Source organism: Elgaria multicarinata, chromosome 6 (assembly GCF_023053635.1).
Source record: "Elgaria multicarinata webbii isolate HBS135686 ecotype San Diego chromosome 6, rElgMul1.1.pri, whole genome shotgun sequence".
NCBI lineage: Eukaryota > Metazoa > Chordata > Lepidosauria > Squamata > Anguidae > Elgaria > Elgaria multicarinata.
The window spans coordinates 92,804,095-93,075,925 of NC_086176.1; the positions used below are offsets into that span (position 1 = coordinate 92,804,095).

Sequence of the window (271,831 nt, forward strand, 5' to 3'; positions counted from 1 at the left end):
AACAATCCTGTGTAGTAGGTTATGCAGAGAGAGAAACTGGGTCAAGATCACCTATACGCTGCATGGTTGAAGTTGGGTTTCCCTAATTCTAGGGTGCCTCCAGAGGATGAGTCTTTATCGTGTCATCATCCTGCGTCATTCAATTACTTTTATGTGTTTTTCCCACCACTTCTTTTGTTTTTCTTCTTACAGCAGAAAATCTATTAGATAAGAAAAAATGGAAGAGCTGAACAATGCCTTCAGATTCTTAGCACTAGGACCCCTCCACCTGGAAGCACTCTAACCAGTACACACAATTCTGTCTCTCCCTGAAAAGCATCTGTGGGTGCAGTTCAGCCTCCATCTCTCTCCCCCTCACCCCAAAATCCATTCAGTATATCCCACGGAAAGTAGGTGAATTGCACATAGTAGTTTAAAGAGCTGACACTTAAGATGACTAAGTAGCAGCCAGGTTTTAGGGAAGGCTGGCTCCACTGTGTGACATTGATGGAGCAGAGACAATTTCAGCATACTGCAGAGAATAAGAGCAATGTGCTTTCCTTCTCTGCTCGTGAAGATGGGGCCCCAGAATCTTTCTTCTTTCTCAGCCCAATTTGTTGTCAGCTGAAGCCACCTGTGTCCCTTTACCAAATTATACTGTGAATCTCCAAATTGGTGAAAATAATATCCAGGTTTACTCTAGATCAACTGCGCTGATAGAAGTGAACATTAGGAGTAATGTCTTAACAATAAGAGCAGGTTGACAATGGAACTGAGTACCCAGTAGGAGTAGTGGGCCTTGCCTTGTTGGAGGTCTTCTAAGCAGGGGCTGAACAGCCATGAGTTGGGAACTCTCTAGCTCTGGGGAGATTCAGGACAGATAAAAGAAAGTAATTCTTCCCACAGCACATAGTTAAACTATATAATTCACTTTCACAAGATGTAGTGACGGCCATCAATTTGGATGGCTTTAAAAGGAGATTGGACAAATTTATGGAGGAGAAGACTATCAATGGCTACTAGTCCTAATGGCTATATGCTGTCTCCAGTATCAGAGGCAGTATGCCTATGTATACCAGTTGCTGGTTGGACATGGGCAGGAGGGTGCAGTTTGCACTCATATCCTGCTTATGGGTTTCCTGTGGGAAGCTAGTTGGCCACTGCGTGATCAGAATGCTAGACTAGATGGGCCCTTGGTGTGATCCAGCATGGCTCTTGGGTTCTTATGGATGTCTTGCGTCAAGCAGAAGGCTGGAATAAGTGGCCTAGAAGGCCCCCTCCAATTCTATGATTCTATTATTCAATCCAAACCATTATGGGGAAATTCTTCATGCTCCAGAGGAAGTGGCATTATGAGATTCAAATGCTCAGTGTGATTGTGTAAGCTAGTTCTCCAATAACTACATTTAGCTGGAAATGAATTTGCCCTTTTATGATTTAAATGCTTTGGGATGTGATCCTCGAACTACAGCTGCCAAACAAACCACAGTGGTTGATCCAGACGAGAACTGTGAGAATCACATTGTGAAATATGTTTTTAACTTAATTTTGTGGGTTTCTTTTCCACCCTCACCCCAGTTACTTCAATTATTATTTTGATATTATAACCAAATTCAGTGAATGCAGGGAGTTATGTCCACATATGAGAAGTTTGACTGTAGTCCAATGAGTTTTTATTAATGCTTTGAAATGGAGAATGTTGCGAATTAATGAGTTCCTTTGGTACAACAGGGATGGGGACGGACGGACATCATATGCTTATGGAACACACAAACATTGCTGACCTTTGTGAGCACAGAGCAATAGTATTATTAGGAGATTTGTAAATCCTGCCTTTTAAAGATGCTTCCCATAACTTTAGGCTATATTTAGGGTGTAATCAGACAAGCATTTTATTACACGCTCATTACTGGGCACTCATGGATTTTCATGGGTCCTATTCATGATGTCATCTGCGTCCTGCGCGCCTCCTGCCCTTCTAGCCTTCTTTGAGCAACAACAACAAAAAAGACCCTGGTAAATCCAAATTATTTTTGAGATGGAACTTGCTGCTATCTCCTGTTACGTGCAGGAGAAGCAGCACAATCAAAACGGCCCACTGAATAGGCCAAGTGCATGTTGCTTACTTCCTCTTCTGAAGAGGAAGTAATGAGGGACAAATGCACTGGCGGAGAAGCAACGTTAAGGAAACATGATTTCCTCCTGTGTGATGATGCTCTTACAGGAGTATAACATATGACTGTATCAGCACTATGTGTTGCATTTCCATAGGACCTTATAGATGTTGCTATTTTTGTACATATTTGTATATTAATTTATTAAGGCCACAGCTAGAACAGGCCTATATCCCGGGATCGTCCCTGTGTATCCAAATGACACACAGGGGATCCCGGGAGCAGGCAGGGATGACCCCTCCATTTGCCTGGGATAATCCTTAGGTCTACCTAAGGCCAATGTTAAGAACATAAGAAGATAAGAAGAGCCATGCTGGATCAGACCAAGGCTCCATCTAGTCCAGCACTCTGTTCACACATTGGCCAACCAGCTGTCAACTAGGGAACCACAAGCAGTACACGGTGCAACAGCACCCTCTGACTCATGTTCCCCAGCAACTGGTCTATACAGGCTTACTACCTCTGATACTGGAGGGAGAACATAGCCATCAGGACTAATAGTCACTGATAGCTGTCTCCTCCAGGAATTTATCCAACCCCCTTTTGAAGCCATCTAATTTGGTGTCCATAACCACATATTGTGGTTGTGAATTCTATGTATTGTGTGAAGGAGTACTTCCTTTTATCTGTCCTGAATTTCCCACCAATCAGCTTCATGGGATGACCCCGGATTCTAGTATTATGGTAGAGGGAGAAAACTGTCTCCTTATCAACATTTTCCACACTATGCATAATTTTGTACACCTCTCTCAAGTCTCCCTGTAGCCTCCTTTTTTCCAAGCTGAACAATCCCAGCTGTTGTAACCTTCCCCCATAGGGGAGATGCTCCAGCCCCTTAATCATTGTAATTGCCCTGTTCTGCACTTTTTCCAGCTCTACAATATCTTTTTTTAGGTGTAGTGACCAAAACTGTACACAGTATTCTATGTGTGGTCACACCATAGATTTGTATAAGTTTATGCAATGGTGTCCTTGCACTGATGGAATAGACATACTGGCAGATTGAAAGCTTCTCTAAGCAAGTGATTTATTGCACACTCATGGTTGGTCACTCACAGATGACTGCAGGTCTTTTTCATGATGTTGTCAACCTCCAATGCCTCTCCTGCTGTTTTGAAGAGAGAATCCTCCATTTTATAAAACTCTGAAAATGCTGTAATCGAGATTGCTCAACAAAGCAGCACCATGAAACATATGGGAAGGAACTGGCAAAAACTGGGTGGAGGGGAGAGCATGTATTGTGCCAATCGTTAAACCCATGAAGACTCTGGAAGACAAAGCTCTGGTAAGGCTGCAGGATTTTTGCTAAATGTGAAAAACCTGAATTCCCGTTTCTTCTGCAGCCCCCCATGTACCTGCCAAATCTGTTCTAGAGGGTTGGGGAATCCTCAGGAGACTTGGGGGGCATGCAGGGAGCTGGACGAGGAAGGAGAAAAAGGAAAACTGCTACCGCCCATGTAGTCTTGGATGTAGTCTACTGTGTGCAGGAGGCATCCTTAAAGTAAATACTTCCATTGCCAGAGAATGACAGTTTCTCGGTGTCCAGGCTACTTTCTGGCAAATAAGCCTTCCAGTGGTAAGAAACCTATAAATCCGAGTGTACTGATGCTGTGAGAATGGCCCTTGCCCGCATGTTGTAGCTGCCTGTTGGGCAGTGCCTCTCACATCATTGTAAGAAATTTGGTAAAGCCTCACTCCCACTTCCTGGAGCCATTTTTCATGTATTGCCATCATTTCAGGAAACATGTCTTGCTCTCCCAGCTACTTTATTATTCAAAGAAGTTTGTCTTTCCTTTTTAGTTGTTACCAGTTGTGACTAGTGGCCCTTGATGGGGCAGGGAGAGTTTGTGCCAGTCCTACTTTAGTCATCCAGTATTGTCTTTTTTACTGCTTTCTATGTCTTTCTAACAACAGTCACAAGTGACATTCTCATCAAAACTAAAAGGTGTTCTTGGTGACACAGTTGTGAAAATGGCCCGAACCTGAACTCAGAAGGACCGGAAGGCAAGATAAGGAATCCACAATGAAATATTTTGAACTCTAAAACTTGTCTGTCTGCTCGATCCTGTTTAGCATTGCACTGTTGCCTTGAAGACTGACAATCTATTGCTCAACTATTTCTTGTAAGTGTGGGTGAGATTATAGGGGAATAGTTTGGACATGGTTTGAATGATGGGAATGTAGCAGTTTTGTTGTATCATCAGAGGACTGAGTGGTAGTTTTGTGTCAGGTCAGGGTCAAAACAGAGGGAGCTCCTGAGCATCAAACCCACACGGTGTCACTCCCTAACCACTCAGCCATGGCAGCAGCTGCAGCCAGTAGGAATACACTGTAAGGCCAGTAGAAATATACACACAGGTATATAAAAGAGTGGACAAATTTGAGAACTTTGTACTAAAATGAAGTTTTTAACTAAGAGTCTAGAGATTCGAATAAAAATAATTGGCAGAATCCAACATGGTGCTTCCACCCTGAATAATGATCTTTTGCCCCATTGCTCAGTCTCCACTGCTTGCTAATGGCAATTTAGCACTGGCACAACCCAAAATAAGCGGAAATGGGCATTTCTGGAAGGAGGCAGGTCAGCTGAGCTCACATAAGGGAGATCCACCAACCTACCTCCTTCCAGAAATGGCCATTTCAGCTCGTTTAAGGACTTCCCCTTGTGTAAGTGGTGGGTCCTGGGTAAACAGAATTCTGGACTAGATAGGCCTTTGGTCTGATTCAGGATGGCTTTTCTTATGTTTTATATTGCATTTATCATCTTGTATTTTATCGTTTAAATTATTGTGAGCTGTCCAGAGCTTCAGCAATTGGGCAGTATAAAAAATGTAATAAATAAATAAATAAATAAATAAATAAATGTTCATAAGGTTAATCTCAGTGTTAACTTCTTCTTAATCAGTGTTAACCTCTTAAAAAATCAAAATTCCAGTGCTAGAGAAAGGAAGTGCACAGAGGTTTAAATGATTTTTAGGGAAATATCTGAGGTTAATAAAACTGAGCATTGCTAATGGACAAAGGACCCTACTATTAGAGGAACACTATTATTTAAAAACTAAATAATAATTTGACAGTTCCTTAACATGATGTATGCATAGTGAGGGAGTTATGTTGGTTATCACCATGTGCTACATAATCACACTCTATGAAGCACTTGAGTTCTGAGAAAAAGCAGCATCCTTCCTTGAGGAAAATCATCTCATCCTTCTGATGCAACCATTGAATGGAATTGGTCTCTATTGAACTACAATGCAATCTTTCTGTTGTACAATGTTAGCTGTGCCAGTATATGTGAATGACTCACTGGTGATTTCCTTGTTCTATAACTGATTTGCATATTATTACATCATGGATTCTAAACAAATTATTAAGGAAAAGGGGTATGGATGCAAAACATTTTAATGAGGATAATTAAATCATTGTTCAATTTTCCACCAAGGTTTTATTCAGTATGTTTAACATTTCCTGGAATTTTATATTATTACAGGTCATATTTGAAAATAATTATTGTAATTGGCTACATAAGGACTTGTGCTCAGAGAACTGATATCACAATAAATATATACATTGAATTTATTATAAAAAATTGACTGGCTGGACTGAGAGGTACAAATGAGCCCAGATTCAGCTAGTTAGCTTCAGTACCATACAGTGATTAAAATTCAGTCTCTCAGATCAAAACCCAGCTCTGTCCACTGCAATTTAGACTGTCCAGAATGTCTATTTTTAAAGTGTGCATGTATTTATGTAGATAGAATGGAAAATACTAACTTTTTCAGTCTTCTCATTCCTGAAAACTGGATTTTATTAAGGCAAAATGTTTTTTAAACTTCATTTTAAAACAGATCTTATGGTACCTTAAAGATGCGGATACTATGGCATAAACTTTCATGAACTAGAATCTACTTCATCAGATGAATGAATAGTTATCCTCATTTTGTAAGTATATATTTTCATGAGTAGAGAGGGAAATGTGTACAGATTTATCTGCCAACTTTGTGCTTCTGACAAAGTGGTGTCTAGTCCACAAAAGCTTACGACATTGGGCTCCAATCCTACACTTACTTATCTGGAAGCACACCTGATTGAACACAATGGGATCTACTTCTCAGTAGAAATATAAAGGATTACATTAAAAACAAGTCTTGCAGCACCTTAAAGACTAACAAATTTATTTGGCTACTCATGGCAGAATTAATTTGTTAGTCTTTAAAACACAAGACACTTGGGAGGGCTGCCTCTGCGGCGCCAGGTTGCTGCTGCTTTTACTGAAACCCCACACATTCCTTGCTGCGGGGTGGCGTGGCGGTGACTAATCCTGACACAGAGAACAAGGAGGTTCTGGTGGCCATGCAGCTTGCGCCCTGCCTGGGCCAAATGACGATTAATCAGGGGGTGCCTTCCACGCGGGAACGCCTCTGGATAGATGCTGAAGCGAGGTTAGATGGCAGAAGAGCCTAAAAAGTCAGGGTAAGTCCTCGTCTTTTTAAATACAGAGCGCCGCAGGAAAGCCCTGTGGTAGCTTTGAGTTGGCTGCTGCGTCGTATAACTGACACAGCGCCACCACACACACACCATCGCAGCGCTTTTGGAGCGTATAGAGAGCCCCCTGGTTATTTTTGCTGCAATAATGGAAAGCAGCTACTGGAAATAGGATTACATTTTTAGTTTTCGAGGTACCACACGACTCCGCTGTATTTTGGGGAGGGCCCCCCACTAGCGTGGCGCAGAGTGGTAAGCGGCAGTTACTGTAGCCGAAACACTCCCCACAGCCTGAGTTCGATCCCAGCAGAAGCTGGTTCTCAGGCAGCCGGCTCAGGTCAACTCAGCCTTCCAACCTTCCAAGGTCGGTAAAATGAGTACCCAGCTAGCTGGGGGAAAGGTAACTGCGACTGGTGAAGGCAATGGCAAATCACCCCGCTACAAAGTCTGCAAAGAAAATGTCAGCGAAAGCAGGCGTCCCTCTAGGAGTCAGCAATGACTCAAGTGCTTGCACGAGAGGTTCCTTTCCCCACCAAAAATTAACAACTCTTCCGGACACAGTATATCAAGATTATGTTTATAATTTGGATTTTAATGTTGGCCACCTTGCACACCATTGGGGGGGGGGCAGAAAGCTAGGATATAAAATAAACATTTTAAACAGATTTATTAAATCTATCATCTATATATCTATATATCTATCTTATATATCTATATCAATCTATATCTATATATATAATATAATATATATATATATATATATATATATATATATATAATATAATATAGATATATATACACACACACATACATACATATATATATGAAAGACCTGCTATTGCTAATACCACCCCCACCATTTAAGAAAAGCTTTTTTCCTGAGAAGTCTATGAGCCTTAACCGGATCAAACGTAACAAACTAGGTTGAGGGAAGCGCTGGGCGGGCGTTGTGTGTCGGCTGTGTGAAATACCCAGCAGCACGTGACCGTCTCCGGAAAAACAGCGCAGCGCGCGCGACCCACCCAGCACACTCGTGCGTGTGAGAGAAAGAGGGAGGGAGGGAATGAATGAATGAAGGCTGATTGTGAGTCTCCCAGCGAGAGGCGTGGCCAATGTGACGCGCTTGGAACGTTGAGGCACCGAGGGGGGAGATCGGGTTGGAGAAAAGCGGGAGGGAGGGAGTGGGCGTGGCCAATTGTGTGACTGGCGTGGTGGGGCCTGCGGGGGAAAGAATGATTTGGCGAAGCCGCCGGAGCCTGGCTTGATGAGCGCGCGGGCGCGCGCACAGGCGAATCGGAGTGGGCGGAGCCTCTGGGATGCAGCTGCCCTCTTTTGCTTTCCCCCTCCTCCTCCTTAAAGCTGCAGCCCATCCTCCGCGCGAGCCGCATTAGTGGCGGCGCCTCAGAGTGTCAGGCGGCGCCATTGGGCAGCGAGCGCGTCCCATTCTTTCTCTCTCGCCCCCTCCCTCCACCTCCTTTCCTCAGCCGGCCCCCGTGGCTGGATGCGGCTGAACCCGGGGCTCCCAGCCGTCTTCTCCCGCTCCCGCTCCGCCCTCACTTGCCCCGCTGCGTGGTCCACACGGAGCCCCCTCTTCAGGAGCCGGGCAAGGCGCCACGATGTTTGACAAGACGCGGCTCCCTTATGTGGCGCTGGATGTGATATGCGTGATAGTCGGTACGTCTCGGGCACCCACCCGTCGGGGGGTTTGTGGGGGCTGCGGGTGGGAAGGAAGGCAGGCGGCTGCGGGCGGGGAAAAGGGAGGCTTGGTGCCTGGGGATGCTCCTTCGCTGCGCGCTTCTCTTTCCTCCTAATTTGCTCGTGGGTTTTGTTTTTTTTCTTGCGGTGCTGAGGTTGCTTTTGCCAGCTGCTGCTGCTGTATAAACTTTCGCCCAAAAGCTGCCACAAAGGAGTGCGGTAAACGCGTGTGGTGCGTGTACACATATGCGTACACATTTAAAAATGCACACTTCATATAAAGTGTGTGTGCGTACGCGTATTATGGGTGTTTGTGTGCATTCCATTACACATACGTGTTTTGTATAAATCTGGAATATGTGTGTGCGTGAGGACATCTGTGATTCGTGTATCTGGGGCAGCTTAGCTTCCATTGCATGTTGATAAGCTAATCTTCGGCTTTTATTACCTCCTATCACGAAGGCTTGAAAAGGGTAGGTTGAAAACAGTGTTCATCGTCATCTTTTTCTGTTGTCTTCTGTGCTGTCCATCACATTTTACTATTGCTTCTTTTTTCTCTTCACCCACCTATCCATCCGTCCATCTGCTCACCTAGTGGAAAGAGCTTGAAGACCTTCATCCCCTCCCCCCTGTCTCACCTGGAGAAACTTGGTCACTGTGATTCTTTCGTCAAAATCAGGGTCATCTGCAATTGGCTAATGTTAAAACTGTCTTGAATGACTGGCATAGAGAGAGTTGAGAATCCTACCTTGGCGTTCCTATCTTAGTTGGGAAAATGTTGGAGCGGTTTAGTGTTGTGAAGCTGAGGCCAAATGGAAAGCTGGTGATCTCATTTTTCTCTTGCCTGGACAGGCTTATGTTTTAAGAATAGAGGTTGTATACTGATGTTCAAGATTGCAGTCTTACAGTAGGTGCCCTTTATAACTGACTCTGTAGCTGGTGTTTGACATCTCTTCAGCCAGTCAAGAAATAGGTCTTCCATTTTGGTCACAGGACATGGAAACTCTGTTCTAGAATTTATTTTCTGCAGATCATTTTTCCTTTCTCTTTTTGGCCATATGACTGACCCTAACATCAATATGAGAGCTAACTGGAAAAAAAAGTGTGTGGGTGTGATTTGTGAATGTAGGATCAGATTTGTCTGCCCCCACTTCTTGATAATAGGCAACTATGACTTGTGTGGCCTTGGAAAGTTTTGTTATGGCAAAGCATCTGACTTCAAGATGGCATTCTTTAGTTAGACAGATGTAAAGTTGGACGGAAGGGTTCATTTCTTTGTAGCTAAATGTTTATAGTAAATAATAGCCTGTTGATGGTGATCCAGCATCCTCTGTTAGAACTATCTGTCAGTTTAAGGATTTGACGGAGATTTACACTGCTTAAGTGCATTCTGCTGCATGCTCACTATTTAATCACTAGAAATGACATATGATGCCAATAGTCAAAAACGATTGACAATTGGACCAGTGCTGAAGTAGTTGATTAAAATAGTTGAAAAATTGCAACAATGCAAGATAACTTCTTGCCATGTAAATGTTTGTGCTTCAGTTGAAAAAAATTAGAAAGCTGCTATGACAGGTGGGCAACTTTGGGGGAGGTGTCTGAGGAGCGCTTTTGACCCCAGTGCACCCCTCCACTGGTGGGCCGCAGTTTTGTTGTCACTGCGCTGCTGAATTTGGTGGCATAGTAGCAAAAAAATCAGTGCTTGGGGCAGCTTAAAAAGGACTAATTTAGCTTTGAAAACAAGTTAAATTGGTCCTTCATAAACATCTGTAGCAGTTTTCCACCAATTTATTTTGTTGCTCCTGTGCCCCCAAAGTTCTTGACAGCGGTAGCAACTCAGGGTGGGGGTTGCATGCATGTGGCTCACAGACTGCGTGTTGCTCACCCCGTATCTGTTTGTAATACCTTTTGATTCTAATAAGTAGAGAATTAAGAGACAACAGACCAAATTCATAGAATGAGTGAAAAATGCATGCGATGGAGCTGATGTGAAACTAATATCCTGTTTGTGGATCGTGCTTACAAAATCGATGCAGTTTCTTAAACATTCTTAAAGAATAAGAGAGCTAGTGCCTAAGACTGGGCTATGAATTGAGAAGTTCTTGGTTTGAATTGCATCTCTGTCATGAACTCGGTACGTGACCTTAGGCTAGTCACCATCAGACTCCCATCTGCAATATGGGAATATTTATACAGGTTGTTGTAAGGATTATAACAAGATCATGTTTGTGAGGCACACTGAATACTCAAATGTTATATAAATACTTAATAATAGTATACATTTCTTCTGAGGGAAAAAGTTTCCTAGAAGTGGCTTAATATCTGCTAATTACTGTGTCTAATAACTGTCTAAAAGCCACATGTAGTGAGCCACATGTAGTGAGTAGGCTATTTTAATAGAAGTACATGAGGAAATGCTACTTGTCTATAGTGGAATAATGAATAATGGGCATTTAACTGGAGAAGGGAGAGTTCGATTCTGTTTAGTGTTTAACATATTGGATAGTAATTTGGATTATAGAGTATAGAACCCTTACGTTGGCTCAATCCAGGCACCAAACCAGATTTAAGGGCATTGAACAATTGTTTGGCATGGTGTGTGAATTGTGGGACCGTGGTTTGTGATCAGCTAGGAAATTGGAAATCATGGTCTGAAGTGGATGTGCTGACTATGGTTTTGTGTGATGTATGAATTGAGCCATTGTCGATGAGTTGTTCCCCCAACCTGGTGCTCTCCACATGTGTTGGACTACAATGCCCAGCCATCATGGTCCAACACAGTTGGAGGCACCAAGTTGGGAAAAGCTGTTCTAGAGAGATAGCTGTATTAGTTCGTTGCAATAAAAAACAGTGTTGTGGCGTCTTAAAGATGAACCAATTTATTTTGGCATAAGCTTTTGCGGACTGCAGCCTACTTTTCAGGTCTATGAAGTATTGTCCTTGGTTACAGGTGTATGTGTGTTATATGTATATATGCTGTGTGTGTGCAGAAACTGTAAACAGTGAGGTCAGAAGAAAAGGAAATGTAGGAAGTACTGGCAATAATTATGTTATTAACAGTGTTGCTTCACAAAAACCGTTGTTGGTGATGACACAGATTTCTTGGCATTGGAAAATTAATTAATGCATGTAGTGGGATAAAAAACTTTTATTCTGATTTAAGCCACTGTTGATTAAATTGAACTTCTTAATGATGCATTGATTCCTGCATTGAGCATGGGGTTGGACTCGCTGGCCTTATAGGCCCCTTCCAACTCTACTATTCTATGATTCAATGAATTGTAATTCAGATGTTTCACATAGCAGCCTCCTTTCTGAGTTCTTTTGTTCAAATATGGCCATTCAAAGGACATCAAGGAACAATATTACTAGACACAAAGGAAAGTGGAATCTTTTGTGCAGTCACTAAAAAAAAATTTAGCCAATTTTTGGATTGGTACTGTAGTCAAATGGCATTATGTAACAAAAAGCGAGATGGCTTTAGATAGCACAGATGTATAGATAATGAGGATTGGATATATTTATTATTATTTATTATTATTATTTATTTATATAGCGCCATCAATGTACATGGTGCTGTACAGAGTAAAACAGTAAATAGCAAGACCCTGCCGCATAGGCTTACATTCTAATAAAACCATAATAAAACAATAAGGAGGGGAAGAGAAAGCAAACAGGCACTAGGGAAATGAATTATTATAGACATATAGAAATATTTAAAAGTGTATTTTAAGATATACTTTTGTTATTAGGTTAAGGTGGAGATGATATTTAAAGATAAACAGTTTTATAAAATTGAACTTGAAGAGAAAATAGGAGATTCAAAATGTATAGTTGCTATTGTTAGGGTAGAAACCTTGTGTGACTAGTGGTAGGTTCAGAGCCTGATTGAAAGGTTATGTTCAATGTCTAGTGGGACTGAAGGAATGAAAAGGTTGGAGGGAAAAAGAAGGGAGAGCTGCTTGGTACTGCTGAAAGATATATGGAACAGATTAAGAAAAACCAAAGAAAGGGAGAAACTCATTAAGTCCTAAAGAGATAGTAATTGCCACATCTGAAATGAATGAAAGAATATATGGGTGCAAAGTCAGAAGCAACAGTTCGGACCCCTGTCTGATACATAGAATCCAAGTGTGTAATTCAGTAAAGATTGGGTTAAGAGATTGCATTTTTCTGCATTAATTCGGTAACGCTGCTTCATTGGCAAGTAAAACCTCAAAACCTTTAAGTTACAATAGTTATCTGTAATTGATATTGGATTCCATTTCCTTTGTGGCTCATAGTTTAATACAATCTTTATAACTATAGGTTTTCCTTGCTATTTTATTTAGCAGGTTATTGCCTTTTGCATGCTGAAAACATATTCTAAAGGATCATATAGCAACCAATTTAATAATTTATCCATGTATACTTGAGGTTACAGTAGCTAGCTGATTACAGCATATCAAGTGATGATAGCATACTATCAGCAACTGTCATTTTGGGTGTTGCAGAATGGGTTTTCATGATCACAGAGGTGGAAATAAGCCACAGTGGCTTATTTCTCTGCTCTGTGTGCTGGGAGGATTTGCATAATTACCCTAATGGGCATTGCTGTGTTGTGGGAAACCAGCAAAGGTAGCTTCTTGCTGTGATTAGGAAACCACCCAAAACCCGTGGCTTATTTCCCCCTCTGTCATTCTGCGGACGCACCTATTGTGAAAATGGCAAAGATTCTCTCTTGAAGAACATTTTAGGTGAATTCTTCAAAGTGGAATGGTTTTCATAATTGTTTTCATAATTGTTTTCATAATTGTTTTCATATTTGTTTTCATAATTAGTTTTCATAATTGTCACATAAGTATAAAATTGGATTTTCACTTATGTTTCTAATATCTGACCTGCTTCTCATGTTAGTTAACTTGAAAACATAAAGTGACAGAATGTCTATTTCTCCATGTCTAATAAAATTTCAGAATTAGTTCTTAAAAGTGTGTTCTTGCCTCGATCCAAGGGAGGGAGAGAGACCATACTGCTCAGATTATACATTTTAACGGGCCAGCTGTATTAGAGTAGAACTGAACTTCTTACAGAAAGGTGAACACTAATAAATCCTTATAAGGTCCTCCATTTTCCTGAATTCTATTGTCTATAATATTTCTTTGCCTGTTAGCTTACCCAGAAGAAGAAAGAGAATAGCTATCAGGAAAGGTGTCTGTAAATTATGGAGTAGATTGTTTTACAACTAAGTCATCCCCCCGCTTCCTGGGAAATACAATTTACAGGTGTCTGTCTGGATTTATGGGAACTTTTTTTTGGCATTGCTTTCATGTGCTAGCTTTCAGCACAAATTATTTTGCTCATGCAAAAGACTTGATCTGTACATGCAGTTTTTGCTGCTTGAATACCAGGCCCTCTGGATTGTGGTTGCTGCCAACAGAAATCTGATAGGGTGAAATCGCTGGATGTGCTTTAAACAGCATTCCAAAAGGAAAGGTTTTATGGGACAACCTTAAAACCACATTGAGGTACATTTATGGTTAAGCTGCTTGGGGATTTAGGTGTTCCACAGGTTTTCAGTTTAATTAATTAATTTATTTGCTTTATCACTTTTATCCTGCCCTTTAGCCAAAAAGGCTCTTATGTAAACTATAAATATTTGTGCTAGTCTTCTTGTTTAGGCGTCATGCATATTCTACAATGTAAATATTGTAGATAGAATATGTACAACGCATAACAAATGTCAAGTGTGCTTATGTTCTGTAATTAGAAGATATCTAGGGCAGAATCCACAAGGAATTAGTCAAGTGCAAGCCCACTGGAAGTATGCAACAGCATGGTAGTGCTGTTCTTTTGTGTAGTAATTTCAGTAGGCTATACTCCCAGTTCATAGGCTGTGCTCCACCACATGATGCAATATTTCCTTTCTAAATATCCCCCCCAAAATATGCTTAAGTTGTTCAAGCTTGCTCCCACTGACCCTGATCTGTTCAGTCCTAGTCGTATAGGCCAGGAACAGGCCTGCTGGATCTACTTCTTTTTCTTTTTACTAGAATCTCAAGGTCAACCAGCCTGAACCACCTGCAAAATAATAGCTTTGTGTGGAGTGTGTGTATGTACGTGTGTGTGTCTGTGTGCGGTGGTGATGGTGAGATATAAGGAACAGGGTGCATTTGAGTACATGCTGAGACCAGATATTTGTTTTCAGTACCAAAACTAAGCTCACAATTCTGTCTCACAAATATCTATTCCTAGTTCCCCTCTTGAGCTTTCTTGTTGCAGCTTAATTGTGTGTGTGTATGTGATTGTGACTTTTAATTGTTACTAAAAAAACAGAGTTGGAAACCCTTGCAGATTTATAGCAAGTCACCCAGAGATCTACTGATAGATCCTGATCTGCTTTCTTACCAGTAAAATATTTGTACTTACACAGATGAGAAATGGTTCTGTTTCCAAATAATACAGTGTTAACTTCAATCGGAAAGCAGTTAATAATATCTGTATGTGTGTCTGGCCTTAGTACCACTGCTGAATTGGGAGCATGACGATCTTAGGCAAGCCACTATCAACTTCGGTCTCCTTACCTTTAAGGTGGTTGTTATGTTTACTGAAATTGTATGTGAAGAGTCTTGAACACTTGAAGTGGTAATAATTATTATGACATACCAATTAATTTATTGTGGAAGTTTTACATTTATTTGTATCTGATGTCCCATGACATATGCTCAGTGTTTGTTAAGGAAGTTATGAATCCAGGGCTTTGAAGGAGACAAAGTTAATAATTCAACGTGCATATTTTAGAAACAATGTAGACTAAACCCTTGAGGCCATAGTGCTATCGTGCATGAAAACTTTGCTATTGGTGCAATAAAGCAATGAGGAAATACTTCCCCCACCCCATGTCCTATCAATGACTAAATTATTATCTTTCTAATGCAGTTGATGAAACTGTTCTGTCATTAGATTTACATTTGGCTTTAATTATATTTGCTTCCGAAGCTGTGAGTAATTTAAGTTCCACTGCATTTCAGGTTTGCTTGCCTGCTTCCTGTAACACTGCTATAGAATCCGGGATGAGATAGCCCTTTTGTCTGATCCAGCATAGCGTTTCTTAAGTTATTATGTACAGAGAGACTAAAATAGTACATGTGGGCCCAAGCCACATTTTGTAATCAAATGCTTGTATGTTATGATGCCTAATGGCCCATTCTGATGAGAAAACGTTGCTTCTCATGGGGGCAATGATGAATAGCAAGCAGTATCCCAAATTGTGTCCCCCACCTTCCCCGTATAGCTTCCCCAATTAAGGATGAACATTAGGGAGAGGGAAGAACCATTTGGGGCAGGGAAACAGGAAAGAGATTAAAATGACCCATCTTTCCCCCCCACTGTTCTGTGGGGTAGCATGTAGTTTGGGCCTCAGACTATCTGAAAGTTCCATCTAGTTGGTCTTGAATAATGGGGATGCATCCTGTCATCTGAACGGAACACAAGTGGTACAAGCAATGTTACAGTTAAGAATTATTTAGAGGATTCAGCTGTAGGATTTATTTATTTAACTGGTCACTAACTAGCGAGAAGACCCAGCTTCACATGGGTTGGAATAGGCCTTAGTCTGATAAAGTGAAACTTTAAAGCGAATTTATTAGGTGTCAGATTTGGACACCTCATGCCCATCTTGTTTGGTGTAGGAGTGTTGCTGGCGTTCCTACGCACTGATCCTACCGTCATGCATCCCTATAGCCCTCTGAGGGAGTGGTCTGTCCACTCCATTCCCCTGGGGGGGGGGGAGCTGCCCTACAGGACAGGGGGAGGGAGAAGGAGTATAACTCAGTCCCTTGGTTTACTAATCTCCCTTGATTTCAAATTGTATTGACTGCAAAGCTATGCACTGCTTAGGAAAGTCTGACACTACTGGCTGAAAATGTTACTAATCACATGGACACATTTAAATTAAAATTAATTATGTTTCAGGTATCTAGTTTTCACTGCCTTGGAGCTATGGTGCTGACAAACTGACAGACATGTATCATCTTTTATCATTATAAGTAATACTTAAGATAATAAAATCTCTAAGTGGTTTAAGGATATTTAAAATGTCCTTAAGCAGCTATGTGAAAATCACTGAGTATTGGATTGAGTTATGAAACTTCAAAAATATATGGGGAAAGTGTGGGATGAAATGAAAATTGTGTGTGGGTTCTCCTTCCCACCGCATGTAGCCATAATTTGATCCTTCAGTGTGTTGACTTCTATGAGTTCCTTCTCTGTAGTTTGAGGGCTTCAGTTTCCACTCTCCATTTGATGTATTGCAGAACTGAGCTTGGCTTACTTCTCTTTGGACTTGCAGATCATTGGTCCTGTTGTACCTAGTGACACCACCATCCTTGTCAACTCGTGTGTCACAAGCTTATGTGTAATACCACTTGTCATCATACAATCATGAGGGTGATAAACTCCTGAGATAGAAAATGTTGCACCTTTTGAGCATTCATAGTTACACCAAAGGATAGAATTGAGAACCTGAGGTTTAGAATAGTGCGAGCACTTTGGTTGTATGAATGTCTATCATTCAAGCCTGGAGGCAGAACATATACTTTCCATGTATAAGATCTTCTCATATCTTCTGGCATGGCTTCTCCTAACAGCTGCATAACAGGCAGAAATCTTAACAGATGTAGCATTGTTTATAATTGTATTACAGTCCTGGGGAAATCTGCAGCTGTTAGAGCAAGAGGAAGCAACTCATTGTCCTCTAGATAATTTTGCCTACAACTCCCATCGTCCCTCACCATTAGGTATGCTGGCTAATGCTGATGAGAGTTTGTAGGCCAAATACCTGGAGGGCCACAAGTTGCCCATGCCTGTGTTAAGACATAGGGTCTGTGCCTGAAAGTTGGCAACCTTAGCTTTGCTCACTCCTTTCAACTTGGTATAATACAGATGACTGTATGCCTTCCCACTTGTGTTATCTAATGTTCAAGGGCTTCCATTGTTCCTAGAATGTGTTCCAGGCTGAGTTGTACAGTTCAAGACAAGAGAGAGACCATAAACATGCTTTCAAGGAAGCGTTTCATTGAAATAAAATGGGAACGGCTTCCTGGTAAATGTGTTGATTGGTGTACTTCGGGGGCAGGGGCAGTGTTCTTAATTTGGAGGGGCTTGCTGACACCATTTACGATCTGTTGTAAAAATATTCCCAAGTACAAGGCATAAAATGCTCACACAGTTCCTTGTTGAAGAAAGCTGAAAGGCCTAAATTGCAAACCATGTTTTCCTCTTTGGGGTGTTATAATTTCTCAGTGCTCAATCATGCCTGTGACACAGACTTTCTGCCAAGAACAGCTCTGGGGAGCATTTGCTTTGTGCAGCATAGTAGTGAACTACCCCACCCCATCATAATTCTCTTTTTGTTTTGGAGGACATTTAAAAACAACAACAACACAGTAGTTTTACTGAGCTATAAGTTGTGGGCATCTCTTGAATTGTTCCTTTTGATAGGTAGGGTCACTAGATAGTTTAACCTGAAGTCATCAAAGCCTGTATTATTATCAACTACTATAACCGGTTTTATTTGCAGTAAGAATTGTATATATTGGTTAAGTTATATTAAAGAACATAAGAAGAGCCATGCTGGATCAGACCAAGGGTACATCTACTCCAACACTCTGTTCACACAGTGACTCACCAGCTGTCGACTAGGGAACCACATGCAAGACATGGTGCAACAGCACCCTCCCACCCATGTTCCCTAGCAACTAGTGTATACAGGCTTACTGCTTCTGATGCTGGGGGTTGCAGTTAGCCATCAGGACTAGTAGCTATTGATAGCCTTCTCCAGGAATTTACCCAACCCCCTTTTAAAGCAGTCCAAATTGGTGGCCATCACTACATCCTGTGGTAGTGAGTGCCATAATTTAACTATGCACTGTGAGAAGAAGTACTTCCTTTTATTTGTCCTGGATCTCCCACCAATCAGCTTCATGGGATGACCCTGGATTCTAGTACTATGGTAGAGAGAGAAAATATTCTCCCTGTCCACGTTCTCCACACGATGCATAATTTTGTACACCTCTATCATCTCTCCCCTTACCCTCCTCTGTTCCCCAAGCTGAACAATCCCAACTGTTGTAACCTCCCCTCATAGGGGAGATGCTCTAGCCCTTTTCTGCACATATTTGACGATCTTGTAGATTTTATTCCCAGCTGTTGCAGAATCATTGCATTTTAAGGACTTGTAACTGGGCTCCTGTTCCTGGCATACTGTGTAGAGACATGGTTCTGCAGTCAAGTTGCTATGTAAACACATGTGCCCTTTTTATGGCGAAACAACTCATGAGGATGGCTTGGAGAAAAGAGCAGGGGCTAGATGCAGCTGAAAGAGGTCCTCAAAGCATTGATGAGTTAGTAACATCTGAAAAAGGAGCATTTGGCTAGACGGTATGGGAAATATGAAATTGCTTTGCCTCTAGTTTTATTTGCCGAAATCTGTTACCATACAGTCTGGCATTTTTCCTGTGACAGCAATTCTATCAACCATACATATGAAACTTTCTTTATTTGTGCGTATGTTTTTTTAAAGAGATAAAGCAATAAATTAACACCAGGAAAAAAGCTGATTTCCCCCTCCCCCAGTTTAGCCCATGTGGGTGATGCATGATGCCAAAACATATGGATGGAATAATCATTGAATATATAGTGGAGAATGTTTGCGGCCCAGTGGCTAGTTTTGCATGGTTATAATAAAACCGACTGGTGTTTTTGGCTTATAGGACCAGTTTAAGCAATGGCTCTCCAGTGATAAGCTTGTCATGTGATAAACTGATACATTAAATGGTGCACTTGATAATAGCTGATCTGATATACCAATTCATTTCAAACCAAGCTGGCATTTGACGCCGTTGCTTAATATGTGTGGTGGCATGAATTCGTTCATAGAAGAGGGTGAATAACATTTTCCATACAGGCTTTCTTGTCTGCTTTGTGCAATTTGCTTCCTAGTTTGTGTTCTAAAAATACTAATTACATCAGGAATAGCTTGGGCCTATTTCAAAGTTCAATGCTGGTGTACAGAGAACTGTGATTTCTGATTCGTCTAAGGTCATGTTTAGTACTGTGATTCATGTGCACTAAATAAGAGCTCAAAAACTGGTTGCTCCTGTTGCAACCTGTGTTTATAGCTGCTTGTAATGGAGCTTTTGGGCATCTGAGAAACTCCTGACCTTGCCTTAAAGCAGCAACTTTTGTGAGTCTTGCCTGCATTGACTGCTTTTCCTTTTATGAAAAATTGAATGAGTCTAAATTAGTATCACTGTGACAAACAAAACTCCAGAATTTCTCTTGAATCTTTTAATTGATCTATAATTGATACTTTTTTTTTTTGTATCAGCAGACCGGGTTCTATAATATATAGAGAGTCTGTATAATCTGCTGACCAAGTCATACACACTAAATAAAGTAGGGCTGTTAAAAGCCTGACTCTGTAGTATCACTTTTGTTGCTATATTAGTCGTACTTGATATACTGACCGCAAAGGTCTATTTTTGCATTTACAAATAAAAATTATGTGCAATGGAAACCCCAATTATTTGGTAATAAAAATTAAATCCCACAACTTTGTGAATTATACAGCAATTAAATTTACATATTTACATGAAATAAGCATCTTATTTTGCTACCACTGGTTATGGAAGGGCGTAGAGCAATGAAGCCTTAGCACTCTCCCCACCCTGGCCATTGGAAATTCTGTTTCAGCCACCCTGAGACATGCATAAGCATTACTTTTGGTACCATCATACCCTAAAGCAGAGGTGTCAAACCTCTTTCAGCATGAGGGCCAAAATATATTTTGGAGAAGTTCTTGGGGGCTGCATTCCATGGGTGGGCTGGGCCAAAATACCAAAAATACCACATATTTTAGCTTAAAGCTGTTACTGCTAGTAACTAATCCTTAGGAGAAGCATTTCAACCTTTTAGAATGGGGAAAAACTGCACAAAAAATGGGAAACCCCAAATCATCGGAGGTTGTGGGAAAGAGGGTAGCCAGGGAAAGGGGTGTGACTATTTTGTAAACCCTGGAGGGACGGATTTGGTCCCCAAGTGGAGTTGATTTGGTCCCCAAGTGGAGTTGATTTGGTCCATGGCCCTAAGAGTCAACCTCGCTACTATAAGGAATTAGAAAGATGAACAGTTCTTTAGGTTTTGTGTTTAAAAAGAGCTGAGATTCTAAGAATACTGAATTCTACTATATACTCTTAGGTGACTTGATTATTGATTTTTTTTATTTAGTACAATCAATACTTAATAAACAAAGCCTCAAGTCTCAGCGACCCAAGGTGTGCAACAGAGGGAGGGGAAGAAAGCAGAGGCGAGGGTAATTAAGGAAGCATGTCTATTGATTTCAGTTGTATATTTCGGCTTAGTTTCAACATAGGAATTGATGATTGTGAGGATTAGTTGCAAAACATGGGTGTCCCTGCCATACCTCTGACACTAAGGTATGTTTAGGAGGAGGATAGCTCTACTCAAATGTAACTGATTTCTTCACCTTTTTGAAAAGTAGGGGGAAACGTGGATGAACTCTCTACCCCTCTGTGCACACTTGTTGTGAAAATTGATCTGCATTTCAATAGGTCTGGCCAGTGTTTGGCGGGAATTTCTTCTACTCTATGAAATCATGGTTTGGTTTCTTATATATAAGTACTTATTGCATAGCTTATAGTCAGATTTACTGTGGAACTGCAGAAACTAAGCTCTTCTGAGAGAATTGCCATGCCCTTTCAGTATAAGGTTGGATCCCGCAAATGTCTCCTATTGATGGAAGGGCTCCCTCTGTCCGTGGAGGCCATCTTCATCGATTCCCCTCTCCCCATTGTCCTCCCAAACGTGTGCTTTGGAGGAGTTTGGGACCCCCTGGAACAGTGAGGGAGAGGGCAATTGACAAATATTGCCCCTCCTTCCGCCAGCAGATGCGTTTTACTCTTGCTGGTGAAATAAAAGCTAAATCCAATTCAGAGAGACATTTTGATTCTACTGAAGATGGCTTCCCCTTTCAAGGGTTCCATGAATTTACTTTGGCCAGAACCATATGCCATTTTTTTTTTTATTCCTAACAGTTATTCCTAAATTTTGCTGGAAAGGATGACGGGGTTAGCGCTCTATCTAACCAAAAAATAACCCAAGCTGCCCTTCGCATTGTAAAATATTTTTAGGATGTCCATTGCTGGTGATCTTTGCTGCATTGGAAATATGAGTATCGTAGATATTTTCTCTTAAACTATTTTACTGTTTAGAACATGCTTTACAATTTGGTTTATGTCCCACAATGTAATAATGACACAGTTTAAGACAGAGCTAAAAAGCTCTGGAAATGTTTCCAGTCTTGCATGCTATGTAAATGCCAATGTACCAAGGGATGGGATGGTTCCCATTATATCCAGAAGGGTTTTCTGTTTAATACTTAGTTTCACTGTGGGCTTCTCATGCTATGGCGTGATACTCTGGTTTCAGACAGTATAGTGCCAATTCTGGCTTAAGCTATGAAGTAATGCAATTATGAAATCCGTATTCCACTCCTACATACCTATTCCCAAAGCCGTACTTGAAAGGACAAGCCTTTGTATTTTCCTTGTCAGTCAGCTGCTGTGTATAGCGTTCAAAGTCACTCCATCCCGTTTATTTTTGCAATACCATTTATTAGGGTCAACTAAAACCTGGCCAAATACTGAACACCTTACTCCTAAAATTGCTCATTATTTTGCAGCATTTTAGTTGGTCCTAATGAAAGGTATTTTACTACTCTTGCTTTTGGATGTTTTCTAGATAACCAGTGCAGCTACACATGCCTGTGTGTATTTTTTTTTCTTGCTCATTCAGGGGGTATGTGCTTGTTTAGGGTGGATACACGTTCTAAGTAATTGGCTGAATTCACAGGCTTTATGTGGAATGGAAAACTACTAGACTGTTAGGGAAGGACTTTCTCATTTGAGAAAGTGTCCCTAGGCTTTCTCAACATAACTATGGCTTCTTAAGCCTAGCGATTGTGGATAAGCTCCCCAACTTGAATAGTATATTGTCCAGCATAACATGAAAGGTGGGTTTTTTTTAAAGTGCCTTTGCTTATAGATGCATTTTTGAGCAGTATTCCCCCACCAGGTGTCCTCCAGATGTGTTGGACTACAAATTCCATCATCCATAGCCAGCATGACTGAATCCCTGAGGTGTACGGCAATTTAAATTGCTTTGTAAAGGGACCTCTCCTCCTCCAGTATTGGCAGAAAATAACTTCCCTCTTATAACTTCATGGAGTTCTGTAGCTCAACCTTCTCCATCTTGGTAACCTCGCAATGTTTAGAACTGCAACCTCTATCACCCCAACAATTACTTTGCTGGCTGGGGATGAAAGGAGTTGTAGTCCAACACATCTGGAGGGCATCAGGCTTTTTCTGCATTGATTCTTCTATTCAGTCAAGAAGGATTTCTGCTATTTTTAGACTACCGTTAATGGTAAAACCCTTCAAGGCAGCTACTGTTATTTGATTTATTCAGAACCATAATCTAGAGACAGGCTTCTCTGGAGCCTACTTCTCAATCTTTCTAACCCCCCTCCCCATTTTATTGCACAGTTGATAAGTCTGGGAGGCTCCCGCTGCTGACCCACAGTATCTGCTGCTAGAGGTGATCTCCTCACTCTGCCTAATGGTAGGGCTGGCCCAGCCCTAACTTCCTGCTTATCTAAGAGAGTGTACAGGAGTTGATCTTTACAGTATTTGAGAAGGTGGGGAAAATGCCATTTTAAAAATAATATTTACTCAGCATGTTTTGTAGTCCGTTAACCTATGCTGGACTGTTAGCTTTTACAGAAATTCTGGGTTGCATCATTGCAGTATTCTCTTAGGAGGGGATAATTAGCTATGAATGTAGTTGTACCTTGCTTAATTACAGTAAACATGCCATAAACAGAATGATTTTGGTGGTTAGCCGTCTGTAAGCATCATACAGGCTGCCTTGGATTTTGGATACAGTTGGATATTGGAAGGTAAAGGTGCCTGTGTTTTGAGCAGCGTTTTACTTCTGAGGCATCCAGCCCACCCATGTAGGAATGTTGAAGGAAATCAACAGAGTGGATTTGGCACCTGAGGCAGACAGCCTGCATTATAGACTAGCTCTGGAAACTGGAGAAAAACTGAGAATACAGTCTAATGAATGTGAAATTGCTTCTTCTTGACTTTAGAATCAGTTTTGGAGCACACTTTGAATGAGCCCAGTTTCATCTAAAGAACACAACCCTGTGTAGGAAATAATTATATTAAGATAATTATATGGAGTGATGACTTTATTTATTTATTTAAAACATTTGTATCCTGCCCTGTATCATAAAGATCTCAGGGCGGCGTACAGATGACATATGCATTGTTTTTATTATATGTTAGATGTTCTGGGAAACCGTGATCAGTTGCAACTTCCTAATGTGTGTATGAACAGTTCTATAGATGGTATACTATTACTGTATAATTGAAAGGGTCTTTGACTTTATAACAAACTTCAGTTGATTGATATTATTGTATATCTATGTGCAATTTATATGCTTTTTCTTACACAGAAGAGTTTACTGTATAGGAAATTCTTCATGTTTTATTTATTTATTTATTTATTTATTACATTTCTATACCACCCAATAGCCGGAGCTCTCTGGGCGGTTCACAAAAATTAAAAACATTCAAAGTATAAAACAACAGTATAAGTTTGAAGAGGCCTTGTTTCCTAAAAGTCATAAACTAATACAGAAAGGAAGATTTGGGACAAGATGAAACAAAATATGTAAGGGATACAATAACTGATAAAAGAAAGTGACACTTCTTGATATTTTTTAATAGTTTTATAGGTAAATCAGAGCATCACCACAAAATGGCTGCCAAGAGAGGTGTGACAAAAGACAAGTACAAAAGACTGAGTACAAGGCAGTGGTGAGATCGGAGTCCCAACACACTAAACAACTTCTTTGAACCCACAGTTTTCAACACCAACAGAAACCTATTTCATAGCAATCCCAGATGCTGTTAAGATAATGTTAAGATAATTTTTAAAAAAGTGGGGGAGGGGTAAGGTAACTTGGTGGTTGCCAGGAAAGGTTTATGGGGCTGCATTCGTGCCTGCCTTTGAAATAAATCGATGAATAGATTTTGAAGAAAGCAATATAGTGGTCAAAAAAACTTATTTCATATAGCAGTGAAGGTCAAGCACATTTCTTTTGTGAAAAAAGCTTGACCACTGTTTTAATGAAATTCATTCTTCTGTTATGTGCGAAGAGTGAAAGCGGTGAAAGCCAGACAATGCATATAACTAGTGGCTTCCTGCTCAGTGGTTTTGTATACTGAACTATAATTCAGGACTTCCACTTGAGAAAGGTTATTATAAATGGTGAGGGAAAGTTGTTATTGATGGGGATGAGATATAAAAGCACACTTGACTGTTATTAAGGCTATTTTGTTGTTGGTCTGTTACTGTATTAAGGTAGCAAAGGAAATATTAAAGATGGCCTTTCATTCAAACAGTGAGTGATAGCCTTTTTTTTTTTATTGTTACTCTGTGCATGCTCCAGTGTCTCACAATAGCAATGACAATATAAAAACTGAATAAACCAATTTATTTAAATGCAGTCTGTTAATTAACAAAGACAGGTGGTTGATAAACTAACATGTTAATCTTTTCAGAGCCTATTATAAAGCTGAATTTTGAATGCCTGCTATCTCCTCCCACATTCCATCATAAGACCGTGACTAAAGGCAGACAACATGGCTTCAGCATCAGCCAGTTGATGTCCCCCCTGCTTTGTTTACCAACTGGCCTGATGAAGGGTTCCGGAGAACTCACAAGTTTTCACACTATTGGCCTCATAAACGTATTGTTCTAGTACTAATTTTGGATTTTTTTCTTATGGCCAGTGCAATTAATTTTGCTTTTTATCCCTGGCTTTTAAAAACAACATTTTGCCACTACCTTAGTGGCATTGCAATCTAACTCTTCCTGTTCCTTTTTTTTTTATTCCTTTACCAGCTAGATAGTTCTGAAACCAATGCTCTCTTTGTATCTAACCACAACAAAGGAAAATGCTCAAATCTCTGAGCAAAGTTGGAGGGGGCCATATTGCCAGAGCCTAATGCTGTTCCTGCCAGATATTATGAACTGTTCCTTGTTTGTTCCTCTAGTCTATGCACCCTGTTTAGCCCGTGATGGCTGCGAGTTGGCGCTGTGGTTTTTATATGACTCAGCTGCCAACTCACAGCCACCACAGGCTTTCCCCCTGAAACTGCACTTTTAAAAAATCGCTGATTTACTAGTGACCTTGCCTTGAATTGAGGCTGGGTAGGGTGACCATATGAAAAGGAGGACAGGGCTGCAGAAGCCCTGCCCTCTTTTGTATCTGGCCATTCTACTATAGCTAGTGTAGCTTTAACTGTTGTAATGAAGAGGGAATTTCACCTTCTTCAATTGACACCTGCTGAAATTCCCTTTTCTACATTACTGTTAAAGATACAGGAGCCCTGTCCTCCCTTTCATATGGTCACTCTAAGGCTGGGGGCATTCCAGGGGTGGATTGAGGCCCAGGGTAGGTTGCATGAAGTGCAGGAAGGACAGGTAGAGGGCGGCCTCACTGAGCTGAATGGCTGCTGGCGCTGCGGCTTTTTTGGCTGGAAAGCCTGCACTCCCTCCTGCTGTGGCAGTTTTGCTGTTCCCACCCCGCAGTTGCGATGCTGTGGGGTTTTGAAGAAATGAGCGGCAAAACGGCATTGTCAAGCACCCCCACCCCCCAGCTCTTTTCAATGGCAAATGATGCCTTTCCTCTTTCTGTTAGAAACTGCTGCATGCAAATTCTCCTGAACTCATACATCTGTTGGGACCAAGTCTTCCTGAGCCCTTTGTGCTTTGTTTGAAATGTGAATTGATTTCACCTTAAGAAATGTGAACCGTTAATCAAAATTGTAATAAAATTATAGCATGGATTGATGCAGTGGCTTGATTTTTGTATTTGCTGCATCTGCAACAGCTTATGAAGGGAGTTCTTGTTACATTAATCAGGCATATTGAGCTTTTTTCTTCTTTTTTTGCAGTGTGGTGCTTATCTCAGGGCTTAAAACCTTTGCTCTCAACTGGAATATTTTGCTAATGTAAACAGATTAATCAAAAAAGGAACTGAACAGACACACACACACACACACATGTTTGTGTGTGTGTGCATTTGCCAAGGGAAGCACATTTTTCACCTTTGCGGATATTAACATGTTGGCACTCCTTTTCCTGTGGACATCAGCATTCTAAACTGAGGATTTCCTCCAGGCTTCCCCTCCCTTCTTGAACTTCCTTCCTTGAAAACTTTTCAGCCAGAACAATTGCTTATAAACCTACTGCCTTTTGCTCTTCAGTTAACTGATTAATCAAGCCATATGCCTCTGTTATACCAGTTGTTGTGGTACAACAGCAGGAGGGTGCTGTTTTCCTCATGTCCTGCTGGTGAGCTTTCAACAGGTGTGTCTGGTTGGGAACAGAATATTGGACCAGACCAGCTTTTGGTCCAATCCAGTATGGCTCTTTTTATGCTATTACGTTCGGATCCCACAAATTGCTATGAAGTGAAGCAGGGACAAAAAGTTTGTGTTTCTGTTTTTTCTGTGGAAGAAAAACGAGATTTTTTTGCACTCCCATCTTCCACTTTTGATTGTTACTTGTTGAATAATGGAAGCGCATAAAATATTCCATTGGGATATAGAAAGCACTGTTACATCTAATAAGGGAACAGTCTGTTTAGCCTGTCTGCTCTTTAGGGTCTTGGTCTGAGGTATTGCCTAGCTCTATAACTTAGCATCCTTTTTAATGCTTATATAGGGATAGAACCTTACTGAATCCAGAAGATATGCCGGATCACAGTAATCTGATTTACACTTAGCTTGCAATTCAGCTTGTGACCAGTCTTCCCCAGCCTGGAGCCTTCCAAAACTGTTAGACTACAACACCAATTATCCCCAGTCATTATGTCCATTGACAGTGATGGCTTGAGATAATAGAAGTTGCAGTCCAACAGATCTAGAGTGTGCCAGAGCATGGAAGGCTAATCCACAGTATTGTGAACAGGTAACAGTGGGATTTATAGGAAATCCTAGTAGATCTAGTAAATCAAAGGAATTAAATATGGGCCTCAGGGCTTGTATAGCAGACTCTGATTGTGAGAACTGATTAGATACTAGTTATTCTGTTGTGGGTTTACAGGCTTTTTTCTGTAGGTTTTCTGTAGGTATAACTTGTGATTGGCAGTTTGTTGTTGTTGTTTATTCGTTCAGTCGTTTCCGACTCTTCGTGACTTCATGGACCAGCCCACGCCAGAGCTTTCTGTCGGCTGTCGCCACCCCCAGCTTTCCCAAGGTCAAGTCTGTCACCTCCAGAATATCATCCATCCATCTTGCCCTTGGTTGGCCCCTCTTCCTTTTGCCTTCCACTTTCCCTAGCATCAGCCTCTTCTCCAGGGTATCCTGCCTTCTCATTATGTGGCCAAAGTACTTCAGTTTTGCCTTTAATACCATTCCCTCAAGTGAGCAGTCTGGCTTTATTTCCTGGAGTATGGACTGGTTTGATCTTCTTGCAGTCCAAGGCACTCTCAGAATTTTCCTCCAACACCACAGTTCAAAAGCATCTATCTTCCTTCGCTCAGCCTTCCTTATGGTCCAGCTCTCGCAGCCATAGGTTACTATGGGGAATACCATTGCTTTAACTATGCGGACCTTTGTTGTCAGTGTGGTGTCTCTGCTCTTAACTATATACAGCACCATGTACATTGATGGTGCTATATAAATAAATAATAATAATAATAATAATCAAGATTTGTCATTGCTCTCCTCCCAAGAAGTAAACGTCTTCTGATTTCCTGGCTGCAGTCAGCGTCTGCAGTAATCTTTGCGCCCAGAAATACAAAGTCTGTCACAGTTAATCAGGGGAAGTTTCCTGGATGATCATGAAACTGGGTGTTAAAATGTATGCGTGATTTTTGGCCTCAATCCCTGCTTCTAGTGCAGGATACTCAAACATTCCTCGCAGAGCCTAGCCCACCCTGCCTTCAAAAACATGTTCTGAGCAAGGTTCCACACCCACCATAGGAAGCTCATTCCATTGATGAACTCTGGACAATGGGTCAGTATATTTCCTAACATTTAAATCTAAGCCATTGTTCTTGTTTGCTCAATACTTTGTTAACAGCCCAATCCTATGTATGTTGACTCAGAAGCAAGTTGTATTGAGTTCAGTGGTGCTCATTTCCATGTACCTGAGCATATGGGATTGCACACTAATTACGTATTCAACTCTATACCTCTTGGTGGGTTCACTTCACATGATTTGCTTAAGACTGGATAACTTTCAGCTGAACGTGTAAATGAATCCATTGCAAAAACGTGGTTGCAAGGTAATGTGATATGAAAAGTGTGTCTGGTGTTTAGTTTGTGGTGATTTTTGCCTCATTCACATATGTGCATCATTACTTGACTTGAGTCAGCCAGTAATAAATGTGATAATAAATGTAATAAATGTGAGCCAGCCCTTAAGTGCAAAATATTCCCATGGGCCATGATTATATTTGGGGAAATCGAGAAAAAGTTAGGTTTGACTGAGTCCCATTGAAATGAATGGAACACAACCATGCTATTAAGCACAAGTTCTATGGAAATCATTGGGCTTTTGTTGCACCTGGGAAGAATAGTATAGCTGGATCAGACAAGACTCCATCATCTGGCATTTGGTTTCAGTAATAGCCAGCTAGATGTGGAGCCCACAAGTGGAACAGGAGATTAATGGCCATCTCTCCCCTTACTTTTTGTCCCAAATATCTTGAATTTAGAGGTGTACTGGTTCTATATATGGAGGTTACATTTAGCAATCATAGTTAATAGCTTTTGATAGGTCTATAGCCATTGTGTTGGATCCACGGTTTTCCACCACCAACAGGAGCATTCCCTGAGCAGAGTTATGCTTGGGATGCTTCGATTATTAAGAAGGTGGGGAGATGATTTTTTCCCCAGTGATGTGGTAGACAGCTCAGTGAAAATGTCAACCTGGTGTGCAGCAGCTGTGAAAAAGACAAATTCCATGTTGAGCATAATTAGGAAAGGAATTGAAATAAACTTGCCAATGTCATACTGCAGCCCTTAGAGAAATCTGTGGTGCAACCACACTTAGTTCGGCTCACCGCACCTAAACAAGGATATTATAAAGTTGGAAAAATTGTGGAAAAGGGCAAACTAAAATGATCCAAGGCCTGGAGCAACCCCTATGAGGAAAGGTTACAACGGCTGGGATTGTTTAGCTTAGAAAAAAGGCAGGCGTGGAGAATGTGGTTTGGAAGACATTTTTCTCCCTCTCTAATAATACTAGAACCCTAGGTCATCCCATGAAGCAGATTGGTGGGGGATTCAGGACAAATAAAAGGAAGTACTTCTTCGCATAGCACATAATTAAACTATGGAATTCATTTGCACAATATGTAGTGATGGCCACCAATTTGGATGGTTTTAAATGGGGATTGGACAAATTAATGGAAGATAAAGCTATTAATGACTACTAGTTCTGATGGCTATAAGCTATATGCAGTATCACAGCCAATATGCCTATGTATACCAGTTGCTGGTGGGCCATGGGTGGGAGGGTGCTGTTGCACTTGTGTCCTGCTTGTGGGCTTCCTATGGGCAGTTCATTGGCCACTGTGTGAACAGAATGCTGAACTAGAAGAACCCTTGGTTTGATCCAGCATGACTCTTCTTACGCTGTTATGAGACAGCGAGTCCACCATTTGAACAATTAATTCACCTTCTAGATGCACCTGTCTGGATGCCAATTGTCTGTACATGCATATCAAAAAAGCAAATTCAGGACATTCAACTGGTTTTTTTCTGAATAAAAACTGTTGACTATACTGAGAGCTTCATCAACAAGCTAATTAAAATGGAGCATTTGCATGTAAACAAAGTAAGTGGCATTGTATGTGTCTATGGGGGTAAGACTGCAGACCTACTGGAGTAACCCTATTGAACACTATGGGACTCGCTTTTATGAGTAAACATACGTAGCATCAGGTTGGAAAACTGCAAAAGCAGTTCAATGGGGATATTGCTATATCTAGGTTTCTTGGCGATACTCGTTTGTGGATAGTTTTGTCAGTTCCTGTACCTCCAGGTAGTTATAGATATAATTAGACAAGCCTGAACTAAGGTTTTAAGGGTTCAGAGAGCTTTTTCTGTTTTTAGTTTTACCTATTCTGCAATTGCTGCAACAGTATGTTATAATTGAATAGTAGAAATCAGTTGTATTCTAAAATAAGGAAGAGTAATAGGCACTTGCGTAAGCCTTTTTTTGCTTCTTGCTGAGAGAGTTACCCTTTTTGGCCTTGTATAAGTAAGTTGCTGGATAATTCAAATTTAGGTGCTAGCATGTTAGAGACTTTACCCAGGCTCCTTCTGTGTTAATGTTCTGAGCTTTTTGTAGTTCCTTACTACCATGATTTTCCACTCTTAAAGTTCTGGTTTCTAGCATTTAGCTGCATGCTCGCTTCCATTCATTTAAGCCACACTGATTATTTTTGGCACTGCATCCTTCCCCCCCTCTTCCTACTCTTAGACCTTTTAACACTCACTCCTGCTCGCAGTAATGTGTGTCAAATCCCCCCCAGTTCATAGTTTAGATCCAAAGGTGCCATTGCACAACCAGAACATGTTTCTACTTGCACAAGAGGGTCACCACATCCCATGCTGTTCCAGTGGGTCCCCCAACTCTCAGTAGCAGCTTCTTGTGGGGGAGGCAATATAAGGAGAGATAGTAAAGCACCAATCTATGAGCATAACTCCAATAGCAATAGCTGGAATTCAAGCCATTGCCTTGTGCTACAGATTCCCTCATCCTTGGATTCCCTGCAGTAGGGCATAATTAGTAGGCAATAGGGTGGGCGGAGGGGGAGGAGGAGTTGAATAGAGTGCATATCCCATTATTGTTTGAACTTCATAAGGTGACCATTTAACTTGGACATTATATAACTTCATTATGTATCTATTGGCGAGTGAAGTGGCTGAATATGACAATTTCCTCCCCCCCCATTTCTTTTTTTCCTTTTACTTCATGTTTTCATAGAATCATAGAATCATAGAATAGCAGAGTTGGAAGGGGCCTACAAGGCCATTGAGTCCAACCCCCTGCTCGTGCAGGAATCCACCCTAAAGCATCCCTGACAGATGATTGTCCAGCTGCCTCTTGAAGCCCTCTAGTGTGGGAGAGGCCGCAACCTCCCTAGGTAACTGATTCCATTGTCATACTGCTCTAAAAGTCAGGAAGTTTTTCCTGATGTCCAGCTGGAATCTGGCTTCCTGTAACTTGAGCCCGTTATTCCGTGTCCTGCACTCTGGGAGGATCGAGAAGAGATCCTGGCCCTCCTCTGTGTGACAACCTTTTAAGTATTTGAATAGTGCTATCATGTCTCCCCTCAATCTTCTCTTCTCCAGGCTAAACATGCCCAGTTCTTTCAGTCTCTCTTCATAGGGCTTTGTTTCCAGACCCCTGATCATCCTGGTTGCCCTCCTCTGAACATGCTCCAGCTTGTCTGCGCCCTTCTTGAATTGTGGAGCCCAGAACTGGACGCAATACTCTAGATGAGGCCTAACCAGGGCCGAATAGAGAGGAACCAGTACTCATGTGATTTGGAAGCTATACTTCTATTAATGCAGACCAAAATAGCATTTGCCTTTCTTGCAGCCACATCGTACTATTGGCTCATATTCAGCTTGCAATCTACAACAATTCCAAGATTCTTCTCGTTTGTAGTATTGCTGAGCCAATTGTCTCCCATCTTGTAACTGTACATTTGGTTTCTATTTCCTAATGTAGAACTTGGCATTTATCCCTATTAAATTTCATTTTGTTGTTTTCAGCCCAGCACTCCAGCCTATCAAGATCACGTTGAAGTTTGTTTCTGTCTTCCAGGGTATTAGCTATCCCACCCAATTTTGTGTCATCTGCAAATTTGATAAGCGTTCCCTGCACCTCCTCATCCAAGTCATTAATAAAAATGATTTTCTTGTGAATGGCCTTGAGTACTTTGGCAGAAAGGTAGCTGGTACACCTGCATATTCCAGACTTCAGCATGTCACAAAGGCTCTATGTAGCACATGCAAGTGCGTACAGTCTATGTGTGCGTAGGGCTGCAGATTGTGTCTGCCTTGGGTATGCATGTTGGAACAAATGTAGTATTTCAGTGAAGGGGTAAATATGATCCTTTCACTCCTGTTACCTCATAAGACTGTGTGTGTGTTGCATAGATCCTGTTGACGCATGGTGTCAAATGTTTGAGTGTGAGGCGGGTTTGGGAATAAGGCAGGCATGGTCTAACTCCCCCACCATATATAATCCAAGCATGATTTCAGGTTTATCTACAAAAGGCTCAAGACACGGAGTAAACAGGTGCACTGCACCAAGTTGCTTACAAAGGAGAGAGCTCACACAGATAAGCCAAAGTCACATACACAAAAAACATGATTGCTAGGCCATTTGACTGTATAGTAAATGCCTTCCAGTTCCCAAATATGACAATATTTGTTTGTATCCAATATTAGTCGTACTTAGAATAGACTCATTAAAACAAGTAGGATTTAAGATAGATTAGCATTGGATACAGCACATTCATTATATCAAAATTTTGAAGGAAAACAAGTCTGTTGTCTTTACTTCTCTATAAGATACTTCATTGGCATGCAAGTCTATGACCCAGACCTTGTCTCTAATTGTAACATCTCCTGATGTCATCTAACCATACAGATCTTAGATGTGAAGTGAAGGACCCAGGGGTCCAAAAATAATTTTGGTTGTGCTTGCACCCTGCACCTCTGAACTTCAGAGGAAAGTGTAGCACCTCTGAGGGGCAGGATGGCAGCAGAGACAATCCCTCTCCCTTCTCAGTTCCAATCCTGGTGGTTTTATTTTTTTATTTATTTATTTATTGCATTTTTATACCACCCAATAGCTGAAGCGCCCTGGGCAGTTCACTAAAACCATTCAAAGTATAAAACAAACAGTATAAAAACATGATATAAAATACACATTAAAAACTAATTAAAAACATATCATACATGATTAAAACATCTTTAAAACATCCCAAAATTTCACTGGATAGGCCTGCTGGAATAGATCAGTCTTTATTGCTTTTTAAAATTCTAAAAGACTGTCAAGTTGATGAATCTCCTCCGGCAGGCCATTCCACAGTCTGGGAGCAGCAGAAGAGAAGGTCCTCTGGGTAACAGTTGTTAATCTAGTTTTTGCTCACTGAAGTAGATTCTTCCCAGAGGACCTGAGTGTGCAGGGTGGATTGTACGGAAGAAGGTGATCCCGCAGGTAGCCTGGACCTAAAGCATGTAGGGCTTTAAAGATGTTAACCAACACTTTGTACTTCGCCCGGAAACTAATCGGCAGCCAGTGAAGAGATTTTAAAACTGGTGTAATGTGGTCACCCCTACATATACCAGTGACCAGCCTGGCTGCCATATTTTGGACTAATTGAAGTTTCCGGACTAGGCACAGAGGTAGCCCTATGTAGAGTGCATTGCAGAAGTCGAGCCTCGAAGTTACTAGTGCGTGCATTACCGTCTTTAGGTCTTCCAACACTAGGAAGGGGCGCAGCTGGCGTATCAACCAAAGCTGATAGTAGGCACTCCTGGCTGTCGCATCTATCTGGGCTGTCATTTGGAGCGACAGATCCAGAAGCATCCCCAAGCTGCGAACACAGTCTTTCAGGGGGAGTGTAACCCCTTCCAGAACTGGTTGACACACCTCCAAACCCAGGTTGCGGCCTTTGACAGCAAGCACCTCCGTCTTGTTTGGATTCAGCTTCAGTTTGTTTTTCCTCATCCAGCCCATAACCACCTCCAATCATTCGGAGGAGGAGACACACTATCCTTAGCTGACACTGTTGTCGAAGGCATAGAGAAATATATTTGGGTGTCATCAGCATACTGATAGCAGCCCGCCCCATGCCTCCAGTTGATCTCTCCCAGTGGTTTCATGTAAATATTAAATAGCATTGGGGAAAGGATAACACCTTGTGGTACACCGCACAGCAGCTCCTTTTTTGAGGAGCAGCTATCCCCAAGCATCACCATCTGGAACCTGCCCGAGAGGTAGGACCGGAACCATCGCAGGACAGCGCCCCCAATTCCCAATCCCCTCAGGCGTTCCAGAAGGATACCATGGTCATTGCTATCGAAAGCCGCTGAGAGGTCCAAGACTACCAGCAGGGACACATTCCCCCTTTCAGTACTCAGGCGTAGATCATCCACTAAGGTGACCATAGCGGTCTCAACTCCATATCCTGCTTTAAAGCCAGTTTGAAATGCGTCTAGAAAATCTGTGTCATCCAAAACTGCTTGGAGTTGGTGAGCAACTGCCCTCTCAATCACCTTGCCCAAAAATGGAAGATTTGATAGTGGTTATTAAGATCCAGAGGGTCCAGGGAGGGCTTTTTTTAGAAGCGGCCATACCACCGCATCTTTTAAACATGATGGAAAACTCCCCTCCCTGAGAGATGCATTAATAATACATAGTAGTTGTAATCTAACTGCATCTCCTCCTTGGGCAAACAACCAAGAAGGACAGGGATTGAGAGGGCAAGCTTTCTTCCTCACTCTTCCAAGCAGCTTGTCCACGTCCTCGGTACTCACCAACTGAAACTGATCCAGTGTAATCAGTTTCTGGTAGGAGAATGAGGCTACCATGGAGGGAGAGGAAGGCAAGCATAGTGAGCACATTTATGGAAACAGTTCCTAGCCACAGAGAACTCCAAGTGGGACAACAGAATAGAAATCCTAAAATAATCTCTATGGCAGTATCCAACACCAGTCTTTCTTAGAGTAGATCCATTGAAATGAATTGGGCTAAAGTTATTCACGACTAACTTAAGTTCCATTCATTTCAATGGGACTAACATTAGATTCTACTTCTGAGTTTATCAAACACTTGCTTTCTTAACTGGTGATATTTCTGCAATAAATTCAAGGAACAATTCCACACCTCTATTGCCTTTCTAATATCCAACTTCATTTGCTGCAATATTCTTCATACTACTGCTTCCAGGAAATTCTCCCCAGTGCCTCCTTTTTTTCTGCTAAAGAGACCAGGCTTTTAAAACCTCTCCTCTGTAAAAATAGGTACTGCATTCCTTACAGCCATTCCAGTTCTTATTTATGTTCTACCCAAGTTTCAAATTCTTCTCCTTGGATTACTTTCGTTCCCACATTATCAACTCAAATAAACATAACTTCTAAATAATTTAGTCCATAACTTGCCTTATTTGGAAGGCATCCTGCTCTGAACTCTGCGCCATCCTAATTTCTACCGTTGTTGGCAGGCCTTATTGCTGGTAACTAAGGGGGCAGAGAGGTGTATGGAGCTTTGTGGTGTAGGCAGTTCGGGCGCATTGCATGATGCTGCATCCTTACATGGACGTGGAAAAACTGTTGAGTTTTGCATGTTGCTCAGTAGTTTCCTCCATATTTGATAAAGTATGTACATATAAATATACATATATATATATATTTAACACTGTGTATTTTTCCCTTCCCCCAACAGTTGGCTTACCCCTTGCTGTTCTAAACTTGGCAAAAATAAAGCCGTATCAGAGGGGCTTTTTCTGTAATGATGACAGCATCAAGTATCCGTTCCATGGCAGTACCATCTCATCCTCTGTCCTCTACGCAGTGGGCTTCAGTGTGCCCATGTTCTCTGTAAGTAGCTAAATATATAGGCAGCTGTGCGGGGAAAGTCTTAAGCGTGTGCTCAGAAGTCATCATTTGACCAAGTCTTTGAATCAAAAAGGATTGGCTTAAATGTGCTTGGCAAACTAAATATTTGCAATAACCCAGAATTGTACAGCTCTGTAAAATACATTAACAATATTGCTCATCTGTTTAAAATAACTCTGTTTCCTAGCCAGGAGTCCTTTTTGAAATGCCTAGGTGATAACTTCGCATTTGTATTTGTTGGAAAATAAACTTGTAGGGTATGACTTCAACCAAAATTACCAGAAGGTAGAGTTAAAATAGATGTATGTGCAAAGAGTTGGGAAGAAAATAATGGAAATATGAATTACTACTGGGAAAAGGCTTGCCGTTGGCAATTAAGGCTGCAATCTCATACCCACTTACCTGGAAGTAATTCCCATTGAGCTCAATGTTGAGTAGACATGTATAGATCATGTTATTAATGAGTAGACTACTACAGACTTCCCCAGTCACACAATATACATATGCCAAACTCAGATTTGGATGCAAACTCGGACACAAAGAATTGGAGTGCCTACAGGAAACAGGGTGGGCGTCATTAATTGATGATTGAACAATGAGTAGCTTGAATAATTTGGTTTGACCTAGGTGTTACCTTATTTATCTAAACTGTTTTTCCAGCTCTGTTTAACACACAGTTTGTCTGAGCCAGCTGGTGTATGCAAAACAAGAGTTAGAAATAAGCATACCCAAGAGGCAGTAGCAAGGCGGTTTTTGTTCATTATTAGTTATCTACATCAGGTTTGACATAGTCTTGTTTTGAACTGGAGTTGAGTGGTTTGACAGGTCAGGCACACATTTGTAGATTTTGGAACAGATTTTGAGCACCTTCCTGTCCAGCCCCAAAGTGTGGAAACAATCCACACTTTTTGAAGTCCCATTTGTTTCAGTAGAATTGAGCATTTGCTCAGCTCTGTTCCGTTAAATCACTTCTTACAGCTGTTCATTTTTACCAAACAAAACAGCATATCTAATGGCTGAGGAAGCGGTTAAACTGTTCCTCGGTACCCCACTTCCAGATTTATGGTCTGAGTTCTTAACTATCATTAGTGCATACTGTGGTTTGACATTGAGGTAATTTACATGTAATATTAAACCATGGTTTAGTATTATCAAGACAAGCCACAGTGAGCCTTATTCTCATGGGTTCCCCTTCCCCATTCCTCCAACCAAGGAAATTGAGAGTGTCTGTTCTATTTTAGATTAACTGCTGCTTAACCTTAATTATGATTCATCTTAACTATGGTTAGTGGAAACAAGCCAGCCTTGTAAACCACGGCTTGGATTTGGCTTGTTTCCTCTGACCATGGTTAAAATTCCTCTGAACAGCATGGAAAGCTCTGGTTAATAAAAATATCAGAAAAATATCTGAACTCCTCTTTGCTGTGGTGCCAGAGGAAGAGCGGAGATTAGTGTGCAAAGGCAGGGCTTGTTTAGGCTTGTTCTCATAATGCTAAACCATGGTTTAATATTGGGCCTGAACTAGTGCATCACATTTGAACCCAGCCTGTGATTCTGCCATCCAAGCAACATGGAAAGGGAATGCACCCTGGAAAGGAATGCACATCTCATAGAGAAACACCATTTTGCCCAATCACTCTCAACTTTGACTTCTGGGAAGTTCTGGACAATTGACATAGCCTCATGCTATGCATTTTTTATTATTTATTACATTTTTATACCGCCCAATAGCCGAAGCTCTCTGGGCAGTTCACAAAAATTAAAATCATGAAGAGCATAAAAACAACCAACAATCTAAAAACACAAATTTATTCTTATAAAGATATAAATGGATAAGATATAAATTAAATTCTACTCCGTTCAGCAGGAATTGTTTCCGAATAAGTGCCCATGAAATTAGCTGTAGCCTTCAAGTAAGGGACCTTACATTTACACCAGGTGTATATGCCTTGTTTATAAGCAGGCATGTAGTATAAAATATATGTGAGTTGCACAACCAAGGTTTTTGGATTATGAATCTATATTACATACTGGCTGTTAGTATGCATGCTTGATTAGGAAGTATATATTTTCTTGATAATTTAAATTATGATTTAACTCATTGATTTAATTTGTCCTGGTTTAAAGCAGTATCCTTGAACCAATTAAGAAGTCCTGCTTATATATTGAAGGGGCCGCTGGGTGAATGAATATGAGTGTGTTGACCTTAGAAAAACATGATGAGTGTTCAATTAAATAGATAGATGTGTCTTTGCATTAAAATATATGCAGAATTAAGCTTGCCTGTGATCTGCATATGTATTCAAAAAGTTATTTGATAGGTTCAGCTATACCATATCATAAATGTAAGATGTTTAGCACAATCCTTTGCATGTTTAGATGTAAGCTTCAATGAGTTCAGTGGGGCTTACTCAAAAGTAAGGGGGCATGGGATTGTATTCCAGCTGGGGTGAGGGATGTTGAGATATCCATTCTCAGTTTTTCTTATCCACGTCTGTTAATTGAAATATTGGGCTGCATCTTCAGGTATTAAGCAAGGGGTTGGACTCGATGGCCTTATAGGTCCCTTCCAACTCTACTATTCTATGATTCTAAAGCCTCTGGCAAAGACAGTCAAGTGTGTGTCAACAGCATTTTAATGACCTTGTTAAAAATAAATCATTGAGGATCTCCATTGAAATGCTTTGAGCGGTTGAAATAAACCAAACTGCAAAGACTACGCTAATTCGTTACAGTAAATCTCCCTTGGAAGTAATATTTCGTTTTCAATCTACACTACCCAAAGTCAATAGTGCTCATATGTTTGCTCTTTACTTCAGACACATAACATCACAGTGTTAATACTCCAGATCTCTCTAAAAGCAAATAAAAACCTTGACCCTTAAGCTTGTACATGTTGTTGACACTTAATACCCAAATAGTTACTTCAACTAAAAATGCTGTTGGAATACAAGAATGTCACTTGCTTTTTGACAACTGTGTATGTGAAGAAAATCAACTTAGGTTTAAGGTATACATTAATGTAGAGCCAAAATATGTCTTGCCAACGCTACTATGTACACACATACACTTTCTTTGCCATGTGTAAAACTAGAAAGTTAAAAAGTGCATTCATGCTGATGTAGAACATAGAAAATGTAGTTCATCAAATTTTAAATATCCTATAAAACAGATGAAAAAGGTTAGGGAAAAATCGATCTGGGTATAGATTCCCCCCTACCCTCCAGAGGAGTATAGATCCCACAGAACAGTGCGCTTTGAATAAGAGGTACTATGAGAAGATTCAGCGCGAACAGTTATGCAGTAGTAAGGTCTGTAATGGTGTCAGGAGAAATAGTGTGCATTTTCTTGTGTGTTTCCTTAATTTACTGACAGCTGAATACTAGACATATTTATTCAGAAGCAATCTTACTGTATTCAGTGGGATTTTATTCCATGATTGCAGCCTCAGCCGCTTGAAACAAAAACATTGATGTCCAAGGCTAAATATACTGTTTTGTTTAATTGAATAAAAAATGGCTGGTTTCGTTCATAATGCTAAACCATAGTATGGGTTGTTGAATTCCGAGTTGCTGTGATATGTGGTTTGTTGACCATGTATAACCCAGAAAGAGAACTCATGGTTTATTGAGTTGTGAACTCTGGGTTGTTTAAACCATGGATTGCCATTACATCAAACCCAGAACCATGGGCTCATGAGTTAATTCACTAAGTTACAGAGGTGGCGAGCAAGAGTGGTCCCCCTCATCATTTTACCTGTCAGTACTACAGCTCCACACAGGCATTTGAGCTACAGGGGGAAGGAGAGAAACAAAACCCAGGGATTGAGAAAGTGAACCACAATTTATTCAGTTGTCTGCCAGACAAATTCTGGGTAAAACAGCAAATCATGGATTAAATAAACCATGGATTGGTTTTATAAGCGAACTAGGTCAATGGCACGAATAAAACCCAGCTAAAAATAACAACTATCCCTCTCCAGAAAATGAGCAAAGGCTCTGCCTTCTTGGTTATCCCTCTCAAGACGTTCAGCAGTGATTTTATGTCTTAGTTGCTGTGCCTTGTGGATGATGATGAAATGATGCTGTTCAGCAATTTGCCTAAACTAAGGTAATGTCTATATTTGAGTAGTTACAGTTTCTTAGCAGTCATTTCAGTTTGAAAAACAACAATAAGGAAGTGTTCTTAAACTGGCTTGTGCTCCATAATTTAATAGTTTTGCCATGAGTGAGGTCATCACCATTGTTGCCATTTAAGCCTTATGACTTGCAGTCCAATTCTGTGTATATTTACTGAGAAATCAGGCCCACTTTGTCCAATGAGGCTTACTTCTAGAAAGTTTGCATAGGATTTAGGCTCTTCTGGAAAAAAATATTAGCCAGGTATCCTGGATAAGATATAAATATTTATTTATTTATTGCATTTAGATACCACCCCATAGCTGAAGCTCTCTGAGCCATTTACAAAGATTAAAAATAGAGATTGTATATTCAAATTGGCTAGTCTGTTTTAATCCATGAAGTTGGCACTTGCCTACTGAACTAGCAACCAGTCTTTCTTTTCCTCTATTGTCATCTTGATAATGTGATCATTGTCAGGTGCTTCTGAGCTAGATTTGCCAGTGGTGAACAACAACCATGCCAAAAACCCTGAAGCGCATGAAAGCTCTTTCTGCTTTCAGAAGGCATGCACAAAGGCTAGAGGATGGACCATTGATATCACCGGGGTTCCTCCTCTCTTTACTCTACCTGTACAATACAATATGACTCACTTTGCCATTATTCACTAAGAGTTTGATCAGCTGAAAGCATCTGTTTTAACATTCATAAACACAGAGCATTAAACATTACGTTATGAGCCAGTAAAAACTGATGATGATACCTTGACTAGCCCATTTAAATGCAATAGAATAAGCGTCCTCAATCTTCCTGAGCTAATCTTTATGTCTGAGGTACACAATTGTATAAATAAATAAATAAAAGTAAACACTGTTGCTATAGCTACCTGGCAGAAGGTAATGAATAATGCCTAACATTGTGCACACGCATGTGTCTGTTTAGATGTTTGTTTATGAAAGGGAGGTGTTTCTTTCCCCGAACTCTATTGATTACTGGGTGTGGGCTGCTTTACGTACAAGTTTAAAGTTACCTTTTTCGTTCATTTTTTTTTATTGACTTGAATAGGAGCAACCCTCCAAGAGCTAATAGCAGCTTCAAGGGGGCTACAGTGGTGGGACAAGGCTTAACCTCCTGGTGCCACAGTCTCAATCCTGTTCTCCCCCTCCCTGTATAGTGGTTATTCACATTTTTTAAAAAAACTCGATCCTAATTGATTACATGCAATTAACGTCATGTTGAGTTTGACTGTAAGCTTCCCTGAGGAACAGTGTACCATAAGTGGGACTTGTAATGAAATGATAGCATACAAGCATCCTCACCCTACAAGGTCATGGTGTTAGCCAGTCAGCCACTCCCTCTTTGAACAGGTTATTCCATTACAAATACTTTTTTCCCCTGGATTTCCCAGCAATTGATCATCAATGTCCTTTGGCCACTGAGCATGCTCAGTCCTCAATAGGCTGTTTTGTGGGGGGGGGGTCTATTTCTTACACACACACTGCCCCTTTGGATATTTCTGCAGGCCATGGGGTTTCCCTGAGCATGCTGATACTTTTCTCCTGTTTAAGGCTAATGTGATAAATTTGAAACTATACAGCAGCTAGAGCTGAGCTGAATTCGGCGGTGTTGGTGGTGATGGGGAGAGGTTCCCTAAACCAGCCTTCCTAAATTTGGCACTCTCCAGATGTGTTGGACTGCAGCTCCCATAATTCCCAGTCAGCATGGCCATGTGGCTGGTTGGGAATTATGGGAGTTTCAGTACAACACATCTGGAGGAATGTAAGCTTGGGGAAAGTGGCCCTAAGCCATTCACCATTAGAAGAGACTCCCTATTTTGGTAGTGAATGGGGGATATCCAAGATGGGGAGAAACTCTTGGCGTGACCCCCAGTGCTATATAGAAAGTGGTGAATATGTCCTGCATGTTGTGCTGTGGTACAGATCACCTTCTTTAAAGTGACTGCAGTAGGATCCATCCACGCCCCCTCCCTTTGGCAAGAGCAGAAGTAAATTATGGCCCTGAGAATGCCACTTCTTTTTGCAAAATGCAAAGCCAACAAATGTGGAGCTCACTCAGGCCCAACCTCAGGTGAAATCTCGGAAGCCTGTAGCAGGAAGAAGGAGGCATGTTGTTGAGCTTCCATGACTCAGCTTTTTGCCACTTGCGTAAATTACTATCTTCCTGTTAAATAGATAAATATATACAACTTGGCTTTTGTTGTTTATTCGTTCAGTCGTTTCCGACTCTTCGTGACTTCATGGACCAGCCCACGCCAGAGCTTTCTGTCGGCCGTTGCCACCCCTAGCTCCCCCAAGGTCAAGTCTGTCACCTCCAGAATATCATCCATCCATCTTGCCCTTGGTCGGCCCCTCTTCCTTTTGCCTTCCACTTTCCCTAGCATCAGCCTCTTCTCCAGGGTATCCTGCCTTCTCATTATGTGGCCAAAGTACTTCAGTTTTGCCTTTAATACCATTCCCTCAAGTGAGCAGTCTGGCTTTATTTCCTGGAGTATGGACTGGTTTGATCTTCTTGCAGTCCAAGGCACTCTCAGAATTTTCCTCCAACACCACAGTTCAAAAGCATCTATCTTCCTTCGCTCAGCTTTCCTTGTGGACCAGAGTTTGCAAAATATAGGTAATTTTGTTACAGAATTAAGGGATGTGTGTGCTTGTTAAGCGCAGAGTAAACATACCCCTGCATTTAACCTTGTGCCTCTAGGTAAATAGTGAAAGATTCAGAATTTGCGACAATGACAAGAAACGCTTGCTTTTCTCAAGTGATGGACTGTAAGAGTAGTGTGTGTGTTAGTTGGGTATCAGAGCGCTTCCTTATGGTAGCACTGGCAAGAGTCAGGACTTGGTTGCATGGTACAACATTTTTCTGAAGGAAGGATATTGCATCCTCCCACTATTGCTTATTACCTGTGGGATCACCTTCTCCCATACAATCCGCCCCACACACTCAGGTCCTCTGGGAAGAATTTACTTCAGTCAGCCAAAACTAGGCTGACAACCATTATGCAGAGGACCTTCTCTTCTGCTGCTCCCAGACTCTGGATTGGCCTGCCAGGAGAGATCTGCCAGCTTAATGGTCTTTCTGAATTTTTAAAAAAGCTAAAAAGACGGATCTCTTCTGGCAGGCCCACCCAGTCGAATTTTAAAATGTCTTAAAAGATTTTAGGATTTTAATAATGTATTGGTTTTATGTTTTTAATCTGTTTTATGTATTTTATATTTTTGTATTCAATGTTGTTCCCCGCCTTGATCCAGAGTAGTAGTAGTAGTAATAATAATAATCCCCTCTATGTTCAGAAGTGAGTGCCGTTGCTTATAAGAACCTAAGAAGTGCCATGCTGGATCAGACCAAGGGTCCATCTAGTCCAGCACTCTGTTCACACAGTGACCAACCAGCCATTGGCCATGGATGAACAGCACCCCCCCCATGTTCCCCAGCAACTGGTGCACACAGGCGTACTGCCTCGAATACTGGAGATAGCTCACAACCATCAGGGCTAGTAGCCACTGATAGCCTTTGCCTCCAGGAATTTTTCCAACCCCCTTTTGAAGCCATCCAGATTGGTAGCCATCCCCACATCTTGTGGTAGTGAGTTCCATAATTTAACTAATTAACTAATTTAACTGTCCTGGCCAAAAAGGCACCATCCACAAGAGCTGAAGTATCGACAGGCTTGGGGATATCTCAAGTGTTTCCATATGCCATCAAAACAACATCTGGAGAAAAGCAAAACATCCCAGTGAGGACTAAGTATGCTCAGTGAGCATAGAAAGCTCTTGGGAGAGGAAAAATGGGAAAGCAAGGGACAGGGGGAATGGAATGTAGTCTCCTGGAGGTGACAGACTACATTCCATTCCAAGCTCTCCTGATGGCAACATTTGGTTGCATGTGCCACTAATGTACTTCTGATCAGAAACGGCTGGTGGTAGGAGGATGAGAAGATGAGAAAATCTGGTGGACTATGAGTGAGGCATAATGGGGAACACAAAGTTAAATGTGGCCTACTTTTGCCTTGGGTTCCTTGCAGCAGCCTATTGAACCAGAGAAGCGGTAGCAGTACTGCACAAGAAAGGCAGGCCTTGCTCTGCCATAGCCAAGCGATAGGCCCTCCCTGTTCTTTCCTGGTTTAACACCAGCCCGTGCCACTTGTGATATATACGTCTCAGGTTGGCTACCCATGGTGTGAAAAGTAGCTATTGGTTCTCCCCCATGCCCGCCCACCCCTTTCCTTTTAAAATATAATGCCATTTACTCCACCTATGGAAATAAAGGTATCTATTATTCTAGGGCTTGTATTTAATTTATGAACACTCAATCTTGCATATAAAAGTGCATACTAAGGCAGTTGTGCATGTTACAAACCTTTCTTGTACAGCCTTTTATGGAGGGATTTGTGCAATGCCATGCTTTAAGAACCTGTTTCAGGGCTGTGCCAGGGTGTAAACATTATTGCAAGTGTGGAAGTGGGACTTGGTTTCACAGGAGTAGAATCAGGTTTCATGGGAGTGGTGACAGCAGGAGGCAGATTGGACACTGCATTTTGATAGCATGCTATTAATCTAAAATGTATATTATGTCCCGTGTTTTCTACTCTTTACTAATCTTTTTTATTGCCATATTGGGGTCTGGCAGCCAGAGTCGTCCAGTAGAGCATAAAACAATGCAGGAGTGGGCAGAAGGTAGACCTCCAGATGTTTGGGACTTCAACTTCCAAGATTTCTGACCTTTGGCCCTGCTGGCAATGGCTTCTGGGAGTTGAAGTCTAAAACATCTGGAGATCTACTGGGAGCCTTGGAATAATGGTCCTGGATATGAACGGCCTATGTTCAAATTCTCATTCAGTTGTTTCAGGACTTGTCTCAGTAATATAAAACTTCATTTTCTATTCTCCTCACCATAAAAAAAACCAAAACCCTAGGAATTACATTTGAAATTATCTCCTAGGATTAATTCTGATTCACACACTACAACTTTAGGTGTTAATTCAAGATGTGGCGAGTATACCCCTAAAAAAGTAAACTGTGGATTCAGTAAATATTTGTTTGCAAAACACGTGCATCGTTCAAGTATATACGCCAGGAGCCTGGATTGGCTATACCTACCTCAGTGTTACACCTACACTTGATGACAAATTGAGGTTTGCCTCGGTGATGTGGGTTCTTTTTTGCAAGGATAATCTGGGCAATATTGGTGAGTTGTTTTCGCACATTAGCAATGTTATAAAAATTATCTGAAAGCAAATCCTGAAATACTCGCTGAGACCATGACGTTGAAAAACAAGCTTAAGAGGTTTTTAGATAATTAGTGTGGTTAATTAGACAAATAGCAACGTGCAGTCATTAATGTTGGGTTTGGAGGTGACACGCCTAGGCTCAACCCTCTCCCCACCATACTTGAGTGCCTTTGGACAAGTTGCAATCATTTAGTCCAACCCTGTATCATGGGATTGTTTATGAGACTCTCAACGCTGCCTTGAGCAGGGTGGAAAGCAAGCGTAATAAATAAATCTACTCATATTTCCTGTCAAAACACTTCTTCATTAAGGAGTCGGGACTTAATGCAAACAGACTTAAGCCTTATGCTTGAACTTCCTTTAAACATCGTTGCCAAACTAATTCAATTACTGATTTGATCAGACTGCTCTTCTGAAGGACTTGTGCAAACAGAGCAGGTTGCAGTCTGAGCTGAAAATAAAACATGCCCCGAACACTGAAATCGAAATAGAACATGAGTTTCAAAGAGATTGTAGGCTCATCCTTAATGACGATCTTCTTGAGTATTCTAGTACTACATCTGAACTACTGTACTTCTGTGCGGTTTGCACATGTGGTTTTAGTTTGTTCTCCTTTCCAAATGTGCTCAGTAATGGGAATCTTCCCATATCTCAGGACTGAAAACAGATATGGTATTGGGTATAACATTTGACATTACGAGGATCTCAGCTTTCGTTTTTAAAAGGAGCAAGGCTGGCTGGGGAATGCTGGGAGTTTAAGGATGTTTTCTGTCTAAACATGCATTGGTTTATGTCCTAAATCTAGTATTGTTTATTTTTTACATTTATATGCTACCTTTTTTCTTCCAACGGACCCAAGATGGCATACATAATCCTCCTCTCCATTTTTTTTATTCTCACAACAATCCTGTGAAGAAGGTTGGGCTGAGAGTCTGTGACTGGCCCAAAGTCACCCAGTGAGCTTCATGGCTGAGTGGGGACTAGAACCTGGATCTCCCAACTCCCAGTCCAACACTCTAGCCACTACGCCAAACTGGCTCTAGAATATGTGTTGTATTTGCAGGATAGACAGAATCCTGCCATATGCTTTCGAAAAGCATTTCTGCAGCATGCTTGCACACATTCCGTAAATAGCTGCATCAAGGCTGCTTCTGAGAATTTCAAGAACAGTTTCTTTTGTGGAGTTCATGTGTGTGTGCGTGCTTTACAGACATGTCTTGGGATAAAAGTACACACGGATTTATCACTACTCCCATCTCTTTCCCTTTTCCGTCATAACTTCTAATTTAACTAGACATATAGCATGATACCATGGTGCTGTGTGTCTTCCTCTGCCCTGCCTTGCCCTATTGGGTGGTGGGACAATGTCCAGTGTGGTGGTGTCTGTCATGTGCTCAGTTAAATTTAGACACTATGAAAACAAATGTTTTTTTCTAGATAAAAATGGAAATTTTGGGGAAAATTGAAAAAATAAGCCATACTATATTTAGCTTTCTTTTCAGATCTGAAGTCACGATGTTGCTTTAAAACAGCATTCCACAACCTGGTGTCCTCCAGATATTTTGAACTTCAGTTCCCATCATCCTCAGGCAGCATGACCAGTGGTCATGAATGCTGAACACTATAGTCTAAAACATCTGGGGGTCTCCAGGTTGTTTCTAAAGTTATTTTATAACTTAGTTTGCTCATAAAATTACCATTATATTTTAAAACCTTTAAAAGTAAATTCAGTAAATTTGTAATTATTGTTTGCATAGATTAGGACTACGTTAAATGACTGCTGCAGGATCAGAAACATAGGACTCTATAGAACAAAACTCAAACTGTCAAGAAGGCATATTTACTGTCAAGAATTCATAATGGTGACTCTATTACATGTCAGGAAACTGAACATAAATGTCTATTAGTAATATATGTAGAGCAATAATTTTAATGTAATTAAAGAAATAATTATGTTGGGACTCTTACAGAAAAAATTAAAAAAACATTTCCCCATGGCTTCATTATTTCCAGACATTTTGCATCTCTAGCCTTTCTATAAACGTGTTCTTACTATAATTTTTAGAAATGATTTTGAGGTGAATAATTGCTGGGTAACAATATATAAATACATTGTCTTAAATTCTAAAAGAAAATATTTCATAATCCAGAGCTGTTCATTTTTTCCAATTTTTCTGAAGAAAACAAAAATGATCCTCTTGGAAAAAGCAGGAATAAACAACCCCCCTTGAATTTTTCCAGGCTTTCATATCTCTTGTTTGCACATAGTGCTAACCCATGGTATGAGTTGTTGAGTTCTTGGTTCTCATTATGTTCTCATTATGTGTGATGTGGTTACCTTAACAAATCATGCTTTGTTAACCATGAGCAACCCAGAAAGAGAACTCATGGTTGGGTTGTGAACTCTGGGTTGTTTAAACCATGGGCTTTTGTTATTAGTGAACCCAGAACCGTGGATTGTTTTGACTGGTTACAAAGGTAGCAGGTAAGAGTGATTAAAAAAAAAAATCCAGCCCCTCTGCGTGACAGTACTATTATTTATTTATTTATTTATTTATTTATTTATTTATATAGCACCAGTAATGTACATGGTGCTGTACAGAGTAAAACAATAAATAGCAGGACCCTGCCGCATAGGCTTACATTCTAATAAAATCATAATAAAGCAATAAGGAGGGTAAGAGAATGCACCAAACAGGCAGTATAAAAGTCAGAACAATTCAAGTTTTAAAAGCTTTAGGAAAAAGAAAAGTTTTCTTTTCAAGTGCTGCAAAGGCATTTGAGATACAGGGAGGGATTGACTGAAGGAGGAGGGAAACAAACAACCCAGGCATAGGCGTGCACAGCACATTTCATTAGGGGGTTCAGCCAGGGGTTGTTTTTTTTAAGGTAAACATTGATTGAATATACAGTAATAAAGGACTTTTTTCACTCATCAAACAAACGAAATAAACGAAAACTGAAGTAAACTGTATTTTTGTTATTTACAAGTAATCTGTACTTTAAAAATACACATTTTGAAACAGAGACTCTGAATACTTTTTTTTGCTGTAGTAATAACCAGGCATATATAAAGATACAGTCAATTTTCACCATCTTTAAATTTAATCAGATAATGACCTAATCCAAACTTACTAAAACAGATTCACATTTAAAACAGATTCTATCACATTAACAACAATGAGTGTCATCTTAAGTTCCAGCACCATACAGAGAATACACCATACATAAAATGCCCTAATAATGATTTTAAAAAATTGCCCTGTGTGCTGCTGAGCAAAGAATTTGGAATGAGGTCCAGAAGAGAGACTTCTGGGGTGAATATAGTGAGGACGAGGGGTGGCTGCGAGCCTAGCATAAGAGAGGGCTAGCTAGCAAGATTTGGAGAACTTGGGGGAGTGTAGGAGATCTGGAACTAGGGGCATCTCTGGAAAGCCGCGAAGGGGCTATTGGCAGAAGACAGGAGATGAAGGAGAAAAGAGAGGATGGGAAACCGTCACAAGGGCACATCACTATTCTTTAATGATCAATTGTAAGCCGCTCCGGGAAACTTTTAGGCTGAGGTGCGGGATAAAAATACTCTAAATAAAAATACTCTAAATAAAATAAGGGCAAAAGAAGAGGATTGGCGTAGGGGGAGCCCTGGGGAAAGAAGAGAGAGAAATGCCCCTATGTGTGGGGTAGAAGAGGGAGAAAGGGTGCAGACAGGAGAGGTATGAGTGTCCCAGAGGGGAGAGGAAACAGAGGTAATGTTTAGCCTTGAGGAGAAGCCTGAGGGGAGACATAACACTCCTCAAATACTTGAAAGATTGACACACACAGGAGGGCCAGGATCTCTTCTCGATCATCCCAGAGTGCAGGACACGGAATAATGGGCTCAAGTTACAGGAAGTCAGATTCCAGCTGGACATCAGGAAAAACCTCCTGACTGTTAGAGCAGTATGACAGTAGAACCAGTTACCTAGGAAGGTTGTGGGCTCTCCCACACTAGAGGCATTCAAGAAGCAGCTGGACAACCACCTGTCAGAGATGCTTTAAGGTGGATTCCTGCATTGAGCAGGACTTGATGGCCTTATAGACCTCTTCCAACTCTATGATTCTATGATTCTATTAAAACAGTAGTGTAGATCCTGCCTGAGACACCTGGGCCCTGTACACCTAGGAAACCCAATGCATGTTGTTCAGTATCTAAAATATAGTCAGCTCTTGCCAGGGCTGGTCCAAGACATTTTGCTGCCCAAAGCGGAATAGCAAATGACATGACCCCCCACCCCACCCCCCAAACTCACAGTGCCAAGCCAGTAAAGTCATTTTGGCACTTGAGGCCAGTGGCCAACAGCTTATTAGGCCATAATAAAGTTGTGAGTCTTCCAGATCTCACAGGATACTTTACAGCTTTTGAACACAAAAGAAGAAGAGGACTATACCACAACCTGGCCTTGTGGGTCATGTAACCAGCAAGTCCAGTCCAGAAAGGAAATCCAGACACAAGCAATTCAAGCCAAACCACACCACATACCCACATACTGTATAAGAAGTCCTACAATTCTCAGCATAACCCAGCCAGCCATGCTGGCTAGGGGATTCTAGGAGTTGAAGGACTTTTTTCTGTCTAAACATGCATAAAATTGTGCCTTTAACTTATCATGTCACACTAACAGGAATACAGGAATCAAATAGGATTTCCTTCTTCAGTGGGACACACTTACTTAGGAGTAAGTACCATTTTGTTATAGGAAAGGATAATATATTTTTAATTAAAATTTAATAATAACTATCACCTGGTACAGAGTTTTCCTATGGAAGACCTGGCTGGTTCACTGTTGTAATTATTTGATTGGGACTGAAGTAGAGGGGCACTAATTTTGCTGTACTTATTGTCTTTAAATATGGTTAAATATCCCAGTGTGGGATGTACTTATTGTCTTTAAATATGGTTAAATATCACACAGTTACCTTGCTATTCTATTTCTACAATTCTTTTTCTCCTGTCCTTTCTTCATCCTCGCTTCATTTTCAGGCTGCATCCGGTGCACATTTACCTCAGAGTAAGTTTGATTGATCTCAGTGGGGCTTACTTCTGAGTAGACATACATAGGATCGTGCTGCAGCTCTGTTTTAAAGTGACACAAGAGACACACATACCATATTTACCAAAAGAATGGCTTGAAAAATAAATATTGTAGAGCTAGGAACAGTGTAGGCCCCTGACTGTAAGCCCCACCGCTGGCCGGCCTAGGGTTTATTTATGGAAGAGAAGACATCTGTGAACAGCTGCTAGTCATGATGGCAACATGGAACACCCTATATGCATTTACCTGGGATTAAGTCTCACTGAAATCAATGATTACTAGACAACTCTAGGATTTCACTGCAAAGATTTATAGAGTGATCCTACACCTGCTTCCTCAGAAGAAAGCCCAACCAAGTTCAATGAGACTTTATCCCCTCTCTGGATTCTGTATTTTGGTGTTTTTTTGTTGTTGTAAATTTGGTGCCAATTACCCTTTGATATTCTATGTTTCATTTTTGTGCAGATTTAAGACACCTTGAGACCAAACTATATAGGCCATATAAATATATACATTAAGTAACAGTAAATTATGACTAGGGTTGCAATCTTCATGCCACTCTTCATTCACTCTTCCCCTTTTTAATACATCCTCTTTTATTCAATCCTATGCCTGTTTAGACAGAAAAAAGTCCTAATACTTCCAGCATGCCCCAGGCTTCTATGCTGGCTGGGACATGCTGGGAGCTGTAGGACTTTTTTCTTTCTATAGGACTGCACCCTAACTCAAGCTGACTTCACAAAAGCACAAGCTCTTGGGCCTAGTTCTAACCTTAACCCTAAGAAGAGCCCTGCTGCATGAGACCAAAGGGCCACCTCCAGCGCAGCCCTATGCATGGCTACTCAGAAGTAAACATGCTGGCTGGGGCATGCTGGGAGCTGTAGTAGGGCTTTCTTTCCTGTCTAAACCGACATAGGATCGCGCCCTAAATGAACGAAAGGAAGAGAATCATAACATTAATCATTAAAAGGCAAGGAAAGTGGTTCCCAAGCCTGGTAGGGTAGTGGATTGGCGCATGGGTCAGTCTGTGCCTTGGCTCTCCCTTCCCTCCCTCCTTCCCTCGTCCCCTCATGACCATACTGTCCATGGCCGGGAAGGGCAGCGGCTGTACCCTGAGCTGTTGCTTCACCGCTGTTGCTTCTCCAGCCTGCAGGTCGAACTTGACGCTGGTGATGAGCTCCTGCACAAGGGCAGCAGCAGCAGCGCCCACTTGGCGCCCTGTTTCCCCCACGCAGACCACCGGGTCAAGAAGCCTCGCCTCCCCGGGCAGGGGCGGGGACAGTCACTCACTCACTCCACGCCATGGCTGCTCGGCAATTGGCTCCCACCTGCTATTAACCTACACCGTGTGGCTTCGCCACGGCAACTGCCTCAATCCGAAAGGGGGCCAAAGAGGTAAAAAGTGAAGAGAGGAGAGCCAGCTCCGGCACTAAACTGAAAGCCAACGATTTTCAGAGTGGCGTCGCTTGGAAGTTTGCCTCCTCAGGCCTGGGCCGCAGCACATTAGGGGGTTCAATGGAACCCTCTGCACCCGCTGTGCGCACGCCAATGAACCCAGGGATTGAGAATACAAACCACAGAGTTTGTTTGATTGTCTTCCAGACATACTCTGGGTAGGGCAACAAACTGTGGGTTAAATAAACCATAGACTAGCATTGCAAACTAGGCCAGTGACTACAGCTGAGGGTCTCATCAAAGACCTAGTTCTGCTGTAAAGGCTCCCTGCATCATGGTCTGTGGGGATATTAATAAGACGTTTCTGTCCTAGATGGATGGATTCTGCCTGTCCTCACTGGTAAACTGGCATTCAGTTGTTTGGACTGAGAAACTCTGAGTAAAATAGCAGATTCTGGAATACTGTCAGTGGTCATTTAGAACTGGAAATATGCAAGCTGTCTTAGGCAAACTGATTAAAAACTTAGCTTAATTTTGCTCTTAAAAATTGGAAAGCAATGAGAATGGTTTTAAGATCTTCTGCACTAACTTATGGCATGAGAAGAGGATGAAAGGCAAACAGCTAAAAGAACAGGGGGTTCTTGGACCAAGAGTCTCCATAATGTTCTGCTGGGTTGTATTTAATGTTAGTCCAACTTAAGTCTCAAAAATTTCAGTGGGTCTATTCTACTTCCTGGTGCTTTTGGACCTCTCAGCGGCTTTCGATACCATCGACCATGGTATCCTTCTGGATCGCCTGAGGGGATTGGGAATCGGGCGCACTATGCTTCAGTGGTTCCGGTCCTATCTCTCAGGCAGGTTCCAGCTGGTGATGCTTGGGAATAGCTGCTCCTCAAAGAAGGAGCTGCCATGTGATGTACCACAAGGTGCCATCCTTTCCCAATGCTATTTAATATTTACATAAAACCACTGGGAGAGATCATCCGGGGGCATGGGGTGGGGTGCTATCAGTATGCTGTTGACACCCAAATATATTTCTCTATGCCTTTCGACAACAGTGTCAGCTAAGGACAGTGTGTCTCCTCTGAATGAATGCTTAGAGGCGGTAATGGACTGGATGAGGAAAAACAAACTGAAGCTGAATCAAGACAAGATGGAGGTTCTTGAGGTCAAAGTTCATAACCTGGGTTTGGAGGTGTGTCAACCAGTTCTGGATGGGATTACACTACCCCTGAAAGATTGTGTTCGCAGCTTGGGGGTGCTTCTGGATCCGTCGCTCCAAATGACAGCCCAGATAGATGTGACAGCCAGGAGTGCCTACTATCAGCTTCTGCTGATATGCCAGCTGCGCCCTTTCCTAGAGTCGGAAGACCTAAAGATGGTAGTGCTTGCGCTGGTAACTTCGAGGCTCGACTTCTGCAATGTGCTCTACATAGGGCTACTTTTGTGCCTAGTCTGGAAACTTCAACTACCATATTTCTTCGATTCTAAGACACCATCAATTGTAAGACGCACACTAATTTCAGTACCACCAACAGAAAAAAACTTTGATTCTAAGAAATAATAAACGACCCGCCATTCTAAGACACACCCCATTTTTAGAGATGTTTATATGGGGGAAAAAAGGTGTCTTAGAATCGAAGAAATATGGTAGTTCAAAATATGGCAGCCAGGTTGGTCACAGGTACACCTAGGGGTGACTGGCAGCCAATTAGTTTCCGGGTGAAGTATAAAGTGTTGGTTATCACCTTTAAACCCTGCATGGTTTGGGTCAAGGTTACCTCCCTGATCGCCTTCTCCCATACAATCCGCCCCGCACACTCAGGTCCTCTGGGAAGAATTTACTCCAGCCAACAAACAAGGCTGACAACTCCACCCAGAGGACCTTTTCTTCTGCTGCTCCCAGTTTGTGGAATGGCTTGCTGGAAGAGATTCATCAAGTTAACAGTCTTCCAGAATTTAAGAAAGCCATAAAGACTGATCTTTTCCGGCAGGCCTACCCAGTTGAATTTTAAGATGGTGTGCTGCTTTTAATGATGCACTGGTTTAAAATGTTTGAATTAGTTGTATATATTTTATGGTGTTTTTATTTGTGTTGTACCCCACCTCGATCCAGAGGGAGAGGCAGGTATCAAATAAATAAATATATTATTATTTATTATTATTATTTTTATTAAGGACTTAGATTAGTTAGAACTTGGCTGTTTGTATCAATGAGGCTTGGACATCTTTGGCATAGAATGTGGAGCTGTTGTCCTGAGGAGTTTGGGTTTTTGAGAAAATATTCTTAAAGTAAATTTCTAATCTTCAGAACCCTTCAGTTTTGAAATCTCTGGACAGGGTTTTGTGAAGATTGCTAGGGGTTGTAATGGTGTTGTGTGTATGGGAGTCTACATTTTGGGGCTTCACTGCCTACTTGGCATGCCTTCCCTAACTTCTGTGTTTCAGTAAGTCTTAATTGGTTCATGTTCCGCCATTTGCTCTTCCATTCTGAAATGGGAATGTGGGTTAATTCTCCAATATAGTGGTCAAATAAAAGTGCTTCGATTTATTTGGCACAGATTTTTGTTGTAGAGTATGTGTACCTCTGCTCAATATTTTTCTATCTGTAGTGAGGGCCATTAGCTACAGATTGTTAATATTGGGCAAATTCCTTTTGTTGAGAACCCTTAGATAGCTGCTACTTTGTTGCATATGTTTCTGGTCCAAGGTTGTCAATCTTGGAATTTTGTAATTGAGTTTCATGGGAACTGATCTGATCTAACTTAATAAGGGAACAGCACTCCCCAGCTAAGATTAAACCAGCGTACAATTTTGACATGACTTTTATGATGGGCAGATTCTAATGTTTGCATTAGTCACATGGTTGATTTGATTGGCCTTTGTCAATAAGCATTCCTCCTTCTTGAGCTACTAGTGTAAAGCCCATTTCACCTTCGGGTGCTAGTTCCTTTCCTGCTTCTTTGCCCTTCAGTCCTCTCACCACAGAGGGGCTCATGAATAATGCAAATGCATAATGAATCCTCTCTCTGAAATTTGCACACGGCGCGGCCCCTCCCTCATGCACCCTGATTGGCCGGCTCTGTCCCCTTGCCCCTCCCTGCTGGCAGCAACAACCTAACCACATGGCTATGCCAAGGGCTCGCCTTCGCACCACATTGATTGGCCAAGTATGGCTGACTGTCATCCTGCTGGCGGAGGGGCTGTCCTATCTGTTTGGCATGGAGGAAATTAATAACTGCTATTAAAGCTCAAGCTTTGGACTTTTGAAATTTTCTTCACGTCTACACTGCTCAAGCTTCAGTTCAAAACAGAAATGAGAAAAATCAGTTGGATAGATCTCGAGTAATAAGACTTACAACACCGTAGTCTTATTTAGATTGTGGTGCTGGTGGTTTAAAAATATATAAGTGTAGGCAGTTTTGGGAGTTTCGTTCTGATTTCATGTTGACCACTGGTTTCTAAGCATGGTGTTTGGCTGATAAGCTGGACTCCTGCCACTTTCTGCAGTATCTCCTGGTTTTTAGGTTACATATTGATATATTCATTCTGGAATTCATTTCACCCCTTATGTCGTTGCAATAATTTTTAGCTGTACGCTTAGATTTATGGAATTGACTTGTCAAGCAGGGGTGAAATAAAGCACACACCCGTTTGTTTAAAGCAAGTAAATGATGGTGTGCCTAAGAGGGAAGAGCCAGCCAAAAAACTGAAAGGAAGGCTGGGGGAAAAATTCTTCATAATGCACTTTAATGGGGGACAGTTTGCGATTCCCTGCTGTACATCAGGAATGTGCATGACCTTGAAGAAAACTATAGCCCTGTTGAGGTCACAGTCCTGGTTGAGTAGGTAGCTGAATAATTAGTTCGTGGAGTAATTAGTTTATTACTCATTAGAAAATGACTGCTTTAATGCAAAGCTGTGTTTTACCCATGCAGGGAGCATCATTCGATGCATGAGGAGGCTAGAAGAATTGACTTGTGTGGCCTTGCCTGCCAAATTCATGGCAAATTATTTCTTCTCTGAGGTTGTCTTTGCAGTTGTAACTAGTGGGAAAGTCTTTCTGGTCGCTACTGCTCCCTTAGATTCCAGATACAGTAATGAAGCCTGGCACATATCAAAGCTATAAAATTGAGTGACTAGGTGAGGCTGACCTCTATCAATGACACGTGTCTCTGTTTTGCTCCTCATTCGCAGTCGTAGTTTCCAGATTTGTTGTTTGGATTTAGACTTCTGTTTGCTTACCTGTATAGATTCATGTGTGTGCGTGCGCGCACACACACACACACACACAAAGATTCAGTCTTTGAAATCCTCCTGCTCTTCTCAATTTTCTTTGATGGATATTTTGTATTGAAAGCTGGTAACAATCAAGATACTTTCACATAAAGTGAGTGTGTAGAAGGAAGAGTTTGAGCAAGAAGTCAACAACAATGCTGGATGCAATTTACAGAACAAGCAGTGACCAAGTTTTTTCCATGTTCCTTTGCATTGTCTGTGCTTATTTCCTGCTTTGTTGTCCTTCCCATTCCGTTCTAGAAATCACAAGTGTCTGTCTCGGGGTAGGGACGTGGATTTGGAAGGAAGGTGCAAATGTGGTTTGCTTATGGGTAAGAAGCAGATATAGAAGACATATTGGAGTTGCCGTAAGGATCTTTCTAAGAATGCAACTTTTGGAAACTGGATGTAGATCCAGCACACTTGTGTGGGCAGAGAGAGATCCTGAAAAGCTCTCCCTGTTCCCTTCTTTGTGTTTTATTTAGCTAAAAACCCCAAAGCATGTATTAAATCAGCATGTATGGAAAAGAAGTTGAAACAATCCCAACTTTCTGCATGTTTCTTTCACGCTCTTGCTTATTGCTCCGGATGGAAAATGCTTGGGGTTAAAGCTTTTTGAAACATCCTGTGTAACATAATTATCTTATTCTTTTTGCTAGCTGGCTTGCCTTTTGCAATTCTGACTGCGAGGCATACTCCCTTCAAACGAGGCGTGTTCTGTAATGACGAATCCATCCAGTACCCTTACAAAGATGACACCATTTCATATGAATTATTAGCGGGGATAATTGTTCCCTTCGATGTAATCGTTGTAAGTTTATACCTCCTTTTCTTCCGTTACGTTGCATTTTGGAAGTTGTCATGCCTTGTTTGATGTCGGATAAAGATGATGTTAAAGGAGAGCAGAGCCATTCTTGCTGATCTGGAAGAAAGAAGCCACAATCCTTGGAGATGGTAGCATGGAGCAATAAAAACAGCGTTCCTTCAGGAATAACCATTTCATTTATTTAGGGATGAGGAAGAAATTGCCCGATGAGAGACAGTGGCATATATCTTAGAACTCTGAAGTGCAGTCTTTCTTCATCCTTTTTAATGTTTCCATTTGCATCATTCTAAAACTTCAGAGCAGATAACTACACACACACACACACACACACACACACACACAATACAACACAACATTCAGTTTGTTTAGAATCTGAACAGAACAGCTGAAAACCTGAACCCACTGCTCGATTTGACTATAGCTCTTAAAAAACATCTGAAATCAAAAATTCTTGCAGTGCTTTCAAAAGATGGACTACAGAAAAAGATGTAAAATGGTAGGCATCCAGGAACAAAAGTAGCCCTATGATAGAGCAAGTTAGTCATCATGAAAATATGAATGTTATCAGATCAGTGTCCTGTTGAAATTGCCATGGCCTTTTGATGAACTCCCATCTGGCTAGAGAGGCTCTTTTTTGGTGCTGAAGTTTGGAGTTCCAGCTGTAAAGATGAATTCAGGAACAGCCCCAGATCCCAAGCCTTTTCCCCCAGTAAGGTTTCATAGAATCATAGAATAGTAGAATTGGAAGGGGCCTATAAGGCCATCGAGTCCAACTCCCTGCTCAGTGCAAGAACCCACCTTAAAGCATGCCTGGTAGATGGTTGTCCATCTGCCTCTTGAAGGCTTCTAGTGTAGGAGAGCCCACAACCTCCCTAGGTCATTGGTTCCATTGTCGTTTCAAATTCTCCCAAGCGAAATCATAGAATAGTAGAGTTGGAAGGGGCCTATAAGGCCATTGAGTTCAACTCCCATCTTGATCCTCTTTCTAGCCATGGCCAGCCTTGTGTGTAAGCACAGGCAATGCAGGGGTTCTTTTGGGTGTGAAGGAGAAGGGGAAGTAGCACATTCTCACCAGCACATCCAGGAAAACAGAGGGAGAGAAAGGAAACACAGCTAGTCCATCGGTTCCTGTTCCCTTTGGCTCTCCGTCATCTAGCCTGCCACAGCCATTCCATCAGGTGACCTGAACTGTTTTCATCCAAACTGGTTGTTATAAGCACTGTAACTTTTTAAGAACTGGTGTCCTGAGTTTTTCCTCCCTCTTTGCCCTCCCCATCCGTTTTTCCTTTGGTGCCATGTCTTTTTTATTACAAGCCTGAAGACACACACTGCCAGGGATTTTAAACTGTAAACCATTCTGGGGCTGAAGAGCCAGGTAAAGGTGGTTTAAATAAAATAAATAAATAAACTGAGGGCACTGAACTTGATGTCCATATGATCTTGCCCAGAGGTCTCATGAACATGTTCTAAATAGGAGCTCACAATGGGATCCCCTGGGAAGGACTCATAATATCCCATCACTACTTTGAACCATCCTCAAGTGAAGTGGATCCAAATAAACAGCATAAGACTGAACCTCTAACATGTTATTTATTTCACATTTGACTGGCAACTGAGGTTGAGCTAAAATACAAGAATTTTGTTTTGTTTTTGATCTGTGCACCATTTTTTCCCTTTTCCTATTTACTAAAATAGTTCATCCCAACTTCTGTGCCCACTCAAAGGGGAATGCTTTTTGCCTCTTAATGGTCAGTAAAAGGCCAATGCTTTTAGGTTATGTCCTTTGGCACCTGGTGCAAGCAATCTTGCACAGGGCAACATGGTCCTTCAGGATGGATGGCAGGAACCTAGATAGTAAATGTGGCTGGATGTAGTTTTCTGTTTGATATACGGCACCAGTATAGATTTGCCTCTTGTCTTCAGGCAAGGACTTAAGTGACATGGGAGGTTTGTGAAACAATCCCAAGGGATTTTTCTTTTACTCAAAAAGACTCATTGGAGGGCTGCCAATTTGTTCAAGGGTGGGTGGAAATATCAACCTCTTCTGTTGAAAGGTTGTTTTCCTGATCTGAATCAGGAATATACAGATAACGCCTGTGCCAGTATTCCTCTATTCCCATTGAGCAAATAGCTTTAGGGAATGTGCAATTTAGTCATTCCCCACCTCCCCCTGCCCCATCAGATTGCCAACTGATATAGCTGCATTTGTGTTAAAAAAATGCTTTGAGAGATCTGATTGCAGATCTCTTGGGTCATGTGTGTTTGCCAAGCTATTGCTGATAGAGTTTTCCTTTACTGGAAAATTGTTTGTACTATAGTTAACTGGAGTTGGTCATTTCCAGCATGTCTAGTTATTTTTAATGTTGCCTGTTCTAAAAGCAGTTCAGAGAGCTTTTCATTCAAGGATGTTCATTGAAACTCCGTAGCCATGATCATATTAATTGGAAAGTAAAAGAGGTGCTTCATTTTCATTGATGCTAGGCATTTAAGGAAAAGAACTGGATGGATTTATAGTTTAAGGGGGCAGGCAGCATTTTCTAGACCTGCCCTAGACTTTCTGGGCTTCTAATATGAAGCCATTCTATCAATAAGAATCATATTCAAACCATACAGGGCGTACTTATATGGCAGGGGAAAGGTGTTAAGAAATGGGCCACTACACTGATATATGTGCCTTTAACAAATAAATATGCACAGGTGAGACATATAACTCTCCAGCCTATAACTCTAGTTTCTTTAAATCCTCTAGATTACCACTAAACCACAGCAGTGTGTGTGCCAAAGATATTAGCAAGTATGGCAGACAGCCAAAGCTCCAAAGGCCCCACAAGAGCCAAAAGTGTAGCTGCTAGGGACTGGCCATGCTGCTTGGAAAGTTCGTGAGATTGGTTTTTTTTAGCACTCTTCATGAGCCTATTGAGTTCCACTGAATTGAGGAGATTCTCTGCCCGCAATATAATGGACTGGCTGTTGTGCTAACCTTTTGGCATCTGCCCTGAAACTCACAAGGTGGCAACCAAGCAACACCCAATCAGTATGACCAAGTACCAGAAAATGATGAAATCAAGCACCTTGCCACATGTGTAAAGTTCAATGAGATAATTGTATGTCGGCTGTTACTGACTTTCTGTGAGGAGGCATCACCCAGGAGTACATGGAATTCCCGTGGGATAAATGTCCTAGGACGCCTCTTAAACCAGGGATGAAGAATGTGTGGCTTTCCACATGTTGTTGAATTGCAACCCCCATCATCCCTCACCATTGGCTTTGTTAGGGCTGATGGGAGTTGCAGTTGAACATCTGGAGGACCACACATTCCTCACAACTGGCTTAGACCAACTCCCACAAACTCAGTCTCAAATACCCTGTTACTGAAAGGTCTGTATGCAAGTGGACCACTGCTTGCTGTGGACCTGATTATAACGTAAGAAGTAGCCATGCTCAAAACTTCACTGTTCCAATGGATGATCTTATACAGGGGGCACAAAAAACACAAAGACAGCACTCTTCCCTCCCATCTTGTTTTGAATGAGTTTATTACTAAGGAGAATGACCCTGGTTGTGTTTAAGTCTCTGATAGACCCTGGGTCTGAAGGTTATTTCAGGAGGGGGGATTCCGTCTCACTGTACCCCATGTCAAGACACTTTTTTCCTCAGTTGGAGTGTTCTGTTTGTCAGTGATGATGTGGCTCCTTGCATGTGTGTAGGCCAGGACAGTTGCCAGTCTGAACCCCAAAAGTGCATAGCCCTGCCAAGACTAGAGAATGTAGAATCAGCAGCACTTCAGCTCCTCTATAAGGCTTCTCCGAGTTCCACCTTGAAACTTAGTTCACCTTGTCCCCAATCCCAAATGTGAATATTTGGATATGCATTTTTTCCAAGTGCATACCCAAATGCACATTTTTCATCCATTGAATGGAGTGTAAAAAATACTCCCCCCCCCCCCCATGTTCATATTTCAAAGGCAATTCACAAGCTCAGGGGATATGTGAGCTTTCCCTGAAAAATGCAGTTGTATTTGTGGTTGCAAGTAGGGCCAGCTCTGATGTTGAATGGACTGAAACAAACTTCTTGTGCATCCCTGGCCAGGACAGGGGTGCTGGTATTTTTCAACCAGGTCCTAGTGATGCTTGCCAGGTCCATAGGATGCTTTACGCCTATGATTCCCTATATAGTGTCAGTATTACTAAACAGCCCTTGAATATTTTAACGTGTGCTGTGAGGGACAACTCAGGCTAGAAAGGGGGACCATCTGACATGAGTTTTACGGAGTGGCTTCTTATTATCAATGCTAGGTCCCCAAAACATCAATACACAAATGGAAGGTGCTTCTTCATTTCCTTGCTGGGTTTTCAATTCCATCTTTTTCATTTCAGCCCCTCATGTTACAGCAAGTGCTACTCTGGAAGGCCCTTTAATATTCAGAAGCAGATGGGGGGTGGGGCAGAGGTAGGAAAGGGGAGACTGAAAAGCCCTGGTGATCTTTGATGCAGCTTTTTGGATGTTAGCTATTTTATAACCTCACCCTCCAATTATTCAATCGGCCAGTGCATGCTTCTCTAAAATACAGGCTTCTTGGAGACTTTAAAAGGTTAATATAATATAAACATACCATCCAGTTTTAAATGATGTCCTGTCTTGGTACCTGGTAATTCACTTGCAGTAAGTTAAGGCACTAGTGATACAGAGCTGTCCTCTGTGAGCATTTAACTTGTTCTCAAGATGAAAGACAGAATGGGCCTCAGTCTCTGTGTTTACTACATATTAAAGTATGTTGGTAGAAATAGATTTTTGTCGACTATGTGCTGTATTTAATTAGCAATAATTGGCCTTGGCTAGATAGTTGCACTAATGGAAAAACCTTGTAACTCCTAATGACTTGAACTGGAAATTATCCTCCTCTATCCTCTCTTATGGCATTTCTTCCGACAGCAGAAGATGAAGAGGACACACTAAAATCAGTCTTAATTATGAAACAATGAGGGCCAAAACAGACATTACTTTAAGTCTGTGTCTAGCAGCTACATCCTCTGCTCTCTTTTTTATTCTATAGTGCAGCAGTCTTGATCTAGATTGGGACCCTAATGTAGGGGCTGTTAAGGTCTGGATTGGCTCTAGAGTAAAAATGCAAAAAGAATAGCTGCTAGACACTGTTCCAAAATAATGTCTGTTTGGCTCTGAGTGCAAATGTTTCTCATGTAATCAGTTTGCCTTAATACAAAAACATCCTCCCCACCCTGCCCCAAAAAACACCTTCCTGTAAAGGAACACCAAAGTTACAAAGTTGTATTTTCCCGTAATTCCAGTTTTCTACCTCTAGCACCTTTGTTATTGTTTCAGCAAAGTATTTGCATCCTGGCGGAAACCTGTTCTTTTAAAAGATTCCATTTTGCTGAAGTATGGGAGGTTCCCATGTTAAAACGTTGGCCTTTAACATCTTTGGCAAGAATGCTCTTGTCTGGCCTTTAACTTGGTTCCTGAATTTCCAGAATTATCACGTTCTTGGCAAAGAGGCCATTTCTTTTGAGCAGAAGGTTAAGAATGAGTGGAAATTTGATGATGAAGAATGAAATGCTCTGTGTGCAGAAGGTGCTACCACTTTTGTCAAACAGTGTGGGAAAGGTGGTTATCTCTGGACAGGGGGGAAGGTGAATGGTTCCCACTGCTTATTTTATCCATTCATTAAATCTTTGCCTTGTAATCAAAAGGGAAAATAACAGAGTTTCCTGTTTATTTCCATGATTTTTTACTTAGCCATTTGAACCAGACACCCAAATGGTTTCCAGAAATTCTTTGCTCTTCATTATAGCTTAATTTTCACTTAGTTAATTAAAAACCGAACTTAGACGTGTGCAATATTAGAATGTCTTTAGAATGTATGAAAGTGTTTCTTTAACTTGTATCTTTCTGTGTTTTTTTTTCCAGATGATCATAGGAGAGGCTCTTTCTGTGTATTACAACCGTTTGCACTCCAATTCATTTGTGCGAAACAACTATATTGCAGCCGTTTACAAATCCATTGGGACATTCATCTTTGGTGCAGCGATTAGCCAGTCTCTGACAGACATTGCCAAGTATTCTATAGGTAGACTGAGACCTCACTTTCTGGACATATGTAAACCAGATTGGCAGCGGATCAACTGCAGTTTAGGTTACATTGAAAACTTCAAATGCCTTGGAGACAAAACATTGGTTAATGAGGGGAGGTGAGTCTGTTAACCTAATATGTCTGTTAACCTAATATGTTTCATAATGGAGGCTTTGTGTGTGTGATGAAATTTCCTGGCAAAAGTGGGAATTCAGCAGCTTTGTAAATGGTATTTTGATCCCAGTTTTGTATTGACAATGGATAGTGCTTCCATTAGCAACACCCCCCCCCGCCCCACATTTCCCCTAATTCATTGACCTGGTTCACATGTAACAATAGCCCATGAGTTAAACACAGCCCATGTGCATGAGTGTGAGAAAGTGGACGCACTGCTTGCAGCATCACTGCCATTTCCATTTTTACTCAGCAACCCATGATCAACTCCTTCATAGGTTGCTGAGCATGTTGTCTGAACCCAGAGTACTTGAAACTATGGTTTGTTGTTGGTTTAACTGCTGGGTTGATTAGCCCCTAATGAACCAAAGACTCTGGGTTTGGATGACACACTCAGCAACCTACAAAAGAGCTGATCGTGGGTTGCAGAGTGTGCCTGCTCTTTCCTGTTCATCCCCAGCAGCTGTCATTACGTGCAAACCAGCCTATTCTGATAATTGGTTTTAAATCATTACAAGTTTCTGTAGATGATATCAATCCACATACCAGATTCCAATGATGAAGCACTCTTAGCCATACAAAGAAGAAATTTGTAATGGCCGTGAGGCTAGCATTATTTGGATCACCATCTCTTCCTTTTGAGGTATTGGCACTAAGAGCAGGCTGGTGCAAGTAGCCTAAGGATTAATAGATAATCCTTAGGCTATTTCCAGTGTTAAGGTTGTGAGTGTTGTTGCTTGTATAGCCAAAAGGGCATTATTCACACACAAGAAGTATCAGCAGGCTTGGGAAACCCAGAAGTACAACAAAATCTCTTAAGAAAAAAAACTTAATGGGATAGGAGCCCACAAACACCCCCATGAGGGCTAAGCATGCTCAGTGGCCTTATTCTGAGTCAGATCTTGGTCCCTCTAGCCCAGTATTATTGACATTAACGGGCAGTGACTCTTCAGGGTTTCAGACAGGATTGTTTCCTAGCCCTATCTTGGAGATGCCCGAGATTGAAGCTGCAACACTTGGGATCTACCATTGAGCCATGGTCCTTCTCCATGCTGCAACGTTACTTGTATATATCTAGCACTAAATATTTCTGTAACATCATTTAAAAAGAGTAAGGATAGGCGAAGCTGTCATGGATCCTGGTCAAGGACACCAAATTTATGACTGTTCCCCCAAACTCCACCCACAGTGCCACATTGCAAAATATCTTTAGAAACGTTGGAGAGTTTGCACAGAAGTTTGTGATATGGCGTTCAGTTCTGGCGATTGGAGGGGGAAAATGGGTGCACCAAAAAGGAGTTCTTTTGACCACAACTCCAGGAACAAGAATGGTGACACTACTTTGGTGTGAATCTAAAGAACAATATGACCTTCTCTTAAGTGCCTGTGGAAATCTTGTATTTGAGCTTTTCAAATAGCAAACCTCTTAATGTGAGGGGTGTTCTAAAAGTGTGATATGACATGGGAAGGGATTGCTGAACGAAGAAGAAAAGTCAGATTACTTTAGGTATGCCCAAGCCCTTGTACCTAATGTAGTTCTTTGGAAACACATTCATTGCCTCTGAGTGGTCAGTTATTGCAACTTAGTTGATCAAGCTTCTGGCCCCCTCCACATATTTTAGCCTACAAACACCTCTCACCTTTGGCTATGCTGGCTAGAGCTGATAGGAATTTTAGGCCAAAACATCTGGAGGGCAACATGCAGAAAGGGGCAATTAAAATGATCAAAGGGCTGGAATTACAACACCTAGGACTGTTTAGTTTAGGGAAGAAAGAGAATAAGAGGAGACGTGATAAAAGTGTACAAAATTATGCATATTTTTGGATTCCCTTCATGACCTCGGATTTTGTGGCTCCGTCTATAACTGGTTTGCCTCCTATCTAGTGGGTCACTCTTTCAGCGTGTTGGCTAATGGCCGCTTGTCTTCTTCTTTTCCCCTTTCAGTAGGGGTTCTACAAGGCTCAGTGCTTGGCCCGTTGTTGTTTTCTTTATACATGTTGCCCTTGGGTAATCTTATTCAATCTCATGGTTTCCAATATCATCTGTATGCCGATGATACACAATTATATCTTTCATCTCCGGAACTTTCTCCTGATGTTCACGATCGTATCTCGGCATGTCTTTCAGATATCTCAGCTTGGTTGCTTCATCATCATTTGAAACTTAATATGGCAAAGACTGAATTGCTTGTTTTTCCTCCTAAACCTTCTCCTCATCTCTCATTCTCTCTTACTGTTATTTCTCAGTTGGACTACTGCAACCTTCTTCTCACTGGCCTTCCTTCTTCTCACATCAGTTCGTTGGTTTCTGTTCACCACTCTGCTGCTAAGATCATCTTCTTGGCTCGCCGCTCTGACTCCACTTCTGTTACTCCACTTCTGAAATTTCTTCATTGGCTTCCAATTTACCTCAGAATCCAATATAAACTTCTCTTGTTGACCTACAAAGCTTTTCACAGTCTAGCTCCTTCCTATCTTTCCTCTCTCATCTCACACTATTGCCCCGCTTGTGCTCTTCGCTCCTCTGATGCCATGTTTCTTACCTGCCCAAGGGTCTCTAATTCCCTTGCTCGGCTTCGTCCATTTTCTTCCGCTGCCCCTTACGCCTGGAACGCTCTTCCAGAACATTTGTAACTACAAGTTCAATCGCAGTTTTTAAAGCTCAGCTAAAAACTTTTCTTTTTTCTAAAGCTTTTAAAACTTGATTTTGATCTGATTTTTATACTGTTAGTTTTACTCTATCCTGTACCTGTTTGGTGCATTCTCTTCCCCTTCTTATTGTTTTATTATGATTTTATTAGAATGTAAGCCTATGCGGCAGGGTTTTGCTATTTTATTGCTTTACTCTGTACAGCACCATGTACACTGATGGTGCTATATTAATAATAATAATAATAATAATAATAATAATGCTGCATGGCATAGAGAATGTGAATAGGAAAACATTCTCACTCTTCCGTAATACTAGAACCTAGGGTCAAGCCATGAAACTGATTGGTGGGAGATTCAGGACAGATAAAAGGAAGTACTTCTTCACAAAGCACATAGTTAAGTTATGGAATTCATTACCACAAGATGGTCACCAATTTGGATGGCTTTAAAAGGGGGTTGGATTCGTTCCTGGAGGAGAAGGCTATCAATGGCCATTAGTCCTGATGGCTATGTGCTACCCCCAGTATCAGAGGCAGTTAGCTTATATACACCAGTTGCTGAGTAACATGGGTGAGAGGGTGCTGTTGCACTGTGTCCTGTTCATGGGTCCACTGTGTGAACAGAGTGCTGGACCAGATGGACCCATGGTCTGGTCCAGCATGGCTCTTCTTATGTTCTTATGAGGGCCACAAGTTGCTGAACACTGATCTAGCAACAAGCTCTGCAGAGCTGACCTAAGCCCAGCTTCTTAAATGTCTGGAACTACTTACCTTGGACCTTAAGCTTTACCTTGGAAGTTCAGGTAAGCCAAGTCAGAGTGGCAAAAGGCTTACACAATCAGTCTGTTTAAAATGATAAGGAGAACCAATGGATTTATAGCTGAGGAGGAAACCACTGCATTTCCTACTCCAGTAAATAGCTCAGTGAGCAATAAAACTGCCCTCAGATACTTTTTATGTGGAGGTTTTCAAGAATGGAAGAGAGAAAAAACACATTCTTTAATCAGTGGCCATACTGACTGGGAATGTTGGGAGTTGCAGCCCAACGCCATCTGGAGAACACCATCTTGGAGAAGGTGGCCCCTGGTGGGAAGTTAAGCATGCTGGCTGAAGGCCTGTGAAATTCAGCTGCTGTTAGTTCTAGCAGTGCCCGGCCTGCTCTGTGTCTCAGTCACGTGGGAAGGGAGAAGGCTGCAAAGGCTTTTGGCACCACACACTTCTCCTCCCTTCATCCCTCTTGCCTTCTCTGCCCCTCTTTGACTAGCTGTTCTCGTTGAGAGGCTGCTTGACAGGTGCGAAGGGCTTTGCAAATGCGGTGTCAGCTTTTTGCTACAGGTGCCAAAATATCGTAAGACAAGCAACTGGCATTCTGCCACTTGGAACTTGTGAATGTGCCCATAGATGAACAGGTAGACGAAAGAGGATTGATGGCTGACATTTTAACGATTGCATCCATCGCGGCTTTAACTATTCTGGCTCATAAGGGGTGTGCGCGAGTATGTTTATAAATGTTTTATATTTGCAGATTATTTACAGCTTAGTTTGTTACTATAAATGAAACATATACTCAAATGTTGTTCTTTTGGCTCCCTAAAGCTCTTCTGTGTTAATGCTATGACCCCATACGTTTTCAAAGTTATTCTGTGATCAGAACTTTTAAAGAGATCAGGCTGTAATGCTCTTAGCCCCACTGATGTGCTCTGTTCCCTCCAGGCAGTGATCATGCTGTACAAACTTACCCTTTATCGTGCTCTATAATAAAGATGAGATCATGTGAGGTCTTCTCAGTTATGGGGTGCTTGCAGATGAGGCTTTTATTGTGCAACCGTCCTGATTTGTTCATGGAATTTTCCAAGGGGTCCAGACATCGTCTTACAGGATAGCTACAAAAAGGACAGAAGAAGTGGTGGCAAAACACAGGATGGCTGCAAACTGGTTTTGCCACCACTTCTTCTCTCCTTTTTTTTTTTTAACCAGGAAAAGAATCGATTAAGGAAGAAAAGCACAGTGCTTTTTGATTATTAGTGCTAGGAACCCTCCACCTGGAAGCACCCGTTACAGATCTATATGTTTGCATCCTACATACAAATGACATTGTAAACATACTCTCTCCCCCACCCCCCAGCCTGTACCATCATAAAGAAATGGTAAGGCCAAATAAACAGTTAAACCTAGTTCTTGGTTGACTATTTCCTCATCTCTATTTAAATTACTTGCCTCTACTTCATACAGAAGAATTTACCCTAGAGCCTACAGTGAGATAATCTTCATGTAGGGAAAAAATAGTGTACACGTATAAAACATAGCGTGAATTTATTTGCTATGAGTACACAAAACTGGCAACTGATTTGGAAGCTGCTTTTATTTGATGGGAAGTTTTTGAGTCTGGAGTCCATTTGCTGATGTATTGAATGTATGTGAATACAGTTTCCATCCAAATACATAAATAATTGGCTTCCCATCACAATAATTACAGCATTGGTGCCAGATTTCGTTGCACAGAACACAACATGGCCTTAGTGTCATTTCTGCCACAGAGTGTTTTCTTACTTTATCCTATTAATAATAGTAGATTGAATTGGATATTATCTGTAGCGGCCTATTGGTCACTTTGATCTTTGTGATGCATTTTCATAACTTTCTTATGAAATGTGCACCCCACCAAGTTGTTTCTGGTGGTCCACTAGACCCCTCTGCATCTTCTGCCACTGAAAAAAATCATGGTGCTGCTTCCTGAGGTTTCCTTTGCTAGTGTTAACTAGCTGAGAGATGGAAGATAAAGAAGGGATTTCCTTTCTAGCACTAGTGCTAGCAAGAGAAATCCATGTACGTGTATGTGTGCACAGATGGACATGTACATCCTCGTTGTACTGTCCAATGCAGCGCTCAGGGCCAAAAAAGTTGGGTACCCCTGCTACAGAGCACTATTCAAACAACGTTTAACACTTTCCTATTTCTTTCAATGGAAGTGGTCTACAATGCTAAACACATTTACTCAAAAGTAAATCGTATGGGTTCAGTGGAACATATTCCCAAGTATGTGTGCATATGATTGCAGTCTATTTATTGAAAATAGTGGGGAAAGTGCTTAACTTTGGATTGTGTGGGAAAAGGTACATTGCTTTATAAAAGTTAGATGATTTATTTTGGGCTCTTTGCTTGTGCTGTTTTTAGCAGCAGCGTTATGAGCACATTGAGCTTTCCAGGATAACTTAAGATTGTTTGTTAAAGACAGAAACTGTTTTTATATGTCCATAATGACTAAACGTTGGTGTCAGTTTTCAATTTACTTGACCCACTGGCCTGTATTTTTTTAAAAGTATATACTAGCATGATCTCCCTTACTACAATTAGTGTACAACTTTAAATCTTGCTGAAAGCGATTCCCACAGTTGTACATAAATAAATATGGACATCTAATTTTAAATTGTCTTTGTTTGGTCTAAGGAAGAGCACGATATTTTTAAGGTAAAAGAACAAAAAACAGTAGCTAGGGAGCAAACGGAAGTCATTTTGAAATCTACCTTTAAACAAACACATTTCTTGTATGTGGGTATGAAATCTGTGTGTGTGTATAGATATAGATATATGAAATCTAAAAAGAGCATTCAGAATAAAATCTAGTTTTTGTGCATATAGGTACTTCAGTGCTGAGTGTAAACTTAGTCATCTCAGTATTAATTTCTAAAGTATGTTTTGGTGATGCTCAAAATCCAATATCTTAAGTCTCAATACATTTGTTTGTCAACTTGCCTCCTCTATGCCAGTCTCTATTCACCGCTTCCCCTCCACTAAGGGCCAAACTTAACATTCTGCTAATCATACATTGCAAAATTATGTATAAGTGCATGCAAGCCCAATTCGGATTGGGATCATGGTGATTCAGGAAGGTTCTTAAGCTTCTTTTTACCCCCTTACTGGGCGGGGGAGGTAAAAAGAAAAGAAAAGTCTCCATTGGATTCCATGTGTTTAGTTTGCTCCTTAGTGGATAAGATCTTATGTTAAAACACAGTACAAATATCTAGCTATATCTAAGTGTGGTTTAGGTAATCTACCCTCCCTTTTTTGAGTGTAGAAAATCAACCAGATTGTATTTCCACTGTGTCTATGTGTGGTTCAAAAAAGATGCTATCTCTGTTGAAGGGGAGAGGTCATGCTTGCTTTCCTATGGTACAAGGACTGCACTTGCATTGGTGACTTAACGGACCAAGACTTAGATGTGTACATGGTGACTTCTTACTCAGTGGTGAGAGGAAAGAGTTTATGCTAATATTCAGAGATGTACTCCATTATTTCCTACATGTGCAAGGTCCAATTTGTGGCACTGAAGGAGAAAGTGCTGGGGTACATTCTCAGACTAAACCATCTGCTCTTATGCAGTTCTGCCTGATACATTTGTGAGAGGCTCCGTATGTCCCACCTCCATCTGAGGTTAAATTAGTGAGTATATGGGGCAGTACCTTCTCTAGGTAATGTCCTGCACTGGAATTCACTTCCCCAGGAACATCCATCTTCCTTACAACACACACACACATACACATACTTCTGAAGACCCTTGTAGCTTTCTTAATTTTTTTTTTATGTTTTAACTTGGCCTTCCACTTCCTAGGGCCCCCAGATGTGGTGGACTACAACTGCCATCATTCCCAGCCAGTGTTGGTGAGCTAGCTGGGTCTGATGGGAGTTATAGTCCAGCACATCTGGAGGGTGCTAGGAAGTGGAAGGCCAAGTTAAAACATCAGAAACAAATTTACAGAAAGTGACAAGGGTCTTCAGAAGGGAGAGAGAGGGTATAAGGAAGATGGATGTGGATTGGCTAGCTGGGGGTGATGGGAGTTGTAGTCCAACAATCTAAAGGGCATGAGACTGTAGGAAGCTGTTTCAACGGATTCCCTGTTTAATTTTTTTTAATAATCTCTGGTCGTTGTTTTAGTTTATTATGGATGTTGTATTTTCTTAATGTAATTGTTGTACCTTATATTATTGTGTCAGACCACACAACAGCCCAGTATTTTCAACATTGACTGGGGTTTCAGCCAAAACTCTTTCTCGGCCCTGCCTGAAGACACCAGGGTTGAACCCGGGAACTTTTGCATGCAAAGCAGGAGCTATGGGCCCTTCTGCAACTTGGTTGTTTTTATGATGTGCTTGTTGGTCGTAGACTGTTTGAGGTCTGTATGTGTAGAGGGGAAAATGCCATGGAATTAAATATTGGAATTAATTCATCAATCAATCAGTCCATGCTTTAATTGATTAATGAAATAAAGCCTTACTTAAATATAAAAATGTGACATCCACCCTGATTGGCAGGGTTAATGAAAAAACCAATATTCTGTAGGTGTTAGAACTATTAAAGGATCTTCAGCCAGGCTGGCATCAAAGTTGCATTAGTTTGCTCTTTCCTGCACAAATCATTATAAAGAAACTCCAGATGGATTTTCCTCCCGTTTGTATCCAAAAGTAACAAATAATTTGTCTTTCAAGGTGGAACTACAGTTGCTTTAATTTTAACAGTAAAAATAGGCATCTGAAGCTGTTTGTGATCAGTTGAAGTTAATGTGCCCTTTAAATTTGAATCTTCCACAATACTGGTGGCCTTGATTTATTATTTCTTTTTTATTTTTAATCAAGCATTTTGGTTTGTGGCTGTTTAATAGGGCACGTGCCACACTCTCAACTTGGGGAAAGGAAATGTTCAAACAATGCACAGTAGCACTTGCCTGTTAAGTTGTATGTTGTCTCACTTTAGAGGAGCTGTTCCTTTCCCCCAAAAAAGTCACTTTCATGGGAGCAATCTTACAGCATGTAAATATTTTCAAATTAAAGCATCAGACAGTTGATCAACTAAAATCTTTAACAATGCGATCTTACCCCCCAAATACTTATAACCCTCTGAACTCGGAGACTTACAGGCATCCAATGCAGAGCGGGAGGAACAGCTCTGCATTTTCACTAGTTGGGCTTTTTTTGCCTATCTAGTTGGGGTGCTGCGGAGGGAGAGGGAAGAAGGTTGGGGAGGCCTGGGCATACTTTGTACCTCTCCAGTCCTCTCCCCTCCCTGCCCAGAGAAACACCTCCTCTCCGAAGTCACTTTTGTGACCTTAAGAGAGCCAGCCAGTGTGGTTCTCTCTGCGCCAGCTTCGGCAGGGAGGGGACAGGGAGCGTGGATTTCTGGATCTGAGGTCAGAGCACTATCTCTGTCCTCGGTTCCAGGAATCTGAAATATCCTATGCCCCCCCACCCCAGACATTATCTGGGGGCCATAAGATTGCTCCCTCCATGACTGAAATTGCTGATCAGGAATGTATCACTAAAACATTAATAGAACCTTATACTGTGTGTTCGCACGTGATGGGATATGTTTTTCTTTCTTCCCTGTAGGGAAGGGTCATGTATGAAATGGCTCTAACTGAAGTAAATGCACATATGAATACACACACACACACACACACACACACACACACACACACACTGTGTGATGCCCATCTGTGCACAATGTCTTTTTAAGTTATTCCAGTATTACAAAAGGTGGAGCAACAAGTGAGGAAGTCTAGCTAGGGAAAAATAAATCTATTTGTGGGTGAGGATAGAATGCTAAAATGGAACCTGGAAGGAAGCTTAAATGTAACTCTGGAGTATGTGCTGCATGCATGTTAAAATATTTTTAGGATTTAATATAGGACTTGTACTGCCAATTGTATAAATTTTCATTGTGGAAAATGATATATCACGGTTCTTCTGCAGAAAGGTCAGGTATACTGAGAGGAGCATTCCTAGACTTGGTGTTGCATTTTCTCAGCATGGTAAATATAACATTGAAGAAAAGCGGAGCAGAAGAACTTGCCTTGACCTTGTTTACTTGTTTTTACTATGAATACTTTGTCAGTTGGCAGAAACAAGAGGTGTGTGTATGTATGTGTAAATTAACTGAACTTTTTTGTAGCACATTTTTATCTAAATGTAAATGATTCCTCAAAAATAAAACAAACACACACACACACACACTTATTAATTTTGGAGAATGCTCTTCTTCAGTTATCTAGGACTGTTGTTGATCAATGTTGTGTGCTATTGGAGCTGGTTTCTTAACTCCAAAAGAAGGACATGTTTAAAGTAACTGTGAAACCACAAAATGCAGGGTGTTCTTGGTGGCAGAGGCATCTGGAATTAGATGGGTTTTTATTTGAGAATTCCCAACCTTGTACATGGACCCAGTAGTCCTGTGCTCCAATTATGGGGTAATTGGAATGGGAGATACAAACAAAAATGGCAGCTGTGCTGCCAGCATCCATGGAAACACTGCTAATGCTCACCCAGGGATCAGGGCCTGTGCCGGTGATGCTGCAGTTGTGGCTCACATGGGGAGTGCCAATGAACTCACAGAGCTAAGGACAACCTCCACCCTACTCCCAGCACAGCTCCCCACACCACACCACACCACACATGACAATGCCATCTTTCCACACTCCATGAGCTCCTGCGGCACAGGCAACAATGGAATACAGAAAGCTGCCTTATACTGAGTCAGAGCCTTGGTCCATCTAGCCCAGTATTGACAACACTGACTGGCAGCAGCAGCCCCAGGGTTTCAGGTGGGATCCTTTTTCTTGCCCTACCAGGAGAAGCCGGGGATCGAACCTGGGACGTTCTGCATGCAAAGCATGTGCTCTGTCACGCTGAGCTATGGCCCCTCTCTGCAGACAGGGATTTGAATCACCTTATGCTGCTCACAACTGCCATTTTGGACCACAAAACACACACACACACAGAGAAGGAAGGAGAGCATGCAACGTAGCACCCACATCTGGCTCCCTCGGCAGGCAGCATGCACAGCTCTTCTCAGGCAAGGGGTGAAGACTCACCAAGGGAGGGAAAGGCTCTTTTTGACAAACAAAAACTTGGCTCTTTTTGACAAAACCTTGGAAACCCCATGGAGAAACAGCTGGAAGCATCCTAGTCATCCTAATCACTGCTACTAGTCATGGGGCAGGCCTCCCTTGTGGCCTGCAGAGAACTGGGCGTCGGAGAGCAATGTGTAAAGAGCAGAATTCAGCAACTGGGACACATAGGCCTGGTTCAGACAACACGCTAAACCATGCTGCTTAACCACAAAATGGTTATGGGAATGCATGCATTCCCTTAACCATTTTGTGGTTAAGCAGCATGGCTTAGTGTGTTGTTTGAACCAGGCCATTGTCCCAGAACCTAGATGCACTGTAGGTGTTTGTGAAGGGATGAGAGGCAAGAGTTGAGTGGTGCCACCTGAGTGCTCATGCCTCAGGGGAGGGGAGATGTCAATATCTGTGATCATACTCACCCCTTCCCCCTTTGGGGTTGCCGCGGAGCTCTGTGTGTGCTCATGCAGGAACAGCTTGGTTCTGTTGCATACACCCAGGCTGTGATCCTGCAAGGCAAACATGCTTGCGAGTGTTTGACCAGCAGTGGTTGTAGAGCCTGGCCAATGCCAACGGAGAGCTTATGTGTGTTTTGGGGGTGGGACACGACTCACTGTTAGGGGAAAATAGTGTTGCAGCAATATAGCTCAGGCAAGACACATTATTCACAAAGAGCAAAGTGGGGTGAAGGAGATGGGAGGCATTCTCACCAGCACATCCTTCCTTTGATTACCTGTGTGGAGTGCTCTGTCCAAGAGCCCCCGGTTTTTCGGAGTGGGCTGGGGATGGAGGCTTGTGTCTGGAATCCCTGTTACAATTCTTGGCAGAGGAGTATTAGCAATGTGTTTAAGTTCCAAAGAGTATTCTTGGGAGAGTTTACTTTGTGCAAAGTGCTCCTTTTGAATGCAGATCGACCTTCTTCCCTGTTTCCCATCACCAGAGTTTCCCCTTGTGTGCCCTAAATGTGTGTGACTTGAGGCCAGAGAGAATGGCCCTATGACAGGCACCCCCTAATCTGAAATTTGGTCTGGGGCTTGTATCTGTATGGGTCTTATATACTGTTAAGTGGTGTGCTGGGCTCAGGGTGCAAATCAGCACCCATCATATAGTCTGTCATGTCATCACGGGGTTTGTGGGGATAAATTTCCCCCCTCTATTGAGTTCAGTGGAGGAGGGAAACGTAACGTCTTGTGCTGCATCCAGCACCAGTATAAAGTTTCTACTGTCCACAGAGATGTGGTGATTGTCTGAGCGGATGTAGGATAGGATGTAAGTGTACTCATCTGTGCTGCATGCTTCACAGCCATAATTCTGCCCTGTTACCCATTTGTCTGATGCCTCTTTGCTGGCAGAATGGCTGCATTGGTGGAGTTTTCCAATGGCTCTACCTTTCATGGCTGTGGCATATCTGGGGTTGTGCCAGTGGAGCAGGGCTTCCACCATATCCTACACTCAAGAATAGGATTGCAGTCTAACAGATTAGACTATTTTGGATAGCGGGAATCATTTGCTTCCTATCTTGGAAGCAACTTTCCTTGTTACATGCATTCATTTTGGCAGGGTAGCCAGCTATTTGTTCAACTGTTGTGAAGACCTGAAGAAACTATTATTGGCCATTTGTCAACCTGTGCTAGGAATAGTGCCTGACAGTTCACTGGGGTGTGGTACCAGATGCTTTGAATTGACATTAGAGGATGGTCATTACATAGGTCAGGGATGCTTCACCTGTGTACTCTCCCCATGGAGCAGCATGCAGGGGAAACCCCACTGTTATCTCCAACCTGCGATCAGAGATAACGGTTTCCTTCAGAGGGAACAAACTGGAGGCCAAGTGCCACCCTCTACAGGAATCCAAGGAAGTTCTGTAGGCCGGATGCTGCTGGAGGTTCCCCATCACTGCTATAGGCTGACTGGCCGTGGCTTTTCAGGGTTTCAAAAAGGGAGCGTCTCTCAGCTGTATCAGGAGATGCTGGAGCTCAAACCTGGCATGTGTGGAACCACAGAGCTATGGCCTCTCCTAGTTCACAGTTGATTCTTCAGTAACAAATATGCCTACTGATATTTTTACAGGGATTCCAACTTGTTAGAAGGGTTCTTTATGTACAAAAAGAACCATTAACCACTTGCCCTCAAAAATGTTCATCTTCTAAGAAAGTTTGTACTTAAATTTTTTAGATTTATTCTGTTTTGGCTTCAGAGGCAGCTGGAGGGCTTTTTTAACATTTATTTTTTAGCAGAAATCATCTCTGTTCTGGCTCACAGTTTCAGGATTCATGCTGCCAAGCTTGCCACATCACAAGAAAAAGTTGGGGATTTATTTTATTTTGTCACTTTTTCCATAGAAGGATGCATAGATCAGTCGGGGCATAGAGTGTCCTGAGCACCAGGGCTCACCTATTTGCCATTCCACTCCTGGGCAGTTTTCTAGTTTTGTTTCTGCCTTTCAAACATTTCCTTGTTGTTCACTTAAGTGTTTTTATACACATACTAAGTACTGTGCAAAACTTAAAGATAACTTTGCTGAAACAGTTTATGATCTAAGTGGGGAGGGTAAGAAAGAGGATAAGGAACAGGACACATTATTCCACATATATTCTCTTTGCTTAATAATAATGAACACTTAAAGAAGGAATATGAATTGAATCACTTTAGGGGAAGATAAGTGCATTTCCCCCCAGATGTTTCATAGAAGAAAGTGATCATGACTTTTCAAGTGGTGGGAGAGTTAAGACAGTAGGAGGAGCGTGAAGGTGGGATATGAAGAAGCCCTGAAAGGAGAGCAAGCTTTCTTCTCCTAAACCTCATATGCTTGAATTAGTCTAAAATCAAGACTTTCAAAGTTAAGAGGAAGGAGGTGCTAAGGCAATGAGAAGCTGGGGGTGGATAGGGAGCCAGGGAGTCCTTTGGAGCCAGGGAACCAGGCTGTGCAGGGAAGGCTGGGGGCCAGCGTACAGCAGGCGTCTGGAGTCAGCCAGGAGTTTCATGGCTCAAGCCATGCTCTCTGGCTGTTCTCCCTTGCCTGGCTGCCAATCTCTACAACGACCTTTGCTCGTGTCCTGTAATACCCCAGTGTGTTCTAAGGCTGCAGCTTGGTTCCAGCTCAGAACCACTCAGTACTGCTCACACAGAACTTCTCTGCTGTTTCAAAGTATAACTGAGATGACCTGGTCCAACATTCCTGCGCTGTAAGAAGCTTGCTCTCCTTCTGAATTAAATCCCATCTCCTCTTCTAAATTCATTATCAAAGATATTCCACTTCACAAAGGGCAAACGTATTTGCTTATTCATCTGTTCATGGAGTTAGAAAAAACAATAATCCTTGAAGTCTCTTACTCCATTTTTATGGCAAGGGGAAAGATTCTGTTTCATGCAACAGCCTCCTTCAACCTGATGCCCTTTCATAGAAGTTGGATTGGAAACTCCATGATCCCCAGCCAGCATGACCAATGGGCATGCTGGCTGTGTATGGTGGTGGTTGTAATCTAGTGACCCACAACTGACTTTAGGTTGGCTGTGCCATGTGGGCATTTCATTTGTATTTGTTTTTGATAATCCATTTTGCTAGCTCTCTCGTACTTATACAAATAAGGATGTTATATACATTTCCCCAAACATGGAGGGTGTAGAATTTGGCCGTAAGATGCTGACTATCTGAAGGGTCAAGATCCACTTTGGAGAACTTACTCCATATAAAATATATGGAGTAAGTGCTCCAAGGTGAGTTTTCTCACTTCAGTTGCGTAGGGCCAAATTCCACCCCTCATTTTTTTTCCGTTTAAGGTGTTTTCCTCAAAACACTCCCCTACTTATTTATTTGTTTGTATCTAGAAATTCATTTTTGTTACTTTGTTGAATGCTGAGCCTGCCTCTGAGGATTTTTGTTTAATACTATGTCAAATAAAAGGATAACCCAGCTTTCTAAAAGCGTTTTTTTATTCAAGGCAGTTCCCAAAACACATTAGAAGTATAATGAAAGGAAACAGAGTGCAACTTCATAAGGTTCTCATGTCAACTAACAACAACATCAAGTTTCCTCCTCTAATTGTAAATGCCTGAAAAAATAAGAATGTCTTTACTGCCTAAAACCGCCATCTAATAAAAGAAATGCCCAGCAAAAAATGGTAAAATTATTGCACTGAATTAAAATTAAACTTAGTGATCGAGCCAGCCTAAAGTTACAGTCCTTTGGGGAAATGCTAAGCTTGACTTTAAGCTTCCAGAGGAAGTGAATTCACAGCTATGGGATGACAGCCACTGAGAATTCCTCTCTGTATGCCATTGGATGTACTGAGTGATACCATTAGGTGTACTGAGAGGTTTACGGGTGGTGTATTCCCATATATAATGTGTGCATGTGTATACACACACACACACACACACACACACACACACACACACTATTTGGATGGTATAATTAAGAGGATGCTGTGTTCTGAATGAGTTGAAATGTACAGCAGAAGATGGTGCCTTTCACTGCTTCATTAAAACAAACTGCCATTTTGAGCTCTGCAGGTTGTCAGTAATTTAGGCAGTGGTCTTGAATTAGGGGGATCTCCATGCTGACAATTTGTCAGAAATGGTATATGTCAATGCAGAATACTAAGGAGACTCTTGGCTCTTAAGAACTTTAACTGCAGGAATGGCTGGGTGCCCACTCATATATAATAAGCTTAAGTTGCATTTGAACTTTTGAAATGGTTTCCACTGGCACCTTGCAGATCTGATTTATGGTTGAACTTTGTGCATGGGAAGCCTTTGAGAGGAGAGATACATATTCATATGCCCTGGATGGAAGTTTGTGCTGGATACAATTTCACTGCCTACAATAGAAGAGAACTCTGTCTTTCTCATCAAATGAACCCTGCAAGGGCTTTACTATTGAAGTAATACCTCTCTGTACTTTGGAAACTATTTTAGGCACAAGCCAGGAGAGGTATAGAGTTTCCCTTTATGCAGAGCTCTGAAATCAGATCTTCAGATGTTTTCAAATTAGCTGTCTTTAAGTTGGTGAACAGAAAATAAGACTCTAGATTTCAAGTTATATATGATCAAAAGCCAAACAATCTTAGTAGTGGGAGGCTTGATTAATCGTCTTGAGTTCTCTGCATTTGGGGCAGTTGAAACGGCACTTGGCAATCAAACATGAAAATGGAGTTTACAATACTGATCCAGCCTGACAAACTCTTAATTGCAGCATGTGTCAAAGACGTCTCCAGAGATCGCTCTCCAGAGTTGTTTGGCCAGATGTGTGTGTCAGTTTTGACAAGGAAGATGAATTGGCGTGTAGCTCATAGCATTTTACAAATACTTCAATTTGATAAAGGGTTTGCCTGTAACTTCAGAAGGCTTGATGCATAGGAAATGGTGCCTTCAGACGCATAAAAGGTGGTTTTCTTCCTAAAATCAGGAATGACGGCAATGGAACCCTTTTTTTAAAAAAAACTGCTGCTTTTAATAGAGGAGAACTAAAAAACGCATGCACACATTGAAACATTGGTTACAGAGGAATAGCCTGTGCTTCATGCCTGTTGCCTTGAGGATTAGCCTTCCTTGAGAAAGAACATATGGCCAAAGGCAAATCTGAGTAATTCCCTGTCCTGGTGCAAATGCTTCTCTTTCCCCCTTTTCTCTTTCACTTCCCGGACTGCATACCCAAAAATGGAAAGGACATTATTATTATTATTATTATTATTATTATTATTATTATTATTATTATTAATTTATTTATATAGCACCATCAATGTACATGGTGCTGTACAGATAACACAGTAAATAGCAAGACCCTGCCGCATAGGCTTACAATCTAATAAGTTGTAGTAAACAATAAAGAGGGAAGGAGAATGCAAACAGGCACAGGGAAGTGTAAACAGGCACCGGGTAGGGAGAAGCTAACAGTATAGAGTCAGAAACAATGTTCAGTAGCATTCTTCAAGTTGTTGTGATCGTCTGTCCTATAGATGGCTTTTAAAAAGAACTAAACTATTTTCCTGTCCCTGCTGGAGATGAAATGTTGGACTGGGGATAGACCTGTGGGCTGATCCAGCAGGCTTTTGTCTTCATTTCTTGGAGCAAGTTGTCATATGATGTTACCTCTTTAACGGTAACAATGAAGTGCTCACCTAAACCATTTTCTGAGATGATGCTATTATAAATGTCCAAGCTTCGTGTCTTCTGTTGGCTTGGCTTGTGGTTACAGTTCTATGGTTAGATTTATAGGTCTGCTCTACATTTTATGTAGGACATTTCGCATGGGCCAAAAGCTCTCTTTAATCTATCATGCATATGCTCAGAGGTGCTCTTTGTTGCAGGGCTGTCATTGAAAATAGGTTCCACATGCCCTCTGGCTCAAATGCACCCTGGAAAGAATACAAACTACTTCTCATATTTACAGTTGAATCTCTGATAAGCCCCAGTACTTCCGTTTCAGCATAGCTGCTGATGGCAGATCTGTTAAAATGTGTGCATGATGTACACTGAATTATAAACCCCATGGGTTCTTATAAATACCAGTTAATCCTACTTTTACTGTGGGTAAATGTGAAAATAGTTTTATGCTGTGCTTAGCACATTATTGAGAAAATTAGCATTTGCAATCCAACAGACCCCTGGCAACCATCTGAAAACAGCTTCTGGAAGTGGTTGATGGAGGAACCTGGAGGGGAATAATTGGTCCACGTATTTGGTAAAGATTTCTTTCCAAAGCAGGTGCACACTTTCCACTGATGAAATATAGGAAATACTCTTGGGCATTTGCAGCAACTGCATATTGCTGAAACCAAACCGTTCGGAAAGGTTGTGGCTGAATACTGACTGTACTTAGCTTAGACAGTTGGTGTTACATATAAATGGTCTAGTTAATGCAATTCTATTATCCTGGTGCAAACTGTCTTTCTATTATTGTGAAATGTTGCATTAGTTTGAAATGCCATCTTTTTGATCCACTTATTTTCTTCTTTGATGTGGGGAGCACTGCTGAAAAATCCATTTATTAGAAGGAAATGAACTACCATTGAGTTGAAACTCTTCATTGCATTGTAGCCTCCCTTGCCTTGTCACTTAACATTTTTGTCTCTTAATGGTGGTAGCAGCAAGGCTGGCTGGGGAATGCTGGGAGTTATAGGGCTTTTTTCTGTCTAAACGTGTGTAAGCCTATGCGGCAGGGTCTTGCTATTTACTGTTTTACTCTGTACAGCACCATGTACATTGATGGTGCTATATAAATAAATTAATAATAATAATAATAATAATAATAATAATAATAATAATAGGATTGTGCCCTTAAAATGGGTATAAAGGTGACTAAGGGCGCATGGGTACCTTGACTGATTATTTCATCTGTCTTTCCTTACTTCATATATTTAAATGCTTAATTTGTTTTCTCAAGTGAAGCACTGTAGCTCAGGATGAAGAGTAAGTGATGAGATAGGTTCACTGAGAGCTTCAATTTACTTGGGCCACATCTGCATTTTCAGTTAGCTGGACTATGGGGAGGAGTCGTCACGAAGTAGAAATCTTGAGTGAAATGAAAATATCTGTAATATTTACTTGCATATCTAGTTTCCCCCTCCAAATTTCCAATTTTCTCTTATTAGGTCTTGGAAGAGAAAAACACATACACCTGGCAAAGATCCAACCATCGCTACCACTATTGATGTTGTGCTAGCCGAAACCAAAGTTTGCACACCATCAGTGTTCTAGCAAGCATTATTGACATCATACAAGCGTGGTGGCACAGTGCCAATAGTGAACCTGTCACATTAGCAAATGCTATTGATGTTGCTCAAGTTTTGGTTTCTGCTAGCACAGCGTTCGTTGTGCTAGTGGTAGGGCACCATTGCATCCTTCCTTATATTCCCACCCCCTAATAAAAAAATGGTAGGATTTTCTAGGAGCTTTGCAGCGTATATTGGTCTGAGAAATATTACTATATTGGGGGATAGTGGAGAGTTAACTTATTTGCTCTTCACTTAGGCCATGGCTAGACGGGACGATATCCCGGGATCATCCCTGTGTGTTCACATGATGTCCCTTGGCCCAGCATATCTCTTCTAGCCCTACTCTCCTAGCCCGCCTTTTCCATGGACTCGGGATGATCCACGAGAAGCCGAGAACTGGGCACGGGGCACAGAGCTCCTCAGGAGCTCTGTGCCTGTCGTGGGTGGGTGGGGAGCGAGAAAATTTGTTTATTTTTTTTAAAAAATGCTAACATTTTGCGCAGGAGCACTCGTGCACTCCTCCTTTAAGAAAGAAAACAAAACAAAATGGCGGGCACGACGTCCTCTTCTCCCTGGGACGTCATGCACCGCGTGTAGACGAAGGTGAGGATCTCACAATCATAAAATCAAGAGATCGTTGCCCTCAACCCCTGGTGTCTAGCCATGGCTTTAGTATAGAATATCAACATACAGTGACAGAGCAATGCTTCCATTTTTGCACATGGGGAATTTACAAATCTTGAGCTACTTGTAATGTTCTGGGTGCCTACAAGTGTAAATAAATACACAGAATATTAATCAGGGATGGTTACTATAATAGTTCTCAGGAATTTTTGTTCATGTGGTTGTACTTGGAGCATAAGATGGTCTGTTCCAATGACCTAAGAAGAGAATATGCTGTGCAGTTTGTTCTTTTGTAGAATGCATAACTTGTTAAAGCATGCTGTGACTGTGAAAAGCTGAAGAATAATAAATACACGTCTGCCTCCTTATCTTTAATGTTTGGCTTAAAAGAGGATTGCATACTTGACCCTGTTGAACAAGTTTATTTCTGGTCTCTTTCTTCAGATTGTTTTGAAGGCTGTGGTACTTCTAATATGTTGCAGATTTGATACCCAGCCTGTCCCAACATAAGGACCTCTTGGACTTTGAGGATGATCAGACAAGCATTTTATAGCACGCTTGTTACTGGACACTCGTGGGTTTTCTTGGGCCCTTTTCATGACGCCTTCCACGTGCCTCCCGCTCCTTCTGGTTGTTTTCCCATTAAAAAAAAAAGACACCAGAAAATCAGATTTTTCCTCCTACAGCGAAAGGTACTGCCATTTCCTGGTGTGTGCCCACACAGTAATTCCTTTTGCTGCAGAAGACAGGAAAAACCACATTGGCAATCATAGAATTACTGCCAGCCATTCCTGAGATTGCTTGGTCAACACGTTATAGTTGCACATCATAAAGTCTCTCCAAAATGTATGAATATTCCTTAGTCTCCCTGCAACTAATAATTACACTTTTTTAAAAAAACTTGTGCTGCAACCCTTGGTATCACAAATAGTGATACTTGTGCGGGTATCAGGAACTGTATGATCACAGCCTTTTTAAATTATAACCAGCATTATTCCTTATTTTTCCCAGAATTTTTCAGTACTATCTTAGGACCTTTGCAGAGCACATGTTTAGGTTCACACCTGAGGTCTTTTTTAAATACTTTGAATTTGTCAAATAGACATTTGAAAACATGTATATCGTACAAACATACCTGTCAGAGCTGTGGCTTCCTTTTAATATGTACTTTTGTGGCAAAACCCATGGCTGATTCCCCCCCCCCCTTTGGTACATGATATGCCAAATGGTCTTCTGCTTATCTGTCCCATCTGCTTCCTGTTGTGGATGTGGTTTGTAAGGTCCACCTACAATGTTCCTAACGTTAAATTTCCATCCATTTGAGTCGTCTCGCTTTCAGGTCATTCATCCTGCCCTGTTTCCCTCCTGGAGTTAACTCAGCCCCTGCTCGTTTTCCAATTGTGTGAAATGTGCATTTGTAGTAACAGGCTGAAATGCTTAACATAATTGGGTCATATTATTACTTGGGGACGTAAATCTGTCAAACTCATTATATTTTTATAAATAGAAAACATGTGGCATTTTATGGTAGTGTGATTATGATGATGGCTTCATGAAAACTCTGTGGAACGTCTTCAGAGGTTACAGACCTCTTTGGTAAAAACTGTTGTGGCCCATAGATATTAAAATCCAGTGTGCAAACTATGTTGAAAAACAGTAAAAGACTTAATTTCCCACCGTCTTGACAGTGCTTTTCAGATGGATCTCATTAGATGTATTTCAGTATGTGCCTTCCGTGCAGGGAAATACTCCAAGCTAGATTACTTCCTGCTAGGTGAGTCTCCGTAACATGCTCTGATGCAAGTTATCCTTGTGTTAAAGACTCCTTCACCAACTTCAATAGCTTATTCTAAAAAGGAGTGTCATCATTAGACTTAATGGCCACAGTGAGAAGTCAAAATAAAATATGCGCTCTGGGTTTGAATTATCTGACTTGTTGAAACAAACCCTTCCAAGAGAAAAATATGTGAAGCCAGTTGTCATGAAACAATAATATACATCCTGACAGCTCTTGAGGCCTGATGTATGGGGTGCTACTGGAATGATTTAAATCTTCTAAGAATGTGATGAAGGGGGGAGGAAAAATAAAACAAAATGAGGGGTTCTGATGTTTCCGACAGTGGGATACTTTCACAGCAGGGAATGCTTATTTACCCAGTGGTGGGTTGGGGGGTCGTGGATTGGAAAGGCGGTGGGGCGAAGACCAAAGGAGTTTACGCACATGAACGCTGCCGCAGAGCCTGAATCGTTCAAGCCCTTGGCTGGCAGGGGAGACGGAATGTTCTGACGGAGAACTGCTTTTGGAAGAAGGGGTTTGCTGCCTGCAGAGGAATGTTTAGTATTGTCTCTCTCTGTGTGACTGTGTCTCTCTCTGTTTAAAATATTAAAATTGGGTGGGGAGGAGGAGAAGGAAAACAAATGTGTGGGCCTGTGTATGACTGACAGGTTAATAAGGGACGGATAATATTTCCAGCTGGAATTTGGGCACCATCAATAACTTTTGCTGAAGTCGCACTGAGAGAGACAGGGTTTTGGCCATTGTCTGTGTGCTGGAAGTATAAATCACAGCATGAAAATGGAGACCATATTCTGTAGTCAACACATGAGCTTTTCCAAAGCAGAATGTGTTTTCCCAATAGTGCGAGGTCAAGCTATACTAGCTGTGTCTCGTGGCAAACTTGTATCCAATAATAGAGAACTAATAATGATAGGTTTTCTTTTTAAGTCCCGGATTCAGATGTTCCTTCTGAACTTGCTTCAGCAAGTTGTTTTCTCTCTGTCACTTAGTCCTCCCTTCTGGAATATCGAGGTAATAAGACCCAGTCTTACAAGGTTGTTGTAAGGGCTATGACAACATAATACAGACTAAAGCACCATTTAAAACTCTAATGCTCTGCTAATCACTTCAATGGGGTTGGATCTGCTGTCATTCTTCTGTAAACAGAATGGATCATTCCATCTGTGGAAGGCTTCTGATCCAGCAGGCCATTTCCACCCAGAGTCCGTCTCCCCCAAAAATCTGCTTTGGAGGGTTGGAGGACCCTCCAGAACTGTAAGGGGGGAGGTGGGACTGGGGACTGAAAACAAAGAGGGGAGTTGGCAAAAATAATCTCTCTCCCTTTCTGCTGGTGGCAGCTTTCTCAAACTCAAAACAGGCAAGAGGCAGTATCCAATACTGCCGCTGTGCTCCCGCTGATTCCATTGTGCTCACGGGACCTTCTGCTTGAGCAACAGGAACTAGTGCTTCTGACAGTAATCTCAGAAATGAGCCAAAATGCTTGTTTATGGATCAGGGCAGTTTAGTGGAGCTCCCTTCCACAAGCTCCACTCACCTGCCCTATTTTGGTGGTTTCTGATTGCTGTAGAATCTGCTGGCTTCCCGTTGTGTTGCTGGTGGATTTTGTTAGCACGAAAGCAGCGTTGGAAACTAACCAATGTTCCACGGGTGGAAAAGAACCTGGGTCCAAGTCGAAAAGTTTTACACAAGACACTTACGACTACTTCTTAACGACGATTCTACTCTCAGAAATGCAATTAGAGGAGAAGCCTGTGCTTGCATATAGGCAAAAGACCCTCACTTGATTCAGAGATAAGATAAGAATCCTAGTGGCATGATCCATTACACCTGCATGTTAACTATCGTTGTATACCTGATATCATGTATTATGTGCCTTCTGGCAGTATGTATTGGAGAAATGAGGTTGACTTTAAGGCAAAGATTGAATGGACATAAATCAGTGATAAGACCTAAAACGTTTAGGAAGCCTGCTGATGAGCATGTTAAGTTCTGTGGTCAAAACTGGAACATGAGATAGCAGAACAGGGACTCATACTAAGATCTGATAGTATCAATTTTGCTTTGAACACAGATTGTGAGTTTTATATAAGCTGCACAGACACACAGTTATGAGTTATTCTCTATTTTTATCATGCTGTGCTTAATACCAGTGATATATAATTGGGACGTCCTAGATGAAAATGGGATATTCACTCTCTACATATGTAGAACTGACTATCTCACCTTGCTTCTATTCATTACTGCATCTTATGAAGTATTTTTTCTCTCTAAAAAAGCTCATGCAGAAAATCTAAATTAAACTATTAGTAATTCTAAAATATTCTACTTTGTTATTTTTTTGGCCTAAATAAAGCTAATATCTAACTTATTAGAACAAACATTTTGTTTGGTATATTTGTGTCTAAGGCCTTGGTCCTCACAGATACCCCAGAAGGCAGGCTTGAGTGAAAGACGGTAACCAGCCCAGGGCTATCCAGTGAGGTTGGTCGAGTCTGAAATTTGTAACTCATATGTGAAGATCTTTATGTTGACCTGCTTTGCGCGTTAAACAAGCCATGAATTAGTGGGGCTGAGCAGGAGCAAGTGAGCATGCAATCTCCCACCCACCCACCCCTTCTGTGTTGCATCTGATTTCCGAAACAACCCAGAAATACCCCTTTCCTGGGTTGTTAGTCATAACATCCGAGCCCTGAACTCTTTATTGCAACTAACAACCCAGGAACCAGCATGTTCGCTTGCATTCAGCCCCAACAACCCATGGACTGTTGTTACTGTCTTTTTTTTTACAAAGGAAATTTGTAGTCTATGTTGAATACTTAATGACTTTTACACAAGAAAACATAATAAATATGTGCCCACTCTCTTGTTTTTTCAGACTGTCTTTTTACTCTGGACATTCTTCATTCTCCATGTATTGCCTGCTGTTTCTAGCAGTAAGTATATTCTTTACCAGTCAGTTATGGTGTTTTTTTTAAAAAAACCTGTTTATGTTGCAGTAGCATGAAGCTGAAACATTTGCTGCATCAGCATTCCTTTGGGCTGTTTGTGCAAGGGGAAAACATTAAATGAAAAATATTCGGGTGGGATGGGGGGTGTTTGCTTTGAGATGATTTGACAGCACATTGGAATGTTTGGCCATTGTGTTTTAGGCCGGCTTGCTCTGAATTGTGAAGGCTGCTTGAAAGGTCAAAAGGCGTGCTTCTTGCTGTAGGATTGTTCATGGGGGTTGAGGGGGAGTATGTTGGGGTTTTTTAAGGTATACCTAATACTTGTACCCCTTTACCAGGCCACCATCTCCATTTGCACGATTTGTTTTACTGTCTTTGTCCAATAAATTGTAAGAGTGTTTCAACTCCCAACAGAGTGAAAAGTCTGCTCTTCTAGCCTTTAATGATTTATGAAATGTCCCCCACCCTTGGGTTGGGAGCATTACTTCATCACTGACTTTTCCCTTGGAATTAGACCTCTTGGTTTTGTTCTTGGAACACATGAGTTGTAGAGATCCAACCTACCTTCTTTCCAGTGTCTGGCATGAGTGTATTTGGTCATGGACAGTGGCAATACAATAATGTCTTACGCCTCTCCGGGCTGTGTCTAATTTTAAAATAATTGCTCTGAGAAGCAATCTAGCATGGTCACTTCTGGTATTGTCTCTTCTGCCATTGTAAGCCTATGCGGCAGGGTCTTGCTATTTACTGTGTAATCCGTACAGCACCATGTACATTGATGGTGCTATATAAATAAATAAATAAATAAATAAATAATAATAATAATAATAATAATGACCATTGCTTTCTAAGTAGAGATATTTTCTGGTACTACGAAATCTTCAACTAGAGATGCTTGGGATTGAATCTGAGACATTTAAGTGTGAAAAACGTGCTCTAATACTGAGCTATGGGTCAGTAGTTTCAATGCAAGGAATGTTATATGCTTACTTGCTTACAACTATCTCAGGATGTACTTAATGCTTAGAGTGAGTTGAGGACTAGACACAGACTACAAAGATGAGGGATTCCTCAGGCCATTTTTACATGAAAAAATGGACAAGAGTTCACACTTTTAGTAGATTTCAGTGTGCGGAGTTGGTCTTGTGAATGCTTCAGTGTATGTCTGGGTCACAACTGGTCACATACTGAAATATCTTTTGAAAAATGTGTTGAATTAGTATTACTATATGCCTATAAACTAGTTCCCTAGGTATGGTGCAACCATTTTTAAACAGAACAATCAGAAGATAAATCTAAAAGCGCAGCATTAATAAATCTAAGAAATAGAGCAAAACAAAAGGCAACACGATGAAATACAACATGTAGGGCTAAAATCAAACCTCTCTCTTGGGAAACATTCCATAAGTGGGGAGTGGCACACCACACTAGTACCCATCATCCAAATTTCAGAACGAGTGATCTTCGTGTCAAAGTTGTGATCTGGAAATGTGCCGGAGAATTCTGAAGACTGGTTCAGTTGGTCAGAATAAAAAGGCTTATTCTCTTTGAATTTTCCCTTTGATCTGTTTTTGGAGTGAATAGTTAAAATCCAAAACCCAGTTACTGGGTATGTAACAGGTCCCTTCCCCCAAGGGGCTTACAATTGAAAATTTGACATGAACAACCCTACCTCATTTTGTTAGAACAAATTGGGTTGTTAAAGGCAACAGCATGGCTTGGAATCTCAGAAGATTTTATTTATTTATTTATTTATTTATTTATTTAAAGTATTTCTATGCAGCTATTGGGACCTGAGAAGCTGACTACTGAAAGTCAGTATTAAAAAGAGCAATAAAACAATGCATAAAAACAAGAAACAAAACCACACTAATTAAAAAACACACACCTTAAAAGCATACATTGGCCACAGTAATGGTAACAATGCTGCCATTTTGCTTTAAAAGAAGGTGTGTCTTCCTTTCAAACAAGGAATGCGGGGTACGGGCCCCTTCTTTTAAAGCAAAATTGTTGTTTTGCCGCCATCACAGTGGCCGTTTCAGTAAGGGAGCTGGGGTCAGAGTGGGGAGGTTCATGTCCACCCCAGTTGAAGAAAGAATGTTCAGGCCTGAAGACCACTAACTAGTCTCAAAGGCCACCTTCCTGATGCAATCTGAGCCCAGTTTTATCTTAGAATCCCAGAACCGCATGTATAGATCAAGGAAAATTAGACAGTGGGTTCCTCTGTAACCTTTTCATCTGTTTTTTTCCAACAATTCTCCACCACCATAGCCCATCTTCCACGCCACCCCCAATGTAGCAAGATTGCCACACAGCGACAGTGTTTGGCTCAACTTCACTTTCTTATGTAAACTCTAGACCTCCAATCAAACAGGCCTCACCCTCATTAGCTTAGCAAGGCGTTCCTGTTATGGCATGCTAAACGTGTCAGACTTCCTGCAGTTCCTCCCCCACCCTCCCATGGGCCTTCACTGGGATGAGCTAGGAAGAGCTTTGGGACAATCTGTGGAACCTGTCTCCATTTGGAATGCTCTTGGCCCTTAATGAGCTAGTGGCTCAGCCTTGGGCAATAAGGAAGGGCTTTACCCTTAGGGGTGGTTCTGCCTATTATAGCAATTTGCCGCTTACGAGATGCAGATGTGTTTGTCTCTCTGTATAGACGTTTCATGGCTCCCAGCTTTCCCACGTGGCAGCGCAGAAGTCTGCCACTGGCCCTGCGTCAAGTCCGATGCATCTGATAACCTGTTTCAAATGTTCTTTCCGACCGGCTTCATCTGGCCGTTTGCACGCTTGACTCCAGCTGCAGTTGTGTGCTGCTCGTGACTTCCCAGTTCCTAACATGTGGCATTACTCACACTGCCTGGGTTAATCATAACCAGACGCTTGGAAGTTCAGCCTCTCGAGGGCTGGAGGAATCTGATGTATGCTGGTGTGACCGATGGCGCGCACATACGAAAACAAAAAGCCAACCCAAAAGGATATGGTCGTGCAACCAGCCGCACTGACAACTAGATTACAGCTCTGCAGGCCTCCCGGAGAAACCAACAGAGACCCAGCCTCCCCTCAATCCATCTCTGCATTCGCTTCTTCTTAACGTCCTCCAGATTGCAAGAAGGTGCAGCTTGTTTTCGGAGGGAGTGTTTTCTCTGGCCTGCTGGCTGATCCCACAGCTTGTCAGTTACTTAAAGCAACTTGCTGAACCACAAACCCAGGCTTGTAACGGCCACTGCCTGTGTTGGTATGGTAATTCCTAATATGAATGTTTCTGGGATTTTACCCCATTCCCTCCAGTGAAACTGACCCTGCTATAATAGGCAATATAGACCTTGCTGAGTGTGTGTGTGCTAATTTATTTTGCAATGCCTTGTTTACACCTGACTTCTGGGGCGCAGGCTACAGAGGTATTCATTGGGGCAATGGGTCACTGAGTCGAGAACAAAGATGGAGATGGGCGCATGCCCACATCTGCCCGCTGGCATGCTTGCTGACTTATTCCCAGGAGTCAGAAATACTGGGAGGTGTGTGAATTGAACTAAAGAGGCTTTGTTTCCCGTAGTGCCTTCTAAATGAATGTGGTTTATTTATTATTATATTTTACTTTACATTTAACGATAAGAAGTAACATGATCAACATTAGATCTCCATTAACTCACTGAGGAGACTAAAAGCACATTTCAAGAGGGTGGCACACTAGGATAATCTGCCTAATCCTTGTCCTCTTTACAGAAGGGAGAAGCCAAACTGATTAATCCCCGTCTTGCATCCTTTCCACTGTTGTCTGTTTTTTCTGGCGCTCTGTACATGAGACCAAGCAAGACCCCTGCTTGCTTGACTGATGTACTCAAGTGTTCCTTTTGATTTGTAAGTTTTGTAAAGTGCTTTGGATGCTTACCAGAAACTCTTAAAAACTACACCATGAATGAATACCACTACAGTTGAACGCCACTGCTGATCGAGTAAACGGAGTTAACTATGCTAGCATTTTGCTGATGTGCTCAACTCCTCTTTGATCTGATGTGCACCCCTGTGCTAATCAGTTGGCAGATGTTCCCTGCCCAAATTCCAGGAAGGCAAGGGCCACTCCCCTGCGATTGGTATAGCACGAAACCATGCTGGGGTGCACAACCACTTTCAGCCCAAGGGTCCAATTCCATTCCAAGGGTGGGTGGCAGCGTAGGTAAAAGGAGGCTAGGCCAAAGGCAAAAGGGGCGGCCCCCAAAATACCAGCATATTTTAGATTTTAAAGTTCTTGCTACCAGTAACTAAGCTTTTAGAGAGTCATTTTAACTTTTCAGAATTGTGTGTGATGGTGGGGTGGGTGGTGGGAGGAATCACCAAACCAACAGTGGCCATCTGGGGAACACTGGAGGGGCCAGATAAGAGATGCTGCATCCCTGGCATAGTGGCTAAGATTAAGCTATCAAATGCCTTTGTTGCTTCTCTTCACTACATGGTCTGGTGCAAGCTACTCTTTCTATCTAGCAATAGCCATATACTGTAATACTGTGGTTTCAATAGTGAGTTGATATACTGTAGATGTATGATCCTATATACATGTAAAGTGTGATTGCACACACAGTGGGAAGGATCATTGTATGTCACAGTCTACTAATATGACTACTTCTACTACTTGTTGTTATTAGTTGTTGTTGTAATGGAATTCACTCAGTTCCTACGTGGAAGTGACCTTTTTGTAAAAATATACTTCTGTGTGAAGCAGTCCTTGAAAGGAACAGAGGGGAAGCACAGATCAGCTCTTTTTGGGGATTGCTTCCTATTAGGTTTGGTGTAAGTCAGACTTAGGACTTATTGGGCCTGTCCAGACAACATGCTAAGCCATAGTTAGGCCACTAACCCTTGTTTAAACCATGGTTATGTAGCCACCATGGTTAGGAGTGTTCCCACAACATGTTAAGCCATGGTTCACATGACACTCTAAATCATAATGTTTAAGCTGTGGTTATGTAGCCATCATGGTTAGGAGTGTTCCCACAACACGCTAAGTCATAATGTTTAGTTCAAAATGCTTAGCCACCATGGTTTAGCGTGTTGTTTGAACGGGGTCATTAAGGAATCTTCACCAGTTTTTCTCTTACCTTGATGGGATGGGCGTGATCCGCCATGTCTTTAGGAACTGGGAACCTGCTAGATTGGAGAGTAATTGTTTGACATTCATAAACAGAGTAGCACAATCAGAGCTCTAAATTTGAAACTAGTGAATTATGAGCCCACCAATGCATTAGGCATAGTCCAGAAGCTTGCGGCGTGGGTGGGATTTTCGGACATATCAGTGCAGAAATGAAGGAACTGGCAAAGAAGTATGTATATGTGCTGGTTTTTCTTTTGGCTATTTGATATCCTTACTGGAAGAGGAATTCTTGCCAGATAACAGAATATTCTTGCTGCTATTCCCATTGAACTGAACACCGCTAGCGTGCCTGGAGGATATTGATGGCTGACAAGTAATGTGTGGGGAATGTTTCAGCTGAGTGAGCTAATCACGGTTCCCCTCCCTCCCCCTTTGCTTCCTTGAAGGGTACAACAGTCGGGCTGCAAGGGCTTCCCCCTGTATTTCAAGGGAAGTAATTGAAGGGAGTGATTCATACTTCTGCACATAGAATGTAGTCTATTCTTCAGCTGGCATAATTGGGGCAATGATTTTGGAATAAAATGTGAAACATTTTTAAAAGAAGGGGGGGAATGTCAAATTGTTGAATAGGTGTTTTTTTTTTAATGGGGGTTGGAAATTCTGGCAATATATATTGAGGTACATGACCTTGGTTTAAGATGTGGATTTTGGTCTTTCCTCCGTTCTTTGGAATTTAAGTTCTGGTTAGCTGGGCAGCTGTCCTGAATCTTACTGACTCAGGAATGGAAAGATTTACTTGACTTGGAAATTGGACATGTCCTTGCCTATGAAAATGCAGCTGTTGTCTTTAGCATTACATTTATTGAAAATGGTCTATTTCTTCACGCCTCTTCCCCCAACATGGAAAATTTAAAATGCTAAAGAGGAGGGTCATGACTTCTTGATCTTCTAGGGGTATGTATGTATTGTATTTTTAAATTGCCCAATAAGTCAAATACAAAAAATACAACTATGAATAAAACCATTGCATGATAAAACCAAGATAACATCATCAGCAAAGAGTAAAAACACTACAGCACATAAAACCAACGTGAAACCAGCAGCGATAAAAGTGCAGTGATCTAAAAGCACTAGAAATTTTTCTTAAATGCCTGGGAGAATAAAAAGATGCTAGAAAGGTCATTACATGGGAACCAGGCAAGCCTCTCTGGGGAGGGCATTCTATAGATTGGGTGCTACCTCTAAGAAGGCCCTTCCTCAATAGCCACTTGCCTCACCTCATTTGGTGGAAGTTCCTGGAAAAGGGCCTCAAATGATTACTTTAGTGTCTGGGACGATCAATATGGGAGTAGATGCTCCTTTAGGCAGTCTGGAATTAAGCCACTTGGGACTTTAAATGTGAAAACCAGCACTTTGAATTGGTCTTGGAAATGGACTGTCAGCCAGTGCAGATGACAAAGTACTGGCATAATATGATCACATCAGCCAGTCCTAGTTAGCAGGGTAGCTGCCCTATTTGGAGTAACTGAAGTTTCTGAACCATTTTAAAAGGCAGCCCTATGTATAATGTATTGGTATCCAAGGAGCGACGACCACATGGTCTTGGATGGCACACTGAGAACCTGTCAGTCAACAAGCTGTACCCAGAATAGAGGTTCATATTGAGCCAAATACTTAAGAGGGCAGTTGAATGTGTCTGTCTCTTGCTGGGCTTTGGAACAAGAACCCAAATAGCTATGACTGGTGTGCCTGATTTGACATGGGATTTAATCACAATCTGTGCCATTCACACGGTGCTAATGTGGGCCCTTTGATGCTACAGAATTAAGAGCTGTTTACAGAATCAAACTCCCGTTAAGGCCTCCTTTAAAGCTGTTGCCTAGTAATTTAAATAAGCAAACACTCAAAACGACTTACCTAGTGGGTAATGCCTGGCAGTGTGTTATCAGGAAGGTTAGTAGATAACCTTGATTTTTCAGTGAGATGGTTCATATGTCTGTTCTAAGCTAAGCAGAACATAAGATTCCTCTGGACTGCCTTTCGCTGTCACTGTACAAATATAGTTGTGAAAGAGAATGGCATGCAATTCTCCTTGCTGCTCATGGAAGCCAGTGAGACTGTTCGACAGAGCAAATGGGTTGCAGCCCTCCATCTTGGCAGGGAGTTGAAATGTGTCCAGCCTTGCACATTTATACCAAAAGCCCACATTCTTTTTTTAATAGCTTGCCTTCCCATGTATTCCCAAAGCCCCTGAGGGCTTAAATTCTCCACGGTTGCACACAGTTTTAATTGTTTTTAATTGTTTCTAGTGCTTTTAAATATGGTTTTAATTTGTTGATTTGATACGGTTTTAGCTGTGTATATTATTGTTTTACACTGTTCTGGTTTTATTTATTTATTTAAAACATTTCTTGGCCACCTTTCAGGGCAGAAGCCCTCACAAGGCAGCTTACAACAACAAAATACATAAAAACAGTTTAAAACGTTAAAAGCAATATAAACATACACAATAAAATAGCAGCCCAAACAATAAAAGCTAACAATAAAATCATCAAGAACAAGAGTGGCAAATAGCAGCAAAACAGTGCTCATCAGGAGAAGGCCGCGGTAAAGCAAAATGTTTTTAAGGCCTTCTTAAAAGCCTGCAAAGATGGTGCATGGCGGACCTCCGATGGGAGTTTGTTCTACAGGTGTTGGGCCACTTGCTGAGAAGGCCTTCTCTCGTGTGGACACCCACCTAATTCCTCTCACTGGTGTACGCTGCGGGATACATATGTTGTAATAAATAAATAAAATACTGCTGAAGTAATCTGTTTCATGTTTTTGACCCAGGGTGGGGAAAGAAACCATACGATCCTCCTTAGTTGCTCATCTGGTTCTTCCTCTCCGTTGGTGCATAGGCAAGTGCCTGTTTAGCACTGCTGAACTAGCTTAGAGCCGGAGGTGTTGAACCTCTTCAAGCCTGAGGGCCGAATTCTATTTTGGAGAAGCGCCTGGGGGCCACATAGCAATGGTGGAAATCATGTGGTTCTGGATGTGACAACCTTGAATTTAATCCATTCATTTGATCACTAACTGTGAAATGATAGAATTATTCTTATTCCTAGACTAAAATAATAATAATAAATGGGTACCTGTAGAATGCCTGTATCCTCTTACTCCCCCCCCCAAAAAAGGGCTAATAGCTTGTTTTTGAAAAAAGCAAAACCGAAAACCCTCCCCAAAGCGTTCCTGCCCTAAGCAAAAACTGAGCCCCGTGCAGCTGCTTTTAAGTGTCTTTTCAAAAGAAGAGAGTTAAAAACACAGCTCTTCTGTGTCATGGCTGTTTTGGCCCTAACTGAAACGATAGATCTGTATCTGTTTCCGTACTGTAATCTCTGTGTTCGGTAATGTCTGTTACTTAGCAGAGTCTATAAACCATATTTTAATCCTATTTGAAGCCCTCTGTATAATGACGCTTTATTATTTTCATGTGCATTAAAAATATCAAATTCATAGTCACGGTGGGGGAGTTCTGCCTGATTAGAGCCAATGGGTGTAGAGCCAATGAACTGGCAACACAAAGCCTAGTTTATGCAGAGTTTTAGGAAGTATATAGCAGCGTTCTAGGCCTTCCTTTTGTGTCAGTGTTCTAAGTCTGCCTTTTGTACATTGTGCGCAAGGTCTGCTTAAGTTGTAACTTACAGGTACGGATCAGTACTGGTGTACATGTGAAAGCACAGGTGACTTTTTTTGCTCCAATTACCTGTAATGTGTCAGGGCGAAAAAGTTGTGTGTATGTGTGTGTATGCATGTAACGCTACACAAAAAAGTGTTTACATTTTCCTGGGTTATGGATTGCCCTGTGAGGCTGCCCCACACTGCTTTAGGAGCCTGTCTTATCACAGCTCCCATTCTGTCAAGGACACCTGTTTTGTTCACCCTTTTCTGCTGGAATTTAGAAGCCTTGGTGGCAGTGGTGAGCTGACCTATTGTGGTGTAAGAGCAGAAAGCAATCTCTGTGTGGTATTTTCCTCCCTCTTCCAAAGGGCTTTGTGACCTAATAAACACAATGGAAAGCTTATCCTCCTCATCTATGCAGAAAAATGCAATTAGACTTCAGTTTTCTTGCTGTTAATAATTACAAATACAAATGTAAGGCCACTTTTGAAGCAGCTTGTGCTCATTATTATGGTCTGAGGGAACGTCACAAGCAGTTCTCTGAGCTGGGGGTGGGGATGAAAAGGTATGTATGGGTAGACTGTGAAATGCCTCATCTCTTCTCTCCTGCCCCCACACACTTAGGAAGGCCCCAATTGCTTGTCTAGTAACAGATGAGGCTCCTGTGGCTTGATGAGGCATGGCTTGGAGTGCGCTCTGTGTGAAATGACTGATGCACAACCTCTCGGACCCGCCTATCCCAGCTGAGTGGGATTACTCTATTTTGCAATGACAAAATGTTTTTAAAACATACTTGTCAGTCACTCATTCATTAGGGGCAACTTATACTCTTGACACTTTAATGGCTTTAAAGAGCTTCACAAACAATTCCCTGCATGGGAAATTGCATGTACCTTCAGGTGTTCTGTCATTTGGGATGTGCACACGTTTCCTGCTAATTGGTCATACATCATCTGCATTGGATTTTTTGTTTTCCCTCTATGGATTTAAGCTAGTTACTACTTCTAAGATGTTTTCTAAAATGACTACTGCCTTACCTCTAAACTAGGGTGACCATATGAAAAGGAGGACAGGGCTCCTGTATCTTTAACAGTTGCATAGAAAGGGGGATTTCAGCAGGTGTCGTTTGTATATATGGAGAACCTGGTGAAATTCCCTCTTCGTCACAACAGTTAAAGGTGCAGGAGCTATACTAGAGTGACCAGATGGAAAAGAGGTCAGGGCACCTGCAGCTTTAACTGTTGTGATGAAGAGGAAATTTCACCAGGAACTCAATATATACAAATGACACCTGCTGAAATTCCCTTTTCAATACAACTGTTAAAGATACAGGAGCCCTGTCCTCCTTTTCATATGGTCACCCTGCTCTAAACCTGACAAATATTCATATCCTTCAGTCTATAGAAACAGGGTGACTGGGTTCAGACAACACGATAACCCATGGTGGTTTAAATTGTTGACAGTTGGTCATTTAACCCACCATGGGTTATTGTGTTGTGTGGAGGGAGGTTATTTAACCAACAGTTGGTTATTTGGACAAAATAACCAATGCAAATAACTAACTAACGCTGCGCAGTTGGCTATTTGAACCACCATTGGTTCTTGTGTTGTATGGAGGGCACCATTGGTTATTTCAGCAGCCATGGAGTTGCAAGGCAAAAGCAATCAAAGCAGTGGGTGCCTAGTCCAGCTGGTAGGATAGATTTTCAGCAGCAATGGCTGATGGGATACTAGCTGGAGGACTGAGTGGGGAGAGAGGGGAGGGGATGAGGTAGTCAACTCAGCATAATAGTCAACTCAATGCTGATCTTAATCCACACCATGGTTGATTATTATCGTGTGTGGGGAGTGCTCCCTAGATAAACTGTCGAATTGATTATTGCCCCACATTTGACTATTATGTTGTCTGAACTCAGCCTCAGGTGCAGCAACTGTAAAGAAGGTAGTGGAGATCTATGTCTCAACTTAGATCTCCATAAACGGTTTCAGGTATCTAAATTTTCCCAATCAAAAGTTTTAATCAATGTTATGTGTACAGCCCATTCTCCCCCTCCTGCCTCCATTCTGTTGAGGACCATATTGATGCCTGAAATTGGGACTAACTAGATCTTATCCCAGCAGAGAAAAATCAGGGTTAAGATTCAGAAAGCTACATTAAGCACAGTTTGGTTCTGAGTGGGACTTTTTGCCTTTCATGATGGCAGGTCCTGTATAATGTAACCTGCTATTGAAACTGCCTTTGGTTTCCAAAGCAGTATGCTGTTTGGAACAGAGGAAGCAGGCTGCAGTTGCATGAACTCCCTTGAGAATGTTGAACCTTGACCTTCTAAAACAAACAAACAAAATAAATGGCATCTCAACCCAGTTAATAGATGTTTTGGAGCTCTTTGCAAAGACACAATTCCTCACTGATGTTCTTATTTAATTCTTCAGCCAATTACATAGTTTTATTTTACTTGCTTGAACAAATCATAAATGATTTTATCTGCACAATAATCTAATTAAAACGTTCAACACTATTTTAATATGTCTGCTTCACAAATTGTTTCAGGTATATAAATCCTTCCAATTCAGATAGTTTTCATCAATGTTTTATTTAGTTTTTAAAATAAACTAAATAAACCTGTTGCAAATTCGATGTTTAATAGTAGAGAAACATTACCCTGTCTTTCTGTCAATCGTATATAAGCTCTTAGCAAGCCTCCCCCATAGCAGTAAACAAAATAAAAAATAGATGGCAGTTCAGGAACAGACCATGAGGGCCTAAATTAGGGATAAGCAATCTGGATCTCTCCAGATGTTGTTATAGTTGTAGTCCAAAACATCTGGAGGATGGCAGGTTGTCTACTCCTAGCCTAAAGCATCCCTTAACCCAGGGATGGGGAATTTGTGCATCTCCAGCTCCCATCAACCCCAGCCAACATAATCAGTGCTGATGGGTGTTGTAGTTCCACATGGTCTGGAAGGCCACAGGTTCCCCACTCCTTTAATGAGAAGCGGCCTTGTAAGAATAACCCATTTTGTTGACCCTTCCCGCTATTGATGACTAGTGCAAGTAGTGAGGGCACACAGCTCTGATCAATTGGCAGTTTGTTTCCTTGATCACTTAGCAGTTTCTGCTCTCCCTCCACCCTCCCAAAGTCTTCTTGCTTCTTTAAAACATGGCCAAAATGGCTCTCTTTTCTCTGCAAAGTAGTTGAGTGTAACTGACTGTGAATACTCAACTTAGTATCCACAATCGCACTGCTCTAACTTCCTGACAGTTAGAGCAGTGCAACAGTGGAATCAGTTACCTAGGGAGGTTGTGGGCTCTCCCACACTAGAGGCCTTCAAGTGGCAGCTGGACAACCATCTGTCAGGGATGCTTTAGGGTGGATTCCTGCATTGAGCAGGGGGTTGGACTCGATGGCCTTGTAGGCCCCTTCCAACTCTGCTATTCTATGATTCTATGAATAGTAGAAGCACACTTCCACTATACCTACTAAGTGTGTTTCCGGACATCATTCATTAAGTGACTTGCCTATGTGATTGATCACCTGTTACTATCTTTAAAATGCTGCCTGGGTGTCCCATTTCTCCGCCTGTGGGATATCTCCAAAACAGGGCAGAGTTCTTTAGCACACTATAACTTATGTACGATGCACAGGTTGCATTCATTTCAATGTGGGTTGTGCTTCTGCAGAGTCACCTGCCACAGCTGTCATTGCACAAGATATACTTACAAATCAGATGACTCTCAATGTAAAAAAAACCCCGTTGGGTTAATAGTACTCCAGGGGGCATGGCTGGAAACAGCATAGCATGATCTAATGCATTATCGTGAGAAACTCATCTTTCAGTTAGAGAAGAGCCTTAAACCCCAATGGCAAACTTCTACTGAAAAGTTTGAAAACTGAAATATGATCTTGTACATCCTGCACAGCCTTCATCTGGGTCCAGTCCTTGTCCTGTATATGCATACCTCTTTTCCCTAAAGTTTTGTCTTTTATTCAGTAGTCCTTGGTAAACAACAATGGCCATAATTGTTTTTTTGGGGGGGAAGCCCACTAGAGTCTAAATAATACATATAAATATTAAAAGTGAATTGAGGTTTCAAACCTTCAAAAAATTATAAACACATATTATAATCTGCCTCTTTTCCATCTTGGATAAGGAATATGTGAAAATATGTCTCATTAGAGTGAAATTCCATGGAACAGTTTACTTGGGAATCAGTGGCGTAGGGGCAATCTTTGAAGTATGGGGCAGCAATGCCCCAGAGTCCAAAAATTCAGACACTGAGTAGAGTGTGTGAATTTCAGACAGTCCCTGTCTGGGCCTCTATCTAACAAAGGGATCCTGTACTGGGGTGCGATCTGTTCACCAACCCCCCAAAACTTACAGCACTGACAAATATCACTCTAGCTGATAGTGTCTTCCCTGCTGTGGAAAAAGTACTGCAGCTGCACTCCCTGCATTCCTGCTCTACTACACCATAGATCGGAATGCCTACAAGATCATACTTGGTGAGATGCTAGTAAAATAGGGCCTTTGGGAGAAGGTACTTCATTTGTTACTTAGGGAATGTTCTGTCTTTGCTGTGTCTCACATACTGTGGATTGATACTGTAGAAAGCAAAGCACGTTCTGCGAAGCCAAGTCACCAGGCATTGCTCTAAAGAGAGGGTTGTATGATATCTGTTAACATTGGAGAATATCCCTTTTTTTCATAGCTAGAAATAATTACTTGCTCACTGTAATTCCTTTTTTGGTCAGATATTCTGAGAAGTATTTAACAGTGGCTCCAAAACCCCTTTTAACTGCAATGTCTGCTTGCAGCAACGTTTATAAATACCTTTATAATAGCAAATCATTCTCTACTTGAAAAGATGTTTCCACTTGTGCCTGTGGCTTCTTCTAAAGGGGGTGCATGCTGAATGTTCAATGGGAGAAGTGGAGGAGTAGGCCAGAGCGTGGGAGGAATGCTATGCTCAGGATGTATGTGGTGAAGCGACTGTATTTTCATTATGAGTGAAAGCTTAACCACACTCCAAAAACACATCTAGAATGGAGTGCGCAGGTATTTTAATTTACTAAATTGAAATCACTTTTCAAAGGGGACCACCAAAGGTAAAAGCACCTAGTATCTTAGGGAAATGATAACCTTCAGAATAGAGAAAAAAGAAAGGAGGGCTTTCTCCGCTGTGGCACCCCGGTTGTGGAATGAGCTCCCCAGAGAGGTCCACCTGGCGCCTACACTGTACTCCTTTCGTCGCCAGCTGAAGACCTTTTTATTCTCTCAGTATTTTAACACTTAATTTTAACTTAAATTTAAATTTTACTGTTCTAACTCTGTATTTTAATCTTATATCAATTTTGCTGCGTGGTTTTATCCTGGTTGTGCTTTTTATACTGTATTTTGTAATTGTGCTTTTAACATGTTGGTTGTTTTATTTATTTATTTATTTTATTTTATTACATTTATATACCGCCCCCCAGCCGAAGCTCTCTGGGCGGTTTACAACAATTAAAAATAGTAGACATTAAAAGTATACAAAAAATTTAAAAAACATAAAAATAGTATAAAAACAACAACAGTATTCATTTAACTGTTTTATTATGGTTTTAATTTTTGTGAACCGCCCAGAGAGCTTCGGCTATTGGGCAGTATAAAAATGTAATAAATAAATAAATAAAATAGTGGAGAAATACAACAACTGACCTATTACTTTATTCAACCTGTAGCTTGGCTTCCTTCTCTCTTTACCCAGAGCCAGGCTACATGTTAGATGTATCTTGCCAATACCATCTCCATGGCAGCCATTTTTCTAACCACAGGTTATGAGTTTCCCTACCTCTACACTTGCCATTGGCTGCAGCCTAGAAACTTGCTACATCATTACCTCATTTCAAGTAGCAAGTGCTGCTAAACAATTGGGAGGTGAAAGGTGCTGGTCGTCGTAACAACCAACACATAACCTGACTTGACGCAGCTCTCTTTGCTCTGTCATGTGGAGTTCAGCTGTAGGGCACTTAATGTTTGCAGTGATTTCCATCGTGAAACCACATGTTTTTGGTTTAGTCCCAGTTTAATGAATACTATTTGGAGTGTGGAGGGATTGCTGAAAACTGGGACAAGTGGTTACAGGGTTTTCCTTGTGTCAGAGACACAACGCTAGCATATAGGCAGTAGAGTAAGCCTATGTACACCAATTGCTGGGGAAGATGGGTGGGAGGGCCGTGTTGCACCTGTGCCCTGTGTGTGGGTTCCTGGTCAATAGCAGTTTGGCCACTTTGTGAATGAATGCTGGACTAGATAGACCCTTGGTGTGATTCAGCATGGGTCTTACGTTCTTAAATAGATGGCAGAATCTTTTCAACTTGAGGCTAACTCTCCAGTCGTGCATTTATATTTAAATATTTTTATAAGGGGTAAATATCTGCCTCTTAGTGCAATACTAAGTTTGGAATTTGATTATGTACGTCAGCATCCACATATAAGTAGCTGTGACAATGTTTGTTCCATTGAACATAGGAAGATTGCTTCTACTCTTTATAGTGATAAGATAGGTGTCAGCATTTGCTATTATGAGTTTCATACTCATTGTTGCTGTTCAACTACCATTACATGGGGAATGACAGAAAGAGACAGGAATCTGACAGCAGCTCAAGGTGTTAAATCTAATACCAGATGAGGCCATTGACGTACTTTAATGCAGTTGAGCTGTATTATCAACCAAGAGGTGTGTAAAATGAAAGCATATGTGTGCAGCAATCAGCAGCAGCTTCTTGTCTTAAAGGAAGGTTGGCACTTTGTGACGGGACAGGCTGGTATAGGTGGGTCCAGAAGGCTGTAGATTTACTAGTTCCGATTACAGTGCTTTGGACAACACTTGACATTGACAGGTGATTTGTGCAGCTTGAAAACTCACTTGCCTGGGCTGCCACCAGCTTTGGTCAAACAAAACGGGTGAGCATTTGGATCATCTTCATTTTTCACAGATATTCTTATTGGTAAAATAAACCTAGCTCCACTGGTAATTCTCATTAGACCCTAGCTTCACATCTTAAATGGCTTTGGCTAAATAACTACTTTCTTAATGTGGAAATAAAGTCCATGAATAAATTTTAAGCGGGAGTTTCCTGTTTTTCCATCTGTTGTGCGGAGTCCTGCTTTGCGAATACATTTTGGCTTCAGGGAACTTCAAACACAGCATTTAAAATCCGTAGTTCAATTTTGACATGTTGGCAAGTAGCATGAAATCCTACCGCCTAGATCCATGTACCAGGCACTCAAGCCCCTTTGCATAGGGACCACAATCTTCTAAGGGATGGTCTTAAGGTCCCAGCTCCTCTCCCACTCATAACCACATATACCACCTTACCTCCTACGTGTATAACGTCTCTTTGCCAACTACAGCAATGGCTTGTGTGTGTGGAAAACTGTATTAGCAAAGTAAGACATTTTTCAATGTCTTCAGTGGAATTCCTAAGCTGGAAAGAAGGAAGTATGCCAGCACTATTTGCCAGCCTGCTCTCTTCAGACCACCAGCACGACTCCTGGCTCTAATTCTCCCTGGGAATAAATGATCTACATTGGTGCAGAAGTTAGTCAAGTCACAAACAGGCCTTGAGAAAACACTGCCCATATCTGGCTTGAAACTGTACTATGTAATTTTACTATGTTGAACTTCATTGGTTAAATAGCAGGCATACCTACTACCCTTGCTGTTGAAGCTGAACATAGGTGTGCATCTTTGAAAACAGTCTTTACAGAATATCCTAAAACTTCAATTTTGGAAACTTTCAAACAAAACATTCCTGGAGTACAGCTTCAGTCTGTGAAAGACTTATCTGGTTTTCTAAAGGTTTCTCCATACAGCATTAAACTTCAGACATTCTTTTTATAGCAGAATGAAAGAGCTGAATGCCAAAACTGTGATGTAATAACTACTTTGAAAAACCGATTAGGCGTTCCGCACATATTTAACTCTGGAAAGTAGCACCTATTGCCCACATAGAGCATGCTCTGTGTATCCACTTAAACAAACCCAATCGTTCTAGCTGGAACCTAGCAGGTACACAGGGCTTTGAAGTTGTCTATGGAGTGAGAACCACAACTTGCCTCCCCAAAAGTCCAGTTGTCGGCACCTGCGACTTTAGACAGGGTTAGATCTCTGTTTCTACAGTTCATGGATGTTTTCCAATCATATCGTCTAGTTTTGTTGAATATTTAGTTGTTGTGCTCCAGCAACATGGATAAGATACTTGGTGAAGTACAGCCTACCACCCCTGTTTATCCCTTGTGTTTGGTAGTGTCAGTCAGGGAGGGATTGACGTGGATGTAGTGAATGCTTTTTTACGAGAGAGAGAGCGAGAGCAATTCGAACCACCTTCAAAGAAGGCATCCTGTAAGGCCGCTCCTGAAATATCAAGAAGATTGTAACAACTATCATCTGCTCACTAAGCTTCCCTTCCTGGGGGGCAAGGTGTTCAAGCAGAGGGTTGCCTTGCAAGTTCCATGTATGCTTGGATGAGGCCAGTTATTCAGTTCCATTTCAGTATGATTCCAAGTCTTGAATGGCACAAACTGCCTTGTCACCCTGATGGAATATGTATGCTGTGCTGTTAATTCTCCTGGAACACTCAGGAATTATTGATATTACTGGGCAATTTGTGCCCTACAATTCCCATCATCCCTCACAATAGGCTATGCTGGCTAGGGGTGCCTACTGCTGGGCCCACTTGTGTTATGGGGTTCCATATTGTCTCTAGTGCTGCTCAACATCTATATGAAGCTGGGGAGATAGGGAATGAAATGTCAGTATGCTGATGATGCCCAGATCTGTTTGTCTTTTACCTGCAATTCAGATGATGCAGTGGAAGATGTAAATTGGTGTCTGGGATCAGTAATGAACTGAGGGCCAATAAACTGAAACTCAGTTCAAATAAGAGGGAGGTACTAATGATGGGTGGTTTGTCCATCCAGGAAAGTAATTTCAGCTTGTTCAAGATGAGGTGGTCCACAGTTTGTGGGTGCAGTTGTCACCGGTCCAAGCATCTTCTGCAGCAGATAATGTCTTTCAGCATAGTTCCAATGCTATACCCTTCTTGGACAGACACACCCTGACCACTGAACAATTAATTATTGCAATGCATCGTTTGTGGGACCGCCTTTGGAGACTGTTTGGAAACTCCAGTTAAAAACAGAGATGCTAGGTTGGTAACTGGGGTAAAGTGATGGGAACATACTTCACCAGGGCTTAAACAACTGTACTGGCTCCAGGTCAGTTTCTGGGCACAGTTCAAAATGCTGGTGCTTGCCTTTAAAGCCCTAAATGGGGTACTGGAAATATTCCCTTAGAGGTGAGGCATGTAGCGACGGGGGCAAGGCCTTCTTGAGGGTGGCACCATGCTTGTGCGGTGTTCTCCCTGGAGAGTTTTGGCCGGCATCTAGAAAACCCCTTTTTGTTTTCCCAACCTTTTGAATGCCCAGCTTTACTTGTACTGTTTCATGCTGTTAATTCACCACGATTTTTATTTCACTATTCTTTTACTATGCATTCTAGTCTGCCTTTTACTGTGTGATTTGTGAGCCACCCTGAATTATTATTGAAGGGGAGTATATAAATTATTTAAATATGAGTTCAGTTCCATCTAGGCTAGGGGTAGCCAACTTCCATGAGGCTGGAGGCTGCACCCCTGACCCCAAATTTGCCATTAAAATTCACTGGTAGCAAAACACGCACCTGATTTCACTTTAAAATAAGTTGCAGAATCCCCACATGCCTTGTTTTACAGCAAAATTGTGTGGTTTTTTGTTGTTGCTGCCACCATTGCAGCAACAAAAGGCCAGGGGCCCCACAGGCATTAAATAAACCAGAATACAAATGTAAAAATGGCTACTCATATCCCTGATGAAGTAATTAATGGTTGTTTTAAGGCTGTAGCAGCTAATTAAGGTGAGCGAGCCATGACTACATCCCCCAATATATTTGCAACATTGCTATCCACCTCTTAGATTCAAGTTGTACAATTTACACAAGCACAACGGTCCATTTTACAAGCCCACTAGAAAGAACACGTGTAAAACTAGCCACATTCCCAGTGTTAAAAGTGTTGAAATTTCACTGGAATTCGATTGTCTTAGCATTCATCCTATTGAATTACTAAAGTTGCAATAAAGATTACCGATTGTGCAATGCCAGTTAAGCACACAAGTCTGTGAATTACTACCCACCTACGTATGTTTTATCAGAAATGAGTAATTGTTACCAGAAAGAAGAAAAAGGAAAATCTGCTGTATTCCTATTAAATTTGTTTCTTTTTTTTTCTCAGCTTTATCTTCAGGCCAGGATGAAAGGAGACTGGGCAAGACTTCTGCGTCCCACAGTACAGTTTGGTCTCATTGCAGCATCCATCTATGTGGGTCTCTCCCGTATTTCTGATTACAAACACCACTGGAGTGATGTACTGACTGGACTTCTCCAGGGAGCATTGGTAGCTGTACTTATCGTAAGTCCGTACAAAGTTACTCTGCCAATTAGATCTGTTCTGCTTTCTGGGAACCTAGTTCCTTTTACATTTTTTTCAGAATTCTCAACAGAAGTAAACAGGGAAGGGGGCTTCACATGCATCCAAACTAGTCTAAGCGTGTCATGCCTGCAGCTTCCGTAGGGCAGCATAGGGAAGGGAAAACTGTGATGGTAAATTTGGAACTTGCTGGATAGCCGAAAACAAGATTGCATCTTCATGTACTTTTCATTGTCCCAGCTGTCAGCTCTTCTTCGTTCTCCTCCTCAAATCGGTTGATGGAAGTATATATGTGTGTAATGGACATGTATCACATCCCTTTCCATTTATGGAGAATGCCGTTCCCACTGGAACGAAGGTGCATGTAGCTGACGACCGACTCCTGTTCCCCTTGCCTTTCTGACAGGAATTGTGGGGGATGACTAGCGCGTCTGAAGCATGCTACAGAAGGAAAGTGGCGCTAATTGAAGGATCCGTTGGTTGTAATAACAGATGCCGTTATCTTCCATTGCCTAATGCTGTCTAATCTGTCTCTCCAGGCTGTATATGTATCGGATTTCTTCAAAGTGAGAGGTCGTACATTTAAACAGAAGGAAGAGGAGGATTCACACACAACTTTGCACGAGACGGCTACCAACGGAAATCACTATGACAGTAATCATCAGCCGTGATTGATTCAAGAGCTATTCGCCTGTGGAATCTCCCGCTTTCTAAAAGGAAAATTCCACAAGTCTTTCTGGCCTATGTAAAAAAAATAAATTAAATGCCTTTTAAAGGGACTGCTGCTGCTACACCTCTTGGATGCTCACTTTACGTGTATATAGTAACAATTATGTATCTAAAAACTTCAAATTTCTATTGGTTCAAGCTTTGCTTTTAAAAACACAGTATTCTGGCTATTTTTTTAATTAAAATAATGTGATAATACTTATGTACAAACAGCAATGGCTTATGTAATATGCTTTGCTAGTATGAGGCTCATGGTGGAATACATACAAATTAAGAACATTAAGGTTTGTCTTGCTTGGGAAGAGGAAGGAATGGTAGCCTTCACTGCAGAATAGAAGATGACAGTGCAATTCACACTCCACATCGGGTAAAACACTTCTTATAGGTAAAGGCTTGCAGCAAACACAATGTCTCTCTTGATTTTGGTAATGCCTGTTGTGGGTTAAAAGAAATCTCAAGTCATAAGGGCAGCTGTAACCAGGCACTGTTTGCCAATGCTAGCAAAATAGGGTGCATTAAGAATGCACACGTGTTTAACTGTGAGTATCAAATCTTTAAAGTCATGTAAAGCCCCCGTTGCCATGGTTCTAGTAGTCCTGCTCCTTTCCCGTTTTTTGTCCCCTCACCGCTCCTGAATAGTGCAAGTATAGCTCATGCGGTGAATCCCCCTGCTGAAATTTGCATGTGTTGCAGCCCTGCCTCCTCCCTCACATGCCCTGATTGGCCGGGCCAGCTCCATCCCCTTTCCCCTCCACCCAGGGCCCACTTTCGTGCCACACTCTTTGGCCGAGAAGGGTTGTCCATTATCCAGCTGGTGGAGGGGCTGCCCTGCCTGTTTGGTGTGGAGGGAATTAATGGCTATTAAAGCTCAAGCTTTGAACTTCTTCTGTTCATCTACACTGCTCAAGCTTCAGTTTAAAAAATGAACAAAATTGGTCTGGCAGATCTCAAGTAATAAACCTTACACTACCATATTCTTATATAGAATGCTTATTTCCCCCCCGTTTCCAGCTCAAAAACTAGCTATTTGGTGGGGCTGTGGAGACATGAAGGGCCTCCCAGCGATCTGTTCCATGAAAAAAATGGATAGTAGCAGATAAAAGGCACATGGAGCCTATATTCAGATCAAAACCGACATTTGGGCTTGTGGCCAAGCAATTTTAAATTGCTTCTAAACAGGCTACATTTTAAGATCTATATATTTATAAGATACTGTGCATACAAACCTCCTGCAAATTTGTTTTCCAGTTCTGTGTTTCCAATGGCCTTTGCTGCTTGGCACATCTGTCGAAGCAATTCTTCTAGCCTCCTCATGCATCGAATGATGCTCCCTGCATGGGTAAAACACAGCTTTGCATTAAAGCAGTCATTTTCTAATGAGTAATAAACTAATTACTCCACAAACTAATTATTCAGCTACCTACTCAACCAGGACTGTGACCTCAACAGGGCTATAGTTTTCTTCAAGGTCATGCACATTCCTGATGTACAGCAGGGAATCGCAAACTGTCCCCCATTAAAGTGCATTATGAAGAATTTTTTCCCCAGCCTTCCTTTCAGTTCTTTGGCTGGCTCTTCCCTATTAGGCACACCATCATTTACTTGCTTTAAACAAACGGGTGTGTGCTTTATTTCACCCTTGCTTGATATGTAAGCAAAGAGAGGATTGTCAAAAGTTGACATATTTGAAGGTTGGAAAACAGTTCAACAGTATCTCAAATATGCAAGGTTATTAGCTGATAGAATTTTGTTTCACCTCACATACAAATACTGAGAAACAGTGAGCTCTGGCTATTTAACACCTGAAAGTCACCCCTTAAGGCACAAGTTTAACTCTTTCTGCTTGTTGAGACTTCTCTTTCTGGTTCCATACAGTTCTTTTACTCTGCCACAGGAAGGAAATGCAGAAGACTTAATGTGTTAGTTTTTAGCAAGTATATATTACAGGTTTTAGCACAGCGGTGAACTGAGATTATTACCTCCTACCCTTCTGCATATTTTTTTAGTGTACACATGATTATGTATTTGCCTCAAACATTCTAGGGGTACACATGGATACGCGTTAAGAGTTTTAACAAGTAAGGCGGCGTAGAGAGCTGTAGATCAAGATTCTTTTTCCCTTCTCAGTTTACGAGCTAAAAGAAATGAGCCCCATCGTGTTATCAGCCAAGTCTCAGTGAGATATTAAATTTGATTATTTGATTCCAGATCCAGCAACTCTCATAAAAAGCAACCTGCAGTCAATTAACAAAAAGACACAAGTCTGAGCCAAAGGAAGTAGAGCTCTATCCTCCAAGGGTAGACTATGCTGTACACTGGGCAAACCATCATTTGTGGATAGACTGACTTCTGCTTATGATTCTTGTTATGAAAATGAAATCAAGAGCCTGTTGACATCTACAGAAGCATCCATGTAGGATTATTACAGTAAGAGCATGTGTGCATGTAAAATAGGACACTTCAACTATTCTCCCATTTGCCAGCTTATTAAAGTCAGCCTCTGCTAGACGCAATTAATTATCCAAAGCTTGTACTTTCTCCAAAATACCACACACCTGCATTTATGGACACTGAAAGTCCCCTTCAATGAGCTTTGTCATGACAAAAAGTGCCTTTATATCAGTATTACTCCTCACTAAATTTGAAAGCAGCGCCCTTTTTGTTAGAGGGACTGCTTATCTGCCATAGGAAAGTAAGGATGTGCCATTTACACAGAGTTAGCAAAAAATGGGTGTGATGGTGGTTTGGGGTTATGCTACTATGGACAGTGCCTTGTCTGTGTTTTACATAATTTCTACCCTAGCAATGGAAATTGCTGTTGTGGGCAGTTTACAGAGTTCAATTATCCCACCCTTGCCTGATGTTCAACGTCAAGAAACTTGGCTCAGCATGCAGCTCTGGTCTAACTAGCAGCAAAGAGTTCACTTATTGGGCTAAAACGTCTACTACCTACTTGCATAAGGGAGAAGAGAGGGGACATTTTGAGACAGCATTTACAAATGCAACTATCCACAGAATTGACTGCTCCACTGCAACCAATAAACTGTGTATCTGATAAAAGTGACTTCAAGACTCTTTTTCCCCCCTCTCCTCTTCCCCCCCCCCCCCGCGCCCACCTGATGCTCTTCTCTAAATGAAAGTGGTAGTGGCGGAGACATAACGGGATGGGCAATTTATAACATATCCAACTGGTTCAGATGTGATGCACATGAATTGGTATCTTACAAAAGGAAGTAGATGAAGCAATGTTAAGAGCCTCGTTGCATCAAAATGCCAAGTAATTAAGCATGATATTACTCGTGCCTTTTTGCAAGTCTTACGAGATCCTTTACTGGAAAAATACATGATCACTACTTAAAATTGCATGTATGGAAGTCATCTACAAGGCTTACAAAAAGAACAGATTTAATATTTTGCCCTCCTCTCTCCTAAATCTAAATGAGCATTCCCTAGAATATGCAACAAAGGCAAAGCTGCATTGTCACTTGACAAGAAATACAGAAACCTAAGCAAATTATTTCTTGTATTATTTCCTCTTGAAAAAATCATACAAGGTAAAAGAAAAAAGAAAAAAAGAGGAAGGCCTCAATCCTATGTACAGTTACACTGGCGTAAGCACTATAAAATAAGTAGTTTACTTCTGAGTAAGTACACACAAGAGCAGGTTGTAAACTTCTCATATAGCATGTGTAGGAGAGATGTTCTAGACATAAGACAAACCATGGAGTAAGAAAAGAGACCGGACAGAAAGCATGCATGAGGCAGGACTGACCGATTAGGGATCCTCAATGGATGGGAGGGTTGCATGTACTGAACTTTTACCAGCCAATATTTGCTAAAGGACTTGTCTATTTGGTTGCTCTTTTATCTCTAATTAGCGGTCACCCCAAACCTGAAAAATGTAGGGACCCATGAACAATGTGCAGAGGCGAGAGTGAATGAAGAATTTGTTTCTCAACAATTCTGACAAACCTAGCCAAGCCTTCGCTAGGTAACTTCACTCAAATACAAGTGGTAGAAGTAAATAAGCAGAATTTATTCCTTACTAGATGGGCCTACAGTTACATGTTATCTACCCATCTCCTCTTATCAGAACTCTCTCTTCGCTTTCTAACACTGACATACTTTTACAGATAGTCAAAACTTAGTCCAGACAGGGGATTTCTTTAGCAAGAGAGCTTAACTGTATAATCTGCTGTAGTTATACAGGCATACAAGTCAAGCGTCTGTACAACCCTAATCTCTATCAAACTAAAGTAAAAGAATCATTATTTAAGAATTATTTATTTTCCAAATAAGCACGCTGCAGCCAAAGCAATCTACATGGTACTCTAGAGTTTGGATAATAAAGTCCTTTAAAATTAAATAATTCTGGCTGTAGGGAAACTTCATCAACCCTTTACATATTTTTGAAAAGCAAAGAATTCATAACTCAAGGCAAATTAAACGTTCCCAAGAGTTGCAACATTTCAGGTTCTTAGATAATGAAGTGTCATTCAATCTTACAAAATAAACTCGGTGGCATTACCTACCGTTCTATGTATCAGAAGCATTACAAGTAATACAAATGTACGTACCTTCAAAGACATCTGTCATTTTGCATATGTGAGCAAATGTAGCTCCGTTAGCCCATGTGTACACTACGTCCATCAAATTTGGCCTAAAGGAATTGAGGTAATTTTCCTCATCTATTTCCAATTTAGCTTCTGCTGAGACTTTAGCAATTCTTTTTGCACATTCCTTAAAAAGAAAAGAAAAGAAGAAAAGCCGTTTATTGATTTAAATCAACACAAAACAAACAAGAAAATTATCTTCCTGAAGCATGCAGTCGGCACGGTGGCCTGGGGTCCCAAAACCAGGTGATCGGAGTGCAACGTGCTGCTGCTTCACGGGAAGCTTTGCATGCAGCTCACTGGCACCGTGCCGAATTTTTTGACCTACTTATTTTCGACCATTCGTTGCAGGTGGGGGGGGAGGGGCAGAAAGAAACTACACACAGAAATTGTGGGAATGGGTGAGAAATTTTGGAGAGATTTATCTGGGTGCAAGGCTTCGGTGGTTACCTTAATATAAGGAGATGGCTGAGGAGTTCACGTGTGCTCTTTTACCATTCTTCCCGCTCTCTGTTCAGTTCTGGCAGCCTTTCTGGCTGCTTGAGCTTCTTGGGAAGCCCCCCATGGTCAGAGGACTTAGCCAGGACTCGTCCCCCCCACCCCGCCCCCACTTGGGGCTTTCCAGTGCTGCTGCCTGCTCAGTGCCTGAAAGCTGAGAGAGGCATTTTGGTTTGGCTTTGTTATTACTAAAAATCCTTTTAATAATAACAATAATAATAATAACAACAACCTCTCTGAGAGTCCTGGCTAAGTCTCTAGGGGGCTTCCCAAGAAGCTCAATTGCCTTTTTCGCAGGGAAATAAAGAGGTTGCGAAAGGGCAGGCGTCGTTTCGGCCCAGCAATGAATGCAAACACCATTATCTAAAGTGGGACTTTTCCTTACTAAGAAAGAAGCCGCCCACGCCCGAGTTATCTAATGGAATTCAAATGTAAAATCCAATGTTAAAAGATACAAAGACAGATTTTGGATTAAATCATAACAAGCATCCCAAGATTCTAAAGCTTACCATGCTAGCAAAATGTCTCTGGCACATGGCAATTAGGGATGTCAGAGGAATCTTTTTTGGGGTGGGTGGGGTGGGGGTAGAGCTCCAACAAGGTTTTGCCAGCTCATCCCCCAGGGCTCCATCTTGTTCATCCACAAGCTTGCCCAATTCATCATGTGGCAAGTTGTGCCAGCTTGGGGTTTTAAAAGGCTTTTTTTTTGTATTTGCGCTGAATTGCGGGTGTAAATATTTATGGAAATGGCAATACTTATTTTTGTAAATAGCACAATTTGCGCTTGCGATTTCCATAAATATTTATGCCCGCAATTTTCCATAGATCACGACCCACAAAAAGAAAAGCCAGCAAAATCCCTAAATTTCGAGAACTGGTCCGCCACTCAGATCACAAAAGCAAGCCAAGCCCCAGGCACCACAGGGATCTGTCAGGCCCCCCAAAAGGCTGGATTCCCTTGAGATGGACGTGCCCAATTCCAACGCAATATCACAAATCTGGTTACAATGTGTTTAGATGATGAAGCAAGAAAGAGCCACAGCTCACTTATAATGGTTGCTAAAATCAGACTGTAATAATAAAAGCATTTCCTATTCAAGCAAAATTACCCACATAACAACTCAGAGCTGAGGTTTCAGTTTGAAATCTGTAATGCCTAATTCTACACAACAGCACTTTCATTGTTAAATCTACCAACGTTTTGCTGGAAAAGGTTTACCTGCATTTGGCGAAGTGGGCCGGCCAACTGTTCTGTTAGTTTGGGCATTTCACTGGACTGAAAAAACAAAGACGGGAATATCAATGACCTCAGTTCACTGTACTTCAATTAAACTCAGAATTGCTCTTCAAATATCACATTATGGAGCTAGTGCACAAAGCCTTGCTGAAATTAGCAGAACACCAGCACTAGCAACTTGGATTTTGCTCACCAATTACTTTAATGCACCTGTTAAAGCTTCTTTGACAGAAAAGAGGCTAATAACAGTGACAAAATCTTCTGTAGAACATGGGCTTCTCTGGACTTCATTATGGTGAAATATTATTTGTTTGTTTATTTATTTTATTTACAATATTTATATACCGCTCCCCATTCAGAATTTCAGAGTGGTGGACAAAAGCAAATAGAATAAAAACACATTAAAAGTGCATTTGTTAAAAGAAGGAAAGGAAAGGAAAGGAACCTCTCGTGCAAGCACTGAGTCATTACTGATTCTTGGAGGGATGCCAGCTTTCGCTGACGTTTTCTTGGCAGGCCTTATAGCGGGGTGGTTTGCCGTTGCCTTCCCCGACCGTTATTACCTTTCCCCCAGCTAGCTGGGTACTCTTTTTACCGACCTCGGGAGGATGGAAACAAGCTGCAAAATAAACCACGGCTGGTCGCTAAGGGAAGGCTTCCTGGAACAACGACTTTTTCAGAAGGCGCCAGAAGGAATATGAAGTTGGCACCTGCCTGACCTCCAGAGGAAGGGAATTCCATAGGTGTGTGTGTGGGGGGGGGGCACCACACTGTGCAACTTGGAACAAAAGTAAACCTTGAGGTTACTCCTGCACCACCTAAGTTTTTGAACGCTATATATAATATCTTATACAAAAGTTAAAGGTTACAAATGAAATCGTCACTGCAATATACTAATTAACCAAACGGCCATTGATATTTTTTCTGTTGATGTTTTCTTCTTTCAGAATTCCACCCCCATCCCCCAATCTATTGAATATTGGCCCGGATGTCAGTGGTAATGTTTGTATATTTCAGGTGTTCTCCAGTTCCCCTTGGAGTCCCCAATGTTTCCCCAAAAGCGACTTCTGGGACCCTTCTAGAGCTGTGTGTGACGCAGTGAAGAGCAATAAACCTAGAGTGGAGGAGACAAAACTGGGAAGTTCCCTATGTGCATGGAACTGCTTTCTGTTCATGTACAGGAGTACATTAAAATGTATTTGAGTAAAAAAAAAAATGATTTTCATAAAAGTTTTCTCACATTTTGAGACAAGGAACTCAGCAAACAGAGACATTTTGACTGTTGGAATGTATCTCACTTTCTGCCCAATCTACCTCCTTGCTTTCTCTGCTTCCATTCTACCTGCTTGACATGCATATCTTGCCCTTAAGAGCCTGCTCTGGTGTTACTTACTAGGTAGAAATCTCAACTCAGTAAAAGTCTTGCCCTTCCTGCAAGGTAATGCCAGATTTTGGATGCATCATGTGTGCTTGTAACTTAATGAGAATTAGGACTATTAATTCACTATTACTATTTTAACCACCTTGGGTTATCTGGCTGGAAAGAAAGGCAGCACAACAAATTTCCTTAGAAATAAATTAGGACTGATCAAATTTAGGTTTTCTACCAAAATTAACTTACATTTTCTTGAAATACAAAGCAGCTTAGTAAAGCAGTTGCTTGCTCTGCAGACAAATCATTGAAAAGGCCATTGAACATCATTTCTGTCAGCAACAGCTCATCTGCACTAGAAGAGGAAAAGAAATTGGCAGCATTAGAAATTTCTTAATGGGTTTCTATGATTAAAATCAATTTTCTGGAAAACTGACCAAAGTAATTTTAGTTCAAAAGACAAAATTATTAAAATAAATAAATAAATAAAGGCCTTTAAGCTAAAAAGCTTCCTTGCATTATTAACCAGAAAAACACACAAAGAGAAAAATAATTGCAAGTGTCTAGACGTTATCATAATTCTTACAGAGTTATGGAATAGCAGCAGATTTCAGACGTCCTGAGAAATTAAATCAAGGGAATAAGGTTTAAAATGGATTATGAATTTATGATAAAGTGCTTGGAAAAGAAGACTGGACTTGCTGGAGGAGATTTTGCTAAAAGAACAGAATCAATATATTTTATGAGATCAAATGGAATAAACAAGGTTGGCTGAGCATGTCTATTGAGAGATGAAGCACTGGTTATGGTATAAAAAGGCCAGATATCAAGCTTCCAAATGTGCCTGTTGATAGTCTAATGAATACTATTACTAAAGTTGCACCTATAGAGTACAATCCAACTAGTTTCCCTCCACTGAAGGAAGGCTTCCAACAACAGAATAGAGAGGAGGGCAATTATTCCCTTTTCCCTGCAGTGCTCTGTGCCCCAAATTTGTTCTGCAGGTTTGGGGATGACAAAGGGAAACTAGCTGAATTCCAGCCATATTGGTTAATGGTTGATCTAAAACCAAGATGCCTCTTCAAAAACTCTTTGTTTTCTGATGAAACATCATCTATTTGGTTTTCTGACCAGATTAGCACAATGTTGAAAAAAACAACCCAGACATACTACAGAATTTCAAATACTGAAGCCAAATCAATTGCATAAAACAGTTTCATAAATATATTAAAGGCCTCATAAAAAATTACCTACAGTAATGAAGATTTATCAAGATTTCTCATTCTTGTCCTGTTATTGCTGCCTTGTTTTTCCAATTAATGGTGCCGAACATTCCAAAAGTGATGAATATTTAGTATTAGGGAGTTATCATAAATAAACAGATATTTCTGGTACACCATGTCTAGCATATATGAAACATAATCATATTTGTTGCATAAACTAATAGGGGAACCTAGAGGCTTGATTTGTGGAATGTCACTGCCTTGGTTATTTAGGCTGGGATCCAAACAGCTGTTCCAGTTATGCCCAAGGGTTCCGGTGCTCCAAGTAGAATGTTTGACTCTGCCCACCCCACCCCCAATGTCATATCATAAACTACTTTTGAAAGTCCCCACAGTTTTCAAAGTAGTTTGCTAAGTTGGGAGTGGGGGGGGGGGGGCGCTGTTTGAAAAGTACAAGCCAAAGCCCAGTTGCCCTCACAAAATTGGCCGTACAGCTCTATGAATTCCAGGCTTATAATGCAACCCTACGCATGCCTACTCAGGTGTTCAGTCAGACTTACTCTCCAGTAAGTAGTTGGGTTCGCATGTTAATGCCAATCATGTGTTATTTAACCTACGAATTGGCGTGAGTGCAGGTGTGCTGTCTCCCATGTGCCCACAGCTTCTGCTTTTAGCCAATGACTTACGATCAGCCACATTGCAAGTTGTTGATTGTATTGTGTGAATTTGGAGCACAGTAAACCCATCAACAAACCATGGGTTTGCTCACTCCTGCTTGTGTAAAGCAATTGTGGGTTAATTAACCCACATATTGGTGTTATGTGAAAACTAGGTTAGTGTGTCCTGTATTTTACATTCAAGCCACTAAGGAGGATTCCTTCAATCTTGTTTTCTTTTTTCCTGACATGTATTAATACAGACCAATATCATGGGCCACTGTGGCAAAGATAAGAGGAGGAAAATGTGTATAAACCCAGAAGAACTACAAAATATTCATACATTTGTTAGTTGTTACAACAGTGTCAGCTGTTACCTGCTGATTTCACAAGCGACTCGTCCTTTCATCTCTATGACATCTGAAGAGGTTGCAAAACCCAACCTTCTCAAAACACGCTTACGACACTTGAGCTCATCCATTTGTAAAACTGTCCTGGCTTTCTTCAGCTCCCGTTTTGCTGCTTTAATGTCTATAGCAATCTAAAGTTAAACACAAGCACAGAGGTGTGATGAGGAATCAAACGTGATACTTTTGACCCCCTCTTCTAAATGGGGGGGGGGAAAGAAAAGAAAAAAGACTTGTGTTTTGAATGTAAAATTTTCATCCCAACTATTTCCATAGGCCAGACATCAGAGAAGCAAGGGAAGAAATTTATCTTGTAAACGAGGAAAACAAATGTCAACGATTTCACTACGGCAAGAATGTTTACCAAATCATAGGACCAGAAAAGAATCGAAAAATCAAGCCCTCTCACAGCATTCTCCACATGAATCCCCAAAGATGAATTGACACAAACTAGATCAGAGCCTGTCACAGAGAAAGATGAGGCATTGCATCAAGATGCCTCCCTTGAGGAAGTGAGCCAAGTTATGTCCCCTAGGGGAAACAGAGATACCACCATCCCAATCTGATCTGAAGGCTTGTCCTTGCCTGCCAGGCAGGTGGAGTTCGAACCATCTGACAGGCACAGAGGGCCTCACGGCTAGAGTATTGGGGAGAGTGGAAGGAGGAGGAGGAGAAGGAGAAATTGTTGTTGTTGTTATTATTATTATTTAGGAACAGTGGCCTTTGACCTACTGCTTTCCATAATAATAACAGTCTAAAGTGATTTCCTAGGGGGTCACTACATTTGTCCCCAAAACCCCCCCCACCCCCTCCCCTGAAAACAACCCACCACAAGTCAACTATTTCTTTTAACAGAAAAAAAGCTCCAAGTTACAGCACAGACTTATATCAGAGCAGACTATTTCTCCATCTAGTCTTGCCTACTGGCTAGCAGCAGTTTAGCCTTTTACATTTCCTACTACCTGATCTTTTTAACTGTAGATGTCAGCTCTCACTAGAGTTATGGTCTTCTTGTAATTAAATGTACTTAAGAAAGCTGTTCCTTACCTGTGCTTTTCTTTCACAAAGTTTGTACACCGTTTCCAAATTAGAATCATTGTGAAGTGGATGAGAATACATCCTATGCTCAAACGCTTCTATTTTTTGGATTACTTTTTTCAGACCTGGATCTTTAATGCCCATGTCATCAACGGGATCCAGCAAAGGAACTCCATCGGGGAACCGTTTCTGCACTTCCTTAATGGAAAGAAAAATACATATCTTAAGGGTCTACAAAGGTAAAAACACACACCCAACAACATTCTATTGCAGCCTTCCCCAAACCAGTGCCTTCCAGATTTGTTAGACTACAGCCTCTATCATCCCCAGCCATCATGGCCATTGGCTATGCTGTTTGGGAATGATGGGACTTTTAGGCCCAACACATCTGGAAAGTACTGGTTTGGGGAAGGTAACTCTACTGCATCACAGCATAGAGGTGGTATTTTCTGATGTTTGAGAAACTGATGTAGCATACTGGCAAACGGTCTAAGCTGTAATCAGGAAATCCACCATTCACATCTTTCCTTTGGTATGAATTAGATCAGGAGATGCACAACCTTTTTTGCTCCAAAGGCCGCATGTAATGCTGGCTTGGGGCCAGCATGCACATGTGAACACACCAGCGGTCCTGATACAGGTCACTCGTTCCTCGTCGCTAGCAGTGGTCTCTGGGAGAGGGAGTAGAGGCGGCTGGAAAACTAGTCATAGTAGGGGAGTCAGGGCTCCCTTAGGGGCCACAATAAATTTATTTATTTAATTTTAAATAATTCTTGGCCGCCTTTCAGGGCAGAAGCCTTGGAGGGCTGCATGTGGTCACAGGGCCATAGGTTGTGTATCCCTGGAGAAAGTCTTGGGCAAATGGTTCTTTCTCAGCCTGTCACCACCACCACCACCCCATCTGTAATATGGGAGATAATTGTACTGGCTAACCTTACAGTAGGGGTGAGCACCATGAGCCATGCAGCTCACACACTGCCCACGCCACCCCGAAGTTTGGTGAGATCGGGGAAGAAAGGGTGTCCATAGTGGCTACAGAACACCAATAGGGTAAAGTTTGCTTGTTTGCAAGCTCATTTTGGTTCTTTTAGTGCTCCATAGCTGTTACGGGTACCATTTTTAATTAATTTGTTTTATTTTTAGGATTGGAGAGGCAACGCCCCCCCCAACCTCCCACGGTTGCCCACTCCTGCCTTACAGTGTTGGAATAAGGATTATGGCCCAATAATATATGTGAAGTGCTCTGAATGCTTGAAAGTGCTATACAAATGTTAATTTTTAATTAATATCATATTATAATAATTCCTATTAATATACGTGATCAGAGCAAAGGCCTATCTAGTCCAGCATTCTGTGGACACACTAGCCAACCAGTTGCTTGTGGGCAGCATACAAAGTAGGACATGAGTGCAAGAGCACCCTCCCGCTCATGGTCCCCAGCAACTGATATGACAGAGGCATGCTGGCTCTGATACGGGCTAGAGCTAATATACAGACATCATGGCTAGTTGCTGTTGAGAGCCAAAATTATAGTAGCAACAGTTTACCTGTATTGACTTCAGTACACTCTGCCTATTATCAAGAGGCCTCAAGTCTTTTGGTATATAAAGGCGAACACTGCTGATTGCGGACAGAAGATGCACCAAAACTGGAACAACCTATTAAAAAATCAGTGATGGGTAAACAAAAATGCACCTTTTAATCTCAGATTGCTATTGTATTATTTTCTGAACAATGCATTCTAAGAATAGTATAAGAGTTCCAGAGTTTTGTTATGCATTTTTCTAACATAAACTGAAGTGCAGGGAACTTTCATTTGATAGCTGCAAAGAACATTCTCCTGGTAGCTTGTCAAAGGACAACAATTCTTCTAGCTACAACAGACATCCTTGTGACGGTGAGCTGATTAACATACTTTAATCCCTTCACTTCACTGTTAGTTTTTAAGGCAGCACACGACTCTGCAAAATACATACACAGCTCCTCCTCTGGAAATAGGTTTTTAATGTTAACTTCTGGCTACAGGGCCTACTTAAATCTTATAACAGCAAAATCTCAAACATTTATTTTGCACATCCACGCTCTTGAGTCTTATTTCTGGAAAGAGTCTACAAAAGAACGGTAGAAGTATTAAACTGCAGTATGCAGAGGAATTTGAATGAGTTTACCAAAGCAACCAGCCCATCAGCTAATATAATTTTTTTTTTTTTTAAGGGAAAAGGTTACTTTCCCATGTGAGGGGGAATGTTTATTGCTGGATTGTTGAATTCATTCTGCAAAACATGTTTGCTTCTGGCTTACTAGGACACTGGAGACTTTTCAATGGTACAAAATGTTATGCAACTCAGAATTAATTTATCTCCCTCCAGAAATGTACCCTACAATTATTGTGTTTTTTTAAATCCCAATGCATAAAATAGGTTAGATATGCAATTTACTTTTGCTGAAGTGAAAAAGAGTAGTCTTTCAAAAATTAAACATGAAAATGTTCTATTTTCTTGAGATGTAAAACTGAATTCAGAAACTGAATTCACTGTGCAATTTTCATCAGCTACTCCTTCTCAGCCAAGCCTACCCTGAAGTGTTGTTGTGAAAATAAAATCCAATAATGCCATTAACACGGAGTTTCTTGAAGGGAAGAGTAATAATACATTGTTTTAGATATTTTAGAAATGTTGAAATCTAAGGAATTAATTATTATTTGCAACTCAATTTCCTGTTGATCCAAATGGAGCCACTGCCACCATTATCACATTTCTAACAATGCTCTGTGACAGAATGTGCCTAGCCAGTTGAAGTAGATTCATTATGGCAAAAATACTTTTATTGAAAGCCCACAGGATAAATGGTCAACTCTATTTTGGAATAAGGGAAGAGAAAACATGTTTAATGGCTGCATGAAAAAAATGAACTTTTTCTATCCTGTCAAAGCAAAAAAATACTTCAACAGACTCTCAGAGACTGTCTGAAAAAGGGGCAAACAGGATTCTGAAAGGCCGATCTGGGATTTAACAATGAAGCCTGCTATAAACTTAAATAATCGGGAGGGGGGGGGAAGGGAGATTAACTTTACCTAGAATTATATAACCAAAGCGTTCTAAATCACTTCTTGCGTTATGCATTTCCTTCCTTCCCAAGAAACTCTGGGAAACCAAAGAATGATTGAAACAGAGAAAAAAGCAAGAAACAAGACCAGCTATGGATGTAGAAGAATCTATCTATCTACCTCATAGTTACTAAATTTATTATTAGAACCAAAATTGGAATAATATATACAAATAGACTATAAATTATAGACCATCTCCTGTTCTGCAATAATGAATACTGCTGTGTGCACCTGAAAGTTAGCCCAAAACGATGAAAAACATTAGAGAATGAAAATACAAAGAGACCTTCATTCGTTGTTGGCTAAAAGTGTTAACTATGCAAAAATCAAACTTATCATAGCAAAAAAATCAAACGGTCCATTAAATTGCAGAACTCTGTGACGAACTCAAACCTAGTTACCAAGTGCTGTTGGAAAAAGTGCAGCTGCAATCACAAAGAGCTGCCAACTCTTTTGTGCAATTTTAAAGCATTATTTTAATGTCTTTTTTATTACATTGCCTTGGGCAGCTCTTTAGAAAGAAGTTTGCGATAATCTTTAGAGCTAGGTCAGTCACTCAACCTTCATGATGAGAGCTGGGTTGACACTCACCTTCCTCCACAAGTACGTAGCTCCCTAATTTAGCAACGGCCCATACATGCAAGAACATCATTCTTAAAACACTGCAAATTTATGAGTGAAGTATCTTCAGTTACTCAGCTCTTAATTCCTTCACCTCAAAATGTGCTGTTATGGCCCCAATTTGGTAATTATCTCTAGACAGTGAGTCTAGAGTCTATCTGCTCCCTGCCCCACTCCTATACCTATGTAAATGCAAGAAAGCAACAAAGATTAAAATGGCAGTAATATTTTCACAAGCCTTAAATCTAATGCAGCAGTGCACACAGCCCACGTGTGGCCTATGGGCTACTTCTAGTAGCAGAGCCGTGGGGACCCAGGCCAAATTCTCCCCTGCCAGCACCAGTGCTAACAAGGGAAACCTTTCCTTTACCTCCAATCTCACCTGAGTGGTAAAGGGAACTGTTTCTCTTGCTAATGCTAACAAGAGAAAGCTCTGCAAGGATCGGGGTGGGTGGGGGAGTGTCTGTGTATGAGTATGTTGGGTGGAAAGTATGAGTGTTGGGGGAACGACTATGAATGAATGTGTGAATATATGTCCATGTCTAAATGTGTAGAAGACACCCAGTGTAGCCCTCGGGACAGAAAACATTGCACATCCCTCATCTAATGCTTCCTGCTGATCCTACTGCTTGGTTAAATCAGGTTTCTCATTCCCAGAGCAGAGCTCAGCAATGCACCACAAGGCCAAAAGATGTTGCTCTCCATGTTGCTCATGTCTTTTAATGAGGAAATAAATACAAGAAAAAGGTTTCTGAGCACTCTGATTCTCCTACCCTCAACTACACCTGATTCTGTTGTTTTATAATTTATTACAAGAGCAGTAGGGCCAGCCCTGCAAAAGGGGAGTATTTTCCCACCAAGATTTTGCCATATGTTTTTTGTTCTGATTATTGTTTTCTCACCTGCATCTCCCCTTTCTCATCAGGTTTTGCTGGCTTGGCAGCCTCAGTCGCAGAATTTTTCAAGCTCTCTTTGCTACAGTGCAAAAGGACTTCAGCAACATAGAGTGGATCCAGTTCACCAGAGTTAGGCTGCAGTATAGCAAGAAATAAGTTCGGTAAGAGTAAGAAGTCATTCTTTAATACTAATGTATGGGGGAGGGGAAAGTGAAGTGCATGAAATGTCCTGCACCAGAGTGTTTTCTTTAACCAAGAATTTTAAAAATATAACTCATATCAAAGTATATAATCCTGTATAAACAAATCCTATCACTTCTTTTTGCCTATGTACAGTATAACAGAAAATATTTATGTAAGTTTCTGTTAACTCTTAGGATGGGGTAGGCTGTAAGATCTTATTTTTAAAAGTCTATATATGGCCTTGCATTCCAAAGCATAATGGTAAGAATTCTTCGCTTTCCCTTGGATCCATAGGCTTGATTCCAACTTTGTCTCTCCACCAGCGGAATAGAAGCTGCCAGCAGAATAGGACTTGACTCTTTTCTCACCATGGAATCCCCATGCACCCTTCAAATCTGCTCTGGAGGGTTGGGGACTCCTACAATCCATAGTTATACAGACCACATAGCTTGTACTCTTCAATTTCACTGCTGTGACTATCAATTTCACAGACCCATCTTCATTCCATAAACCACAAACAACATTGGACTATGCCGCAGAGTTGTCATACACTACTCTAACATTTGCTCCTCTACAAAATGTGAATAATGAAACTGGACTACTTTGCAGGACTTGTATAATCCACACTTCTTCAGCCACAGCCCTGGCTCCTGCAATATGGGTACACAGTAATACTGTACTTTATCTGCACACATAGTCAAGGTGGGTTTTTAAATGTTTATAAACTCAGAAAAAAATGCTAACAAGAGCTGAGTTAGATCATGAATTCCTGTCTTTGTTGCAACCTTTTATGTTTCGGTAGGCACACTGCTGCCCAAAACCAGCTACACGAAACTCCAAGATTTCTAAATTGTTTTTTTTTAAGAGGCTACAATTACTTCCTAACAGGCAAGACCTCAAAGGGTTAACACACCCAAATGGATGTGTTAAGCATTGCTGTGACTTCATTCATTGGCTAAAAACACTAATGGATTTCATTTCTCACAAAATGAATAGGCAGAATAGTGGCTGCACATTTTGCTTCATATCTTGGGTTCCACAAAGGCCAGAGACTTGCTTTCATTTTAAAACAAAAGCTGGGAATCTAGAGATTATGGCTCATCCGCATAGGTTCAATTGCTTGTGCCGCTTCCAGTGGAAGCCTATGGACAGGGCTGAAATTTGGAACGGATAACCTCATAATGTGACAGTTAGCTTTCTCTCCCTTTCCTTCATGTTCTCTTTCAGCACTTTCTCAGTCTTTGTGGGGTGAAAGCATAGGGTTTTGAGGTACTTTCACATACCAACATCAACACCCCAATAATATGCTTGTTTATGGGTGGGGAGAGTGTTACGCAACAAAGGGACAATGTACATAAGGAGTAAACCTTCCCTTGTGATGGAATCTCACACTTACTTACTTGGAAGTAAGTCTCAACAAATTACTTCTGAGCAAATATGCACAGGATTAAGCTTACAGGAGCAATCATATGCACAATTATTTGGCAGTAAATATGAATTAAAATTATGGACTAAAAAAAGCATGCATTAATGCAAATGCATTTTGCAATCTCAACATCTACATTTCAAACTTCTTTCCATCATGCCAGCCCCAGGGAAACCAAAAAGGCTACAGTCTGGTGCAAACTTCTGTAGGAATAAATGTAAGCCCTTGTGAATTCAATGGAAATGACTTTGAGTGAACATATTCTTAAGCCTGGACTAAAAGATCCTTATTACAGCTTACGCCATTGAAAACTCCATTGAATGCAATAGGATTCACTTCTAAGTAAACATGCTTTGGGTTGGGCTGGGTATGGGAGCTTACCCTCCAAGACTCTCCCCCAGCAGGCACACAAACTGTCCCAGATAGAAACATACTAGTTATGTTCATCATTGCAGCACTACACAATCACATATATTTACAACCTGGGGGGTGGGGTGGGGGCACAGATCAGAACTTGCTGCTGTAGACAAGCCTTGCTGCACTTGCTCCACCAGCTCACCCAGACACAGTACGGGAATCCCACCCACCACCACCGGGTTGAATTTACTGACCTCCCCCTGCTGGGCCTTGCTGACCCGTGTTGCGCAGAACTGGAGAGTAGAGATACATGTGCAGGCATGTGCAGCACAAGGTGCCGTTTTCTGCTTTTAGAATGGAACTACTCTGGTGTGCAGGAGTCTAGCTGTGCTGCTGCCTGCTACTACCTCTTTGCCTTACAAGCCAGGCACTCCTGTGGTGCTGGCTAACCTCAGGGGCCTCCTCCCACTTCCGTGTTTAATCTGCTGTCCTCTATCATGTCCTGAGCCTTGCCTGCGTGGCTAGAAACTGAAACTAGAGATAAACAGGGCAGACACAAGCAGCTGCTGCTGCCGTTCTCAGAATGACCAGAACAAAATGGTGCTAACCAGCATGCTGGTATGCTGGTTAGCACCATTTTGTTCTGTTTAATCCAACTGCTGCCTTCTGTTTTGCATACTTAGTTCTCAGAATCACAACATACCTAGAATACAGGTGGGGGTGGCAGTTGCACCCCCTTGCCCCTATGAAAGGATGTCCATGGTGAAGTGTGAGTTTGAGCCCTTCCCCCAAGTTTCCATCATGTGGCAGAGAACTTGGGAGAGGGGCTGACTCTGCCTCTCCCAACCAGCACAAAGTGATGTCCTTTCCTCTCACTGAGAACTCAGGGAAGAGAAGGCATTTCTCACTTTGTGCTGTATACAATATATGGATATAGCAAAATCTCTTTAGAAAAGGATCCAAATTAGAGTGCCAGGATAGAAACAGCTCATCAAATACATGCTTTTGGACAATTGCAGCCTGCTTCCTTTTGAGTTAAGCAAAAACAAACATGCTTTTGCTCAAAAGGGCATAGGCCTTGAGAGAATACTGTCAGAAGGCACTGTAAGAATTGCATACTGTATTAGGGATAGCTTTAAAATGCCCATATGTAAACAGAAACACATGAGTTATTCCACTATTAGGTTACCCAACATTCAAACTATTTATTAATAAAAACAGTTGTGAATAATACTGTCCTATCCTGTACAAAAGATATTTACAACAGCTGGTTTAATTTAGGTTTAAAGACCTATGTTTACTTGTGTCATCTGAACTGCATTTGAAAATGCAATCCATATGTGGAAAAGCAGCTTTAAGCCAACATTTAAAAACATGTGCTGTTTACTCAAACTTGGAACAGGCTGACATATGCACAAAATACTCTAAAGGCACACTAAGCAATTAATGCTGGATTACATCATCATCATCGCCAATTGCATTCTACAACAGATAGCCAAGTATGTCATGCAGAAAACCCCCAAAAGGGAGTCTATTAATTTCTATTAATACTATAAAGTATGAGCTATATGGACAAAAAGGAAAGCATGGAAGTTCAAAATGTGTCGCTTTAAGTCAGTGATGATGAGGAAATATGGAGCGGAGTGGTGGTGGGGAAACTAATGTTTTTTCTACCTCCTGACCTTACACCTCAACCAGTCCTTGCTGTCCCTTTCAAGGTCCGAAACTTACAAAAAGGAAAGTTAGTTTGTCACCACTCTAACAGTTTATCAGGCTGTCAAGCATCCCTTCGTTCATGTCTAAGAAATGAAAAATGATACCATATTGACACCCAGATCATTTGGGTAAGTAGAAGCCAAAGCAGACACAGGGGAAGGTGAAAGACAGAACTGTAATTTAAAAGTTCAACAATGTTATTAGAGGAAACAGGAGTTCACATGGCAGCTAAACATGAAAAGAAAATAGTTCTAAGACTGGAGGTGGAGTGGGAGAGACAGAAAAACACAAATTCCTTGGGCAATTGGCAGATTAGACACAACCTCCAAAATTTACACAGGCATGGATTCACTAGCGGAAAGTCTTTTTTTTTTTTGTCTTGTGGAACAGCTGTTTCTGACAGTGGAAGAGCAGTGCAGGAAAAAAGTAACCCTAATTAGAGAAGGTATAAGGTCTTGAGCTCTTATGGCCACTAGTTTAAATGCTATAACCAGAGGGTAGCATCAGAGTTGACAGTAGCGCTAATGTAAATTATGTTGCGCTACCACTAGTGACCTTTAGCACAATAGGTTTCTTCGGAAACCCATCATGCCAATTAAAGCTCTTAAGTGTTGCACAAGAGGTTGCTTATGCTACCGCAATGTAATTTACATTAGCGCTAGTGTCAACTTGGATACTGCCCAGTATCTTCGTTATTCAGCATGTTTTTTTGGCACAACACTGCAAGAAGTCTTCTCCTGGCATTTGTGCAAGAGTTCATAGAGAAGTACTAACATATAGTTTTCTTCTGCTCATGTTCCTTTAGATCCAAACTACACTTTCAAGAGTTACTTTGTCTCAAGCCACTGTAAAGGATTTCAAAATGGTGTCAGCTGCTGATTACTGGGAAATTGGCATCTCAGGGCAATTACACACTACGTCTAAAAATTAAAATGCTGACTCCATAGGTAGAGAGAGAATTAAACTTGCCCGAAATATCGTCTTTTTACAGAGAAAACTCCCATATTAGCAAACTGTTTACACACCCTTTGGATTGGGACCAATAAATAGCTGTTGATTAAAAAAAAAAGGACTTATGAAAAGCCAACCAGGAAAACAAAGCATAAATGGGGTCACATCTAACCAATAAAAGGATTAACATTTCATGTTGGTGGAAGGAGAGGCAATTCCAACAAAATCTCAACCCAACATTTCTTAACCAGCTCAGGTTACGGGGAAAGTGTAACTTGCTCTCCTTATTCACTTTGGCAGACAGGCACACACAGAGAAATTAAGACTTCAATCCTAAACCCACTTACTAAGGAGCAAGCCCAAACGAACGAAGTGAGACACTTCCAAACAAATTTGCAAAGTTTTGCACTGTAAAGCACATATGCGGAGCTTTAGAATAGGTTTTTGGGAGGCCTTAGAGATGGAGCTGGTCAGGTTAAGCTGACTAGAAATCTGGTCAACAAAGATAAATTTCAAGAACTAGATGACACAAGAGTCAATTTATACAACATTCTTTAAGTCTGAAAAGACAGTGTTACCACAATCTAGGTCACTTGGCCTTATGAAGAAGCCAATTTTGGAAGCATAAATGACTTATCTATATCTATTGAGACACTATCATACAAACAATGGACACTAAGCAATGTTGTCACGGTACTAACGTAAACTACCACTAACACAACCTCATCAGCAGAACTTGCTAGGCAAAGGGGAACACTGGCAATTAGGAAGCATTAAAGATGTTGTGCTAGCATTTGTTTATGCTAGTGCAACATCATTAGCACTAGTGCTGTGACAACGTTAGATACTACCCAAGAACTGTTTGGACTGATACATAGATCCTAGCTGTACTTAGATCAATGTGCTTCAGGATTCACACATCTTGACTGTGAGAGCCATGTGTCAGTGCTCTGAATATTTCAATTACTAAGAGGGGTTCAGGCAAGTGGGAGATTCTTTCATCTTCAATCTCTGATAGTAACTGAATATCTGAGTAAGTTTTAAAGCTTTGCATCATATTTTTTTAAATGATTAATTGATTACACTTTTCAGCCACCCATAGCCATAGATGTCTTCCACCACTTTGAGCTAGTTATCATACATACCAAACAAAAAGGTAGGATGATTTGGGACCAAACATTTATCTCTACACTGTCTACAGCTACAAATGAAGGCATGCCTACTTCAGAATAAGCTCCATTGAACTCAATAGGATTTATTTCCTGGTAGGAAATAAATAAAGGTTCCTGCATACCTTAGAACATGAAGCTCTGTAAGAAACCAAGCTTTTTGCATGCCTGTCCACAAACAAAGCACAGTAAGAACTACAAGGAGGTTTTAAATGGTCACTATTTTTGTGTGAAATGCAGCAGTGAAGGCCAGTGAATATTGTTTTACCTTAACATTGGATTTCTTGGAGAAATTTACCACAACTCCCCAGCCGAAATCATCGTCTTCATTTTTTACCTAAGAGAGGGGAAAGGTTGTATAGAAAGCTGTGTTTGAAGTAACATTTATATAACATCTGACATCAAGGAAATTAAAGAACTACAGTTAAACAAAAAATTACCATTGCAAGCGAGAGAAGCAGCAAAATATCACTAAATCCTTAAAGTGACCAAATTTGGAACGCAAGTTGGTACTTATTTTGTCCACTTCAAAGAAAGCTGGATTATTTTCTTATAAGCTTGATTGAAATATTCAAGCCAATCATTAGGAAATCTTGACTGACCACTTCTGTTAAGATGCTTATACCATAAAATAATAATAATAATAATAATAATAATAATAATAATAATAATAATAATAATAATAATAATAATTTGTATCCCGCCTTTTGCTCACTGCTGGGCCTCAAGGTGGCTTTACAAAATTAAAACATATACAGTTAAATCCTACAAATAGAAATATACAAAAGTTAAAAATATAATTAAATACACTTCAATACTAAAACATTTAAAATACACATAACGATTTTAAGAGGCCTATGCAGGCAGAGATCCAGACTAACAATCAGGAGGTCACAGCTATATAAGCAACGGCCATCTAATAGCAATATGCAGGTCATTCACTTCAAGATATGCCAGACTCATCTGCTATGCAAGGCAATGTCAAACATTACAGACACCAATCTGTCCCAAAGTGTATGCATATTGAAGCTACGAATGGGCAACAATGGGAAAGTCATTCTGTGTGTGTTTGTTTTTGAAAGCAAAGCTAAAAAGATTTTTTTTTTTTAAAAAAAAGAAAAGATTAAGAAAAAAATGACAATCTAAACTGCATTAATAATTTTTATTTCTAAATAAATGCATGTTAAACAACCCAAAACATATAGATAAAGCAAATACCATACATAAAACTCTAAAAAATATAATGCTAAGAAAACATACTTAATATTTATTAATAAAGAAAAAAAAAAAACCGCTAGATGATACTGGAAAACAGCAAGAAAACACGAATAAACACAAAATTAGAAACAATTCAAACACTGAACCTTGCAAACGACATTGCATTAGCATAAGCTACCTCTATCTAGTTCAATGTCAACAGTGTTAGCTGGCACAATGGGTTTCCCCCAAACACTACTGGCATTGCGCTAGAGGTAGTTTACTTTAGTGGTAGTGTCAAACTACAGACTGCCCAAGAATGAAATGTGGAAGAATTTATCTTCTTCTGAGTATGTTTTCCTCTAGATAATGAGAAAGTATGTTTTTGTATTTTTGCAACATTTGATATGTTAAAATATTTCTGAATTTTCTGTGTGTGTTGTTTAATTCTCATTTTCTAGTTTGTCTACATTTTTTTGTTGTTTATTTATAATATATACAGGCTTGTATCCCAACTTAGTCCTGTTTAGACTTAGACCCATTGAAATCAATGATACTCCTCTGTGAGTAGGATTACACTGGATCAGTTTCAGTTGGTGAGTACTGATGATGTGGATAAGCTGCTTGGACGAGTAAGGAGGACAACTTCTCCTCTCGATCCCTGTCCTTCTTGGCTGGTCGCCCAGGGAGGAGATGCAGTTAGACTACAACTACAACATATTGTTAATGCATCTCTCAGGGAGGGGAGTTTTCCACCATGTTTAAAAGAAGCAGTGGTACGGCTGCTTCTAAAAAAGCCCTCCCTGGATCCCCTGGACCTTAATAATTACAGACCGGTATCAAATCTTCCATTTTTGGGCAAGGTGATTGAGAGGGCAGTTGCCTTCCAACTCCAAGCAGTCTTGGATGATACAGATTTTCTAGACCCATTTCAAACTGGCTTTAGGGCAGGATACGGAGTTGAGACAGCTATGGTCGCCTTAGTGGATGATCTCCGCATGAGCATTGACAGGGAGAGTGTGTCCCTGCTGGTACTTTTGGACCTTTCAGCGGCTTTCGATACAATTGACCATGGCATCCTTCTGGAACACCTGAGGTGTTTGGGAATCGGGAGCACTGTGCTCCAGTGGTTCCGGTCCTACCTCTCAGGTAGATTCTCTCAGGTGATGCTTGGGGATAGTTGCTCCTCAAAAAAGGAGCTGTTGTATGGCGTACCACAAGGTGCCATCCTATCCCCAATGCTGTTTAACATCTACATGAAACCACTGGGAGAGATCATCTGGAGGCATGGGGCGGGGTGCTATCAGTATGCTGATGACACCCAAATATATTTCTCTATGCCTTCAATAACAGCATCAGCTAAGGATAGAGTGTCTCCTCTGAATGAATGCTTGGAGGCGGTAATGGGCTGGATGAGGAAAAACAAACTGAAACTGAATCCAGACAAAACAGAGGTGCTTGCTGTCAAGGGCTCTGACCTAGGTTTGGAGGTGTGTCAGCCAGTTCTGGATGGGGCTACACTCCCCCTGAAAGACTGTGTTCGCAGTTTAGGGGTGCTCCTGGATCCGTCGCTCCAGATAGATGCGACAGCCAGGAGTGCCTACTATCAGCTTCTGCTGATACTCCAGCTGCACCCCTTCTTAGAGTCAGAAGACCTAAAGACAGTAGTGCATGCGCTGGTAACCTCAAGGCTTGACTTCTGCAATGCGCTCTACATAGGGCTACCATTGTACCTAGTTCGGAAACTTCAACTAGTTCAAAATATGGCAGCCAGGTTGGTCACCGGTACATCTAAGGGTGAGCATATTACCCCAACAATAAAATCACTCCACTGGCTGCCAATTAGTTTCCGGGCGAAGTACAAAGTGTTGGTCATTACCTTTAAAGCCCTAAATGGTTTGGGTCCAGGTTACCTGCGGGATCGCCTTCTCCCATATAGTCCGCCCCACACACTCAGGTCCTCTGGGGTGAACTTACTTCAGTCAGCTAAAATTAGGCTGACATCAGTTTCCCAGAGGACCTTTTCTTCTGTTGCCCCCAGATTGTGGAATGGCCTGCCGGAGGAGATTCGTAAAATTAACTCTCTGTGTGATTTTAAGGCAGCTTTAAAGACTAGCCTTTTCCGGCAGGCCTATCCAGATCAATGTAAAATCATGAATTTTTAAGATGTATTGATTCCTGTTCTAATGTTGTTCCCCGCCTCGATCCAAAGGGAGAGGCGGGTAAGAAATATTATTATTATTATTATTATTATTATTATTATTATTATTATTGTTAGTCATGACTAATGTAAGTCTCATTTATTTCAATGGGTTTACTTTAAGTATGACTAAGTCTGGATCTAACCCATAAATTGCACATTGTGTTAACTACACGTTAGAACCTGCAGGCCCAGAACCTCAAGAGTGGAGCAGCACTAAAGTTGGTTAAAAGCAACTTACTTTTACCAGCCTTCCTGGTTGTAAAAACGGCAAGCAGTACTTCGGCTTATGAATGTACTCCTCTATTTCTTTGCCCAGTTTAGCAAGCTGTTGTCTGATTTTATAGTAGATTACCACATTTTCTTCATTTGGAATTTCAATCTCATTATACTGCTGTTCCAACTTATTTACCTCTGTAATTAAATATTGTGAAATAAAACTGAATATATCAATGGCACGCTATTACAGCACACTATAAACATGATTCCTTCCCCAAAAGAACATGCTATCCATGTGCACAGAAGTCCCCACAGGGCTTTAAAAGCCTTTTCCCTTTCTTTGTCCTCCCTCCCTTCGTGTACCAGGGTGTTACACGGAATAATCCAGTGCAATGCCAATATGAATGCCAGGGGAGGGGTAGAACAGGGCTCCTTAATGCTCTATGCAGATGCTTCTGGGTGTTGTGCCCATGCAGGAAAGCATCATGGTGTAACATTTTAAGAATTATTTTGTTAAAAAATATGCGATAGTCACTTCTAAGGATCTCTTCATACATAGCAGTTTAAGTGTACACTCAAGACATATTTTATCTTTTTCATTTTTAAAGTCTGAATGTGGCAGGCATGGGTTTGAAAGCACATGAATCATATAGGTCAGAAAAAATGGGCTTTGCAGCACGTACACTTAAAAACTCGATGAACCTGTGTGTGAGAAGCCTGTAGTGAGAAAGTTTATTTCAAACAGCCAAATCCTAGGAGCTTCTACAGGGAAGCTACTGCTCACAGAATCCAGTGTAAGTGTTCTAGCAACATGCCAAGACAACAATTTGTTCCTCTTTGCAGGAAAAAGGATCCATCCCTGATCCCAGCAGAGATGGCATAGCTGCATTTCTGCCACGCCAATGCTCCTTCCCAGGAGTTGCACACCCACCTAGCACAGAAGGCAAGGTGGCTGCCAGGCCCTGTACAAGATCCAGAAGGGCCTCCTGAAAGACAGCCTCAGAAGCAAACACTACACTTGGAGTTATCAGTCATTGCAGCTGAATCGGCATGGTGGACAAGTACTTACCACTGCTTGGGATGCCAGTTTCAATTACAGCAGACTAGACTGTAAGTCAGTGACAAACTAATAAAAGAGCCACATTTGAAAACTCATCTAGTTTTCTCATCTAGGTCTCTAGCCAGAGATCCAACAAACTGGGCAACTCATCCTGTCTAGCTGGCTTGTGTTCTGCGATACCCAAGGTATATGGAAAATTCCTAATGAAAGTGAGAGAACTTTCAAAATCTGCTTGCAATTTGGCATTGGGAGTCTGATGTTCAAAGGAAGGAAGTCAAAAAACCTGCTGGGCATTTCCAAGCTTCCAATCACTGAAGCTAGTTCTTGTCAATAAATTAATAGGCTCTCTGAAGAATACTGTGTTAGTAAGCCCTCGAAATAGACATAGTATTAAGTATATTGTGCCAAAAGATTAGGTATTTCACATAACTTACTTTCAACTACTCCTGGAATAGCTCTGTAATGCTGGAACTGGTAAAAAGATTTTTCTAACATATATTCTGGATTAATTTCTTCTACACGCAGCAAATTTAATACCATGTTGTATGTCAAGTGGAAAGCACTGTTTAGAGGGTCAGCAGATCCCTACAACAGAAAAATAAGATTAGCAAAGACAGGCAGCATGGAATATTAGATGTTAAAAAGTTGACCTTGGGGGTTCAATTGGAAGCCTGCTATTTAATCTCCCCAGTTTATTCTATATAATAGGTTGGATCCAATGTTGGTCATCCACTAGCAGAATGGAATTCCCCTCCTCTGCAGTCCTTGGTGCTCCCCAAAAATCTGCTCTGGAGGGTTAGTGGACCTTCCAGAGCAGATCTGGGGCATGGGCAGGGTACTACAGGAGGAAAGAGTAGATGAGGAAATCCCAAGCTGTATAGGGCTTTATAGGCCATAACCAGCACTTAGAATTGTGCACAAAACAGACTGGAAGCCAATGGAGTTGTTGTAACAGGGGAGCTGTATGCTCACTGTAACCAGCACAACACCTTCTTATTACTGTCATAACTTGTACACTACTCATTTCACCAGTTCCCTGGCCAATTTAAGAACGATGCAAAAATACGGCTGTCACTCAGTTTAAGACATTGATTAATGATATTTGCATATGAATCATTTCTACAGAAAACTGACATTACAACCCTATGATGGCCATGTGTTAATACTTCCATATTGCAGGTAGGGAAGACTGAGAGAGAATGATTTACGACAACTCTGTAAATATTCCCACACCTCAGGTTGCGGTGGGGTTACAACCACCATGAACTATTATCTCTGCATTTGATAGAAAATAGTCTGCAACAACTCTCTAATAAAGGCTTTAAGAGCTGTCACATACTTGCTCTTTATTAGTGTAATAAAGCTTTCATAGCTACAGGTCTCCACTGCAATGCCACACCATGTACAAATGTTATTAAAATATAGTTAATTAGATTACATAGATGCAGGCAAGAGGCAATTACACAGGATATACAGATATTGCAATAATTGAGTGGCATGCCAGTTACAGAGATTTAACATGGGAACTGTAACTTGTCTTGGCTGGAACCATGCACAGGATGTATGAGAACTCTCTTTTTTTTTACACAATTGTTGCCCATTCTTTAAACTTTGCTTACTTTTCTTTTCTTCTCAGTGGATTCCTTGCACCTCCACCAAAGAAAAGGTCCCAATTTTTCTCTGTTCTCATAAACAGACTGGGGAGGAGGAAGAGGAATGCCTCTCTCCTTCTCTTCATCCCACTCTCCTGGTCCAGGATGGGGGTCACTAGCTGCTTGGCTTTGCAGCTGTGGTGAATCGATTGATGGAGAAAGGGGTGGAGGAGGACCAAAAGAGGAACGGGAAACTGCTGAGTGGTGCCTGATAAAGAGTCAATGGCCATGGAAGATCCCTCCTACTCCATTGTAGGAATGCAAGAGCACTACTGGCACCCTTTAAACTTCTGGCCCAGTTTTATAAACAAGAGGCAAATCACCAACAGAAAGCCATAAGCATGTGCCTCTTGATGGTGGATGAAATCTAAAGTTCCAGAAAGTACTGTCGATTCCCTGCTGTTTATTACCAGCTTCTATTAGGGGTGGGCAACCTGTGGCCCTCTAGAACTTGCTGTCCTAAAACTTCCATCATCCCTGACCATTGGCCATGCTAGCAAGGGCTGATAAGAGTGGATTCCTAAAACATAGTGGGGGGCACAAACTGCCAGCTCCCATAACCAGCAAAACCCTTGCAAAACACCATAAGCAAGATTATGGATGCATTCAGCTTCCTACAGGATAGCTTTTTAATATCTTGATCTGGCTAATTTGCCAGTTTCGTTCAATATTGAAAACTACTAGTTTTTGTGACAGTTTCACAAAGCATGTTGCATGAAAAAAATATTTTGTTCTTAACCCATGGTTTGCTAATTTTATTAAGTGCCCTCCGTTTCTGAGAGGTGCAGTTCTTCCAAGTCTCTCCTAAATAATCAATGTACAGAATTATAAATTATGGGCAGCCCCATTTAGAAACGAAGGCTCGAGTCCTAAACATGCTTACGTGGAAATACATTCTACTGAAACCCAACAGGATGTCCGTAACTGTCTATTTATCCATTCTATACCATTTCAAAACACAAGCTGATCATTTCCCTTTAACAAGTCTGACTCATTTCACTTTAACAAGAGCAATGTTCTGTTTCTTTTAGGTTGCTTAATGGGTAGGTAGGTCCACAGACAACCCAAAATAATGGTGCAGTACTATGGGAACGAGCCCTAGGCTCCATCCCCTCCCCAAGTGTGTTTACAACTGCAGTCTTAACAGAGCAATTCTACCAGCAGTTATGATAGTGGGGGAGAGACAGCCATTGATGGAGTGACTGCAAAATCCATTGCCTGCCATTCCATTGTGGCCAGGGTAAGAGATGGGGGGGCAGTTTTTCCCACTGACTGCAATAGGAAGGAATTTACTATGCCCATCAGTCCCTGGAGCATGGGTGGGTGGGATTGAAGTGGTTTAACAGGTGGCATCTCTGTGCCTGGTCCCTATGCACCATTTTCTTACCACCTCTGCCAGAAGAACATTAATGCCAGCAGAGCTGGACTTTGGGTGGAACATCGGGTGATATAAGTGTCATCTCATCAGTGTAGCTCTATCTCTGCTACCAGAGTGACACTTACACTGCATCCTGAGGACCCTCACCTGGCCTACAGATGAAATTAGGATTGCAGCCTTAATTAGCTTTCTGGGTTACATTCACTGCCAAAACAGGATGAAGCTGTGGTTTGCAAGGGGAGAAGGAAGTGCATGAGCATGAGCCTCATTCCAGTAGCTTGAAATTGCATGTGAACCCACCCATGAGTAAATTAAAATGAAATAAAATGCATCCAATGAATAAAGGGCCCCTGTATTTATTCTGACCTGTGCTAAGTAAGAATAGCCTCTACAGCAGGAGTAGGCAACCTGTTGCCCTCCAGATGTTTTGGACTACAGTTCCAAAAATCCCAGATGACTGGCCATGCTGGCTGGGGTTTATGGGACTTGTAGTCCAAAACATCTGGAGGCGAGAAGTTGCCAACCCTACGATACAGCAAACAATCTCAACAATAGAATAAAAACTCCCATGTATGAAAGCATCACAAAAATTCCTGCATTGAGCAGGGGGTTGGACTAGATGGCCTTGTAGGCCCCTTCCAACTCTGCTATTCTATGATTCTATGAAAAAGCACTTACTAACACTGCTGAATGATCATACAATGCAGACAAAATGTATTTTGTCTCGTAAAAAAACTCACTAAAAATAGGAAAATAGAACCACATCAAAATGCCATTTTAACTCAATGAGAAGACTGCATTTGAACTCTTTTAAGTCAATATTTGACTTAGTATTTGAAACAGCAACTATTTGGTTTGTATTATTTAATAACGATTCCAACCTTTCAGAACATCACCATAGTAATTTGATACGCATGCAGTTTAGAAAAGAAAGGATCTATTAAAAAGCAATATATGCTGGCAAGAAACAAAAATGAGTTTTCAGTGCAGTATCTAAGAGAGCACAAAAAAAACTACGAAGAGATAGTTCTCTCCAGAATGTGCGGCTTCAACCTTAAGAGACTTTAAAAAAAAAACTGCAGGAAACAATAACTGAAATAGAAACAAAACAGGATCACAAACCAAATAAGATTTAAGAATCCAACAGATTAAAAATAAATGAATTTTATTTATTTATTATAATCTATTATTTATTTAGTAGTAGCTCACTAACTACTGATATTAAAAGAACATAAGAAGAGCCATGCTGGATCAGACCCAGGGTCCATCTAGTCCAGCACTCTGTTCACACAGTGGCCAACCAGCCATCGGCCAGGGATGAACAAGCAGGACATGGTGCAACAGCACCCTCCCACCCATGTTCCTCAGCAATTGGTGCACACAGGCTTACTGCCTCGAATATTGGAGATAGCACACAACCACCAATGATAGCCATTGATAGCTTTTGCCTTCAGGAATTTATCCAACTCCCTTTTAAAGCAATCCAAATTGGTGGCAATCACTACATCTTCTGGCAGTGAGTTCCATAGGTCGTGCATGTGTCTGCAACAAAACCACCACTTCAGAAGAGACTGAATATTAAATTTGTTTAGGTTTACAGCTGTGACAAATGTACAGAGAAATTCATAAGAAATAAAGTTGCTGCAACAAGAACAGAAAATGTATGGCCCTGGTCAGCAAGTTATTTTTAGCAAAGGCATATTGTGAACTGATCAAGTGCTGAAGAGCCAACAATATTAGCTCCGCCCATTAACTCATTCGCCACTTGACAGACACAGGCAAGGGGCTCTTTAACCCACTCTTCCCTTAATATGGCAAAGACTGAATTGCTTGTTTTTCTCCTCATCTCTCATTCTCTCTTACTGTCAATGATGTTACATTTACTCCAGTCAAGGAAGCTCGTAGTCTTGGCTTTATATTTGATTCCTCGCTCTCCTTTATTCCTCATATTGAGGCAGTAGCTAAATCCTGTGGTTTTTTCCTGTATAATATTGCCAGGATTCGATCATTTTTGTCTGTCTCTTCTGCCAAGACGCTTGTTCATGCATCGGTTATTTCTCGGTTGGACTACTGCAACCTTCTTCTCACTGGCCTTCCTTCTTCTCACATCAGTTCATTGGTTTCTGTTCACCACCCTGCTGCTAAGATCATCTTCTTGGCCCGCCGCTCTGACCATGTTACTCCACTTCTGAAATCTCTTCATTGGCTTCCAATTCACTTCAGAATCCAATATAAACTTCTCCTGTTGACCTACAAAGCTTTTCACTGTCTAGCTCCTTCCTATCTTTCCTCTCTCATCTCACACTATTGCCCCGCTCGTGCTCTTCGCTCCTCTAATGCCATGTTTCTCACCTGCCCAAGGGTCTCTAATTCCCTTGCTCGGCTTCGTCCATTTTCTTCTGCTGCCCCTTACGCCTGGAACACTGTTCCAGAACATTTGAGAACTACAAGTTCAATCGCAGCTTTTAAAGCTCAGCTAAAAACTTTTCTTTTTCCTAAAGCTTTTAAAACTTGATTTTGTTCTGACTTTTATACTGTTAGTTTTACTCTACCCTGTGCCTGTTTGGTGCATTCTCTTCCCCTTCTTATTGTTTTATGATGATTTTATTAGAATAGCCTATGCGGCAGGGTTTTGCTATTTTATTGTTTTACTCTGTACAGCACCATGTACATTGATGGCGCTATATAAATAAATAAATAAATAAATAATAATAATAATAGAGGCTTAAGCAGTTTCCCCCTTAAACGCTTCAGCTGCTCATTCCTATTTGCCGGTGCCATTATAGCAACACTTGAAGATTTCATGTAGGCAGTATTTTTAAGTGAACAACCTCATTCTCTCCTCCTGGATTAATACCCAGATCTCAACACAGTTATCCTTCAGTTTTTTGCCCTTATATGAATTCTCAAAACACATATCAAAATGGGAAACAAAAAACTGCAAATTTTAGAATGAAATATGTACCAAAATGTGCATTTTAGGATAAAGCATGTATAAAATGCATACTTTATGAGTTTAATTTTAAATTGCAGATTGATGCATAACTAGGATGGAACTGACTTATGAAACTCGTGGGTTAGAAATGGGACTGATCCATCCATCCCTAATCATGGCTCATCAGGGGTAACGAGCTGCTGAAATGGTCTTTAGCATCCTTTCAACATCTGGCACATAACATAATTTGATCTCTTTGTATATTCTTGGGCAGTATCCAACACTTAAGCTACTCACGTAGCGCTAGCGCAAGCGACTTCTAGCGGTCCACCAATAGTGTAAGCTGGTGCAATGCGTTTTCCAGGGAAATCCACTGCACCAACTTATGTTATCTGCATAACACCAGAGGCTATTTACGCTAGCACTATGTCAACAGCAAAAGTGGACCAGCAGTGCTGGACGCTGTCCCTTGTTTTCTGAAACACTTTGCTTATGACTCCGGTGCTATAGAATGCTCTCCTTCAAGAGGTTCATTTATGATCTTCCTTGGTCTCTTTTTGGAGATATGTAAAAGCTTTTTAAAATTATTATACTAGGCTTTGGGATTTAACTTGAAATATGCTTCTGACTTGCTCTGAACTAATTTTACTCTGGTGAATATTGTTTTACTGTTTGATTATTTATGAACAGCCTTGGGAATTTTGTTGCTGTTGTTAGGCACAGCATATCAATACTGGATATATAAATAACATCTCTTGCTCACTCGTCTGAGTATGCCAAGACATAGGCTAACAGGAGGGAACACATGAGCAGCATAAGAAAAGTATTCTAGCAGAACTTCTATTGCTGCTGGCATGTATGAATGCGCACATTACAGAGCCCTTGACCTGGATTCTGAAGCATGCCAAAGAAAGCAGCCAACACGCATAACCGGTGGCTTTCCTAAGGCTTGGTGGCTATGGCCAGGTCCTTTGATGGTCTTAGGGCCACCAGTTGCCTATCCCTCTGGTAATATGAAGGCAGCTATGTATGAACAAAGCCACATGAACAGTTAAATTTTCTGAAGAAAGCAAGACACAAATCCAGGGCTTTGAGGACGGGCTTTATTTGTTGAGTGCATCTCACGTCAGGTCTGAAAGTGATGACAGCTCTCTATGACTCCCTCCCCCCCTTTCCTCTCACACTTCTACTTGTTGTTATGGCCTTAATGGCTAAAATAATAAACATTTAACTAACACTTTTACTTTAACATCCTTTCTGATATTTTTTTTTAATTGAGAGGCACTCAGCTGGGTCAGTAAAGGCAAACTGAACCATAAAATACTTCACTATGACCAATTTGGCAAACAAGAAGCAATTCCCAAGGAACTTGGTTTTGGCAATAAAGTAATCTGGCACCTGCAGAGTGGGCGAAGAAAAAAAGGAAAATACTAATAGCTCAACATTTTCCAGAGACGGAAAAGTAGAGGCAGGATCCAAATGTACCTATCTAGGCTACATAGTATATGACAGGCGCGGACGAATGAGTGTGTTGCACAGCCTGGTTTTCTTTCTTTTCTAAAATATCCCTATAGTCCACTGCTGTGATTTAAATGTAGAAAGGAAGAGTGAATGCTTGGAATCTCTTAATAGTTTAGGCATAACTAATCTGTGTTAAGGGATCCTAAAGTGCGCGCACTCTCAAAAACAAGCGCACTGCTGGGTCAGATTGCCCTGTGGGAAAAATTCCAGGAAAGACAAAGACCACTTCAGCCCCTCCTGCCCCAGCTGGTCTGTCTCTCTCTTCCCACACAGGGCCATCTACCATCAACTGTCCTGTGGGAAGGATTCCAAGAAAGAAAAAGAGAGGGGGCAGGCAGGCAAACACCATTTCAGGCCTCTGACCCAGCTGGTCTGACTCTCTCTTCCCCCACAGGGCCTTCTACAATCAGCTGTCCTCTGGGAAGGATTCCAGGAGAGAGAAAGGCAGGCAAACACCATTTCAGGTCCTGACCCAGCTGGTCAGTCTCTCCCTTCCCCCCACAGGACCTTCTACAATCAACTGACATATGGGAAGGATTCTAGATGAGAGAGAGAGAGAGGCAGGCAGGCAGACACCATTTCAGGCCCCTGACCCAGCTGGTCTCTCTCTCTCTTCCCCCACAGGACCTTCTACAATCAACTGTCCTGTGGGAAGGATTCCAGGAAAGAGAGAGGCAGGCAGGCAAACACCATTTCTGGTCCTGACCCAGCTGGTCTGTCTCTCCATTCCCCACACAGGACCTTCTACAATCAACTGCCCTTGGGATGGATCCTTATGAATTGGGATTTTAAAGAAATGTTTATAAGGATTTCATTGATGCATCTTTATCATACTTGTAAGCTGCCTTGATTGGATTTCTCCAATCCCCTTTCCTTTTGTGTCATGTCTTTTAGATTGTAAGCCTGTGGGCAGGGACTGTCAAGAAATACTTTTGTAAGCCGCCGTGAGAGCCTTTTTTGGCTGAATGGCAGCATAAAAATCCTTAAATAAATAAATAAATAAATAAATAAAAATAAATAATTGTAAAAATAATAATAAATAAGACATCTTTGTCAAAATAGATGTGTTCTATTATAGTCAGAGGAACCATTAATGAATGTGCTACTCTACTTTCTAGAAGCAGAAGGTTCACAACATCCTGCCCAGTAATCTTAATATACTGTAAAAGTAGCCTGCCTGGAAGAAATTGTTTTAAATAATCTTAAAAAAAAAACTTGTTTCAATTGCACTGCCCTGCACCCCACCAAAGCAATGGACGTACGGACAGTTGCCGAACTGTCTTGGCAGCCTTCCTGCCAAGTCCTCCCTGCCAAGCTCTGGCTGGCAGGTCACATCCTTTGACGAACCGAGATCCTATTATGTTTTCCAAAGCCTGCCCACACATGTAGATGCTTGGAAACATATGCGAATGAGCTTGATGTAAAACCAGACAAGCCTGCAATTAAGTCTGTGTGTTCAGCTGATGTTTATACATGGACTCTACACTGCTGGACAGATTCCACTCCAGCAGCTTATTTGAAAGCTTGTGTCTCTGTCTTGCAATAAACAGTGAGGTCAGAGGATGACTTTCAATGAGAAATTAGCTTTAGGGGTAAATAACATAAAATATAGGTTCCACTTCTAGAAAGGAAAATGGAACAGGAATGTGCAACGTTAAAGCGAAGTTCTCAACACAAAACATTTACATTCTTTATGAAGACAACCAATTGTTAGAGCATCGGTCATAGAGGTGTGTGGGAGGTACACTTCAAGTTATGACCCCAAAGGATCACATCGTTATGTTCAATTCTCACAGGTTTCAACAGACTGTAAAGGAGAAGATGATTCAGGACCCCAAGCTAGAGAATTACGTTCCCAATGGTATCAGTGGATGTCTGAACTAAGCTGCTACAAATGACAGCCTGCAAAAATTCATGGAAAGATTTACAAATTACTGCAGGGATCCAAGGACTGTGAACAGTGCTCAACATGCAGACTGGAGCTTTTCAGGATTGCTCTTGCTACTACAGCCCCTTTCATGCCCTGAAGAGCTACTCCTCAACGCTGGGGGACTTTCAGGAGAAACATTCAATATGACACAGGGGACTGCAGCTCAATAAAGTGTGAGTTCTCCAATACTTGTGGAAGTGGTTTGTGTGCTTGCACGGGCCTCTTGGGATCCCAGCCTATAAAAGGAGTAACGGAGAGGTACAACAGCCTTCTAAAGTTTGCTAAATGCCTGGGGACTCAAGGTTTGTGTATTCATAACAATAATTCAGCGCTACAAAAATCAAGCTTTCTAGCTGACCTTCCTTGAAATACAGTCTATTAATTAAATGAAAATAAAGTAACACTGTATTTTTTGGATCTGGAATACATTAGCTACAGCTTAGGTTTACAATAAATGTTGTTGTACTACGATAAAAGTACTTAACACGGTGCTATCTAAACTGGTATATGCAAGAACGTATTTGCTCCATTTTACTTACAACAGTTTAATGAAATTGGGAATTACCATCATTACCACCCACTCATGTATTTCCTCTCACTGAACTTTTAGATGTGCTCCATCTCATGGGCAGGGGGGGAAATGACTCTTTTGTCAGCTTTCAGCTACAGTGATTCCAAGTCCTAATGAGTGATTCAAATGTATTGAAGCAAAAACCATACAGATCATTTACTGGCATCACTCAAGGAAGCCAAACAGAGTACAAGATGCCCATTTTCTTGCCTTCTTGGGGGCGCAAAATACTGCAATTAACATGGGTCTGCCACCAAAAAACTAGCATGTAGTCCTAGTTATTCCATTTCCCAGCTTCACCATGCTGTGTGTTTCTCCTCCTCCTTCTTGCTGCCACTGGCAGGAAAATGCACAGTGCAATGACATCAGGACAAAGGGAAAGCGTGTGGAATGGAGAGTGGTTGGAGGGGGACACTCAGCACAGAGCTGACATTTAATTCTGCCTTAAGCCTAGCTGCATGTTTTGAAGGGAAAAGGAAAGGAACCTCTCGTGCAAGCACTTGAGTCATTGCTGACTCCTAGAGGGACGCCTGCTTTCACTGACGTTTTCTTGGCAGGCTTTGTAGCGGGGTGGTTTGCCATTGCCTTCCCCAGTCGCAGGTACCTTTCCTCCAGCTAGCTGGGTACTCATTTTACCAACCTCGGAAGGATGGAAGGCTGAGTCAACCTGAGCCGGCTGCCTAAGAACCAGCTTCCGCTGGGATCGAACTCAGGCTGTGGGGAGAGTTTCGGCTGTAGTAATTGCCGCTTACCACTCTGCGCCACACGAGGCGCAGAGTGGTAATGTTGTTGAAGGGACAACAACATTAAGGTGGCAGCTATCCAACTGCAGTACACGCAAAGGTACTGTTCAGAAACTAACATTCTCCTTTGTACATTGGACTCCCTACCCTCAACCAGAAAACTAAACTCACAAAACTGAACACTCACAACATTACCCACAAAGTGTGCTAAACTATTCTAAGTTTTTAAATCAGATCCTGGGATTTCTTATTGCTGATCGTTAAAATTGTTTATGTATGTGCATGTGTGTATGTTGTCTGTTTATACATTTGTATATACATGGTTTTTATATTAAAAACAATATTGTATTTTTAAAGTTTTCAATCTCTGTAAACCGTTCAGAGCGCTTTGGTCAATCAGCGGTATAGAAACGCAATGAACAAATAAATTCACTGTTGTATGTGGAAGGGGATCATCTAAGGGGGTCTGATGTCTTTTCTTTCTCATCCTGTAACTCTTTGGCACCTATTCTACAATAGTGCATGTACACACAGAGCGCTATTTTCAGTTTATATAGCAATCAAGAGGTGCTAACTAAGTCCTGGCATGTTGTCTAAAACCTAGAATGCCCCCAGTAAGACAAATGAGGTGTAAAACTGCTCCTGACTCACATGAAGATTACATGATATGAAGGGTATTTTGCACACTACTGATGAATGAAAGTTGATATTAATGAGCAATATACCGTATTACATTTCATATATATTTCAGAAAAATCCTAGTCTAATATCAAGGTACCTTTAGAAGCTGTTTTCCAACCGTTGGGCTCATCTTCTCATCCACCATAAGAATAACTATTCCTCTATCATCCATGCCTCGACGTCCGGCACGACCAGACATCTGAATATATTCACCTGAGGTGATCTGAAAACACGATAAAATTCGAAGAATATTGATAATACTTCTATATTCTTATCTTTCACTGTCCCATTTTTTGTACACAGTGCTGTACAAAAAGAGGTCAAGACAGGGCCTGCCTGCAGGCTCTCAGTCCAACCGTAAGACAGACAAAAATGGAATGGGAAGACATCTACAAGATGAAAGGTAATGGATGAGTGAGAATGGAAAGTACCTTTTAAATACAGAATTTCACACATTTATATATCAAGACTAGGAAAGCACTTTTTGAATACCGGCTCGGCTGTTAATACTTCAGGAGGAAGAGAATTACAGGCAAAGGGAAACAACAAAAGAGAGAAGACAGAAAGTAGAAGCAGCAGCCTTAGATTTTCAAATTTGATGAAACAAAGCGGATGAGGAAAAAGAAATGTTAGAGATAAAAGTTAAATCAGAGCAATAGAATGTAAATATTTGGAGCCAATGTCTTTAGAATGAACAACACTGAAAAATCCACAACTAGGCTGAACATGCTAAATGGTAGTTGTCTTTAGTCAAACTGTTTGTTGTACTCTTAAGTGACTGTGTATGTCTTCAACTATCTATCAAGTCATGCCTTTCCAGTATGGGCTTACGTACAACATGTTGTAATTTGCTTACCCATCGGAAATCTTTTCCATCAAACTTCCGAGCACTTGTGAACAGCACTGTCCTTGCTGGCATATTTATACCCATAGCAAAAGTCTCTGTTGCAAATAAGGCCTAAGTAAACACAGCAATGAATAAATACCAAAAAAAGCCTGTTATGAAGCATTAAAATAACAAGATAACTAAATGAATTTCTCCTACATGTAAATAGTCTAGAATCCTACTTTGCAGTAAAGATAAGCAACTAGAGGCTAAAGTACATTGCGCACTTTGAGAAACTGTCCTGGATACCATCACAAAATGGCTTACAGGAGGCATGGCAAAGGACAAGCAACCTCCTTAAAAGGCTGAGTGGAAAGCAGAGGTGGGAGCTTATCCCCAACATGCTAAACAACTCTTTTGAACCCAGTTTTCAGCACTAAGAGAAACCTATTTCACAGTGATCTCAGCTGTTAGAAAGAAAACATATCAATAAAAAAAAGTTGGAGATGCACCTTGGTGGGAAAGGTGTTTGGGAGTACATTGGGGCCCACGGACAACACATTGCATATCCCTGCTCTAATCAGTTCTCAGAGGCTTAACACCTGGGCCTCTGATCCCAAAGATAAACTTTTTATTAGCCATTAAGAAGCGCATGCCCATCAGATAAACTACAGGCAAACGGCCCTTAAGCTACATTCTGAAGCATGGACAACAAAGGTGTGTTGATGTTAAACAGTCTGGCTTGAATAAGAGAAAATCACTAATAATAAGCAAAGGGCTGTCAAAATTTCTGTTACTCTTCAGGCTCAGTTGCTGAGGAGCAATTGACCTGTGCCATGATTTATTTTATTTATTTATTTATTACATTTCTATACCGCCCAATAGCTGGAGCTCTCTGGGCGATTCACAAAAATTCCTACGGCTGCAAGTCAGCCAGAAAAGCCCATCTTGTTGGCCCTGCAGCTCTGGCTTGATGCAATTCAAAATTTAGCCAGCGGTGGGACACCCCATGCCCAGGGGTCAAATCCAGCTCTCCTGGGTTCCCCAGATGATCATGCCCCCTTCTCCTGGGCCCCATAGCCTTTTCCCCCAACCACTGATTGCTTGATGGTTTCCAAGGATTTGTTAAGTTCTTCCTCCATGCTAAAAAGGTGAAATCCCTTTCGTAAGGTTTAATCTACTGGAAGAGCTTCAAGCTAAAATATGGTGGCATTTGGGGGTTCGCCTCTTTTGCCTTTGAATCTGCCCACCACTGGAATCTCTAACATTCAATTCAGCCCTCAGGCTGAAAGAGGTTCCCTGTCTGATTTAGCCCCTGTGCAAAAATTGTTGCTGACCAGGGCTTTACAATATTACCTATGTGATGCACACATTATTCATGATGAATGCCCTGCTCATATCATAAAACTCAGCAAGCCAGTAATTTACGATATATGCTTAATAGCGCATACCTTTATCAGTCCTTCAGAGAAAAGTATTTCTATGGTTTCCTTTAGAATAGGAAGTAAACCCCCATGGTGGATTCCAATGCCACGCTTCAGAAGTGGAAGCACATGCTCAACCTATGAACAAAAATTCACATATATTTCTCCTCCAAAATAAATGAAATGTAGTAACATGTAACTCAGACTTGTAAGAAACCATATACTTCATTACTGGTGTTAAACAAGATTTTTTTTTTTGTTAGGCAAGGAGATTTACCAAAAAAATGCAAAATGCAAGTCCAGTGTAAAACAAACAAAGGACAAAAAGTTGCCTAGGATTGAACTCCAGCTATTCAAGATTATACAAAACATTATTTTTAACCTCATCGTGAGCGTTCTGACAAAAGCAGATGTTAGATACTATTTTTTTGGTGACCATCGAATATAAACTCCATTTAATATACAATTCTCAAAAGGCACAATAGTTTATGGATGCTTTATTCCCAATCCTACCCCTTGTCAGAGTACATGAAAGCCAATTTTTTGAAGCCACAAATGTTTACAAGCTAAACCTAACATTGCAATGTATCCAACTGCCATATGGTAGTTTTATACAACTCTGACCTACTAGAAGAAAATATTATAGAGTTGTATCCAACAATATCTTCCACTCTTGGAAGGCTCTTTAATACAGTGACTGCCTCCATAAACAGAAGACAGGGAACGACATTTTTGCTGATTCCCCCTCTACGCTGCCACACTCCCCACAGTCCAAACTGCTCCAGAGGAAGTTCGTACAGGAAGACTGCAGAAGAAAGGGAAATGTGTGTGAAAATCACCTCCCTTCAACCTTCCACTCACAGAAGTGTTTGCTGGATCAAAAAGCATCCATGGAAGGAAGGACACCACTGAATAGTACAACCCAAAGTACTTGAAGCATAAAACCGGCGCTCAGGGAGGTAGCTTTTGCCAGAGCAGGCATAGTCTCTCTGCCAAATCCCATGCCCCAGTTTCAATTAATACAAGATTTAAGGTCATTTGTACATAGTGCATGTAGCTGAAATGGCTAGGGAATATTTACTGGTGCACAAGATACTCTATATTGTATAAACTAATTCAGGGACTGACATCCACAAAGTTACCTCCTCCCCTTTGCCCTGTTCATCAGCAGGCAGTCTAGGCACAAGCCTGACATTTGTTCACTCGCTAACCCAGGTTCCTCCTGACAGACGATCAGGCTCTTTGTGACTTGCTGTGGCTTGTTTTCCCCTTAGTCCTCCCACCCACTATTGGCACATATTCCACAGGCCTTTGCAGCATGACCTCAGCAGCCTACCCGCTGATGAACGCAAATGTGCTCATTAGCAGAGAAGACTGGGTGTGGTTTTTTTGCAGAATTTTATTTTTCACCTTCGGGGAGTTTTACACGTGCCTTTTCAGCGGTGGCCCCCCGACTGTGGAATGATCTCCCTGATGAGGCTCGCCTGGCATCAACACTGTTACCTTTCAGGCGCCAGGTCAAGACTTTTTTCTTCTCCCAGGCATTTAACAGCATTTAACAATGCTAAGTTTGTTTTCTAACGGCCCCCAGAACTGTTGTTTTTAAATGGATACTGTTGTTTTTATACTGTTGTTTTTATGTTTCTGATGGTTTTTAAATTTTGTCTACTTTTTTAATGTTTACTGTTTTTAACTTTTGTAAACTGCCCAGAGAGCTCCGGCTATGGGGTGGTATATAAATGTAATAAATACATTAAATTAATAAATAACTCTTTTTTCCGACTTTTGTGGAGAACTGAACAAATTTAATATATACATTTTACCTTTTGGAAGATTTGGACAAATGTAACTTGCACTTCAGCAGATTTGCATAAAAAAGTTACATTTCTGCAAATCTCCCTGAAGGTGGTGGTGGTGGTAAGGTGAGCCTGTCCAGGGAGGTGACAAAGTGGAGGACAAAATTACCAGAGTCATTTCAAGATATAAGAGAGGGGATGTTGTCAGCAAGATCATGAAGAGTGACCAGGAGGTGGGTTTTTTGGCCACTTTTTGCCCTGAGAACAGGCTAGCCTAAACAAGTCTACTATAAGACATGGGTTCTCTGGGCAGCTTGTTTGTGGGAAAAAAAAACACAATGGAAAAAACTGCACCAGGTTCAGACATCACGCTAAGCCATCCTGCAACCACCCATGGTGACAACCCAACGTGGCTTAGCATAGCATGCAAAGTAGGTCAGTGTGTTAATTATCTTTAAATACTCACTTGAGGAAGTTTTTTGTCTTCATCAGACAAACAGTCTATTGCATTATTAAATACTTCTTCAACCATTCTTTTTTCTTCATCTGAAAGAAGAAAAGCCCATGAATAAACTCTTTGTCCCTACAACAAACTACCTTACTTTTAAACCAAATGATGTCAAAGCCTCAACAAGAAATTCACTAAAATGTTATATGTGCAAAAGAATTTTACTCAGAAGTATTAGTGGAAATGCGAGAGAAGCTGGTTACAAGCTCCTTCGCAACATGTTGGGCAGTTCAGATTTTTTTTTGGGATCTTCTGAGATCACTCTGCCCCACACAAATTATAAAATTGTAAACACAGGCACGATAACTAAAGCCAATTTCTGGTACTTTAAATAAGTTTGTAAAGCAATTAAACATTAGCTACGTGTAATAAGAACAAGCAACAATTCTTGTTTTGATTATTTTTTCTTCTGTCAAACGCTGAAACACTAGAGGAGCCATTAAAAAATTGGTAGATCACTTTTCTCTCCTGCAGCAGTGTATTTTCACATTTTCTGGAAGCATGACAAGTAGAACACATTTTCTGTGGAAAATGAGCTCAGCAACATTGTACTTTATAAATGTTCCAGCTATTCAAATTGTTTCAAAATGGAATTGGCCTAATTGAGTAATCAAGTAAAATGCAAACATCAGAAGTCCTTTTATTATACAAAAGATACTACTGAAAAAAAATGGAGGGAACAATCCTATGAAAAGGGATATTTTATAGACAATGCTGGTACATGGCCCATTAACTATCATTCTCTGGGATGTTAACAATAAAATGTTTAAAACCGTAAGATTAAGACAACCCTCAAGAATTATGTAGAATAAAACAGCCACGGTATAAAAGTAAAATAAATACAGCCAGCACTTTCAAGATGCTGGCCTGGGCCCAAAGAAACATGAAACTAGTTCTGTGAGCCAATGGGGCTTTAAGATTCGTTTTTAACTCAAATGGCAGTTCTCCATTGTGCATAGCAAACTGGTTTTTAACTGGGAGAGAAATTTTAAAAGCAGTTTGTGACATGTCGTAAGGGGCATTTGTTCAAATAAAAAAGGTTAAATGCCAATGGTCCAGCACAAGCTGCCCCTCTTTAGAACCTGGCCACTGTAAATCCTATTCTGCCATTCACAGGTTGCAAGCACGAAGGAGAGCGTTGAAACTTGCTCTGTCTCCACCCCCTCCACTCACAACCTTTCAATGTTAATGGGGGAAGGTCTATAGCGGAAATGAAACCACATTCAAGTGAACACAATTACAAAGCTCCACGCAGTTGGGAACCCTGCTTTGTCAAGGTTCCGGATCACATGAAACTTCTGTAACTTCATTCACTTGAACACATTTCTGCTGCAGGCCTTCCCCCATCGACATGGTGGAGATCGTAAGTGGAGGGGGCAGAACCAGAGCACGCATCCCTGCTCCCCTTCTTGCTTACAACTTTTGAACAGCCAAATGGAGCTGAAGTAAACCAGCAATTAGAAGTAATGCCAATTTATGGTAGTTAAGTCATCAATTAGAACTGATTAATACACACACCTGTGTTGAAGTCCAGTTTTGTCATCTGAAGAGCATATGCTTCACAATCTTTCTTACTGAAACTGAAGATGATTACAGGTTGGAAATTTCTTTCCATGATCATCTTTACAATCTTAAATACATTTGATGGACCTATGAAGATAGCAAAGACAGCAAAAAGTTTAAGTTTTGGTTGAAAACTTAAAACTTACGTTTTGGTTGAAATAAGCCAATTTCTGGCTTATTTCACAACAATTTTTCAACAGAAAGGTTAACACCCACCTTTTGTTCCTCCTTTCCTGCCTTTCTGGTCTCCTTTAGCTAAGTCACCTGCATCTCGAAGTACTTGCATAGCTGTATTAAAATTATCTTCCCTAAAATCACCCTGGGGGGAAAAATGTAAATTTTGTTAACGTATGTTTAATCTGCATATGCATTATTTGTATCTCATAATCTGTGTCAGGAATTACAGAATTTGGGACTCGATCCTAATTTGTATTGTAAGGACCCATATTTACATTCACTAGATATATATCCTGCTTTTTGACCATCAGGTCTTCAAGTCCCATTCCAATTTTCTCCCCTCTGCTATTTAAGCAGACGCATCCTCTTGTCTTAGTAACTATGTGGGTTAGGAACTTGGGCAGCCAGGATAGAAAAGAAACAGAAAGCACATTGTCATTATTCCACAGAAAGTAGGTCTCCATATTTTTGAGAGCCACCACATAATCCCAGCTAAGTAGATCCCTACAGTCCCAACAAAGATACACTATGGAGATATCACAAGCTCAGTGGCTGAAACTCTATCCATGTTTTAAAAACACAAATAAAATTTTAAATAATTACAACTTATATGATAGGAAAATGTGACCTCATATTTCAGAGAACTGCATTATAGAAGCCTTTGATATAAACTAGACATAAACTAGACACAGCTCTCAGATGACTATAGTACTCATTCTTTGAGTGCTGATCCGATTATAGCTAAAAAGGCACTGTTCATGCAAGAGAGGGAGGTATCAGTAGAATTACAGAAACCCCATAATTTGCAGAAGTACAAAAAGCTTTACAAAAAACCCTAGTGGGCAAACCCAAAGACAACCCAGTATAATCCAAATTGTACATTAGTTGCAAGTCCCTTTTGTAAAGCACATTAGCCCAGTAAAAACTTGCATCCAAAGAAATGCACAACCAAGTCCCCGTTTTGTTCTTCTGTGCTGCACGGCAAATCACTTTTAAAGCTGAGGGCAGATTCAAAAGTAGTCTTTGAAACGGCACATGAGTTTGTTCGTTAAGAAATCAAATATCCTATTGAGCACACAGAGCTCTTAGATGTATCTTTGTTCTCTGGATCCAGGCCCTTAGTCTTCATCCCACATCTTAGTATTTAAAATTACAAGCACAACATCATCCATTCCAAACAAACAAACATTTCCTTACATTTTCGTCAACCACAAGGTGAAGTCCATCTCCCCCTGCTGGGAAGATATAATGCTGCAGAGGAGTGGGCCGATAATCTGTGTAGATCACATGGCAAGGCTGGCAGAGAGAAATGCATTATTTAAAATAAAGTGCTTTTATACAAAATGCAGTGTATTTACAATTCTTAGCTCCTGTATTTATCCTTATAACAATGCGAGCCAGATTACTAAAACCGTGTTCAGTTGGGGACAAGGACGAATGGCAAAGAATTGCCAAGGGGATTATTCTGCCAGCAATTAGTTTTAAAGTAAACACCAGGAATTTAAGCCCTTACTAAGCAGTTAAAACTAGGCTGCAACACACACTTTCTTGAGAATAAGCCCTGTTGAACTTAGCAAGACTTATTTTTGTGTAAATACATAGTATCCAGCTGCACTTAATGTTGCCATACGTCCTCACATTCTCTCTCTCACACTCATGTGAACTTCTGTGTGTACACAACAACCAAGATGGGCCTTAGCAGGCCTTTAACTGGAGGTGTGGTAACCACAGCAGATTTATGGACTCTGCTGTTACAAATGTGGAATAGCTACTTCTAAAATGGGAAAGTTAGTCAAACACTCATTCAAACTCCAAAGTGTAGACTTTATTTTTACATATTTCTGTTCTCATGAGAAAAATGGCTGTGTGTGCAAGGTCTCTCTGGGCAAATACAGCAGATTAATTTACATCTAGCTAGCAATACAGAGAAGCATAGTTCAATATTCAAAAGCAAAAAAGTTTATCAAAGGTGATCAAATAGTGGTTAACCTGTCTGGGTAGTGGGGACGCTTCAGGATTGGCCCATTGTTCTCCCTAGAGATTTTGATTGGCCAATTCAAAGGTACCCTTATGGGTTTGTCAGCATGGCAATCAGGCAAGCGTCTATATGCTTTCCCTATTTCAGGGAGCAACCCTCTTTCATCTAAACAAAGAGGAAACAAATATATTCTAAAACTCCGGAGGTTCAAGATCCTCAACAAAGTTCCTTGCAGCTTTTCAGGCCTCTTTCATTTAATCAAAGAGGAAACAAATATATTCTATACCTCTGGTGGTTCCAATTCCTCAACAAAGTTCCTGGCAGCTTTTCAGGCCCTCTGGAACAAACATGGATTCTTGGGCTAGAGCCTTAGGGTGATGCCAATAGAATCCATAGGGCTCAATACATGCACCAGAGAGCCAGTAAAGCTAAAATGTCTCTGTAATGGTAACCCCGACCAACTCAATTCCCATTCCTCATGGACAGTTCTGTACCACTTAATTTAACAAAGGAAGTTTGTTTTGTATCATTTTACCTAACCAATGTGTTTAAGAGGATTTCTGCTTCAATACTAAGACTAATTCATGATCCACATCAATGTGAGCTAACTGTGGGTGGCAATTCTTTCATGCACACATGCGGTATAAGGTATTTAACATTTTACCTGTTTGTGAAGATGGCATATCCATTCAGCAAATTGGCGTGCGTTTGGGATAGTGGCAGAAAGGAACACATAGTGAACATTGTCTGGGAGTAAAATAATGGTTTCTTCCCATACCACACCACGTTCTAGAAACAGAAAATTCACAAGACAAGTTATTGGATAGCATAACATCATTTCTATCATCTTTCTGCAAGCATAAATCCATGCACAAATAAGTAAATACAAAATACCTGCATCCCTCATGTAATGAATCTCATCAAATATAACCCAAGCAACTTCACGCATGACTTCAGAACCTCTGTAAAGCATACTTCTCAAAATCTAAAAAGAAAAAGAAATGTGTAAATGATGCACCTAGCTGATAAACTTTAATTAGAGCAGAAGACTTCAGGAGACACAGGACACTGTAACTTAGATTATAGACAAGAAAAGGCACAATGACAGAGGGGAAATTAAGATGATTTAGCATAGTGTGCTGGCTATAAGTTATCTTTGCTACATCTCTGTTTTGCTCTCTTTAACACCAACTGGGTATCTCATGCTACAATCTAAACACATTTACTAGTAAACACTATGTAATAGTGAACATAGTGGGACTTAGTCCTGAATAACGTGAAGAGAATTAACTGGCAGTCTAACAGCAAGCGCTAGGACCAGTACAGGGTAATTAACAACCAAGCTTACCTCTGTCGTCATTACGAGACAAGATGCTGTCGGATTGATGGTGACATCCCCAGTCATCAAACCAACATCTTGAAATTCTTCATACATCTCACGGTATTTCTGGTTGCTCAGAGCTTTAATAGGACTGGTAAATATCACACGCTGTTTTTCCCTTAAAGCCAAAGCAATGGCATACCTGCAGTGCATATTCAATTGAGTACTCATTATAACGAAGGATTATAATTAGCAACACCTTACGTTTCTATAATGTCTGTCAAGAGTTTTATAGAGGAGTTACATTGAGAAAAACAAACAAAAAAGCAAGCACTAGGCCAGCTGATATAAGCAAGAAAATTGATCAAAGATTCTCAAGTGCTTTAAATCTATTTCCATTTGGTGTTACAATTCAGATCCTACCACCTATTAGTAACCTTCCCCAAATAGACATAGACTGAGAACCAATTCTGCAGTAGTACAAAAATAAATAAAGGACAACATGTAGGTATTTAAGAGATCATGGCTATGCTACTGTCTGACTCATGATGCTCTCAATTGAGCAAGAAAGTAAGCAAACCTAAAGCAGTAACTAGTTTAAAAATCTTGTAAGGAAATATAAATATATCAGATGAGTCTACATTATTGTATTATATGTCCATTAACAACTGAAACTACTTGCTGGTTAAGACAGACAAAAAGACAAAAGCAGACAGTGTGCCATGCTGTTATACCAAGGTGGGCAAATGGAGCTGGGTTCATATTGACTGGGTTCACATATCATAATAAGCCGTGGTGGTTTATGAGTGAAGGTCAGAGAGGCATGGGCGATCCTATGTGGTTATTTCCCCCCAACATGCCATCCTGAGAACCCATAGCTTGTAGTAGGGTTGTTGAAGATAGCTCATTGTGATGTCTGAACCTGCACCACAGTTTATGCTAAGTGGCTACAGAACCACTCAGTAAGAGCTGCAAAAAAGCCCATGCCGCTTTTTGCAATCTTGGCAGTACTGCTTCCAGCCTCTCTCGCCAATGACTACCTCTCTATCGATGTCAAATCTTGCCTTCTCTTATAGAAGTTGTTATTTGCTCCTCCACACTTGTAAAGGAGCGCAAATTTAAAAAAAACAAATTAAGAATTACAAACATATTAGGGGCACTCTCTGGTGCCCTTTCTTCATGATTTCTAGAAGAAAGGGAACAAAATCATCCTAGCGCTGAGAAGAGATGAGGGAGAATGGCAGCTGAAGTAACCCCAGCAGTGACTGCTCCAAGGAGCTGCGAAAGGGGGGGGCAATATCTCCCATTTCTGGATTGGCTGGAGACTCAGGTAAGTGCTGAACAGGTAGAGCACACTGAGAAGTGTCAGTTCAACACTTAAGGCCAGAAGATCACATTGTCAAGGGGGAGATATTGTGTTTCCCCTCATTTTGGTTCACTTATTCTATTCACCTTCACCCACGCCCCCATTTTCGGTGATTCTGAATTGCGCTATATTTCTCCCTGGTCCGCTATATTTCTCCCTGGTCCCCAATTGTGCAATTCTGTGGCACTGGGGGAAAAAAGTGGAGATCAAAAAGAGGTAGTGATCGGAGCTGGTAGGGGGCCAGGCTAAGGAGACAAGACAAGAAAGGTTGCCACACAAAAAACACTGGGATACGTGCAAGGAGTGGGCTGGAGGGCTGAGGTGTGCCTGATCATCTGTTGGGATAAACATGCGTTGACAAGCAAACAACCAACCATGGTGGCTTATCCCCAGGTTGGCTTTATCGTGAAATGCAAATTGAACCATTCTCTCTATTTGAGAGAGACAGACAGGAAGACAGAGTCACAGAGAGAGGGAGAGAGAAACTGCCTTGGGTAACAAAATTAGAAAGCTGATATTAAAAAGCAGCCAGAGATCATCTAGTTACTTGCAGGCAATTTTCACTCACTACAGGCAGCCACAGGAGTGTGTTTTAGTAAAACATACCACAAAAAGAAGGGGGGAATTATTGCATTTATTTTTAAATCTACCACAGAATTACTTACTCTGCACACACCGTCTTCCCTGCTGATGTATGAGCAGACACTAAAACTGACTGATTGTTATCCACACAGAGAATAGCCTCTCTCTGAAAAGCATCAAGAATGAATGGATATTCCTGAAAAGAAAACATTTTATAATGAGTATCTTACATCAGTCTTTTTTGTACAATGTGAAAATAATTTTGTTTAGCGTTAAATGATATAGTGGTAATTTCCCCCCAAACCAAAAACAGTATTTCAGTTTTCTATTACAGATTTAGACCAAATGATCATAAACCAGTACAACTATTCTTTCCTATATTATGGAGTGGAGCTGAGTTTTAGTTTGAAAAGGCTCTTTTCATCTATACTTTACACTTCCAAACACGTAAAAGCTTGATGCTAACACTACAAGTTGGCACATTTCTGCAAGATATTTTTGCAAGATGCTGATGCTTTGTTATTATAAACGCTGCATACACCTTAAGTCCTGAACTGAATGTAGTTGCTAAACTCTGGGAACGGATATCCCCAACAACTCTAATGCAATTACGGTGATAGAGAAGTTGATGGTCATGAAAAGATAGGATATGAAGACAGCTTTGCTACTTGGTTTGGCTGGTTTGAATTTTGGATATGTCCAAACTGCAAGATACAGCACCTTTGAAATACAAGAACTTTCAAATATAAAGACACACATCACTGTCTAAAAATAATCACCCTAAGAATTCTTTTTCCTCCCTCAACTTGGTTTCCTCTTACTCCAACTTTCAAAGAACATCAAAACCAAAGAGATGTTTAACAACATGCAAATATATTGCACAGGACGTTTGGGACAAATCCATGTTATTAAAGATTGAGAGAACACTCATCTGTCCAAGCATGATATTCCCCTCCATTCTTTCCCATGATCTATGAAATTAAAAAAGTAAGGGTGCAATCCTATGCATATTTAGACAGAAAAATGTCCTACAACTCCTGGAGAATGCTGGGAATTGTAAGATGCATAGGATTGTGCCATAAGACCTTCAAACACAAACCTTTGCAGCTTTTCCAGTTCTTGGCTTTAAGGCTATGAAGTCTTCATCTGCAGGAAGAGCAACCTAAGGGGGGAAAAACTTGTAGATGTAACTTTAAAAAAATCTTACTGCATATTTCCATCCACATTTCAAACCAGTATCCCCTCACCAACAAGAAATTTCAAGAAAATTTATAATAAGAACAAGTAAAGAAATGGAAAAAGGCACTTCCAAAACAGACCTCAGAAAATGCTAGATTCTCTCTCAAGAACAAAGAAAGCACCCAATGTCTTTGTCTCAAAAAGAAACCCATTTCAACAAACTTAAACCCATCTCAATGTCTTAAGTCAATAAAGCCCACCACTAACGGAGTCCCACATTTTTTAATCATTTTTTTTTATCAGCTTGCTATTTACTCTGGGTAAATTTCTAAACAAAACCAATACCATGTTGAACTACTGATGAGCCTGGTCCTATACTCTGCTGCTGGTTTCCAAGCTAAAATGTGACAACTTTTCTCCAGGACTGGCAGCTCTCTCAGCCCATTGTGAAAGAGTGCTGTAAAAGGTGCTGTCAAGTGGTGGGTCAGTGGTGGGAAACATAAAACGGCCCATAGCCCCTACTAATGCATCTTAAGCCCATTTGCAGTGGCCCAGATTTACTGCAACAAATTAATGCAGTGAGATCGTTCTCATTTTTTTAAAGCTCTGTCCAACTTTTCTGTTTAAGCTGTGGTAGCTAAAATGGTGAATTATCATATTACCGACCTCAATTATACTATCTACCTAAATAAAAGTCATTTTCTGTGTGCTTCTGCTATCATATTCTAGCTTAGCCAAGAAATGGAAACCCGGGCACAAATATGTAGCTCAGGGAAGGGGCAGCTCAGTTCTCAATGGTTTCCATTTCCAGACACTGCAGTTATGGAGGATACATGCTTAGCTCTCATTGAAAATGTGTCCATGTGTACCCTGTAATGTAAGCTATGTGATTTGTACCCTGCCTTTCTACCAAGAAAAATTGCACTCAATGCAGTTAATAAGGCTACATACTCCAATAGAGGAAAAGTACAGTACTTCAATTTAGAATTTAACATCATCAGCACACTACACTAGACCACTTTTAAATCTCTCTTATAAGAGCCAGGAAATGCATACAAGTGCAGTATAGACAACAAAGCCCTGCATTGCACTCACCTCATGTGTACAACTTTCAACAGTTTCAACGGCTTGTACCTTTACTTTTGGCATCAAGTCTGCCAAACTGAAAACAAATGCATAAATTAGTACTAGCAACTCATAGTGTACATAATCATGTTATGGATGCTCTTAATTGACCAGTTAATTACAATGACATCCTAATTGAATCTTACAAAACAATGATTCTAACCCATATTTCAGCTGACTGCAGTCATGATTAAGTATTTCCAAATGTGCAACTACTAAAATTCATAAGCCAGTTTACAAGACTTCAAAGCAATTTACCACTCACCTTGTCACCTCGGGCTAGTAATGACTGCCCTGGGCTCACAGCAATATGAAAAAAATGCACCTATATTCCTGCCTGTTCTCTGCTCTTCTCCCTCACTACCATTACAATACTATCCCAGCTGCCTCTCCTAAAGCTGGAAGCATCCCAGAGAGACAAAAAGCCCTGAAAGTTTTCAAACATGATTCCTTTCATAGGATTATTTATGGAAGAATAACGTTATGCATGTGAACATTTATAAAACTCCTTTGACAGCATAACAATGGCCATTACTGTAATTTTATTTTGTCTAGTTATCACACATCAACCATTCATGTCAAACTATGAGTTTATCTTACTTGAGATCTTCTGCGGCAAATTCTTCCAACTTTGGCTTCTTTCCAATAACAGTAATGTCTGCACCATCATCCTCTGCATCTCGCTTAGCTTTAGCTGGAGGTTTAGCAGATGCTGTAGATTTACCATCTGATCGTTTTCTGAAACACAAACATCACAATTAGTCAACGTGAGCAAACATGCATCAACTAAATGTAAACAAAACCCAAATGATTTTCAAACAGAATATAGGACAGCATCCAATGACCTGTTTCGCATGATTAAAACAGCCCAATATTAATTGGTTAAGCCACAGTGGGCTGCAGCATGGTCCAGGCAGGATTTGCATATTCAACGCCCAGATACAGTTCATTGTGTCATGTAAACCCAGGGATCCTCGCATAAGCCATGGTCTCCAGGTTTGCACAACATGACAAGTCACAACCAGGCGTTGATAATTCAAAATCTGTTGCAGCCCACTGTGACTTAAAACACTTGACTTTTGCTATCACCAAATGGAGAAACTGAAGCAGAAGCGTATTGCCTGAAGATGCCACTATGTAGTGGAATATGCATAAACTACTAATTGAACAAGCTGCAAAGGTCTAGCGTGTCCCAAAGACTAGTGGCTGCGGAGTTCATTCCACATAAACATTGTTAATAAATAAATAACACCATCAGGTATCAAGGGCCAGTTTTCATTATCTGTTCAGATGTGGAGTGGTATATAAGTGTTGTAAATATAAAATTAAAAAAGATCTCTTCAGTGTGGCAGCCAGAAGGAAATTTCAAGTCTGTGTAGAATTCCAAACACATCACCCCATGATGAAGTGATTACACTGATCTTTCTACCATGTGCTGAATTTATTCCATATTGGTTGCTGGCTGAAGTAAACCACCATAGACTAGAATACAGTATCCAAGTGGTCTTGAGTATAGTTCCACAGTTCTGACCCAACACCTCATGATATCTGCCACTACATGAAAACGTTGGTATTTTTCCTGCAAAAAATATCTGGTTATTGAAACCATTCTGAAATGGTCCACTTTTCTTTATGCATTGGAGGCAATTGGCCACTAAGATTATAAGCTTATGCACAATGTGGTGTACCTATTGCATACTCAGTTCCATATCAAGTTTCCTTCATCTCTCATTTTCATTTCCCTCACTGCTGACATTTAGATTGTAAAAGACAGAAAACTACTTTTTCCTTTATATCACTCTATCTGTAAAATACCACTTACATCAACAAACTATTAGTAGGAAAAACTGTCACCCACACACCTCCTCAGAATTTACAGGTTATAGCAGAACCATAAACTTTGTGTTGCAGGGGTCTAAGAGAGAGGGAACTGTTGAGTATGACTTATGTTATTTAATTGTACTCTTTTTAATTAACACCTAAATAAACGGCTACATGCAGTTTTTCCTAATATATTTACAAATAAAGAGATTTACTGTAAAAAAAAAATTCAAAGGAAAAAAATCAGGAAGGGGCTGCCGACTCCCACAGATCCTCTTGTGACTACAACTCTGGATTAGAAACAATTACCCAGGAGAACATTTTCACTCAAGTGCTACAGCAGCCACTGCCCAAGCCCTGCATCAGAGGTCACTGAGCACCTGCCAAGGACCATTGCTGAATCGCGGAGCTCCCTGCCGCAGCTGCTGCTGCTAAACACTGCTGGTGTTTATCTACCCTATTTATTTATTTATTTTACTGCATTTCTATACCGCCAATAGTCAACGGTCTCTGGTTGGTTCACAAAAATTATGCCTATGCAAACATTCAAGCAGTGAAAAGTCTGAGAAGATGGAGCAGTATCCTCCCAGAGAGCTCCGGCTATTGGGCGGTATAGAAATGTAATAAATAAATAAATTCTTGCCTTCTGCTCTTCTTCTGGGCAGTTGTGTAGAGTGGGCCCAAGACAGAGCAGGTAGTTGACTGTCACGGTTCACACAATCACAGCATACCACCATGGCTTTTTTAAGCCATGGTGGTTGCGGCAAGTGCTGGAAACCATTTTGAATGTTCAACCCCCAACAGGGTGTTGTCACAGTTTGGCATTCCATCCAAACCCAATAGGGTTATTGGAGGGTTGTTTCCCCCTCCATTAACCCATTAAATAAGCCGTGGTGGGTTGTAGTGATCATGCAAACCAGCCCAGTACCAAGAATCGGCATTGCCACTAGCCAACGGAGGCTTGGGAGGAGGCATATTTACTTCAAAGCCTTATGGGAGTCTCTGGCCGACTGTTTTATTTACACAGCTATGTATTTCCACCACTTCAGCCTTACACATGAAGGAATGTTAACGGGATCAGGAAACTAGGGAGGCATGAAACTCTTTTATGATTTATTTATTTATAATATTTATATACTGTTCCACATCCAGCTGTGAACAACAGACAGAATAAAAAAGATTGTTTTAAAAATCACTACTGTTAAAAGAACAGAGTTCTGATAAAATCTGTATTCTGGTAAAACCACGGTTCCTTAAACAACGTTTTCAAGAGGTGCTAGAAGCAACGCACCATTGGTATTTTCCTGACCTCCAAACGCAGGGAATTCCATAGGAATGGTGCCATCACACTGAAGGCTCTTCTCCTGGTGGACTCCAATCAGACCGTAGGTCCACATGGAACCACCAGGAACATGACCCCAGTGACTGGGCAGCTTGGTAAGGAAGAAGGCTCTCTTTCAGGTATCCCGGTCCCAAATTGTTTTAATTTGTCTTTTAATTCTTAGTGGTCCTGTTCAGAAGACACCTTAAACACTGCTGGTTAAGGCTTTTGTTTAAGGAGCAGGGTTTAAGGTGTTTTGTGTGATGTATTTTACTAAACCATGCTCACTCACTAACCACAGATGAACCATCTGCAACAGGGTTAGCGGCTCTAATCATAGCTTAAAGTGTTGTGTGCGACAGCACAGCTTGCGGTTAGTGCTAACCCCAGAGAACCACAGAGCCTGAAGTGCCATCTGAATAGGCCCAGTGTATTTAACACAGGTAAGGGGACGTCTCCAATATGCCCCTTGTGCCCTCCAGATATTTTGGACTATAATGCCCAACTATTAGCCACGCTGGCGGGGACTTAAAACGCCTGGAAGGCACCTGGTTGCCTATATCGGAGACACCTTCATGCCGTTGTCCAATACTGGTTATTATAACTGAATCCACGCACCAGAAAAAGTCCCCTTGACTGCAGGTATCTTTACAGGAACAGCCAACTCTTGTCCCGCTGAGGGGCGAGAGACTACTACCTGGCCCATTCTCCCCTCTCTGTATCAGGTTTCCCGCGTTTTCCTCACCCGGCCTTGCCCACAACCACAGCAGCTGCCTCAGGGGATCCCTTCTTTTTCCGTGAGCCGGAGGCGGCGGCGGCGGGATCTTCCTCGAACACGCTGAACAGCTCGTCCCCGAAGGCGTCCGCCATCTTTCCCGCGAGTTCGTGCGAGCGCCTCCCACAGCGCACCGCGCGTCAATGATAGAGGAAAAGGAGAGAGAGCGGCACACAGGCCGAACTTCCTGTAACCCTTCACAGCCGCGCCCACAGAGAGAAGAAAAGGACAGAAACACAGTCCTGGGATTTTCTGTGTTAATAGAACTTTATTATTTTAATGTTTCACACGAAAGAAGCCTAAGTTGGAAAAAGCATCAATTTCTCTTCAGAATGTCATCTGATAATCAGATAGTTCTGTCTTCATTTTTTAATATCTCTGTGACCAGAAAGAAAGAGAGAGAGAGAGAAGCAGTGCAGGCTGGTGGCTCCTTACTTCAGTGGGGCAGTGAATCCGCTCTGAGTCTCAGTCAGAACTCTAAAGGAGCAATCCACAGTGCTGAACCCGTTTTGGGGATAGGCTTCAGCACTTTGGATAGCTCCTTTGACTGGTTATGACTGAAACCGAGAGTGGATTACTGCCCCACTGAAATAGGAGCCACCAGCATCCACTGGAGAAAAAGCCTTTTCTTTATGACAGGGAAGGGTGGGAGGAATGGGGGCGGGGGAAGCGACCGGAAGTTCATTAGAAGACGGGCAGGAAGTTGAGCGTGCGCGGTTGCCGCTTTGGGCGGAAGTGGCTGTCAACCGGTGAGGGAAGTAGGACTTGCCGGTCATTGGACGCGATGCGGCCCAATCAGAAAGGCTGTCACTGTGGGCCGCTGGTCGTGCCCGGATGTAAGCAGAGCCGGCGTGAGGTCTCGGTCGGGCTTCTAGAGCGGAGAGGAGTGTCTCGGTGTCATGGGCGGCAAGAACAAAAAGCACAAGGCCGGGAGCGGCGCCGCGGGGGCGGGGACCGTCCATCCCGCCGCAGTCGCCGCAGCCCGGGCCAAAGTGGTCGGCTCCTCTGCGAGCGAGTCCGGAGCCGCCGGGGAAGCGGCCAGCAAGAGACCTCCGCCGGCCCGCCCAAGCCCCGCCGGCAAGGACCCGCGCCTTAAGCAAGGTACTCCCGAGTCAGGCACAGGCCGGAGCCAGCTGCTCACACTGCAGCCCTAAGATCTGGGTCGGATCCCATGCTAGTCCTGCTTAGAATGTAAGGGCGCAATCCGATGCATGTTCAGACAGGTCACAAAAGTCCTACAACTCCCAGCATGCCCCAGCCAGCCGTCCTGGAAGGAGCATGCTGGGAGTTGTAGGACTTTTTTGCTGCCTAAAAATCCATCGGATTGCGTCCACAAAGAACTTTGAAGTGCTGCTTATGTTAACATTTTTTTTTTGAATGATATGTTTAGTGCTGCATTTTCAAGTCGTCTTTTTCTATGTTTTAGCTGCTGGAATATTTTGTCTTTTAAATCTATTTTTAATTGTTGCTGCTGCCTTTAAAATAAAATAAAAAGATACGTTTGCTTTTGTTGTGTGTTTTGCTGTGTGTGTTTACTGAGAATGTTGGCTCTAGAATGAATTGTAATTCAGTTAATAATAATAGAATTAGACCATTTGAAATGCATGGGTCTTAAGTCAGACTGACATGGGGTTATACCCATTGCAATCCGATATACACACATACTTGGGAGCCCCACTGAACTCAACAGGGCTTATTTCTGAATAAACAACCCCATGTCTATTCAGAAATAAGCCCTGTTAAGTTCAGTGGGACTCCCAGGTATGTGTATATATAGGCTTGCAGACTCAGTGTGATCCACTTAGGAGAGACAGTGCTAGGTTTGGGCAGGGGATGAATCAAGCCAGAATTGCGTTCCACAACTGGACACTTTGCTTTTTTTCTCCTGACAGGCTGCTTCCTTGTCTAGGGTATTTGTGGCATCCTTTGCATTCATGTGCAGCCTTGAGACAGAAATTGAGCTAGTGGAACTCTTCCATCATTGCCTGCCAGGTTTCAAGGTTAGACCTGATTTATACAGGGAAATACTTACCTGTGAAAACTTTCCACGTGTGTGCCCATTCACTTCTTAAGATGCACTTATGTGTGTTGGCCCATTCAGGTGTTGGTGTTAGCATGCCCAGCAGTGCAGCTTCCTGTGTCACTGATTGCTGGTATGCTGACTTTAACATGATTAGGCATATGTGGAAGATTTACATGGGTAACATTTATATTTATGTCCTGTATAAATCAGACCTTAATTCCTTTTTGTCTTACAGCTCTTGTAGGCACAAGGGACTTTGTTGGAAAATAAAATTGCACCTAATCCATATTATGTAAACCTAGCCTCATTTCTGGGTAAAGATATTAGTTTTGGTTGCTTCATATTTTTATGAAAACAGGTGGTAGACTGTCTTCTTTTTTCAGAGCTTTTGCCGGCAGAAAAAAATATATGTGAATGGAATAGTAACTTAGGGACAGATGCTTAGAACATAACCTAGTGCAATTATGTCCATGAACGAAATATTTTGTGCCGTTCTATATTTGTACACAAGATTAGGGCTTTAGTTTTTATACTTTATTATTTGATTGATGACTAGACCAGTAATTGTGAAGGACGGTTGGTACTGTTCGGCTGGATTGGGAGCTGTGCTTATTCAAGATGGCCTAATCTCTGACTCCTCTTGATTATTTAATTTTTTAACTGGAAAGAACAACATATCTTATTAGGAAGTAAGTCACATTGTGCTCAGTGGAACTTAATACTAAGCATGCATACATATTTATTTATTATAACATTTTTATCCTTGCTCTAGGATCTCAGGGCTATGTACAGATAAAACCAGAACAATGTAAAACAATAAATATACACAGCTAAAAATGTATTACAATAAATATACACAGCCAAAAATGTATTAAATCATTAACAAACTAAAGCCACTAGAAAAGTTTAAAAGCAATAAGAACAATTAAAACGATGTGCAACCACTAGAGAATTTTAGCCTTCAAAGGTTTTAATAAAAAGCCATGTTTTAACTTGGTGCTGAAATGAAGCCAGCATCCATGCCAGTGGGGCCTCCAAGGGGAGAATATTCCATAATCAGGGTGCTGCCACAGAGAAAGCCCTCTCCCATGTCCCACCATAATGTGTGTCTTGTGTTGGTGAGACGCAGAGGAGGGCTCCTCTCACAGATCTCAAACCTTGGGCAGGCATATATAGGGAGAGGTGCTCCCTCAAGTACCGAAGTCCCAAGCCGTTTAGGGCTTTAAATGCCATTGCCAGCACCTTGAATTCCGACTGGAAGTGTATAGGCAGCCAATGCAGTTTAAGGCGGGTGTTATATGGTCTTCATAAGATTTTCCGAGCAGCACTAGCTGCAACTTCCGAGTCGTCTTCAAGGACAGTCCCATGTAGAGTGCAGTGCAGTAGTCTAATCGGGAAGTTACCAGCACATGCACTAGTGTGGCTATGTTGTCGCTGTCCAGGAAAGGCCATAGCTGGTGGAGAAGCCAAAGCTCACCCCAAGTACTCCAGGCCATGGAGTCCACCTGGGACTCCAGTGACAAGGATGGATCTAGGAGAACTCCCAAGCTATGCACCTGCTCCTTCAGAGGGAGTACAACCCCATCCAGGACAGGTCGCGTACCCAATCCACTAACACGGGAAACACACAGGATTGTGCTGCAAGTCCTTAATTATTTATATGAGATAAGCAGCTCCAGTGTTTTTTTATTGTTAACTTAATTGAAACTTTTCTTTAAATATACAGGTCCAAAAACCTACAGCTTTGGTTCTGCAGCTGACTCCAGTGCTTCCGCAAATGCAGATAAATCTATTCTGAAGGTAAGGGGGGAAAGACATGTGAGGGATGGGGTGGAGAGGCAAGCTGTTATAATCTGAAATGAAAGTGTTCTATAACAGTAGTATTGAGCCATATCTTTGGGTGCGTGTTGGGCATTTTCTGATCATTAAAATCCCGTTAAGCACTTTCCGACACAGATATTTCTTGCATCAATCTTTTCACATGAAAACATGGAATAGCTTATTTGTGCCCCCCATTGTTTCTGTGGGTTTGCACTTTTGTTCAGTTGTTAATATACTGTAGCTAGCAATTTGCAAAAGCTTGCTCAGGTTAAAACTGATTTTTGCATTTACAGGTAGTGATTAACAATAACCTGGAAAAAAGAATCATTGGTGTCATCAATGAGCATAAGAAACAAAGTGGTGAAAAGGGAATGATTTCTAGAAGACTTACTGCTAAAAAATTACAGGTGAAGTGTAAGAATCCTCACTTCAGTTATATGAAACATATTTGAAACCTATCACCAAGCCTTGAGGTATAGATCATGCATACAATAGGAATGGCAAAGCATATGATACTCCAACATTGGAAGGAGAAGATGGAGGTTTCTAAACAGTGGATTAAAATTTGCATTCCCTGTTCCAATTTGAGTTTCTATGTATCAATGTGAGCACAGGGAAGTTATGGACACAGTTTGTCAGCGATTCTTGAGGCTTACGGACAATAGTAGTCAGCTTAAATTCTTTCATTTCATGTTTCTGAAACATCGCAACCCACTTTCTTTTCCCTCCCTCCCTTTTTTGCAAATGTTAATTTGTATGTGAGTATTTTCCCCTTATTTCTAATTCATTTGAAACAACGAAACATGCTCCAGTAGTAATTGTTGGGAGGAGAATCACTGAAAGGATCGTCATAAGCAAAGTGAGTTACAATATTTATCTTCCACTCCATATCTAAAATAGATTCTGGAGCATTGAACATAGGAATAAAATGATTAAAAGGGGGGAAAAAAGATTAAAACAGCATATTAAAATTCTTCAATTTGAAACAAAATACCAATAAAACCGGTGGCTGGTCAGTTGAGGAATGCTTCCTGGAAAATAGGTGTTCTCAGGAAGTGCGGGAAGCAGCACAGTGTTGGCACACGCCTGAACTCCAGAGAAAAGGGGCCATCATTTTAAAGGCTGTTCTCCTGGGCCATGGGTAGACGGGGCAATATCCTGGGGATTTCCCCGGGATCAACGCTGTGCATCCACATGACGCACAGAGGATCCCGGGGGCAGGGAGGGATGATCCCTCCCTTGCCCCAGGATATTGCCCTACCCTTCAATCGTGTCTTTTCCGTGATCCTGGGCTGATCCCGAGGCCGTGGGACGTGTGGCCAGGCATCCCATTTTAGTCCCAACTCCTTGTGAGTAACTGTGAGGACCTGGGACCCGGGCTTGGAACTACTCAGGAGCTCTGTGCCCATCGGGGTGTGGGGGGGAAGGTGTTTTTTTAATAAAAAAACCCCACAAACAAAACATTTTGTGCAGGAGCGCTCCTGCACTCTTCTCCAATTTTTTAAAAAATGGCGGGCGCAACATCCTCTTCCTTGGAATGTCGTGCGCCACATGTAGACAGAGGTGGGATCCCGCGATCATCATATCGTGAGATCCTCCCCCATCTCTCCCTGGTGTACTCCAGGAGGGCCATAGTTCCATGTGGAACCACCAGGAGCATGCCCTAAAATAAATAAATTTGGCCTCATTGAAATTGGTAGGATTTTTTATTTGACTTCAGTTCAGTTGAATAGTCTACTGTACATTAGCAAATTATAATATGTGCTCATTTTGAAAGGCATAATCAAGAATATATTTGTGACTGAATTCTGTTAATCATCTTTTAAATAATTGGGTGCAGGTAAAAGGCGATGGTCCATAGTTAAGGGGCTGCGAGTGAGTCATAGGATCATGTAGTATAGTTATACCTAAATTTGATATATTGTTTGTATCAGTTTTCTTAAACTTACTTTGTTTTCAAGATAGGATCATGTGCACCATGATTTATCAAGAGTAAATCCTCCCCACCTTCCGTTAATGTATGATTTCTTAACTCTTTAGGATGTATACATGGCTTTGCAAGGATTTTCTTTTAAGACAGAAGATATTGAAGAAGCCATGAAAAATACTATTTTGTATGGTGGTGATCTACACTCTGCACTTGACTGGCTGTGCTTAAACCTGTCAGATGGTAAATATAAAGGCAAACCGTTACTTTGAAACTTAGAAATATTGGATGGAATCCAACGGTGCCTATCTGCAAGTGGAGTGGACATCAGTGGCAAAACATATCCCCCCCCATCCCATCTTCAAATTTGGGGTTATAGGGGACTGCAGGTGGGGGCGGGGGGGGGGGGGAGAGAGAAGGGAAGTCCCATTTTGCAAGTGGACATCTGCTAGCACAACGTCGAATGTTGCCCATTCTTTTTTCTTGAACTTGCATTTTCCCAGGCTTCACATATCTTAATTTAAAGTTATAGAAGTCTGCATTCATGCTAGTATTTTACCCCTGGCTTACTACTTAGAAGTGGGTTGGAGGGAAAGGCACTACAGTATGCACGAAAGGAGGGAGAGACTGGCTCTGGGGCCGGTGGAAAGGTTTTTATTATTTGTTGATCTTGTTAAAAAAAAAATTAAAAAAAAAATTCAGATGGCCCAACGTTTCGGATATTAGAAATCCTTCAGGGGCTATAGTTAACAGAAAATATACACGTATATTGTTATTTCATTAATGGATATACATAGCTAAATACATCAGAGACAATACCATTATATGAGAGTTGTTAGGGCATTATGATATTCATAATTATAGATTGTTAACATAAGATCCTGTAGGTCTTCTCTGATGTATTTAGCTATGTATATTCATTAATGAAATAACAATATACGTGTATATTTTCTGTTAACTATATCCCCTGAAGGATTTCTAATATCCGAAACGTTGGGCCAGCTGATATTTTTTAAAAACTTTTTTAGCAACATCAACATATACCGTATTTCTTCGATTCTAAGACGCCATCGATTCTAAGATGCACCCCATTTTTAGAGCTGTTTATTTAGGGAAAAAGTGTGTCTTAGAATCGAAGAAATACAGTAATAAAAATCTTTCCACCGGCACTAGAGCCAGTCTCTCCCTCCTTTCGCACTACTAAGTAGTAAGTACCACTGGAAGTACCCCAACCACTGGACAGAGGTATTTTAGCTGTGCTATGGAGTATTAAACTCCCCTTAGTTAAGAAAATATCTAGTAGATGTTTTGCATCTTGAAAGGGAAAGCAAGTTCCAAGATTCAGGCATCCCACATATTAATAGTTGAGTAAACATATATTTATTTATTTATTTATTTATTTAATTAATTACATTTATATACCGCCCCACAGCCGAAGCTCTCTGGGCGGTTTACAACATTTATAGTTCTTCCTGTCCTCTCAACTGGATAATATGGGGTAGCTATAGAATGTTCTTAGTGGGAGATGAAGGGCAGGGAATAGTAAAGGCATGTTGGAAGTGTGTGTCCATGCTATGGAAACAAACTAGTGTTAAAATTATAATAGAAATAGGGGAGATGATAGAATGAATAGGACAGTTTAAATTTCTTCTTGTGTCAGAGCATGCCAATAGCTGCCAATTCATGAACAATGAGAGGGCCACCATGATTGTACAAATATGTAAAAAACATGTGGACATAAACATTACATTCTAATTTCAACTTCTGTTTTTGCTTCTTCAAGATGCATTGCCTGAAGGGTTCAGTCAGCAGTTTGGCGAAGAACAGCAAAAAACGAGAGCAAAATTTTATTCTCCTTTGCCACAGTGTGAAACTCCCCAGGTGCCAAACAATAAAAAGAAGGAAGATGACTGTGAAAAAAAGGTACTTGAATGAGTTCTTGAATGAGCCAAAGCAAAAATTTAGTACAGCAATAATTTTTTCCCCTTTTATCAGAGCATTTGAATTGTCCATTGTGAGAAAAGACTTTAGTCAAAACCCACTTGATAATGCTTATGGGTTTTGTATGAAAATAACTTGTTTTTCATGTATGAAAAACATGAGAATAACTTTCTTACAGCAATGAAGTAGATGTTCTCTTAGAACTAATAATATTTTTAGTTTTAAAATACAATTGTTTGACAAATCAGTCTTTCCTTAGACCATGTACATGTAATTAGTTCAATGTAACGAAAATTTAGGCTTGGAGTCCTAAACACACAATGGGATTTAAACATGCTTTGCCTGCACTGTTCAGCTCTGACTGGTGGTCTGCTTTCACTGAATGACAGGGTAGGAACAGGAACATTGGGTCCTCCTTAAAGAAAAAATGCCTGTACTCCTAGATAACTTGATCATATACACTTTTAGGGCTTGAGCTACATCTTTATAGAAAAGGGCTAGTTTTAGAAAGCAGAGTGGAGAATTCTGGGATATCCTCCTATAACTTCACTAAATAGAATAAGTGCATACAAACTTTGTGTGTGTGTGTGTGTGTGAACAATGTGTGTGTGAGTACAGTACACAGGTAAGGCGCACCTGCAGAAGTACCCATACTGAAATACATTTGCATTTGTTTATATAATAATATATATCATAATTGATTCACTGTTCTCATTTTTAAGACTCATTTAAAACATTTACGGACGCTTAATATTCTTACACAATATCCTAAGGTAAATGCAGGAAAACCAAAAGATATCAGCATGAAGGAATGGATTTTACAGTATGCAGAGCAACAGAGCGATGACGAGAATACTGAGTCTGTGAAAAATTCAGATGAAGAAAAATTTGACCCGGTAAATAAACTATTTTATATAGATCCATGCCCATTTGAGATTTTGGTTTTTCCTTATTTTCAACTGACACCATCTAAAGTTAAACCCTTGTTCTATTGTTCTAATAAGATTTCAACACACTTACCTCTCTGTATAGTATCCATTAAAAAGCGAGGCAATTGCCCCATATAGCAAGCTGCTTGTGATTTAGCCCAGGCCTAAGAAAAAACATTGTTTTTCATAGGACTCAGGCCTGTATTACGGGTGCTTCACAGCAACGTTCTTTAGTTTGTTGTACTACAGAATGTTTGCTATTGTCTTTCATTCTGGGAGTTATGGGACTTTTTCTGTCTAAACAGGTGTAGGAATGCATTCTTCATGTTTTTTATAGTAATTAGAACTCATCCTTTGCTTAGAGCAATTTTTAAAGCGCAACAGACTCCAATCTAGAACCACAGATGATAAACACCTGCCAGATAAAAGGTTTCTTCCATCTTTCCTTAGCCCATGAACTCTCAGAAGTGTGTGTATAACCTGCACTTCTTTATCTGTATTCCAGAGAACAAATAAGCAGGGCTCTGTCTAGACCTTGCTAAAAAGCTGGTTATAAAAATCTGTATAAATTATGTAAATTGGGCACTAATTAATGCAAAATGAGCTCACACATGCCTGCAGAAGGTTACCGGCATCTCCAGTTGGGAAGGAATCTTTCTGATACCCTAGAAAGTCCCTGCCATTCAGGGTAGTCCATTCTTCCTCCAGATATTTTGGACTACAGCTCCCATCAGCCCCAGCCAGCTATGACCAATGCTCAGGGATGGTAAAAGTTATACTTAAAAAAAACATCTCGAGGGCACCATGTTGGAGAAGGCTTGTTTAGACGATACTGAGCCAGATGGACCAAAGCAGCTTCCTACTTTTCCTAAATTTCCACGCTTCTGTATGTTTTTCTGTCTTGAATAATTCTGGTTATGCTAATTACAGGATGAACGATGACACTGCAGCCCTGACCCCAAACACTGCAAACTCTATTCAGTTATCTGTTTGACTTACCAGTTAGCAGTGCCCACAGACTCTCACCCTTCCCTTTCTAGCTAGAACAGTTTGAAACTTGCTTTTTAAAAAACGTAAGGTGGAAAAGCTGAGATTTTCAGGAATCTAATAATTTCAACATCTAATATGACATTCTGCGAAATGCAGTCCATGCAAAGCCCCAAGTCAGTAGTGGAGGCTGAGGGTCCCTTATTATAACACCTGCAAGAGTCCAGTGTGATTCTTAGATGCTACTTGCCAAAGATATGTGAGGCAAAGCAGAGAACAGAGCTTCAAGCCAATTCTTGGCTTCGTTCACTGCTGCCGCATGAGTAGATCCTCTTGAAGTCGTGTTAAATGGACACAGCTCCTAGAGGCTTTGCTATCACATCCGCTTGGATGATGCTAGTGAAGACGATCCGAAGGACTTCAGTTGTATCCATGTTAGCCTTCCTTGGAGGAGTTGTTGTTGTTTATTCGTTCAGCCGTTTCCAACTCTTCGTGACTTCATGGACCAGCCCACGCCAGAGCTTTCTGTCGGCTGTCACCACCCCCAGCTCCCCCAAGGTCAAGTCTGTCACCTCCAGAATATCATCCATCCATCTTGCCCTTGGTCAGCCCCTCTTCCTTTTGCCTTCCACTTTCCCGAGCATCAACCTCTTCTCCAGGGTATTCTGTCTTCTCATTATGTGGCCAAAGTACTTCAGTTTTGCCTTTAATACCATTCCCTCAAGTGAGCAGTCTGGCTTTATTTCCTGGAGTATGGACTGGTTTGATCTTCTTGCAGTCCACGGCATTCCTTGGAGTAGACCCATTGAAATTAATGGTATTATTTATTTATTTATTGCATTTTTATACCGCCCAATAGCTGAAGCTCTCTGGGCAGTTCACAAAAGTTAAAACCAGGGGGGAGTTAGGTTCGAACCTTTCTTCCTGAGACACTACATTTCTACGAGCAGTCTGAAGTGGCTGCCTAAACGGATGTTACACTATTTACAAAGGACACCTTTCATACTCACGGTACTTAAATTATACTAACTACTTAAATTATACTAACTAATTTATACCAATTCTACACTGCAAGGGTAATTTGGGAACTCGGTCTCCCTGCAGGAGCAGAAATAGCAATGTTCATTGGAGGCTGCTGGGCAGGAATGTTACTCCTATGGTGGAAAGGGATCAAGGAGATGCTTTCACCTTTCACCTTTTCCAACAGAAGCTTGGCCGTTTTTGGTAGTACATTTAGTCGCATGAGAGTTCCTGGGCCTCCTTCAGATGTTGGGGGGTCAAACGAGGCCGGAGAATTTCATCATCTCTTTATTCCTTCTGATGTTATCAAGTGGCAGTGTTGGCATGTCAAGGAAGGCTTTAAATTAGAGTTTCTGCTAAGGGCCTTAAGTTAAAAGTTTATCCGTGCTTTTAAAAAAATGCTGGTGACAACTTATTTTGCTAGACTCTACAGTCTACATATAATATAATTTACAGTTGTATAATAACGAATTTCTTCGTCTGGAACAGAATGAAAGATATTTACATTTGGCTGGGAAACTTGTGGAAGCAAAAGAACAAGCAAGTTCTTCCAAGCAAGACAAAAACAAGCAAGGACAGAAGGTGGCACAAGAAAAAATAAGGCGCATCCAGCAAGGTAGGAGCAATCAAACTTCAGTTGTGTCTGGCTGGTTAAAAAAATAAAAACACACTCTGGTTTCTAAGAGTCATAAGAGTGTTTTTAAGATGCCGGCGAGTTGTCTTAATTTTTCCTTTTGTAACACCAAAGACATTACAGTAAATGGTTCAAAAAGCCCAGTGATGGTATTTAATACATACAAAGTGCCTTCGTGTAGATAACTTCTTAATTCTCAGTATGGAACTGGTCGAGTCTGATGTGGAAAGACCCACATTCTGTTTTGTACAGAGGAAAATGGCCCATGGAGTTTCTGTATGTAAACTACTTGCCAAGTCAGAATCCAGCATCTGAACTGCATCCTGCATTGCTCAAAAGCATGTAAGGAAGTGACCAGAAAATGAATGACAAGACTCATGTCTCATTAGCACCTGACGTTTCCAGGGATGATTTTCTTGACCACTTTCCTACTCGCGCTTTCCTTATACAGTTGAGATGATAGTCAGAGGTGGTTTTCAGAGGGTAGCCTGCAAAAGCCAGTTAACGTCCCACCCCCATAAGACCTAAATAAGGAAGGGCCAGTTCAATAACAGAGTGGTGAGTTGCAGCCTCGGATCCTTCCCTTCTGTTATCTAATTCTTTTTCCTGTAGATCTTGCATAAATTCAGGGTTTTATGAAATGGTGTCATTCTGCTGAAATAACATTTGTGACCACAGGAAAGGGCCTGAATGGGCCATAACCCCCAGATTCCCCTCTTTCATTTAAAGCAGAAAGGAAGTTTCTAGCCCTTATGGAACCTGGGATACGAGGCAAAATGCACAGCGGCTATTCTGCCCATCAGGTGTGCAACCCAATTGGTTCTTCTGGACCTCTCAGCAGCTTTTGATACCGTCGACCATGGTATCCTTCTGGATCGTTTATTTGGATTGGGCTTGGGAGGCACGACTTTAAAGTGGTTCTGGGCTTTTCTGGAGGAGCGGTTTCAGAAGGTGGCGCTGGGGGACTTCTATTCCACCCCATGGCCATTAGCCTGTGGGGTGTGTTGGGGAACTGCTTGGGGGAAGTCATCAGGAGGTTTGAGCTGAAGTGTCATCAGTATGCAGATGATACTCCGCTCTACCTCTCATTTCCATTTACACATCCCAGGGAGGCTGTGGAACTCTTGAACCAGTGGCTGGAGGCTGTTTTGGGATGGATGAGGGTGAACAAGTTGAAACTTAATCCAGATAAGATGGAGGTACTGTAGGTTGGGAAACCAACTACTTCAGATGGACAACTGGTCTTAGATGGGGTTGCACTCCCCCTAAAAGACCAAGTACACATTTTGGGAATCCCCCAGTTAGCTCAGGGAATCCTCCTGAGCTAACTGGGGGAGCCCAGGTGGCTGACATGTCCAGGAGTGCATTCGACCAGCTTAGGCTGGTACACCAGCTGCGGCCCTATCTGGAGAAGACAGACCTTGCCTCAGTTATCCACACGCTAGTCACGTCCAGGTTGGACTACTGTAATGTACGTGGTGCTGCTTTTGAAGATGGTTCGGAAACTTCAGCTGGTGCAGAATGCGGCTGCCTGAATATTGGTGGGGGCAAGGCAGTCTGACCACATAATGCTTATACTTCGCTAACTGCGCTGGTTACATGTGTGTTTCCGACCCCAATTCAAAGAACTGCCTTTGACCTTTAAAGCCCTAAACAGTTTGGGACCTAGTTACTTGAAGGACCGCATTCAACCATATCAGCCTGCCCACACTTTAAAATCAGAAAGAGAGGCCCTTCTCATTTGCCCACGTGTGAGAGAAATTAGGTGGGTGTCCACACGGGAGAGGGCCTTCTCAGCCGTGGCCCCACACATGAGGAACGAACTACCATCAGAGGTGTGCCATGCACCTTCCTTGCAGGATTTTAAGAAGCCCTTTAAAATGTTTTATTTTACCGTGGCCTTCTCATGATGAGTACTGTCTTGCTGCTACTGCCATTGCTGTTCTTGATGATTTTATTATTAGCTTTTATTGTTTTAACTGCTATTTTACTGTATATGTTTTTATTGCTTTTAATGTTCTAAACTGTTTTTAAGTATTTTATTGTTGTAAGATGCCTTGTGAGGGCTTCTGCTCTGACAGGTGGCCAAGAGATGTTTTGAATAAATAAAATGAATAAGCAATGGCTGATCCCCATTTCTGAGAACACAAAAGCCGGTGGTAACTAATCTGTCTTTCGCCTTTGGCAAAACACACAGACTCCTGAGACAGCATAAAACAGAAGAGCAGAGAGAAAAAAGGCATACAACTTCAGGCATGCTGGGAGCTGTAGGCCTTTTTTCTATCTAAACATGCATAGGATTGTACCTTTAAAGACACACACACCCCGAATCTCTGAATAGCACAGCTTATGTTCCCTCTCGGCAGAAATGGAGGCACTGGAAGAACATCCCGTGTTCAATCCTGCTATAAAAGTCACAAACCCACCAAGTGAAAAGAAAAAGCCTCCTGTACCTCTTGAAACGGAAGGTGCTTTGAATCTGAAAATGCTTGAGAAACCTCAGGCTCCTCCTGAAGAACAAAAAGGTATGGGGAAGTTTTGTTTTAACACAGCATAAAATGTCTATTGGGAATTCTCTGGAATCCTTTCAAAGTCGTACAACGGGAAGACTACTCGAAGTGGGATGATGTAGGGTTTTGTTTTGTTTTTAATTAACAACTTTTCTGTCATGGGTTCATATCATCTGCAGTATCTGATGTCGTTTAGCCAGTGCTGCAGGCTTACTGCTGCATGTCTTGAGTGTGCACAAATATTTTGAAGCACTTTCCTTAGTGGCTCTCAAAACAGAATGCTACTTTGCCGTTTTAATTAATCTGAGACACAGTGCATTAAACACACACTTCCATTTAAGAATGAAGGCTGGGGAAGCAAAGCAAGAGCCTTTCTGCTTTATCACATTTTCCACTCCACAAATCTTTTCCCTTCATCTTTTGAGAGATAAACCCCAAACTGACTCCTCAAAAGCCGCAATACGTAGCTTGCACCTGTCTCACCATCCAGTGGGCCGCAAAAGCTCCTACCATCCTTTCCTATCCGATCTGGAAACTTTTCAGCCAACATGCACTAGCGAAACAAGTGCAAGCAGTTCCCCGCTACAATCTTTCCTGTAAATTTGAAAACCTTCCAAACCAGTACTTAATGGAAAATGTTGTCTGAAGCTTTCAGCTCTGGTTATGTCGCAAAGAGCATGCTGCTATCACACTCGTGTGTATCTTTTTTGCTTCATATGCTACTGAAATGCAAACAAAACAGGCCAATTGCATCTCTCTTGGGAAGGCATGTCCTGTAGGCTTTCACATTTCCATCAATCCTTTGATTGAATTCTCACGTTCAGGTTAAGCAACAGCCAGGACATCATAGGTTCTACCTTAATTCTCATGGTTGGGTATAGTCCCACCTGACCAGACAAATCCTGGCTTCATTGCAAACAGGAGAACTGGAAGCTCTTTCCACACAAGACCAGTGTCTTGCTTTGCCTAGAATTTTAGGCCTTAAATGCTTCCAATCTTCCAAACCAATACTTAAAGCCTCTTCTGATGTTTTTTAGCCCCAACTAGGTTGTAGAGGGCATGCCGTTTTCATGCAAATTGCACTCTACTTCTTTCAGGGCAGATTTGTGCCCCATGGCAGCCAAAGCAGCTGCCTGAACTTGTAAGCGTTATGGGAAGGTGAATCTTCGTTGAATCCCCAGCAAATCCCAAAGGACAATATGTATGCCATAAAGGCATGCAGTTGCTACAACACAACGTGCAATATCGCATTCATCCCATGCTGCCCTAGGCTCCGTGGTTGACCTTGCTCTGAATACTTCATCGTAATCAGTCTTCTTTCAGCATCTGGTAATGTTTTATGTATACATGCTCTAAAATGACAAAATGCTTTTGTTTTTTCTTGTTGTTAGTGAAAAAAAGAGAACCTCAGGACGTCAGGAATTTTGATTATACTGCTCGAAGCTGGACTGGGAAATCTCCAAAACAGTTTTTGATTGATTGGTGCAGAAAACATTATCCCAAATGCCCAAACCCTTCTTTTGAAAAAGTTCCAGCAGGGAGATACTGGAGGTGCAGGTATGTAATGAAGTGAACATTTTGGTTTTTGCTTGAAAGTTTCAATTCCTTTAAAAATTTTTTATAAAGGTTAGGAATGTTTTAATGGCTTATTGACATGCTTTACTTACTTTAGATATACATAAAATCAAACTGTAATGGATGGATTGAATGTCTTGACTTCAGCAAAGCTTTTGACAAAGTGCCCCATGATATTATAATTAACAAACTAGCTAAAAGTGGGCTAGATGGAACAACTATTAGGTGGATTCACAGTTGGCTACAAAATCGGACTCAAAGAGTACTTATCAATGGAACCTTCTCAAACTGGGGAGAGGCAATGAGTGGGGCACCGCAGGGCTCAGTCCTGGGCCCAGTGCTCTTCAACATTTTTATTAATGATTTGGATGAGGAGGTGCAGGGAACGCTGATCAAATTTGCAGATGACACAAAATTGGGTGGGATAGCTAATACCTTGGAAAACAGAAAAAACTTCAAAGTGATCTTGATAGGCTGGAGTGCTGGGCTGAAAACAACAGAATGAAATTTAATAGGGATAAATGCCAAGTTCTACATCTAGGAAATAGAAACCAAATGCACAGTTACAAGATGGGGGATACTTAGCTCAGCAATACTACAAACAAGAAGGATCTTGGAATTGTTGTAGATCACAAGCTGAATATGAGCCAATAGTACGATGTGGCTGCAAGAAAGGCAAATGCTATTTTGGGCTGCATTAATAGAAGTATAGCTTCCAAATCCAGTTCTGGGCACCACACTTCAAGTAGGATGCAGACAAGCTGGAGCTTGTTCAGAGGAGGGCAACCAGGATGATCAGGGGTCTGGAAACAAAGCCCTATGAAGAGAGACTGAAACAACTGGGCATGTTTAGCCTGGAGAACAGAAGATTGAGGGGAGACATGATAGCACTCTTCAAATACTTAAAAGGTTGTCACAAAGTTGTCACACAGAGGAGGGCCAGGATCTCTTCTCGATCATCCCAGAGTGCAGGACACGGAATAATGGGCTCAAGTTACAGGAAGCCAGATTCCGGCTGGAGATCAGGAAAAACATCCTGACTGTTAGAGCAGTACGACAATGCAACTAGTTACCTAGGGAGGTTGTGGGCTCTCCCACACTAGAGGCCTTCAAAAGGCATCTGTCAGGTATGCTTTAGGGTGGATTCCTGCATTGAGCAGGGGGTTGGACTCGATGTCCTTATAGGCCCCTTCCAACTCTAGTATTCTATGATTAGACTACCTAGGTATACACTGTAAGTGTAAGTTCACATCAAGGCTTAGTGGAACCCTCTTCTTTTTTTAAAAATAGAGGTAAAAATAATAGAGGTATATTGAAACACTACAGACGAGTGACATGAGAATATATTGAGTATAAGGTGGCATGGAACAGAGAAAAATGTTTTAGGTTTTTAATACCTCTTTGTCAGTTGTGATCCAACACGTGTAGAAGAGTAAAGTTTGGGAATTTGTACTTAAAGGCATATTTTATTACAAAGTAGAAATGACTATTTAATGACTAAAATATTTTTTAAAACATATGTGTTGATTTAACTGTTTTAAAGGGTAAGAGTTACCAAGTCAGCTGATGATACGATGGCAGTGTGTCCAACAATCCTTACAGAGGATAGCATGCAGGCTCAACATCTGGCAGCTACATTAGCACTTTATAATTTAACGAAAGGACAGGTGAGATTTTAAATATGGTTGAAGTCTTCCTAATATAACATTTTAAAAGTGTACATTTGTTGAGGACACATTGATACCTACATACATGTACTTTCACTTGACTGGGGCATCAGGTGGTGACTCTTATGGATCTGATTGGTTTACATATTGCCTTCAGAGTTTTTTGCTGATATCAACCAGTTGGATTTTTGATACGATTGTCAATCTTTGAACCAGGCCTATTGACATTAGAGCTCCAAGATGTCATCTCCTACAGAGTCTGTAGTTGCATTGTGAGCAATTAATCTCCTAGTGTAACAACTGAAGTGCAGGTGAAGAAAAGCTCAGGATGAGTCCAATTGAACATGGCATAAAGTCCATGCTAAAGCATAATCCATAGCAGTGAACTGTTCTTTCTTCTCTGGTACCAGTACATCTGCAGTGTCATTCAGAAGTCCTTGAACGATAAAAGGTCTTCTTCATTTGCAAGCCCATGTGCATTGAACATCTGATAATCTACTGTGCCATACCTTTTCATTATTCTGTGGACAAAATCATTCACCTCAACTCTGACATGGACCCCACTTTAGGAGTGCATCTGTGTTGGATGTGTCTAGGACTCCTCATTGTGATTGCTGGATGATTTCCAAGTGGATTATGCCCTTAGAGCAGTGCAATCCACCATGTGTGGTCTAGTCTCTCTTCCATACTAAAGTAGTTTCAGCTTGCTAGAAGAAGTTGGCTGAAGCCATTCAGGTTATATTTAATTCCTCCTTAAGGCAAAACAAGTCATAGTGAGTTTTTTAAAGCCAACCTCAGATCCTGAAGGCCTTGAAAATTATTGGCACGGTCTGAAGTCTGCCATACTTAGGCACTTGTCAAACTTAAAGCAATGACATCTGTTTATTTAAAGTACTTTGATGACTGGTGTTCCTTCATTACATATTTTATATCTTTGGAGTAACTCCACATTAGTCAGAGGAGGAGTTAGAGAGTGGGGGTTAGAGCGTTGCTCATAATTGTTTTGGATCCAAAGAATTTTGCAGTTAAGAACATAGTCCAGCACTCTATTCACACAGTGGCCAAACAGCCATCGACCAGGGACTAACAAAGCAGAACATGATGCAACAGCACCCTCCCACCCATGTTCCCCAGCAACTGGTGCACACAGGCTTACTGCCTCGAATACTGGAGATAGCACACAATCATTAATAGCCTTCTCCGCCAGGAATTTCTCCAACCCCCTTTTAAAGCCATCCAGATTGGTGTCTATCACTTCATCTTGTGGTAGTGAGTTCCATAATTTAACTATGTGCTGTATGAAGAAGTCCTTCCTTTTATTTGTCCTGAATATCCCACCAGTCAGCTTCATGGGTTCCCTGTGCTTAAGGGGCTTACGTCCTCTGTATTTCAAGTGCCCCCATGCCTCATGGCAAATAACGTATACAATGGGGGAGGGGATTTCAAAACCAGTTTGGGGATACGATGTTGTAGATTGCTGTTCACCACCAACAAAAAGGGAAGATGTGTACAGGTTTACAAGATAGCCTGCAGTTGGGTGGGAGAAATCAAATTTGGTGGGGTGGCAATGGGGGGGGGATGCACACAAGTCTCCTAGTTATGCCTAAATAGCATAACTGTTGAAAAAAAATTGTCTGTAGCCCTTATAGTAGTTGACTGGGCCTGCCTACTGGAGCGCAAGCCCCATTGAACACGCTGGTATTTACTTCTGAGTAAATATCCACGCGGTCGCTCTGTAAAAGTCATATTACAAGATTCAAAGCCTATTTCCCCCTGTTTTAAAGCTTTGGGGTTTTTTGTCTCTCTTCTGCAGTCAGTCCATCAGTTACTTCCTCCTACTTACAGAGTTGTTTGGTTAGAATGGAGTGATACCGAAAAGAAAAAGGAAGAAGAAAACAAGATGGAAACCAACAAGCCCCGTGACCAATTTATTGCTAAACTGTTAAACAAGCTGAAACAGCAACAGACCCAGCAGCAGTTGGAAAGCAAGCCCAAAGTATCAGAAGATGCCGAGGATTCTTGGGAAAACTTAGTTTCTGAAGAGGACTTCAGCGGGCTCTCTATTGAGAGCCCAGTTACAGATGACTTGGGACCTGCGAGGGCCCTCTTTAAAAAAATGCAGAGTTCTCCTAAGTACCAGAGGCTCTTAAAGGAGAGAGAGCAGTTACCTGTGTTTAAGTACCGACATTCCCTTATAGAAACTCTTAAAAAGCACCGAGTTGTGGTTGTGGCTGGTGAGACGGGCAGTGGCAAAAGTACCCAAGTTCCGCATTTTTTGCTAGAGGACTTGCTGCATAATGAGCAAAATCTGAATAAATGCAATATTGTTTGCACCCAACCTCGAAGGATCTCAGCAGTGAGTCTGGCAACTCGAGTATGTGAAGAACTGGGCTGTGAAAGCGGACCTGGCGGAAGAGTAAGGATTTTGGGGGCTCATTGTGTTCTGATCTGTATCAAGGCTGCTTTTCAGAAAATGTAATGGGCTACTCAAATGATCAGCTTTTACCGGAATCAGTTTGCTCACAGGGGTTCCAAATAGGTTTAGTCCATCTGAATAATATTGCCTATTTTTATTTTTAAATAGTATTAAACAGTATTCAGTAGTAATTTTGACTTCATATGGGGATAGTTGATACTTTACAATAGAAGTGTTAATGCAGTGACCGAAGTATCCAGCAGGTTGAAGAATCGCACAAAGAATATTTCTGAATTTAGTGATATGTAGTCAAAAGTCCAAGGTACAGACTGGGGTCTTGTATACCTTTAAGAGGTGATGAGAATTTTGGCAAGTATGGCTTAACATTTTAAGTGCTATGGTAATAGGAGTCCTTTGCAGGTGAACCTGACATGCTGACTGGGTTCACACAACACGCTAACCCACACTCAGTGGCTGAGCATGGGTTGTTGTTTTACCATGGGTTATTGTGCTATCTGAATGCTGCACATTTCCCACAGGGTGGCTTGTGGGGTTATTTGTCTTGAAAAAGCCACCTTGAGAACCCATGGTTTGTTGTTGGTTTGTTCAGGGTAGTGAATAAACCACCCTATGGAAAATGCTCTGCATTCAGACAAAACTATAACCCACCCTGCGGAAAATGCGCTGCATCCAGGCAACATGATAATGGTTCAGTAGCAATCCACAGTTCAAACACATATATAAGCCATATATATATAAACTATTAAATAAACAAATGTTATCGGTTCTACTTCTGTGCTGTTCATACTAGAAAGTTGCTCTGCATAGAGGAACTGTTGCATATTAAGAAAGCTGTGCTTAGAGAGGCCGCCTAGGAACCTGTCCAACAGACTGTATCAAAAATGGTGCCTTACTGTAAAGCCACCTGCACTAGCTATTTAGTGTTATTAGATTTTAGGAATTAACTAGTGTTTCATTTTCTTCGATAAAATATATTGAGTGGTAATTTTGAACTCAACCCATACAATAATAATAATAATAATAATAATAATAATTTCTTGCCTGCCTCTCCATTCCGATCGAGGCGGGGAACAACAATAAGCGATAAAATACATAAAACTGAATTAAAACATAGTATACATTGTTAAAAACATCCTAAAACATTCTAAAAACATCTTAAAATTCCACTGGATACAATTTCTATGGCTTTTGAACTGAGCTATACAAAGAGTAAGGTTCATTATTGGCATTACTCCAAATTCCGCTCTTATGTAGCTAGCGGATGTTCCTGGTGGAAGACCCAGCGATATCCTTAAGAACTTACTTTGTACGATCTCAAGTGAGTGGGGGTTTGAGCAACCCCATATCTCAGCTCCATAATATCTGTGGAATAACCTTTGCAAGGAAGACTCTAATAGCCAGGATAACTAATTGACCTCCCCTAACCTTGGCGAATCTCAGCACGGTTTGCATTGAGTTTTGAGCTTTCATTTTCATGGCTGACAGGTGGCCAGACCATGAGCCATTCTGCATAAAGTAAATTCCCTGTTAATTGAATTGATTGGTTTGCTCCAAATAATGGCCATTCAGCATCCATTTATGTTTAGGGGGCGGGTACCAACGGTAATACATTTAGTGCAGATGCTTTGTATGCTAATCATTTTTTTTCCTTTAAATTAAGAATTCCTTGTGCGGCTATCAAATCCGCATGGAATCCCGGACAGGCGAGGCCACTAGGCTGCTTTACTGTACTACGGGAGTTCTTCTTCGGAAGCTGCAAGAAGATCTCCTCCTTTCTAATGTGTCTCACGTTATAGTAGATGAGGTTAGCAACCCTTTTACGGTTACCCAAGGGAGGGTGGAGCTCTGCAAAGCAACGTGTTTCAGAGTCCTTTTTTCTGCCTCACTCATTAAAACTCATTTTCTATGCCGTTTTTTCAAGGTTCATGAAAGAAGTGTTCAATCAGATTTCTTGCTAATTATCCTGAAGGAGATCTTGCACAAGCGGTCAGATCTGCATCTTATTTTGATGAGTGCCACTGTAGACAGTGAGAAGTTCTCCAGCTATTTCACTCATTGTCCCATCCTAAGAATTTCAGGAAGGAGTTATCCTGTAGAGGTAAATATGTCGCTGCATTCATATAATTATGACTTAGTTGATTCTTACAAAATCATGTGTCCATATCTTTTATTCCTTTGAACAGATTTCATAAAATATTTAAATTCTGGCTGAAACAAGTTATTAATCTCTGGATCTGGATTGTCTAGAGTAGTGGTCTTCAACTGGTCCAGACCCCAAGCCCACCTCGGACTCCCAACCTTCCACTTTTACAATTTTCTCCATGCCAAACATGGTGGCAACAGCTTTGCCGCAAAACATCTGGACTGATCTCGTGACCCACTTTTGGGTCATGACCCATTAGTTGAAGACCACTAGTCTAACAGGGGCAAAAGAGTCCAACATGAACTGCCACAAAATCTTTTTCTGATTTTGTATCTATAAAAGTTTCAGTGCAAATGCACCTCACAGAGTGCCATGATGTGGAGGCTATGTGAAACATTTTCCACGTGGCAAATGCTTCGTGCTGCCCTAGACAATATAGAGCAGTTCAGTGTGTATATTGGCCTTTGCTAGATAGAAGGTTTCTATGCTGCTACCAGATGTCCCTGATGGTGGCTTTCCACAAGATGGTACACTTGCTAGTAAGTCATCTTCTGTATGGAATTTTCCAGTGCATGTGCTGTTTCTAGAAACTTCCACATGATGATTGTAATACTTTATTCCAACATTTTATACCCTAATTGACTAACCCAAGACAAGCTTTCAGCATGGTCTTTAATAAAACATGAATGCCATAAAGGAAAATAAAATTGAATACAGACTTACTGTAAAAAGGTAATAGCCATATGCAAAACAGTGAAAAGCATTGGTACTTATTACCTCAACAGAGAACTAAAGGCCTTCCTAAATAGGAAGGTTTGTATGAAAAACCTCATGGATTCAGCCAGGTGGGTTTTCATGTGGGGATGGAGAGTAACAAAATCACAGTGCCACATCCAATAAAGCCTTGGGTTTAGCCGCCACCATTCAGGGCTCCCAAGATGAGGGAAGACACAGATCTTAAAATATGGTGGGGGGCTCCTTAAAAACCCTTATATAATTATTATGTTTTATCTGCTGTGAACCTCCACATTGAATGCAGTAATTGCAAAAAGGGTATATAAACAAATTTAAAGATAATCTGCCTTCAGGTTATTTAAAGTTGTAAAGGTCAATGTCAGTACAACAAAGCAGGCCTGGAAACAAACTGGTAACAGAACAGTGCCTGATATCCTTAGACTACACATGTTAGTGTAAGACAAGTTTACTTCTGCCTGGCCTGATATAACATGAGGTTGGTAGCTGAACAACTTGGTCCTTGAAATCTTCTTTAGCTAATGGCTCAGTTCAGACAACACATTAGTCAACGCAGTGTGAAAACTCCACTCAGCGGTTGAGTTTTTAAGAGGTACTCCCCACATGTTCTAACTCCACTGTTGTGTGACTGTGGGCTACCGTGGAGTTGAGTGAAATCCATCACAATGTTTGTTTGATAGTTTCTCCACCCTCTCTCCTGCCCTGGTCCTCCCAATGGTATCCCATCAGTCATTGCTGCACAAAAACAATCCTGGCAGCTCTCCTAGAGCGACACTCACTCCTTTCGCTGCTCTTGCGAGGGAACTCTGTAGCCAGTGGGTAAAGTCAACTTAATGCAACAGAACACTCCAAGGAGCCCGCCACACAACATGCAACGCAACGGTTGCGCAGGAACTCTCCTCAGCATGGATATTCTGCGTAGAGTGTTTTCCAAAAAAGCTCCACCGTTGCGTGGAGTTTTCCCTCCAGACAACACATTTCTCAACAGTGGTTTAAAAATTCCACCGTGGCGTTCTAAAACCACTGATGAGAAGCGTGTTGTCTGAACTGAGGCGTTACGTTGTAATAGCAGCATGAAATATGGCTGGTCCTTAGTATGACAAGTAAAAGAGATCCTCTGCAGCCCTGCAATACAAAGAGAAAGGGGTGAGGTGGGGTTCTTTATCACCACAGATGGCTATTTCTGTTTATGTACTGATGGGGTTGGATTTGGCCACCAGCACAGCAACAGAAGGGAAAGGACCTCTTGTGTCAACGTGAAAATTACCTTATAGGTATTTATGTGAGCAAAAAAACAGTCTTTTTTTCTTTTCTAATACTTGGGAACGTGCTCAGTTTTGTTTTAAAATGTCAAAGTTTAGTTCATTTTACTCATTTCTAGGTTTTCCATGTTGAAGATGTGATAGAGGAAACTGGTTTTGTTCTGGAGAAAGATTCTGAATATTGTCAGAAATTTTTGGAAGAAGAGGAGGAAATAACAATAAATGTTACTAACAAAGGAGGAGGAATTTCAAAGTACCAGGTGAGATGCTACATCAATAGGTGATCCAGTTAATGAAGTTCAAACATCTACCTTTTGGAAAGTTAATTCAGTTTCCTTTCAGGAACAGCATTTGGGTATTGGTAGTATCCCTTGAAAGCCTTATGAAGAAAAGTCTTGATTCCTTACCTTTAAGAACCTAATAAGTGGCTGATCTATGCCTTGTTGTGGAAGCTCAGCATGTACTGGCTTTCCCCAATCTGGTGCCTTCCCAATATGTTGGACTACAACTCCCAGCATCTGCCAGTCTACATGGCTTGCTGGAGGGTTCTGGTACTTGTATTCGTGTCCCATACTTTGTTTGAAGGGCTTCAGGACAACATACCTAGGTCTTTCCTTTTTTTAATCCTTACAGTTATCTATGAGATAAGTTTAGTTGGGCAATGGAGACTAGCCACTGAGCTTTACAGCTGAGCAGGGATTTGAATGCAAGGGCAGTATCCATTGTGATACTACCACTAACATATATTGGGAGTGTTCACACAATACGCCAACAACACTCGGGTTGAGTGTGGGCTGTTTTGAGCTATGGGTTCTTTGTTTAACCATGGGTTAGTGGGTTGTCTGAATGCTTCCAGGGTGGCTTGTTAACCACCCTGAACAACCCAACAACAAACATGTGTTCTCAACATGGCTTCTTCGAGAAAAATAAGCCACATTGCATGGTTAAGAAGCCCCCCTGGCTGTGTTCAGTAACACAATAACCCATGGTTCAACAGACAAGCCATGATTCAAAACAACCCACACTCAACCACTGAGTGTGGGTTGGCGTGCTGTGTAAACCACCCCATGATATTGTGCTAATGTAAATGCCAATAACACTTGCTGGTGTGACATGTTTCTCCTGAAAATCAGTTGTCCTCTCAGCCCCCACCCTACTTCACAGCTTACCCCTATCAGCAGGGTCCCCCAAAGGTGGGGTGTGGGGTGGAGGGGTTGTTGTAGGGAGGAAGGAGTAGGGAAGCCCACTTCCTCCAGTCCAGTTGCACATATCTAATTCTGGATCCAACCAATATTGCTTTTGTAATCAAAAGATAAAGTTTAGAAAATGAACATTACTTAAATTTTCTTATGGGTAATATCAATTTACTTTATAGGTAATATCAATAAGTTCTTTACACATGGCACAGTATTTTTAATTGGAATGATATGAACAGTAAATGGCAAAGGTTCCCGTTTTATTATTCCTTGTATTCCCAGTGTTCTCTTTCCTCCTTTTTAGGAATGTGTCCCAGTCCAGGCTTCACCAAGTCTTGATTTAGGCCCTTATTACCAAGAATACAGCACTAGAACTCGGCAAGCCATCTTCTATATGAATCCCCATAAAATCAACTTTGATCTTGTCTTGGAGTTACTTGCATTTTTAGGTATGTTTTTTAGAATATTGTATTTTAAATGACTTTGATTTGTGACTTTCTAATTGCTTTTTAAAACAACAATAACTAAGGCTGCAACCCCAAACATGCTTATCCAGCCAGTAAGTGCCAGTTGAGCACAGTATGGGGCTGTTTGTATGTAATGACATCCCACAGGTTAAATAAACTATCGGCTGTAGGGAATGAGCAGGAGAGAGTGGACACGCTGCCTGCAGTATACGTGTTACTTCCACTTTTACTCCACAACCCACAATTAGTTACTTCATAGGTTGTGGACTGTGACATCCGAACCCAGACTGCTGGGTTGTTTAGGGGCTGAACAACCCAGTGATTAACCCAACAACAAACTATGGTTTAACTGCTGGGTTGTTTAGAAGCTAAACAACCCAGCAGTCTGGATTTGGACATTATACTCCACAACCTATGAAGGAACTGGTCATGGATTATGGAGTAAAAGCAGAAATGGCGTGCAGGCAGGAAGCAGCCTGCTCGCTCTCTTCTGCTCATGCATGACAACCCATGGATCGCTTATACCATGGGTTGTTATGTGTGAACCAGGCCAATGAGTGAAATTAGCACTCGAGCATTGTTGGATCCTAGCCTGATTCTCCAACTATGGATTTCCCCCTTTAAAAAAAAAAAGTGTCAGTTTCTACTTTCTTCTTGTTAATTGCTTGTATTGTGAACCGCCCAGAGAGCTCCGGCTATTGGGCGGTATAGAAATGTAATAAATAAATAAACAAACAAACAAACAAACATTTTATTCCCTTACAGACAGAACTCCCCAGTTCAAAAATGTAGAAGGAGCTGTCTTGATTTTTCTACCAGGCCTTGCTCATATCCAACAATTGTATGACCTAATTTCAACTGACAGAAGATTTGATCTAAGGCACAGGTAAATCAACAATTCTTGAGAAACTATGAAAAACTAATTGTAGATACATATGGGATAGATGTACTGTGTATGGTTTTAATAGATAGTGTTATGAAAATCTGAGCTGCAGTTGTTTAATGGACAAACTTAATTGCATCTTCAGCATCTTTCTTCCTATATAACTATTAAAATGGCTGATTCTTAGTATTCCCTGTAGTGACTATTCCCATATATGTATGTGCAAAAGGCGTTAGGTGAGTCTACTTGTGAAGTTTCAAAAGAATTTGTACTTGTTTGTTAACTATTTTAGCAATTAATGCAGTGAATTACTTCTGTTTACACAAGCCTAATGCCTATCTATATTTCTTTCCTATATATGCCAGAAGAGTGCTATAACCCTAGGTAACACCTTACAGACCCACATACTTGTTATGGTGTGAGTCTTTGTAGACTAGAGTCCATTTCATCAGATCCAGGGGTTTCATTGAGAAATCGATTGCTCACTGACTGAAATAATATTTTAACTATTCCTCCACAACATATACACAGTTAATTTTGGTACGCTTGCAAACCAAGAACAGCAAATAATCACAGACGGAGTCCATAGCTTAGTGGCAGATCACATACTTTTCTTGCAGAAAATACTTTTCTTGCAATAATAATAATAATAATAACTTTTCTTGCAATAATAAAAACAAGACCTTGGGTAGCAGGGCTTGAAAAGACGTCTGCTTCAAGTAACGGAGAGCAACTCTGTGAGTAGGGAATGCTGGCTAAAGTAGGCCAGTGAGCAATCTAAGACAGCTTTGTATGTTCTTGAGTGAAGCGGGGTTTCAGGTGCTGCAAGGCATGAGAGTCTGAAAATAAGGCATGCCACATATGTAGAGGATTTTCCTGAACTTTAAAAAGTCACCAGTGGAAGTAGATTTTCGATGCTAGCTGCAAACATATCAACAGTTGCAGAACGCAAGCTGTATTTTCTAGTATAATATTAATGTAACCTCCCCTAAGCCCTAGCAATAAGATGGGTTAGAGGTTCAAATAAAATAACGTAATGTGCATTTATTTTTTATGTATGTATAAGTAATAGGAATAAATGCAAAAGGAGGTTTCATTTTCTACACTGTATTTTTGTTGTTGTTTCTTTCAGACACCAGTTAATAGCACTGCATTCTGTTCTGTCTACTCAAGATCAAGCAGCTGCATTTACACTGCCCCCTTTTGGTGTTAGAAAGGTGTGATTCTGTAAGCTTTTTCTCTTGACCCAGTTCGTGCAATCAAATAAGCCTCCTTGGCTTTGTTTTAATTAGCGACTTGTGCCGCCCGCCATTTTCCTAATGAACCACTCAGGTGTGGCTTGTGTCGTCCAAACCTGGGTGGCATGGTTTGTTTGAGGGAAAACAACCCTGAAATCACCCTTAGCCTATTGTGGGGTTATTTGACAAGTCATGCTGCCCGAGTTCGGATGACACAACAAGCCGCGCCTGGGCAGGTCATTAGGGAAATGGCAGCCAGCACACACCACCAATTAAATAAGCCACTGTCGCTTGTTTGATTGTGTGAACTGACAGTATATTTCAAGTTGATATTTCCTCATTCCTTTATTGCTGTACATGATGCTTCCCAAGTGAGATAAAATTGCTTTTCAGATTCCTTAAAACATATCTGTGGTGCCACTAAGTTGTATGTACATCTCAAGTGTCCTTGATTTGAACCTTTTTTTTTTAAAAAAAAAACATTTTATGTTGCTGCCTTGAAAAGCGAATTCTTTCCAGGTGCCCCTGAATCCACTTAAATTTTTCTGAAATGTTAGCATACAGTATGTGTCCAATACCTTCTAGACCAGAGCAAGGCTGGGCGACCTGCAGCCTCAGATTTTTTTCGGTACCAAATTCTGTCAGCTCCACCCAGCATGCCCAGTGGTCAGAGATGATGGACATCATGATCCCTCATCTGGGATGTTGAGGGGTTGCCCACACCTGTTCTAGAGACTGTTGTGCTGAAAACAAAATTAATCAATCAGACTAAAATAATTTCTAGACCCCTTTCAAGGGTGGAATCATATGAAATAGATACCATAAAAATCATATGAAATAGATACAGTAAAGATCCATAAAATCCATAAAAACAGGTTACCAGTAACAATAAATAAAAATAAAACTTTCCAATAAAAAGCAACACCCCAGTACATACAGTGGTGAGAAAAGACTTACGGGAAGGTAAATAAATTAACACCAAAGTGGTGAGTTTTATATCTTTGGGAAACCACTAGGAAAATGCCTGCTCCTTTGGGGATTCTTTTGGGAATGTTGGGGTCTTATTTGGGGGAAGTACTGAGATCAGTTTTAGTTGTTAGCGATATTGAATATTTAATGTGATACAAAAGGGGGATAGGTTGAAATCAAGGCAGTTCTAAACCACTGATTTAAATTACCAAGAATAAGGACATGATTTGCATTTCCCCACAGTTCTTTCTTCACCAAGAAGAAAGAACCAGGCCTTCTCTGCAGTGGCACCCACCCTTTGGAAGACCCTCCCTCACGCGATTCAGGAGACGGAAAATGTAACATCCTTTAAACACCTCCTGAAAACCTATCTTCTTAGATAGGTTTTCCCTGGACTGCAACTTATTCTGATTTTATATTATATTTTTAAAGTTTTAAAAATTTAAATTGTGACTTGTTATACATTATGATTTTAATTGTAAACTGCCCAGGGGGTCTTGACTATTGGGCAGTATAAAAATGTTAAAGATGTAATAAATAAATAAGAAAAGCAGGCTTTCATAAATTCATAAAAGGGTTTTCTATTCAGTTTTGTTTGCATGAAGTTCAGATCTCATTTTAAACCAGAATATCTTTAAAAATAAACTTACTATAACTGAAATTTATTAAAAATTTAAAATCCAACTTTAAATTACCTTTACCAAAGAATGGTTTTCATCCATTCAGAAAACCGAATATAAATTGTTTTAATAAATAAAAATGCTGTCTGCATAATTAGAACTCATTCAGTTGAATACAGGTTTAGCCATACTTAGAGTGAGACCCACTGAAATCAACGGGACTTAAGTTATTATTATTATTATTTATTTATTTATATAGCACCATCAATGTACATGGTGCTGTTACAGAGTAAAACAGTAAATAGCAAGACCCTGCCGCATAGGCTTACTAACCATGTGCTGAACAACGTTCATGTTCAGCAAATAGGACTTTCCTGCCTCCCCCTTTCCTCTGTACCCCAAAAATCTGCTTCTAGGGGGCCTTGGGAATAGTGCTCCTGATCGATAATGGAATAGGTGGAAATGGCCTCCTCCATTATGTGAATGGAGGAACTACTTTGGATCCAGGCCCTTGTTTTCAAAGTAAACTGCGTTCATTCCAAGTCATCATTTTGTGTCAATAAACCATATAATCACAAAAATATTTTCATTTGAAAGCATTTTTGTTTCTTTTATAGATTGTTTTGGCCACCAATATTGCTGAGACAGGTATTACTATACCTGATGTTGTTTTTGTAATCGACACAGGGAGAACAAAAGAAAACAGGTAATATTCACTTAGTGTGTTTTTCCATATACACACACATATACTTCATATTCTTATTCTTGGGAATTGGTATTGAAGTGCTTTTCTAATTTGGGCATGTTCAGATAAATCTCAAGATGTATACAATGCAACTTGCCAGTTTCCCCAAGTAAACCTGTATTCTGGATTAAAAGGGATTGGCCTTTATTTGAGGCATATATAATTTTCATGCAATAAATCAGATCAAATCCCTCTGGAAAATACTGATTTTGTTTCAGGAATAGTGTTTCTGTGACATGGCTGAATTGCATGCCACAGATACTGTGCTCTTTTACAAGAAAAACCAGGTCCTACAATAGGAATGAATCGTGCATATTTGCATGTAGTTATTTTGGATGCACAATCCTCCCCCCCCCCTTTTGAAAATACTGAATTCTTTGCTTATTTTAGTAAGAAAATAAAACTTGGTACTGGAGAAGGAGGATTGGAATGGTGCAAAAGACAGCTGGTACTAAGAAAGGATACGGAGCTACTTTTTAATTCTTATTTTTTTTAAGTAAAGTCCAATATTCTGTCCGCTTTAAACCTTTGCCTAAATCAGCTAATCTAGAGAAGAAACTACCTCTATTATTTCCAGGTTCTTCTCTATTACACTGGCAGCTTGAAATTAGTACGCAAAACATTAAAGTAAGGTTTCAGGGTTTGGGGCAAGTTTCCATGTTCTTATATCAGAGGCCATAGTCAGTGGTTTGGAACCCAGTTGTATCTATGCAGACTCTGTGTAGGAGGGGTGGTCTAAGACAGTCGTGTTTAATCTTTTCAGACTCTCTTTTTAACCCCAACTTTTGCTACATTGGACCCATTTTTAATATATGTCTGTCTTCTCCCTCTCCCCCTTCAGTTTCTCTTGATTTCTCTATGCCTACCCATCTTTCTTCTTCACCCTTTCTTATTCCTTTCCCCCCCTCACACACTCACACAAAAGGAAAAAAGTGGATGTGTCCCCAGTGTATAACTCACTGTAGGTTGCTCACAACCCAGTTTTGGGTCCTGACTCACCAATTAAAGGCCAGTGGTTTAAGATACCACAACACCTTGTTCTGCTTCGTCCACAGGAGTGCAAAGTTCCAAACTACTTTGATTTCTCACAGTAATCCACTGAGACAGTTTTCTTTCTGGAAAAGTCATATAGGTCTATACATTTTAAAATACCAGTTTTTCATTTGATGTAGGTGTTATGGAGGTAAATATGTAGGTATTGGCCTCTGTAATTGCAACTACTAGGATAGATGCCACAAGTCGTCTTTTAGTTAGAAGAAAGGATGCAGAAATCTTGAGAAATGGACTACCAAATTTGTTTGCAGAGGAAGTTCTTGGATTTAATATTTAATCTAGTGTTGGCTGGGGCTTATTATCCCAAATTTCTGCTAAATACCCATTTCCAGGTACCATGAAAGCAGTCAGATGAGCTCTTTGGAGGAGACTTTTGTCAGTAAAGCTAGTGCACTACAACGTCAAGGGAGAGCCGGGCGTGTCAGGGATGGATTCTGCTTTCGCATGTATACCAGAGACAGGTAAGACTGTTTTGACCAAGTTCTAGATATAAAGCAAGTACTATTGTGTTATAGTGGAGAACCATCAGCTAAAGGCAGCACTGAGCCTGCAAATATTTAGACTGAGACTCCACTTAGGTGTTAAATGATTACACATATTCCAGTACATAAATAAAAATGCCTGCACAGTACTTAAATGCAAGGCCTTTTAACCTACTCTGAATTTCCCAATAGGCCTTGGGGAGAATCACTAGAACCAAGTTAGTCATTCTTGGTTTTAGATATCTTATCCTCTCCTGTCTTTCCCAATATCCACAATTAAGGAAATGATGGCCATACTAACAGTATCTATATACATAACCACATTGAAGAAGTATAAACTACCTCTTATTCTGTCTGTCTTTTGGTTTTTGCAGATTTGAAAGTTTCCTAGAATACTCTGTTCCAGAAATATTACGGGTGCCCTTGGAAGAACTGTGCCTTCATATCATGGTATGATTTTTCTACTTTAATTGTTCATTTTTTTGGTTTGCCAGAAAATTATGAGTCTGGATTAATTTGTTATCGCCATTAGGATTTCTGAGAACCTGCAGGAATTTGTAGCCTCTTAGCAGACAGTTCAAAAATGATATTCATCTCTTAAATGCCTATATGAGTTGTAGAGGTGTGGAAGAGGGACAGGAGCAGACAGTGGTATATGCAGAGGAAACCAACTGAAGGACAATACCTTTGAATAATGTGTCTTTTCATAGCTCAAAGGTATTGTATACTTTACACAAATCAGCAAATGACACATGTAGAAGTTGCACCCATGAAATCCTGGAGCTGAATCCAGCACAACTGCCTTATAGATTATACTAGTGCAGGGATAGGCAACTTGATGCCCTCCAGAAGTTTTTGATTACAAGTCCCATTGTCTCTGACCATTGGTCATGCTGGCTGGGTTTTATTAGAGTTGTAGTCCAAACCATCTGGAAGGCACCACTAGTGTAAGCTCCAAGGCATTTGTTCTAGATTCAGAAAGGATGATATGCAGAGAAAAACTAAACATACTCAAAAGAAGAAATCAGTGCAGTTTGTTCTAGCAGTTGAGCTCTTCACATAGTAGTTGAGAGACCAGGGTGGAACAAGCAGAGTTGAGGTAGAACACCTGCAATGTTCTGTTAGAAGTTCCAGATAGACTGTCAGAATGCTTAAAATCTGTGGGTGAGAGTTATGTAACTTTTATAAGATGTATTTGTCTTTCTTTTGCCTGGTTTGTTTACAGAAATGTAACCTTGGTTCTCCTGAAGACTTCCTCTCCAAGGCCTTAGATCCACCTCAACCTCAAGTAGTTGGGAATGCCATGAACCTTCTACGGAAGATTGGGGCTTGTGAATTAAGTGAGCCCAAACTGACCCCTTTAGGCCAACATCTTGCATCGTTGCCAGTCAATGTAAAGATTGGTAAAATGCTTATATTTGGTGCTATTTTTGGCTGCTTGGATCCAGTGGTAAGTTGATGACTACCATTATATTGACCCCCATTGTCCAAGGCAATGTCAGTGCATACAAAGTATATGTTAATGGTGATGACCTGTTATGGGCAGCAGGATGGGTTAGAAATAAAATGCTACATTAGCTGTTTCAGTGCAAACTGATGTAGGCTTTGGTATTAGCAACTTTTCTGAAATTTGTTTCTGTCACTATTCCCAAGCAGGACATAAAAATTCTTGAGCGTATTTGAAACACTGTTCAATTAAGAGTGTGGTGTGATAAAGAAAATAGTTTCATTGTACGTTACTAGTGAGATCTTTCAGAGGCATTGAATCTGTCACTTTGAGAAACAGAATGTTGCCTAGTGTTGATCCAGCAAGATAGCTGTTGCGTAACATTGCCTGTCTCAGTTTCTGTATCATAACTATTTGAATTTTTATTTTTTTCTGTTCATGAAATCAGCACAAAATACTTTCCTTTGCTTAACTGTTTCAGATTTCAACACTCTGTATTAAGAGATGATCCTTATAGCATCTTATTGGGAATTGAACTGTGTGCTAGGATAAAATGATGTTGTAATGACTTTGTTTGCTGTCCTTCAGGAACCATTTTAATAAAAAAAAAGGTCTTGGTGGGGTGCAAAAATGTAATTGCTATTGGATTAAATTTTTCTTTTTCTTTTCTTTTTTGCTGTGGTCTACAGGCCACTCTTGCTGCTGTAATGACAGAAAAATCTCCATTTACTACACCGATTGGAAGAAAAGATGAGGCAGACCTTGCAAAATCTTCTCTGGCATTGGCAAACTCAGACCACTTGACAATTTACAAGGCATATCTAGGGTAACTAAAGTATCCTTTCCTAGAACATTTCAGCCGAACAATATATTCTGATAAAAACTTTTCATTATTATTTATTTATCACAACTATATTGTGATGTCACATTGAAATTCAATAGTTTGTTTTCCCAATGTTGATATTGTGCTATGCTGTACTTCCCAAGCTGGGGAGACACAGTGTTATGGCAGCTGCATTATCTACTCTGTCCTCTGTACTAGAAGAAACCACATACCGTATTTCTTCGATTCTAAGACGCCGTCGATTCTAAGGCGCACACTAATTTCAGTGCCACCAACAGGGAAAAAAGCATAAAACTCTCGTCATGAGCAAGATTGCATGCGCTTGGACGACATCGCACGCCCCCCCGCCACACACACTTTCCGAAGAGGCCTCAAACTTGTGCCGCGCTCTCTATGCTCCCCCGTGCACCATTCTGTCCCTTGTCCTCTCTATGCCTTGGCCTCACATCCCCCCCCCCCCGTTCTAGCCTTCGCCGCGGCTCTGTAGTTTGAGGCGGTGCTTCCTTCTCGCGCTCCGCCTCTCCCTCGTGAGCCGAGGGAGGCGCTTTCTGAAGCGGCGCTAGGAGAGCCTGGCTGAAGGTGAAGAAGGCGCAGGAGCGTGAGGGTTGGAAGCGTGAGGTACGGAACTGGGGTGTTCCCCGGAGGGCAGGCAGAGAAAGGAGGAGTAAGCGGCCCGGCCTGGCAAAGCGGGGGCGGCCGGGTGGGCGGTGAGGTGGGGAAGAGGAGACGCGGAGGCATCGCCCTGGCAACAAAACGCTTGGCTGTTTTTTGGTGAGGCTTTTGAGAGAGCCTTTCTTAGGTTTTCTGTTGGTAGTGGAAGCTGGTTGGCACCGAAGGGGTGGGAAGAAGGGGTAGATACCGTATTTCTTCGATTCTAAGACGCCGTCGATTCTAAGGCGCACCCCATTTCTAGAGCTGTTACCTTAGGGAAAAAAGTGCGTCTTAGAATCGAAGAAATACGGTGTGTTGCAAGTGCACCTACCACAATGCTGTGTTTTCCACCCTCTCATCCAACTGATATTAAGGCCAGAAAGGAGAGAAAACATTGGCCTTTGGCATAGCACAGTGCTGCATTTCCCCATGAAGGTAAGTGCAGCATTGTACTACCTATGAATCCCTCTTTGGTTGATTTTTGTTTTGTTTTTTTTGTTTTGGAGTTGGATTGAAACTTCAGGCCTTAAAGCCAGGAGACAGGGAGAGTGCCAGGTGGTATCCTACTGGATTGTTTATCTGGATTGGGATTGGGAGGCACGGCTTTAAAGTGGCTGCAGTCCTTTCTGGAGGAGCAGTCTCAGAAGGTGGTGCTGGGGGACTTCTATTCCACCCCATGGCCATTAGCCTGTGGGGTGCTGCAAGGTTCTATCTTGTCCCCCATGCTTTTTAACACCTACATGAAACCGCTGGGGAAAGTCATCAGGAGGTTTGGGCTGAAGTGTCATCAGTCAGTATCCCTGCTCACTGTTATACCTCTCTTGCAAGTTGGGTGGCTATGCTGTTATGTACTGTTAATATTCCAGGCCAGAGGTGCAGCTAATTTGGATTCCCAGTCAAAAAATCCCTCAGAGGTCAATCAACTTAATTTGATCCCCTCTGACCTCCTCCCAGGCCAAAACAGGCATGCAGTTATGTTCAGAAGCCTCATCTTTCATTCATTTGCACTTTTAAATATTCAAAAATGGGGTGGAGGTGGGGAAATGCTGCACCTGAAGACAGACCCAAATTAGAGCGGAGATGTCTGTCATAGAAGTCTATGCAGATAGGAATTCTCAACAGGTGGAACAGGTTTTGTCTTCTCTCCAATGGCATCCCTAAATTCACCCCAAGATAAGGGTTGCCATTCAAGACGAAGTGCTATGTTGAGGAGGGGTCACTGTTGCCCTGAAGGCAGAAACTGCCCTCCCACTCTTGACGTTGAGTAACCTGGGCCTCATTGACAGTAATCCTGTGAGGAAATCAACTTATGTCTGATTTCTCGGATGTTGTTGCAATATACAATCCCTTTCTCCTCATAAAACTCCGCTGTCATGACAGGTATTTTGCTAGTCTCTGCAATGGTAATTTCTCTAGATATAAACTAAGTCCCGTATCTGTTCGTTTGGAAAGAAGTCCAAATGATTTCAATGGAACTTACTTTAAAGTATGTGTGCTAGTGTTGGAGCCTTAAAATTGACAGTGCCATTTTTATATGGTATGTTAACATTTATATTTTGTAGGCTGTGGAAAGTTTAGCTTAATTTCTGGCTGATTCCAACCAATGGTATTTTGGCAATAGGCTACTGGAGTATCATTTATCACTCCTTTTTCTGAATGCTACTTTCCACATTCCTTGACAGTTATTATTAGTTCTTATGTTGTAATAAATTGGCAACTTTTTTTTTAATCTAGATGGAAGAAAGCCCGTCATGAAGGAGGGTATCGTGCTGAAATAACTTATTGCAGGAGAAACTTCCTCAATAGGACTTCACTATTAACTCTGGAGGTACCAGCACTGATTTTGCTCTTTTTTCAGTCCAAAAAAGCACTTAGTGTTCGTATCTAATGACTAAAATGAAGCAATAGTTCTTCTTTTTGCTTATACTTTAAGCTTAAACCATTTAGAAATGAGTGTTGTTGAAATAAATGCCACTTATTTCCATGCAATTGCAATTAAGCAGGTGAGGCTAAATGCAGCTATCTCCTTCTGCTTGCTGGGCTCTACTTGCCATAGCTGGCAATCAGAGCTCCATATGCTGTCTCTTAATAATGGGTGAAATTTGTGGAGATGGCAAGATGGAGATGGTACATGTTTAGTACATGTACTTGTATTTCCCAATAAGATGAGAAGATAAGAAGAGCCATGCTGGACTAGATGGATCAAGGGTCTGTCTAGTCCAGCACTCTATTCACACAATGGCCCACCAGTCGAACAGGGACCCCACAAGCAGGACACACTCATGTATACAACTGGTGTATACAGGCTTACTGCCTCTGATACTGGAGGTTGCACTTAGCCATCAGGACTAGTAGCCATTGATAGCCTTCTCCTCCCGGAAATAAAAGATGGATAAAAGATGGCTGCAATTTGCTATAAAAAAAATAAACACACAATGGAGTGTGTTTTATTAGTTGGGAAAAAAAGCCACCACCCTGCTTTTGTTAAGTGCTTTTTTATTGAAAACTGAAATGAAATCTGTTCAGTTTCTCACCTTTTATACAAGTATGTAAATAGGTCCAGTATCTTGATATCTAGCATGATTTACTGATAAACTAAATGCAATTGCAATTATTTCTGTTTCTAGAATAGAAACTGAATTTGTGGATGTTGTTTAAATCTCATATTGAAAAATGAATGAATTATTAAACTATATTTCAGGATGTAAAACAAGAGCTCATCAGGGTGGTCCGGGCAGCAGGCTTTGCAGCCCCGTCGTGTGCTCATGATGGAGCACACTCTCTGTCACTGCAAGAAATGGTCCTCCTGAAAGCTGTGCTGACTGCAGGACTGTATGACAATGTAGGGAAGATAATGTTCACCAAGTCTGTGGATATTACAGAGAAGTTGGCATGCATGACAGAGACTGCTCAGGGGAAAGCACAAGTGCACCCTTCTTCCGTGAACAGGGATCTGCAGACCTACGGGTGGTTGCTATATCAAGAAAAGGTAAGAACTGTAACATCCTACCAAGCAAAAGGAATAATGTACAAATCTTAAGTGGGATTTCTTGTCATTCTATGAAAGTACAGTATATATACCGCCTCTCCTTCCGGATCAAGGCAGGGAACAACATGGAATACAAAATATTATGAAATACATAAAATGGATTAAAACATTTTAATTAAAACATATAAAAACTGATACATTATTAAAATAAGCATCTTAAAATTCGACTGGGTAGACCTGCCAGAAGAGATCAGTCTTTATTTCTTTTTTATATTCAGAAAGACTATTGAGTTGGCGGATCTCTCCTGGCAGGTCATTCCACAGTCTGGGAGAGGCAGCAGAGAAGGTCCTCTGGGTAACGGTTGTTAATCTACTTTTTTGCTGCCTGAAGTAAATTCTTCCCAGAGGACCTGAGTGTGTCAGGCGGATTGTACGGGAGAAGGTGATCCTACAGGTAACCTAAACCCAAACCTTGTAGGGCTTTAAAGGTAATAACTAAGACTTCATACTTCGCCCAGAAACTAATTGGCAACCAGTGTACTGATTTTAAAGCTGGTGTAATATGGTCACCCCTAGATGTACCGGTGACCAACCTGGCTGCCGTATTTTGCACTGGTTGAAATTCCTGGACTAGGCACAAAGGTAGCCCTATGTAGAGCGCATTACAGAAGTCGAGCCTTGAAGTTACCAGTGCGTGCACTACCATCTTTAAAACCATACTTTATGGCACCAAGTATATTTGGCGTACCATAATATACTTCCTGGCACCAAGTCGTACTTTATGACACCAAGTGTATTTGGCACACTGTAATATAATCCCTGTCTTTAGCATTAAAGTGACACTAAACCTTATCTGGCTAATATAATCATTTCTGTTTAAAACAAAATACTGCTTTTAATAGCAGTGTAGGATTAGCAGAAACTGTTGAGCATTTTGCGGGTATGGCTAGGATCAAACCAAAATTAATCAAATTGGGTATAGGCACTGACCTGGTTCATGGAAATAAGCCACCACACGACTGGCATCGGCAAGGAGAGGAAATATGCCATCACCTGACTGGCATGTTTGGGGAGGGGAAATGAATCACCGTGGCTTATTTCCCCCGCCATGAACGTGCGAGCCCAGCCAACGTGTAGCTTTCAAGCTTCATTTGGCTTGCAAATACATTTCCCTCAGAAAAGCTCCCCCCCCCACTTTCTTTCCCACATTGGGGTAAATGGCATTTTGTGTAATCATACTTCCCTAGGGACAGGAAAACAATATATTGCTATGTAAAACGTACCAACTTGATAAAACGATTTAATTATCTTTACATCTTCCATGCAGATTAGGTATGCCAAGGTGTACTTGAAAGAGACTACTTTAATTTCCCCCTTTCCAGTCTTACTGTTTGGTGGAGATATTGAAGTCTTGCATCGTGAACGCCTTTTGTCTGTAGATGGCTGGATCCATTTTCAGGTATATGTGAACCGCCCAGAGAGCTTTGGCTATGGGGCGGTATACAAATGCAATAAATAATAATAATAATTAATAATAATAATGATGATGTGAATTCGCGCTGCCACTCCAACAAACTGTGGTTTTTAGGAACAGGAAAGAGTGTCTAGCTTGAGTAATTCCTCTACTTCCCTCCCCCAATCTTGAGGGAAGACTTTTCAGTTTGTTAAATCACAGGTTCCTGTGAAAATTGAATGGGGCCATTGATTTATGTGTTTGCGATAACCATGGCTTGCAAATCAGATCACACCATGTTTGGACATGACAGGAAATCTTGAGAAAACCAAGAATTCTCTTAAACTGGACCTGCAAAAAGGGGAGGGGAATGGCTAGCACTTGAGCTCATAGCGTGTTCCCACTCCAGCAAACTGATTTGTTTGGAGTGGCAACATTGCATCTTAACTCAACCAATGCCTTGCAGAATTTGTGTTAATTCTTTGATCATGTTAATGTTTTTAAAGGGTTTAATATAATAAACTGCTCTGAGAGGAGGAAAATGTGAGATTTAATGTTCCTTTTTTTTGCAGGCCCCTGTAAAAATTGCAGTCATCTTCAAACAACTGAGAACACTCATCGAGTCTGTTTTAAAACAAAAACTTGAAAACCCTAAAATGTCACTTGAAGGTAACTTTTATTCTTTGTATCATTGCCATGAAAATGTTGAATGAACAGCATCCGTCAAATTTGTGGAATAGTGAAACACTTGCATTCTGGTTGAAGATTCATCATATGTTGGTTGAGGATAATACTACTCTACTGAGAAACACAAAAGGTTACTGCCCTGCACAGCTTTCTGAAACGTACAGGACTTTAAAAACAGAGACCCTGTGGAAGTGCTCATTTAAAAGTGACTAATGTGACTGTTGTCGACATCTGTATTAACAAAGCTAATATCTTAGTATTAATTCTTGGAGGAATCTAGTTTGTTATATATTTTCCCCATCCAAAAGAATTTCGCCATTGATTTCAATAAAAGGCACCTAACTTGGGCTTGCAAAGGCTGTATACCCAAGAAGCACATGCAGATAATTAGGTGGATGCAGTATAAAGCTCCAGCAGAAATAAGGGCTTCGGATCCAGGAGGGGATTGAAAGGGTGGGGAGGAAGTCTTTGTTGATTCACCCTTCCCCTTGCAGTCTCCTATGCCCCTCTGTAAATCTGTTCTGGAGGGTTGGAAGATCCTCCAGAGTACTGGGAAAGGTAGTACTGGGGGTTGCAGAGGGAGAGGGGAATTGGCAAAGATTGCCTCCACTCCTTCTGTTGGGGGGAGCGTTTTGAGTGGAACTCTGTTCAGGGGTTGCTCCTGCTAATGGGCCTGTTCAGAAGATACCTTAAACCCTGCTGGTTAAGGCTTTTGATTAAGCAACAGTGTTTAAGGTGTCTTGTGCGACGTGTTTTGCTAAACCATGCTCACTCACTAACCAGAGTTGGACCATCTGCAGCAGGTTTAGCGGCTCTAAATGTGGCTTAAAGTGTGGTGTGCGACAGCACGGCTTGTGGTTAGTGCTAACCTCAGAGAACCGCAGTTTCGCTAACCACAGAGGCTGAAGTGTTGTCTGAATAGGCCCAATGAAATTAAAGCTGGATCTCACTCAATGATTGGAAACCAAATGAGTATTGGGTATTTCATTGAACATGAGTAGTCCTCTATTGATAAGTTAAATGAAATGAAATAGAAAATAGGTGATGTGGCCTTATTGAAAGAAGATGAGTTTGCAACTTTTCAAGAAGCACAGAATTGTTTAGATAGAATGCAAATATAAACAGCTTTAGACAGCTGCAAATATGGTTACGAGTACACTAGTGCTATTTCAGACATTGGCCTAATTACAATGGTGATTTTTAAAAAAACTTCTGACTACATGCGTATAGCTTCAGAACACACAAGGCCTCTCCTGTTCATGGTCGTTTCTGTTTAATAGCGGAATGTGTCAAAATTCCTTTCTAAATTCTAAGCAATTTTTCCTTTTTGGGACAAAAACTGAAGGGGAGTTCAGACATCGTTGCAATGACTGCTCTAAATGACTATAGCATTAGCATGATATGCTGATAGCATAATATCACTAGCATTGGCCACCACAGATCATTACCTCATATCGCTTTAGATAAATACCTCAACACAGGAACCGAACTCTTTGGGATTGTTCACATAACACATTAACCAACACCCAGTGGTTGAGTGTGGGTTGCTTTGAACCATGGGCTGTTTGCTGACCCGTGGGTTAGCGTGGCTAAATGCAGCATGTTTTCTGCAGGGTTGGTTATCGTTTTGTCTGAATGCAGCAGGATGGCTTGTTAACCATTTAGTTTGTCATGTTAACCACCCTGAACAATCCAATAACAAACCACAGTGTCTCAATGTGGCTTGCTTCAGAAAATAAGTCACACTGCACGGCTAACAAGCTACCATGGCTGAGTTCAGACAACATGCTAACCTATGGGTCAACAAATCCCACAGTTCAAAACAATCCACACTCAACCACTGAGTGTGGGTTAGTGTGTTGTGCGAACAGTCCTATTGAATGTATGGTATGGATGAAGATGCAGTATTTGGTGAGCGATGCCAGAAGTGTTAAACGTATAAACTCATTGGTAGGATATGAGAACTTTCAGCAATACATTTTATCCTATTTTTAAACACAAAACAAACTCATGGGTTATTAAGCCATAACATGGGAAGGAGTCTTGGTATCTGTCACCCATAATTTCTCTAATTGGAGAAATGTCAAGGTAGATAAGGTTGTAGCTGTTTTTATTTAGCTATCCCAACCTTGGAAGTGCTGAGCTTAACTTTCTGATAATTTCCAGCCTCGTGTTATATGTTACCTCTACCATGCACATTTACCACCTACAATACACCTTATTAAAATTCTTGGATGAAAACATAGAATTTAAATTATTTCATTCTGTTTCCCAGATGATAAGATTTTGAACATCATCAAAGAACTGATCAAAACAGAAAATACTAACTGAAGCAAGAATTTGACTATGACTGCAGAGCCACAGTAACTGAAAGAAGAGAAGTACACTTAAATAAAGAACATACTTGTTTTAAAAGGGTTTAATGCCAAACATCATGTGGAACCTGTTTGAACTTTGCATAAAAGTACATTTTCTATGTCATTCTGTGAATAATAGGAAAGCATTGCAAAATTGACAATAAATGTGGGTGCCCCTTGTTCAAATGTTCTTAAATAATGGCAGCAACTCAAATGGTTTTAATATAAAAATGATGAATCCGTACTTCCTTAGTTTCTGCTTTAAGCATATCTTGATGATATTTTCAAGAGCAGAATTTGAATCTATGGACTAGGTTAAAGTTTTCTTTGGGAAGGTACAACGGAAGAGCAGGATTCTTGTTTTACTTGCCAAAAGGTGTGCATTAAATAATTATTAACTGGATTTTAAACTACATCATGGTAATTTTAAGCAATACATTTTAAGAAATTGCAGCTCTTCAGATATTACTCATATGATAAGTTTGAGAGAACAAATTGCAGCTCAGCATTGGCAAAAGATGCTAACCTTGGAGCCCCATTAATATTTTGGAACCATCCTCTTTTATATTGAAATTCTACACCCAAACTGAGTATTTACCAAACTTGTATGAAAAATATTAAATGTCTTTTTAAACTATTTAGGGTGCAATCCTATGTGTTCAGTGGGTGATTTTACCCATCTAGCAGCCAGGTTCACAGGAGGAAGGGAGGAAGGAGGCTGGAGTATCCATAGGAAACATCGTATGACCATCTGCTGAGGTCTCTTCCTCTCCCTGCCCCTTTTCCCATCTCCATGCTCCATTTCCAATCATGGGGACATAGCCAGAACTGTGCAGGGAATGCAGTTTCTGTGCTCTGAGTTGGAGCACAGAAACTGAACAATCCTATGTCTCCCCACATAGGATTGCTCCCTTAAGTATTGCATTTCAGGAAATTAAAATTATTTTCTTCTTTAGAGGGAAAAATGCAAAGGAAGAAAAGCCTAAATCTTGGAGGAATTTTCTTCATCTTGATTCTTCCTCATTCTAAGCATACATGTGTCTCCCTCTATGTCTCCCCTCCTCCTTTTAAATGTGGAACTGGCAAGGACTGTGTACAATCATCAGATGCCAGCTTTGAAAACTGTAATCAAGCCAAATAAAGGTCTTGCACTCAAATTCTGCCGGGTTTTAAAAAATTATTCTGATACAGACAGCATAACTAAATAAAATAATGGAAAGCATAAATAGTATTTCTGACCAATATCGAAATACAGGAATGTTCCTACTAAAATCTCCCCTAAATCTAACACTATGACCACTAATCCAGCTTTTGACCATGTGAACAAGCCCATAGATGGATCTAAGGATTACATTGTTCTTTGTCTCTGGCTGTGAACTGAATGACACATTGGAAGTTTGTCAATAAAAATGGAAGATGGAAGCTAATTAACAAATATAGATTTGTTAAGTACATGAGTTTTTTTGTGCAATTTTCAACCTTAAATCTAGTCATCAACTGTTCTTATTTTGAGTATAATCTCTGGGAAATTGAAAATTTTCAATATGAACTTCAGTCAGGTTAAAACATTTTATGACAGATGTACCCTACTGTAAGAAAAAGGGCTTTCACCAGCTGAAGCTTCTTCCCATCTCACCCGGATGAAATCGTGGTTATTTTAATCCTGAATATTTAAAATTGAGTCAGCCCTTGAAATATCAGTCATGAGGTTTGAAATACAACCAACGTAGTACAAATACGTTGGTTTGTAAACCTTTCCAACCTCTGCTTATAGGTTTCAATATTTCTTTGCATTTATGAACACGGGCTCACCTTTTCTAGATAAATTAAACACTGTGTGGTACCTTAACCTTGCGAGTTGCTGAGAAAATCCTTTATAGCCACGTTTATACAGTCTGCTGTTAATACACTGAAGAAAAAGAAGTCCTATTAAACTCACATCTAACTTCTGAGTAGACATACCAAGGATTGTACTGTAAATGAAGGATGAATAAAAAGTTCTGTAAACAATGTTACAAACAACATTATAGTAATCTTTTTTTTTTGCTGAGGGCTGGAACCAATCCACAAATCCTAAAAGGTCTCAAGAAATTAATAGTGTGATGTGGCTGCAAAAAAAGCAAATGCTATTTTGGGCTGCATTAATAGAAGTATAGCTTCCAAATCGCGTGAGGTACTGGTTCCCCTCTATTTGGGCAGTGAATTTGTTAATATGAATGAAGATATGTGGTTACTTGGTAAATGCTATATATCTATAGAAGATCTAATTATGGTTCCATAAGCTACGCTTTGCATCTATGCTGGGAACTGTGTGAATGCTACCACGTAAGTTCCATGATGAAAGAAAGATAGGATATAAATGTATTAAAGTAAATTAATAGGATCATGCTGCTCAACCCAAGACATTTTTCTGAGTGAGGCAAAAGGGAAGATAGTGTGTCTCTCATTCTACATAAAGAAGTTAACCAGACTGGCAGCTGAATCTTACTTCAAGTCTGTTAAGAGGACACCATCCTCCACTGCATCTGAGGGTGGGTGGTTAGATTGGGGACACAGGGCAGGTTTTATGCTACACACAACTCTGTCCTCTAATTTTTTATTTGTTTTATTTACACTATATATCGTTCCCCATTCAGAATTTCGGAACGGTAGACAAAATAAAACTGAATAAAAACACATTAAAAGTACATCTTTAAAAGAAACAAAGTGCAAAATAAACTGCAGCTAGTCATTAAGGGAAGGCTTCCTGGAACAATGACGTTTTCAGGAGGTGCCAGAAGAAATACAAAGTTGGCGCCTGCCTGATCTCTAGAAGCAGGGAATTCCATAGGAGAGGGGCCACCACACTGAAGGCTCTTCTCCTGGTGGACTCCAGTTGGATGACAGGTCTATGTGGAACCATCAGGAGCATGCCCTCGGATGACCTCAGTGACCAGGCAGGTTAATGGGGAGAAGGCACTCTCTCAGGTATCCTGGTCCCAAGCTATTGAGGACGTTGTACACTAGTACAAGAACCTTAAACCTGGCCTGTTAGCAAATAGGCTGCCAGTGGAGTTCCCTCAGCAAAGGAGTTGCATGCATGGCCAAGCAATACCTGTTCAGGAGAGGCTGTAGCTGGCGAACCAGCCGAAGCTGGTAGAACACACTCTGAGCCGCTGTGGCCACTTGAGCCTCCAGCGACAGAGATGGATCTAAGAGTAACCCCAAACTATGAACCTGATCTTTCAGAGGGAGTGCAACCCCATCCAGACTTTGCTGTTGGTCTCCGCATCTGCTATCTAAGATAAAAGACCTAATTCTGCTTACTGGTAGGGCCATTCCTGTGCTCAACATTGAAAACCAGCCTGAAAGTCTGCTTCACTGATCCAGCAGAGGGAGCAATTCACCTGAGCTATGAAGATTTCCTATGTACCTCTGCATATGTACCTCTGCGCATTTATAAACCCTAAATTCTCTTATTTCAGGTGCAATTACAGATTGCATTTTTCTTTATGGTTTAAATTTATATAGTGTATGTATCTTTTCCTTCTGGCACTGGCCCCTTGTTAATTCCGCTTTATCCTCTTAAATTTTTCTACCTTTCAGGAGAGCTCTTGGTACATGTTCTAGGAAGATCTTGGCAGTTTCTATAATCCTACTAATCTAATAGAAGCAGCAATTGAAAAGACACAACCATCAGTAATATTAGCCTCACCATGGTCCATGAAGCTCAAAGAACAACCCAGCTAGAAGCAGGATTATTCATTACTAAGGTCACCTGGGGCAGTTTAGTTTTCACTTTTTAGTGTTCCTGACTCAGTACTTGTGGATGGATCACCATTTACTCCTGTTCAAAAAAACCTAAGGAATATAATACCCATATCTGACATGGGGAGGCCTGGCATGTACTACAGAGTTCCTCCAATTGGAATATCTCTGTGTGCACAGAGTAAGCAGATATGTACCTTACCCAGAGGGGTTCTTTGCAATATATAAGTCATTCCACCCCCATAACCCTGCCTCTCATATTAACAGGCACTATCCTAACTAAATATATAAAAGGCAGTTATCAACATTTCCCCACACTAAAGTGTGACCAAGAAGCAGAACTCCGGATGTGGCGAGGCAGCTGGAGCAGACTTGATGGCTGGGATCCCCTGGAGAAACATGTTTAGCCCATGCCCTAATGTTTCGAACCTACCCATCACTGCTGAACTATGCATCCTGTTTACTTTCTGCTACATAACTGAATAGCTGCCATACCCATAAGGAGGAGGAGTGTGTCCATGGGTGTTTGCAAGGGACAACTTCAGGTTTTTTTACTAGGGAGAGGAGGAGAAGAGAGTCTTGTGGGCATGTTTTCAGGTGAGCATGTTTTCATTTTCATTGAGCTGTCCACTACAATCCCAAGATCTCTTTCTTGTTTGATCACTGCCAGCTCAGATCGCATTAGGTTATACTTGAAGTTGTGTTTTTTTTTGCCCCAACATGCATTACCTTACACTTGCTTACACTGAACTGTATCTGCCATTTGGATGCCCACTCTCCCAGCTTGGAGAGATCCCTGTGGAGCACTTCACAATCCCTTTGTGTTTTAACAACTTTAAATAATTTGGTGTTATCAACAAACTTGGCTACTTCACTGCTCACTCCTAATTCCAGATCATTTATGAACAAATTGAAAAGAATTGGTCCCAATACTGATCGCTGTGGGACCCCACTATTTACTTCCCTCCATTGGGAGAATTGACCATTTATTCCTATTCTCTGCTTTCTGTTCTTTAACCAGTTACTGATCCATAAGGGGACCTCTCCTCTTATTCCATGACTACTAAGTTTATTCAGGAGTCTTTGATGGGGAACTTTATCAAAAGCCTTTTGAGAGTCCAAGTAAACAATGTCCAACAGATCACCCCCGTCTACATGTTTGTTGACACTCTCAAATAATTCTAGTAGATTAGTGAGACGACTTGTCTTTGTGGAAGTCATGTTGATTCTTCTTCAGCAGGACCTGCCCTTCTACATGCTTACTAATTTTGTCTTTAATAATGCTTTCAACAAATTAACCTGGAACAGATGTCAAGCTAACTGGCCTGCAATTTCCTAGATCCCCCACCCCCCAGATCCCTTTTTGAAAATTGGTGTTACATTGGCCATCTTCCAGTCCTCTGGTACAGAGGCTGAGCTGAGGGACATGTTGCATATTTTTGTGATGAGGTCTGCAATTTAATATTTGAGTTCTTCGAGAACTCTAGGATGGCTACCATCTGGGCCTGGTGATTTATTTGCTTTCAATTTGTCAATAAGGTTGAGAACTTCATCTTTTGTCACCACTATTTGCCTCAGTTCCTCAGACTCCCTTCCTGAAAACATCAGTTCAGGCACAGGCATCTGACCTGTATCCTCTGCAGTGAACAGTGATGCAAAGAATTCATTCAGCTTCTCTGCAATTTCCCTGCCCTCCTTTAGTAGTCCCTTAACTCCATTATCATCCAATGGTCCAACTGCTTCCCTAGCTGGTTTCCTGCTTCTGATATATTTAAATAATTCTTTATTGTTGGACTTGATATTATTAGCAATGTGCTCTTCAAAATGCTTTTTTGCATCTCTTCTTGTTTGCTTGCATCTCCTTTGTGCCAGCTTGTGCTCCCTTTTATTTTCCTCACTTGGGCAAGACTTCCATTTTTTGAAGGAAGCTCTCTTTTCTACAATAGCTTCTTTGACACTGCTTGTTAACTTAGTCCAAGAGGACTAAGAAAGTCCTCTTGGACTTTCATAGATTTGTATTCATAGAACCATAGAGTTGGAAGGGGCCTACAAGGCCATCAAGTCCAACCCCCTGCTCAATGCAGGAATCAATGTACATGGGGTTCCCTGGTAGTCACCCTTCCAGAAACTGACCAGGCCTAGACCCGCTTAGCTTCATCAAGGTTGCAGCATCTCATGCCATCACACTTGGTGCTACCTTTCCTAACCTGTGGAATACATTTTAGTTGAGCTTCTATTATTGTGCTTTTGAGTAAGCTCCATGCATTTTCCAAGGATTTAACCCTCTTGATTCCCCCTTTCAACTTTCTTTTCACTAGTTCCCTCATTTTAGAGAAGTTTCCTCTTTTGAAGTCAAGTGTGAATGTATTGGATTTCCTGGGCAATTTCCCACTTAAGTATATATTGAGTCTGATAGCACTGTGGTCACTGTTACTGATTGGTTCAACAATATTTACTTCTCGTATTAGGTCTTGGGCAGCACCACTTAGGATTAAATTCAGGGTTGCCTCCCCTCTGGTCAGTTCCATGACCAACTGTTCCAGGGCACAGTCATTTATGACATCAAGAAATTTAACCTCTTTGTCATGACTGGAATATGAATTTTTCCAGTCAATGTGAGGATAATTGAAGTCACTCATCATTACAACAGTTCCTCGTTTGGAGGCCTCCCTGATTTCATTCTCCATCTCAATGTCACTCTAAGCATTTTGGTCTGGGGGACGATAGCATGTTCCTAGCACTACATTAGTTTTGGGACCCTGCATTATCACTCACAGCACTTCTGTGGAAAAGTCTTCCCCGTTTAGATACTCTAGTCTACTTGACACAATGCCCTCTTTGATGTAGAGAGCAACACCACCCCCAGTACGCCCTTCCCTGTCCTTCCTGTAAAGTTTGTATCCAGGGATGACCGTATCTCACTGGTTCTCTCCATTCCACCAGGTTTCTGTAATGCCCACTATGTCCAGATTCTCCTTTGAAACCAAGCTCTCCAATTCTCCCATTTTGGCTCGGAGGCTTCTAGCATTTGCATAGAAACACCTATACACAGTGTCCCTCCCCAGATGTCTCTGTCGTGTCCCTTTTTCCTGTTGCACTTTAGCCTCTTTGTTTGGCTATCATGTTCTATCTTGTACTCATGACTTATTTGCTCCCCTTCTACATTGGGACAATCAAAACATGTTCAGATTCATCTCCTTCAGATGATTTAACCCGAACTGGATGCTTCCCAGCTCCTGTCGGCTTTTCCCCAGGATTTAGTTAAAAAACTTTGTGAGGATTTAGCACATCAGCAACATGAAACCTATCTGGAAATGCATCCATGTGGCAGAAGAACTTGTGTAGCAGCAGTTCTGCGCTGGGGAGGGTGCACCTAAAGAATACAGGCATTTTACACACAGCTGGTTCACCTACTTGTCCATGTGCCACCATTATAAATTCCTTGTAGAATTTCTATGTCATTCTATGGGATGGGACCCATATGCTAAGCAACTAGGATTATCACCAGTGAAAGAAAGTTTAAATTGACTAATTACATCTGCATGTGAATAAATCAAGACTTTTGGATTTAAAAGCATACTTTGATTCAGGATGAACCCAGTATGTATCACTGCAGGCATATTAGAAGAGACTTTCCCCTTCTAAAATGGTATGTCATCTATAGCTTTACTACATTAATACATAACCTTGATTAAAAATAACATTTCAAAAAAGAGTGGCCTGATTAGTCCAGGTTCTATTTTTAGTAAATCATCAAAAGTTTTTGAATTGATTAATCCAACCAATGAATACATTAAATGTTTCAGCTTTTGTAATCCATTTTGAACATTTCTATGGAAAAGTGTCATAGATGCCATAAATAAATGAAGTTAAAACTTGTAGAACTGCCACCATGTAGCAATATTTCTAGTGCCTTCCGTGACAGACGTTAAAAAGTAAACTGGCCCTGAGTGTGGCAAGACTCTTGGTGTAACAGTTCTTCTGGATTAACAAATTTAGAATATATGAAGGATCTGTGGTGGGCAGTTATAGACACTGTGAAGTCAGTGAGGAAAGATGAGGAAAGATGGCGTCACTCTTTTTAGCTCGCGCGCGGGTGTGGAAAATGGGCATTTTGCATGCGAGGAATTCCCACCTGCTTGCTTGGAATGGGGTCCTTCAGTTAAAAGCTTTGAAAAGTCATGCCACGCAAAACTAGAGCTTTCAAAACGAAGACTGTATTTAATCGTTTTAAGTTTCTATTACATTTAAGTAGTCTCCACTTTTATGACTTCCAGAGTAAGCCGTGTTGCGCCAAAAACAACGAAGAGTCTTTCGGCACCTTAAAGACTAACACATTATTCTGCCATACAATTTTAATGCCGTTATAAAGTTATTAGTCTTTAAAGTGCCACATGAGCATTTTTTATGTATATCCACCGTGTCGCCTTGGGTAGAAAGACACCTAACTACTCTACGACTTTAACTACAGCCCATAAATAAAGTCAGAACAAAATGGCAGGCGTCGCCTCATAACGACGACTGTGACTTCGGCGTGGTTTAGGGAAGAACCGCTTCAGAAAGGGGATTCTTTGATTCCTCCCCCCCCCCCCCCCCCAGGGCTTGAGGTGCGCCTGAACGTGCCGCTCCCGCTCCAGTTGTTGGCGGCCGAAAGACTTGCAGCAGTTACACAAGGAAGCCCAGCCCCGCCGCGTAGCTGAGAGCGGTTCTTTGGCCGGGAAAGCCGGCAAAGCCAAGGGGCGGGAAGCGGGGAGGGGATGTCTACAGCAGGCGGGACCAGGGGCGGGGCGCAGCGCCCCAACATATAGCCGGCGCCGGCGCACCTCCCCTCGGTGCTGCCCGACAGGCAGCGGTAACTGTAGGAGCTGCAACATGGTGGTGACTACCCGACCTAGTCAGGAGCGCCCTGCGGCTGTAGGCGGGCGGCAGAGCCCGCCGTGCAAGCGGCAGCGGGCCGAGGACGTGACCCCCGAGGAGCGGCCTGAGCCCCCGGGCGTCGTCGAAGCCAGCCTCCAGCTTCGCGCGCCCGTCAAGAAAAGCAAGGCCCCCCCGCTGGGTCTCCTCCCCGGCCGGGTCGCCTCCCCCAGCCGCTGCGAGCCCATGCACCCTTTGGAGCGGCAGACCTTCCGCGACTACGGGCAAAGCTGGTACCGCTTCCGAAAGGAGCTGGAGGGCAAGTTTCACCCGCTCGACCCGCTGGCCCAGCAGCCACAAGTAAGAGGAGGGGAAGTGGGGTTGAAGATTAAACCCACAGCTGCTGGTTCTGCCCCTAATGGTGGGCAAATTTTGTTCCTCTGAGAAACTGAACTTCTACTGAACATGTTTTGTATTATTGCTTTCTCCTCTTTAAAGGCTCTTCAAAAACGTGAGATTGTATGCGTGTAGCGGGGGTCGGTAGCTTGTGGCAGCTTTTCCAAAACCTTTGAATAGCCGGAGTTCTAGATCAGGTGTAAGGAGTCTGTTTGTGTACACTTTTACACACATCTAGCCTATTCACAGGTTATGGCAAACACAGATGGTGCTATTTTGCTCCCTTTTCTATATACATTCAACATAACATATGAACAGTCCTATTATTATTATTATTTATTTATATAGCACCATCTATGTACATGGTGCTGTACAGCGTAAATGTTCAAGATGTTCTTCCTTTTTTTCACTATCCTCTTTTCATGGAATGATCTTTTGTTTAGGGAAAAACCTGAACCTGCCTGGAAATCATCATGTGTAACATTCACACATGCATGTACATATGTTAGAGGAAGCTGTATTTAGCTACTACTTTCCAGTTCATGTTCTCATAAATCTATACATAAGTATGATTGTAACACACAATGATCTTTATGGAGTTTTCATGTGCTTTTCTGCCCAGAGTGCTTTCTGTGTAGAAAACAAATAATTGTAAAGTGTCCATTTAAGATATAAACTCTTAAGGGGCAGAGAATCTGTCTGCTTTAGAGATGTAAAGTACTTAGAACACTTACATGCATTGTATAAATAATATGATGTATGTGGTGAGATAAAAGACCCCTTTGCTTTTAATTTAGCAAGCATCACATTGGTGTTCAGTGGCACAATTGCACACGATTGACAAACCCAGGAAGATAGAACACATAAGAACTAAGGGTTTTGTAAAAAGATAGCGTTTAAAAATTCATTCAAATTAGACATCTCTTGAGAGGGACATTTGGAAATGCTGAGTTGGCAGAGCTGACTTGGGTGGGAAGGAACCTGAGACAGAAAGAGACTACAGGTTTAGAAGTGGCAAAGGAATCAGAAGTGCCAATAGTACATCATTTTCTGGTTCATGTTTAGAAATTGCAAGATATTTCAGATCTATTACTGTCATTTTTGTTACATGTACTGTCATTTTCTTCATGTCTTTCTCAATTTGTCCACTGTACAGAATTACATAATAGTCCGAACAGTTGCCTGGCACCAATGCTCTGCTTATGCACTGTAGTCATTCTACCACTGGGACACTGCTTTCCCATGAACATCTTTGAGCTGATGCATATCAAATATTAGTAAAACTACATGCATGTTGCTTCTAATTTCCTAATTTGCCACATAAAGTTTATCACTCTTTATTGGGTTTTCCTAGACTTTACTTTTCCTACAAGAGTGGAAGAGGAAAAACGTGTACATCATCATTATGATTTATTTATTTATTTGGCTTAAGGATGGGGCAAAAAAAGTTCAAATAAATGAATGTGCATCACTATTTTGTTGCGTGTACATGTTGGACAGCTGCTGTAGCAAAATAGTAAAAGTAAAGTTCATCACGTACCCTCTTTAGATTCCTTTAAATCCGCATCAATTTGTGTTTGCAAAAGTCATTGCACATTGCAGGGAAACAATCTACTATTTCAGTTACAACTAAACAACCTTACATGGCAATGCTGATCATGAAATAATCAGGAGGGAACAATAAAGTAAATGACCCAAAACTTTTAAATAATTCCATGCTAATATTTTGCTTCTCATTAATCACACTCTGTAATACAATGAATGGCTGCCTCTAGGGTTCTCTTTTGCATCCTGACACCTTCTCTACTTGGTTTCCCAGATAACTGCAGAGGCTCGGTGCAAACTGATCAGCTGGCTAATTCCAGTGCATAAACACTTTGGCTTCTCTTTTGAGTCCTTATGTCTGGCGGTAAACACTCTAGACCGCTTCCTCACCACCACCCCAGTGGCTGCTGACTGCTTCCAACTTCTAGGGGTCACCTCGCTTTTCATCTCTTGCAAACAGGTACCAGAAGCTTAGCTATAAGACAAGGTATACCTCTAAACCATGGTGATTAGGAGGCTCCAAGAAAATACTAGGGAAGCCTGAATACCAATGGATCACTGGTATTAGTTTGCTCTCTACTTCTAACCCTGAAGCTCTGTTCACAGTCCATGCAATGCTCTGAGACATCAACCACTTCAGTCAAAGTTTCCTAATAGATTTATTTTTATTTGAAAACTTGCGAATCAGATAGCAGAATTACAGATCAGAAACTGAGGGCAGGAGTGCTGAATGTTTTTCTGCCCGAGAGCTAAATTCCATTTCGGAGAAGCTCCTGGGTTCAAAGGGTACATTACAGTGTTGGGTGGGGCTAAAGGCAAGAGGGACAAGGCCAAAACCTCAAGCTCTTACTGCCAGTAACGAAGCCTTAGAAGCATTTCAACCTTTTAGAATTGGGGGGTGGGGGAGAGTGCACACATTTAGGAAACCACCCAATGGGGGTGGTTGGGAAAAAGGAGGTGAGGCAGTTCCCCCCTTCACCAGCAGCCCCTGCCCTACCCCACTTTGTTCAGGAGAGCCTCTTGACCCTCCAGAGAGGCATGGAGGGGGCAAGTGGCTACAGGGACAAAGGGGAGACAGAAAACTTTCCATCAATGAACTTCCTTAATTTAACATGTCTAGAACCTGAAGCAGGGTTATTCACCATGCAGATATGGAAATGGGATTATCATGCAAGGATTTATTGTGGAAGATGACAATGAGCCCTGAGCCACCCAGAAAAACTCTGCTGGACATCTACTTGAGGATGTGATGGAGGCAGCAAAGTAAGCCTTTGTTGCCCTCACTGCCATACAGCAGGCGTGGTTTTGCACTCTTACATGTTCCTGCTAAGCCTCATGCAGCTATCTTCCAGCCTGTTTCATCATCCAGAGCTCCCCAGAAAACCAGGGAGCACCGTAGGCCCTACAGCACCAGGTTGGGCACTTGGGAGCTATTGTGTCAACAACACGTCATGTCTCACTATTCCCTAGAGTGACTATACTTTCAACTAGATCTCTGACTGATGGAAATTCCCCCAGAGCATTCAGAAATCTATTGGATTCCTCACAATGTCTAGGGGTTCTCTAACACTACACTTGAGACTAGCTCACCAGGGAGACTTGGGAAGCAGGGTAGTAGATCAACAGTATTCCCAATTCCCAATCTGTCTCACTAGCCCAGTGTGCTATGTATAAGCCTTCATAGCCCATCTTCTTCCGGTTTCGTGTTGAGCAAGATGGTGTTGTTATGGACAGCAGAGACCAATCCACCCACCTTATAGCCTGGGCTGATGCTGCAACAAATTCCAAGATTGGCAAAACTGAGCAATGTTCAATTAAGAAAGATCACAGAAATTTCCCATCTCCCCAGCAGCTCCCAGTGCCCCATCCCACTTTGTCTAGGAGGCCCCCCCTAACCCTCCAGAGAGGCTTTCCGGGGATCACAGGTAGTTGCAGGGGAGAAGGGAGCAGGAAACTTTCCTTCCATGAGCTTTCTTAAGTTAACGTATCTTCATATCCCAGCCACTGTGTTCACCGCTTTCCTCCCCACCTCACCTCCCACACCCCAAACAGGAAGAAGTGTGCTACAGCTCTGGAGATTAATTTAAATCACCTTCAAAAAATCGATTAGCACGTAAAGCCAAAGTGAAACCATTTAATTCTTCATTAATATAAATAGAAGACAATTGTGCATAAGCTTAACTCTCCCACTGAAAGAAATGTAAAGCACTTAAGTTTGGTTGAATTGTATTTGATGTTAATTGGATTAAAGGTGAAAAAGATAATTAGAATTGTTTTACTTTTGGGAATATAGCAGTCAGTAGTAATACAGTTCCACCATTCTAGAAATATTCCAAAATGTTATTTTATGCTTACAGTGCCGTGTATTACTTTCTCTGCTTCTGTATCTTTCAGGTGGAAGTGCACCCACCCAAGGTGAAACAGCTCCTGGCCCTTTGCTGTGACACTTTCTCTCGTCAGCAACTCTGCAATCTGGAGTGCATCATTCTGAATAAGCTCCGATTCAACCTGGTGGCCCCCACCATCAACTTCTTCCTGGAACACTTCACCCATGTGAGGATGGAGGCTTGTGAAGCTGATGCCTGGGAGGCCAGCAATGCCAAAGCTCTGGCAAAAGGTGTGGCTGAACTTAGCCTGGCTGACTATGCTTTTAACAAATACATGCCTTCTTTGCTGGCCGTGTGCTGCTTGGGACTGGCTGACCAAATGTTGCAGCACCAGAAACCACTGGACTTTAACTTAAGTGAATATCCAGAGGGAATTTTGCAGGATTGCCTGGACAAACTACATTTACTGGTGTCTTTGAATGAGGACTCTTTGCCTTTGGTACTACCCCCTGAGATTTCAGATCAGTATCTACACCTAGAAAAATGAGTTAATGAAACAAAACAAATACTTGAAACACTGTGTGTAACCATGCATTTGGAAGTTTAGATCATCCATTTTCTCCAGTGTATTACAGAAGGATCACTAATAGTTGCAATACCTCTAACATAACAGTATTTTCTTTGTACTTTTTTTCAATAGTCTCTAACGAGTTTTACATGATATTTATATTTATTAGTAGCGGAAGCTGCGAGATTGGTTTAGAATATAATCAATTAAGCAATAGCTTCTCTAATCTTTTAAACATTATTTCAAATTATATTTTGCACAGTAGACTTGTCTTGTATTGCACTGACATTATTTTAAATAACAGATTGAAGTTGTTAATATTGTATATTATGCTTGTACTTATTTATTGAGATAGTAGTTCAACGCTAAGCCATAGGGAAGGACAACAGTACTGTAAATGCATTTATCTAATAAAGCTTCTATCAGTAATTGTCTTTAATGGCAAGTTGCAACCTTTTCTGTTTCCTCTCATGACAAAATTAACACATTATGGGACAGCACTTAGATAAGAAGCAGTTCTGTATTGTGTCCAACAATCCTATGTATGTTTCCTTGAAGTAAGTCTCTCTGTGCCCAATGAAATTACTGCCTAGTAAGTGTGTTCAAGATTGCAGCCTTAGGGTCTAACTATAGATTATGGTAGCTCTCATTTATTTTAGGGCATGTCTACACCACAAGGGTGTAGGGGGAGGATCGTGGACTTACTGGCTTCTGGGATCCTCCCTGGATGTCTAGAAGACCACGTGACATCCCAGAAGGACGTTGCGGCCGTCTTTGCGCTCCAGCGCTAAAGGTGTGTGTGGGGGGGGAACCTGTCCCCGCTCCCCACCCCCAATGGGCACAGACTGCTTCTGTGCAGCTCCGTGCCCATTTTATGGTCCCCGCTACTCACGGGGAGGACAGGACAATTATGGGAGCAGCAGCCGCATGGCCATGCTCTGCGGGATGGTCCTGGAACCATGGAAAAGTCAGCTTTTCTGTGGTTCCTGATATCCCGGGGTAAGTCTTCGCTAGTCCCGGGTTGCCCCCAGGATCCCCTGTGCGTCACGTGGATGCACAGGAACAATCCGAGGACTACCCCGGGATATAGGCATGGTGTAGACATGCCCTTAGTGTCTAGATGCCAAGGAAACAATTTCAAGCAGAGAAACAGCAGCTGGGGGGATGCTGAGCTCCTTCCCTCTTGCATTCCCACTCTAGTTGATTTTCTTCCATCCATAATTATTTCTGGTCTTGAAACTAGCTGGGAGAAAAGCAGCAATGAGAGAGGGATTGCGAGGGGGGGCAGATTCATCCCCTGTGCCCACCACTCTTTTACCAGTCCCCCACCTACCACTTTACTGCATTTTGGTGCAATCTCTGTCCTATCTGGCACTATATTATTATTATTATTATTATTTATTTATATAGCACCATCAATGTACATGGTGCTGTACAGAGTAAAACAGTAAATAGCAAGACCCTGCCGCATAGGCTTACAATCTAATAAAATCATAGTAAAACAATAAGGAGGGGAAGAGAATGCAAACAGGTACAGGGAAGGGTAAGCAGGCACAGGGTAGGGAAAAACTAACAGTAGAAAGTAACAGTAGAAGTCTGCACAACATCAAGTTTTAAAATGTGGAGATCAATTCTGACACACATGCTCTTGCTTCATCTTCCCTTTTGCCTGTCACAAAGTAGAGATGTGAGTGCCTAGGCTTGAACCAAACCTTTATTTTACCATAGGAATATGGGACTTGCAAAATGTTGCAGTATGTCCCCAGCCCCTGTGAGAAGTGCTTCTGTACAAAGCTTTAGCGAGCCAGTGTGGAGCCTTGTATGTTGCATTATTCAGGTCTCACTGCAGATGGGGACACTGGGGAAGCTTTGGGTGGAGAAAAGGGTATATTTTTCTCTTCCCTCCACCAAAGACTCTCCCTTGCTGTATGCTAAATGGATCAGGTAGCAGATGATATGAAAGTCCTCTGCTTGAGGGCCTGGAAAATCACTGCCAGTCAGAATAGACAATACTGGACTCAATAGACAAATAGTCTAACCAGGTAAAATGTTTCTATGTCCCTAAAGCTTTCTATGTTCCTGTATTGCTAGAGGACTAAGGTTTGGGGCTTCCAGCCTGGAACTTAAACATTTTATAATGATAGTATGGAATAGCCCTTAGTTTGATGCAGTGAAGTCTTCAAGCAAATGAATGCAGCCCTGTTATGCAGCCCTATGATCCACTTAGTATGCATGCCAAGTTTCAGTCTAGGTTTCCTAGTCTTGGTGCTATGGTGCTGATGGATGGACAGACAGACACACCTTCTTTTATTAATATAGATGTGTGGGGGAGAGATGATGTCTGGGGAGTGTCCTGTACACTGCAGGGAGGGGAGGGTATTTTTTTAACCTCAGAGCAAGACCAATGAAGCCTACTGCTAGGCAGGAGAAAGCTCAGCTCTCTCTCTGCTCCCCACACCACAGCAGGATCAGAGGTCTTTCTCCCCTTGTCTTCCACCTAAGAGTTTGGGAGATTTTCTTGGCTCAGCTCAGCCCCATCCCTGACTCTTGTGCTTTGGCTGTCATTTATTTTCACCAAAGTGCAACCATAACAGCCATGACAGGATCCATGGTTAGAGCTCACTTTACACTTCTGCCACACATTTGTTTGAAATGTCGTATCACAAAAGACTTCCACTTATAACAAAAGGCCTCTGGCCACCTGCTATTTGGTGTAGTTTTTCTTTATAACAGATGCATGAGACCAGGTTCTCTTTGTATCTGGATGGCCTACACTCCCTCCTTTTGTGATACCCATTTCAGCATACACCGACACACCCCAACGGATTTGTTTGCAGTATTTCTCACCGTGGTGTACAATGCTTTGAAAAAAGGTAGGTGACAGCTTGTCAAGAAAACCTCTGCATGACTTTCTGCTGTGGATGCTCATACTTTAAATTGTGTAGGAGTTGGAGATTGGTTCTATGTGCCACTATAAGGCATGAACCTGTTGCTAGCAATCAGCAAAGCCTTTTAAACAAATTAGTGTGCAAAGACTGTCCATAAATACCACCTTTTAAACAAATCTGACCTTTCCTTTTGTCACAATTTTGGCAGCATACCTGGAGTGCTCTTTGCATGTTCAGAGGCACCATATAATTATTCCAAGTATAGCTGAGCTGCCATTACATTAGTTGTAGAAGCCGAGCTATGATTTCATTTTTCATTTATTATATTTCTATACCAACCCATAGCTGAAGCACTCTAGGTGGTTGACCTTCGGGCCTGTTCAGACAATACGCTAATCCTTTTGCAACAAATGGTTAGTGAGCATGTTTAAACCGTGGTTATGTAGCCACCATGGTGAGGAATGGTTCACACAACACGCTAAATCAAGGTTCACACAACACGCTATGCCATAATGTTTAGCTCAAAATGCTTAACCACCGTAGCTTAGCGTGTTGTCTGAACAAAGTCAAAGATTAACTGCCTCAAAGGAAATTAGTTCATAAAGCTCTGTTGGATTTATCCCACAGTGCTTCATTTAAAAAAAAGGATGCAGAGCGCGAAGGACAATTTTGGCTCAGGAGCATCACAATTGAGCTAGAAGCCTTTCCAGCTAATATGACATCAGCCAGGCACTCTGCACATGAACAGAGGTATCCTATGTGTTTCAGCCCAGTGTCTACAAACTGGGTTGGAGTCAGAACAAAAACTTTCTGCAGGGCTGAAGAACCTCTTTCAGTCTGAGGGCTCAAATAAATTTCAGAGAAGCTCCCCAGGGACACATTTCATTGGTGAGAGGGGCCAAAGACAAAAGGGATGGGACCAAAAAACCACAAAAATACCAGCCTATTTTAGCCAAAAGCTCTAACTGCCAATAGCCAAGCCTTAGGAGAGCAAATTTGGATTGGGGGGGGGTTGCATAGGGGGCTGCAGGGGGTGATGGAGAGCAAGGGGAAGCCTCATTACATGAGAATTCACACAATGTTGGATTTGACCCTGTGAATGTAAAACTAATATTGGCTAGAAGGTACATTAACATCAAGGGCGCAATTAAGGATGTCGTGGGAGTCCAAGAGGATAGTGGAATCCAGCGGACTCCCCCTTCCCCTTGGACGGCAGTTCTCAGACTACATCACTTACCGGTTCCCATTTGCTGAGCTGCCACGCAGTCCCATGAGCACCAGGTGCCCACCCAACCCGTCAGGAAGACGCCATTTTGTGAAAAAATGGCAGCTCTGTTTCCCCCCACATTGTAATGGTGTGTAAATGGAGGCCATAAAGGGAACATTTATGCAATATAACAGATTAATGGACCATTTATGCCTGCCATGTTGCCTAAATGGCCGTTTTATGGCTGCTATTTATGCAACATTTACAAAAAAAAACGAAAACAAAAACCAGGCTGCCATTCCCCCACCCCCCTGAAAAATGGGACTCGCTGAGGAGTTGAGTGGCTGCCGGGAGCTCACCAGGGGGCCACCAGGCACCCACAGACTGCACGCCGGCTCAGCCAGGGAGCTGAATGGGGCAGGCAGCTGGCAGGGGGTTGACAGAAAAGAGTCCATGCTGGATTGGGAATGCTGAGAATTGTAGCTTTTTTTGCTGTCTAAAGAGTCAGAACGTTTTATTGCATTCTACCAATAATCATTACAAACAACATAAGTTAATACATCATGTAATAACAAAACATAGAAATCAAGTTAACAAATCACCTGCACAGTCAACTGCAATAGCATTCAGAGTGATTGCACAAATATGTTTTGCGGCCTTAGCAAACAGGGCTGTTTTGTGTGTAACGTAAGGTTCACAATCTGACAGCAATCTGAAAATCTTCACATAGATACTTTTACCCTGCAAAAATGACAATATTTCCCCAGGAATCTCTCCTTGGGGTTTTGATGTAGATGGCAGTACAATATATAATATGAGATACCCTCTACCTCTCCCATGCCACAGATACAGGGGTGTAATTTTTTGGAAGATGCCGAGCTGTGGTTCTGTAAAAGAGCTTCTCAAAGAACCAAAAGTGAGAGTTTGTAAGTACTGGGCTCTTTCATGATCGTTTTAAAAAAGCAGTACCGTTGAGGAAAAAAAGTAAATGTAATTAGACCTAACTCCTGCTTACTATCTATCCCCAATCTCTCAATTTGTCTTCAGTCTTCAGGCATATTCTCTTGTTTATCTTTGGCCGAGTGTATATTAACTGTATTCACACTCATCACAAATATCACAAGGGTCAGCTTTCATGTTACATGAATGTATGGTTGCTGTTCTGTTGTGATTCAATCCGGCTGGCTATAGTAATCTTTGAAGCTGCGGAGATTATATGTGTTTTGGTATTACTGCATGTAACCCCGGCATTGGTCCCTACGATGTGAGTTTCAACAGTATAAAACAGAGTGAGAATTTCTTTATTTAAAATATGTATATATATCACCCTTCATAATAAATAAATAAATAAATCCCACCAACCTAAGGACTAGCTAGTTCACTTGTACATGCTAATTATTTGATGACAACAGCATCAAGTAGTGATTTGCCATGTGGATGATTCCTTGTAGATCAACATCTCAGACAGAACGTTCATATAAATGAAAACCTCACATTTGACACTTTTTTAATTTTATCATTTCACACATCTAGGCTGGGTCTACAACATATAACAACGTTTGCTAGAAAGTTGAGGTGCTGGACTGGGACTACATAATTTCAGTGGATACCAGTTTCAAATGCTCCCAATCTTAAACTAGAACAAAAAAACTAACTTGCAAACAGAAAACTAGCACATCAAGGAAAGAGATTTAACACAGCCCTTTACTGGTTTTCTATTTGCAGGGATTTTTTTTTAACGTAGAGCAATAGTAACAATATTATTTCTCAGCTTGAAGTGGTGCAGTCTTATCTACCATCTCAGCATTCTACCACTGTATCCTACTGCACGTGTAAACCAGGTAGCTGCCAGTAATCAAGTCTTATTAAGCAATCAGGGAGTGAGCAATCAAGCATATTTGAGCTGTCCCCAAGAAGAGATGCTCAATGGTGCTTTTAAGAGTCCAATCCTAAAAACACTTAACTTGGGAATGTAATTGAACTCCCTGGGACTTACTTCCTAATAAATATATCCAGGACTGCTCTGTCTGCGCCACATGTGAAAATGGATTCGAGGAGGAGAAAGGAAAGGTGCTCTGCACATGCTCAGAGGCATCCCCACATTTCTAGGGCTGAGACCTAGTTTCTGGGGCAGACCTGGCTCTGGGCACAAATGGAGCTCAGCTTTGTTTTCGTGGGACCCTGGAGAATTAAACCAAACCTGCTCTCCCTCCGCTCGTCGGTTGGCCGCGGCGCCAATGTGCCGCGAAAGGGCGCAATTTGGTGCGTGGGCTCCGGGGCCGCAACGGCGGCTGATTCTAATCCCGGGAGCAGGGGGAGGGCTGAAAGAGGAGGGGACGGGGCTGGTCTCCCTTGTTGCCAGGCTGGTCTGTGCCAAGAAGGCGAAGGCGCCACCTCTGGCGCTCAATCGGCAGCCGGCCGGCCCGCCTCTCCTCCAGTCTCTGTCTGCCTCTCTTCCCTAGAGAGGCTGCCGGGCTCCCCCGCCAAGTGCGGCTAGATCGAGCGCAGCCAAGCGATCGCCGCATCCCCGGCGGCAGGGAGAGAAAGCGCAATGCAAAACCGCGGCGGCAGGCAAGCCTGCGGCAGCCTCTGCCCCAACAGGGTGCAAGATCTGGCCGAGAGGCTGGGCAAAAAGCCGGGCAAAGGAGAGAGAAAGGTGCGTTGGCGGAAACCGGGGGCTGAGAAGCCGGAGAAACAAGTCACTCCGCCTGACCTCACAGCCACCCTAGCCGTTTTGGGGGAAATCTCTCTCGCTCTTCTCCTCCGGCGGGAGACAGCGTCGCCCAGCGGTTAAAGCCAGGGCATCTTTTGGACCAGAAAAGAGGGGATTCTCTAAGCAACCGCTAGAAGATGGGAACTAATATGGGAAGGCGTGTCCCTGAGCATGTACAGAGCTCCTTCCCTTCTGAATGACCACTTGCAATCGTCTACTATAGGGGGAAGAGTTTCTACTGAAAAGGAGTTATTTTCAGGGAAAACTGATCCCCTGGACATTTTGTTTTAGAAATGGATGCATTTATTTAGAAATTAAGATAAGCTCTGGCCTTAAAGATACCCTTACCTGACAATCCTAAGCATGTTTTACTCCAAAGTAAGCAAAACTTCATGCAGACAAAGAGCTATGCAGCGCGATCCTTGTGTATGTTTACTCAGAAGCATGACCCAGTGAGTTCAATAGGGCTTACACCCTAGTAAATACACCGAGGAGGGGTGCTGCCTCAGGGTCCTAACGTTTTTGTTTGCATTTGTTTGCCGGCAGGTGCCACGGAAGATCCACCCAAGAAGCAACCCAATAACCATTTATAATGACCCATCTCCGGAGTCTGTAGACGTAGGTGAGTTCCATTTGAAACTTGCCATTTGTGAGTTGTGGAGTAACTTTAAAAAAATAAAACAACCCCCTCCTCACTTTAGCTACCCCTTAACACATCACAACCGTCTTTTTGTTAAGATAATCCTCATGCCATCCAGATGTGGTGGACTATACCACCCATATTCCCCAACCTGTTCACTGGCAATGATGGATGTTGTAGTCCAGCGCACCTGGAGGGGGCCAGATTGGAAAAGGCTGAGAGATTCCTTCCTTGAAAAAAGATGAATATTAAGATTAGCCTTTCAGTGATTTGTGTTTACACAACTCCAGGTTTAAAATTACTCCAGAATAATAAACCTGGAATTGTAGCTTCTATAGCTTATTTCAACAACAAAAATGACTTGCTCTTCCACTGACAAGTATAAACCTCTCTTTCCTTGCACGTTTCCTCTTCCCTGTCTGCTGCCCAGATAGCAAATCCTTCAACCTTTTAAATAAGCGTTATCCTGCATTTCCAGTGACGTGTGCCTTTTCTCTTATAGCCTTTGCTACCATCGATTGGCAGGACTTAGCCGACTGCACCTCAGTCTTCCAACAAGAAGTTTCTAGAGTTACTGCAGCCCAGCAGGTAAATGACATCAGATGACAACTTGCCTAGCCTTAGGGGCAAGACAGAAGTGCCATTATTCACACAATAAATTCTGATGATGACTATTGGAAAATAGCAGCTGCGGACCTGATTGGGATCAGGAGTAGGGTAAGAAGGGCTTTAACACTTTGCCCAGCCATGGGCCAATCCAAATCCTATTTCTCCCCTTCCCACATTGCTATTTCTTTACAAACCACTGAACTCTGGCGTGGACTGCATTTACACAAAGGCCAATCTCCTAGATTACCCCTGGAAGGTTTATATTTTGGAGCAAATACCTCATTTCTGTATTACTGCATTTACTAAGAGCAAGTTCTTTTTAAAGAAAAATAGACAACCTGTGAAGCCTGCGAACAGAATTGTGGGTCCTGGGCGTTTGTATTGAGAGTAAAGTCTTAAACCATTTGTTCTGATCCTAATCGGAAAGTGGAATCATTTTGGAATGAGTTGAGGAATCAATTCAGAGTGAGCTGAGGCTCTCACAGTGTGGGGGGTTTAAATTTCAAATAATAATTTCTAAAAATGGGAGTTGGGGTGGGCCATTGTCCTGCGTTGCGATTGCAAAGGATCAGTCTGTAGTACAGAAGTAGTGAGATATAGTAGTTGTAGTGCTGGCCTAGGATTGGGGAAACTTGGGTTCAAATCCACCCTCAGCCATTGAAGCTTACTGGGGGAACCTGGGCCAGTCACCAACTCTCAGTCTAACTTACCTCACAGGATTGTTGAGAGGATAAATAAGGGAGGGGGGAATAATGTGTGTGTTGTGCAGCCTTTAGCTCCTCAGAAGAAAGGTGGGATATAAGTGTAATACCATATTTCTTCGATTCTAAGACACACTTTTCCCCCCATAAAAACATCTCTAAAAATGGGGTGCGTCTTAGAATCGCAGGTGCATTTATTATTTCTTAGAATCAAAGCTTTTTTCCTGTTGGTGGTACTGAAATTAGTGTGCGTCTAACAATCGATGGCGTCTTAGAATTGAAGAAATACAGTAATAAATAATACATACAAGGAACAGAAATGAAGCTGGACAACATTAGAGACAAAGCTTTGCAATAATGCCTGTTGTACAGGACCAGCCCCAAAACACATGGATGTAACCCTTTTTTGGAACGAATAAGTGCACACAAGAGATCACTTCTGCCTGCTGTCATTTTGTTTACTTGGGCTGCAATCCTATGCATATCTATAGGGAGTAAGCTTCATTAAATTAAGTTGGGTTTATTTCTGAGTATATGCTAAAAACATACTAAAAGCATTCTGAAATTCCACTGGATAGGCTCTGACTGCAGTAGCTAACCTATTATTAAATGCAAGTGCTGCTGGCTTCAGTTTGTACCCTACTTAGTCCTCTTAAGTTAGTCCCACTGAATAGGACTCAAGTTAGTGATGAGTACCTTATCCCATTCATTTCAATGGGTCTACTCTAAGAATCCAATGTTAGCCCTACTTAGAGTGGACCTACTGAAATGAATGGGGCTTAAGTTACTTAGGACAAACTTGCACTCCAATCATTTCTATGGGTCTGCTCTAAGTAGGACTAACGTTGGATCTAAGGCAGGCTTCCCCAACCTGGAGCCCTTTCAAATATGTTGGACTACAACTTCCATCATCCCCAGCCACCCAGCCCAATGATTCAGTGGCCAGGGAAGATACAGGAGTTGTAGCTGATCACATCTGGAGAGTGCCAAGCTGGAGAAGTCTGCCTTAAGTAGTGCAAATTTTTTTTTTGCTGCCTGCCAGGTTTTTGAGGGCTCAAGTTTGGCAAGGCACCTCCCTCCTCATTGCCATCGTCACTAGCGCCTGCTGTTGCTCCTGATCTTTCTCATCACTGCTACCATTGCTAGCTTGTCAGGAAGGAAGCAAGGAGGCTTCTGCTCTTCCTGCGCCCCACCGCCATTATCTGGGCCAGAGGGCGAGGCAGGTGAACAAACAGGTGGCAATGGTGAAGAGGAGGAGCAAGTCCAGCAGGTTCTTGTCAGTGGCCCCTGCTGGCATGTGGACCCTTAGCATATGCCAGTGTGGTGTAGTGGCTAGAGCGTTGGATTGGGAGTCGTGAGATCCGGGTTCTAGTCCCCACTCGGCCATGGAAACCCACTGGGTGACTTTACGCCAGTCACAGACTCTCAGCCCAACCTACCTCACAGGGTTGTTGTTGTGAGGATAACATGGAGAGGAGAATTATGTACGCCACCTTGGAAAAAAGGCGGGATATAAATGCAATAAATAAATAAATATGTCCAGCCATGCCTACCCTTGCTGCTGCCTCCTTTGTGAACCTGCCTAAGCGCCCCGCAGCAGGAGAGGGGCGTGGCCAGCAGCGCGTTCCTCTTCTAAAAACAGTCCGGCTCGGGTTAATGTTTCACCGGGACTACAGGAATGCCCACCTCGAAGGAATAGGATTGGCCCGTGGGGCTAGCCAATGAGATCGCGCTCAGCGTTGTAAAGGGAAGCAGCCGCAGCAGCCACGAGAGGCTGCGGTGTGAATCTGGGCTGGCGGCGTCTCGCCCTGCGGTCTTCTCCTAGCTGTTCCCCGCCTTTCTCTCAATAAGCAATTGCTCTTTCAGTCGGCCCTTACTCCGCGGCCGCCACCTCTGGATAGCTAAGTGCCTCGTTGCTTTCCCCTTCGCCATGGCAGTGCAAGCTTGCCGCCTCCACCACTACCTAGCTTGGCCGATGGATTTTCAGGTGGGCGTGTGAATGTGTCCAATGAATGTGCGGAAGACAAACTCGAGAGCCGGGAAAGGTTTCTCTTAATCGCCGCGTTTCATTTGTATGTTTCAGAGCCCCTGCTTGCAACCCGAGCCTGACTTTGATTTCCAGGAATTTCGTGATGCCGTGGATAACTTCATATCCGGCAAGTGTATTAGGAATTTAATTAAAATTTCATATCAGAGGAAAATGGCTCCCTTTGAATGTCCGGCGTGGGCTGGCACCAGATTAAAATTGTGCAGATTTCAGTCGTTGATAGCCCTGTGCATGCCTACTCATATGTAAGGCGCATTGCATTCAATGAGCCTTACTCCCAGGTAAATGTGTGTAGGATTGCAGCCTTAATTAAATGCCACTGCATATACTAACAATATCCTGAAGAGACATCAGATAACCTCTTTGAAGAGGCATCCCTTCCATTCTGACTGAGGTGCCAATGCCTCGTCTAAGATGACACCTGCCATCTATGTATGTTTTTATATTTGTAAAGGTCACCTTACTTTTTATTAAAAGCAACAACAGCCATGTTTCCCCCCAATTATTATGGGAATGCTTAATTGGTTAAATGCCTTTTGATCAATTTATCACCTAAATATTACTATCGTATTTACTTCATAAGTGACTTTTCTTAATTGATAAGACTAAGGGTCAAGCTAGACACCTTGAGACATCTATGACTGGGTACCTACCTGTATGTTTCGTCCTGCAGGGGAAATAGCTCTGTACAGCACCATGTACACTGATGGTGCTATATAAATAAATAAATAATAGCTGTTTCATAGGATCGAATTTCATCAGGAAAATGGGGTGAGGAAAGAAGTTAAATTTCTGTAGTCCCAATCAGTTTTGTGCCTCTCCTTCACTCCCGTGCTGCTATTTGACTTAAATTACAGATCTCCCATAGCCTGCAGTGTTGGCTTCCATTTAAAGCTCTTAATCCTCCTATGCACCCTTAACTTGGAGCAGGTTCCACTGGCAACAATGGAGCTAGCATCTGAGTAAACACATGTTGAATTCCTCTGTTAAATTTGGATATAAATTCCATTGATTTTGCTTTAAACGGTGCAACTAGATGAGATACAGAAGAGGTATAATCAGGATCTCCCACAACTTGTTTCAAAGTCAAAAGCAGCTATACAGGAAGGAGTGATGGGATTGGAACTAAAATTCTCTGTGTATGAAAACTATTTTCTCTCTACTGTTCTGATCTGAAATCCCCCCAGCTGCTATTTGCTTCAGAGTGGGGAGTAGTGGGGACAAAGGTCCATGGCTAACAGCAACTTTGGAAGTGTGTGTGTGTGTGTGGATAGATTGGGAAATGGGAAAGGATTAAAATCCTCTTCCTTGATCCTGTAGAGAGTCATGAGCTTCCTAAGGAAATAAAACAGCAAATATACATAACTGAATTCAATTGAGCTTAGCCACCCATGAAAAGGTATATTACACCAAGTTACTAAAAGAAAATCATTCCTAATTAATATGGGGAATTGTTCTTATATGCAGAATTCATGTGGTCCATTACAAAACTAGTGCAGGCCTGCAAAGAGATATGCACAACACTAAACACATTTATTTTACTTTTTACAATTTCTGTGTAACTATTTGTCCAATTTTTGTTTAATGGTTAGTTATATACATGAAACCTTTTCCTCTTTAAATACAGGATAATATGAAGAAGAGAGGAGGAGTAGGGCAGGCAGGATGTTTTTCATTTTGAAATGCTATACAATCAAATAAACCATTAATAAGGACAAAAAATGGCAGACCCTAATCTCACATCTTCTGCTTTAGTTTTACCCTCAGTCTAGATTTAAATGTTGTGATTCATTGTGCCAATAAAGCATCAGCCAGCTCTATAATTTTGTTTCCTATTGGCCTCTCTAGATCCATCCTCTCTGATGCCTCCTCTGCTGGACTCTGCTGATTTTTCTTTCCCTGTGGATGATGGAAGACCCTTTAGCCCTTGCCTTCACCAGCCTGCTCAGGTTGATTCTATCTTGCAGATGAATGCAGAAAGCATCTCTTCTACTGAGCAATACTGGAAAGACTTGGCAGACCATAACCAGAAAGCACTGGGGGATGCACTTGTGGAAAACAATCAGGTATGAAAAGCAAATGAATATTCAAAAAAGTTACACTCCATCCAGTCTGAGTTGCTATATAGCAGCAAGCCACATTCCACTTAATACAAAGCCTTGGACTTAAGATGAAAAGCAGACTGAGACAAAAGACGTTAACCTGAAAGCAAGTTGTATTGACTTCAGTCATACTTCTGTCCAAACAGACTTGATCAGGGGTTGTAGCTATTGTCCCTTTTACGCAACTGGCCTTAAATCTGAATAGTTAACTGGGTTCTGGACTGAACTGTCCATTTATAATTAGTGGATGCCGGTGGCTCCGATTTCGGTGGGGCTGTGAATCCTTTCCAGATGTCAGTCAATAGTCGCCATAGCTCTAAACAAGCTATCTAAGGTGGTGAACCTATTTTGAGGATAGGGTTCATCACCTTGGGTAGCATCTTTAGAACTCTGGTTCATTCTGATTGATACCCAGAATAGATTCACCCACCCCACCGAAATTGGTGTCACCAGTCATCACTGCTTATAATTAAATTAGTTTGGACTAGACCTACAATCTTACTTGTATTAGTAAATTTCATTAGGCTGTGTATTCAGTGTTAGTCTAGATCTATTGAAATGAATGGGACATAAATTAGATTACCATTGGATTCAACCCAGCATAGTGTGCTTTTGAGTAAAAATGCATAGCGTTGTGCTGTGTCATTTGAGAAGGATAAACTAAGGAGCTTTTCAGTAAAACTTAAACTATAATCCATGAGCAGTTATAGTAGTGATACAGTTTTTGAAGGAGTCTTTGGATTAAACACAGTTACTCCTGGTGAAGTGAATTGCAGATCATAGGCCTAAGTTCTATTGAAGTTAATAAGGTTTGCATGTTTAGGAACAATGTGTAAATCAGGGGTGGGCACCTTGTGGCCCTCCAGATGTCTTGGCCTACGACTCACATTATTCCTCACCATTGGCTATGATGGCTAGGGCTACTGGAAGTTCTAGGCAAAAGCATGTAGAGGGAAACAATTTGCCCACCCCTGGTGTAGATTATCCATTCATCAAGAGGGTTGATAAGAAAATGATTTGTGCTTTCTTTTTTAATTTAAGTTTTCTATGAATCATACTTTTCAGGATTTATTTATTTATTTATTACATTTCTATAATAGCCGGAGCTCTCTGGGCGGTTCACAAAAATTAAAGCCATTCAAAGTATAAAACAACAGTATAAAACCATAATATAAAATACAGTATAAAAATTCAACCAGATAAAAACAGCAGCAATGCAAAATTACAAATTTAAAATACCAAGTTAAAATTTATTTATAGACTGTTAAAATGCTGGGAGAATAAAAAGGTCTTCACCTGGCGTCTAAAAGCATATAATGTAGGTGCCAAGCGAACCTCCTTAGGTTGAGATGTGCTGAGATGTTTGGCCAGATGCATCTAAACATTCCATAATCACATATATAGAAATATACTTGCAAAGTTTAAATGTGTGGGTTGATTATAAGATTGACAGGAGTATATGGACAATAATTATACAAGCTAAACTTTTCTCTAGTGTGCAGATCTGCACAATGTATGACCTTCCAGGCTGAAAATTGCACACTAGCTATGTATGGTACCTACCAGGGTCCTAATAAATCTCCTGTCCTTTATACCTAGTTGCAAATGCAACAGGTGGGATGTTGAATACTTGGCAGATTTAAAAAAAAGCTGGTGACTATACTTAGCTTAATGACTGACTTATGCCCAAGTGACTTCCTTCTGTAGTGTTTCAAACTGACCCTGTGCATCTCCCTACAGCTCCAAGTGACGTTGACCCAAAAGCAAGAAGAGATTGCTTCCTTGAAGGAAAAAAATATTCAACTGAAGGAACTAGCCAGCCAAGCAAAGCAGCTTGCCTCCGTGCTGGATGTAAGTACCAAGGGGACTTTCCCAGCGGTTCTCTTCCGTATCTTCTTGTGTCTGGTATTTGCACCGGCTGGTCTGGAAGCTCTGTTGGAATTGCATGGAAATGATGGAAATTCACTCTCCACCTGCCCAGAGGCACTTCTTCATATAGGCACTTTGAACCCTGTCTGTGTTAACTGTTTGCATAAGTGTCCTGCTCAGATCATATGTTCCCTAGAAATCAGTGAAAAGCGAAGATGGATACCTTGGCCATAAGAAAAAATATATCAAAATTCATATCAGTGTAATACCTTTATTAAGCCAACTAAAAGGTCTCAAATGTGAAAGCTTTTGAAATCTCCAGATCTCTTCATCTTGCTTGGTGAGATCTGGAGATCTTAAGGAGATCTCAAAAGCTTGCACATTTTTTTGTGAATATTTGGTTGACTTAACTTAGAAATCGATGGTTTATCATGGTAGATTAATGTTGTTGTTTTTTCTTCAGGTGAAGGAAGGCTTTTAGCAGTTCATTCGATAGGGGGTGCTCTTGCTTCAAAAGACAGGCCCACTGTTGATCACACCTTCTCTAGGTTTGCATATAAGCTAGACTTAAGCCAATTACTTAGTGCTTTTGTTCCTGTTTCTTGACAGAAGCTAATGCTCCCGCAGTGCAAAGACGGCACAGACTTCTCCCTCGCCAATGGCCCCAACAAGAGAAGCCTCAAGCAGGTGTCTGTTGCTGAGCGAGAAGATGACGTGGAAATGAACGAAATCTTGCAGGAAATATCAGAGAAATGCAATGCAGCCTTGCAGTCCATTGATGACAACAGAAGCCCAAAGCGCCCTCGTGGAGAGAATGAAGCAATCCACATGTATGGTGCTTTCCATGGGTTGCAGACATGCAGCATCCGCAGATCCCTGGACTTGAGTGGCAGTGAACTGGAGGAAGGGGCGTCCTTCAAGACGTCCATCAAAGAGCATTGTAATATCCGGACACTGGCCTTCCCTCAAGGCAATGCATTTACTGTCAGGACAGCCAGCGGAGGCTATAAGTTTAGATGGGTTCCCAGCTGATTAAAGAGGGACACGAATCAGCTAACTACACTTGCCTCATCTTCCGGTGACTTCTTGCCAAACCTACAGTTGTGTTCATGCTCACAGCTGCCTCTGCCAAGGCAGTACATATGTTGCTACTACTGACAGTTAACTGATGTAAACTAGACTTCCTCATACTTAGCTATTCACAAAGCAACTGCAGTTGTGTTGGCTACAGTAAAATTCCGAAAAACATACAGTGTAATATCTTTAGTAAGCCAAATAAAGATCATCCCATATTGGACATTTTTGGTAATCCTTGAGTTAGCTTAATAAAAGGTATTGCACTGTATGGCTTTTAATATTTTGCTGGAATCTAGGGCTTCTGTTAAGATGTGGGGGAAGTACCCTTTCTCCCTCCTAACCCACTCCAAAGTAAAATTGCAAGAATATTCTTGGTTCTGTTTTAATCTGTCACTGTGCCTAGATACTTGAACTGCTAAAGTAGGCTATTGTGTCAAACTCCTTGTTTGCCTGATATGTGATCCTAAGCCTGATTTGGAAGCCATGACCTCTTCTTTATACTTCTGTTGCATAACTACTCATCCTTGTTTAATGGCATATTTCATTATTTCCCCATGAACACCACCACCATTTGGTAACCACAAGTTTAAGAGAGGATACCCCATTCCCTTTAAATGTCCTTAGGCACTAAACACCTACGAAGACTCCTTCTGGCTGCCCCACTTTCTCCTGCCCATCTGCTGCCCTGAACACTCCGCTTGTCTTCTTCCCTCGCTACCCCTGCAGGCTTTAAAAAAAAATAATTTCAGTCAGCATACACTGCGAAGTGAAGCACAGTGCTAGAGTGGCCTGGTGTCCTCTTTTAGAGAGGGTTGTCTTCCATTTGTCTCATTTCAGTTTAAAGATAATGAACCATAAACACTGTTGTCTAGAGATAATTTTTGATGGACAGCAGGTTGAACAGGCATGAACACAAGTCAACTGATGACAGTCTTCTACACTGTGATAAGATGTACTGTATATCTATTTAAATTACAATAACAATGTCTAAATATGCATCTATACATATAAATTAGCGAATGCAAACATGCAAATCACTGTCCCCCTTTGTCCTTTTTTGGGCAATTCATAAGTGGCCACCTTGGTGCCTGCTGAGGTCCCAGCTACCCACTGGTTTTGTTTTCCCAGGATATCTCTGGAGAGGTTGGCCAACAAAGCCCTCAGTTTGCAGCACGTGCTGTGCTTGCTACTGTCCCTACATCAGTTGGCATTGTTTGGAGGGTCCCTCAGGCATTGGGGCCCAGACCTCAGCCCCAAAGTCCACACCTAAGAGTTCCACTGTAAGTGCGTATAGGATTACAGCCTAAAATGTTATAGTAGACTTTTCAATAGTAACAAGTGATGAAGTAGGGTAGCTTTTGTTAACTGGAAGGGGGTTTGTGGGTTTTCTTTCAGGCTCCTGGTGTGCCACAAATTCTCTCTCTCCCCCTCTCTGTGTGGGTGAGGGGGCTAGTAACTTCTGTAGATGTACTTGTAGTTCATGTACTTCTGTAGAACTATTTGATCACTAGCTTCATTGGATTCTTGTATAGTACATGGTAGCCCATTTTATGTTAAAGCTGTCTTTCTTACAGTATAGAAACATTGTGTGATGTATATGGCCCCCTCAGTCTTCAAAATGTGTTTTGAATGGACCCAACATTCCATCTAAATAAGGAGAGGAGCTTTCTGAAGGAGTCAACTCTGTTTAGAGAGGATGAGGCTACAATGCTGCTGTTGCTTTGAGGGAGGGTATTGATACGGATGGGGGAAGCTATCCTCAGGGAAATCTTCTATGAAGTATCGTTATAAAAGGAGCTTTCTGGTGACTGATGGAGAAGTTCGAGATTACCAGTTTCCTCGACAACAGAGGAGGGATTCCTTGGCAGTCTTACTTTCTAGTAAGGGCGTAATCATATGCATGTTTAGGCTGAGGAATGCTGGGAGTTGTAGAACAATTTTCTGTCAAAACATGCATAGGATTGAGCGTCACTGAAACCTCTAAGTAGATATGCTAAGGTTTGTAGATCGAGGTCATTTGTTTTCATTATTGGATCAAATCTAATGGATTTAAGAAGCACCTGTTCATGGGAAGATCTTGCTATCCAATACTTTTAAAAGATTGTTCTGTCAAATACTTTTAAAAGATTGTGATCTGGGCAGAGCTTCTTCAAACGAAGATGTTGCCCTGAGTCAAATATTAACAATACAGGGAAGTTTACAAAACCACACTGGTGCGTGCAGAAAACTACATTTTATTCCATTATAACTCCAATCATGTTTCTGTGCACTCATTGTCTTTGTTTAACTGTAAGCACTGGATTTTGTCAGTAATCTGAGCAAAAATTGTAATTTATTTGGTCACCCTCTATACTTACTCACTGGAATTTGAATGACAGAATCAGTTTCAAGGAGTCTAAATGGGTGTATGATTCCAATTGCTGCTCTCCCCTGGGCTGTAGAGCGCATGTGTAACTATGAACATCTGAAGCTGCCTTATTCAGAGTCATACACTGTTTCTAGCAGTGGTTCTCAGGTCCTGGCATCTTTTTCAGTACTGTTACCAGAAGTTTTTCTTTGAAACTGAAGGCACCAGAAATCTAGGCTCTTCTGCTGGTTGTCTAACACTGAATTATGTGGAGGGACTTGATAGTGTATGTATGGTTTAGATGCTCACAACACAGTAGTGCAACAGGTGTGTTATCAGTGTGGTAAACTTTTTTTTTTTGGCTAATGGTAGAATGAAGACAAAATGAAGACGCTCATACTGTACAGGGGCCTTCAACACGGAAGGCCAAGTCTTTTGCAGTGATCTTATTATGCTTTGATGTCAAATACTGTGAACATTGAAAGCACTTTAAAATAATAAAAAGGACACAATAGCAATGTGAAGTGTGATTTCCACCCCCACCCCCATTCACCACGGAAATACTTTTGTATAGAAGTTCTCTCATTTATGTAGAATTTTATTTTGAAAATTTAGATGCTATGTTTTCCCTCCATGCAGTGTGAAACATGGTGTATGAGTATGAACTGAAACATGTAATGTATAATGCTAGTGTGAGGAAAGGGGTGGAGGCAAAAAGGAATTATTTATTCCTATTCCTTGCTACATTGACCAATGAGAGACACAGAACTTTCCCTTTCAGGCTCCCTATTACTTTACTTTTTAAATTTATGGCTCTTCAGCCACATCCATTTCCTGTCTCTCTTGCCTTACTCAGTGAACAGATCTCTATTGGGGGCAGTAGAACTGGCCAATAGGGGGAAGCAGACACCCCACTCATGATATTTCCTAATTCTGTGGATTTGGTGGACCGGCTGTTGTAGCGGAGTCAGAAATCATAGGGATGAACCACTGGCACTTTATTAGTATTATCAGGGATGCTGTCGTCATCTGCCATCCCCACAGAATTCCCCTGCAGAACACATGTAAAGGTCACATGCATGTTCATAAAGAGGCACTGAGCATGCAGGGACTGAGTTCTGGCGACACAATAACCAACAGTGGGTTAAATAGTCAACAGCTGGTTTTTGTACGGTCTGTCATCACATTTTCACAACATGGTTGATTATTTGGCCGAAAGAACCAAAGCAAATAACACTGTGCAGAGTTGATTATTTGAACAACTGTTGGTTATCATGTCGTGTACCGTTGAATATTTCGTTGAATGCAGTTGGCTATTTTTGGTGACTATAGAGTCCCCTGGCAAGAGCAACCAAAGCGGTGGCTTCTGTTCTAGACCAGCCGGCAGAACTTGCAATGGCTAGTGGGATACCAGCGGGAGGGCTGAGTGGGGGAGAGAGGGCGGGGGATATGTCAATCAAAAACGCTATTGACTAATAGTCAACTTGACTGGCCTTAATCCACACCACAGTTCATTATAATCATGTTGTGTGGGGAGTATCCCCTCGATAATCATAGAATCAGAATAGCAGAGTTGGAAGGGGCCTACAAGGCCATCGAGTCCAACCCCCTGCTCAATGCAGGAATCCACCCTAAAGCATCCCTGACAGATGCTTGTCCAGCTGCCTCTTGAAGACCTCTAGTGTGGGAGAGCCCACAACCTCCCTAGGTAACTGATTCCATTGTTGCACTGCTCTAACAGGAAGTTTTTCCTGATGTCCAGATGGAATCTGGCTTCCTTTAACTTGAGTCCATTATTCCGTGTCCTGCACTCTGGGAGGATCGAGAAGAGATCCTGGCCCTCCTCTGCATGACAACCTTTTAAGTATTTGAAGGTTTATAGTCAACTGTGGAGTTGACTATAAACACACCATTGACTATTGTGTTGTTTGAATGCAGCCACTGTGTTTCTAGTGTATATCAAGGATAGGTATTTGGGGGCATGGGCTGAGGCCCATACCTTAGTAGGGGCATCCACTCCTGCCAATTCCTGGGACCTCCAGGCCTTCTGTCTGTTGCTCTTGCTGCCTATTCAATTGAGTATATAAGTAAAGAGCAATGCAAATGAATAGTAATCTTCACATACCTTGTACTCTTCTTCTGGAAAGTGGGCAAATTGAGACCAGAGTAGTAAAAAGGGGGCGCGATCAGAGAGGGAAACCCTCTTTGAACATCTGACCCAATCCATCCCTGTCCAAGCATGGAACTGGCTTTGGGAACTGTAGCCAATTAAGATTCCTTTGTGTATGTCCGTAGAGCATGCATACCGAGTTTTATTTAAAGTGTATATATGCTGCAAACACTGCTGCAACCCTGTACACCATGTGAAATCTAAAATGGCTCTCTGACTTGAGCCACTTTGTTTAAAGTAATTGGAGGGTAGACTGTATATGGCCTGTGTTTGCTGCCAGCTCTAAGTTATGGGAAACCAGGCAAAATCAGAATCTACAAGATGGTACATATTTCTGTGAACCACTCAAAGAGCTTTGGCTATTGGGTGGTATAGAAATGAAACAAACAATAACATGATACAATGCCTTTAATACTCTGTATGTGGCTTGAGGGAAGCATTCCACATGGGTGTTCTGCTACTCTAACAGCAGCAGTTGTTGGCTTTAGCTCTTGTCTTTGAGCTGATTGCAAGTAACTGGCATCTCACTGAACAAAGCACATGCTGCCAATCTCGGAGAAAAGGCAATCCATTTTGAGATATGATGGCAGAAGCCCCTTTCTTCTGTCCTAAACACTGACTTACTCCTGGTCATTTGCTGCTGTTTACATTTTGCATTGCATGTTCTTAAGAAACAGCTGCAGTTGGCAAGGTTCAGACATGGAGGAGTTGGTGCACAGTGTAGGTGGTACCAGAAACAGCCATCAGGTCCTCCTTGAACTAAACACCTGTTCAAACTCTCTTAGGTAACACAGTCTTATTTTCAATATTTGCTTCACGCTCTTAAACAAAATCTTTGGAAGAATCAGGATTTGTAATTGACTTCAAGCTTATTCACACAGCTGGAGCTATTTAAGGAAATGATTGGCATTACCACGGATGGCATAGCTGTCATGAAATTAGAAAAGTTTTGCCTTTAATCATGAACTCTCCAAATTCAAAAAAACTTGTGCTGCTCTTTGAACTGTCTTCTTCTCCTGCCATTCTGCTCACATTACTGTCACTTAGAGATCTCCACCTTGTTCACCTTCATTCCCAAGTCTAGAATCTTCAAGGGATAGTTGTCAAAACCACTGGCAAGAATATAAGACCAATTGTGGACACAGAGGATGTATTAAAGGGGAAGTGTGGTGGAATTCCCTGCCTCTGGAGATCAGGCAGGCGCCAACTTTGTATTCCTTCTGGCACCTCCTGAAAATGTTCCAGGAAGCCCTCCTTTAATGACCAGCCACAGTTTTATTTGCACTTTGTTTCTTTTAAAAATGTACTTTTAATATGTTTTTATTCTGTTTTTATTCTTTTATTCTATTTACCCACCACTCTGAAATTCTTGACTGGGAAGCGGTATATCAATATTGTAAATAAAATATTGTAAATAAATTAATGAGGATGGGTAGGGGAAAAGATGAGGTCGTGGTAGTACAGGAAAAGGCTGTGAGGGAGAAGCAAGTTTCAAGGAGGGAAATAAAGAAGGAAAAGGAAATTGTTTGAAGGATGTCAGTATGCTGATGACACTGGACTCTATTTCTCCTTGCAATGTGCTTGCCTACAACTTACGCTCCATGCACCCACACTTTCCCTTAGTCTCAGGCCTAAATCCAGATGGTGCCTGGGACCAGCAAAGATGACCTAATGCTCCTGTCTCACCGTATAAAGCCTCTGAGCCTTACTGTATTGCTAGAGGAATCCCCTGTCTGAGTTGACCCATGCCTGTTTGTTGCTTATAGGCAAGACACAGCGGACTCATTCCCAGGGCATGGCTAGACAAGGGGGGTTAAGGGGGATGATCTTGCAATTTTATGATCACGAGATCGTCCCCCTCGTTCACATGCGCCGTGTGATGTCATGCCTGCCATTTTGGATTTTTTTTAAAGGAAAAGGAGCGCTCTAAACCATAATTTATTTATTTATTAAAAAACCTTGTGCTCCCCTCACACACCCACCCAATGGGCACAGAGCTCCTGAGGAGCTCCGTGCCCGGTTCCTTGAGGTGACTCGTGAGGAGCCGGGACAAAACCGCGATGGTGGGCCACATTTCCCAAGACCATGGGAAAAACCGAGATGGATAGGTAGGGTGATCTCCTGGGGAAAGGGAGGAATCATCCCTCCCTGCTCCTGGGATGCCCTGTGCGTCATGTGGACGCACAGGGACAATCCCTGGGATGTCGTCCTGTCTAGCCATGCCCCCACTCTCACTCCTTGGATGTAGAGCTTAGGCCTAAGATGAATAATGAATAGGGGCTACATTCTCACAACCATCTTAATGAGTGTGCCTACAGTATGAACACATGGTCACTGTAATGTGTGAGACATGATCCCTTCATGTGAGACACTATCCTTGCACACAGAAAAGAACAGCAAAGATTGGGTCTCTGTCATAACACAACAGCCCATTGTGGGTTATTTAACCACGGTGAGGATGTTGGTGTATGCGGACACCATTTTGGATATGGAACCTCAGCTAGGGGTTGTCATGTTGTGTGAACCCAGTGAGCATGGATTATGTGAGGATTGTTTAACTCTTGCTAGGGCGGGGGTGATCCAAATTGGGTCCACAGCTGGAGGGAGCAAAGAATTAAAGTCCCATACCTCCAATTATAGGATCCCAATATGTGTAGTAATATATAGCCTGACCTTGTGGGGGATCACATTCCACAACTAAAAGAATAGGCATTTCACATATAATTCCTCTGGAAATACTGAAGTACTGTCAGCATTCAGTACTTCAGAATAAAGCTGAACATGTGTAACATTACTATGTGTTATCATAGGCTTTAATGGAGCAGAAAAATATAACGTTTGAACCACTACTCAGAACATCACCAAACCAGTGAAAGTCACATTTCCTCAACAATCACAAATAAAGTACATCAGTAGTTCTCACCAAAATTGGAAAGAAATACATGATACACCATGCCACAGAAAGGTGTAAAAGAGGGCTAATGTGTCAGTTTTAGCAATTTTTAAACTTTCTGTACCTGGGGCAATTCTTATTGGATCAGTTTGAAATGCTGCACAATTGTATATCGCATAAAGTAGATCATGGATGCTGAGTTTCAAGTTATAAGCTCAACAGGTGTCACTTTTACAAGCAGTAGAATTTTGAGGCTTTTAAAGGTGGAACTTTTTTTTAATGACTCACCTTAACTAAAGGGGCACTCCTTTTCCTCTTTAATATATAAACAGATACATAAACATAGGATCCCTACATAGTTCTTTGCATCTGTGTTAACACAGGGGTAAACGCAAAGCACAAAAACACCATCAAAGTGACTAACGGTAATATTAGTTTTAAGCCCTGAAGTACTTTGCTGTCTTCTGCAATGATTGAGTAGAACACCATTTAAACTTCTTCACATAACACATACACAATCCCTTTTAAGTTAGAAATATATCACACAACAGGTGGGTTCTCAAAATCAGGACCAGTGGCCGAGTATTTATTTTACATTAAATATTTGCTAATAAGTAGATCTTTTGCTTCTGCAGTGGACCTAAAAGTCTTTGGAAATGCAGCGTTTTACATCATTGCATTCTGGGGATCTGGGCCTAAGCCAAAGTAAACCCCAGCAGCAAGAACAGTGAAGGTGAGGAAGAAGGTATATATACGCAGCCTTTGAGCTCTTTTGGGCTGGGCAAACCAGCCACATGGTTCTCACATGGAGATGTAAGCCTGTCTATATCTAGCACTGAAATCCCAATAATTTCAATAGAAGAGCCAAGCATGCACTGAAATCTCTTCCAGAGAATAAATGGAATGTTAAAATGCTTTATTTTAGCAAGTCAGTTTCCTCTATGTTTGCCTACATGTAAATCTAGTAGGTTATTATTACTTGAATTAGGATCCTAAACATAACTTGCAGTGCAATCCTATGCAAGTCTACGCAACTTACATCCAGGTAAGTTGGCCTTACCTGGTGTCCCTCAGGGTTCCATATTATCCCCTGTGCTATTCAACATCTATTTGAAAGCATTGGGGGAGGTTATACACAGTTTGGGGATTGACCGTGTCACAAAAATGTGTGTGACACCCACCTCTATTTTTCCTTTCTATCTTATTCCAGGGAGACTGTTGAGGTCATGAATTGCTACTCGGAGGTGGTAATGGATTGGAGGTGGGAAAACAAACTGAGAGTTGATCCAGACAAGACAGAGGTGCTCCTGGTGAGTAGAGCTAGTGTGGCCATGTGGAAAGGAGGACAGTTGTATTAGGGTGACCATATTTGGGAAACCAAAAAAGAGGACACCTAGTGTGTGTGGGGGGAAGCAGCTTTCTGAGTCCTGCAGAAAGTACGTTATTCCCCCGCCACCTTAAAGAACCCGATTGGAGGGGAGGAGGGGAAAGGATTTCATTCTGCACCACCACCATCCACTCCAATTGGGGCCTTTTCTATAATGTCCACGAATGACCCACTTTCCCCTTTAAGACCTCAATTGGAGCTCTGGGTGGGGGAATGATGTGCCTCAAGAAAGCATGTCATTCCCTCCTGCCATGCTAATGGCAGCCTTAAAGGGGAAGGTGTGTCATTCCAGGACATTATTGAAAATTATAGAAAATCCCCCCTGACACCATGGAAAGAACAAAAAACAGGACAAATCCGGGGAAATCCTGACAGTTGGTCACCCTAAGTTGTATAGAAAAGGGAATTTCAGCAGATGTCATTTGTATGCATGCAGCACCTGGTGAAATTCCCTCTTCATCACAACAGTTAAAGTTGCAGGAGCCTGGCCCTCTTGTATCTGGTCACCCTAAAGAGAGCTGATCCAGAAATTAGGGTTCAACTAGTGTTGGATGAGGTAACACTCCCATTAAAAACACAGGTTTGCAATTTGTAGGTTCTTCCTGTCCCAGCCTTAACCCCGGACACCCAGATCTCATCTGTAGCCAGGAGTGCCTCTGCCCACTTGAGACTGGTGCAATATAATATTGGTGTCACATGCTCTGGCTGCCCTACCCACATCAACATTTGGGTGGTCACATTCTGCACCAGCTGAAGTTTCTGAATTCTCTTCAAAGTCAGTTGGAATAATTTAATTAGTCTAAACTGGATGTCACTAGTGCAAAAGGCGGGATACAAATAAATAAATATAATAATAATAATAATAATAATAATAATAATAATAATAACAACAACAACAACAACAATAACAACATCCATCCTTTCTCGATAGAGTTACAGCACATAAGATGACAAAAGGCTCAGTGGGTTTTACTTCCAGGAAAATATACCTAGGAGACAGCATCAAAACACTCAGGTTTTTAAAAAAATTGTTATGTTTTGGGGATTTTGTTTTGTTTTGTACTATTTTAATGAGTTTTATTGTTTAAATTTATTTTAAATTGTTTTTGTAGGCTGCTTTGAGTGCCATGTTTTGGTAGAATGATGGGGTATAAGTCAAATCAAATCAAATCAATCAATCAATTTCTGCATGTACCACTATGTTTGGCAAAATGAAAGTAAAGCTAACCAGCTCTTAATTTTTTTATAAACTCATCTAAATCCCAAAGTTATGCTGGTGATGTTTTTGTGAGTTTACAGCTAGTGTTCAGAAACTCCGGTTTCATCTTTCTTCATTGCAATGACATGCAGTGTCTTGCCATTTTATGTACAAAAAATGTAAAGTAGAAATATGACTTTTGTGCAGTATCCATTGGTAGTCCTACCCAGACCAGATCCATTCATTTCAGTGGGTCTACTCTGTGTAGGAGCACCATTAGATACTACCCCATATAGAATCATAGATTAGTAGAGTTGGAAAGGACCGATAAGGCCATCGAATCTATCCCCCTGGTCATATGTCCCTTTCCAGCTATTTCTTAGAGGTGTGAGAGCTTCAACGTATAAAAGGAATTATCTTGCTTATCTGGAGTACACCTTTAATTACAGTGGTGCTAGTGCTTGTATTCTTAGTACACATGGATATTCTGTCCCCATTGAAATGGGTGAATAGACATGAACTTATAAAGCTGCTTTATATACTGAGGGAGTGTCTATACGATGGTGTGTTGGTACCTGATTCCCTCAAAACCCTGCAACATCACTGCTGCGAGGCAAAGACAATAAAGTTAGATGCCAGGAGGGAGTGTGGGCTATCCAGGCAGAAAAATTGCAGCACTAGTGGCCATTTGGCTTCTCAAGTCCATCCTGTCCTGCGTTCCTACGCTTACTCAATCTGCCCAGAGCTACACCAACTTGGATGTCCCAAACTGAGGCTGCCACTGACACATGAAGAAACAACGTGGTGACCTCAGAGCAAAGGTGCCACCTAGGTTATGTAGTGGAAAAGCAGGAAAGGAAATGCTTTTTGTGTAGTGCTCAGATCTCAATTCTGCGATGAAACAGAAAGTACATACAACGGATTAACAGCGGATTAACAGTCTCATATAGAAAAGCTTCCAGTAATCAGAGATAACAGCGGGGGTTCCCCTGTGCACTGTTTGCCCTTCCAACTGGGGAATCCCCACTATTATGTCTAATTAGTGATAGGAGATAACAGCAGGGACTGTGCTCCCTACCACTTCCCAAGCTGCCATGAGCCTCCAGTTGGTATAGCTTGGGGAAGGTTCCACAGAAGCTGTTCAAGCCTCCCTGGGCTGGAGTGGGAGCTTCTGCAGGCCAGAGATTTCCCATTCCTTTTCAACCCAATTCACTCTCCTGCATCTGATTCCTCTGCCCTCTGTAGGAGATTGCAAACACAGATTTTCCACATCATATCTACTTGCACTTTTAGTTGCAGATGCATCTATTTGCACATATCTGCATGGAAGGTATATGCTCCACCACTAAGGCCTTAGCTAGACGGGGCTTTATCCCGGGGCGATCCCCGGGGTCATCCCTGTGCGTCCACATGATGCACAGGGGATCCCGGGATCAGGGAGGGATGATCCTTCCCTTGCCCTGGGATCTCGCCCTCCACTTTAGGCCTGGTTTTTCCGCAGTGCTAAGCCCGAGACCGTGGAATGTGTGGCCGGGCATCACAGTTTGTCCCGGCTCCTCGCGGTTCCACACGAGGAGCAGGGACCCGCGCACGGGGCGCAGACCTCAGGAGCTCTGTGCCCATTGGGGGGGGGATGAGCAGGGAATATATCTATCTATATCTATCTATCTATCTATCTATCTATCTATCTATCTATCTATCTATCTATCTTACTTTTTGCCATAAAAATATCGCAGGATCTTCACCCCTCCATCCCACTAGACTGCTAGGTCTAGCTGAGGCCTAAGAAGCAAAGTACATATGTGGCACTCAGTCACGGGCAGTTTTTCATGAGTTAGACCCAGATTAAAGCTGGATCAAATGTATCGGCGGAAATGAACTTCCTCACCCACTTCTTCCCATGGCAGCCCCTCCAGTCTGATTTTACACAGAGAGTCAGGAGACCTACTGAATGGGGTGAGCCGGGAGGGGTTCCCGAAAAAATCGGGTGGAGGGAACTTCCTGAAAGTGTAGCCCTTTCTGTTGGGGAAGGAGAGTGTGACCGTGGTGATTGCAAGCTGCCTTGAGTGCCATTTTTGCTAGAAAGGCGGGGTACAAGTCAAATAAATAAATTAATTAATTAAAAGGCAGAACCTGGACTCAAGATTTCTCATGTAGGGGGCAGAATATGGGTGCAGACAGGAATCTGAGTTACAGTGATTTCGTGTAACGCACTGGCAAATGTGAAGTCCTAGGCTGTCCTGATCACTCAGTGGTTATATAAACCATAATCCTTTGTGGTAATTGTAGGTTTAGGCCACTACCAGAAAGTGTTTTGTCAAAAATAAATAAATGTTCTTTTCAATTTATTGAACAATATACAGCTGTTTAAATAAAGAATAATAAAAAAACAGGTTACAGCCCTAAAATGGAGATTCAGCCAAGATTAACTTGTTTACTGTACCTGAGACTCGCCTACAGTGGGTTGTTACTGTTTTCAGTCAGCGGTTACCACATAAGCCCAGAAAGTTTATGAATGCATATGAATTCATTTTCAACAATGGCTGCACACTTAATCAAAGCACTGAAGTTTAAATTGCAGCCTCTGGTATGCATGCAGTTACTAAACAAAAACTGAAGTTCATTTCATTTTTCTATTTACTTTTCTTCCCGGATGTGAAAGAAACACCTATAAAAATACAAAGGAATAATAGAATTGGATCTTAATAGCAGAACTGGGCTGCATTTTTAATGCCATCAGGAAGCTGGTATTCCTTTTTCTTGTAGGCAGATTGTACCGAAAGACAGATTTTCAAATGGTTTCACCATGGATACGAAGTTGAGAAAAGAATGGGCGGTTTACAACAGTTAAAAATGGTAAACATTAAAAAGTATACAAAATTTAAAAAACCATCAGAAACATAAAAACAACAGTATAAAAACAAACAGTATCCATTTAAAAACATTATTTTGTCACATCCTCCAAAATAGCTCTTTGTTTAAGGCAGAGGTAGGCAACCCACTGCCTCCAGATGCTTTGGACTACAGCTCCCATCAGCCCCAGCAAGCATGGCCAATGGTCAGGGTTTATGGGAATTGTAATCCAAAATATCTGGAAAGATCTCTCTCTCTCTCTCTCTCTCTCTCTCTCTCTCTCTCTCTCTCTCTCACACACACACACACACACACACACACACACACTTCTGAGTAAACATACTACTCTGCATGCCTCTTAAAGAATTATTATAATAAGGAAAGAAGAAGGGGAATTACAGTTGTGAACTCTTGAAACAACGTCTCCACTTCATATACACCTTGAGCTCCCTCTGTATCCTTCCTGAGGATATTATTTTGGAAATAAAATTTCTCAAAAGCTTCTTTATGGTAATACGTCTGTTGTCTTTCCACTGACAGGAAAAGATTATTTTAGTCATGCAGGCCCTTGGCATGTAAGCAGGTCTGCTGCTGAAGGGGGGTTAACTGGTTGGATGCTGGGTATATCTTTTATTGTGTTTTTAATTGATTTGTTTTTATCTTATGTTTTAACCAGCGTTTTGTTTTATTCTATATTTTATTATTTTTAGGTGCCTTAGAGTACCATTTTGGGTGGAAAGGTAGGATGTAAGTTTAATAAATAAATAAGTATGTTGTCTTCTAGAGCAGTGGTTCAACTGGTGGGTCGTGACCCAAAAGTGAGTCGCAAGATCAGTCCAGATGGATCACAGCAAAGGTGTTCCTGCCAAGTTTGGCTGCTTCATCGTCGCTTGAAGCTTAACATGGCAAAGACTGAATTGCTTGTTTTTCCTCCTAAACCTTCTCCTCATCTCTCATTCTCTCTTACTGTCAATGATGTTACGCTTACTCCGGTCAAGGAAGCTCGTAGCCTTGGCTTTATCTTCGACTCCTCGCTCTCCTTTATTCCTCATATTGAGGCAGTAGCTAAATCTTGTCGATTTTTCCTGTATAATATTGCCAGGATTCGATCATTTTTGTCTGTCTCTTCTGCCAAGACGCTTGTTCATGCACTGGTTATTTCACGGTTGGACTACTGCAACCTTCTTCTCTCTGGCCTTCCTTCTTCTCACATCAGCCCGTTGGTTTCTGTTCACCACTCTGCCGCAAAGATCATCTTCTTAGCACGCCGCTCCGACCATGTTACTCCGCTTCTGAAATCTCTTCATTGGCTTCCAATTCACTTCAGAATCCAATATAAACTTCTCCTGTTAACCTTCAAAGCTTTTCACGGTCTAGCTCCTTCCTATCTCTCCTCTCTCATCTCACACTATTGCCCCGCTCGTGCTCTTCGCTCCTCTGATGCCATGTTTCTCGCCTGCCCAAGGGCCTCTACTTCCCTTGCTCGGCTTCGTCCATTTTCGTCTGCTGCCCCTTACGCCTGGAACGCTCTTCCAGAACATTTGAGAACTACAAGTTCAACCACAGCTTTTAAAGCTCAACTAAAAACTTTTCTTTTTCCTAAAGCTTTTAAAACTTGATGTTGTGCAGACTTCTACTGTTACTTTCTACTGTTAGTTTTTCCCTACCCTGTGCCTGCTTACCCTTCCCTGTACCTGTTGGCATTCTCTTCCCCTCCTTATTGTTTTACTATGATTTTATTAGATTGTAAGCCTATGCGGCAGAGTCTTGCTATTTACTGTTTTACTCTGTACAGCACCATGTACATTGATGGTGCTATATAAATAAATAAATAATAATAATAATAATAATAATAATAATAAGTTGGACATGAAGAAAATTGTGAAAGTGGATCCCATGTTGCAGGTTGGGAGTCCCAGGTGAGTCTTGAGGCTTGACCAGCTGAAGATCCATTAGACTGGAATCATGCTGTTTTAAGGCATATCTAAAAATAAATAAATTAAGGCCCTGATCCAGACAAAGTTAAAACCTCTTAAATGTGATTGGTTTCAATAGGAGAGTATTAGGTTTAACTAAGGCCAGATCTACACCAAGCAGCATATAACACTTTGAAAGTGGTTTGAATATGGTATATGGAATGTGTCCTGGGCCCCAACAGTTGTCAATATCATTATAAATTGTTATAAAGCAGTAGCGTAGATCCTGCCTAAATTGTTTCAGCTTAACCTCTCCATTAAAATAAATGGGACAATGTGCTTTACTCTCACAGAATAGTCCTCTAAAACCCTGTTCTTGAAGGACCTTCAGTTTAAATTATAATAGTATGTTAATAAGTGGTTCTAACAAACTGTAGGAGTCAGTAAAATTACAGCTCTTCATACTTAACTATTTCTATATCGTTGATACAAATTAATAAGCTGTAATCCTGCGTATAGTTTCGTTAACGTTTTGTGATTGCCCGGGGTCAAGCATGCCGATTATGAAACATTAAATACATTCTGTACAGCTAATGGGGAAATCAAACAAACCAATAGAACATTTGCTACTTGGAAATCCCCTTGGCTCTTGCGTTCTTGTCTACATTCCATATAATTCCCATGAATTAAGGCTAAAATTAATTATAAGAAAACATTAATTGGGACTCTAGAACATAAGAACATAAAAAGAGACATGCTGGATAGACCAAGGGTCCATCTAGTCAAGCATTCGGTTCACACAGTGGCCAACCAGCTAGGAACCCACAAGCAGGACACAAATGTAACTGCACCCTCCTGACCATGTTGCCCAGCAATTGGTGTATGTAGGCATACTGCCTCTGATACTGGTGGTAGCAGGGGCATAGACTTCTCAATTGTGTGTGGGGGGGCATGGGGCTAAACTTGGGGAAAGGGGGCTAGGGTTATTTGTTTACATATATGTATATATTTCTATTTCTGGAAACCATCCTTCATCAACAAGATCCAGCCCTGGCTGAGAACATTGCAATGTTCAAAGTACTCCAGGGCAGGATCTACACTACTGCTTTAAAGCACTTTATAACAGTTTTGACAACTGTTGGGGCCCAGGACACACTCCATATACAGTTGTCAAAACTGTTATATAGTGCTTTAAAGCAGTAGTGTAGATCCGCCCCAAGAGATCTGTGTTAGAATAACAGTGGCTGACACCGCAGTCCTATACATATGTACCCACAAGTAAGCCTGCTTGAGTGTATAGGAACATAAGACGTTGCTTTATTCTGAGTCAGAACGTTTGTCCATTTGGCTCTGTATTTTCGACACTGACTGGCAGTGGCTTTCTAGGGTTCAGACAGGAGTCTCACCCAAATGTACCTGAAGAAGATGCCAGGGATTGAACCTGGGACCTTCTGCATGCAAATAATAATAATAATAATAATAATAATAATAATAATAATAATAATAATTTATTACTCGCCTCTCCCTCTGGATTGAGGCGGGGAACAACATGAAATACAAAAATATTATAAAATACATAAAACTGATTAAAACTTATAAAACTAATATATTGTTAAAAACAGCCAGACTTCTTAAAATTCGACTGGGTAGGCCTGCCGCAAGAGATCAATCTTTATAGATTTTTTATATTCAAAATGACTGTTGAGTTAGTGAATCTTTCCCGGCAGGCCATTCCGCAGTCTGGGAGCGGCAGAAGAAAAGGTCCTCTGGGTAACAATTTTCAATCTAGTTTTAGCTGGCTGAAGTAAATTCTTCCCAGAGGACCTGAGTGTGTGGGGTGGATTGTATGGGAGAAGGCGAACCCTCAGGTAACCTGGACCTAAACCATGGAAGGCTTTAAAGGTAATAACCGACACTTTATGTGCTCTACCACTGAGCTACAAGTGAAGTCTTATTCACAGGTAAATGGATATAGCATTTTTGCCTAAGAGGTTTTCTTCAGGAGGTTCTTGATCACTGCATTTCAGTTTTACTACATAACCTCTAGATGGAGCTGTGCTATAGCGGAATAGCTGAAATACACATGGAGAAAGAGCACCATTTCCCCCACTCTAAACAAACAAACAAAAATTGGAACATGTTCTAAAAAAGCAGAAACGAAATTGGAAAATCACAACGTCATTTAAAGAACCCATAAACAAGTGAGGAATCACGAACGCACAATAAATGTCTCGCACAGAAAAGCTCCAGGGGTATGAACTTGGGAGTCTTTGGCTTGACTCTCACCTCAGCCATAAACCCACTGGGTGGCATTAGGAAAGCCACTGACTCTACACATCTTCCTCTTTCTTCTGTGCCCCTGGCCATCTGACATTGGGATAATAATATGGGGTCATAACAATTATATTTGGATACGCACTATATAAATACTGTGTACTATTATTACATCAAGCTGTCCATGGTGTAGCAATTCTTCGATCATTACCCAAAATATTGGGTAGAGGAAAGAATTGACCTGTTTTTGTTTTTTGATCTATAGCACCCGCAAAAAAAAATGTACATCAATTGATATAATTATCACCCCACCTTTCTATAATAATAACTAAAGGGTGATGAATATAACTGGTACTCCTCTCATGGGAGATGCAGTGATGGGGAAAGCTTGATTTGTTGAATTGCTTAGCCTGGAGAAAAGAAGATTGAGGGGAGACATGATAGCACTCTTCAAATACTTATAAGGTTGTCACACAGAGGAGGGCCAGGATCTCTTCCCGATCATCCCAAAGTGCAGGCCACGGAATAATGGTCTCAAGTTACAGGAAGCCAGATTCCTGACTGTTAGAGCAAGCTTCCTGACTGTTAGAGCAGTACGACAATGGAACTAGTTACCTAGGGAGGTCGTGGGCTCTCCCACACTAGAGGCCTTCAAGAGGCAGCTGGACAGCCATCTGTCAGGGATGCTTTAAGGTGGATTCCTGCATTGAGCAGGGGGGTTGGACTTGATGGCCTTATGGGTCCCTTCCAACTCTACTCTTCTGTGATTCTATGCTGAATGTCACCCAATGATGAAGCTAGAGGAGCCTAAGCCAAGAAAATAGGTAGCAACCTTACACATCAGTATATATGCACATAACACTGGTTGCTCTTGTTAAAAGGTAGAAATGAATTTACTTTTTGTGAAAACTAAATAAATGTGAAGTTTACTTAAATCTTTCCCTGTTACAGACCTCTCACCATCCCGTGCGCTTGATTCTTCATCTTACACTCAGCCTTTGTCTAAATGCCCAGTGCCTCAAGCCACTTAACATGGAGTATTTACCCTTATAGTCTGGTATCAGTTGTACCTTCCAGTGCTCCTGAATGCAAACATGTCCTGCTTTATTGCAAGTATTGCCTCCTTTGCTATTTATGGCAACACCTGCAAGTTCTTATCGTTTATTCTCCGATGTGTTATTTCGGTAGCCATCTCAGGCTTTGGCCACATCTCAAAAAGTGACCTATTATTGACCTTTCAAAAGAGGCCATTTTATACTGAATATATGATGGCTGAGGGGCTACAGGAACTTGCAGAAGCCCCCTACACTAGCACAATGTCAGATACATACAGCAACACATTCCCTTGGATAAGCTGACTGAACATACTGCCAATGTATCTGTTATGCTGGCAAAACTACACTCTCCTCCTATACAAATAAATGGCAAATGTCCCGTTAAATTTAGTGGAATAAGACTGCCATTTTCCTTTGGCTAATAGGAGTCGATCCAATAAAAGAAATTGCCTATCAGTCCAATGGAAGAAAAACACACTCCCTGCATAAGTGCGGCTGGCCCCCACAATGTTAAGTTTTAGATGACAATTAAAAACATGGCTGTTCACCTGAGATTTCAGGATGTAATCTGTCCCTGGGATTTGATGGTTTGAGATTATCTGTGTTGTGGTATATTGCTGTTTTAGTTATATGGTTCAAAGTTTCAATTGTTACATAGAATTATGTTTAACTGTGTTGTGTACTACCCTGGGGGCCCCTTGGGAGGAAGGGTGGTATATAATAATAATAATAATAATAATAATAATAATAATAATAATAATAATATGTTTCTCTTATTCTGGGAGATTAACACAATAGTAAGTACCTACTCCCTTAAGGGCCGCATTATGAGCTTATCTACATGGGGCTGTTAATCTCCTGCATCTATTTTTGGTTTTATTGCAGAATTTAGATCTGAGCACTATATGGGGAGCAATTCCCTTCCTGCTTTTCCACTATATAACCTCTAGGTGGCACTGTGCTATAACAGAATGGCACAAATGCACAAGTGGAAATAATGTTTTCTTTCACTTTCAGAAATAACACCCGATTACTCTGCCTGTTCTTTTTCTAGTGGGACTTCACAACCAGAAGTAGGAGAGAAAAAGGATTCAGGATCAGCGGTTTCAGAGTAAAAAGTAGGTATAGTGGGAGGATTCATTTACCACTTCAAACTGCCTGCCCACAGTGCCGATTCAACATTGCCCCTTTGCTTTATATATATTCAGCTGTGTTGGCTTTGCAGTTCTGGCACAGCATCTAGTTTGACCGCCAAATTCATATGAATGGTGTGCAAACAGAGTTGCGCTTAAAACAAACACTTTATCACTGCAGTCCCTCGTTAAAATGATAAGCACCCTATCAAACTGGATATGAAGTGCTGTTAACACACTGCACAGTGTTTTATTTTTCTAGGCAGAAAGGTGTGAACCAGTCTAATAGGTGATCTGTGTGCTACAATATTGAGTGCTTGTCCATTGTTACATTGTGTAGCCACCCTCTTTTCCCATAGAGTTAGAAGTGCCAGAGGCAGTGCCTACCTTGGCTGAGATTTCCTTTGGAGGAAAGAGCACTGGACACTCATAGTGCTTTTGGACTATTTGCTTTATTTGGGAATAGACAGGCATTTGTGGAGAAAAACAATATTCAGATTTCCAGAAAGAGGCACCCTGTACCCCAAACGCTTCCAGCCCTTAGCTAACTCTTAGCTGTCTCTGTCCTTCTGGGCTTTGTCACACGAGCAAAATACGGCATGGTCATGACTAGCCACTCATAGAAGTTCATGGGTCCTTTTTGATGCCACCATCAACCTCCTGCATGTCTCCTGCACTTTCCCCCAGTTATTGCTTTCTAAAGAAAACCTTCCAGATTTCCTGATTCTTCTGAAATATCTTGGGATTTTCTAGCATGTACAGTCTAAGTTGCATTACAAAGCACCCACTAGAGGGTGCTGTCCCATTCAAGGCTATGAGCACTAAGAGGAGGGGTAGTTTTCAATTATAGACCACACGGTTGCTCCTCTCTGTTGTTTTTATGTTTTTGATGGTTTTTAAATGTTGTATACTTTTTAATGTTTACTATTTTTAACTGTTGTAAACCGCCCAGAGAGCTTTGGCTGTGGGGCGGTATATAAATGTAATAAATAAATAAATAAATAAATAAATAAATAAATGTAATGCAGCCCATTACAATTACGTAAGAGAAGCAGGAAGCAAAGTCCCAGTAAGGCAACGCAATTTCCCCTTAATCTAAAGATTCAGAACTGCTACTTTTGTTCCCTGTAGTCCAACATTCTGTTCACACTGCCAACCAGCTGACCAAATGGGAAGCCCATAAAAAGGACATGAGTGCAACAGCACCTTCCCACCCATGTTCCCCAGCAACTGGTGTATATAGGCATACTGCCTCTGATAGTAAAAGTAGCATTAAGCTGTCAGGACTAGTAGACACCGTTGATAGCCTTGTTCTCCAGGAGTTTGTCCAATGCCCTTTTAAAGCTACCAAAAGGCATTCCTTCACAAACACACACACCACGGCCAGTCCCCATTACCGCGAGGCAGCTGCCTCAGGCAGCATATTCTGGGTGCCATGAAAGGGCAGCAAATTAGTAATTATTTAATATATTATTATTGTATTTTTACTGGCAGGGAGAGGCGCCTGTAGGATTTTCTGTCTCAGCTACAATAATATATATATATATATATATATATATATATATATATATATATATATATATATATATGGCTGGGCATACTATACTATGCACCTTGACTTGTGTGTGGTATGTCACTTGCTGCTCTGCCTCAGGCAGCAAAATGTCTTGAGCAGGCCCTGACAGTCTCCCTCACTCCCAATATCAGCGCTCTCCCCTTAGCTGGGTGTGGTGTCACCTTTCAAGCTCTTATATCTATTTATTTACTTACTACATTTTTAAACTGCCCAACAACCAAAGTTCTCAGAGTGACATCATTAAACATCATAATAGCAATATAGACACACTATCTGGATGAGGAATTGCTTTTCTCCAAGTATTAAGATTTTTGGTTGGCTCTAGATCAACTGGCAGTGGAGACACCATGATCACGAAGGTGGTTTTCCCAGGGTGAGGCTCATCCATTGTACTCCGGGTGTGCTGACCCCTGCGATTTCCCCAGATGTGGGAAATATGTGTTTTATGGTGTTTGCATTTGTGTTGTACCCCACCTCGATCCAGAGGGAGAGGCGGGTAACATATTATTATTATTATTATTATTATTATTATTATTATTATTATTATTATTATTATTATCTGTGCAGGTGGTTTACCCCTGCCCCCTCCTTCCCATGGCTGTCCCTCCAGCCCTTTGAAAATGCAACACAGTCAGGAGATTCTGTGGTGTGGAGGAAAGGACGGATCCCCCCAAATCAGGCGGAGGGACTATCAGCAAGCAGAGCCCTTCCTCTTGTGGAATGCAGATCCTGGATCCAACCCCAAGAGTGCTGGAGAACTGTGATATTCTTGCAATAGAAATGCAGTTTCAAGGAAAACTGTGTGGACTATGCAAAACAAATATGCAACTAAGATTGTAGTGCCTGAATTTGCTTTCCCCTCCTCCTCCCTCCCGATCCCCTTTCCTTTTGTGTCATGTCTTTTAGATTGTAAGCCTGTGGGCAGGGACTGTCAAGAAATACTTTTGTAAGCCGCCATGAGAGCCTTTTTTGGCTGAATGGCGGCATAAAAATGCTTAAATAAATAAAATAAAATAAATTGTATCTTTATTGCACAAAAAAATAATAACCAGCAAACCCCCCCCCCAATGAATTCATACAATAGGCCTGCCTGTTTTTATTCACATGGGCAAATATTTAGGATATTGTATTTAAATTAGACTCTCTAAGTAAAGAGTTCCAAATGCCATAAGATTTTTTGAAGCAGTTTAATCATTAATTTGAATATTTAAGTCAATGGCAGTCTTGCCTGAGTAGGCTTGGGAGGATCCTTGTGTGAGAACCCTGTAATTAATGGAAGAGAGTTCATGTGTCAGAGAAGAAAAGGAAAAAAAGAAAAAAAAAACTTGATTCACTTTGAACACCATTAAGCAATTGTGACCCTACCTGCTAGGTATTTTCATGAAGCCAGAACCAGATCACACAGATACAGTTGTAAAGGAGAGGAAAGTGAGATGCCTCGAGTTCCCCTCCCTCCCACGTGACAGATTGGACTGACTTGGGGCCAAGTAGATGATGCCCACAAACCATCACGTTGGTCCAGGCATGCCTCTCTGTAAATGCAAGGATTGCTTCTGTTCTCAGAGGAAAATGGGATCCACTGGAAATTTCCTGCAGGAGAAAGGGGGCAGGTAGTTCTTCCTATACCGCCTTCTCTCTGCAGTCGCAGCACCACCTCCCGCACTGTTCTGGAGGGACCCCAACCTCCCCGAGCAGATTTTCAGGGGGCACAGGGAGCTATAGATGGAAGGAGGAATTGGTGAAAATACCCACCCTCTTCCTCCAACGCGAGCTGAATATGGATCCAACTCATTGGAAGGTGCCTTATACCAGACCAGACTATTGGCGTATCTAGCTCAGTATTGAGCTTTTCTACACAATGTTGTTAATCGGCTGTATCTACTTTTGGTTTCAGTGTAGAATTGAGATATGAGCACTACACGAGGAGTGTTTCCTTTCCTGCTTTTCCACTATATCATCTCTAGGTGGCAGTGTGGTATAGTGAAATAGCGCAAATACATGAGAGGAACACGTTTTCTTTCATGTTCACAATTAAATGCTGCATTTTCCCTGCTCTAAAAAACTTGTCAAACATGCTGATTAGATACAGAAGTGAAACAGGAGGGTTATGTCATCGTCTAAACAATCTGCAAACAATTGTGAATAGGGAATGGTGAACACCGAATAAAATGCCTTGTGTAGAAAAGCCCTTTGTCTATCTTGATAGGGGCTTAAACCAGAGGCCTTCCACATCACCTGCTCTTTTTTAATTAGAAATGCCAGGGATTGAACCTGGGGCCTTCTGCTCTACCATTTAACTATAGTCCTACTCCATAAGTAGAATTCGGGCTTGAAAAGTTTGCTTGGTTTTGATCTCTTGTTGCTCTGCTTATCAGGGAGAAACTAGGAACCTCATTATCTATGGCTTGAACTCAAGTAAATGAGTTACCTGGAACTAAATCAAGACTTAATAAAGAGCAAAATAATGCTCTCTTTTTTATGTGAGCCTTGCTGACCCCATGCCCCTCTACCACTACTCTATTCAAGACTGGTTCTTGCTTTAAATGCTTAAATTTGAGTCATCCTGGACATCTTCAACATGGGGTAGGAATAACATGTAAACTGGGGTCCTGGAGAGGAGAGAGATGACTGTATCGATATGTGGAAGGTGCACACCAGTACATGATGCTCACAGTGGTTGGCATGTTGTAATGCAGGGCTCCACAATTTCTTTGGGTTGATGGGCACATTTGGAATTTTGAGAGAGTGTCATGGTTGCTCTCACAAAATGGCTGCCATGAGAAGGCACCATTCATAAAATAGTGGGCATGGCAAATCAAAAATTACTAACTTCCCAGAAGGCACCTGGTAAGACTGAAACAAAAATAATCTGCCCAAGGACCTAAGTACAAGGCAGCGATGAGCCCTGAGTTCCAAGATACAAAACCACTCTTTGGAACACAAATAAAAATGGCACTGGTGGGAAACACTTTGCTTTGCAGCATTGCCTGCCTCCCAGTTAAAAAAAAGTAATTTAAAATATAAAAGTAAAAATCAAGGGGGGCAGGGAGCTATGGGCACCATGTTGGAGACCTCAGTTGTAGTGCATACATTCTGATTGGGGGAGGGAGAGGGTTCAACTGAGCCTTCTGCTGACCTCTCCCACTACATATAGCTGCACTTGCATAGGGTGTTTTGAGGGTCACTCCATCAGCTGAAGGACACAAGCTCTAGTGAAGAACACAATGGCCCCATTCAGAAGACACCTTAAACCATGGCTTTAACCATGGTGGTTAAATCAGAAAGCTGGGCTGTGTTCAGAAGACACCTTAAACCATGGCTTTAATCACATTAAGCTGGAAAGCCTTATTCACCATGGTTAAAGCCATGGTTTAAGGTGCCTTCTGAACACGGCCTGGCTTTCTGGCTTAACCACCGTGGTTAAAGCCTTGGTTTAAGTTGTCTTCGGAATGGGGCCATTGATATAAAAAACATGCAATGGAGTTGGAACGCAATGGTGTTGTAATGTAAGAGTTATAATGGTACAGGAATTCTGAGTGACACTACTTTATAGTGGGATCTGTGGATGGGTCATGATATGAAAAAACAAATAATATTGGAGTACCAAAGTCATATGAACTTCTTTTTAGACTGCCCATATATGAAAAAAGGGATTCTTTCCCCCTTAAGACTGGTCAATATTTATTTTTGCAACAGAGGAATATCATTTTATGAATTCAAGAATGTTTATGTTTTGGATAATGAATTTGTGCATGTGTTGAAGCTGTGCTATTATATTACTTCCAGGTATTTCCCTTCCCTAGCTGGCAAACTGAGCAAACTATTGAAAAACTTAGTTTCACTGGCAACTTTCTTCAACCACAAAGCAGCTCCTAAAGAGAGCTAAAATGACAAAGTGCCATGCTTTATTTGAAATCACCTGGCTGCGCATGACTAACTCAGTAATATCAAGAAAAGACAATGAAAAAACAAAACACTCCCTTCAAAGGTGAAAGGTTAATGTTAATACTGTTAATATGTAATAAACCGCATTGCCCTCTGGCTTCTCCCATTCCTCCATCTTGATTTTCTCCTGGATTTTGATCATGGCAGGCTGTAACAGAAGTAATCAGCCTGGGAGTAAGGTATATGTTTCTTGCGCTTAATTTATTATTTATTGATTTAGGTTATTATAGTCACTTCTCCATCTTATCACTATCTCAGGTGTTAACAAGTATTTCTTAATGCATAGAGAAATATACTGGAACCTGCATAACTGCCTGTGATTACAGTGAACACAATACCACCAAAACTTTTCCCTACAGCTGATTATAACTTTGGATGACGAAGTGGTCAGAGAACCATCTGCCATTCTTCCTAAGTATTTACCCAGTTTATTCTGGGGCTCTATTGGTAATTGCTCCACTCCCAGACCAGCCCTCTAATTATTATTATTATTATTATTATTATTATTATTATTATTATTATTATTATTATTATTATTTTATATAGCACCATCAATGTACATGGTGCTGTACAGAGTAAAACAGTAAATAGCGAGACCCTGCCGCATAGGCTTACATTCTAATAAAACCATAATAAAACAATAAGGAGGGGAAGAGAAAGCAAACAGGCACAGGGTAGGGTAAACAGGCACTGGGTAGGGTAAAACTAACAGTATAAAGTCAGAACAAAATCAAGTTTTAAAAGATTTAGGAAAAAGAAAAGTTTTTAGCTGAGCTTTAAAAGCTGCGGTTGAACTTGTAGTTCTCAAATGTTCTGGAAGAGCGTTCCAGGCGTAGGGGGCAGCAGAAAAAAATGGACGAAGCCGAGCAAGGGAAGGAGAGACCCTTGGGCAGGCGAGAAACATGGCATCAGAGGAGCGAAGAGCACGAGCGGGGCAAAGAAGTAAGAGCATAAGAAGAGCCCTGCTGGATCAAGACCAAGGGTCCATCTAGTCCAGCACTCTGTTCACACAGTGCCCAACCAGCTGTCAATCAGAAACCCACAAGCAGGACATGGTGCCACCGCACCCTTACACTCATGTTCCCCAGCAACTGGTGTATACAGGCTTACTGCCTTTGATACCGGAGACAGCACATAGCCATTGAAACTAGTAGCCATTGATAGCCTTCTCCTCCATAAATCTGTCTAACCCCCTTTAAAGCCATCCAAATTGGTGGCCATCATTGCATCATGTGGAAGTCAATTTCATTGTTTGCGCTGTGTGAAGAAGTACTTCCTTTTATATGCCTTTACTCCCCCGCCAATCACTTTCGTGAAATGACCCCGTGTTCTAGTATTATGAGAAGGGGAGATAAATGTTTCCCTTTCCAATTGCATGATTTTGTACACATCTATCATGTCTCCCTTTACTTGCCTTTTTTCTAAGGTAAATAATCCCAGATGCTGTGACTTTTCCTCATAGGGGAGATGCTCCAGTCCCTTGATCATTTCAGTTGCCCTTTTCTGCATTTCCCCCCCAACTCTACAATATCTTTGTTGCCTCTGTCTCCTGCTGTGTGCAGGAGAAGCAGCGCAATCAAAATGGCTATATGCGCGTTGTTTACTTCCTCTTTCAAAAGAGGGAGTAAAGAGGGACAAACGCGTGGGCAGAGAAGCGACGGTAAGCAAATGCGATTTTCCCCTTTGTGATGACGCTCTAATTAAACTAGATAAATACTTTAGGGCTTATTTTATGTTAGTACGCATTTAGTCTCAATGGTGATTTGAGAATGTTCAAGGTGAACCATTACCTTTACCACCTTTGTGCATATCCTTATTTACTTATAACATTTTTATCCCCCTCTATGCTCCAAAATGTTTAAGGGGTGTACATGGGATCATCCTATTTTATGCCACAAAGCTGCGACGTAGGTTAGGGTGGTCCAAGGTCCACCCAGTGAACTTCATAAGGTGCAATCCTATGCATGTTTAGACAGAAAAAAGTCGTATAACCAGGCTGATTGGGAAATGTTGTAGGCATTTTTCTGTCTAAACATGCTGCGGATTGCACCTTAAACCAAGATTTGGATTATGGCCTCACTGGCCTCTTCAGGTATCTATTATATTGGCTCCGGAATTTGGTCTAGCTAGTGCTAAAAAACTAGTTTTTTCGTCTTTTTCTATTTCAACTAATTCGTTGTATTTGAAACCATCGAATGTGTATTTTCCAAATGGCCATGATATCTCAGATGTGGAAAATTTGGGCAATAAAAAATGGTTCTGAGTGATAATTAAAAGCTAGATTTTTCTTATTTAGAATAGATGACAAAGATTAGAGTTCGAATAAAAAATGGCTTTGAAATCTGGTGCTCAAATATTTCCTTGAATTTTAAAACCAGCCTGAGGGCTAGTAGGGCAGAAGAAGGTAACAGCCTTCATATACATTTTATTGAATAATTCCCTGTGTACATTTGTAGAAATATGATTTATGAATGTTAATATATAAAACAAAATGAAATTATATAAAAACAAAAGCCTAGTAATACAGAATACATTCAACACAGCAGCAGTAAGACAAATTACCAACGCGATGCAGAAAGGGCAAATTTGTAAGAAAGCGAAACTTGGAACGCTATAAAAAGAAATGTGAGGAAAGCTTGTCATAAAAGCACAAAATTTGTTAACTGCTGTACAAGTTTCTGTTTGCATATTGACAGACTTGGTAAAGAATAGCACACTCCCATTGGCATGAGACAAAGGGCATTCAAGTAGAAGGAACGGAAAGTTTGATATTTGGTGCTAAGTATTACTTCAGTAGTGCTAAAAATCTTCTCTTGGGAACAATGAACATACATCATTGCTGTGTACAAGATGTGGAATGGAGGATAGAAAATAATGCAAGTGGCTGCATGATCACGGAAGTTATTCATGTTTTCATTTTACCTATTTCGTTAGGCAGAGTGTAGAAATACTAGGCCGAGGGCACAATCCTATAGAGCAGTGGTTCCCAAACTTTTTCAAGTAACCGCCCCCTTGGTTCCACAAACTCATGCCCAGTGCCCCCTACCCTACCCTATACAAATCATTATTCAGAATAGCCGTTTCCAATGAACGACTAAGAAAGATAATAACAATAAAATTCAAAACAGTAACAATTAATTGAATGTTTATTCAAAATCCGAAGCACCCGCCACAGGCTTGCCAAGGGAGGGAAGGAAAAGAGAGCGAACGCCTCTGTTTTGCAGCAGGCATGGCAGGGCACACCAAGTAGGGTAAATCTCTTCATTAGCGTTTTGGTGCCTTTGAAACATTTCAATTCACCGTTTATTATTTATTTATTTTATTTATTTATTACACTTATATACTGCTCCCATAGCCAGGGCTCTCTGGGCGGTTTACAGAAATTCTAAAAATTGAGATAAAAACAAGTATACAAAGTTTAAAACTCTAAAACACAGAGCATACACACATAAAGCATTAAAAACCGATTAAAAACTAAACATGTGGGTGATTTGGATGTGCCGCCATATGCCTGGGTAAAGAGTCGTTAAAAGGACTCTTCTTAAATGGTATTAATACATGTGTGGATTCTTCCTCTATATGGCTTGGGACCAAACTACCCTCTCCCATAAAAATGTCCTTGGGTTTTAAGACCTTCTGGAGAGGCGCTTTTCGTAAAAGACCACCTCAAGTGCCCCTCTTCTGCCCCTTTGCCTCTTAGCGCCCCCCTGTCCCCCCCATTGCCTCTTAATGCCCTCCTATGCAGTACCACCCACTTTGGGAACCACTGCTATAGAGTTTAGATAGAAAATCCTACAATCCAGCTGGGGCACACTGGAAATTGTAGAACGTTTTTCTCTTTAACCATGCATAGGATTGTGCTCTGAGTAGGAAAAATAGGCTACATCTATCAGGAAGGCATTCCTTTTTAGGTTACAGCCTAAGTTTGGGGTCTTTAACAACTAATGTGCCTGTGGAAACCTCTCTCTTGGTGTCCACCAGCTTCCTGCCCCTCCTGATTATTTTTTTAGTTATTTTATTTCTTAAAAAGCTCTTTAACTGAGAGTGGCTGGCTGCAAAGTGCAGTACTGGCTTCTAGTGCCAACTTTACTTCTAAGGATGCCATTAGGCCCCACTCACCCAGAAAAAAAGAAACGGGTAAGCTAGGAGTGATAGGGAATGTCCTGTGGGGCAGCTATAGGGAGGTAGGGGTGAGGAGGAGTGCTTTGCCTGTATGCATGTGTACGTGGCTATGCTTTAATTTACTTTGGTGTGTGTATTTTGTTTGCCTCCAGTTTGCCTTCTATAAAATGGGCTTTTTGTTGTAGTTTGTAGGGGCGAATTTGGCATTTGGAACTCAGACCCCACCTCTGCCTTGTACTTAGTTTCTTGGTGAAGCTACTTGTCTCTGAGCTTCATCAATTTCCCTTCTGAGAAATGACTGTCAGGAAACTGTGGGTTCAAAAGAGTGGTTTTGCAATTCAGACCCAACTTCTACTGTGTACTTAGGTTCTTTGTTTTTTATTTTATTTATTGCATTTGTATACCACCCCATAGCTGAAGCTCTCTCGGCAGTTTACATAAAATAAAAACACTTAAAAACAATATACAAAATTTAAAGACCACAAAAACATACAATATACACATACATTTAAAACCGCTATAACAACTTTTTTAAAAAACTAGGAGCCTAAAAAACAGACCCATAAATGCCTGAGAGAAGAGAAAAGTCTTGACCTGGTGCTGAAAAGATAATAATGTTGGTGCCAGGCAGACCTCGTCAGGGAGATTGTTCTACAGTTGGGGGGCCACCACAGGTTCTTGGCCAAGCTACTTTTCGTTTAGTCTAATTCATTTGTCTTCTGGGAAATGGAGGTTTTGTGATTGGCCATGCCCACTGTGGCAGCCATTTTTTGAGAGTGCCTGTGGCGCTCTCTCAAAATTCCAAATGTGCCCACTGACCCAAAAAGGTTGGGGACCCATAGCCTAGTTGATTTGGTTTGGAGGAATGTTACCAGGAGTTGTATTTACATAATCTTACATTTATGTAAGGTTATATAATGTGGATTTATTAACATTTTAGAATCTGGAACAGTAGCCACATTGGGCCCCTGATAAAAAGCCAATTGTGCTTCTGTTTATATTTTAGTCACCGATGGGATCTTGCTCTGAAATCAGAGGAAAAGTGTGCTGTCTGCTTGTTAAGTATATCTGTTCTCCTCTCTTTTGGTTTTCCATTTCTTCTACCTCAACAGTCAGCATTCCATGCCCACTATTTATTTATTTATTTATTTATTTATTACATTTCTATACCGCCCAATAGCCGGAGCTCTCTGGGCGGTTCACAAAAATTAACTAAGCATGCTTAGTCTCTTTTGGGGGGTCCCTCACCCCACATTAGGTGATCCGTGTTCAGTAGAGAACAGGAAGGGTTTATCGAACTGGATTGGAATGCCTTGGTAAATTCAGAGGGCAGTTCTTTGGAGCCACATGGGTGCTTTTTAGTTAAGTCAAACTCAGTATTGTCTTTCCTGGCTGGGAGCAGTCTTCCAGCGTATCAAAGAAGAGGCCTTCCCAGCCCAAGAGATTGAATTTGGGGTCTTTTACATGCAAAGCATGTGCACTACCACTGAGCTACGGGTGTTTATTTGTACCTTGTTAATGTAACATATGTACTTAAGAGAGATGTTTCCTGATATAGCACAATAGAGCACGTGCAGGACAGAGTTCCAGCCTCGGCATTGGCATGTTCTGGCTGCCAGCTACTTAAGCTGTAAATGCAGGTCAGTTACTTCGATGGGAAATATTGTGCTAATGTGCTCAGGCAGCTACGTGCAGGCATCTGCAGCAAACTTACCATGCTGGTTTGCAGCCTGGGCCACTTCCAGTGAAACCACATGGGTAATTTATGGATTTAGCTCATATAGGAGTAAACATATTTCAAAGTAAGGTTCGACACCTGACTTTTTAAAACAGCTAAGGTTAATCTACTGCTTAAATATTGTTCCAATACTATCCAATATCAATCAAGTATTTTAAAATCCGCCTTGTAAATAAGCCCATGAAAGGTACTAGTTTGCAAAATGTTTTACTAGCCTGCTAAGAGGCTGGTAACTTGTGTTTCTGTGTGGGCCACAGACATACTACTATTACTACTACTACTACTACTACTACTAAGAATTGCCTTCTACCAAGGGGATTGGTAGACGAGAGATGGAGCAATCTAACCTTTCTCCGCCAGTTGGGTGTGTGGGGGGCACTTATGAATTGCCCCAAAAGAAGGCACTTATTTGCATAACATTTGCATATGCTAATTCATGCAAATTTATAAATGCTTATTACAGCACATCTTGCCATATCGTGGAAGACTGGGACCAGGTGATCTCTGTGCTTACATGTTCAGCTTACTGCCTAGCTGCTCATGGGAAACACTTCTTTTGGTTCTTTATCTTTAAACTGGTTGTAGATTCTCCCACACTAGAGGCATTCAATAGGCAGCTGGACAACATCTGTCAGGGATGCTTTAGGGTGGATTCCTGCATTGAGCAGGGGGTTGGACTCGATGGCCTTGTAGGCCCCTTCCAACTCTGCTATTCTATGACTCTATGAAATAGAGGACTGTCCTCTGCAAAAGAGGACATGTGGCCACCCTATGGACACCAGCCCGCTTACTTGCCTGCATTGAATTCCTGGTCGCCTATAGCAACCAGGAGAGTTGTTAAATACAAGGCTGTTTTAAGATGTTAATTTTATTAGAAAACAGAACATTGCTTCCCCCAGCTCTCCAGACCTGAAGGTCTTGCTTGCAGGAGTATCTTGTGCGTGTTTTTGATTCAATCAGCACCTCCAGTTTTTTCAGTACCTACGATTTTTCTAGGCCTGTTGAATCCTTCACACAAAGGTTATAGTACAGACAGATCACATTGAAGAGATGCTCCTTAGTTCCTACAGCAAGCAAGGTGGAGTCATGGGTGGTCTTTGGCAGTGACCTTTACCACTGATGAATTCCTTTGTGCAGATTTTTGCAGGTTCAGCAGGTGGCCAATAAGATTTGTGCTGCCAGATTTGCCCCAGACTGCTGCAAGGCTAGAGGGAAAGTAGTTCTCACTTCTTGTCCTTGCTTGCAATATGTCATATTGATCATAATGGAATAATAATTAAAAAAAACCACAAGTAAGCTGCCACATACACAGTGGTGTTCTTCAGGGAATATGACCAGATTTGGCTCTGGTCAAAGAATAAGCGGTCAATTGACAAGGATAGAGTGAAGGCAGAGCCTCTCAGGTTGTTGTTGGAGTTTGGCAGAATATGCAGTTTACTGGCTTTCCAGGCAAAAATACTGGTAACTTGACAGAATGGGGTTTTATTCATCTGAGCCGGGCTTGTTAGCAATCCTAAGAAGGAGGCCCAGAGCCAGTGACAGGAGTTGTAAGTCTTTGTTCAAAGAACAGTAGCTATGGCTCTCTTAAGGCCCTTTCGGGCCTGGGTTTGGATGAAAATGGAGCAGCCTGACGCAGCTTCACAACATGCTGCAAAAAGACTGTAGACATGAAGACTGTATAGGCCGATTTCCCTCAACCTGGTGCCCCCAGTTGTTTTGGAATACAACTCCCAGCATTCTTGACCATTGGCTATGCTGGCTGGAGCTGATGGGAACTGAAGTTCAGAACACCTGGAGGGCCCCAGATTGACAGAGGCAGAGGCTTTATGGCCTGATGAATGGAGCTGCAGTGGAGCCACAAGCCAGCTGAAATGACTCGCCTTGGTGAAGGTTCAGGGAATTGTTACTAACGTCACGTGTAGGAGGAAGTGGGTGCCCCACCAGATATCTTTCAGCCTTCAGCTAGAGCTACTCTTAAATTAAAATGGACTTCAGTGTAAATAACAATTTTGGATTGCGCCTTGTTGTTACAAATACCTGGTTATGGAAGGTTATATTCACATATATATGTGAAACAGAAGTGGCAATACTTTTTCGCTTGTCTGTTCTTTTTAAATCAATGGTGTTGTGAATATGCTTTTATTGGATATGCTTTTATTCTTGTTTTTTGTAGTTTTTTTTAGTATCTGTGTTATTTTTTTGCAGTCCCCCCTTTTGTTTCATTCTGTTAGAATTGCAAATACAATTTAGAGAGCGAGAGAAAAATACTTGGTTATGTATGGTAATCATGACATCAGACTGTATGTGACGACATTCAGTTCTCTGCCACCTGAACAAATTCCTTGTACCCTTGTCAGTTGCACTTTTGTCAGTGGTAGGTATTAAGGATTTTAGCTGTTATCTCTGCTGTAATTTGTTGAATGGGGCGTGGGGGTGAATATTTACACCAAGTTCACTTTTCATTTAGCGCTTGTATTTATATATTATACCAAACCTAAAGAATTAGCACCACCTAGTGCCTACTTGAGTCACACATACAGTTCCACAACTGTGTTGTTTGTTGCAGCAGGAAGACAGAGGTTCATCAGACGCTCGCTACTGCCCACTTACAGATGCGCACATGTCCTTTAGACGACGACGCCTGCTTCATGCAGGCTTCCTGTTGCTTCCGTTTGTTTTTCCATAGCAAAATAGACCCCTTTTACTCTGAATACTTTTTTAAAAAAAACCAAAAACACGGAATGTGCCATGATCTCCTGCTATATGCAGGAAAATTGGTGCAATAAAAACAGCCCCTGAATGGGCCATGTGGTCTTTGTTTACTTCCACTTTCCCCTCTGGGAAGAAAGAGGAAGTAATGCGGGACAAAAGCAGAGGCAGAGAAGTGACAATAAGGAAACGCCCTTTCCCCCCATGTGTTGACCCTCTAAAACTTTGCTGTTGCATTTTAGAGACTTGGGTGTTTCCAGACAAGGTTTTTATGTGCAAGTACCCTGTCTCATACCTGAAATGTTATGAGGGATCTAGATGACATCATCTTCTATCTGTAACCCACCAGTGTTTTCTCACCACTTCTTAGTCTTTTTGTTCCAAAAATAAAACACATCATTATTGAGACTGTAAAGCATTATAATGTCTTTGGATCAGGAAGCCAGATTCCAGCTGGATATCAGGAAAAACTTCCTGACTATTAGAGTGGTACGACAATGGAACTAATGACCTGGGGAGGTAGCGGGCTCTCTCACACTAGAGGCATTCAAGAGGCAGCTGGACAGCCATCTGTCAGGGATGCTTTAAGGTTGATTCCTGCAATGAGCAGGGGGTTGGACTTGATGGCCTTGTAGGCCCCTTCCAACTCTACTATTCTATGATTCTATGATCAGTAGCACCGGGAGCTGTCTGTTTGGAAACCATCTTCTGAGCCAAACTACACATATATTTAAACCTAGACAGCTGCTGCTTGTAGTGAAAATTAGCTTCAGATATGGAGCAGAGAAACTGCAGGGTTCCAGACATGTGTTAACTGTTGCAAATAAATGTCTGGAGCCTGGGATGTAGATGGGTGGGTGAGAAGTGGATTGCAGTGGGAAAGCATAGTATAATGAATAAGTTAAGCATCCCTTTACCCACCCCAAACCATCCTCTTCCAGAGCAGCTTTTTACTATAAGAAACAGCTGTTAGGGTGCAAATGCAGGTGCCTCTTCAAAACATATGGTTTGGTCCTCATGTCTGTGATTCAGAAATCTAGTATGGTCATGAGGGCTCTGATGAAATTCCTCTGCCTATGTGGGCTCTTCCCCCCACACTATCATTTCAGTAAAGAGAGTAGGTCCTTGCTTAAAGAATACAAAAACTGCTCCCTCCATTGAAATAAATGGGAAACTCTTCAGGTGTATGAACTCCTTCTGTACAGTGCAGCATACAAAATTCTAGATCACGGTGATGGGATTTCTATTTGTAGATATATTTTTAGTCTGATTCAGCACATCAGAGACCTCTATGCCATACTCATCTCCAATAACAAACAACAGTTGATTAGTTTAACATCAGATCAGTAGACTAACATGGCACACCTCCCTCTTTCAATGCTTGCCCACCCCGTTATCTTTCCTATCATTCTCTTATCTGGATTATACAAACTGCTGAATGACATTGGTAGCAAATGATGGAAATATAAGAACATAAGAAGAGACATGCTGTATCAGACTAAAGGTCCATTTAGTCCAGCATTCTGTTCACACAATCAGATGCCCACAGGAAACCCACAAGCAGGACATGAGTGCAACAGCACCTTCCCACCCAAGTCCCCCATCAACTGGTATACATAGTCATGCTGCCTCTGGTACTGGAAGTAGCATAGAGCCATCAGGACTAGCAGCCAGGGCCGGTGCTACCATTAAGGCCAACTAGGCAGCCGCCTAGGGCGCAGACATCAGAGGGGTGCAGACTGCCCCCTCTCCCCACTCCTGGGGTCGGAGGTTTTGGAGGGTGGGGGCTTGGCTTGCATGTGCCCCCGCACGGCCAGCCTTTTCCTGTAGCTGCAATCAGAGGCCCCGGAGAGACGCTGCTCGTTTCCACTGTGTATGTGTGTGTGTGTGTGTGTGTGTGTGTTGCTTGTTGCAAAATCCTCGGAGATGACATGGAGGAGATGGAAGAGAAGCAGGCCGGAGGACAGCCGAAGGCTCTGGACAGTGCAGGTGACACCCCCTCACACACACCACCATGAGGTACCCCCCTCCCTGCCTGTGCCCAGAGCTCGCCTTGCCTAGAGCGCAAAATAGTCTGGCACTGGCCCTGCTAGCAGCCACTGATAGCGTTATCCTCCATGAATTTGTCCGATCCCCTTTCAAAGCTATCCAAAACGGCGGCAATCATGACATCTTGTGGAAGTGAATTCCATAGTTTAACTATGAGCTGTGCGAAGAATATTGTGGATGCCATTGTGGTGTGTTCCCCTTTCAGTGCCCCAGCTGTGACCAACAGCAGCACTGAAAACATCCTTGGAAAACCAAGCCTCTCCTATCCCTTCCCTGGGCCATTCTGTCACTAACACCAAATAGTGGCCTGTCCCAATTGCACAGGCTGCACTATCTTTGCAAAGGTCCTGAGCACCTTTTGTTGATGGGCAGTGCAGGCTAAAGCTCTTATATATGAAGGAGGTAATAGGAGTAATAGGGTAATAGGAGTGAAGTGTGTGTGTGTGTGTGTGTGTGTGTGTGTGTGTGTGTGCCGGGGGTGTTTATGTGAGGAAGAAATCTGACGGCGGCAGTTGCCCAATTAAAGCTTTCTCTCTTGGGTGATGAGAAGAATCCTGGCAGAATTAGACTGTCTCGTGTGTCACGGCAAAGAGAAGTTTAAGGCAGAAAGGGGGCAAGAGTCACTGTCTGACCTCAGGTCTTTATACACATGGGAACATCTAGGCAAAAAAGAAATGTTGAAAAGAACAGCTCTCCCATGTTTCTGTTCTGTGTTCTCTGTTAGGAAGGGCCAGGGTTATGTGCCGTTCTATTGTGTATAACCTCTTACCTGTCGTTGTTTAACCGCACTCTCCTATTCCCCAAAACCTCAAACTGTCACCACTTTGTTCCCAAAACCAGTTAAAGTTCCTAAGTGACAAGGCCGTAGTTAGGTGTCACAGCATTTACAAAAAGCCAAGCTCTTGAAACACGGAAATAAGAAACTAAGGGCCTGAGGAACTGTACACTACCCACATAATAAACAACCGTCATTCTTTTAAGGACAAAGAAATGCGTATTTCATCACAATGCAAGAACCAGATGTTTCTATTCCAGTCTTGATTATTATTTGGCAAGAGTGGTGAGCCATTCATTCATTATGGACTAGTTTTATGGAAATCTAAGGTCCCCTAATGTGATTAAGGGAATTGTCTTCAGCAAAACAATTAACTTGTAAGGAGGTTGTCATGATGAGTGTGGCTTCTTGTCAAATTGCCTGCTTTTTGGATGGGTGCGTTTGTACCCAACCATATTTCCCGAGACTTAGATTGAGTTACATATGTAGAATCACAGAATAGTAGAGTTGGAAGGGGCCTATAAGGCTGTCAAGTCCAACCCCCTGCTCATTGCAGGAATCTACTTTAAAGCATGCCTGACAGATGTCTGTCCAGCTGCCTCTTGAATGACTCTAGTGTGGGACAGCCCACGTCCTCCCTAGGCAATTGGTTCCATTGTTGTACCGCTCTAACAGTCAGGAAGTTTTCCCTGATGTCCAGCCGGAATCTGGCTTCCTTTAACTTGAGCCCATTATTCTGTGTCTTGCATTCTGGGAGGATCAAGAAGAGATCCTGGCCCTCCTCTGTGTGACAACCTTTCAAGTATTTGAAGAGTGCTATCATGTCTCCCCTCAGCGTTCTCTTCTCCAGGCTAAACATGCCCAGTTCTTTCAATCTTTTCTCATAAGGCTTTGTTTCCAGACCCCTGAGCATCCTCGTTGCCCTCCTCTGAACACGCTCCAGCTTGTCTGCATCCTTCTTGAAGTGTGGTGCCCTGAACTGAATGCAATACTCAAGATGAGGGGAACCAGTACCTCGTGTGATTTGGAAGCTATACTGCTATTAATGCAGCCCAAAATAGCATTTGCTTTTTTTGCAGCTACACCACACTGTTGGCTGATATTCAGCTTGTGATCTACAAGAATTCCAAAATCCTTCTCGTTCATAGTATTGCTGAGCCAAGAATCTCCCATCTTGTAACTGTGCATTTGGTTTCTTTTTCCTAGGTGTAGAACTTGGCATTTATCCCTAATAAATTTCATTCTGTTGTTTTCAGCCCAGTGTTCCAGCCTATTAAGATCACTTTGAAGTTTGTTTCTGTCTTCCAGGGTATTAGCTATAACACACACAGACTTTAAATTAATTAAAAACAAAAAGTCTCAAATTAAGGGCGCAATCCTGTTGGTTGTACCATCAATGATCGGAAGCCCCCAAACACGGAGGCTTCTGATCATCCACTCTGCAATGCAGTGGCAGAGGAGATCTTCAACTCCATGTCTTCTTGCCCCTCATTTTTTCACTAGACTGGTGTTTTTGCCCATCTAGTGATGGGGCTTAAGAGAGGGAGGGAAGGAGGCTAGAGAATCCTCGAGATAGCTCGTTTCCTGGCCTCTCCAGTTTCCTCAACACCAACCGTAACAGCCCTTCCCCCCACTCTCCAAGATCGATCATAAGGAAACCTTTACTGGGTTGGATCCAGGATCTGCCTTCCACGAGAGCATGGGACCTTCCAGGAGAGGAGGATGGGCTCCACTTGCAAAAGGCCCCTCTGCCTGATTTTTGGGGATCTCCCCATGCTACAGGAGGCTGTCTATACGTGGGCGAAGCCCCGTGGTAGCTGTGGATCTGTGCTGAGTTAATTAGATGATGCAGGCGCAGCTTCGCAGCCACTGCAGGGCTTCCCCGTGATGCTGTAGTTTGAAAAAGTCAGGGATTTACCCCCAACTTTTTCAAACAGAGCTATGTCAATACAGTGCTCCCTCCATCTGATATCACTCCAGGGCCAATCTGGGGTCAACTGGGGGTGGTGCCTGGTGGAAGGCGACCAGCGATTGGTAGCCTTCCACCAGGAAGAGGACAGGGGCGGTTCTGGTACCCAGATGGCTTCCCAGAAATCTCACGCTCCTCCTGGGCGTTGAGATTACTCAATGCTGCCCCAAGAGAGGGAAAGTGCAGGATTTGAGAGGGAGGTGGTGCCAATCTGGCACCGTGAATACAGCCCCCAGATCACCTCATTCAGCAAGTCCTCCTGATTCTCTGTGCAATATTTTCAAGCGCTGGAGGGTCTGCTCTGGGTCACAGACAACCACTTCCACACTGTAAAGTTATAATAACAATAACAATAACAATAATAATCTCTAGCTGTTGTAAACTGGACTATTCCAATATGGTTAAGGCTAATGCAAGGTATGAGTTGTATCCAATGTTAATTTAACTCAGGGATAGTC

The 271,831-nt window shown here is 41.5% G+C and overlaps 5 protein-coding genes and 1 pseudogene across 6 annotated transcripts; 5 read left to right on the forward strand and 1 right to left on the reverse strand.

Annotated features, from left to right (window-relative positions):
* Positions 1–7,995: 7,995 nt before the first annotated feature.
* PLPP1 (phospholipid phosphatase 1) lies at positions 7,996–108,486 on the forward strand. 2 transcript variants are annotated; one of them, XM_063128069.1, is made up of 6 exons: positions 7,996–8,312; positions 35,955–36,109; positions 62,990–63,270; positions 86,885–86,942; positions 106,023–106,199; positions 106,757–108,486. In XM_063128069.1, exons 1-6 carry the CDS (start codon positions 8,255–8,257, stop codon positions 106,886–106,888), a joined length of 861 nt encoding a protein of 286 aa, XP_062984139.1. In that variant the 5' UTR covers positions 7,996–8,254; the 3' UTR covers positions 106,889–108,486. The 2 variants fall into 2 exon arrangements, with proteins under 2 accessions (XP_062984139.1, XP_062984140.1); XM_063128070.1 differs by lacking the exon at positions 35,955–36,109 and adding an exon at positions 56,898–57,049 and having other exon boundaries at positions 7,997–8,312.
* On the reverse strand, positions 107,108–162,365 carry MTREX (Mtr4 exosome RNA helicase). The gene is made up of 27 exons (XM_063128062.1): positions 162,235–162,365; positions 158,948–159,085; positions 158,318–158,384; positions 157,143–157,205; positions 156,127–156,239; positions 154,123–154,297; positions 153,669–153,759; positions 153,439–153,563; positions 151,994–152,092; positions 150,836–150,938; positions 150,575–150,706; positions 149,015–149,094; positions 146,780–146,890; positions 145,359–145,460; positions 144,600–144,725; positions 133,526–133,676; positions 132,054–132,226; positions 128,684–128,752; positions 122,620–122,748; positions 119,538–119,648; positions 118,000–118,188; positions 116,923–117,086; positions 114,916–115,021; positions 113,277–113,333; positions 111,524–111,686; positions 108,173–108,277; positions 107,108–107,378 (listed from the first exon to the last, which is right to left on the reverse strand). Exons 1-27 carry the CDS (start codon positions 162,357–162,359, stop codon positions 107,326–107,328), a joined length of 3,120 nt encoding a protein of 1,039 aa, XP_062984132.1. The 5' UTR covers positions 162,360–162,365; the 3' UTR covers positions 107,108–107,325.
* A 778-nt stretch (positions 162,366–163,143) lies between these two features.
* On the forward strand, positions 163,144–205,384 carry DHX29 (DExH-box helicase 29). Its single transcript, XM_063128060.1, has 27 exons — positions 163,144–163,365; positions 166,014–166,087; positions 166,402–166,515; positions 168,149–168,278; positions 169,819–169,958; positions 170,750–170,872; positions 173,402–173,528; positions 175,913–176,071; positions 177,448–177,613; positions 179,175–179,298; positions 181,112–181,714; positions 183,396–183,539; positions 183,657–183,833; positions 186,013–186,153; positions 187,394–187,538; positions 188,322–188,442; positions 189,572–189,656; positions 191,884–191,972; positions 193,397–193,525; positions 193,921–193,996; positions 194,772–194,996; positions 195,683–195,819; positions 198,223–198,316; positions 199,190–199,477; positions 200,805–200,936; positions 201,503–201,599; positions 203,893–205,384. Exons 1-27 carry the CDS (start codon positions 163,164–163,166, stop codon positions 203,946–203,948), a joined length of 4,098 nt encoding a protein of 1,365 aa, XP_062984130.1. The 5' UTR covers positions 163,144–163,163; the 3' UTR covers positions 203,949–205,384.
* A 7,209-nt stretch (positions 205,385–212,593) lies between these two features.
* Positions 212,594–217,580, forward strand: CCNO (cyclin O). Its single transcript, XM_063128783.1, has 3 exons — positions 212,594–212,935; positions 214,791–214,976; positions 216,911–217,580. The coding sequence occupies exons 1-3, from the start codon at positions 212,594–212,596 to the stop codon at positions 217,388–217,390; spliced, it is 1,008 nt and encodes a 335-aa protein (XP_062984853.1). The 3' UTR covers positions 217,391–217,580.
* A 10,519-nt stretch (positions 217,581–228,099) lies between these two features.
* On the forward strand, positions 228,100–233,219 carry MCIDAS (multiciliate differentiation and DNA synthesis associated cell cycle protein). The gene is made up of 5 exons (XM_063128660.1): positions 228,100–228,156; positions 228,253–228,325; positions 230,065–230,282; positions 232,059–232,169; positions 232,797–233,219. The coding sequence occupies exons 1-5, from the start codon at positions 228,100–228,102 to the stop codon at positions 233,217–233,219; spliced, it is 882 nt and encodes a 293-aa protein (XP_062984730.1).
* A 21,169-nt stretch (positions 233,220–254,388) lies between these two features.
* Positions 254,389–254,539, forward strand: LOC134400970 (U1 spliceosomal RNA; annotated as a pseudogene).
* Positions 254,540–271,831: the final 17,292 nt, after the last annotated feature.

What these genes read in the sequence shown, in the direction of transcription:
- PLPP1 (XM_063128069.1), top strand. Translation starts at nt 8,255, where the DNA reads ATGTTTGACAAGACGCGGCTCCCTTATGTGGCGCTGGATGTGATATGC. An exon ending in TGTGATATGCGTGATAGTCG is followed by an intron (nt 8,313 to 35,954) that starts GTACGTCTCGGG and finishes TTCCCCCAACAG; the next exon opens with TTGGCTTACCCCTTGCTGTT. An exon ending in CATTGGTAGCTGTACTTATC is followed by an intron (nt 106,200 to 106,756) that starts GTAAGTCCGTAC and finishes CTGTCTCTCCAG; the next exon opens with GCTGTATATGTATCGGATTT.
- MTREX (XM_063128062.1), bottom strand. Translation starts at nt 162,359, where the DNA reads ATGGCGGACGCCTTCGGGGACGAGCTGTTCAGCGTGTTCGAGGAAGAT. An exon ending in TTTGCCGCAGAAGATCTCAA is followed by an intron (nt 158,385 to 158,947) that starts GTAAGATAAACT and finishes ATTTGTTTTCAG; the next exon opens with TTTGGCAGACTTGATGCCAA. An exon ending in GAACTGGAAAAGCTGCAAAG is followed by an intron (nt 156,240 to 157,142) that starts GTTTGTGTTTGA and finishes TTTTCTTTTCAG; the next exon opens with GAATATCCATTCATTCTTGA.
- DHX29 (XM_063128060.1), top strand. Translation starts at nt 163,164, where the DNA reads ATGGGCGGCAAGAACAAAAAGCACAAGGCCGGGAGCGGCGCCGCGGGG. An exon ending in GTGCTTAAACCTGTCAGATG is followed by an intron (nt 168,279 to 169,818) that starts GTAAATATAAAG and finishes TGCTTCTTCAAG; the next exon opens with ATGCATTGCCTGAAGGGTTC. An exon ending in TTGGCTGCTTGGATCCAGTG is followed by an intron (nt 194,997 to 195,682) that starts GTAAGTTGATGA and finishes TGTGGTCTACAG; the next exon opens with GCCACTCTTGCTGCTGTAAT.
- CCNO (XM_063128783.1), top strand. Translation starts at nt 212,594, where the DNA reads ATGGTGGTGACTACCCGACCTAGTCAGGAGCGCCCTGCGGCTGTAGGC. An exon ending in CGCTGGCCCAGCAGCCACAA is followed by an intron (nt 212,936 to 214,790) that starts GTAAGAGGAGGG and finishes TTGGTTTCCCAG; the next exon opens with ATAACTGCAGAGGCTCGGTG. An exon ending in TTTTCATCTCTTGCAAACAG is followed by an intron (nt 214,977 to 216,910) that starts GTACCAGAAGCT and finishes TGTATCTTTCAG; the next exon opens with GTGGAAGTGCACCCACCCAA.
- MCIDAS (XM_063128660.1), top strand. Translation starts at nt 228,100, where the DNA reads ATGGCAGTGCAAGCTTGCCGCCTCCACCACTACCTAGCTTGGCCGATG. An exon ending in CTTGGCCGATGGATTTTCAG is followed by an intron (nt 228,157 to 228,252) that starts GTGGGCGTGTGA and finishes TGTATGTTTCAG; the next exon opens with AGCCCCTGCTTGCAACCCGA. An exon ending in CGTGGATAACTTCATATCCG is followed by an intron (nt 228,326 to 230,064) that starts GCAAGTGTATTA and finishes TGGCCTCTCTAG; the next exon opens with ATCCATCCTCTCTGATGCCT.